Below are 268,705 nucleotides of genomic sequence, written 5' to 3'. Positions count from 1 at the left end.
TATCATTACAGGAGTCTGTTTCAGAATAATGGAAAGCGATTGACTTACAAATATTTGCAGTTGTTGCAGTCTGCATTTTTGGTATTATTAGCTGATGGAATCAAGGACTGGTACAGATAAGTTCTTAGAGTCCCAACTGTCACCTGCTGTAGTGTTTCATATCATTTCAAACATTTTCATCCTTTAGTTGTGTACATTTGTTTTCATTGTTTTGGTTTTTTTCTTGGTTTTTTGTCTTTTTTTTTTGTTTGTTTGTTTGTTTGTTCCCATCATCTAACTTTTTGTTTTCCCCCTTTAAATGTTTTGGTGATTCTCCAGAACCAACGAAACGTATGCTTTCCTTCCAAGGGTTAGCGGAGTTGGCTCATCGTGAGTATCAGGCAGGAGACTTTGAAGCAGCAGAGAGACACTGCATGCAGCTCTGGAGACAGGAGCCTGATAACACTGGTGTGCTTTTGTTACTGTCATCCATTCACTTCCAGTGTCGCCGACTGGACAGGTAGGATTCTTCCCTCTGGAATTTTGCTGGGGTAAGAAAAATACAAATTGGACTCAGCAGCTTTAGAACAAACAGACGACATTGCCATTATTGTCGTGTTATTTTAATATCGTACATATTAATGTTGGAACATCAGCCACGTTGGTGTGTACTAGCAGGACTTACATGTGTAATGTTCATTCCACCTACAGTGTAAGGGTTTGTGGTTTGGGGATTTTTTTTCTTTAAATTGTAAGACTGTTTCCTGCACAACAACGTATTTAGTTTAAGGAATTTTGTCATCTGAAAGTTGTTCCTATGTTTTTTCTGCTCATCTGTTCCTGTTCTTGCTTTCTGTGCCACTAGCATTTTGAACTTCACTTGTTCTAGCTGTAAATTCACGTTTGCTGGTGAAGGAAGTAAGAACTTTAGACTTACATTTGTTTGATACAGGCTTCTGATTGAAATTGTAGTAGTTCAGATATGGGAAAATAAAATGAGTAAGGGTACAACAGAATTTTCCATGTTAGTCGTGTCCCGCCTCTTGAAAAGAGTATCAAGTGGAAGATTGCTTAAAGCATACAGATGCTGGAAGAGGGATCCCTGTAGTGTTTTTTCCAAGTGTGTTGATCTCAGGTTTGGTGAGGCAACTTGAACCCTTCTGACTGTAAATGAGAGCTTTGTTCAGTACAGCCTAAAATGGGAACTAGGGTGATCAGAGTTTAAAGTGGGGCCATAAAGATACAGAACAGCTCTGTAAGTCCAGATCTGCTGGCTGCATGTTTGGCTCACCTGAGCATGAATGTTCACTAGAGTAACTAGATAAACAGACAAGCACTGAATGTGGAGGGTGTTTTTGTTTGGGGTTTTTTTGGTTGGTTTGGGGCTTTTTGGTTTGTTTTTGGGTTGTGGTTTCCTATTTGCTAACTTGTCTGCTTTCTTCAGGTCTGCTCATTTCAGCACTTTGGCAATCAAACAGAATCCACTGTTGGCTGAAGCCTATTCAAATCTGGGCAATGTGTACAAGGAGCGTGGACAGCTGCAGGAAGCAATTGAACATTACAGACATGCACTGCGCCTCAAACCAGATTTCATTGATGGATATATTAATTTGGCTGCTGCACTCGTAGCTGCAGGTGATATGGAAGGAGCAGTACAGGCATATGTGTCTGCCCTTCAGTACAATCCTGTAAGTAATGCCTTATTTTATAAAAGTCCATTCTTTATTACTGCCTTAGGACACAGAAGTAGCAGCTTTCAAAGAAAGAACAATAGATAATCTTTCCAGCCTGTATACCATAAACTTAATGAAGCAGTTAATGCTATTTTTAAGGATCTTTGAGAGGCTTTTGTCATAAAAAGTTGTGTATTGCAGTACGTGCTACTGGCTGTTGGCTTTTCTGTATATGTAACATACTTACCTTTTCAGATAAAAGAAAAGTAAGGTTTGACTTTTCATTTCTGAAGGCAGAAGCTGCAGTGAATGGCCCCATATTTAGTTCTTGTGTGCTTTAAGGTAGTACTGCAGTGAGAGAATAGATGCTTAGACTTGAAAGAGAGATCTTAGAAAATGACCAGGTATTACTTTATCATTAAGTCAGAAATTTCATGGTGATGAGTGTTGCCTTGGTAAGATTTCTGCTGTAGACTGAGTTAGTTTTCCATTGTGGTCTGGTTTACAGGAGCATCAGTTTAGGTTTTATAGGCTGAAACTGACTGTCTATAAGTGACTCCTATAAAGTTGATTGCTGTGGTGGTTGGATTTTTGGTTGTAACAGTTTCAAATTAACTTTTTTAGTAAACAGACTGCTGCTGTATGTTTATTTTGCATCATACTCATTAAATTTATATAGTATTGCTCAGCATGGTAAAGGTATTTACTTGCTCTTTGGTCAAACATTTTTATAAGAAGTACTTCAAATGCAGCATTGGTCCCATGTGCATAAATCCTTTTTCTGTAGGAAAAGCAAAAGCAAACCCAGTCTAGCAAGGGCCCAGAACCTTATTTCTCTTAAGCCATTGTGAACTTGTCTGACTTACATGCCAAGTGGTGTGACTAGTGGATGCATTGGTTAGAGTAATGTGAGATAGTGGTTTTTTTGCAGGAGTTGAGTTTTGTTTAGGTTAGTAAATCCTTTCATTAGTGTTGACAAAATGTCTACATTCTCTCTGGTCTTTACTGTTGAGTAATGGTGTTGCAAACTGTGCTTTCATTTCAAACAAATAAAATAACAAGAGCATGTGGTAAAGCTGTTGGAAATGGATGGATTAGTGGGCAAAACAGGGAGGAAAACTTCTCTAGGGATACAGGCAGCAAAAACACTTGATATATCTATTTAAAAGCTATAATGGCAATGGTGTATCTTAAGAGTACAGGTTTGAAGTTGTGGTTTGAGAAAAAAAATGGGGCTTGAAATGCTTACATTTGACTTAAGCTGCTGGGTAGGCATCTGTTTGCAGTTTTTTTATTTCTGTATAATAGGAATTGTATGAAATACAGCTTCTTTCTGATTCTCTACAGTTGTACTTACACAGTACTAAATTTGCTCAGATTATCTGTTGTTTGTAATCTTAGGTCAAGAGAAATAATTTATGTTTGTGATGCATCTGTTAAGAATGTAAACTGAGCTGGGTTATTCCTTGCAAATTCTCAGTGAAGACCTGTGGGAAGTCCTGAAGCTGATGGTGTGATTTTGATTTTTCAGGACTTGTACTGTGTTCGTAGTGACCTGGGGAACCTGCTCAAAGCCCTGGGTCGCTTGGAAGAAGCCAAGGTAGGTGTTGGGTAGAATACATGTAAACGTCAGTGTTTTGAAAACTTGAACTTTGCACCAAGTCTCCAAATCTGCGTTGATCTACAGACAGTCTGAGAAACTTCTGAAAACTGAAGGCACTGAAACACCCCAGAGTAGTTGCAGGGCAAGATATGGCATGTCCATGTTTAAAAAGTTGGTTTAAGTCAAGAAATGGAAAGTTACCAAGCCTTGCTGCTGAACTAGACTATCTGATACCATTCTGAAGTATTGGGCAGGGGCTCCATCATGCTTTCATCTGGAAATAAGTAACAATCCTTCAGATCTGAGGCTTGCCTGCTGGTGCCAAGCAGAGAGCCTGTGGTTAGCTCGAGATTCCTGTACGATGCAGGTGCTATTGAAAAGGCTGCTCTTCTAAAGTCCTTTGTGGCTTGTAAGTGGAGAAGAAACTTATCCAAATGTTACCTTGTAATATTGGCTTTTAAAGTTTTTTATTCTTTTAACTTTTCCCTTCCCTTGATAGTGGAAGAAAGGCTAGTAAATAATAGCTGCAGTATGCGACACACACCACCCCCCCACCCCCATCCCCCAATATCTTTTCTTCATGTCTTCCCTCTCCCCTCCCCCAAAATAAAGAAATCGGAAGGACAAAGCTGGTTTGTTTGGTAAATGAACTGATCAAAAGAAAACTTGCTGTAGTGGAAAGGTGGCTTCTAGCAGTCGTGCATTTCCTAAACTGAGAATTCGAACACCAAGATGAGTTCAAAATTCTTGGCACGTTAAAATTTGGATTGCAGAAAGAAATTGTCTTGTTACAAGCCACCTTACGCGTCCGCGCTGCAGGGGTGAGGAGTGTGGAGAAATCAGAACCACTCTGGGCTCCACGGCTGTCGCTCCAAGCCCCACGCGCATGCTCAGAAGTGGAGTGTATGAACAGCGTAGCTGTCTGTTTGGCTGCAGCACCATTTGGGGAGGGTGGGGATCTTTGTGGGGTAACGGGGACTGCAGGTTCAAAATTCAGTATTGCTTTGTTTCTCAAAACAACTTGGATGCGTGTACCACCCTAGGGCAGCCTGACTGATTTGGTCGGATCCAGGTTGAAAACATTGTGTAGCAGCATTCAGAGTTGAACAGTCTTTGAGACACTTGGTTCTCAGCCCACCAAGCGGACAGCTAACATGAATTGCACTTCACTGCAGCTTTAGTGTGACTGGTATAGGCCAAGACACTGCGCCTGCCTTAGGTTGCTGACTTCTTTGTTTCAGAGCTCTGGAGACACCTAGTTTGAAAGTGTTATTCCGTTTTGTGAGAACTTAATAAACGAGGAAAAACATCTTGAGTAAATTGCAATGTGTTTCTTTGGTTATCAGTCCATTTGAAAGATCAAGCCAGCAGATTCCTTACAGTTTGAACTAAAATTTAATTTCTTTGTAGATGTTTCAGAGCCTTTCTTCCAAAAAAAAAAAAAAAAAGTCCCTGCTGTATGCAATTGCCCGATTAACCCTCTCCCTTCTGCATGTCTCCCTTGTTACAGACAGATTATCCTCATTCCCATGTGTTAAGACATATCCAAAAAAATGCAATTGCTTTGTTGAACTCTTACTAATGATCTTGTTTTATTTTCTCTCTTGTTTTTGGTTTTTCACCACTGATATTGTATTTAGAAGGTTTCAGGTGGGTGAAACCTCCTATTCCATGCGTAAGGTGCCTCGCTGAAGGGAGCTCGAGGCCTGGATCTAGGGCAGACACACACCTCCTCCTCCTCTTCCAGCAAGGAACGCACCGAAAAGTCACATGATGAGAAATATGGTAACGGGTTTGTAACTGCCACAGCAAAACCATTTGCCTCCATGCCTGAATCTTCTGTCTTGTGGCTTCAGAAACAGCTTAAAATATTTAATTACAAGCAAGTAATGTAAGAATATTTTATACTATTAGCCACAAATTCTTTCAAAGAAATAAAGTAAAAGTAAATTAAAATATTTTTTAAAGAAATAATTGGAGATAGTTAATAGTAAAAGCTTCTAACTCTTCCGGTTGTTCATTTTTTTCCTTTTTTCTTCTTTGTTTGGATTGCAGCGTTCTGCTCTTCTGATGATGCGCTGTGATCCTGCAGTAGCGCAAAGGCTGCGCAGCGGTAACGCGCATTGCGTGCGATTAAAGCCCCCGTGAACGGTTGACTCGATGATTAATCTCTGATCGGGCGACTGCCCGAGCTCCAGGCTGCAGCCTTTTGGATAAAATTGGGTTGTAACACGTTTTTACAGAGTCCAGACATCAAATTTAACATGCGAGTTTTATGTGGGCCTGTCTGGTAGATTAATGATTCTGGTTGGCTGTTCACTGCACCTTGGGGCAATCACTAGAGCCAAGCAGTTCGCAGCGATAGCGTGGCGCCGTGCTGGGTAGGATGCGCAGCGATTTCTTGCGCTTGCATTACAGGGACCTAAACCTTCATGCAATCCTGTCATTTGAGGTTTTGAAGCTGCAGGAGAGGTTGAATTGGTTTTGAAGAAACGGGGAAACAAGATAGGGATGGGATTTGACAAGCACACTTGAAACTGAGGAATAGCTTTATCTTTTTCAGTAGTTTTTTTATTTGTTTGTTTTTTGTATTTTTTTTTTAAGTGACTTCTATCTGATTCAGAATATTTGAAAAATTATATTTCAGAGTGAAGTTGTTTTCACATGGTAATATTTTTGGTTTTTTTATTTTTATGCACTTGAGGGCGGCAGATGTTTCTGTTGAGCTACTTGAATTGTTCCTAAGATGATTTCTGTGGCAATCTGGTGTCTGAAGGAATGTTAATCTGTTACCAGCATAACTGAAAAATGGTGGGCTTGCACCTGGGTTTTGGTTTGCGCTGGCGCAGGATCAACAACAGTTTGCAGCGCATTAGTTTTGGCGCAAGCTAGCCTATACTGCAGGGTCACTTTTGGCTGGTTAGAGAAGGCATACTAACAATTATTTTTTCTCATTTTTTTCTTTTTACAAATATTCCCCTTCCCTTGTATCTCTCTTCTTTAACTATTCCAAGGCGTGTTACTTAAAAGCAATTGAGACTCAACCAAACTTTGCAGTGGCTTGGAGTAATCTTGGCTGTGTTTTCAATGCCCAAGGAGAAATTTGGCTTGCAATTCATCACTTTGAAAAGGTAACTACCTAAGGGAGTCAGCTTCACTGCTAGATTTGAATGTACGTGCAGCTGTGTGCTTGCAGGTGATAAATAATTTGATAGTGGAGATCTTTGTATGATCCTGTTGGTTAACAGCTCATATTGATTGTTTTTTTAAACTTGCTAATGTTTCAAACTGCCTATATGCTACTAGAGGGAGACACTTAGAACTCCCCTAGGACTTCACACACGTCAGATATGAAAAAATTAATTAAATTATTCTTCAGCCCTTTACCAGACTAAATTTTTTAAAAATCTGATCTGATAGTAATGTTTTGCATGTTTTGTGTGCAAGAGAAAGAATCAACTTGGTGCTTAAAATCATTTTGCATTGTGATTTTTGCTTCAGGTATTACTGTCCTTTTACTAACTGAGAAGAACAGTTTTAAGTGACACATTAATTCTCGTCTCCAGGGTTATTTTTCACTACTGTTCAGACTTCTCTAGATTAGTGTCATTAAGTAGCTGGTTGATACCTTCTAATTAGTGTCTAATTAATTTTGTCCTTATCTCTAAAGTTTCTGGAGTGCCCTAAAGCTGAATTTAAGATGTGGCAGCAGTTTCTTCTTGAAATTTGTGGCTTTAAATCTACAGAAAAAAAGTCTAGCTGCTCAAGTTTTGTTTTGTCTTTTTTTTTTGTCTTTTTTTTTTCTAATATGTGTCTAGTTAGTGATAGATGAAGTATTTTAATTTGGAATTAATAGTTCCCATGAGACTGTAAGAGTGAGGCTTGTGTAGCTTTGTACTGCAGCTTTTGTAACTTCAGTTTAAGTGTTTTTTTGTGTTTTACTAGTATTGAAGGGAGCAAAGATGTTTTAGTTACGTTGCTGCTGAGTTTTCCCTGCATACGTGATGCATTTGCTGTTTCCTTATTCTTGTGAACAGCCTGTTTTCCTGCACTGGTAAAGCTTTAAAATCTGTCTTCCTTTGCTGTAGATTAAGGATACCGATAAGGTTTTTTAGGGTTTCTTCTCTAGAAACAAGCTAGAGACAACAGCAGTAGACAGGAGTGTTAAGTATGATCAGCCTAACACTTTATTCTGCAGAAGTTGCAACTCAGTAGGTGAGCAGAAAAATAAATATGAAGGTAGTACATGCTGTCATTTCTACAGATAAATAACTTTGCTCTGTGGTTGGTTTGTAAGTTTTCCTTCCATACTAGGTTATTGATAAAATCTTAAAAGCTTATATATTATATTTATCGAATTTTTAAAAAGCGGCAAACAACTCAGTTTCATAGAAAATGTGTTCATGTTTAATGCTCAAAACTTCTACTTCAAAAATATTTTCAGGCTGTAACACTTGACCCAAATTTTTTGGATGCTTATATCAATCTGGGAAATGTTCTGAAGGAGGCAAGGATATTTGACAGGTAAGCAGATCTGTGATTTGTCAGATGTGTTAAGATACAGATTATGTTCCTTCTGTGAGGTATCTGTGGTCAGGGGTAGCAAAGACTTCAGCTATAAGCTTAGCAAGCAAATGACTTTGAAGTGCAGACAGACCAGGCTACTGGTCTATTTAAATAAAAATGAAAAATTACAGTGGAATGTATTCTTTCATGTTACTTACTTGTATGTAATGCGTTGTCAAAAACGAGAGTTTCTGATGAAAATAGTTCTGAAGTTACGGCTGGGGAGGGTGAAAATAAGATGCACAAGAAAGACCCGAATGCTTGAATTCTCTGTTTTCATTATGTGATTCAGAACATAATTTACAAATGTGTCTCTTCTAAAATTTTCCTTCTGTGTGAGACAAATTGGGCTGGAATTCAGCTAAACATCTGGTTGAATATTCTGTGTTTGTGACATCTCTGCCTCATCTTATTTCCTTGGGTTGCAATAGTGTTGGCTGTGTTACTGAACTAACCTGTTCTGGGACTTCTAATCTGATACATGAATGTTTTGTTTCTGGGAAAAGATCCAGGCTGTGTTGTTTATATGCAATGTACGATATTGCATCTAGTAATTGGTTTTTAATTTCTGATAGCTGTGGTTTGTGGCCCCAAATTTAATAAAAGCTTGCAGGGAACAGGTTAATTATCTGCACTGTGCACATAGTAAATGAGTGAGTGATGTCTGATTGAAGCATGAATTAGTGGACCAAACTAATTGAGGCATGTTTTTCCATAATTTCAGATTCTACATCATCTTATAAACATTTACTGGTGTATATTGTTATGGTTTTCCTAGAAACTGGATTTGAATACATCAGCCATCTATATAGTTCTATAGGAGCATATAATTAAAGATTTCACTTTTGAACAAAGTGATGATTTAAGTCTAAGTAAATACTGACAGGTTAGTGGAGAGAATAATGTGATACTGTTTTTCTTGTTCAAATTGAATAATAAACTGGCAGAAAATGGGGTAATGAGAAGAAGGTGTTTTTCCTAGTAATGAAAAATGTTTTTAAAAAGTAGCTGAAAGCTGTGCTTGTTTTTCCGGAGACTTGACCTTGTTCACTGTACCAAGGTAAATAATTCCTGCTCTCTGGATGACTGTTTACCTTTTTTTTTTCTTAATTTTCTTACAGAGCTGTGGCAGCTTACCTGCGAGCCTTGAGTTTGAGCCCAAATCACGCAGTTGTGCACGGCAACCTTGCCTGTGTGTACTATGAGCAGGGCCTGATAGACCTGGCCATAGACACCTACAGGAGGGCCATTGAGCTCCAGCCCCACTTCCCTGATGCCTACTGCAACTTGGCCAATGCCTTGAAAGAGAAAGGCAGTGTAAGGAGCACTTCTTCTTAAAATTACAGTGAATGCTGTACAGTGAAGGCTTTTTTAATAGACACCAGCTGTCACCAATTTGATAAGTTGTTGGGCAAGTTGTTAAGATGGATGTTAACCTCACTTAAAAGGAAGAATAATTCACGAAATCTCCATCTCGAACATTTTAAAACTGATTGTATAATGACTTCTCATAAATGGTGCTTTTACAATAAATGTTACTATATTGAAAATGCCCCTTTTTTTGAAGGTGGTAGAAGCAGAAGAATGCTACAACACAGCCCTTCGACTTTGTCCCACTCATGCAGATTCTCTGAACAATCTGGCAAACATCAAGCGGGAGCAGGGCAATATTGAGGAAGCTGTCCGTCTGTATCGGAAGGCTCTTGAGGTACAGTTGAGTGTGAGAGAGAGGTGGGTGGTTCGAGTTGGGAATGTGTAATAAGACATAAGGTTTTTTTCCCTCTCTCTAAAAAAAAAGTAAGAAAATACAGTAATAAATGCAGAGGTATTTTTGCTATGGTCTGTTTGAGACAGAGTCAACTTTTTTTTCTTCCAGGTGTTTCCAGAGTTTGCTGCCGCGCATTCGAACTTAGCAAGTGTTCTGCAACAGCAGGGAAAGTTACAGGAAGCTCTGATGCATTACAAAGAGGCTATTAGGTAAATGGATACTCCCTGCAAGAGTCCAAGCCTTTCCTAACGAGAGAGTGCCTAGATTGGTACAGAAGATGACTTAGTCGTGTGTTGTAATTTCCATAGTTGCTCTTCAAATTGAGAAGTCGGGGTATGAGCGTGCTTTCTCTTTCGAGGAGGGGCTTTTCTTGTTCATGACCTAATCTCTTTATTTTTCAGAATCAGCCCCACATTTGCAGATGCTTATTCTAATATGGGAAACACTTTGAAGGAGATGCAGGATGTTCAGGGAGCTCTGCAGTGCTACACCCGTGCCATTCAGATAAACCCAGCTTTTGCTGATGCCCACAGTAACCTGGCCTCGATTCACAAGGTAGCACATGCGAATGATTCACTCTTGGAAGAGTGTGGTGGGGCACTGTGAGTAGTTATCCTGAAGATATTTTTACCTGCTGACTCATTTGTGTCTTCACAGGATTCAGGGAATATACCAGAAGCCATTGCCTCTTACCGTACTGCTCTGAAACTTAAACCTGATTTCCCAGATGCCTATTGCAACTTGGCCCACTGTTTGCAGGTGAGGAAGCTGAGGCTTTGATTGTAATTCTTAAGATTCCTCTGCAGGAGATTACTTACTTGAATGTAAAGAGTTAGACTTAAATCAGAGATAAGATTATACAGTCATCAACAGTAATTACAGAAGTTCTCACTTCCATTTTTGGAAGATATATTAATCTCAATCTCAATGAAATAACTGATCCAGGACAAAGGAAGCTGTTGTCCTAATCTTTATATTTTTTCCTTTTTTTTATAGATTGTCTGTGACTGGACAGACTATGATGAAAGAATGAAGAAGCTGGTTAGCATTGTAGCAGATCAGCTCGAGAAAAACAGACTGCCTTCTGTACACCCACATCATAGCATGCTGTATCCCCTTTCTCACAGTTTTAGGAAGGCAATTGCTGAGAGACATGGAAATCTCTGTTTGGACAAGGTAGGAAGTTCTGTACAGGCCAGTTGTTAATTGTTGATTGAAGTTCTTTGGGGTTTTGCCTGTTCCTACTCAAAATCTAATACTCGTATTTGTCAGTATTAGCCTTTGTAAGCTTTCTGAGTCACTGACATGTGAAGAGATGGGATGTAATGTTCATAGCTGTTAGTGCTTGTGAGTTTTGAGACAGACTACTTGTGCAGGTTGCCATTTATAATTGAAAATGTGCTGTCAGCTGGTGGGAGAGCCTGGTTAACTAATGGAAGGTAACACTTTGTCAAAGTGAGTTGTCTGAGTAGCCTGATAATCCTGTCAGAGATAGTGGTTACAAGCTGATGCCTGGGCAAGATGGAGAGCAAAGAACAGAACAAATGCTTTGGTGCCTCACAGCAATCCTGTTCAGATCACAAATGCCTTGTGGTTTAAGAGCTCCCTGAGGATCCTGGTGTGGTATCAGTGTATTTGATAATCATGGGTGAAATACTGCAACTGTTAGAAAAGCAGAGATGCAGTAGTGATGTCTGTGTTTGTCTGAGAGCAGAGACATCACATCTTGTGACACAGTGTGTGGGCACTGCACTTGGCTCCAGTAGAATATGTAGAATGCAGGTTTAGAACAGCAGATGTACATGACTGCTTGCTTGAATGTGGGATAAGGTTAATTCTGCAAATTCCCTTTTGTCCCTTTGTTTAGATTTTAGTTCCCGAGTTTGTGAACACTTTTGTGTTTTCTTGGCAGATTAATGTTCTTCACAAGCCACCATATGAACATCCCAAGGATTTGAAGGCCAGTGAAGGTCGACTTCGTATTGGCTATGTGAGCTCTGATTTTGGAAACCATCCAACCTCACACCTAATGCAATCAATTCCAGGCATGCATAACCCAGACAAATTCGAGGTAAAAATAAAAATTGCATGTTGAGAGCTTTAAATATGCCTGTAAGGGGCACTTTTTTAAAACTGCAGGCAATTAAACAAGGAAAGAGCAAATTTTTGCTTCTTGGGTATTTTTTTTTTATGGGTTGAAGAGTTCTTCAGCACAAGTCACCCTCCTTTACCAGTATGAAGTGCTGTTTTCAGATACACTTGCAGTTTCCTACTTGGGAGAACTAGTCATTGTTAAAAAGCTTCCCTGAGGCTTAGCTTGTCTATTCAATCTGATTCATAGTTATGATTCTCACTAATTACAAAGTCAGAGGTGACTTGAAGGCATTCTTAGAGATTTAATTCTTATGCAGATCTGTCAAAGTTACTTTGGCTTGCACTGATGAGAACATTGGCTATATGTCTGTGCAGGATGCAGTGCCATACTCTGGCACTCTGGCAGAGCTAGGTTCAATGGTGTAAAAAATGGCCTAGTGCAGCTTTTTTTACTTCTTTCTCAATTGGTAAATGCCATGTAAATAAAAATTACTTGTGTGAAACTAGATGTAATTTTAAATCACACTATATCACAATTATTTTATGGCTCTTTTATTTTAAGCTATCATAGATACTGAGTTTTTGTTGCCTCATTTTCTAGGTATTCTGTTATGCCCTGAGTCCTGATGATGGGACGAACTTCCGTGTAAAAGTGATGGCTGAAGCAAATCATTTCATTGACTTATCTCAGGTGAGTTTGTTTTATGCACTTACCTTTTAGCAAACCTAAATTTTTCTAAATTAAGAAAGAGATGGAAAGAGATGTAGTTTGAGATTGTTAGTTGCAATTATTTCTTGAATTGGGGTCATTCTTGAGAATTTTGAAGTTTGTAGATATGTCTTGGCATTATGCCCTTCCTGCCATGTGGTGGTTATCTTGTGACCTCTGATTATTAAAAAGTAACATTACCAATATTTAATAGCTCTCACTTTAATAGATCTCAAGATAAGTAATACTTAAATGTTGTGGAGAAGTCAAGATGTCACAGCTGCATATACATTTAAGCTTGCCTTAGGTTCAGTGTGAAAACTGTCCAGGATTTCAGTATACACAGAAGTCAAGGCAAAACCCTGTAGAGTAGTTAACTGGCTTATTCTTGATCTTCATTTTGATCTTCTGTATACCTTCGTTTGTGAATGTGCCACTTGCCCTATATGAGCTTTAATTACTAATTAGCCTTCGAGGAGTGGATGTGGGGAAGGGTGTTCTGGTTTATATAACCTCAGTTTCTAGTCTGTAGTTTTAGTTTTACTGCTACTCAGCTTTACTGCTGTGCTGAAGATTTATGCTTCTGTAAAACCAGGACTAACAAGATTTAAGCCTCAAATTAAATTATGCAGTTGGCATCTATCCATTGTTACACTGATGACTGACCACATTTATTACTGGAAGATTGTAAACAAAAAGAACATGTATGTATGTATTTATTTATTTATTCTTAGATACCATGTAATGGAAAAGCAGCAGACCGCATCCATCAGGATGGGATTCACATTCTCATTAATATGAATGGCTACACCAAAGGAGCCCGAAATGAATTGTTTGCCCTGAGACCAGCACCTATTCAGGTAACTAAGTTCCAGGGCCCTTAATAGGCCAGAATCAGAGGTATTTTGGGGGGGGTTTGACTAAAGGTTTTCTAAAATGCCTATGGAAAGAGAATGAGAGGAGCCTTCATCAGAGTCATTCTAGACTACAGGAGTTGTCTCAGCTGAGAGAAGCTGTAATCACTGATGATTAGTGTTCTGGCTTCAAGCTGCACATCATGGGGAAAATTTGCTTGAGAGATTAATTTTAGAACATCTTTGAGCTGTTCACTCTCTTAGTATTGAAAGTTTGGTATTAGGAATTGTTCTCAAGTTATTAAAGCAGAAGAATGAACTTGAACCTATATGTGGCAAATGTAACTTAAAATTTGTTGGTTTTTAACTGCCTTTATTTTTGCAGTACACATGGAAAAGAAGCCTTTCTTTATGTTTTAGGCAATGTGGCTAGGTTATCCTGGAACCAGTGGGGCATTGTTCATGGATTATATCATCACAGATAAAGAAACTTCACCAGTTGAGGTGGCTGAGCAGTATTCAGAGAAATTAGCTTACATGCCAAACACTTTCTTTATTGGAGACCACGCCAACATGTTCCCCCACCTGAAGGTACGTTGGAAAATAGGGCAAGAAAAGTAGGGGTTTTCTACAAGTGTCTTTATGAAATGACACTTGGTACTGGCAAGGGATCTTGTAACTTCTTGACTTTTTTTTTTTTTTACAGAAAAAAGCAGTCATTGATTTCAAATCCAATGGTCATATCTATGATAACAGGATTGTTTTGAATGGCATTGACTTGAAGGCATTCCTTGACAGCCTTCCTGATGTCAAGATTGTTAAGGTGAGAACTACTCCAGTGTGGGTACAGTCCTGGGGACTGAAAGTAGTACTCCCTCTGATCTCTGTGTGATTTATCTCAGATGAAGTGTCCTGACAGCTGTGACAACACTGATGGCAATGCTGCCCTCAGCATGCCCGTGATCCCTATGAACACCATTGCAGAGGCTGTGATTGAGATGATAAACCGTGGGCAAATTCAGATTACTATCAATGGCTTCAACATCAGTAATGGATTAGCAACGACTCAGGTGAGGCACTTCAGGACACTGTTGTCTTGGTGTTTATGTTATATACGTAAATTTTAACATAACAGTGAAGAAAACCTCCAAGCAAATGTGTTTTCTGTCATGTTGATTTGTTTAGTTGTCATACTGAAGGAAGCTCATTATAAGCCACAGATGTACTGGAAGATGATCTTCCCTCCCCCAAAGATAGAGGAATTGTATCTAGAGGTATCTAAAGTCCAAAGCAATTATTTCTTGTTGCATTAAGAATATATTTGCTTGTTCTGAATTTGAAGCCAAGATTTCCTTGTTGCCTGCAGCCTACCAAGATTTGTGATCTGTTACTCAGTGTCAGTTGTGGTTTTTTATGTTAGAAAAAAATTCCTGAGTAATAGAATAGAGGCAGGGTTATTCCACTGTATTTCAAGAACATTTATTCATCTCCTTACATCTTTCAGAATTTTGCACTGTATTAAGCACCTCTCAGTGCTTAAGAGTTCATGGGATTTTAGTGACAGTTACTGGTGTTGTTTAACTTTTCTTCCACTGCAGAACAGTTTTTCCCTTTTAGAAATGCCATACTCTGACATTGGCATAACTCATTATCTTGTGAATTTTATTCAGTTTACAGTCCCTCAGGAACCTCTTACATAATTTTGATAATTGCCTCTGCTCTGTTCATGATCTCATACCTTGGTTTATTTTTGAGTTCTTTTCTTCACAACTGAGACTTTTCTTTGAGTTGGTAATAGTTTGTCTTACTTTGGTCAGTAAGGCTGTTAGCAATTCTTTCTGAAGTTGTCTGAGAATCATAGAGAATTCTTGTTTTGACGCTCCACTGAGATGAAACACTCTCAGCTCTGTCTGTGCACTTAAAAAACAGGATTTCTGTCTTTCATTGATGCTAATGTAGCACTTCTTTGTGCTGACATCAGCTACTTTTGGGCATAGGTCAATAAGAACTGAGCATTGTGTTTTTTGAGGTGTCAATGACCTGAATAGGTAGCATATTTATCAACTTTTGCTGAGCTGTTGTGCATCTTCTAACAGTCAGTGACAGTGAGTCATTGTCATTCACATCAAGTGTGTCACCAGTGGTTGGCTGCAATGCCACTGTCTAAATTTTAAATACTTATGTATGTAAAAATACATATATATAAGGAAAAAGGCTCTAAGTAGCTGTCTTGTCCTCTCTGTTTATGTGGTTTTGATCCCATCATAGCATGTCGTTATTAAAAAAAACTTGAAATCATGCTTCCATTTTACTAACCCTCAAGACTCTTGCATGGTACCTTGATTATTCTGGCTTCATCCTCTGCTGCTTTTTTATTAGGATATTCCTATTCTTTGTGAAGGCTGTAAGATCAATTTTTTTCAGATTTGTCATTAACTCTTCTAATTTTCAGCATTTTTATCATTTTCCTTGTCAACTGGTTCCTTACAGTCTTCCCAGTTACACACCAGTCTGCATCTACTGATTATCTGTTCTATGGTTACTGTGTTCTATCTTAAGAAACACACACAAAAAACCCACCCAAAAATAAACCACAAAAATCCAAACAAACCAAACCCCACCTTTGCTTTCTAAATACCTTTTTATTCTGTCTTTCAGTTTTAATTTCATTTTTGCTCTCAAGGAAATTACGTGACCTTAAAGAGGATAGGATTCCATGTGTAATGCCTCTTTATATGATTCTTCTTTCCAATTATTCCAGTTACTTGGAATTTCGGGGAGATATAGGAAGGGCATGAAAATGCCCAGTGTTTTTTGCCTTGGTGGTTGCAACATTGTGGCATCCACAAGCGTGTACACATACCAGTTAAATTCTTGCAATGGGTAAGTAGACAGTTTTGTTTTGTATCATAAAACAAAAAATATGCTTACAGTAATTCTTTATGCTAACCAATGTGTCTCAAGACAATTCCACAGGGCATAGTCTTGTTTTCTGCAGTTCCAGTGTTTCAGCAGCTTTTTTCCCCCTTTTTAGATAAACAACAAAGCAGCAACTGGTGAAGAAGTTCCACGGACTATAATTGTTACTACCCGTTCTCAGTATGGCTTACCAGAGGATGCTGTTGTGTACTGTAACTTCAATCAGCTCTATAAGATTGATCCTTCTACCTTGCAGATGTGGGCTAATGTGAGTATCTCTGTCCAGTAGTAAAGCTAAGGTCAGATTTCTGGCAAGGCTGTTCAGGTTAGCAGAAACTTGATGCAAGTTAAGATTTAACTTCTCTCTGGAAAACATTGACCTTGAGCCACTTAAATCCTTACAGTGCTCATGTTTCAGGGCTTAGTGTTAGTAGAATATAGAGGGTTTTAGGTACATTTCAAATCTAACCAGTGAAAATTTGTGTTTGGGAAAGCTAAAGTTGTCCCAGTGCTGGGACAGTTGTCCCTTAATGCTGGTTCTCTATTGTGAAATAATTTTGGAATTTCTTAGTCTCTCCAGTTGAGTTATAGCTGGCTTTGGCACATAGATGAGTGGAGAGCATGTGTGTCAGGTTCCAGTTTACAGTGTATTGCTGAGAGCTACTTTGGGGTATTTTTTTTTATATTCCAGAGTATGGGCCTATAAGTAGATGAGATCATAAAGTTCAACACTTACTCTCTTAAGGAACTGCTCTGTAAACTGTTGCTCAGAGTTGTTCCTTCTTCCAGTGGGATCAGAAATGCAGTCCTAGTGATCTCATTCATGATGGTGATCTGTTTAATTTCTGCTCTGCACGTCAAAGTACTGAATGATGATGCCTTCTGCTTCGTTTTAGTATGTGGCAGTTTCTGTTCAGAAAAGTAAATGCTCCTCTCTGAGCTTCCTGTATATTCTTATTTTTGTTACAGATCCTAAAAAGAGTTCCCAACAGTGTGCTTTGGCTGCTACGTTTCCCAGCTGTAGGAGAGCCCAATATCCAGCAGTACGCACAAAACTTGGGTCTTGCCCAAAACCGAATCATCTTTTCACCAGTTGCCCCCAAAGAAGAACATGTGAGGAGAGGGCAGTTGGCTGATGTTTGTCTGGACACTCCCCTTTGCAATGGGCACACAACTGGCATGGATGTGCTTTGGGCTGGGACTCCAATGGTCACTATGCCAGGTAATGCAGCAGTGTACCTATGTTGAATACATGGGTTGGAATATTAGTAATTTTTTAGTTACAGCAAACACGTCAAACTTTGCCTTTTGTATAGGTAGAAGGAAAGTAACTCCTAGTGTGTGATAAGTCACTTGATAAACTCATTCCTGGTTGTTCTTGTTGGTTTTGATTTGCCTTTTATTTTCTTTTCTTCAGGCGAGACTCTTGCCTCACGAGTTGCTGCTTCACAGCTCACTTGCCTGGGTTGTCTTGAGCTAATTGCAAAAAGCAGACAGGAGTATGAGGATATTGCTGTGAAACTGGGAACTGACCTGGAATAGTAAGCAAACTTGAACTGTCCAATGTGGGAACATCAAGAATGTAGAGTACTGTATTTGGGCACAGTGCTGAAACATCAGTAGTTTTAATCCTGCAGATATTTTATGGGCAGTCCTCTTCTAGAGGTGTCTTGTGTTGCAGTTAATTCAGTTTCTGCTTTTATGGTAACTTAACAGCACTCCTAATTGAGTAACAATTCTGAAGGAGCTGCATAGTGTGGAAAAGTGCAATGCAGTTCATGTTTTGTTCTTTTTAAATTGAAGATTAAGCAGTTTCTCACTTCAAATTAAAATAAGGTTGTAAAGTGTTACTGCACTGCACATAGTGCAAATTAATGCTGCAGCTCTTCTGATTTGAAGTGGTCATGCTGGTCTGTATAAGAAATGAGACAGAACAGGAATTTGGTGGAGTTTGGGTAGCAGTTGTTTTTTGAAACACTTGTACAGGCAGTTCTGGATTGGTTGAGAACAGCAGGTTTCAAAGGTAAACTGTATTGTGCGGTATTTGGGACGTCTCATGACTGCTTTAACTCTCTTTTGCAGCCTGAAAAAAATCCGTGGCAAAGTGTGGAAGCAGAGAATATCCAGCCCTCTGTTCAACACGAAGCAGTACACGATGGACCTGGAGCGGCTGTACCTCCAGATGTGGGATCACTACGCTGCGGGCAACAAACCAGACCACATGATCAAACCAGTGGAGGCCAGCGAGTCTGCATGAAGAGAGACTGGGTGTGCCCGCCAGGAACTCTCCAGGAACTGAGCCTCTCCAACACTTGTGCAGAGATGATGAGCTAAAAACTGTGCATTTCTACTTAATCTGCCTGGTACTCTGTGGCTGAAGTAATACATGATGGTGATTAAAGCACAGCCAGACTTAACTTCATGCATGATAGGGAAAGACTCAATAGAGCCTGGGATCCTTTTATTCCATGAGGAATTTGGATGGGATTGAGCCGTGTACATGTGAGCCTGTGTGTATGAGTGGCAAAGTGGTCGCTGGGGGAAGTTTGAACTACCCAACCAGTTTATGATATCATGGATGGATTTAATCTTCCTACAAACCTCTCTCCTTTTATGTGGATTGGGAATTGGAGCGTTTTAACATTTGATTTTGGGTACTGGTATATATGTGGTTCTCCCATGACAAGATTTCCAGCTAGCAAGTTGCTCCCTGTGTTAATTTCTAAACTGCGTGGACTGAAAGGGCGTATGTGCTGGTGTAGTCTTTTTTTATAGGTTTTATAAACCACTTGAGCCTATATCAGCCTTTTAATGTTTGACCTCTGTTTTGGAGCTTTCTGTAATGTGTTGGTTAAGATAAGGACTTTCGTTTTTTTGTTTTGTTTTGTTTTTTAAGCTTCTCCAATAACTCAGCTAATTGGCTTCATGATGGCAGCTCCTATTCTGTTAAAAAAACAAATTTGATTTGAAATTAATCTTCCCCACAAGTGTTTGAGGTGAACACAAACTGGTGCCAAATACAGATCTTTCAGGAATGATTGTTAATTATGTAAAGGGGTGCAGTCCTAGGTACTGTAGCAAAGACTTTAAAAAAAAAAAAATAAAGCTTTGGTTTGCCAGTTTGACTCATTTGACCCGTGTTTCACGTTTTGTGCTGCTGTCAGAAAGAAAAACCTCGCTGGCCTTTACTCTTCCTATAATGTTTTGAGTAGCTGTTTGGGCAGAGATTTGGTATTTTCGGTTGGAGTAAGAACGGGATTTCTGCGCTGCCGGCGCCGTCCGTGTGCGCATGCGCGGTGCCCCGGAAGCGCGGGGCCGTTCGAGCGCCATGGCGGGAGCGGCGGCGCGGGCGGGCCCCGCGCTCGGGCCAGGCCCCGACCCGGCCCCGGGGCCCCGCCACCAGCAATGGGGGGACCGGGCGGCCAGCGGGGCCGGGGCACGGCTGGTAGCGAGCGGGGAATTGGCCTCGGGCGGGAGGAACCTCGGGAGAGGCGCCGCAGGGAGCGAGGGCTGGCGGAGCGGCAGGTGAGGGGGCGCCGGGGGAGGGAAACAGCGCCCCGGCCTGCGTGCCTTGACGTATTTTTATTAAATTATTAATTTAGAGAGCTTTTAAATCTATAGCTACTGTGTGTATATATACATACATACATACATACATATATATATATATAAATAAATACGTATGTGTGTGTATATGTATATATGTATATATACATACGCGCCTATACATATACATGTGTGTATATATACATATAATGCGTGCATTTATATATTATATATTATATATTATATATTATATATTATATATTATATATTATATATTATATATTATATATTATATATTATATATATGTAAGTACAACATACTCCGTTGCATGTAGTACGTATTACCTATATATATATAATTCTGGATCACGCCCTGGTTTGTTTTATGGTGATTGGTAGGTATTAGCAGGTAGGTTTTACAGAACTGCAGTCTTTAAGGTTTAAATAACATCCATTTTAAAAAACTGTCTTCCTGGTTTTTTTGAAGCACCTGAATAACGTATTTTTGAAGTTGGTAATGTTTGGTTCATGTTCTTATAAAACAAAATAAATAACTTGGTAAGGGAGTTGTGGGCTGCTTCAAGATTTGCATGGACATAGCAGTCCAGGTGGTAATGCCTTCATCCTGCCTCTTGAAATAGATTTATGACAGCTGCTGCATTTTGCTAAATATTCATGACAGCTCTATTAAAGCATATTTTATCTAAAAGCAGCTTCTTACTCATCAGTGCATGGGTTGAGGTTTCAGGCTTACTATAACACACTTCTCTGACAGATCACAGACTATGTGTAAGACACAAAATAAGCTTTCTATAAAGAGTTAAAATAATTCAGCCTATTTGGGACTTAGAATGTTTTTTCTCAATGTGTGTTTGGTTCTCAGTGTTCAGTGTTTCAGACCAGTGGAGATGTAGATTCTGCTGTGACCTAAAGTTCTGCATTTCATTTTTGCAGCAGTGCCCTGTACTTCTCTTCCAGCAGTGATGATGAATTTGAAATGTGTAAGTAACGTTGGTGTGTTATGAAGGAGTATGAAAAGGACACATTTCTGCCTAATTATAGTGAAGTATTTTTACATTTTACTTTTTTTCATTGCTTGTGCTGGAAAGTAGTTCTCTCCTTGCAGTGCAGTCTTGGTGTCTGTGCCACAGGGAGTGTTCTTGAATTGCCTCAGTTTTTTCTGTTCCCTGTCACTCACTTGCTTCCTTCTTAGTCTCCAGAGAATAGAAAGCTGCTGCCAGCTTTGAGGAATTGAGAGTAGGAATTATATATATTTGTTCTTCGGAAATACTTTTCACCAAATTTTTACTAGTTGCAAACTTCTAAAAATGCATAACAAGAGACACAGAACCTTGTTCTTAATAAATCTTCTTCTGTTTCAGTTTTAGCTAGACTGAAAACTCCCAAAACTGTTCCTAAAAAGGCAGATAAAAGGTGGGTGCTGTCCGTAATGAATTTTCTGTGTTCATAGTTTAGTTTTCTGTATCATATTTACTAATTAGAATACAGGAAAACAATCTAAAGTTGTATTGATCTGTTGGCCAGTGTAGGAGAGAGTGCAGACAGAACTGTTACATCTTCAGTCATGTTCAGGGCAAATATAAAATGGGATATTTGGAGGTGCACGTGCTCTTGCTACTCCTATTCATGGATGCAAGTTGGTGACATTTGCTGCGAGCAGCTGATAATTTTATGTTGGGTGGATCTTTTTGGATTGCTGTTTTAGTAAGGCAAACTTACTGCTCTGTTTTTCTGCTTACTCCTGCCTTTATTCCACACAATTTCCTTTTTTTATTTTTTTTTCCTTTTTACAGTTTGAAAGACTTCATTGATGACTCAGATGATTTCTTCTTGGACTTGAAAGTGAAAAAGAGCACAACCAAGAGTGGTGAGCAATCACCCATAATAAAAAAAAATGAAAATATAAGTTACTGTTCTTTGTGCTTTCTTGTCTTTCAAGGGATTTCTTCTGTGTTAAGAGAAAGGCAGGTCTCCTAAATGCAACTCCCAAAACTTTAAGCTCTTTCTTTTGAATTGCAGCACAGAAGGATCTTCAAACCCCCAGGAAGCTGATGACTCCTGGAAAGAGAAACACTTGCTGCCAAGAATTGCAGTATCCAGACACTTCAAGTGACACTGAAGATTCTGTCTTTGTAGAAAGTCCATGCAATAACCACCAAAAAGAGGAAGTGAAAGACTTAAAAGGAAGTCAGAAGTGCATAAATCTTTCACCTCCACAAAATCGGAAAGAGTCAGTTTTCAAAGGCAGTCCAGATTTACTTGTTAGAAGGAAAGAAAGAAGCTGTGACAATACAGAAAATAAATTGCCAGCTGTGGCACTAGGACATGGTACAGGGGTGGAATCAGATAGCTCAGATGACAGTTTTGGATCTTTAATGGAACGGATAAAGAAGCGAAGTCTACCCCGAAAACCAGTCTTGAGCACAAGTAAAACTGTCTTTGAGCCAAGCACGACAGGTGAGCAGTCCTGAGCTAACTTGCAGTAGTTAGTAGTTACCTAGTTCTTTCCATTTGTGTGGCATCTACCTCTGAGGTGCAGCCCAGCACTTTACAAAGGATTTTGGTGCAGTCAAAAATTACTCCTTTGAGCGCTCAGAAAAGTAATCTTGTGCTGTCAAGATGTAAGTTTTTCACTATTGCTTGTTTTTATCATTGTAGGCACTTTTTTGTTTTTAAAATTGTTCTGAAAGCAAATCTGGTGGATCATTCTGGTGGTTTCTAATGATTCTGTGAGTTCTTTTTTTAATGTATGCTGTGTAATCCTATGACTCTTCCTATTGAACTAGAAAACATCAAGCCACCCTCCAAAGATGCACAGCCTGTGAAAGGGGAGGGAGGCAGGACACCAAAGCCAAAATCCATTTCACTTCAAGAAACACCTTCCATGATAAGAACTCCTGCAAGAATTCCTGGGAATGAATCTGTCAGTTGCTCACAGTCAGCAAAGACAGAGAAAAGGTGAGTGTTTCTCCATTGTTCCTTTGTTCTAGGACAGTTACAGATGGACAGAGATGCTAAGCATTTTGCATAGGATGATGTGATTCCTCTGCTACCTAGAAACTTCTGGTAATTCAGCATTTGTTAGTGGTTGAATAGCTGGAAACCAGAGTTTTCAGTATCCACTATGACAGGGAGGATATAAACGGGTCTCTGCCAAGGGGAATTGATGACAAATAAATCTGACAAATACCAGATCTTCATTGTAAATGTTATCTCTCTTGCTATTCCTTGTCTTGTACAGCATGTGCTGGCTCTACAGATTGTGTATTTCCAGCTGCTTACCTCTGAAAAGATACCAAAACTCATTTTGTTAGTAATTCATGCCTTTTAAACAAGAGTGTATTGATTTTTTAAAAATCTGTATCCTTATAACTTGGAGAATTAATATTTCTTTTTCTATATGTGGATGCAGCTTAGGCTTTTCAAAAGAATGCATTTTTCATTTTTAATATTATTTCTGCCCTTATTATGTCTTCTAACCATGTGCTCTTTCCTTCAGTGATTTTATAGTGGTGTATACAATACCAGACCTTCAAATTATATCTTTAAAGATGAGACTTTGTCAGAATGCTGCAGCATTGGAATTAGTAATCCTGGTGGAGTATCTGCTTTCCCTGAAATAATTCCTGAGCATTCTTAGACCATCTTTGTCTGTTTCTGAAAATACACCTTTATTGTGATGATCATGTTAGGGCTGTTGATACATTGATTAAATTTTGGTATAGCTGTGGCTCACTGTGTCACAAAGTGTGAGTCTCTTTTCCTACTTAGGAGTCCTCAATATCTAATTTTGTGAATTAATGAAGTAACTGCGGAGCTGTTTCAACAGCTCTGTCCCTTCATGCCCTCAGAGGGGTAAGAGGACAGTCATGGGCCTGAGGGCAAGCTGGTGAAAAGAGTCAGGTGAGGTTTATGCCACTTGAAGCATCCCCGAGATCTTTATTAGCTTGCAGTGGCCATTATTTTTAGCTGTATTTTTTCCATATCTCTGTACTTCAGCAAACTGCTTAATGGCTTTTCTTGCAGACTCAGGGTATGCTCAGTGCCTGGTTGCTTCTTGCAAGATCTTTCAAATCCAGCTTCCCATTATGTGAAGTATTTCAAGAAAAATAAAGAGGAGCTGGCCCAGAAGCTCTACAGGCTGTTTAATAGTACCATCTTTGAGCAAAAGGTTGGTTTCAAAACAAGAACTACCATTCTAAAATACTGGTTAATATGTTGTTCCTTGTTTTTTGATGTGATTTCTCTTTATCCTCTTCAGATTGTAGAAGTTAAGAAGCTTTATAGCAGTGGGTTATGTTTGAATTAGTTCAAGCAATTGCTTCAAAAGGGGTTGGTCACTACTGTGATACAGCAGTTTTCAGCTTGGCTTTGCTTTCCCAGCTGTAATGGAAATGCTGCATGTAATCTTTGTTTGTTCCTATTGGATGTTCATGTCTGCCTTTCTGGAGCACATTAAAAAGGTGATCCTTCAATTAACAGTTTAGGGTGAACATAAAGCTACAACTTGTGTTTTGAATTTAAGGTTCAGTTTAAGAGAACTGCTGTCTTGGATCATCACCTGGGATATTGGGGACCCTCCTCTCGTGAGAAATATTCTTGAAAGGAAGGGTGCTGCCCTCAGTAATTCCAATATGATTTTTCCCAGGAAGGAAAGTGGTTTTTATGCAGAAGAGAAAATACTGTTGAGCTGACAGGCTGAGGTCATGATTTCACATAAAACTGAACTGAACTATTGCTGAAGCAGAGTATCTTACTGCCCAGTGCTTCAGCCCTGTACCTTGAGGTACTTGGAGGCAAAATAGAGGAACTAAGGACTTCTGTTTTACCCTGCATTGTGAAACTCCCATTGTTGGTTACAGAAAAAAAACTGATGGTGGGAATAAGCAGCCAAGGAGGGGAGTTTGCATCTTAAGTGTTAAGGGCACCAACAGAGACATCCTGCACTGGCTTCACAGTAAATACAAGGGGAAGCCAGAGGGCCAGAAGGTAAGAGAAGAGGTAGGAGAGGGGAGATAACATGCACTGTTTTGTTTTTCAGTTACCAGAGAACATGGTAATAATCTGGAATAAGAAAATGAGAAAAACAGCAGGGTATTGTGTAACGGGGCAGAGGGAAGGCCCTGAAGGGAAGCGCTACGCTCGCATTGAACTCTCTGAGAAAGTCTGTGACTCTGCAGGTAGGTCAAAGACAGAGTGGGTTGATTCTTCTTTGAGGATGTGTTGATTCTTTTTTGAGGAAGCAAATTTTACAGATAAAAACATAAATGTAATGCTTAAGAGATCTTAACTGAGCTTAACGGAACTGAAGCCGGCTTTGTAATTTTATATTATCTTGTATAAATAAATAAATACATGAATGGATTTATCCACATTCCACAGCCCTTCTAAGAGGCTGGGCAAATATACAAAATGTGAGAATAGAGATGTAGTCACACTAACTGCAGTATTGTTTGTATTTCTTGATTTGAAGACCTATAGGCATGGTGTTACTCTAATTCTGTGTTATAATGGCAGTCTAAAATCTGACTTCTTCCATCACAGCAAGACACCTTGTTGGTAGTATTTAAAGCTGGAATAAAGACAGGTCAGTGCCAAATTAAGTTCTGTTATGTGGTACTGTGACTGTTATTTCTCTCTCATCCCCTCTCAGTATGGGAAAATGAATCATAAAATGGGGATCTTAAAGGAATCTTAAAAAGCATCTTGTACCAACTTTTTGACATGGACAGAGACACCTTCCACTAGAACAGGTTTCTCCAAGCCCTGCCCAACCTGGCCTTAAACACTTCCAGGCATGGGGCAGCTTTACTTAGCAACCAACCAAAAAAACTCAAACAGATGAGGTGTGTGGGGGAAGTAACCAGGATGCAGAATTTGGGCTGATCACACAACTGGAAATGCACCAATAAAACCTTGTTTTGGAGCATTTTATTAAGACATTGGTAGTTCTAACCTTTAAAAGAATACTTGTATCTTAATACAGAATGAGTGTCAGAGGCATAAAGCAGTGACCAAAGGTGAGCTCGTTCTTCCCCACACCTGACTGATGTGTTTGTTTGCTTTACCTGAAGATCGCCTTCGGGACACCCTGATCCATGAGGTTTGCCATGCAGCCACCTGGCTCATAAATGGTGTTCGGGACGGACACGGGCGTTTCTGGAGGTTCTATGCCAACAAATCAGCTGTAATTCATCCAGAACTGCCAGTGGTAACACGATGCCACAGCTATGAAATTAATTACAAATTCACCTATGAGTGTGTTCGGTGCAAAGCTACGTGAGTAATGTTTTCATCTTGCATATAACTGTGTATTAACTAACTTGTCTAGAAATCAGGGTCCTCTGAAACTGAAAAGCATTTTGGAGCCCATGGAATCTTAGTATGTGATCCCACATTTGTTTCCAAGTAGTTTCAGTTCTAGTTCAGAGGCCAGGACAGGCAGAAATGCCATCTGAGGTCCACTGGTGATGAGGGAAGGTCTTTGGGAAGCAGTCAGAGATACGTACCTAAGCTTTGAAGGAACAAATCCCCATAAAAACTGGGAACAGAATATTTGACAGTGATTAGATACTAGATAAAACTACCAGAGGAAGCTTCCAGCTTAAAGTCCTGATGACTAAATTATAACCACAACCTCACAGTTGTGAGCAGCACTCTGATGGGAAGGACTGACACTAGGACACAGCCTGTAATGACACAATTTACGGGTTTTTTTAACCTCGGGATTGTATGTGTGATTCCTGTAAGTACTGAAAGGAAACACTTCACGAATCCTGAAGTGTTTATTAGGACCATGCAATCCAGTAGTTGCTTAGATGCAACAGAGCATTCAGATTTATTTTTTTTAGTGATGTCTTTGAGGAGAAACTCCAAGAGGCAGTTCATACATGTCTTGTGGAGGTATTTGGAAATGTAGCACTTCATACTGGTAGCCTGAGAGTAGAAGACACAGAGGAAGGAGCCAAGCTGAAAAAGCAGGGGACAGAGTTCAGGGTAGAGAAGCGTAACACAAATTTGATTGTACCACTGTGTGATGTACTGCTCCCTGTTCTAAAATACTGCCTGAGAAATCTGACCTGAGCAGTAGAGTCCTGTGGGATCCAAGTCCTTGTTTTTGCCTTCCAGGATCGGGCGGCACTCGCGGTCCCTGGACACGGCGCGGTTCGTGTGCGCCTTCTGCGGGGGGCAGCTGGTCCTCAGGCAGCCCCCGGGCAAGGGGGGCACCCCTGCCAGGACACAGCTCACACCCTTTGCTAAGTATGTGAAGGAAAACTATGGACTTGCTAAGAGAGAGCAGCAAGGGCTGAGTCATGCAGAGGTCATGAGGAAACTCAGTGCTGATTTTGCTTTGAAAACCAAGCTGGAAGATTCCTTTTAATATCTCAATATACCTCCTTTCTTGGTGCCACTTAAATTTTGTATAGAGGGTAGTAAAAGTTCTGAGCAGCACTTACACATAGCATGTCTTCAGTGACTCCATTGAGTAAGGGATTTACTGTTTGATCTGGGCACCTGATTACTGTAGACTGTGTGTGTGCTGAAGACCTGTGTCTGCATCTGGCTGGGATTGCCAGAAGCAAGAAAGTCCAGGCCCACCAGCCCAAGTCCTCTGACTCTGAATGACTCCAAGGCAGGAAAAGGGGCATACCTGAGTTGGGCTTCAGTGTGGGTTCAGATATTCTCCCACACAGATTTTCCTGAGAGCTCCTTGGCTGTTTTTGTTAAAATTAAGTGGCAGGTAGATGGTGCTTTGAATTCATTAATAGAATATGAGTTTCTCCAAAGCTCTTTAGCCCTCAGTAAGAGTGAAGCTCTTTGATTGTATTTGAATGTAGTGCTCCTCTATCACTGAGATGTCTTAGAAACTAAAATAATGCAGATGGTCAGGCTGGGAAGAGCAGATTCACTTCACCCCATAGAATGAAGAGGTCTTGTGTCATGGCTTAAGTCTTTCATGTAAAATGCAACTGAATATGTGTTATAGTGTTTATGTCTTCTGAAAGCAAATTGCTCAGGGGCTTAATAATTTTGATAATCAATAAATACCAGTTTGATACAAACTCTTGCAACCAAGGCTGCTTTGTTTCAGTTTAATCATGACTGTGTAAGAATACAGAACCCTGGTACCAGTCCAGCTCTCCTGGCTGTGGATCAGAACAGTCATTAACATCCTTTGGTCACTGGGATTGCAATCCAAGGATCCCCATTCCAGGAGTCATCTCCCAGAAGCCCTCACCAAGCCTGGGGGCACTGAGGCACCACTCTCCCTTCCCCAGCAACGATGAATGTAAGAAGCAATGGAACTAGAACCGAATAGCAAAAACAACAGCACAAAACTACTGACCCTTTAAAAACTGATTAATTACTGTTCACAGCACTTCTAAGGAAAAATAAAACAGTAGGAAGTTCTAGTCTTAGGGGATTTGTCAGTAGAGATGTAGAAAGATTGAAAACTCAAGTCTGACAAAGCAATGGAGTTATGGGGCTTCCACATCTGACAGCACTTTACAGCTGCTACTGCATACTGGCTGGCACTTGCAGGGAGTGCCTCTTCCTCAGTTCTGTCACTCTCATTGTCCCATCCTTTGCTCACATGAGACAGATTAACAAGAACACAGATGAGGATGTACATGATGGGGAATGCTGTGAAATGCAACAGCAAGAACATTTAAAGGGATTAATTCAACAACACCTATTTTGTTCCAGTCTTAAGAAATTTCTGCAGTTAAGTTCAGCATGGAGAAATGTCAGACCTTTCTATCTACAAGTTCTCTGCCCAGCACCTTAACCTTCTTCCCTCTTGGAAGGAACCACAGTCCTTTCACTGAGCCAGCAGAAACAGGTCATTTTCTAGGGAACATCAGTACTGGGTACACACCAGCATTGCATGGAGTAAGAGAATACAGACTGATCAAAAAATGCAGGCACTGGCAGTTTGTAGCATTCATTTAATTTCTACTCCCAACAGCTCTAGCTTTGGAATTCTTTATTTGGTTTGACATATGCTGAAGACAGATCCTATGTCAAAGATCTTCCAGGTCTGTTCCCAGGCTTCCCTCCCACCTCTTACCTGCCTGGGTGAATGACCAGTGATGCAGAACATTACCAGATATAAAATCATGGTCAAATACAGCTACTAAGAGAAGGCAGAATTTGGCAGCATCGAGTAGGACAGCAAGGACACACTTTTCCCCTCTAACCCTCGTGTTCCAGGCTCCTGGAATATATGTAAAGCAGTATGACTTCTGTCAAAAGACAGAGGGAGAAACAACAGGTTCCCTAGGTGTGTGCTCTCCAGAACAGGAGTCTTCAGGTGCTGTTTAGCCCCACCACTGAGCCAGAAGTGCAGCAACTGCAGATACAGCACTGCTTTGCACCAAGCTGGGGCAGGTCAAGTTCTGATCCTGGACCTGTGCTCTTTGCTGCAAGAGAAGAGGCACAGCCAGTACCTTCACTGAGGCAACACAGGGCCACCCTTCAGCCTGGAGTAGTTCTTGAAGATTTTTTCACATCACTTTCCTGAAGGGTCTGCATTTCCTCCTCACTCTAAAGCAGCAAGTTCCTCCAGCAGCTGCTCCTTCTCCTGCTGCAGCTCCTGTACACGCTGTTTGTTTTGCTCCAGTCTGTCCTCGAGCCACTGCAGCAGGGGCCCACTGATGGCAGACATTTGGCTGCAGAGGTTCTTTGTGAACACTGCAGAAAGCAACAATACATCATGCCAGGGCAACACACAAAAGACTCAGTGTGCTATACCACCCCCAAAGCCAACATCCAGCCAAGGAAATCTTCCAGCATCCTGGCCCTGGCAACCACACATCTGCACAGGAAAGTCAGAACCAGCAGCTTGTAACAGGGAAACACCACTTCAGTGTGTCCCAGGCAAGGATGACAGACCTACAATGAAAATCTGCACACACCTAATCACTAATGCTAATTAATTTCTAAATTTAGAAGCATCACAGGATGCCTCATTTCCTAAACGTGTGAGAATGGACGAGGGGGTAATAAACTTGGAACAGAAGTGGGATTAGGATTCACCCCATCACAGTGGCAAAAGGAAAGATGTCCCACCTATGAAGTGCCAGGAGATAGAAGTGTGTCTACAGGTCAGCCAGACACTACTTTTAACACTCAACAAATCCCAAATCCCCTTTCCTGTTCCAACAGAAAAAATAACCTAAACAAACCAAGCCCCAAAACCCCAAACAATCCCAAAGTATTTTGTAAATCAAACCAATTCTACAAAGCCTGAAGGATATAACATTAATGAACCCCAGGATGAGGGTTTTACAGCCTCTGAAGTTTTTATTTTAACTTCCTAGTTATAATTCTGTTCCTATGTAACAAGATTCCACTGTTCTGATTCTGGGAGTAGGCATGTCACATGCAAGAAAGGAATCCTTACCTGAGCCATTATGGATCTTGGTTACAGAGTCGAGATGGGTGAGGCTAAGGGAAGGAAAAGAAAGCAGGTTAGAGCCAAGACAACAGGGAACTGTGTACTAAACCTAGGCTGTAAAACCACCTGCCCGTGAATCACTGACCAGACCACAGGTACACCTAAACCTCTTCACCTGCTGAAGCCCTGCACATTCACAAGGATAACAGCCTGTGATCACAAAACCCCCAACATTCTGCTTCTAACCCCAGGCTCAGTTCTACAGACTTCAGTAAGTTCTACAGAAGCACAGGAGCTGGTAATCCTTCTTAATTTCTACAGCTTTGCTAAGGCTTTGGTAGTCTTAAGTACAGCAACAGTGGAACATGTCAGCAAAGACAGCCTTGGAGAGGGGCAGGGTCCCAGGGCTGTTACCTGTGAATTCTCCTGTAGGCATCCTGCTCCTCTTGGCAAAGGATCTTGGGCAGCTCCACAGCTGATTCCAGACACACTTTCCCAATGGTTTCATGGGGGACAACATGAATGGGAATTTCAATCCTTTCATATCTAGAAGGGTATGAGATATAATTAAAAGCAGTGAACAAAAAAAATACTTCTACAACCTTACAACAGTCTGTCCAAGGCCTGGCAGTGCTGCACATCCACTTTTGGGAACACATGCCTGAGCTGACAGGCAACGGGAAGCATTTTATAGCCACATACTTGTCTTGAATTTTAATTGTAAGGTGCAAACCTTAGGGCTTGACCTCTGGAGCTGGAAGTAAAAAGGTGGTGCTGCTACGTAACAAATTGCAGCAAACCCCCCCCCCCCCGACCTCAACAAATCTTAAAAGAATAAATTATCTAGGCTAAATGAGTAACTCCTAATCTTTAAATTCTCTTCCAGAAGCCTGCATGAGCAGAAGTCAGGAGACCCTGTGTAGGCATCTCTGTACATTTGCTCCTCTTACTAAGGGACAGCCCAGAGAAAGGAGAGACAAAGACAAAATACAATTGGACATAATATTCTTCTGCTGTACTCACTCTGAGCTCTTCTGGGCCTGAATAGACTGGAAACAGGTATAGAGAATTCTGCCTGTCTAAGAGAGACAGCAGAAAGTCAGATTCCAAAGGCAAAAGACATCTAAAACCACACATTCCTTTAAGAAGCTTTCAGTAGAATTCCAGATGTTTTGCTGTGATTTGCTTGCTGGAGGTGCTTAAAGCACATATTGATAAACCCTTTAATGATGAAAAATCTCTTAAGCAGCAGCTGTCTGGACAGTAGACCCAAGTGTCAGTTTATCTCACACGACAGCCACACCTCCTGGAGAGGCAGGAAGAGGGGCAGAGCTATGTGAGCTGGGCTGGACACCTGAGGGAAGAGCCCTGCCCCACTTCAGAGCACACTCTGCAGCTGCTGCAGCCCCCCCTGAGCAGCCAGGCTGTGGGGCAGCACAGAGCAACCATCACTTGCTCTCCTGCCCTTGGGATCACAATCCAAACCATTCTCACTGTGCTTTCCATGCGCAGCTCTGGCCTCCCTGTAGGCTGCACCAAAGGCTTCAGCTCTGCTCTCATGAGCCCCTGGAGGGTTTGTTGCCATTTTTAAGTTGCCTACCTTGGTGTTCTTGTCCTCAATGAAGCAGGAAAAAATGAGCCCTACAAACCCTTGGTCCATCATTTGATACATGGCTTGTGTGCGGACATCTGCAGGGACAGAAATGAGAGTGAGAGCTGCCCTGCTCACCTGCAGGATTGGGAAATGATTTGCCACCTTCTGAAGGGTGATCTGGAATTTGGTAACAAATGTCACAAACTTTGTTTACGTCCTCACTCTGGATGACTTGAGTTTAAATAAAGAACTTGATCCAATTTATAATGTAATTAAATAGCAAATCTTAAAAACAGAAGACGTGCTCACAAAACCAAGAAATTCCCTCACAGCTAGCCTGGTGCCACAGGTCACCATAAAGTCCAGCACATACAAGTTACTCATGTACTTCTTTTATGGAAGTTTTCAGCTCTGCATTAATTAACACTCACAGATATCAAAAATCATCACAGCAGGCCTAGGATCCACACAGGTTTTTTTTGCTATTCCCCACACACAAGGTCTGGGTTTTTTCCTATCTGGAAGAACAGCAGTACCAGCAGTAGCTGATCTTTGAGTCCTTGGAGAGCACACACAGGATTAGGGCTACACTGGCAGAGGCCCCTGAAGCCCACCCAGATAATCTGGTCCTATCAGGGAATGTTTCAGACTCAGAATTGTTGGAATGTGCAGCTCTGGAGCTCCAGTGACTGAGTCTCGGGATCAGCAGCTGGAAGTTTCCCCCAGAGCCCAGCCCAAGGCTCCTCTTACCGACATGCGACGGCCACACAGTGATGTGGGGGTGGGAGTGGTACCAGCCCACCACCCTCATAGGACGTCCTGTCATCTCAGCCAACCTGTGTGGGGGTCAAGGAGCTTTTGGAACCAACAGACAAAGGGAAGAGCTGTATGTACCAGCAAAAACAGCAGAGTTTTGAAAGAGTTTTCTATGAGTCAAGAGAATTCCAGATTCCTTTGGAGGAGTGATAAGAAACAGTGCAGGGAGCTGATGGGAACCTCTTCCCCAGCACCATCAGGAGTTGCTGCTACAGAAGCAAACTAGATTTTGTTTGCATGTGGCAATGAACAACATTTCAGCAGCTGTCCAAACCAGCATCCCCAAGTGTGTGTAGAGGCTCCCCACTGCAGCACCCAGAGCCTTGCTGACCTTTCACCTTCCAGTCAGCCTCCCCGCTAAACTTCCACCCTCCTCCACAAACACACTGCAGTTTTACCTACGACCAAATACAAAACAATGATAAAAAAAATTATAACACAATTCCTCTGCAAGCGCTGGAACCAACAGAGATTCCAGGGAAAGGCAACTGCCAGCACAGCCCTCCCAGCTGAGCAGCTGCAGGAGGGAGCAGCTGACGGCTTCAAGCCAACTACAGGCCTAAAACACAGCCCATGAAAAGAGCTCTGGGGTAAAGCACTTCACTGGCGAGCCTGCTCTCTGCTGAAGGATATCTCTGCTTCAGTGGAAGCAGCTGAAAGCTGCTCTGGCGAGATCTCCACACGGTCTTTCCTCTTGTCAGACCGGCGCAGGATTATCACAGAATGGATGTGGACGATCCGGCAGGTGTCAACCTAAGGACACAGAGGGGAAATCAATCGTTCCTCTGCTAGAGAAAAAACAAACCGCAGGGCACAGCCGGCTGCTCTGAGCATCAAGAGGCACAGGTGTACACCGGAATACGCCGGGGTATGGGCATAAGAAGCGTTCCTGACTCTGAGCTTCGACTCTCCCAGGAGCTGACCTACACACTGGCAGCTACCAGGGTCGCTCCGTGCGCGATACCAGCGGTCACAGCCCGCGCCCCGCCGTGCCACGGCCCCGCGCAGGCCACAGCCCACATAGGCAGCGCCGCCACCCGCCCCTCCCCGGAGCCACCCCTCTGCGGGCGGTACCTCTCCGATGCAGAGCCCCATGACCTCCTCCTTCTCGGTGCTCAGCGCGTGGTTCAGGCACACCAGGAACGCGTCCGCCTCCAGGTGCACCGCCTGCACCGCCATCTTGCCCTCCCCGGCCCCCCTGCCCTTCGCCCCGCCCGGTCGGCAGATGGACCAATAGCAGCGGCGCTCGAGAGCCCTGCCAGCCAATCGGCGCAGCCTCCGGTGAGGCGAGCGGTGCGGCGCGGCGGAAGGGCCGTGCCGCCCACGGGAGCGGCAGCGCCGGGGTTCCGCCCGGGTTCCGCGCAGCGGCCGATGCCCGCGACGGACCGGCGGGGGATGGCAGGGCCGGGCCTGAACGGGACGGCTTGGCCCGCTCCGGCTTAACCCGACTCGGCTCGGCCCGGGGCCCGGCCTCCCGGGCCCGCGGGCAGGCGCGGGGAGGCGGCGGGTCCGGGGGGCGGGGGACGGCTTTGCGCGGCGCACGCGGCGCGGCGGTCACGGCGCGGGTGCAGGTAGGTCATGGCGGGCCCGGCCCGCGGGACCCGCCCGCCCGCGGCCGCCTCACACCCAGGGCCGCCCGCCCAGCCCCGCGGCCCCGGCCCCGGCCCCGGCCCCGGCCCCGGCCCCGGCCCCGGCCCCGGCCCGGAAGGTTGTGCCTTCCTCCCGCCCACCCCGCCATGGCTGATCCGGGCCCACGCCCGCACCACACCCCCTCCCCTTCGGCCCTTCCTACCCGGCTCGGCCTCACTGCTCCCCCTTCCCCTCCTCGGCCCGGCTCTTGCATCCCTTCCTTCGCCCTCCCCGCCCCTCTGCGTGGCTCCCCCCGCATTATGTCCCTCTTTTTTGTCTTCCTGTTTTTTTTAGATCCCACCAAAGCTCGGCCTGCCCTCCCCACGCTGCTGGACTGCCCGGCTGGTCGGTGAGCATCTGCTACCCCTCAGTAGGTCGGGCAGAGCGGAGCGTGGTGTCAGAGGGGCTTGCTCCAGGCAGAGTAGAGTCCAAACCCCCAAGAAGAAGCTTTAGAGTATCTCCACTTGCCCTCAAGTCACCAGATCATCAGATCCCGAGTTGTTGCCAGAGCTGGACTGGGTTTTTCAGGAAGGCTCAGCACCCTTGTTTCCCTAAGGTTTGCAGGCAGCTGCCATGTCCCAACAGGCCAGGCTGGCCAGCCTTGCTATGGGGGCTGTAACTGTCAGCACAGCACTGCTGAGCTTTTCCTTAGTGCCTAAATGGCAGCTGAACTCTCATTTGCTTTTTAGAACAGGTGATAAAGGGTGGAGTTTGTTCAGTATGCTGACCTCCAGCTCTGGGCTAGTCCAAGCAGCATTTGGAGCAATTTCTGTCACTGTTTCCATAAGATATTTTAATGTACCCCACTTATAACCAAATAAATTGTCGTCACTACAAGTTGCATTCCTCTTCCTGGCCATTTTGATATTTATCCATATATTATGGCTGAGAAATCCATCCAGGTCCTAGAACAGTGTTAAACTTCTAAGATTGATGCTAAGACAGATAGAACATCTACCAGTATCATTCCTGTCTGTGGGGATTGGTATTTTAATCTCCCCAGTACAACACTTTGAACAACTCAGCCTTCTACAGCTATGTTAATGGCAATGTTAAAGTCTCAAAGGATGATGCTGCAATCCTGCAAATTTAAGCTGTTGGGGTTTTTGTTGGTTGTGGTGGGGTTTTTGATAGGTCATAACCCCAGTGTTAAGAACCTGGATTTAAAACTTGTTTAAAATATAAGTAAGCTCTCTTCTCCTTCCATCCATGTCTTCCTTCAGGCTTTATTTTTGCTTTCTGATCAGACCTGCAGAAATAGACACTGTGTACGTTTTCAAGTGCACTGTCTGAGTGTATTTGTGGAATCTCCAGTTTCTTTGGTGTGTTTGGGTGCTGCAGACAGACCTGTCCCACCTCGAGCCCTTTTCCTGTCCCACCCCAAACCCAATCAATGGTTTTGCCTGACCTCAGGATTTTCCATGTGGCACTACCTGGGCACCTCCACAGGCCAGACTGAGCCTTTCAGCTTTGCAGTTCTGGGGAAGCTTGGGACAAGTCAGTGGGGCAAAGGGTGAAAACACAAATTAACCTCTGCCCATTCTGCACAGTGTCCTCTGCACAAGACCTTGTTCTGTTGTCCTGGATCTGTCATCGCTGCCATCTCCACTCATCATGAACACAGATGTGCATTTTGTGCTTTAGTCCTCCTACCTGTAGTTCAGCCAGGCTGAACCAGGTCAGTATTTGGATAGGAGACCTTCCAGGAGAGTTTACTTACAGTAGGAAACACAACTCACTTACTAAGATATGTTTTTCTGTTACTGGAGCTAGTCTTGAGCCTTCTGGTTCTGGGGATGATGACCCATAAAAATTCCAGCTTTGAACAGAATAAAAGCAAGTTCTTGGGGATTTCTGATCATAATGGAACTTTTTGCAGTTTACTGCAGAGTAGGAGAGTATCCTGGCCGAATTCCACCTGGGGTGATTACATTCAGCTGACTGAAAATGATCAGTGGCAATTGCATTTCACTGTTTTGCAGAGTTACACAGAGGTGTTTAAATTTGTAATGTGGCTTACGGTAAAGCAGAAGGGAAAAGAATGACAGAAATGTCCCTTTAACCCTAATCCCTGAAGGCCTTGTGAGGCTTGTCAGTCTGCTGTCACATTCCTGTAAATGCCAGTGATCCAGCTGGTGGGGCATTCATTGAAATGCCTGTCAGAACAGTGGTGCTTTGTGTAGGGCACATACCCATCCCCACAAATCAAGCAGGGAAACAAACAGAATGGGTGAAAAAAAAAAAAAGAAGTAATAAAAGAAGACTCAAAGTTTTCTTTGTGACAGTGCTGTTCAGGCTGATCCGTGGTTGGTGTTTTGTTCTCAAAAAGGCTAAGTGTTTCTTTGGCTCAAAAAGATAAACACTGATGTAAGATGTGGAAGGCATCATGGAAGAGTATTTTCTGTTATATATGCACCCCAATGTATAACAGTTTATTTTTTTTTTCTCTCCCTGACTTTCCCTCCTTTATTTTGTACCCAGATTTTCTTGCTCCTGTTTGAAATATGCCTTATAACCTTGCAAGTTTTCAGAAGACCACTGTGTTTCACTGGGATAAGGAATATTGCATCTGCTTCATAGCAGGAGGATGTTGTATGTGTTACAGCTTAACTTTGTTCTACTTTACACCTAGATAAAGGATGAAGACTGTCTGTACCATTTTGATTACCTCTTCTAGGGTTCAAAGAGAATCATTTCCCCTGACCTCCATTTGCTAATGGCTCAGCTTGATCTAACTGGCACACAGATAAACGTGCTGTTAAACAAAAGTTACAGTAGCAGGAACCACCTCAATGCCCCAAGCTGCTCTGCCCGCGTTGGTAGCTCTCTGTGACCAGCCAAAAGCTGAGCAACGCGATCCTGAATGCTGCTCCTGAGGAGTTTGGGTGTGAATGGACAGTGCTGCCAGCCCTGAGAGATGAGACAAAGGACCCCGCACCCCAACAGCTCTGCGAGCTCCCAAGATGAGAGTCCTGCACACCGAGTTCCATGCTTTGTCTCCAGAGTGATCTTCGTTCCTGTTAAGCTCACCTCACTGCTGGTCACGAGTTTTGCTTTTGGGATTTAGACCACCTCACTTTTACCCCCCCGTTTTACACAAAGACTGTTATTAGGACTGTTAGTGGAATGAGCAAAGCCAATACTCACAGGGTTTAACTTTGTACCAATAGCACCTTTTGCCCCAGAATGCCTTACCAATGCCACCTAGCACTCGTGTCCCAGTGTACGACGTGGCCCGACGTTTCCGCTGGCTTAGGCACCACCTCAGCCTCCCGAGCTGACTTCTAGGGACGTTTCCACACGTAGCATCTCATCCAAGGAGTCAGACACCACCTGTCTGCCGGGTCCGGGAGCTCTCCGTGAATGTGCTCGGAGCTAAAGACACCACGTGTGCTCCCCGCGGGCCGATGCCGTCCACCTGAGCTGCGGAGGCGCCCGAGGGATGGCACAGGGAGGGGAGGCTGGCGCTCCTCCCGTGCGGCTCTGGGTGCGGCGAGTGGGGGTTTACTGCGATGAGCACCGCAAAACCTGGCTCGTGGCTGCAGAAGAGGCAAGTGTGTGCTTTGAGCTTCCCCGTGGTTTGTAGAATTGCTGTTTCAGGTGCCTCTGCCAGTAACTGCCTGCTCTGTTTGTTACTTTCCCCCAGGAGGAAGGTATGCTGAGGGCTCGGATCCAAAGAGTTCAGGTTCCCCTGGGTGAGGCGCTGCGACCCAGCCAGCTCCCCCCATCCCGGCTGCCTCACATGTGGCAGCTGTCCCAGGGTGAGCAGTACAGGGATAGTAACTCTCGCGTTTGGGAGATAGAGCACCATCTCATGGTAAGGATGGTGGCGACAATAGACCATAGTCATGCCTGTTTGTGAAGTCGTTTGAGATCCTTGAGGGACGGCAGAGGACTGTTACTTTGTTGCAAAGTCCATTAGCTCAACCACAGTAACTGTAGACGTATTGAACTTTTCCTTGTCACTTACAGCTTGGTGGTGTTGAAGAACTGCTGCTTAAACTCGTGCCTGGGGATTAATCTGGTATGTGCAGACATTACCCCTGCTTTGTACTGTGCACTGTTTACTCCCAGTCTTTCTTTAATATGAATTTTTGTCTTTCAGGAGCAGTGGCTCTAGGAAGATGCCATTGTCTGTTTTGTAAAATTAAAGGTTCTCTCTCCACTGAAATGCAGCCACCTTTGAGGTGGAAGCAGTTAAACAACACACAGAAACATCACACAAGAGGTTAGGACAGGCAATGCAGAGGAGTATTGTGACCAAGTGAAACATCAGGGGGAGTTCTAGATAGGCAGAATGTAATTGCCCCAAGTGGAATTTCGCCAGGATGCTGCAAATAATGCCCTAGTGATACTGGAAACTGCTGTGGGCTGGTGACTTGTCAGGAACTGGAAAGGCAGCAGCTCCCAGCTCTGAGCAGAGGCTGAACTGTGGCTCAGAGGGTTCAGTCTCACCACTACTTTCAGTGCCACTGGTGCTTTCCTTAGAGGTCTCCCATTCAACTACTGGTACCACCACTTTTGCTTGGCTTTTGATCTTACACTGATGCAGTTACAGGTGTCACAGCTGCAAAATAAACTTGAGTGTTGGAAATCCTTTTCCATTGGATTTGAACAAGATGGAGCTGTCCTCCAATCTAGCTGAGTGATTTTTTGGACAGGGAGAGATGATTTCCAAGAGACTTTCTTCTGAAACAAAATTTAAAAAGCCCTTCTTGTTGGCTTTATGGCATGTACATAACTGAGGTGTTAGGTTGATTGTTTTTTAAAATGCCTTCTTCAGCTGCAGTTCCATGAATTGCCACCAAATCCTTGATTGTGTAAAGCTCACAGAGGTGGATTTCACATAAATATGTGTCTCAGTATAAGTTCTAGAGATGGAAAACTCTTAAAATTTAGTCAGCCATGTTAATTTGAATCTTTTCTAGAATCTTTGCACATCCAAGTGGAAAAGGACACATTTTGACTAAAGAAAAAGGCTTTTAAACTTAGTGACATAAAACTTCCCCTATTCACTGTCCCCATCATCATCTTTTAGCCAGACACAGAGAGTTCTTGTGTATGTTGGCAGGCACCTGCAAGCAGCAGATGTTTCCTGAATTATGACAGTGGGGAAAACGGGGAGCTCCTGAAAGATGTGGCTGTAGGACATTGTCTTTCCCCTGCCCTCAATAAGAACCTTGACCTACAGTAACATTTTCCTATCATTTTAGTTCCTGAACATGTCCCGGAAGGATCCCTGCCAGAAACAAGCCTGTGAAATACAGAAATGCTTGCAAGGTACCAAATGTCATTTTGTCTTTGGTGTTTTGATTTTTGGTGGAACTTAATTCTTTTAACTTAACCTTGTTGTCCTTTCACCTTGAGAAGGAATGAAGCACACTAGCATCAACTGGTTGCAAAATGAGCAAAATTATGTCTGATTTTAATAGAATTGCTTTGTGCTTAACTGTAAATAATGATACATCATTAGTATAAAGCAGAGCATTAGTAACAGTAACAGCTTGTAGTGTTTTCCATGCTGGCAGTGAGATCCCAGGTGTATTTTTGGGACTCAGCTGTGGGCAGGGAGAGCTAGACATTGTAATAAGCTCTTACAGTGTGGTTAGTGAGGGAGTAGGTGGATTGTATGAAAAGACTGCAGAGCTGTTCCAGAGGTGTTTCAAGAGCAGGTGAGACAGAAGTCTGTCAGGAACAGGTTAGGTGATCTGTCCTTGAGGTATGAGGTGGTCATTTGTCTAGAGACTACCTTTTACTGTCCTCATGGTTCAGAGCATTCTCCCACAAAGGACTACCTTCTCTCCCTGTACTACTGCTCTTTAAGCTGGTGGTTGACCCTGTTTTGGTTCCAGCTGTGACAATGTTCTTTTTATAATATTTGTGGAAGTTACGCCAAGTATTCTACCCATGTAGGTTTGTGAACAGTGTTGATCTGAATGGTTAAGTGTTGGAAGAGCTCTGCTGCATGTACACTTTACTGTCACTGCTGCTTGAGCTGTCATTTTGGAGTGCTGGTGTTCATGTATAGTGCCGTGAGTTGTCTGATGTGCACAGATGAAGCAGCTGAGTTGGCAGAGTGCAAAGCAATTTTGCCCTGTAAAAACTGAAGTACAGAGCCTTAACTGAGGAATGCACAGTCACTGCACCCACTGTGTGCTAATGGGAGGGTGTGAGCTGGACCTGTGGGAAATGCAGATTTCTCAAAAGTCATTGTTCCAAAAGATCTTGTTGCTTCCTCTGTGAGACTAAATGCCTGCTGTAAATCTCTTTTGTGCTTTTTTATCTGTGTGTGACTTTCAGGAATGCATCCTTGACAGATAATGGTGCGCCTGTACATAGCTAGAGTTTTAGAAACAAAGCTGCAAAGGCAGGACAGTTAGGAGAGCCGTGGAGCACTCATCAGATGCAGATTATGGCAGAGAGAGATTAGCTCTCCTCTCCAAGGGCTTGCCGTGTCTCCCGGGCTGCCAGCTAGCAGACATCACCACAACCTTTTTCTCAGGGGTGATCTCTGTGTTTGTCTTACAGCTCACTCACCAACCCAGTCAGGGAGTTCATAGCCCAGTGATCACAGCAGTGTGGTTTGCTCATTAATCAGGTGTTTGCTGTTGCTTTCTGGGCTCTCCGTGGATGTTCTGTCTCACATTATGCTGCTCTTGCTTCTTTTAATCTTTTAAAAATTAGTGTGGATGTGAGTACAACTGTATAGTGGTTACAGAGCTCATCCAAGGCACAGCAGGTGGCTCTGCATGCCCTGTGTTTCTGGGAAGACAGGCAGGTGGTTCTTAACTCAAACCAGCCTCAGTCTCTTCCTGCAGGGCTCCTCTCCGAGAGCTTTGGCCACAGCTTTAGATAGCTGGAACTAAAGAGAGGTTTTTATGAACATGAAAACAGTGGAATGCTTCTAAGCAGCTGAACAGCTGGGCTAGGTGTGCTCCCTCAGGGAACAAAGCCTGTTCCTCTCTGCAGACCTGGTGTCTCCTCCTTATTTTCCAGAGAACAACTACCTGGAGTCCAAGTGTGAAGCTGTGCTTCAGGAGATGCGGAAATGCTGTGCTCGGTACCCCAAGGGCAGATCCGTCTGTTGTTCAGGGTTTGAGAGAGAAGAAAGGGAGAGAGAAAAGGTTAAGTTGACTTCAGAAGGAATTTCCCCGCCACCTCAGTAACACAATGGAGCTCCAGCAGGTGCTGGAGCATGGACTCACTTGAAGAGCTCGTGTGTGTTTTTTCAAGCCTTCTTTAGACTTTCAGAAAAGCCAGATTGCTCCTGGAACACACTGTTCAGCACACCAAAAAGCATAACACAGTACCAACATATGGCCTGGTTAACAAACTTTATTTTCTGTACGAAAACATAATCTATGTTGCCTCTGCATCACACCTGTGAAATGTCAACTTGATGTTTTTAGGATGCTTACCTTACTCTAATCCATCCTTGCTCTAAAAATGAAGAATTGGAACCGAGCTATTCTGGCTTCTGGAGAGGGAGGTACAGGAAATGAGCTCAGAAGAGTGAGTTTAAACATGAAACAAACCCATCTTGACACAACAAAGGTATTGCTGCCACCATGCAGTAGTTCAAGACAACATTTGCCTGTCCAGTGGTTCAAGCTCAAGAATGGGAGTCAGGTCTGGTGATTGTTCCTAAGTCTTGCATAGATCATGAGTGGCTACAAGTCACTTTGCCTAAGTGCCTCACTTTTCCACTGGACAGAGTTGTTTCTTTTGTATTTGAATTGCCTACACGCTGCTATTTGCATGATAAAGATGTTACAGGAGTATTATTTCAGGGATTGCTACAGGGATAGGATATTTTTTTAAAAAAGCAATATTCATTTGAAAGATTTGACTGTTGATACAAAATTTATAAATTTATGTCTAATTGAACACCTTTAAGCAATATGCTTTGAATCTAAGTCTAGTTAAAACTGCTGATACCCAAAGGCCTGTCACAGAGCCCTGGGCTAGATCCAAGAACTGACTTAGGTGCTGCTTACTGAACAAGCAGTTGTAGGCAGTTATTTTTCACACAGCATTCCAGACTCACTCCCAAGCCGGCTACGTCTGGACCCCAGGTGAGATGGCTTTCCAGAAGCTCATGCAGCAGAATTTCCTGTGACCTGTAGGAAGAGCTCATAGACAGGTTCCTGCACCACCCTTCAGAGCTGCCTGTCTCGCTATCCCCTGTAGCAGGAGTCCAGGCACCCAAGTATCAGGCTTCCAACCCACTAGCCCTAACTCTGTATTAGATCTAGCCGTAAAGGACTTTTGTGCTGTGATAAAGTACAACTTACTTATGAAATAGAGCTTCTATAAACCACTGAGGTCTAGGCACAATAGTTGTGTGTATTGAAGCCTAGAAGAGCAAACCATCTGTATTCACTGCTCTGAAATACCATGGTACAAAATAAACGACTGGAACAAATTGTGGTCTCTGGTTGTTTGTTGAGCTGCAAGCCAGGCAGCTTGGCTGCCATTCACAGCCCAGAGCCACGTGTGGTCATATTTAAATAGAAGCTGCTTGATATTTTTATAACTGGGGCTGAGGATCAGAATAATTTAGGGCTTGCTCTCCCCACCAAAGAAAAAACCCTTAAGACAAAACAGGGAGTTTAATGTTCCTGACAAGTAGGGAAAAGTGATGGCAATGTTGTGAAACACCTCAAACACTGACACACAGATAATTTTTCTCTTTTGCCCTATCTGAGCAGGAATAGTGGAAAGAAAGTCACTAATAGACAATAATATATATGTATTTAGGCTTCTGTTGCACTTACGAAAAAGAAATAGCCTTGTCTCCATGTCCATTTGAACGTGTGTGAAACAGATTTGCTCAGCAGAGGCAACCCAGGCTGGCTACAGACCCACGTCCTGCCCTAGCAGCATCCCACTTCTTGGGAATATGGATGACTGGTGCCAGGATGATCAGGGAGAGGGATTTATTAAGGTAGCCCAGGTTACCTGCATGGGTGAGAGGAGACTGGTGCCCTCATAGAATAGTTCATGTTGGAAAAGACCTTTAAGATCAAGTTCAACCATTCCCTCAGCAGTGCCAAGCTTATCACTAATCCATGTCCCCAAGTGCTACCTGCTACACTCCTGCTGCTGGGCTCCTCTCAGTCACAGAGACAGGAACGTGCTGGTTCTCAGGAAGCCAACAGACCTCACAGACACATTTAGAGCAAAACTGTTTAATAAAATATCACCTCAACAAGCATTTACATACAATATATAAAATCACTTTAAAAGCCTAATGTGTATGAAATCTTCTCATAGTGTAACAGATGTCACAAGTTGTTGAAACAAGACTAAAAGGAACAGGAGTGGGGAGGGGAAGAGACACCTCATCTTGGCACCTGCAGCAATGAAAATGCATCCCCACAGAGACTGATTCACCATCAAAGCTTCCAGTGTTGACCCACAGCATCAAACAGTGCCAGCCACAAGCCCAACACCAGCACAGCAGAAAGATTTGCCACATCTTGATGTCCTTGTCCATTCCCTGCCTACATTCACATCAAACTCACTCTGCTAATTGTTTCCCCTTTCAGCAGCAATCAAGCATTTTAGCTCCCTCTCTGGGCCATTTCTCTCCTTAGCATCAAACTGGGACTTGGACAGAACTCACCCCACCTAGGGCTGGGCAGAAGTAGTGACTTATTTGAGCCTGAAAAATATCCCTAAGGTCTGTTTATGATTTGGCTTGAGCTTTGTCGTTGGGAGACAGCTTTGTGGAGATCAGTGCATCTCAGAAGTTGTGTTCTGCAGCCCACCCTGTCAAAGAGCAGCAATACTGTTGTCCTACAGGAACAAGAGATACCCTGCAAGACCAATGTATCAATTTAGGCACATTCACATCTGCAGCTCCTATAGAAAAACAAACCAAATCCCAAAAACCACCACCACCATCTGTCACTCCACTGCTAAACACCAATTTATTGAAGACCTATTTGCTGCATCCCATCACTCCTGCAGTCCAGGATGGCCTGTAGGAAAGCCATTGTTAAAAGGATGTGATATCAGCTGCTCCTTCATTCTCGGCCATGTATGGCAGGACAGGAGCAAAACCAGCAAATTCTATCTCTTGATTACCTGCAGCCTATTTTCAGATCTTGAAGGTGAGAAAAACCTCAGCTTAATCAATGTGATGCTACACAGACACCTCAATCAACAGAGCTGGAACAGAATTACCCACTGCAAGTGCTCATTCCAAACCCTCTGGTGAAGAACCCACCATTTCAGCTCTGCCAGCAGCTCTGAGGGGAAGATCCCCTTCCCAGCCATACTGAGACCAGCAGATCACACAGCTGTTGCACAGTACTGGAAATGGGGTGCAGCTGCTGATCCAGGTGCTGCAAACCACCCACCTATGAGTGTCACTGCTCCCTACCATGTTTCCTATTGAAGGATGAAATTACTTTCACATAAAACCCCACATTCTGAGCAAGAACTCCTACCTATACCTGCTGGAGGACACAACCACATTGGCAAGACCGTCAGGCAAGTCTGTGCTCACAGAATACCTCTGGGGGATGTTTGTTTGTACTGCACACAACTACACGAGTCAGACTGTCCAAAAACAGCTGAGCTCTGCACCTGGGCTGCCTCATCTCCTCAGAAGGACCGCAGCTGATGGAATTAAGCAAACAGCTTTTCTTGTGGAAATAGCAAACACACAGAAAGAAGAAACATAACTGAAGCAGAAATATGCAAATGAACCCCTCTCACAAGAGCATAGTCTGGTTTTCACAAGTTTTGCCATTTCCACTGCTTGCCGAGACCACAGAGAAGGAATCTGTGCTCTTCAGAACCAAGTGAAGATCCACACTCCAGATGTCACACCATCCCCCTTTCTCCAGTACAGCTGCCAATAGGGACCTGGACCAGTACAATATACCCTAAGCAGGGATGATTTCCTGTCTACAATCCTGTCCCACATGGTTACAGCTCAAAGAGCATCAGCAACACCAAAGTGACCAGAGAAGGTCATGGTAGATGTGCAAACCCCAGTCAGAGGCCCAGGGTGATTTACACTATGTGGCACAGCTGAAATGCCCCCATCTGATGAAGCCAGGTTGGGCCTGCTGGAAGCAGAAGAGAGCCTCGAAGGTTGAGCAGTCAGGTGGCTGTACAGCACAGAACTTGGTGGCTTTCAGAACACATGATGAGGAAAGGGTCTGGAGAGTCAGCCTCAGTGCTCAGTTTCAATCAGCAGTGCCAGTGCTGCAAGTCCAGAATGGGGAAGGATACCAGCAGAGACAAAGCCAAATGGCCATCTACGTGCAGTGCAACAGCAGGGCAGTGGCAGGAAAATCCATATTCTCCTGTCCTGGACACAGCTCAGGCTGTCCTCTGACACTTCTGCATCCACTCCAGGACAGTCAACCACATTTTGGATTGCACAGACCACCTCTGAGAAGTGAAGAGAGGTCTTCCAGTTACCAGGGCAGGAATACTGAAAGCTAAATCGTGGTGAAGAGCTGACAGTTGTTTGACACATACACTGGCAGACAAAGGTACACAGAACAGTCCTGAGCCCCTGGAAGAAGCACATTTAAGAGATTCCTCTGCCACTACATTTTTATGAGGTTGAAACTCATCAGAAAATTTGAGACTGGGCATATTTGTTGGGAAATCATGATGCACTGGGCATTTTAAGCTTCCAGACCAACCCCAGCACACTAACAGCCCAGACAAAAGAAAAAAGTGGCAATCAGAAGCAGTGTTTTATGAAATAACGGCTGGAACCTGTGAGCAGATGGGACTGAGTCTGTTGGCAACATCCTTTGACTTCTAAGTAAGAGATAGCAGTAGAGGAGGGAAGGGGAGGTCGGGCATGAGAGGAGAGTGCAGTTTCTACGATGCCATTCCAAGCAGGAATCCTCCGGCAAACCCCCCAGTCAGGATAACATTCTTCTTCAGAAATATGATCACCTAAGCAGGGGTGAGGAGAGACAACAGTGTTCAATAACATCAGGCCACCCACTGACCCTCCCACTAAGAAGAAATCCCTCAGACTGTTTGTCGAGGCAAGTGATGCTCACAGGGATGCCACTGCTCAAATTTGGGAAAACTTCCCACCTAACAACCTCCCCCCTGCCCCCCAGCTGCATCAGCACACAGCCACATCTTCACCCTGCTCAGCCATGAGCAGTCAGCTCCTCCAGGAGAATGCTGTGGAAAACTGTCTTCCTAAACTCTAGGTAGACAACATCCATAGCTTTTGCCATCTCTCCCATTTTGCTGTAATGCAAGAATTCCCTCCTTGTATTTGCACAATTGGACATCCTTAACAGCTCAGGAGTCAATCCTGTTTTCTGCTGTCCCTCCAGCACATGCCCTGAGAGAGCTGTCTCACCTCATCCACTCTGCTTTTCACTTCTGGAGGCATTTTATTACCACTGCTGTGAAATTTCAGCTGCTGCTTGGCTTTGTTCATGTCCCGTTGTACTAGATTCCAGTCCACCTTGATGTATCCCGTGTGGTTTGCAATCTAGAGTTTTGAGGATTAGAAAAAAGTTCCTGAAGTCCTGCATGACCATGGCTAAACAGATCCCTTGGTCACCCACCTTCCCTGACCATAACCACCTCCTACTGACTGGTCCAGTGGATACACTGACTTAAAAACTGGGCAGACCACCACCCCTGGATCTGTGTCAAGTGTTCTGCAACATCTGTCTCCCACAGTAATCCCCCAACAGCTGGGCATACTCTTCAGCTTAGCCTGCTTCAGCCTCTCTTCCCCACTGTAAAACACCTCCCCCATGCAACTGCCACGGATATTGTTGGGACTCCCTGCAGTTCTCCTGCTGCTGTGGGTGGACACAGCTATTAATAGCCCATTCCTCTCAAACAGTTTCATGTGCTCAGGGTGATTCAGCTGTGGAACTCCCTCTGCCCAGAGCAAGCTTTTGACTTTCAGCAGAACAAGCAGAACCAGGAGAGCCAGGGAGAACGAGTCACACACAAGACCTGTCTGCCTGAGAAGCAAACAGGTGAGAGCTGAACAAGGCCTGACAGCTGCTCTACCTGCTCCAGATACATGAACACATCCAAACAGCTTCCCTCAATGCCAGGGCTCTTGGAAACCACCAGAAGTGCTAGAGGACACAGAGAGATCTCCTTTCTCTCCTCTTCCCCAGTGCTTTACAGTGAGCCCCATCTGTGCTGGCTGGACTCCTTGGGAAGCCAGGTTGGCAGGAAGTATATCACAGACACAGATAAATCCTTCTTGACATCCAGGGCTATTCCTCCAGGGACACTATGTCCACAGCCACAGACTCAGTGTGTTAGCCTGTCCTGCAGCAGAAACATGGCTCACTGCAGCTGAAGGCTGACTCATGCTCCACTCAGGTGCACCTGCAGTAACAGCTCTTCTGTGCCTTTGGCCTGGCCTTGGGTAGCAGATCATCAGTGGATGTGCACTGGCAATCCTGGAGTTTATGCACATGAGCCTGCTTTGCTGCTGCATGCCTGTGCCCTGGAGAACACACACCTCTGACATTCACAGCAACACAAAGCCCAAAGCAGAGGGACAGACTGACCCCATATATCCCAACAGGCAGTGCTTCCTAGAGAGACCTTTGTCCCCAGCAGCACAGTTCTCAGAAAGCCTGGACTGCTGTTCATACACACCTGAAGTAGGAAAAAGCCTCCTCCCACTGCTGTCGCTGCCAGCTTTCCAACTTTCTGGAAGATGAATCCAGTACACCTACAAATCAACCAGGATTCAGTCAGGACAATGAAACACCACACCCACTACTCATTATGCTTTCCCACAGGCAAGGCTGCCTTTAGCAGGAGTTACCCAAGACTGGAGACAGCCTGACAAACAGCAGAAGAAACCTGTGTGCAACCAGAGAGAAGGATTTGCACCCAACCAAAACTGATGCTTTATAGCTTTTCACTTTGTGCTGTCTCATTCCCGCCTTTTTCAATTTGATTCTTATCTCTTCAACTCATCCTTCTCCCAGAAGAGTAACCAGAAGCCTGGTACTTCACCAAAACCAACAAATGATTTTATGTTTTGATGTTTGTTTGGTTTTTTTTTAACTGGTATCATCTGTGAGGGGAAATTAGGAAGCACATGTGCTGCTCCATGACAGAGCATGGGGAGCCAATCACAAGCCTCCTTCTTACTTATTTGTAAAGTAAGCAGTAAACAACTACCTACTTTACCTTTTCATTTCTCAGAAGAGAAAAATGATGGAACAAGCACACAGCAGTGATCTAAGGCTATATTGGTCTCCAAAATGGGTTACCTGCTTTCAACATGAAAAACATTCCTGCAGCTACCAGAACTGCAGCCAGCACCACCCCATTGCTCAGTCATGCAGCCACAAGCTGGGGTGTTGTGCCACCCAAACCACACTTTCCTTAGAATGTGGTTTCCTTATGAGTACTGCAAACAACACAGCAACCTGCCTTTACCCATTTCTGAACACACTTAGTGAAGACACAAGAGAGGTGGCCAGGTCACACTTCTCTGAGAAGACAAAGCTTTGTCATACACTGCTAAATAATTACCCTATTGCCAGATGAAGACGAGGGCCATGATAAGAGGCAAAGAAGTGATTACACAAAATCTTCAACTCAAACAGTGCTGTGGGAATGAAGCTGCAAATAGAGCCACACTTGGTCCCAGCTACAAGTGACAGGAAAGCCCGGGAACTTTGATCCCAGGAAGTTTTTCATGCAGATGCCTGAAGCACATCCACCTCCAGTGGGTAAGGCATCTTTGCTTCAAGGGGTTCATTCATATCTGCCTGTCCTAATTCAACAGCACCACTTTTTGCCAGAAGTTAAAAATAATTACAGACCAATGCAATTTTCCTCCCTTCAAGACAGTCTCAGTTCTTCAAGTTATAGACAGCATTTAAGACCTCCCAGACCTCAGCAGATCGTGCCAGGGGACGGCAGGCTGAGCACCCGCCTTCTCTGAATGACTGCCACATGACCACCAGCACCTGTCAGTGTGACACCAAAGACCCAGCCAGCGCCTGCCACGAGCAGCAAGGGCAACGCCGGCACATCTTACCATCCTGTGACTCCTCCGATTACCAGCTGCGTGGCCACATTGTATTTCTCAGCGCTCGACCCCGAGTTGGGGGCGAAGATCTTGCGCCACCAGGGCCGGTTCTTGGTGTACTCCGCCAGGTCCAGCACGTTGAATGTGTCGTCCTTCGCACCTGCAGGCACCTGGAGAGGCTCAGTGCTGGGACTACCGTACCATAGCCCCCTGCAGATGCCCGGTGCCTCCCCAGGGGCACAGCAGCCCTGCCCAGACACACAGCTCACGGGGGCTGGCACTCCCCCGGTCTCTGGGAATTCCCAGGTCCCTCAGCCCCCTCCCAGGGCCTCCGGGACCCCGTACCCGGGACCGCTCACCCCCTCGAGGACGCCCCTCTCAGAGCGGCTGGGGCCGGGGGCCCATGCCCGGAGCCGCCCCCTCGGGCCCTCAAGAGGGGCCAGACCCCGGCAGCCGCCGCCGCGCGGTGCAAAGAGAACGACACCGCGCTCTGCAGGGTGGATGCCGAGCTGGGTGAGCCAGGCACCCACTGCCAGGGAGAGAGGAGTGGGGAGACCCGCGCCCCGAGCCATCCCTGGCCAGCCCGGCCCGGCCCGGCCCGGCCCACCTCCGCCCGGCACCGCCATGACGCCGCTGCGCTCCGCGCAGGCGCGGGCACGGCGCGTCAGCGGGAGCGCGCGGGAGGGGGCGAGGGCTGAGGGGAGAGAGGGACGGAGGGGAGCGGGCCGGGGGCGGAGAGATGGGCGGACACGGGGAGAGGGGCGGGAGGGAAGAGGAGCACTCGGGGAGAGGAGGCGGGAGGGTGCAGCGCGGCCGGGCCTCGGCTGTCCGTCAGCGCTGCCCTCGGTGCTCCCCTCTGGAAGGTCTCCTGTGCTGCTGCAGCAGCATCGCCCGTCCCGGAGCGGCTCCTCGGGTCGCCGTATGGGGTGTGCAGCAGCAGCGGCATCCAGGGAGCGATAAAGAGCTTCCTAAAGCCCGTGGTGGTTTGCTTCCTCTGACATGGGAGCTCTTGTTTGGCTGCGAGCTGTCCCTGCGCAGAAACAGTGCTTTTTGCCATTTGTCTAAAGGACTCCAAACCCAGCAGCATTCTGGGCAGATGAGCACCTGGAGCACCTGGAGTTGAGGGGTGATGGAAGCAGCCTGTAGATCCTGAATGCTGCAGTGCGTTCAGCCAGCACACCCAGCTGTGGCTTGTTATGCCTCTGCCCCGGAGCCGATTTGGGCAGCCTGGACATGCTGCATGGCAGGAACACGTTTTACTATTTCCTCTGAAATAATGACACCTCTGATTTCTGGGCCATTACTCACCTGAGCTCCTGTAGAACAAATGCCACCTAATTCCCAGCTGGGGATGCAGCTGCCCAGGGTGTAGCAAAGATGGAAATCCTGAGACACAAGAAGCAAAAAAAAAAAAAAGAAAAAAAGTCTCATGGAGAGATTGTGACAGAGGAGACTTGACCCTTATTTGGGGCTAATGGAAAGCAGTGTATGAGTCGGAGCAGGAGTGCAGGCGGTGTGGGAGAGATAGAGGAGCAAGCACTCTTCTAGGAACTAAACGCTTCTAGGAACTAACAGCAGCATTCATCTGCACTGATGAGGACATCCCTCTAAAAAACATCCCAGCACCTCGTTGCCCCTTGCACGTAGGCTGGGACATGTTGGGAACTGCATCAATATCCCATGTGTTTCCTGCACTGTCCTGATTAGGGGGAACTGGCTGGAGCTGTGTGTACGCAGTCAGACCAAAATGATAGGACAGACTTCCCTGGGCACGGAAGGAAAGGATGTGACTGGGGAAGAGATGGCTGGAGGAAAGTTGCCCTCTAGATATCCAATCTGAACACCAATGTCCAGTGGCACTGGGGTCTCCAGCATGTCTGGTACATGACAGGCTTCTATTCCTGTGCAGCACATGTCCCTGGTTTTGTCTCCCCTGCCCTGAGCAAAGGGATGCCCTCATGCCCTGGTGCCAGGCAGGTCTCCTTTGGTACCTCCAGCTGTGGGCTCTCCTGCACACATGATCCCAAGAGCGTCTGATGGCCTGGACAGCTGAAGCGTGGCCTCATCTTTCCTAGCACATGTGTGTCTTCATCTGGTGCAGGCACTCAGCAGGAGAGAAGGATCTGGGCTGACAAGGTGGAGGTGCTTCAGGGCTGGGGGCTCCTGTGCAGTGGGGTTAGGCACAACCTGGTGCAGTGGGTGGCACAAGAGTGGGTGGTGGGTGCAAGGACAGAACCCAGCAGTAGTGTCTCAGCAGCCCACAGCCACTGCAGCTCCCTGCCAGGTACCTTCCTGGTGTTCAGCTTTGGAGGCACAGGCAAGAAACACCATTTCCCACCTCAAAGGCTTTCTCTCCCTCCTGGCACCACCAAAACCTTCCAGCCACCATGGCCAGGCTGAGCTCACCAGTCCATGGGATCTTCCAGTGAGTGCTTCTGCTGCCTGACTCATTCAGAGATGCCTCTGATGTGAGGAACAAGAGAGAAAGCAGAAATGCTCCACTGACCCACTTACTGAAGGGAAATCCAGCAGAGGAAAGCAGGTTTAGTTTTGGAACCTTTTCTATGTCAGTATTTCTACTCTGATGCTAGGGTAGATCCATCAGGGATGGATTTCCTGGATACTCAGGGGTGTTGATGGCATCAGCCCTGCTGCACTGCTGTTCCCTGGGGGTCCCTGTGTGTGTGAGTTTTATTTTAATTTTTATCTGCTCCAATGTGTTATTCTTCTTAGAACTGCACATTTCAGGGGAAAAAACAGCGCTTTCTGTGTGCATGTGTCCTTGGCTCTGGCAAAGTATGTTTCTCTGGAAGTCTCCATGGCAGGAGCCTGTTGTGGCTTTTCCATCACATTTGCAGAGGAGGACAGTGCCCTTGGGGATAGACGGATGAGCCCTAGGCAGGACTGGAATACCAATGCCTCTCTGCAGCTTTCTCAAAGGCACAGCTGTGGCCTGGCCCAGCCACGGGTGACTCTGACAGTTTGCAGAGGCTCCCACATGGATTTGCAGAGCCCTTGGAAGCTCCACAGCTGTTAACAGCACCCACTGGCTGGGACCATGCTTTCTCTTGCTGGGGCATGTGGGGTCCACCTTGGCATGCTGGGCCAAGGAGGAGCTGGGATCCCTCTTGATGTCCACTTGTCCTTGGTGTGATTTGCTCCACACTGGTTCTCGTGTGCCTGCACAAAGCTGCCACTGTGTGCAGATAAGGCCAGGATCTGGGACCCCTCCCCAAGTTACTTCCAGTTTTACTACCTGGATTCCCTTTCCCACATCTCTGAGTATCTTGATAATATTTTCTTTCTGACCCCCTAGGTTAGACCTTGTCTCTCAGGTTTACTCTTATTTTTCTGGGCCAGGAACCTGGAGCTGCCTCCCAGTAGCTGAAAGTGGTTAATTCAGGAATTGCCAGTGTCACAAACATTAATTTCTGACTGTGTCCAGCCTGCTGCCACTGCAGCCCCCAAGGGATGCTTTTCCTGACTGTCCTCTGTCCTCTTGACTGTTGTCCACAGTCATGGAGCCAACTGTGGGTGTACAAGCCAGAGAAAATGTTTCTCACTCACTCTTTGCCTCCCCAGGAGCAAGGTGGGTGGTGTGGGGGAATCAGTTTCAGTCCTGTGCTGAGGATTTTTGTGAGACCCCAGAAGCCCATCCCTCCACTGTCTTCACTGCATACCTCTGTTTCTCAATCACCAAAACCTGTCACATGGATGCTTCTGCACACACTGGGACTGTCACCAAAGGGGTCACTGCCCCTCTTGCACTCCTGCTGCCCTGTGACATGATTTATGGGACATTTCCCCACCTCACTCATCCAGGGGATGTTGGGACCATACAGGGCGTTCCTCCTCATCTTCCTGCCTTCGTGAGCCAAGGGACAACCACGTGGTAGTGTGTGTGCCTGAGCACACGTGTATGCATTGATGAGGGGGGAGGCATTTCATGGGCTTTTAAAAAGAGAGATTGAATATTTATGAGTAAAGTGAAAGAAATTTGCAAAAACATTTATGTGCATCTTCTCTGACCTCTCCTGCAGGACCCTGGGAGAAGAGGAGCAGCTGGTGGGAAGAAGACTTGAGGGATCATCCTAAACCACTCCCTCCTATGTCGCTTGAGGCAAGGTTGTGTGGCCAAATCATCACTGTTTGGGGTGCAGGCATCCCAGAGACAGGGATAAGTGACGAGTGTACATCTGCATCCCTGGCAACCCGCTCTCCTTCTCTTCATAGTTGACAGAGAAGGTGAGACCAGGCAAAGACCACACCTAAATTCGTCTGCCTCTGCAACCCTCCCTTTCCTCATCTTGCTCCCAGACAGGAGCCAGGACACTGAGCCAGCTGGGTCCTGCAGCGGAACTTACTGCTGTGCTTGCCCTCCCTTTCCTTTTGTTTTTTCCTCTCCTCCTGCCACTACCAGAGGAAGAGCAGGAGATTCCATCATTCATATGCTGCTCTTTGCACAAACCTGCTCAAGCGATTCCCCTCTTGACACCTTTGAGAAACTCTTTCAGTGCTCCAAGCGAGTCTGTGGGTGCTGGCTTTAAATCATCATCTCCGGTGGATTACAACAGCTGGTTGAGAAGATAAAGGCTTTTCTCTCCTCTTTCCTTTCTCATTCCTTCCTTTTCACTTTTCCTCCTGAAGTCAGAGCAGTTCCCTGTCAGGAGGCATGGTGCTGGTGGGAGCCCTGTGCAGCCTCCTGCTCCTCTGCCTGGTTGAGGAGGGCATCAGTGAAGTGAGAAGATACTACATTGCTGCAGTGGAAACCGCCTGGGACTACACACACAGCGACCTGCTGTCTGTGCTGCAAGCGCCTGCAGGGTAAAGCTCTTCCTTTTGCAATTCTAGAACCCTCCCCTGGGTGTTCTCCCACCCTGGCATGTGGCACTGTGAGCTTGGCTCCAGGCAGGCAGATACATGGGGGCAACAGGGCAAGGTGGGTGCACTGAGCTGCTGGTAGAGCTGGGAAGGGGTGGTGTGATGGGGAGTCACTAAGTGCAACCCTGATGAGGGACAGGTGGATTGAGAGAGAGAGAGATGAATACCTGTTCTGCATCACTGTTCTGCAGTGTTTTAATGCCATATGCCTAGGACCCTTTAAAGTCTGTGCTAGGAGCCATGAGCTGATTTTCCACCTGTGCTTTCTTCTCTGCTCTGCATTCTGGGGGCTTTAGGGAAGTGTGAAGGGAGACAGGCACCTGTAACTGCCTGGCACTGCAGAGGAAGGTTGGCTGTGCCCCCCTGACAGTAGCAAAGGCTTTACACTGTGGCTGCCCCCCCATAAAATCCAGATTTTGTTATTTGTATCTTTGTGTACATTACATTGCTGGGGCTGGAATTTTTCCTTAAGGAAATGAAAATAATTTGTAGTGTTTGGGCAAAGAATGGTTTTCATGCACAGTGGCAAGAAGGAGGAAGGCATGGTGGTATTGCCTGTGTACTTTGAAGTAGGAAGGAAAAAAGGGAGTTGCATTGCTCAGGCAACAGGATGGTTTTGTCTGAAGACACAGCTGGCTTGGGCATGCATGGTTGTGAACGTTCTGAGGTTAGCATGGAGAATGGAGCTGGATTGCTACACCCCCTGTGGATCAAGATGTGCCCACTCCCTCTGCCTTGTTTCCCTATCCCCTTCCCCAGACTCTCTGTTGAGGTGGTGTGAGCCCATGATCCCATCTCAGACTGACAGTGGCCTGAGCAGTGAAGAGCTGTGGTCAGGCAGTGGAAGCCAAGCTCTAGGGATGAGCCAGGTCAGCCTGACTAGCTGCTGTAGTCACTGTATCCCAGTTATGTTGGTTTTCCCCCTTTTGATCAATTCAGTAGGAAAATTGCACCCAGCACGCCCCATCTTACCAATTCCCCCTGCCCTGCTTTCACTGATGTTGCCCTCAGATCCATTAGGCTATGGTAGAGATGATGACTTCACTCACACTGTTAATTCAGCGCTGTGACTTTCCATTTCAGCATTGGCTTTATGATGCACTCGGGCACTCTTTCTGACCCTGGAGTGACTCAGGGAGCTGACCCTGACTGGGGATGAGTGGGCCACTGGCAGGCAGTGTGAGGTCACTTGTCCTTCTCTAAAATGGGGGAAGATAACATTGGCTGTCTCAGAGGGACTTGCTGGTGTTTTCCAGCCTGGAGACACAGCGAACTCCCGGTCAGTGCAGCTCCTGGGGAAGCTGTGATAGGAACCAGGGCTTGCTTGTCGTGGCTATTCCCAGCTGAACGATGGTGCCTTTTCCCTGGCCCCACAAGTTCACCCCAGTTCCCTGCAATAGAGGAGGGAATAGGAAAATAGCCAGGCTGGATATGCAGGAGTAAACCAGGCAGGAAGAACTGCCCCTGGAGCTGGGCTGTCTCTGAGCTGTGTGTGTGGTGCCTTTTGCTCCACACATTCTCCCTCAGTGTACCAGCATCTCATGGCAGCTCCCAAAGGTGCATCTCCATGTAGGTTTGGCATCTCCAAACCCCTTGTATGTATCCAGGGGTTTCTCTGACATGTTTGTAGAAAGCTCTGTCAAATTAATGGGCTACAACACACCAGGCCAGAGCTGCTCACACCTTCCCCATGATTTCAGTTTCTCTTCCTCCCAAACACAACCCCACCAGCAGGGTCAGAGCCAGGACCAGCACATCCTGCAGTGGCCCCAGGGATCTCAGCTTGGACATGGAGCTGGTGGACACGTAGCAGCAGCCCATGTCTGAGTGTTTTGGCAATGCAGGATGTCTCCCAGCTCCAAGAGATGAACAGATAGTGTGGCTAACAATGCTGATCCCAGGTGCCAGAAACTTATCGGCCTGCCTCAGCTTCAGCTGCCATTGTGGAAGGAAGTTCGCAGGGACCCCAGTTACAGAGGACTGGCCAGAAGAACTTTGGTCAGACATCCCTGGGCTGAACTCCATCTGCTTGTCTCCTGTGGTCTCTGCTCTGCCAGGACTGGGACCCAGCACTAAGCCCTTTTTTATACTAAGTCCCTTCCCAGCCGTGCCCCTGCATGCCAGCAAAATCCCTCTGGCTCCAGAGGATTTCTGCCTTGTTTACTGCAGAATTAGCAGGACCAGACCATCATATCTCAGGGCTGCATTCTCAAAATTGGGCTTTCTGTGAGCTAGAGATTAAGGCACAACTTCCTGAGAGTGAACAGCTGAGTGCCAGCAACCCTGCAGCTCAGCTACTTCCCAGTGTGGGGACAGGCTGGAGAGTAAAGCTCTGGCTGGACCCCACTGCCATCAAGCCAGGAATGATAATGGTTCATGGGCAAAGCCAGCTGAATGCAGTGACTCTGCTCACTGGGACCATGCCTGTTGAGGACTTCCTGCCAGCCTGGACATGGGGTTATAGGATCTGGGTGCCTGTGGGGTTTTCATGGGCTCCCATCCTGCTCTGCCCCTGAGGAGAGTGGACGCTGCTCTCCCCACAGCACCCTCCAGCTGCAGGTGGCTTCCAGCCAGTGTTGTGGGGGTGAGTGTGCATTGCCTTTCCTAAATTTGAGTCACTCTGTCTCCTTCCTCTTCCGTTTGAGGAAGAGTCGCAAAGGGAAATGCTGCTCGAATGAAGGCTTAGTCAGAGCAGGACAGCAACCTTCCCTGCTTCTTCAGTGGGAAGAAAATACCACCTGGCTTTTGCTCCAAACAAAACAAGGCTGGTTACTGGAAATGGTGCTAGTCCTGAGGCTGATACGTCAGCCTCTAAAATCCTTGAATAAATTCACACCTTTGTTATTCTGATAAATGCTTGATTACTTCTGGGAAATGAATTTGTTACGCTTTTTACAGATCAAAAGTTGCCAGCAGAGATAAGTGAGGTGTGAAATACATTCAAGGCTCCTTTACCTTACTGTTATGAAGTGTAAATCCCATTTTTGGGCAGAAAATAAACAAATATGAGGACATTGCTCAGACACAAAACAAACTGTCACTACCTGCCAGCAGCCACAGTCTCTTTCCTGGGGGGGGCAGCTGGTGAGGATGTGAGTTACACGTGATATGATCTGTTTGCCACACCTGAAGGCTCTGGGGTTGGGATTGGGGTGGCTGCAGGGCAGAGGGCACCATGGCACTGCCAGTGCTCTGTGTCTCTGCTGCCAGGGGAACATGAAGCTGGACAAGGCATGAGGCAGGAGACTGACAGCAATGGCTGCTGCTATGCCCTGTCTCAGCTGCATCTGGGTATGGCCTTTGTCTTCTTCCATCATGACTAACACCACAACAGTAATCACTGCCCTGTTGTCATCTGTATGCTAAGCAAAACATTTCCAATCATACCTGGGAGCTGTCAGGAAATCCAAAGGACAGAGCAGGGTGATCAATCCCTGGGGGTCCAGCAAGCAAGCTGGTGGGAAGGGGAGGGGAGGAAGAGGATGGCTGTTAACCATGTATGCATGGGTCTGTGCAATCAGCCTTGGCTTTTTCTTCCTCCTGCAGCATTTTGGGGCATGCAGGCCCACGTCCCCCCCCAGCCGGTGTCCCTCCCCAGTACAGGAAAGCTGTTTTTGTGGAGTACCTTGATGCCTCATTCACACAGCCCAGGCTCAAGCCAGCATGGATGGGTAAGAAGCACCTGCAGCATGGGGAACTGCAGCAATACTTGACAGCCACCAAACTCATCCTGAGTTGGGCGCTGGGTGCTCTTCAGCCAGGAGCAGGAATACACCTGGGTGGATCCTGGTATGGCAGAGCTCCTGGGGATGCAGAGAGCCTTGCTGGAACTGATGCAGTTGATGCTGCTGTGCTGTATGAGGGACAACCACTAACTGGGCTTGTGGAAAGTCAGGACCCTTTGGGGCTTCTGGCAGGGTGTGAGCTGCCTGACGCCCAGCTGCCTGACCTCATTGTCTTATGCCCTTCAGGTCTTCTAGGGCCCACCATCCGAGCAGAAGTCTATGACACAGTGGTCATCACGTTTAAAAACCTGGCCTCCCGCCCATACAGCCTCCATGCTGTGGGGGTGTCCTACTGGAAGGCGTCGGAAGGTGAGCTGGGCAACATCAGGTGCAGCAAGTCCTGTGTAGCACCTCCTGCTCTGCCACCTGCCTGCCAGATGTGCATCCCTCCCTCACCCTGCTATTCATGTCCCTCTGTGAGGACAGATGGTCACAGAGATGGCCTAGCCTGGGGGAGCAACATGACCATGGCCAGCCCAGAAATGAGCTGAGCAAACAGTGCACAGCAAACCTATATCAGTTATAGAGGTAATACACAAATTAAACCTAAGGTTGGATGCTTAGGGCAAGGAAGACTGTGCTGTCCAACCTCAGGGTAGGTGGTGGGTGCACAGCCCAACATGTGAGTCTGGCACAGCTCTGTTACTGCCCTGAGACTACTCACTGCCAGTGGGACTCACTCCCCTGGGATGGAAAGGGGCTGTGTTCTGGGTTGGAGGAAGGGACATTTCTGTAGCCATGGTATGCTGGGGATGAACTTCAGTGACATCTGGCCATTTCTTTGGTTTTAGGAGCAGGGTATGAGGATGAGACCAGCCAGCCAGAGAAGGAGGGGGACAGGGTGGATCCTGGGAAGACATACACATATGTCTGGGAAATCCAGGAAAACCAGGGCCCAACAGATGATGACTCAAGGTGCCTGACCCACTCCTACTCCTCCAACACCAACAGTGTGAAGGACATCAACTCTGGTTTGATTGGAGCCCTGCTCGTGTGCCGACCTGGTAAGGACACCACAGGGTGGGGACAGGCCACATGCAACCATTAATTGAAAAGCAGAATAATCACAGATGCCTTCCTGAGACTGAGCATGGCAGTGGAGTCCATGAGCTGTGCTCAATGAAAGTGCTCCTGAGGTTCAGTCTTGAAATCCTGACACCACAAGGTACAAGAAGATGTGACTGGAGTAAGATTTGTCATCCCTGGCTGAGACATATCCTGGAGGTAGTTGTCCAGACCCCTCTAGAGTCACTGGAAATGACTGGGCACTGTCTGCAGGCTCCAGTGACTCACCAGGAGCAGCTTCTCCACTGAGCAAAGGTCTAAGAGGAGGCAGTACAAACTGACCTTTTGATACCTTCTAAGGGCAGCTGCCTCTCAACCATGGATTTTTGGGGACTGCAAGAGTGGAAGCAAGGCTATTGCAATTGTGAGACATGACAAAAAGCAAACCACAACCTGGCCTTGGTTTACCAGTTCTTGAAGAGCACAAAGGGAATTCTCTGGGTGGTGCTTTCTCAACTTTAAAAAAATCCATCTCATTGTATTTTGCAGGGACCCTGGCGAGTGATGGGAATGAGGGCTTGCAGAAAGAGTTTGTGCTGCTCTTTGCAGTGTTTGATGAAGGTAATTGCTGAATGAGTGTTGTCAGACCCTACATTCAGACAGGTCTGGGGCATTTGCTTAAACCCCCCTCAAGGGTTTAAGCCTGTGCAGTCCCCCAAGCCAGTGTGCTCCTGGTGCAATACTGCTCCTCCTCTTCCCCAGGTGCAGGGAGCTTGCAGCCCCCCCAGCTCTGCCATCCCACCCCATGCCCTGGCCTTGTTCTCATCACACAGGTTTAGAGGGGAGTCACTCCCTGTCATGTGTAGTGGTCACCCCCACACCCATGCAGAACCATGTCCGAGTGTGCTGTGGATTTCCACAGGCACCACACATCTGACCTCCCTAGAAGGTTTACTTTTACTCTGAAATGTTCTCAAGTGAAAACTGACTGCACTCTCCTCTCTCCACAGGAAAAAGCTGGTACTCTGAGCAGGGTTCCCCAGGAGCTGCTCAGCCCCAGGCTCACAACAGGACAGAGCTGCACACCATCAATGGCTACATCAATGGCTCACTGCCTGGTGGGTCCTGGTGGGACGGGCACAGGGATGGGGGGCACAGGAGCTGCTAGGAGCAGGGGTGGAGCCAGGTCTGTAGACTTGAGGTAGCTTGGGAAAGGATGTAAGAAAAGAGATCAAGAGGAGTTTCCAGGTGATGGATCTGTTAGGCTGTGTTCACCTCAGAGGGACTCTTGTATTTCAGCTCCTTGATCTGCCTTTCCCATTTACAGCAGGTCAGGAGCTGTTTCCAGCTGTCTGTGTTGCCAAGTGCAGCTGAATTCCTTGGAGGTCTCCAAGAATAATGCTGGTAACAGAGTTTTATCTTTTGCAGCCCTGTGAACAAGGCTGGAAGTAGTATTTAGCTCTCACTAAAACACCTCCATAGGATTTTGGGAATAGAACCATGGAATCATTTAGGTTAGAAAAGACCCTTAAAATCATCAAGTCCAAATGTAAACTTAACACTGTCAAATCTGCCACTAAACCATGTCCCTGAGTGTCACATATACAAGTCTTTTTAAATACCTGGACAGCTTGTTCCAGTGTTTGACAACCCTTTCAGTGAAGAAATTTTTCCCAGTATCTGACATAAACTACTCTAGTGCAGCTAGTGATAAGGTCTTCTCTCAGACTCCTTCAGAAGAGCAAAAGAAAAGGCTGGGTTTGAGCTCAGCAAACACAAAGGTTGCTATTTTCTGGTGTTCTCCTGGGAAAAGATCCAGAGCTGCCCGACAGTGAGGAATCTCCACGGCAAACTGGGAAACACTGTCAGGAGAGTAATTACCAGCAACAACTTTGGTTAACCACATCCTAAAACCTCCCACTTGGGTCTGGCCATTCTCTAGTAAAAGGCAAAAGCAAAACTCCCCTGAATTCCCTGTTCTGATGGGTTCGTAGAGGTTAAGAGCTAAGGAAGCCTCATGGTCAATCACTATCTCTGCACAGTGGGTTTTTCCTGGAGAAGTTATCTGCCTCCGCTCAGCATCCCCTTCCCTAGATGCAGGACCTTGCCTGAGAGGTGTCTGATGGAGAGCTGGAAATGGAAAGCTGAGGGCCTCAGGATGGAACCTCCACCCAGTTTCCTCCCAGGCCCTTGGGATCTGTTCCAGTCACCTTTGCACTCTGCCAAAACCAAGCTCTTAACTCTGTATTCGACTTTGTTTGGATTCAGCTTCCAGGAACTTCCCCACTAGATTACAGAGCCCTTCAGCACATATCAATTTCTCCCCAGGAAAGTATTTTTACAATTCAGTCAAGTTCTTTCCCATTTCCTAAGCACACTGAGCTCTTTGAGTGTCTCTGAGGAAGGAATTTTCTCCAGCACTCAAATAATCCTGGTGACCCCTCTCTGCCCTTTGTGGTATTTCAGCTACTGCTGAGGACGTGCTGGAGCCCTGCTCCAGATGCAACACTTCGGTATCACTTGCCAATGTGATCAGACAAATGACTCTCCTGTTGGGTACCCAATCTTCCTATTTATAGAGTCAAGGAGCACATCTCTCTCTTTTTCCACTGCATCCCACTGTGAGCTCTTACCAGCAACCCTCCCAAAGTCCCCTAGTCTGTAAATCTAATCTTATCTCAAGGGGATGATGTGACCTGTGCCTCTGTTTTGCTCAGACAGTCCACATCCATGTGTAATTTCTCCAGCTTGAAGTCAGCACAGGAGCAAGGGACTCTATCAGCATATGTCAGACACTGAGTCTGTGGCACCAAGAGTGGGGGCAAGGGCTGGACACAGTGCTGACTCCTGGGTGCTTTCCTTGTCTCCTGGCAGGTCTCACACTGTGCCTCAAGAAGCAGGTCCACTGGCATGTGATCGGGTTGGGCTCTGGGCCAGAAGTCCACTCCATCTTCTTTGAAGGCCACACATTCCTGGTGAGAAGCCACCGTCTCAGCAGCCTAGAAATCTCCCCTGCTACATATCTCACAGCCCAGACCATGCCAGGAACAGCTGGCTGGTTTCGGATGTTCTGCCAGATACTGTCCCATCAGCAAGGTAACCTTATTTTCCAAGAGCTCAGGGGAAAAGCAGTTCAGGGGATGGGTCATGGGCTCAGGGTTCTGTGCAGTGCTGCAGCTCCAAGGCCCCTCCTGCTCCCTGGTGTTACATCCACCTGCAGTCTGGCCCATACCAGATGGCATGGGTTGATCCATGTTGGCCCATTTGATGGGAGCAGTAATTGAGAAGATTTCTCCCAGGCAGGGCCTGGGTGAGTGCCTGCCTGTATTGTCACATCAGTGTGACCCTTTCTGCCTGGCTTGTCTAAACCCAGCTGGCATGGAGGCCTTTGTGAAGGTGGAGGAGTGTCCTGAGGAACGCCTGCTGAAGATGGGGAAGCTGTTAAATGAGCCAGAGGACCTGGATTACCTTGAGGAAGATGAGGAAATTTATCACGTGATCCAAGTGCGCTCTTTTGCCAAAGACAAGCCCATGACCTGGACTTACTACATTGCAGCTGAGGAAATGGACTGGGACTATGCCCCTGTGAAGCCAGTGTCTCTGGACAGGTGAGAGTGGGCATGTGTGCTCGTGAGGCTGCTCCTCAAGGCAGCCCTGCCAGCTCTTCCCCTTTTCCACAGAAATTACTTTTCATTTTGCCCAACCTGGACAGTTTTGTTCTTCTTTATTAGCATTAACAGTATGGATGCAGGACAAGAATGGTTGTGGGGAGGCCATGGGAAGGCAGGACCTGGCTTTCCTCCATTTTACCAAGTGCCCTACAGAGACATTTGTCTCCAGGGCATTTGTCTCTGTCACCAAGGCCTCTGGAATCAGTCCCTTCTCCTGGTGACCTTCTCAACCATCTGCCAGGTCCTTGGATGACGGGTCTTTGCTCTGTTTCTGACAGTGTCCTGCATGTGCCCACTTGCTCTTTCTCTGCCTTTGCCTGCAGAAACATGGCAAGCCTGTACCTAGAGCCTGGCCCACAGCGGATCGGTTCAAAGTATAAGAAAGTGGTGTTTGTGGAGTATGAGGATGCAACCTTCAAGAAGCGCAAGGTGTCCAATCCACAGGACAAGGGAATTCTGGGGCCTGTCATCAAGGGGGAGGTGGGAGATCAGTTTAAGGTAAGAGAAATGCAGCTTTCCACTGTGGAAACTTCAGAGCTTGATGCTGTTCCTACTAGTAGCTCTTGGCTTGTGGCTAAGGTCTGACTTAAATCATTCAGGTGCTCTCTCATGTTTGGGAATGTTCAAAGTTCACTGGAAAGGCAGATTTTACTGGCAGCTAAAGGTAAATCCTCTCAGTAAGATGCCCAGTCCCTTTGATTTGACTTCGTTGCAGGTGTCTTAGGAACTGTGTGAGTTTATATAAGACACATGACATTCAGCACCTTCTTCTAAGGCAGGAGTGTCCTCTCATCCTCTGCTCTTCTTCATCTGTTTGCTGTTACCTTGCAGCACTGGGGACTGTCACTTTTGTCTCCTGAAGTGCCTCTCCCAGCCACTTGACTTGTTTGCAGCTGGGAAGAACGGGATGGTTTCCAGCAGCTTCACATTTCTGCTCCCTCCCTGGGGTTCCCTGTATAGTTGTGGGCATGTGACAGAGCTATTTAGAGAAATAAAGGAAGGGCTTCATCCAGTGAAGTGGGGAGCACTTTAAAGCTCTTGATTGCTTTGCATACTTAATGTCCTGGTCCTCTGGATTGATGGTCCTCTTCTGACTCATATGTAAATAAGACTATAGACATCAACTTTCTCTTTAATAAATCAGATATTTTCATGTCCTCCTTAAAACAGACAATTCCCAGAACAATGGACAGTATAGGCTCATCACAGAGAAACTGTAATTTCTTGTATTCTGACTTTATGGTCTCAGACATGTCTGGGTCCCTGTTGTTGATTGCTGGCAGGTAGCCAACCCCTGGGCAGTGCTGTCCAGTGTTTCCCTCTCTGCAAGAACACTGAGAGCAGCTTCAAGGGCTTACAGTGATCAGAAAACACCAAATATTCCTGCTGCCTGTCCTCATTTCAGATTGTGTTCAGGAATCTGGCCAGCCGACCCTACAACATTTACCCTCACGGCCTCACCAATGTCAGGCCCTACTATGCCATGAGACCCTCACAAGGTAAGGCAGGCCATGGGAACTTGGGATATCACCTGGCTACTGCCATTTTTCTGGGCCAGGAAGCTTGTGGAAAGACTGGTTGTCCATTCATCCATGTATCTGAACTCTATAATCCGAGGGATTATGATGATTCTAGGTTCACATTCCCATTGGTGCCAGGTAACCCTGTCTTTAAGGAGGGCTTCAATGATGCGTTAGAGAAGGGGCATTCTTAACCAGAGAGCTGGGACCATGTTAATTGGTCCATCCTGGAGGCCTCCACTTTCTGATGAGGCAGGAGCCATCCTGGTGATCCTGCCTTTGTTTGCAGTTTATTTACAGCCCCCATTCCCTGGGCTCTGTCTGACCTGCATTCGTGTAGGGGTTCACTATGATTTAGACTGTCCCTCTTGCAGCTTTGTAGTTTTTGCTCTGGGGTTGGTTTATTTTTTCCAGGTTTCATTCCCAGAACTGCTTTCACCCCTTGTTATTGTGCTCCTAGGACCATGACTTGTGCAAGGCCATCCCATGTCCCACCAGGATCCTAGGATGGGCATGGGTGGTTCCCTCTACAGCTTCTGTGGTCAGGAAACCTTTCTGAGCTCTTCTAAAAAGTGAGATCACCCCTTGCAGGAGCAGCCCAGACATAACTGGTCTGCTCTTGGGTTATGTGTTGCCAGAGAAAGATGTGAAGGATATTCCTATTCCCCCTGGACAGTCATTCACCTACAGCTGGAGTCTCACCACTGAGGATGGCCCAACAGAGGCAGATCCTCGCTGCCTCACCCGTTTCTACTACAGCTCCATCGACCCAGTCCGAGACACAGCCTCAGGCCTGATTGGGCCCCTCCTCATCTGCTCCAAGAAGTCCATGGATCAGAGGGGGAATCAGGTGGGTCTTTCCTTTGTTGCCTCAACTTCTAGGCTGAAAGGCTGGAATAACTGTGGTGAGTGAAATATTTAAGTACACCCAAATTTGTCTGTCCTGTTCTCTTCAACCCTACCAGCAGTCCTAATGCCTCTGCCTTCCCCATCCTCAATTGCATGCTCTCTTTTCCTCAAATCTGCACCCTAACTCCTGTGAAATAGCAGTAAACTTCTCCATGCACCCAGACTGAGACAGCTACACTAGGCAACAGAGATGCTCTGATCAGACCAGGAATAATTTCTTCCCTCTCTTTTCCAGATAATGTCAGACAACATGAAGTTGGTGCTGTTTTCAGTCTTCGATGAGAACCACAGCTGGTACCTGCAGGAGAACATCAAGAGGTTCTGCTCTGATGCAGCCCATGTGGATACCCAGGACCTCCAGTTTTATGCCTCCAATGTAATGCACAGTGAGTACTCAGCCCGAGGCTCCCTGCAAATCCCCAACACACAGGGTCTCATCCCCACCCCAGGGAAGGAGCAGGAAATACACAACAGCTCAGCAGACATGGAGGAATTTGCCCTTGAAATGTTTCATCTCTGCCCTCTTCCAGCTATTAATGGCTTCGTATTTGACAACCTCCAAACAAAACTCTGCCTGAACGACGTTGTGTACTGGTATGTCCTGAGTGTTGGGGCCCAAACAGATTTCCTCTCCATCTTCTTCTCTGGAAACACCTTCAAGCGCAACATGGTCTTTGAGGACGTGCTTACTCTTTTCCCATTTTCTGGAGAAACAGTCATAATGAGTTTGGAAAAGCCAGGTTAGTAGCATGGACTATCCTGTAAACCATGGGCTTGGCATGCCAGCAGAGATCAGTGAGCACCTCCAGCCAGTTCTCTGGTGCCCAATTCCTTTTGAAAGTTCTGAGAGGAAAGGGATTCACAGCCTGCTAGAACAGCAGCGAGAGGCAGTGATTAAATCTTTCTAAGATTAAATCAAATAAATTGAATTATGGCATTTTACTTAATTAGTAGGGTGTGTTAAGGTCATGCATGCTGTCAAACCAGTAAGCTGCCTGCAGTAACATGAGCCTGGTGGACATTTGCAATCTTGGCTCCAAGCTCGAGGTCAAGGGGAGTGGCAGTGCTGTCCCTGCTGTGGCTTCAGCTGCTGGTCATGCCATTTATCTCCAGACTTTTGCAAGGACAGAAACAGCAGCTACAGAAAAGTCCTAAAAAATATTTGCTTCAGAGTTATATTTCCTCCCACTCAGCACTTTTTCCTTAGTGCTGGCAAGAGCAATGCTGTCAAACCATTTCCTCATTCACAGAGAAGACAGGATCCACCATGTGGTTGCAAAACTGATATCATGGTCATGAGCACTGCACCTGAGCCAAGCTGTCAGGGTTTCTAGACACCCCAGGAAGCTTTCTACAGCCCAGCCAAGCCTCACATCCGTTTGAGCTCGGATTCCTGCCTGCTGCTCAGAAGCAGAGTAGCAGCTCAGCTGGCAGCAGGTGGCAGCTCTCTCCAGCAGCAGAGCCCAGAAATCTCACATCTCACCCTCTCTGCTGGGAGCAAACACACTGGCTGGGGATGTGATTGAGAGGCAGCCTCTCATTTCGTTCTCATTCAGTGGGAGAGATGTGGTGACTGTCTTTGGGAGACAGCTGTGTTTGACAGCACCAGGATATCTTTGGGGGTGGGTTATGATGACTGCTGCTGCTGGAGGCTCCATGGGTTCTCACTGCATTAACTGCTCTCACCAAGCTGTACTTGGAGCCCTCAGTGGTGTGCATAGCTCACTAAGCTCTGCCAGGAAACACCAACCCTGCTGATGGTACTTGTAAGGCTCTGATGTTGCCAGCAGCTCTGTGGGTCTGCCTGTAAGACACTCTAGAGACTATAAAAGCATGGAATCACTACCATGAGCCAGAGGCTGCCTGAAAATATAGGTTGCACTAGTAAGGGAGCAGCATGGGAATGACACCTGTTCCAATTTCCCACTGAAGTGGGCTGATGGTGTCCTTTTGCCCTCTCTTGAGACAGGTGTCTGGACGCTGGGGTGCCTAAATCCTGATTTCAGAGACCGAGGGATGCATGCCAAGTTCACAGTCTCACAGTGCCAGTATGAACAATACACTGATGGGGAAGATTATGTGTATCCCGATGGGGAGGAGAGTGCCTTTGAATTCCAACCCAGGGGCTTCTCTAAAAGAAAGAAGTCATGTGTGAATGAGCAACTGAACAGCATCACCTCTTCCAGAAATGAGACAGAGAAGACAAGATTGTGCCTGACAGAACATGGGGCTGTCCTGAGCAACAGCAGGATTTCTGATCCCTCTTCCAATGGCACATCAACATTTTTAGGAGCAATGCCAAATCCAGGTGATATTTCCATGTCTTCTCTGCCAGAGACGAACTATGAGCCAGTGTCCTATGAGTCCTTCCTGGAAGACGAAGAATTGTCAAAAATCATCAGCCAGGATGAAGGGTTTGGAGCAACCCCACCTGGAGAACACTTGGTGAGTGTCAGTGGAAGGGTCCATGGTACTGTGAGCTCAGAAGATCTGAAATGGCTGCACCAAGCCACAGCAGCTCCAGAAGATGCTCTGGCACAAACGGAAGTGACAAAAATCCCAGAGCTGCAGAAGCCAGTAAAAGGAATGACAGTCCAGTCTGGTGGTACAATGGAGAACCTGGAAACAGAGCCTCAAAAGACAACTCATGCAAAAAGCTTGTGGGACTCAATTGCTTACGCTACTGGCAAAGCCCCTCTTCAGAAGAACAGGAGCTCAATTCACCAGAATGATCTGGAGCACAACCTGTCACTTCAAGATATGTCTTCACAGGGTAATGAGGACAAACTGCTAAAAGGGTCTGATAAAAAATCCTTTAACCTGTATGACTCAGAGGAGACAAACATTACAGCACCGTCTTTAAGTATTGATCACAACTTTTCCTCCACACTGAACAATCCTTCTGCATCTCCAGATGAGACAGAAGATAACAGGACTTCTCATGCTATGGTTCACAGTCACACCATAGAAAGCAATTATTCATCAAATGACCTAGATGCTAGGCTGGAAAAAAGGCCTCACAAAGTGGTTTCACAAGGCTTTCACGAAACTTTTGAAGAGCAAAATGTTTCTTTGTCAGACAAACCTATACAAGGAGAAATCTTCAAAGATGAGAGTAACTCCTTGCCTGTGAAAAGTGGCACAGAAAAAGCCATTGGACTTGCCAAAGGCACCAGCCTTCTAGACACCACTTTTGCAGACACCAATGACCTTGAGCCATCCAGCTATGTAATGACAGAAGAGAGGGATGAAGTAATTTTGAAAGAAGTGTTTCAGGATGCTAAGGAATTAGCAGAGCTGGACAGCATTGCCTTTTCTGAATCAAATGTTGTGATCAATGACACCAGGCCATTCCCAAGTGGTTTCTTAAAGAGCTCTGAGCAGTTTCCAAGACACAGAGTTACAGCCAGAAGCACGAGTGGCCCTGACTGGAGACCTAAACAAGCCAGGTCACTGGAGAGCAGAGGTTTGGGTCTTCCCAACACCAGCAGCAGGAAGCCCCTCTCTGATGGTAAGACAGCAGAGCAGGATCTGGCCAACCCTTCCCCTGAGACAGCAGTGAACAAGGAAGCCCCAAAGGCATGTGGACCTCATTCCCCATTTTGCATCACTCGCTTCCAAAAGAGGTCCTTGGTATCAAGCGACACCTTGCCTGAGGTGATGGTGGCCCTGCAAAGCCTGGAAGAAAAATCCAGCATGGTTGAGAGGAGGCTACAAGCAGGCAGGGATGCTGTACAGGCTGATGAGATGTATCCTGAGGAGAGGCTGAGCACAGACAGGGGGGTACAGGGCAGCAGTGAGGGTTCTCAGCGCAGTAGACGCTCCTTCCCTTTGCAGGGAGCGCTGGGAACAGGACCAGCAGTGGCAGTGAGCAGCTCAGAAAGGCAGATCACTGCTGGGGCTGCAGACCTGGCCTCAAACTGGGACCCAGTCTCCCCAGGGGCTGTGGTGAGCACGGAGGACTTGCATAGCCCAGCTTTGGCTGAGCTGCAGCCAGGCAGAGCTGTGGTGTGGGGAGCTCCTGGGAGCAAGCAAGGTCAGGGGAGAAGCCAGATGGAGGAGGAGACAAACTCTGTGGAGCAGCTGGGTCGGTTCAGTCCTGAGCCTCAGCAGCTCAAGGCCAATGCCACAGAAGACCATGCATCTAGGACAATGTCTGGGCAAAGCCCTGAAGGAATGTCTCTGAAATCAGCAATCAGAGAGAACTGTTCAGTGTCTCCAAGTAGTCCCCCTCTCAACAACAACAGCACCAAAAAGCCAGCACAGAACATGCAAGACACTCCTCATGGATGTCAGGTGCTCGGCAGGGAAGATGTCCTCAGAGAAATAGGGAAGCCAGAGGGCCAGGACCTAGGAGAGCCCAAGGAGGATGGGGAAAGCAACAGCACAGCCAGGGAGAGAAGCCACATCCCAGGACACAGGGAGGAACCGGCCCTAAACAATGGGACGCATTCCAGCCCCTCAAAGACTACCAAGACAGACTATGATGAGTACAGTGACACAGAGCAGACCATGGAGGATTTTGACATGTATGGGGAGGAGGAGCATGATCCGCGCTCCTTCCAAGGAGAGATACGGCAATACTTCATTGCAGCAGTGGAGGTGATGTGGGAATATGGGGACCAGAGGCCCCAACACTTCTTAAAAGCAACGTAAGTATGATTTTCCTGCATGCATTTCTTCTGCACTGCATGATGCATGAGATAGTATGTCCTGGTAGACAGGATCACAGTTCTCTACCAGTACAGCCCAGCAAAGCAGCCCAGGGGAAGGATGCTCCCAGCATCTCCCCTCTACCTGGAGGGGTTTAAACCTTCAGAAACTTTGAGCTTCCTTGCAAGTGGGTCAGGGATGCTCTGGCTCTGTATCCCCCTGACCTGTAACAACCCTGCCATGGCTGTCCTCACTATGGGACAGTGTCACCTGACTTACCTAACTGGCATCCCCCTGCAGGGACCCCCGAAGGAGCAGGAGGAAGCATTCCTGGCAGTACCGCAAGGTGGTTTTCCGAGAGTACTTGGATGATTCTTTCACGCAGCCAGTGCAGCGGAGAGAGCTGGATGAACACCTAGGCATCCTTGGGCCCTACATCAGGGCAGAAGTTCAAGATGTCATCATGGTGAGTAGAAAGTTCCCATTTCCTATAAAAACATAAATCCATCCCCCGCTGTTGTTGGAGTTCAGACAGAGGGAGTGCTGAGGTGGGCCTGCAGACTCTGCCGTGCCCATGGGGGCTTGGGGACAGGAGCTGCCCTGGTGGCATGTGAATGGCATCAGACTGGGAGGCAGAGCCACCATTCAGAAGTACCTCAGTGGCTGGAGGAGTGGGTCAGCAGGAACCTCAGAGTGTTCAGATGCAAAGCCCCTGACCTGAGACAGACCCAACCCCTGCAACAGCATGGCCTGATCAGCTCCTGGGCTCCATGGGGAGCCTTTAGGGTGAAGGGATTGCAAAAAGGGAAGTGAGCTAAGCAGAACTCAGTACAGCTCTTTTAGGTGCTCTGTATGGGGGTGGGCTTCAGCTTCCTACAGTACCAAAGCTCCTTCAGCACCCACCTGAGAAGAAGATGGAAGGCTCAGGACTTGTGTCCCTGGAGAAGTTGCCCAATTTTCATGGAAATCTTCACCAGGATGGATTCAGCACCTTTGGGCTCCAGACACAGTAGCATAGATGACCTTGGGTTCCATTGAGCAGGCAAAGGGTTTCATCCAGCAGACATGAACCCAGGATGTGCTTTACACTAGAGATTGCCCTGCACAGCTACAGCTTGTGGTTCAGCAGGGGTTGGCCACTGCATGGAAACCAGCTGGAGGTCTGGGAACCAGGGACATCCTTCCCTCCAACTGGCTGGACCCATCACCAGGGTCCAGAACACTGTCAGCATTGCTCCCTCACATTCCACTGCTTTGCCTTCCCTCTGGTGCAGGTGACATTCAAGAACCTGGCCTCACGGCCCTTCTCCTTCCACTCCACACTGACAGCCTATGATGGCACAACACAACAGGGTGGGGTGGTGCAGCCCGGCGGCCTCCAGAAATACTCCTGGAAAGTCCTGCCCCAGATGGCACCAACCACACAGGAGTTTGACTGCAAAGCCTGGGCTTACTTCTCCAATGTGGACCTGGTAGGTGGGAGCCTCCATGGGGCATCCCAGGAAGGGGAGGAGGGCAGCATGCCTGGGTCCTGGCTGTGAGGTCAGGGAATTTCCTATGGGGCTGTGCTGAAAGCAGCCTGGGGCTGTCTAGGTTCTCAGGTGTCTAATACAATGATGAATATGTGCTGGTTCTCTTCTCTTCTCTTCTCTTCTCTTCTCTTCTCTTCTCTTCTCTTCTCTTCTCTTCTCTTCTCTTCTCTTCTCTTCTCTTCTCTTCTCTTCTCTTCTCTTCTCTTCTCTTCTCTTCTCTTCTCTTCCCTTCGTTTTCACCCTTTCCCCCAGTTGAGATCCAATGCAGTAGGGACATTTGGCTAGACAGACACCATGTCTCTTGAAAGCACATGCAAACACTTGCTGTACAGCCTTTCTTAGCTCACGACAGAGTGGGGATGCCCCAGTGAACCCAACATGTCCTTCCCTCCCTGCATGTGCCCCAGAGTGGGAGCCAGGCCAGGGATGCAGACGAGTTCACCGCTTTCCTCTCTGCTCTGCCTCTTGCTGGCGTCAGCACTGCCTCCTGCCTGGGGACAAACCCTTATTTCCTGTCTCCCTGGCAGGAGAAGGACCTGCACTCAGGCCTCATCGGGCCATTGATCATCTGCAACCATGGGGTGCTGAGTTATGTTTCCAGGAGGCAGCTGGCTGTGCAGGAATTTTCTCTGCTCTTCACCATCTTTGATGAGACCAAAAGCTGGTACTTCCTGGAGAACGTGAACAGAAACTGCCGCCCTCCCTGCCGGATCCAGCAGGACAGCCCTGACTTTAAGAGGAACCATTCATTCCATGGTGAGGATCCTTGCCCTTGCCCTTTCCATCCCACAATCTATACTGGGATGGAAATACCCCAGAGCCTTGAGCCCCTCTTGACCGCTGCCTTTCCCAGCCATCAACGGCTATGTGAGTGACACCCTACCTGGGCTGGTGATGGCCCAGCAGCAACGGGTCCGATGGCACCTCCTGAACATGGGCAGCACTGAGGACATCCACTCTGTCCACTTCCACGGGCAGCTGTTCAACGCCAGGACTAGCCAGGAGTACCGCATGGGAGTCTACAACCTTTATCCTGGTGAGATGCAGCGCAGGCACTGTGCACCCCCTCTGCCAGGGCTTCATGTTTGTGCCCTTAGGAGGGCAAATTCCCTTATTCTGTGGGGAAATACCAAGGAGGGGAAGTGGATTTGAACATCTGGACTATTCAGTTCCTGTGGTTGTACAGCACTTGGCACAGTGGCATCCCATTACAGGCAGTAACTCACCTCTGCTCTGCTGTCTATTCCTGGCCAGGTGTCTTTGGAACAGTGGAGATGTGGCCCTCACATGCTGGGATCTGGAGGGTCGAGTGCAAAGTGGGAGAGCACCAACAAGCCGGAATGAGTGCCCTTTTCCTCGTGTACGACCTGAGTGAGTAATTTCTTTGTGCCTGGCCCACCTGGGCACGGCCATGACCAGCATGTATTTGAGCGTCCTTCCTCAGATCTCTCAGCATTTCTCTTGGGGTGACCCACATGGGATCTTTTGGATTTTCACTCTGAAAGAAAGTCACTACTTCAGCGCAGCAGAGAGCACACTCAGGGACACAGCTGGGGTGAAGGCTGGGAGAAGGCAGCTTCATCAGTCTGCAAATATTTACTCAAGAGCTCTCATTTTCCAAATCTGAGAGTCCCTGGACCTTCCATAAAATGCATTTACCCAAGCAAGTTCATGCATGGGCTGGTCCCTGCCCAGGCTGTCCGTAAGGTACGGTGCCCAGCTGCCTAGCCATATATCAGGAGGTAAACTGAAGCATAGAGCAATGACAGGAGGCGTGAGTGATGCTGCCTGACTGCAGGTTGGTCTGATAGAAATAGCTTCAAGAGCAACTGCAAAATCCACAGTAAACCCCTGATTCCACCCCAGAACAACATGTTTCTAACTCACTATAAGTAACGACTGGGGAAGTCGTGTGGGAGAGTAGTATTTTATCACACTGTGACGGCCTCTCTTCTGTTTATAAGAGAATATTAAATGTCAGCCAGAAAACGTTGCCATAAGTTAAAAATCTGCTTAAGATTTCAAATTTGCATTTTCCCCAGGAGCATTTGACATGCAGTGGAGATGCCAAGGTGTGACAAGTCGCTAATAATAATGGTTATTATAAGAGACAAACATCCCTGTGCTCAGAAGACCAGAAGAGAGACAGAGAGAGACAGGGGTGTCAGGTAGACTTTCCTTTAGCAATGTGATACTTGTTTTCAAAAGATGCTGCCTAGCAACAAAAAAGCCCAGAAGCAAGATGTGAGTATAAGGAGGAGACACTTGTCAGCACTGCTGGGACATGAGGACGTGGGAATGAGAGGTCATGGACTCAGGAAAAAGAGTTTGGCAAGAGGCTGCTGTGTCTGATGCTGGAAACTCTCTGCTCTTGATGTGGGGAGTGGGAGCAAGAACTTCCAGCTATCCTAAATTTCAGGGATGGATGTGGAAGCCTATGAAACCTATCCACCTATCCCTTGGTGTGAGACAAACAAGCCTGGGAGCTCCTGGAGGCTTGCAAACCTCCCTGAGCCTGAAGGCTGCTACCCAGCCTAGACTTTAGCTGTCTAACCAAATCTCCCTGGTTTTTGTCTTCCCCTGCTCCCTGCAGACTGCCGGAATGCCCTGGGTATGGCCTCAGGCAGCATTGCAGACTCTCAGATCACGGCCTCGGGGCAATATGGTGAGTAGCTGGAGGACAGGTGGGGTCAGGGCAGCTTCAGCTAACACAACTCATGTGTTTGCATGCCCCATTTTCTGCTGTTCTGCTGCACTGGGTCCCTGATAAAGTCCTTCATCCATGCCCATGTCAGCATCTCAGTTGGAACCTGGAGCCCTCCCACATGGCTGACCCATTGTGTCAGTACTCCCCCAGCCGGTGTGTGGCTACTACAACCCAGAGTGGTCATCAGGCCCAGTCCTGTGGATGGACCTCTCACCACCTTAGGCAGCACCAAGGGCCAGCAGCACCTTCATGTCTATGCTCTCTCCTTGCAGGGCAGTGGGCTCCTTACCTGGCCAGGCTGGGCAACACTGGCTCCATCAATGCCTGGAGCACTGACCACAGCAATGCCTGGATCCAGGTAAGAGGGGCCTTGTGTCTGGAGGCATCACTGGGGACATTGCAAGGCCATGCTCATGCAGAAGGGCTCATGGATGGGCAGTGCCTTCCCAGCTATATCCTGCTGTTTCCTCTTCCCTCTGAGGGGGAGCACTAAGATCCTAATGGCAGCTGCTCTGGTCAGGTTGCTGCTGGCCTGACCCCCATATCCATCCTCAGTGCAGCAGAGGAGTCTCTTGATGGTCCAGCTGCAGCACTGAATTTTGCAAAAATCCCCCAAAGACCAAGGAAGAACAGCTCATCTCTCCAAACAGCTCTCCCATGCTCACTTCCAGCTGTTGGCTGACTTGCACCTTTATGAACAACTGTTTTAATTACATTCATAATGAGTGCTCAGTTATGTCAGGAGGAAGTGAGTTTGTGAGTTTACAGGGCATTGCCTGAACATGACTTGGGTTTTCCATCAGAAGTGAATCCCTGACTTTCATTCTCAGGTGGATCTTTTGCATCCCACCATTATTCATGGCATAAAAACCCAAGGGGCCCGACAAAAGTTCTCCAGCTTCTACATCTCCCAGTTTGTTGTGTTCTACAGTCTTGATGGGCAAAGGTGGAAGACATACAAGGGGAATGCCACGAGCACACAGATGGTAAGGTGAAGGGTCTTGAGCAGAGTGCTTTCCCTGAATGGGGTGTCCCGGGGTAATGAGGGCTGGGGAGCTCTGCGCACAAGGCAGAAACCTCCTGAGCCCCTGAGATTAGGGCAGAAACAGAGACCATTCAGTGCCAGGTGACTGAATCACAGATCTGCAAGGGACTCGCTGTTTGTGTCCATCTGTCTTACTTTAAGTTGTCTGAGCTACCTCTTTCCACTATCCCAGGTGGCTGTGAGATCCACCTCTTAATGTTATATTGCATTTTACTTAGAGTTAGACATAAGATTCTACCTGAATATCTTTTTTGACCTGAAAGGCAAATTTGCCTTTCTAAAAATATTGTGCAGATGCAGATAATTTGGAGAATCTACAGTCACTAGAAAAAACCCACAATCTAAATATGCATAAGCTGATCAATCCATTGGGAGAAGAGCAGCCAGAAAAGCCTCCATTGTGTGCACCATCTGTGGCTAGAAATTTTCCTGGGTTCAGATGTTTGATGACTGACTTTTTTCCTTCTTTTTCTCACCCTTGTTTAGTGAAAATATAAAACCAAGTTAATTTGCACAGACCTAAAGTTTCTTCTTCTCTTTCTTAGTGGCCCACTCACACTTCTTTGGCCTGAACCTCATCTCAAATAATTTCCCTGAGTTGTCCTTTTTGTCAGGATGGTAATAAGACACAGAAGTGCCAGACATGAACATTCTTCTCCCCAGTATTCCTTGTCCTGTCTATCTCTCTTTCCACTGGTGCAACAATCCTTTTCCTCCCCTTCCCTGCAGCTGTTCTTTGGAAACGTGGATGCAACAGGAGTGAAAGAAAACCAGTTCAACCCCCCAGTTGTAGCCCGGTACATTCGCATCCATCCCACCCACTACAACATCCGGGCCACGCTACGCATGGAGCTCCTGGGCTGCGACCTCAACAGTGAGTCCCACCCAGATACCGACTACCAAAACTGGCCTCTGGGCTGCTGAGTGCCTACTCCATGTGTGCCAGGGCTCCCAGGCAGTTATGGAGAGGGAAGGAGGGAGCTGGAGCTGGCATTGAGATATTGAGGGGAAAAAGCTGGAAAGTCTCATTGTGGACTTAGAGATAACAATACTAGAGGGAGAGCCTGGGGCCAGCTCTCACCAGCTTTTTCACTGAATCACAGAAAACCTCCAGCAGCAGCTAAGCTGATAGGTGAGGAGCTGCTGCCTCAGTCTGGGGGAGCAGGAAACAAACAGACAGATGCTGACATGGCTCTGATCAACAGTGCAGATTGAGGAAATGATGCCCTGGGATCCTTTCTTTGGCTTTGCACACCTGGTCTGCAGGACCTAAAAGCAGCAGTGGCTGTGCTGTCAGCCCATGCCCCAAACCTTCCAACTGGCTCTGAAGCAGCTGTGCACAGACACACCTGATCACACATATGCAGGGTGTCTCCCTGCCAGGTGTTCCTGTCCTTCCCTGGAGACAGGTTCTCCTTATGTCTCCTTACACAATAAATTCTTTGCATTCCTCTTAGATAAAATCTCCAGGGAGAAAAGAAGTTAGGAGTAGTTTGGCCATTGCCTTGCTGCAGCCAGGGGCCCCAAGCAGTGCAGGGACCATGACACTGCAGCAAGGCACAGAACATGTAACCAGGGCAAAGGCATGGAGCAGTGAGCAGGCAGAAGGCATCTCCATGATGGGTCTGTTCTAGCCCCTGCTAAGCATTGCTCCTCTCTTCCAGGCTGCTCCATGCCCTTAGGAATGGAGAACAGAGGGATTCCTGATGAGCACATCTCCGCATCCTCCCACAGCGCCAACGTCTTCTCCAAATGGACACCTGCCCTGGCCCGCCTGAACCTTCAGGGCAGGACCAATGCCTGGAGGCCAAAGGTAGCCTGTGCCAGGAGATACCAGGCTGGCAGCTGAGATCCCAGCAGGGTCTCCTAGTCAGGGCTGTCTGGGAAGTGTGTGCAGCCAAATGCACCATGCAAGCTGCACAGTCACTGCCACACTGATTTAGCACCCAGCAGCTCCAACCAGATGCCTGGTAGGGCAGGTGAAGCAGAGGGAAGTGCAAGACCAGCTTGGCTTCAGCTGCAATGAGTGTGTCTTTCTCATTGCTGCTGGAGGGTTGAAGGCAGTCTGTCCTTCCCCAGAGCAACAGCCCCAGAGAGTGGCTGCAGGTGGACTTCGAAGTAACCAAGAAGGTGACTGCAATCATAACCCAAGGTGCCAAAGCTCTCTTCACCCAGATGTTTGTGAAGGAGTTTGCTGTCTCCATCAGCCAGGACGGTATGCACTGGAGCCCAGTCCTGCAAAGTGGGAAGGAGAAGGTAGGCAGAGCTGCTCCACGGCCAGAGCCCATGGCTACCCCCAAGGAGGCAAGCACAGCCCTTGGCAGCAAACGTGCTCACAGGATTTCTTTCCAAGAGCAGTGAGCCAGGCTGTGCTTCTTCCTTCGTTAAAGCATTCCCAGGGGTGGCTGTCTGGGTTGATCCTGTCCTTGCTATGCCAGCAGAGGAAAGTGCATCCCTGGTTTCTCTCTCCTCTCCAGATTTTCAAGGCAAACCAAGACCATCAGAGCACGGTGACAAATACCCTGGAGTCCCCTCTCTTTGCCCGCTATGTGAGGATACATCCCCGCCAGTGGCACAACCACATTGCTCTGCGAATAGAGTTCCTTGGCTGTGACACTCAGCAGGAGTACTGATGGCTGCAGGGCCAGGAAGAGGCAGTGCTGGCCCAAGGACACACATCCCACCAGGCACTGAGCCCTCCCCAGGGCTGGAGCCATTCCTCCAGGGGACTGGCTGCCCCTGCTGCTGGGGAAGCTTTGCAGTGGCTGGGTCATTATCTGCCTTTTCCTGTTTTTCCTCTACCAGATGCCATATACTCAGAGGTAATGATAAAGAATTAAACAGTAATTTTCCAGTATCTCTCTGCATTTTCTCCTCTACTTTAGCCTTGGACTCCCCAGGGGCCCAGTCAACATTATCAGAAGCTACTAATTAATTAGCCCCAGAGCTTCTCAGCCTTGTTTTGCACAAGCTTCTGCTGCTCTGGGCACAGTTCTGGGGGAGGAAGAGCAAAGATAAAGGCGGGGGGGGGGGGGGGGTGTGGAGGCCCTGCTCCAGGCTCCCTCATCCATGTCTGTTTCACAATCGGTGGGGATCTGAGGCTGGAGGGAGTCAGCTCTGGCTCAGTCTGACTCAGCGCTGGGCTTTGGCCCTGCACTTCCCTTTGTCTCCTTTCCACAGTGCTCCTGCTGCTATGGCTAGGTGCCATTGCTCCACTTTCTGTTGCTGCCTTGAGCAAGCCCTCTTGCTCTCCCCAGGAGGAGTTCTGTGGGTGCCTGTGGCTCCCAGGGACCCTGGTGGATGAGCTGCCACCTTGGTATAATCCCCAGCAAGATGTGCCATGGACCAGAGCCATCTTCCTGATAGCTGTGGCTTTGCCCCTTCCTGCACCCACACCACACAGTGGCAGATATTTCCCCTCCCAAGTATGACAAAGAGCAGGGTGATACTGGCTCCTGCCTCATTCCTCTTGTGGGGTGGGGACCTTCCAGAACAACGGCCACCTCACAAGGGTGGGGAGCATCTGGAGGGCTGTGGGGTCATCCTTGTTGGGCAGCACTTCTCCAGCAGTTTGCCAGAGCCTGTGCCTCCCACCCCCAGGGCAGTGAGTCCTCCACCTGTGATGGGGCAGCTGGGTGGCTCCACAAAGCCTCTGGCAGCTGGTGTGGCAGGGAGAGCAAGGTTATGGGGAATCATATGGGTGCTGTCAAGGTGGGATGGTCAGGATGGCTGCAGTAGCCCAGCAACATCCCGGGATAGCCTTGTGAACTTCCAGAGTGCCCCATCAGAGTTGGGCAGTCTCTGCCCACACCTGCATGAGATGTGGCCTGCAGCAGGTCCAAGAACAGCTCTGCCAGCAGCACAGGGGACAGCTGTGGTGGGGACACCAGGACTGTGCCATGAGCAGGGTGATTGTGTGAGGGATGGCTGCTCTGAGGCACCCAGCTCCTGCCTGCCATCAGCTGCACAGGGCCATGTGGTGCACATAGATTCTCCTCTCCAGGGCCTATGTCTGGAGGAAGCAGGGACATGGGCTGCAGACCACCTCAGTGGTGTGACCTGTCTGGGAACCCACACCCAGCAGAGATCAGAAACTGGTGTTTCAAATAACAGCTTGAAAAACCTCATGCATCTGCCATATTCCACACTGTTAAACAGGGAGCTTTTGCTGTGGCCCTGGCAGTGATTACATTACAAGCAGGAGATGCAATCACCCTTTGGCTTAATTGCATTCTGACAGTAACCAGGCACAGAGGTGAGGAGAGGCTGCCTGGCAAGCCCTGGCCTCAAGAGAGGGATAGGAGCCATGAGCTTCTCAAAGGGAACACCCCTGCCTGAGGCAGAGCAGCCCTCAGCCTGGGAAGACAAAACCTGCCACCTCAGGCCCTTCTCAAGGCATCCTTCCTCAGCTCCAAGGCAAGTCTATCTCTCCTGTGCTTCAGCCCAGATGAAGCATAAATACCCTTCAGGGTCTCTACCAGTGGATGATCAGGGTCGTCTTCCCTTCAGAAAGAGGATGCCACGTCGTGGCTCATTTGTCTGGTGACAGTTAGATCAGAGCAAAAGCTCTGTGCACCAGAGCCCATTTTGGGTTATTTTCAAAGAAGAAGCACAGCTAAAATCTCTGCAGGTGTCCTAGAAGCCTTTACCCACCAGCCCCAAGCAGTTCCAGGATGTTCTCCAGCCAGCCAGGCAGCAGGGAAGGGACTGTGCTGAGCAAGAGCAGTAGTGGGCAGGCAGGCAGATGTGTCTGAGCCTGCCAAGTTCTGGCATCCATTACTGGAAGCATGTCTTGACATTTATCTTGTGAAGAACGGAGACCAGACGCTGTTTCCTCACAGCACGACACAGATCTGAAATGCATCACGTCCTCCCCCAGCCACAGACATTTCTGTGCAGGGGAAGGACTTGACCAGCATGAAGTCCTCTGCCTTTCAACCAGGAGATACCCTGTCTAGCCACAACCCTGCAAAGAGCCCTGCTGCAGCACAGGCTGCCTGGCTGAATCCTCCTGGACCCTAGGGATCTTGGCTCAGCTGCCAGGGTTGCCTGGGTTGGCTAATCTGGTGTTCACACAGCTTTCTGGTGTATCCAGGAAGACAAAACACATCCTGACAGTCTTTTTTCTATAACAGCTCAAGCAGAGATTAATTTGCAAGCCACAATGTGTGAGGTTTCAATGCTGAGCCCCAGCCAGATAAGCCATGGGCCAGGGAGGTTTCTGAATCTCCCTTCCTTCATGCTGGATAGAGAGCTCTTGGTGTGCTCCCCTACCTGAGTCAGATGTGGGGAGTTTGCAGCTATTGCAGGTGGGCACCATTCTCTGAAAAAGTTTCAGCACATAACAGAAATAGGCAGTATCAGGCTGAAGAGAGCACCTGGGCAGGTACTATGGCTGATGGGGAACATAGCAGATTTGGGTAATCACAGCTTAAATCCAAGCTCAGCCACAGAGCTTTGGCCAAGTTGCTCACCACCTCCTCCACCCCAATTTTCCCATACGCAACCAAGAGGGAATGAACAAACTTAGAGATCGTTTTTCTCTGTCAGGTGTCTCTTGTCACATTTCTCCCTCCTACTACACATTCCATGATTAACTTCAGGGCTTGTCTCTGCTCTCTGTATCTCCCGCCTCCTACTCCACATTTCTACCAGCCTGTTTCTAGCCCGTGAGTGCAAGAGAAGCCCTGCACCAAGGGGTCCTACCTCCAGCACATCTCAAAGCCGTGCTCTACCAATCCCAGTGTGTGTACACCTCCCCTCTCCTCCTCACAGGCTGTTTCAGCTGCTGGGTAAGGATGCTTTAAAGTGCTCCGAAGAGCCTTCTTGGTCAGCTGGGCAGGGATGGGGAGGTGAGACTCCCAGCAGCATTCTCCAGCCTGGTGGGCACATCTGCTGGGACTGAAGGCAGACAGGCACTCTTTGATTTTTCTAGTCCATTATTTTCTCATCCTAATCAGGCTGTCCAGGGAACACTGCAGACAAAGTCTGGGCCACAGGTTCCACCAGGTGCAGCTGGGAAACACAGCCCTCTTAGCCGTCTTTGTTCTGCTCCTGGTATTGACTCCCCTGATCTACTAACACTGCAACCCTATGTTGTGCTTGGTACAAAGAACTTGCTTAGCGTCAGGAGCCAAATTTGATGAAGCCTTAGACCACAAGTTGTGAATTTCCACCCACATAGGCTGAACTTTTACAAGGTTCTGTAAAAGGGGGCCCCAGAGCTGGTTTGAGCTGGAAGATAAGGAAGCAGGGAAGGCTGCTACCATCATTAGGTCAGCTGACACAGCAGTCTTAGAGATAAGAGAAGGAACAGCCCACCTAGAGACAGGCAGGAGACCCAATAAAGAACATGAATACCCCAGATCCTAACTAGTGGTCAGAACTGTCATGTGAGGGGTGAGGAACTTACATTGTAAGGATATAATTGCCCAAAGATTTCTTTGATTTGGGTTCCTCTTTGGAGGTACCCAGCTCAAGCTGCTCTACATGTCAGATAAATAACCCATTTACTCAGGGGATTGGCAATGCAGGCCCAAGCCCTGTTGATGGTGGCATTCTGGCAGGTGGGGTAATTCCTTCAACAAAGCCCAAGGTCCCAGATGGGCAGTGTGAGGCTGAGGATTGGGCAAGAAGTGGAGCTACGTCTGGACAATGCAGGCGATCCCGTAAAAGTGAACAACAGCTGCCACAGGAATGGGATTATTGGGAAGAGCATTCCCAGTCCAGTCTGTGCTTTGGGACTCTTTGTTCCTGGTAGTGTTAGTGCAGCTTGCTGGAGTCAGACACATCAGTGCCTGCAGCTCCCACACTTCCTTTTTCCTGCATCTCACAGCATTCTGGGCTTTCTTCAAGCCCAGTCAGGAACAATTTTGTTCCCATGAGGCAGGAGAAACTTGCTGCCAGAACAAGATGGATTTCCTTCTTTCTTCACCACTTCCCCTCCCACCCCCTTCTCCCTCTGTTTTCCTGTTTCCTTTCTCTAGGAGTTTGCACCCTTCTCCTTGTGTTTCTCAGTGTAACTTTAGACCAACTCAGCTTGGAGAACTCATCTAGCAGCATTGTGGGAATCTGCTACAAGGCAACCTCTAAACCTCCAGGATCCCAAGGATGGTGTGAAAACCCCTTTCAGTGATTTCTTAAAGAATAATACAGCAAAATTAACTTTCCATCCCCAAATAAACCTCAGACTTCTCTTGGACCCTCTCATCAGTAAGACCTACAGCAAGGGCAGGAATGGTTTGACGGAAGCCCTTTGCACCATGCATGGCTCACAAATGCAGGCATTTGCCATCCCACTCATGAAAGTTGAAGGAGGTGGAAGACCCAGAGGAGCTCAAGAAGAGGGCTGTCCAGCTACAGTGCAGAGGAATCCCCAGGTCTCCTTGTTTTGGATGAACCCTGGAGCACTGCACACTGGCAGAGGCCCAGGAATGACCATTGGTTTGTGAGAGCCAGCTATACACCAGTGCCACTTTGGAGAGGTGCTCCCCATATCCTTGCTGGGCCCCTGCCCAGAGTGTCCTAATGAGGGAAATGAAGATGGCGAAGGGCCTTGAGAGGAAGCCATGTGAGGAGCAGCTGAGGTCACTTGGTCTGTCCAGCCTGGAGAAGAGACTGAGCACAGACCTCATTGCAGTTACAACTTGCTCATGAGCAGGGGCAGACACTGATCCCTTCTCTGTGGTGACCCATGCCAGCACCCGAGGGAATGGCCTGAAGTTGTGTCAGGGGAGGTTTAAGTTGGATATGAGGAACAGTTCTTCACCCAGAGGGTGCTGGGGCACTGGAACAGGCTCCCAGGGCAGTGCTCACAGCAGCAGCCTGACAGCATTTGGACAATGCTTTGGGGCAATGCTGTGACTCCTGTGCCTGTCCAGTGCAGGGCCCGGAGCTGGTCTCGATGATCGCTTCGGGGTAGCTTGGGCGCGCTCTGTGATCTGAATGGTTGGGCACGGCCAGGGTGAACCACGGCCGAGGGGCTGGCACAGACCTGATGCGACGGGGACACTCCCGGGGGGGGAAAAACCCCGGCGGGGCGAGGCGAGGCTGAGGGGCGGAGAGAGACGTGCGCGACCCTCCCACAACCAGCTCCCCTCGCCCGGCTGCTCTGTCCCGCTGCCGCCGGGCGGCCCTGCCGAGCCCCCGGCCCGCCCCCTCCGCCTGGCTCCGCCCGGCCGCCCCGGCCCCCGCCGCGCACGGGCGGAGCGTGCGGGGACCCCGCGGCGCTGCCGAGCCGAGCCGAGCCGAGCCGGGCCGGGCCGGGCCGGGCCCAGCCGCCGGCAGGATGACCCTCAAGTCGGGGTGCAGCGCCGGCGGCGGCAGCATGAGGACGGCGCTCTCCGATCTCTACCTGGAGCACCTCCTGCAGAACCGGCCCAAGCCCGAGGTGAGCGGCCCGCTGCGCCCCCAGACCCCGCGCTGCCGCCTGCGCCCCTCTCCCGGCCCCATCCCCATCCCCATCCCCTGCCGTGCCCCGCTCTCCTGCGGGGGTCCCGGGAGCCCAGCTCTCTGCGCCCGGCTCAGGCCCTGCACGAGTCCCCCGGGGGTCCCGCTCCCTCCCGACCCTCCCGCACATGCGGGGCGAAGCAGGGTCCCAAAGGCAGAAACCCCGCGCTGCGCATCCCGGTGCGTGCCCTATGCTGGTCTCCAGCACCCCGGGAGCAGGGATGCTCTTTGGGGACGTGGGGTGCCTCCGGGGAATGGTCAGCCAGCATAGTCGGCAGGGCAGAAGGAGCTGGGTGCAGGGGAGGAAGGCTCCAGCATCCTGCCACGGAAGAGACTGTGCTTGTTTTTCTGCAAAGTTGTATCTGGTCTGAACTGGAACTGCCTGTCACATGAGCTGATTCAGCTGCTGAGCAACCTCCAGGTCCACAGCATGGGCCGGAGGAGGCTGGGGGTCTCTTCCCCAGGGAAGGAGGATGTGAGCAGCCCTTCTCAGTCCTGCCCCGGGACAGGGAGTGAGTGGATAGCCGCATGTACCCCACCTCCAACAGGAGAGCAGGCTGCTCCAGCCCTCTCGCTTCTGCTGCTGGGCTCCTTCCTCACTTGGTGTTGTTTGGGGTAGCTTGTGTGCAACCAGGAGAAGGTCAGCAGTTGCCAGTGTTAAATAGCTGGTGTTTTTCTCCCAGCAGAGATTTCCAGCTTTGAAAAGGCATCCTTGATGAAGTCATGGCATAATGGCCTGGGCTAAGGTTTCTTTGCAGCTGTGGGGAGCCTCTGAGAGAGAGCAGAGAGGAAATTTCCTTGAAGTGTTGTCCTTGGCTCATCGGGTTGGACACTTAAATGTGCAAAAGAGGCTCATCTGTTTTTCATGGTTCAACCCTGGCAGGTTGCTTTGAAAAGAACAGTGGGAAAAAATGATTAAAGCCAAGTGTCTGGACCAGGCAGTTGCTGAGAGGAGCTTTCCTATTCCTCTGCCTGACAGATCCTGCTAGAGGGCCTGCCCGGCTGCAAACAGATAAAATGCCAATAGCAGCAGAGCATGGAAAGTGTAGGAGCTGCCCTACAGCTTCCTGGTGTTATGGTGTATTTATTTCAGTAGGGATAAAGGGAGAGATGATGAACTGAGATCTGCATGAGGCCTTTTAAAAGGAGCTCTGTAGGGCTGGCTTCCAACAGGGTCCTGAGCTTGCGAGTCACAGATACCTGTCTCTGTGTCATGGGCATGCAGAGATGGTGCTGGCCCACTGTGGCCCCTCCAGGACGTGGCTCAGCAGCAATGTCCCTTCTTGGGAAGGGTGCTGAGTCTGCCTGGCTGCTCCTGGTCTGGAGTCAAACAGGGTGACTGGGAGGTTTCTCTTCTGCATTTTCTCTGGCAGAGCCACATGCTGGGAAAATGCTGTCCTGTGTTTCTCACGCGGTGGCAGGGCATGCAAATCATTGCAAGTGGAGCCATGTTATGGCTGGAAAACAACCCCAGGCCTCTCCTCTTGAGCCTCACCACGTGCCTGTATATCTTTGCCATATCTCCTGATTGACAAGTATAGATTTACCAGAAAGGTGTGGGCTTTATTTCCAGCTGTGCACCTGGTTGGCAGGATGACCTAGGGGCTTGTCCCTTTATCATCTCTGACTCAGTTCCCCAGCTGTAAAATGGGCAGCAAATGTGACCTTTGGGAGTTCGGTGGAGAAAAGGAGAGTACTTCTGGGAAGAGCTGTTCTTGAGTGTGCAGAGGGAACCGAGGGAACACTGCACTTGCCTCTGGGCAGCAGTTCTCAGGATCCAGCTGGCAGCAGCTCCAAAGCAGACTGAAGCCGCAGTCCCCAGGAACCAAATCCTGAATCAACCACAGGTAAAACTCAGTTGAAAGCCAAGCTAAACTTCTGGCTTTGACTAATGAAGTGGGGAGGGCTGGTTCCAACTTTTTAATCTCAAATGTATTTTGCTGTGTTGCTGTGTGTAACAGCTACAGGGGAAAAGCTGTTTCACAGGGCTTGTTCTGGAAGCTGGGATGGAGTTGGCAGGGCAGCTCCTCCTTCTGTCAGTGTTGTGGTTTCACTGGCTGTTCCTTGGAGGTTACCAGCTTCACAAACACATCTGGAAGGCTGCATCAGCCTTTTCTGGTGGGAAGGTGGTGCCTCAGCAAAAGTGACTGTGCTCCCTTGAAAATCTGGCCCATCTCTATTGCAGCACTCTGAGATCTGGAGTCAGTGTGAGGGCTCACAGAGCTGGCAGCACCATTTTTACTTCCTATTTTTCTTTTCCCCTTCCCACAGAGACCTGCTAGTTATTCCTGGGCCTTTTCCCAGTGTCAGCAATGTAATCCTTTTTGGTTTAAATGTTTGTTGGTTTGATTCTTGTTTTTAAACTTCAGTCATATTGCTAGAAGGGGTTTTAGGTGAGATTGTTCCTGTGGCTGTGCAGGCAGACTTGAGAAGTCAGTAGCCCCTAGCAGAATGAATTACTTCTAAATGTCCATGTGGCTGTTGCTCCCCACACTGCTGGAGCAGCCCTAAAGCACCTCCCAAGTTCATTTTTTTTCTACTTTGTTTTTTTTTACACATTGCTGTGTTTTTTAAGCTGTACAAGACTCAGATGGACAGAACCTGGATGGGGAGGGAAGCAAGGCTGGAGGCACTGGAGGATGGGAGGAGATATTGCTGGATCAGGACATGTCTGCACCAAGCAGTGCCTCAACCTCCCTGCACGCATCCATGGTGATTATAATGTGAGGGATGATGATTCCTGGAGGGAGCTGGGATTTTGTTCCTCACAGTGTGAGAAGAGTGTGTCTTCCTGCCAGCCAAGAGGGCAATCCCAGAGCAACCTGGCTCCAGGGTTCCTTCTTGCATCCAAGCTGCTTTACTTTGGAGGCCCACTTGGCAAAGCCAGCAGTATTTTTCTCCCCGTACTCTCCAGGCAGCCCTGTTTTTCCAAGGCTACCTGATACTGAAGTCTCTTGGTTAGAGCAGCAAGGAGAGCTCAGGAGCCAAATCTCTGAATCTGCCCTTTGCACTGTAGTGCTGCCTTCCTCAAGTGCTGCTTCAGCCTCCTGCAAACAAGCTGCCCAGTTAATGTTTGATTTGCCCACGATGTGCAGCCTGGTGCAGTCTGGTGGAGCCAGCACAGCAGTAGCGGCAGCAACCGTGGCAAACAGTGCTGACCCCAATGGGGGACAGGATGCCAAGTCCTGGGATCCTCGTCCCATTCCTGTTGGTAAACATTGACCAATGAACTGGTACACTTCCCTCTGCCCAGGATATGGGGCAGAAATCTGGGCTCTTGAGAAAAGTGCAAACAGGGGATTGTGGGGCACCTCTGACCCATGGGGCTGGTGACTCTTGTGTGCATTCTCACTGGAGCAGGATTTCTGCAGAATTTGTACCCTTGTCAGTCAGCTGCAGGGCACACAGGGCTGCTGGGTACTGGGCTGTCCAGAACCCATATTGCACAGCTCAGAGCCCCAGCCTCCTTGCCCCATGTCTGCCCCAGCACGGGCCCTGGGCAGACAGAGCCTGGGGCTCTGCAGAGCTGGAAGTGGCTGCTGGCCACACGCTGGCTCCCAGCAGCACTCACAGATGTCTCCTGTGGAGCAGTGCACAAGGAGCAGGGTCTGGCCAGTCACCAGTGTGACTCTAAAGGCTCTTGAGGTCACAGCCTACCCTGGGCCAAGCCAGCCAAGAGTGTGGCAGCTTCCAGGAGAGTGCAAGGCAATCCGGCCAGCCAGCTCATGTGCATGGGGCATGAGAGCCACGCACGTCTTCTGTTTCTGGGTGCCAACATCAGGGCTGAGTCTGCCACTCTGAGGGTCCTGGTTGTCCTCATGAACCAGGCACTTTCCCATCCCCGTACACTGGCTGCCCAGTGCCATTAGCAAAAAAACTCACACCATCCTAGCATGGCTCTGCTGTTGGAGGACCCTTCTGCATTCAGAGTTGCCATCAAGTGACTGGTGGCCATCCTCAGGCACAGCAGCCAGTCTCTGGTGACAGACCCTGATCTCCAGGAGTCACCAGGGTGACACTGGTGCTGTGTCAGCATCGAGGGCTGGATGTTTTCTCCAGCTCTCAGCAGAAAGCAAAGGTCGGGGCCAGGAGGCTCAGCTGATGGGGATGGTGAGGATGGGAACTCCCAGTCCCTGGAGCAGTCTGTGCTGTTTCCTGGGTCATCGGGCTCTGCTGAGCCTAGAGGTTTGAAGCGAGGAATTGCATGGTCTAACGCTTTCCCAAGGCATGACCAAGATAAGTATGATCTGTGCTGACTCCAACTACCTCATGGGCACTTTGGCCTCAGGTCAGGCTGGAGAAGATCCTTGTCCTCCTATTCCTCCTTGCACCTGCTGGTTTGGCAAAGGGAGACAGCTGACAGAGAGCTGTAGGGCACCTCTAGGCACACACACTGCTGGATATGTTCCTCTGCACTGTGGATGGTGTGGTAGCATCAAGCCCTGCTAGTGCTGACAAGCCACACTGGGGGGGATGGATGCAAGTTGTTCGTCCTTCCATCCCACAAATACATGGCCTGGGTGCTGTTCTGGGCTGGCATTCAGCCTTCTTCTCTATGTTTAAGCCGTTGGCAGCTGGAGCCCACGTGGTTGCCTTTTGAGGAGGAGGTTGGTTGGCATTTTTGGAAGTAGTTGGCTTAAAAATAAATCGCTGCATCATGGACACACAGCTCCCTGAGCCCTTCCCTCACTGGCCCAGCCCCACCAATGCCCTCCTGGGGGATTGTGACAGTGACTGTGCCTGGACTGTCTCTCTCTGCCAGTGCCTTTCCTGTTATCCTTGTTAGTCCTGACTGTGCTGCCCCTCTCTTTGGCTCTCTCCCTTCTTTCTGCCATTGCACACTGCTGGATCACTGTCTCAGCCAGCAGCATTCCAGCACCTTCCTACCAAAACTCTTATTATTGTGGTTTAGTGCCATGGCTGCAGCCCAGTAGCAGATGTTCTTCACAAGCCTTCCCCTAGCCTGACCAGATCTGCCTCCCCACCTAGCACGTGAGGCTGCAGCTTCCCCTCTGCTCCAGGCCGGGGGTCTGGGGTGGGTGAGAGTGAGCTGGGGCAGGAGGATCAGGCTGATGTTTCCCAGCTCCTGGCATGGAGCTTCTGGCCCTGGTGCTCAGTTGACAAGTCAGGCTGTGGTGGGGAGAAGTGTTGGCTCTGCCTGTTTGGGCATGGCCACATTGCTGATGCAGGACTGAAGGCAGTGAGGACCTTGCTGGGTATCCCTGCAGCTTTGCTGGCTGTGGATCTCAGCTCAGGCACTGCTGGGAGGGAGGGTGCAGGCTGCAAACCAGGTAGCAAAGCCAGGAGTCTGGTTTGGAGTGGGACAACCAGGAGGGTTTGTTTTGCATCATGGGCTGGTGTGGAAATTTGTGCCAACAGGGTAGGCAGGGGCTTCAGGTCGAAGCTGGTCTGGGTTTTGCTGGGCGAGCACTGATTTGGGAGAGGTTTGATGACTTGGGGACAAGCAGGCACATCTGTGAGCTGTGTGGAGACATTGCCCAGCGTGTCTGAGGGATTTAACAGGACTGTGTCAGCCTTTCTTGGCCTGTGAGAGAGAAGCTCACCAGGCAAGATGTATTTGGAGGTCCTTGTATGGGACCCCAAGCACTCTTCATCAGCCTTGGTGCGAGCACATGCTGGAAACTAAAAACAGAGGTTTCCTCAGGTCTGAAAGCCTGTGCTTGGCTTCCTAGTTCAAACCACCATGAAAGGACTTGGAGCTGGGACAGGGAGTGGGATGTTTCTGGCTGTCTCGGGAGCACACTGCCTTCAGTGCGTGGATGTTGTGTACATGGCTTTGCACTGTGTCAGTTGCCCACTGATGTAGATTGAACTTGCAAACTGAGCAAGAGCAAAGCCTGGCTCCAGTTCTCAGGGGTGAGTCCCAAACTGTTCTGTTCCCTTGGTGGAGATGTCCTGGGCTTTATGCTCTGCAACAAGCTATCTGTGAACCAAGTGCTGCTTCAACACACAAGGAGTGTTCGTGACTCTTTGCTTCAGAAGATCAGCTGTGGACTCTTTTGGCTTCTGCTACCTGTACCTTTTCCAAAGTTTTCTTTCTTCCTGTGTTTCCCAGACTGGAAAACTGCAGATTAAACCCATGTCTATATCTCCAAGGCTCAAGCTCTTCTGCTACTTTTCTTGCCCTTAGTATCTTCTCCTCCCCTGTGCTCCATCTGCGCTGCAGGCACTGTAACACGGATGAGTAGCTGAGCCCCAGAACAGGGATCCAACATTCCCAGATGGAGCCCCTAAACCGTGGTCTCTGTTTTGCCCTGACAGGCCATGACTCAGTCCCCATACGCCATGACTGAGGACATTTACACCAACGGCTCAGCGACCCTGGGCAGCCCCTCGCACAGCAGCAGCCGCGAGGTGCGCAAGATCCGCCTTGTCCAGTTCGAGAAGGTCACCGAGGAGCCCATGGTGAGAACTGGCAAGGCCCCAAAGCTGGATGGCACCCGGGGGTTGGAGGGGCAGGTTCAGATGTGCCAGCAGGCTGGCCTTGAGGGAAACAGATCACTGGAGATCTCGGCCATGGGAAGAAGGTGCAGGACTCTGCCTTCTGCCCGGGGACCTGAAGCGAGCCCCACAAATAATTGTGATGCTTGTGCCAAGAGGAGCTGTAGCAGCCTGAGCTGGCCTAGCAGGGTCTTCCCCCCAGCCACTGCACAGCCAGTTGTGGACATGGGCCTGGAGAGGACTTTGTGAGCGCAGGAGAGCTCTCCCCTGCAGCAAGCAGTCATGGATTTTCCTGTCTTCCAGGGAATTACGCTGAAACAAAATGACAAGCAAAGCTGCATGGTGGCCAGGATCTTCCATGGGGGCATGATTCACAGACAAGGTAACAAGGCCTTTTTAGAAACAGTACATGGGGTGCATATCTGCAGGTGGTTTCTTCCCATGCAGCAGTAATGCAGGTCCTCAGCACTGCTGGCTTTCCCCTATGACATGGACATCTGTGCCTGTTCCTCCCCTAGGGGTGTGTCAGGAGCTTGGGACTCACTGGTCTCTCTGTGTGGTTGTCAAGTTAAAACACTGGAGACTTAAATAAAGAGTATAAGTGAAGGGTTGGGGGAAGGGCTCTCCCGAAAAGGAACTGGAGATCATCTGTCTCTGTCTCATGATAGGGTCACTGTAAGAAGAGATATATCATACCCCAGAGACTGTGGGGGAAGCTCTTCCCATTCCTGAAGTGCACAGGTGGGACAGGCATTCTGTAGATTGGCTCTGCAGACCAAAAGAAGGTGCCGAAAGAAATAAATAGATGCTATTTTCTGGTTTTGGGTCTTGCCAAAGAGGCGTGGCTACGAGATGTTCTCTGCTTAGAAGAGGCTGCTTTTTCAGCCATGGATCCAAGTGGGAAGTCTGTGCTTACCACTGCCAAAATAAGATAGGAGCCATTGCAATAGCAGTACTGGAGCCTAATTTTTAGTAGAATATCTGAGGGTGTAATCTGCCTGGGTATATAAGCTGAAAACACACATAGTCAGGAATGCTTGTGTCAAGGACCCTGTAAGGAGGTTGTGATTGGCTTCAGGTGAGGTACATGGGGTTGTGTTTGAAATGCTGAGGCAGGTGCTTTGACCAGTCCAAAGCACTTTCCACACAGTGGAAAGAAGCCTGATGACCTTTGGACTGGCTAGGTGTGTGTATTGGGTGGAGGGGGAAGAATTCATTCCCCTTGTGCTTTCCTCCCACGCAGAAGCACTGGCAGGCAAACACTGCAGTGTCCTGGCCCTGGAGGCTGATGGAGCTGTGTAAATTTGGTTTGCTGAGCAGCTCTTTTCCCTTTTCTGCATTTTCATGTTTTTCACATTGCTGGCAGGCTCCCTTCACGTGGGTGATGAAATCATAGAAATCAATGGGCAGAGTGCGAGCAACCACTCAGTTGACCAGCTACAGAAGATGCTGGTAGGTATCTGTGTGTGTTTCAGGGCTGTTCCCTGGGAAGGACCCCTTTGGCATGCATGCTGTGAGCATTCACTCCCTCCCAACACACCAGAGCCAACACACAGCTGCTACATACAGCAGTGTGATGTGGCAGAAACCATCCTGCATGCAGCCCCTGTGGGGTCTATGCTTGCTGCTTGTTTCTGGCCTCCTGGAGCAACAATGAAGGCTGTTGACGTGTGCTGATCCGGTGTGGGGCTTAGAAATCACCTCTGTGGTGGTTTGCCAAGGCTGGTGTGCAGCTCTGGCCCAGGGCTGGCTGCTCTTGTGGACCTGAGCCACACATGCATGTCATGTTGGTGCCATTTGTCTGCTTCTGAGGTCATGGTGATCCTGTCAGGCCTTTGTCAGAGACAGCTTTGGACAGGGCCTCAGATCCGCCTTGGGTTCGTACATTGATGAAGGTTCATACATTGATGATCCTGATCTATGCCCAGCATGACACCTTGTTGGAAGGAGGTTGTGGTGCTGCTGGGGACCCCTACCAGCAGCTTAAGCAGGAGGCTTGGCCTTGCCAAAGTGCCACAGGATGTCCCTGCTCCAGACAGCAGGACCAAGTTGGAGCTTGTCTTTGTTTTTGCCTTCTAAGAAGAGTGGTTGGCTCAGGAGGCCTCTCCAAGCCTCCACATGTGGCTGACCCATGGGACCATGTGGATGTTGTGATGCATGTGAGGCAACAGTGCACTGGCCTGTGGCAGGCAAGAGAGTGCTGTGCTCTAATGTCCCCAGGAGGGCCAGAACAAGGGGCCAACATGGAGGGCAGCTGGAATAATCAGCCTCTCTTCCCAGGCTCCTCACTGGGGCAGCCAGGGCAGAGATCATGCAGGTCTCCATGTTCATTCTGGTGCTGCTTAGCAGTGCCCACAGCCAGACCCTTGTGGTAGTGCTGGTGTCCCCCATGGGAATGGGACAAATGTGGCAAAGCCAAGCACAGCTATTTCTAACAGGCTGTGGTGTCCCCCAGCACCACAGCATGGTGGGGTACCCAGGAGCCCTGCCTTTGCAGGTCCTGGCACTCAGCACCTCCCTGCACAGGTTGCTGCTGTTGAGCTGCCTCCAGACATCGCCTCCTCCAACTCTTCTTTCTCCCCTTTGTTCACTAGAAAGAAACCAAGGGGATGGTCTCATTAAAAGTCATTCCCAACCAGCAAAGCCGCCTCCCTGCTCTCCAGGTAAGTGCAGCCTCTGGACCTGTGGGCAGTGCTGGGACACAGATGTGGGGCAGAGTGGGACCAGAGCAAACCATGCAGGACCAGTGCTGGGGAGAGAGCTGTGCTCAGCCAGGGGTGTCAGGGCAAAGGGGTGGCTACCTTGTGTGAGCTGCTGGAGGGACCTGTCCTATGCTTACATCATTGCAAACAACCATATGTTGGGCCTGTGGGGATGTATTTACCCAAAGCGTGCATAGGAACATGGAGCTGGGATGTCTGAACCAGCAGTGGTGTTTGGGGATGGGAAAGCAGTGGCAGGTGCACACCAGGGAGCACATGAGAGTCTCCTTCAGAGCCAGGACCGCTTGTGACAGGGGCAGTCCCTGTCTCTGTGGTTTCTGCTGTCACCAGTGCCGGGTGCACCAGCCCCAGTAAGGGTGACGTCGGTGCGGATGCTGCCGGCACAGCGTGGGAGGAAGGAAGCTGTGGGGGGAAGGAAGGCAGTTCCTTGCACCTGCTGTCCCTGCCAGGGTGGAGGGGCCATGCTGTTGTCACCAGGGGGTGATAGCGGCGTGGCTTTGCCTTTGAAGTCCTGCTGTGGCCTAACTAGAATAGAGGGGAAGGCTGTGTTCTCTGCCAAGGGTGTGGTAGCTGGGTTGCTGTCTTGTCTTGGTGCAGGAGCCAGCCCCAGTGCAGCCCTCCCCTATCATGGAAAGGCAGGGGAGGGAGGAGAGGTCAGAGGCAGAGGGCTGGATGGTGCTGGGATGGGCTGAGGGAGCACATGTCATTCTTTACCCGGATAAGCTGAAGTTCTGAACGTGGTGGCAAGTGTTGGTGGCTCTGTTTCTTGCTCAGTCCATGCTGTCCCCAGTCCTGCTCAACCAGCTTTGCATGTGTGTTTATTAAACACTGGCCCATGCCCGTGTCCTTCCCTGCTGTCCATCTGCCCTCTCTGTCCAGCCAGCTCCAGTTGGCTAATTCTGTGCCAGGGGAAAATCTACCCCAGAGGAAAAGAATGCAGTTACTGGTTCACCTGAGGTCAGGAAAGACACAGGGACAAACTTCCCAGCAGCAGTTGTACTCCCTGCTGCTGTACCTAGGGCAGTGGTGCTGTCTGCTCCCCAGAGCCACAGCTGCTTGTGTCTGTGTTTGTTGCAGTATCACCACCAAGAGTGGACTGTTTCCACTCCTGGATCCCGATGATCACCTTTATTTCAGTGCCTGGCAGGCAGGATGGTGGAGATCCTGGCATAAGGATTTTCCCCTGCCCTGGCTCATGAGGCCGAGTGTCTCTTGGAGATCTGCTTGGGAGGGTCTTAATGAGAGGAAGCACAGGGCATTTAAGGCTCTTGAGGGCCCCTCCAGCATATTCCCTGCAGCCCTTTGACTTTAAAAGAGCAGGACTTCTCATGCTGGAGCCTGCTTAGCAGCTGAGTGTCTGGCCCCAGAGAGGGGCTGGCAGCAGGCAGGCCAAGAGCCCTGTGCAGATGTGGGTGATGTGTGGAGCTGTCTGATACCAGCTCCTAATTGCTGTAGGGGCGAGGTCTTTCCAAAATGTCCTGGCTTGGGACACCAGTGCTGCAGGAGCAGAGATCTGGGCAGTGCCTGCTGTGTATCCCTCACGTTAGTGTGGATGATCAGCTTCCTGGTGGCAGAGAGTGCTTTCAAAGCAAGCAGCAGTCCTCATCCTGAAAGGAGATTCCACTCTTACTGTTGTTCCTAATTTCATTTTTTTATGAGTGCTCTCATGTCATAGCTTGATCCATATGGTCTTTTCTGGCAGTGGAAGAGAACCATGTTTGTGTCCTGGTGGCTCGGTGCCTCTAGCAGCTGAGGGAAATGATTTTAATATGGAGCAAAGACAGCATGGTCTACCCTACTGAGGGAGGATGAGTTTCCAGGCCCTGCCTGTCACATCTGAGGACAGGATTGGCATCACCCTATGTGTAACTCTTTTCCCCCTTGCTGCCTGCTGTGTTTGTAGGGTAACTAACTTGCTAGGGTCATGCTCAGCACTCCCTAAACTCTGCTTTTCACTCCTAATCCTCCACACTCTGCCTGGCTTTGCCTCCACTCTAGTCCTGACAGGGTTTTGCTGGGAGTGGGTGCTGTAGACTCCCTCCCAAGGAGCTGAGCAAGCAGAAGGGACGGGGAAAGCAAATTTTCTCACATCTTCTTGGTCCCCAGGGCTTCTCCAGCCTCAGGAGGGTACACAGTGGCCTGGGAAGCAATTGCAGCAGCTAGTTTTCAGTTGCAGCTGTGATGAATTGTAATTTTGTGAGAATAGCTGATGCCAAAGGGACCAGGACAAACCAAGGGAGGGATGGATACACCACTGCAGCCTTGGCTCCCTGAAGACCTCATGCTATGCAGGGATTGCCCAGTTGTGGGGAAAGGCAGCACAGAGCAGCTGAGATTAACCATGGCCTTCCCTGGGGTCCCTGCTGTGACATCACCTTTGTGTTCACTGCACTGCAGACCCCAGCTGTGCACCATGTTGGTGGGACTTCTCTGTGGCTGGCCAAACTCACCAGCACTGTGCAGCACCCAGGGCACTGTAGGGAGGCTCCATGGCAGGGTTTGAACAGAGTTTGAACAGCGTGTGCTCAGAGGCAGCAGCCCTGTCACTAGCTCCCAGTAACACCAAGATACCATCCTACTCCATCCCTCATCCACTCACCAGCACATCTCACTACAACTCCGTGTCCAAGACTTTCCCCCTAAGCTTTGTGCATCTCCTTTCTCCCCACACAGCCTTGTTGGGGCCTGGAAAGGAGCAGGGGCTTTGTTCCTGGAGCTGTATCTGCAGTCACTGCTTGGGAATCCAGTGTGGGGCCAAACTCAACCACTCTGCATAGCCATGCTGACTCTGGTCTCCTCTCTCTTTTGCAGATGTTCATGAGGGCACAGTTTGATTATGACCCCAAGAAAGACAACCTGATCCCCTGCAAGGAAGCAGGACTGAAGTTTCAGATCGGTGATGTGATTCAGATCATTAACAAGGATGACAGCAACTGGTGGCAGGGCCGGGTGGAGGGCTCCAGCACTGAGTCAGCAGGACTCATCCCTTCTCCAGAGCTGCAGGAGTGGTAGGTCCCTGGAATTACCCAGAAGGGCTGGATCTGGGACTGGAGGCGGGAGCAGTGACCATGTGCTATCAGGAGTTTGTGTTGGGTAACACCAGTGTCACTGCTGGCACAAGGAGGAAAATGTCCCCTTCACATGCTGCAGGGTGAGGCTTTGCCTGTCCCAGCAGCCAGCCTGTTTCTCTTGCATGTCTGAGGGACAGTCCTGCTGCTGTGCCAGGGCTTGGGGTGACATCTAGGCCATGGTGGTGTCTTCTCTTGGCAGGCGTGTGGCAAGTGTCACCCAGCCCAGCCAGAGTGAATCCCCGAGCTGCAGCCCCTTCGGGAAAAAGAAGAAGTGCAAAGATAAATACCTGGCCAAGCACAGCTCAAGTAAGTGTGAGCAGGGCAGTGAGCTCAATCCCTAGCCCTGGCCATCCCCCTGCCTCTGGGCACGGCTGGGTCTGTCCTCCATGGGAGTCAGCTAAACAGCCCAGCTGTGTCAGCAGTGGAATCTCAGGATACCCCACAGCTGTCAGTTTTTTTGAGTCTCTTCTGCAGTCTTGATGTCCCCCATGTAGAGCACGAAGCCAGGGCTGGCTCAGCACTGAGCTGCTGTGCTCTCCCCTGGTGACAATCCCTTGCACTCCTGGCCCTGTGAGCTCAGGCTCCCCAGTCTCAAGCCCCACAGGCTGCTGAATACAGGGGAGGCAGTGGCAGTGCTGCTGCTCAGCAGTCGGGGAGCAGCCTGAACTGCTCCACAGCTGCCAAGGCCTGTCCCTGGTGGGGCAGGGAAGTGCCCCTCAGCCACCCATGCAAGCACCCCATGCTAAACTGAGAAGAGCTGGCAAAGGTGGGTGCCCAGGGACTGCTGGCTCCTGGCCTGGCCTGCAGCTCCAACCAGCAACAAACAAGGCTGTAAATCACCCAGATATATAAAGCTCCCCCAGCAACAAGCTCCCTGCAGTATCCTACTGCTGCCTCTCTACCCCAGCTCCCAGGTGCTACTGTCCTGAGCAGAATTACTGAGCAAAAAGCAGCCCTCTGGGAACACTCTTCCTCTCACTTGCTGCTTGCTGTTGCTGCTGCTCTTTTTCCCAAGAAGCCAAATATGGATGAGTTCCCAGCCCAGTCCTGACCACTCCTGTCCATTTGACCTGGCTTTGGTCTGACATGTACATGGGTCATGCTGGTGTGGCCAAGCCAATTCTGACCCCTTCATGTGTTGTTTCTCCTCCACCCCAGTTTTTGACCAGCTGGATGTTGTTTCCTACGAGGAGGTGGTGAGGCTGCCCGCCTTCAAGAGGAAGACTCTGGTGCTCATCGGTAGGTCCTGTCCAGGCATTCTCTGCAGCACAGGGGCTGTGTGCTGGGAACCAGGACTGCACAGGGGCTGGGGCAGCACAGCCCTTCAAGACCTGGTAAAGTCTGGGGAGCATTTCTTCAGCCTGCAGCAGTCATCCCATAGGCTGACCCTCTCTGCAGCATTGTACATGGTCTGGCATCTATGCTGAAATGCTGGGGAGGAGTTAATTCAGGAATTTGCAACTCCTGAGTATCTTCATGGAAAATCTGTTAAAAGCAGGTCTGCAGTTGCACCAAAGCAAGCACTCCCACACTGTGGGGACTGAGCACCTAGTGGTGGACTCCACGGGCATGGGCAGCCCACCCAGTCCAGCCAGGCTGGCTGCTCTGCAGGCAGCAGTCCTGTCTCCAGTTGGGGCTGGAGATGAGAATCTGCAGGGCATGAAGAGCATCTTCCAGGGCTGGAAGACCAGCCCAGAAAGCACATCTTGGGCAGGGCCCAGGCCAAGCTCTGCACTTTTTGTCAGACCCAGGGCTGGGGAAGAGCCCCAGCATCACCCAGCAGGCTGCTCTGAGCCCAGCTCTAGTGTCCATCTCTCTCTCCCTCCAGGGGCCAGTGGCGTGGGCCGTAGCCATATCAAGAATGCTCTGCTCAGTAACAACCCAGAGAAGTTCATGTACCCACCCCCATGTAAGTACTAAGCACAGGCTACATTTCCTCTCACCTCTTTGATCCAGGACCTTCTGATAGCAGTGGGAGGGGAGATGTTCCTCCAGCACCACCAAGCCACTGAAGTCAGAGGTCCCCACCTGTAGGGCTTCCCTGCCTGCAGTCCCACATGGACCCACCTTTACCTGCTGTAGGGCTGTTGCCACTCACACACAGGCACCTCACTTTTTTCATCCAGTGTTTGTCCCCAGCTGGCTGAGGTCCCTACTTATCCAAAGCAGGAAGCAGTTAGCAGAGGATTAATACAGCTGAGTCTTGATGCCTGCTCCACTCTGTCCCACTCTCCTTCTGTGGTCCAGCACTCAATTCCCTCTCCCTCCCCAGATACCACACGCCCCCAGAAGAAGAATGAGGTGGATGGGAAGGATTATTACTTTGTCTCCACCGAGGAGATGACCCGGGACATCTCAGCCAATGAGTTCTTGGAGTTTGGAAGCTACCAGGGAAACATGTTTGGCACCAAGTTTGAAACAGTGCACAAAATCCACCAGCAGGATAAAGTCGCTATTTTGGACATTGAGCCCCAGGTAGGGAGCAGGGGAAGGGGTGGGGGCTGCCACAGATTGAACTACCTGGGTGCTGGCTGTGACTGTCCCTGCCTTCTCCTCCCAGAGGAAAAAAACAGCAAGCCCTGGGGTGGCATTTCCATTCCCAAGACACGGGTACAGTGAGGGTGTTCGCTGTCACAGCACACACCTGGCTCTGACACCAAGGCCATGGCCAGGCTGCTATGGGAGTGGGTTGTGGGGACCCTTTTCTAGAAGTGCACCCAGTGAGCTCGTGTCCCCAACGAGGGGTGTCTCCTTCAGAGGCACCGTGCCTGCTGTGCTTGCTCCCAGCCTGGGGCAGGGGCACGCTCTGGTAACTGCGCCCCTCTCACCACAGACCCTCAAGATCGTCCGCACGGCCGAGCTCTCCCCGTTCATTGTCTTCATCGCCCCCACAGACAAGGCAGAAGAGGTGAGTAGCAGGGTGTCCCCTCCTGTCCTCCTCTGGCTGGGCTTCTTGGTCCATGGCAGCACCTGCTGCAGCAACCCAGGGGTCCCCATCAGCATCTTCCTCTCTGCTTGGCTTTTGGTGGTCCAGAACTGAGCGTAGACCTGAGGAGCAGGAACTGCCAATTCCTGCGGCTGTAGGCTCAGCAATCCTCATCCCAGCAGCATAATCACAGTGGGGAGCACAGCCTAGCAGTCGGGGCAGGACCATTTATCCTGCCACCAGCTATGCAAATAGACATACAAACAACTGCTGCTTTCATTCTTTGCCTCATTAGGATGCTGATCCCTTTAACGTGAGGATGAAGGCAGCACTGATAGCGCAGTTAACTCATTCAGTGCCAAGCAGCAGGCTGGCAGCCACAGGCTATCGCTTCCCCGAAAGCCCCCTGGCTGCAGGGATGCTGCCTACACCCTTGCCCTACACCCCAGCCTGGCAGGGAGATGGGATGACAGAAGCCAACAAGGAAACCCAGAGCTGTGCTCCTTCTGGGTTCAATGGCCACCTCTTCCAACCTATTAAATTTGTGTTGGTAAAGCTTAAGCTACAGATAGTTTGCAGAGAGGGTATGTATGCAACCTTCAGAGCAAGTGCTGTGCAGGTGTTTAGAGGAACATTAACTGCCTGATGCAGCAGGCTGGGGAGGGGGGGAAGATCTCAGAATAGAAAGGGCCACTCTGTCACCCACCGCTGCCTCCATCCAGAGAGGAATCACATCCTGCTGCAGTGGGCAGGGCCAGCCCTGCTGCCAGGCACTAAATATAACCCTGCAGCTCTGCTCACTCTGAGGAGGGATGCGGCAGAGTTAATGTGACCCTGCAGAGCTCGCGAGCAAAAACTGCTGCTTACCCTTCCTCCCTTCTCCACCCCGCACAGCTGCTGGCTTCACACTATAGGAAAAATTAATTTTATAAGAGTAGATGAGTATTTTCAGTAACTCTTTCAAAATGAAGGTAGCTAAGCAGTATATATATATATATGGGTTTTTTTGCCCCTAGGGTAATAATTATATTTAAAGTTTGTCAGTGTTGAACTGAACACCTTAAAAGACAGAAGCCTGCTGTGCCCTGAGGGAGGGTGTGGTAACAGAAATATTACTCTGCCATCTGTATTATGTTTTTAGTGCTGACCACTAAAGGTATCAGTATTGTGATACATACCCAGCTGGTCTAACAAAAAAGAAGGGGAGGACAAAGACTGGTCTTATTTGGGTCTATTAATATAGTTGTAGGTCTGTTTCATGTATTTATAATATATATAATTATATAATAAATAGGATAATTAGTATAATTAATAATACCCATTTAGGTCTATTAATATCTGCATAGAGCAGAGCTCAGCAAGCACTACACACCAAGCTGTCCCTCCTCTCCAGGCATAGAAAGCTACCTGTCTTTCAAGCTCCATTAGGGAAATACGTGGAAATGGTCTGGACCTCATTGCCAGGGGCAGAGCTGTCCAGGGATACCCCCACAAGCTGGACAGCCCAGCCACACTGGCAGGGGAGGAGAGGCAGCTTTGCTTTTACCACTGAAGTACAGCACTAAAAACCCAGCCAAAACCAGTGGAGAGGCTGGTAAAGCTCTGGCAGCTGGTGCTGTTCTGCTCAAAAGCCAGTGGGAAGGGAGCATATCCTGCAGGAATCCCATCTCCAACCCAGCCTGAGGTCTGGAGCTGGTGACAATGGCCACCAGAACACTGAACAGCCTGCTGCTTGTGAACCTTCTCCCTGGGAACTGCCACAGAGCATTTTAAAGGTAATTATGAGAGCCAGCAGGTCTGGCCTCACTCTAGCAGGTAACCTGATGCTCCCAGCACCACACAAAAGCCCCAGACACAAGCCCAGAGGTCACACAACAGCTCCCGGCCCATCAGACAAGCTCTAAGGCTTCTCTGCGCTCTTGATACTTCACAAGCCCTGGAGTTGGTGGTGGGTGTTTCCCAGTTGGGGTGTGCTGTGAAGTTCCTCTCTGAGCACTGTCGTGTCCCTTGCAGTCGGAGGCTCTGCAGCAGCTCCGCAAGGACTCGGAGAGCATCCGGAGCCGGTACGCACACTACTTCGACCTGGCCCTGGTCAACAACAGTGTGGAAGAGAGCCTCCAGCTGCTGCAGGAAGCCTTTGAGCAGGCCTGCAACTCTCCACAGTGGGTGCCTGTCTCCTGGGTCTACTGAGAGGGCACCCAAACCCAGCTGCTTCCCATCAACCATCCTGCAGCCACTGGGAAACACCTCCTCTACTTCCCCTGCCCCACACAGCCCAGCACAACTCCCCTCCTCTGCTGCTCCACGGACATGGTCTCGGTTCACACACACTCACAGGGTGCCCTCAGCTCCTCTCCTGCAGGAACACAGGATAGAGGTTACCTGGGGGCCGGCCACCTCCTGTGGCACTGCAGGGTGGGGCAGTGGCTACAGCAGAGCCCAGGTTAGTTCAGAGCACAGCTCCCTGCCCTCCCCAGGCAAGGGAAAGCACAGTCCTGCTGTAGCACCCAGCTGATCTTCCCTGCAGCAGTCCCAAGGGAAGTGGCAGATCAGGGGCTTTTCCAGGCAGCTGTCTCCTGCCAGGGCAGGAATGCACACAACTCAAAACCCTTCCTGCTGTCCTTGAGGCTTCAGGGAAGCCCACATCCTTGGGAGGTTTCTCCCAGAACTCCATCCAAGGGTTTCCTCTCACAAAGGAGGAAGATGATGAATGAGGCATGGAGTACCCCCAGGCAGGCCTCACCCCATGTTCCCATGTAGGAGTTTTCTCATTTACCCTGTGCAGCCATAAGTGTAAAAACTCACTGTATTTTGAATTCTCACCGTGCAGCTTGAATTGTTACTGCCTGGCCAGAGAAAGGGGGCAGCAGCTGAGCCAGTCCCACACAGCAAACCCCAAAGGGCCTCTCCAATGGGTAAATTACATCCAGCCACAACTAGCTGTTGCATGCAGTAGAAAAGTGTCTACAAAGATCATCCAGGCATGTTTTCCAGTCTAGGGTGTCTCACACTGTATGCAAACATGAAAGCCATGCTCACCCCGGGGTTCATACTGACTCATAAGCCTCACACCACCATGGGTCTGGGAAGTATCATCACATCCACCGTGTAGGTGAAAAACCTCATGTGTGTTCAGTCAGCTATAGGGGCAAGGGGAAGGTGGTTAAAAGGTCTTGTGCAATTTTTTTTTAAGGATGCCAAAAATAAAAATCTATGTGCAATAGGGACCTTCGTTCTGATCCACTGCAGGGAAACAATGAGCAGCAATAAATGTGCGCTGAAACATTGCCATGGCTGTTATTTTACCTCTCAGGCTGGGCACTGACAAAGCAATGACAAAGGCCCTTCTAGTGACAGTCCTCATCAACATGCCCATCCCTCTGCCCCAGCAGTTTCTTCAGGAAAACAATCAGAGGCTGGACAGGTGGTAAAATCTGCCCCCCTGCCCCATGAATGCCACTGACTTTTTGGGAGGAGTGTGAAAATCACCTGTTCAAAACCAGAAATTTTATTTATTTATTTATTTACTTTAGTAAAAAAAGAGTAAATAAAAATGGACTTTTTTTTTTTCCCTGCTCACACTGCAACACCCACTAGCTGCTGTCCCCACTGCCTGCATCTCCAGCACTGGAGGGCAGTATAGACTAAAGCAATGCATGAGGTTAATCCAACATTTAACAGAATCTCTGCAGGGAATGAACCTCAGAACAAGAGCCTGGGGTCCTTCCTCATTAAAGGGAGCTAAAACCTGGCTCAGCACTACCCCTGTGACAGGAAAGACCTGCCCCCGGTAAGCCATTCCAGATAGTTTAGCAACAAATTTATCTAAAACCGTTCAAGCCCACACCCAATGCCCCCTGGCAGAGCTGCCTCTGACCAAGCTTTTTCTTAGGGCTCCAGTCCCAGCAGCATGAAGAACATGTTGGTCAGTCACCTCCAGCCTTCAGAGCACACTGGGCATCAGAACCAGGCGAGGCAACCAAAAGCGTTGCAGTCCAACAAATCAGTAGAGAAGAGCAGAAAGCCAGCAAAAGGGACACCCTGTCAACATCACTGAGACAAGTGGGCTTGAGAATCAGCAGACAATGTACCAGCATGTCCTTGTGCTATAAACAACAAGGAGGAATTAAATTTTCTAATCCTTTCACGACAAAGGTTTAAAAAGGAGTGAAAAATAATCTGGGTGGACTATTTGTTCTCATTTAACTGAATAAAGCCAAGCCTGTGGCCAGGTTAAAACACAGTCCTTCAGAAATAACTGATCTGACTGTCCCCATACAAACACACGGGCTGTGACAAAGCCACTCCTCCAGGCAGCAACACATTCTTTGACTGTCAGGTAACAGCTTCAGCCTTGGGAGAAAAGGAAAAAAAGAGGCAGTATATGAGGAGGGAGAAAGATTATTCCACCTTCTCTAGGTGAAAACAGAGACCAATGAAGAGCCAGAAGCTACAGCTTCCCCGAAGATCCCACTTCCGTTGGCATCGTGGTGCTCAGCTTAGAGATCAATCCAGTGCAGGGACAGTGAGGCACCCTGCTCCTCTGGCAACCCTTAAAACAGGATGAAGAGGGGCACCTGAGCAGGGCAAACACCCACTCACTCATATAAACAGGAGGAAAGATCTTGGAACTTGCTGGCTCCTCTGCCACGCAGCCAGTCCTCTTCTCAAGACCCAGAACTCCTCCCTCCTGACTGATGAGGTTGCCTGCTTTGGACAGACCCAGCTGCTTAGTCCGAGCTCTCTTCTACTTCCTTTTGTTTCTTCTTCTTTTTCTTGCTGCTGGTCTCACTGGTCTGTGGAGAGATTGGAAAGGTCAGAAAGCCATCAAAAAGGAATCCCCCACTGCCCATTTCAGACGGAACAGCTCCACCCCAGAAGCAGTGCAGGCTCCCCAGGGCACACTCCAGCACCATCCTCCCACAGGGACCCACGATAGGGCACAAGAGCACACAGGTGGCCTGGCAGGAACCCACCAACTGTCCTGGGCCACCTGCCCTATCTCCCACCACAAGTTCAAGTTTAAAATGCACCTCAAATACATCCTCCTATACCTGGCACTCTGTGCACATGCACTGCAGGCTGCTGATGAATTAATCCTGGAGGTAATTAGGGACAGCGAGGAATCTCTACCATGCTTGGACCATACCATGGCAGTACTCAATTACATACCCTCTCTATTTGTTCTCCCCCACTCTCAGCTGCCTCTCTGGCCTTCTTCTCTTTCTTCTTCTTTTTCTTTTCCTTTCTGCTCAGCTCCTCTGGTGGTGGGGTGGACGGTGGGGTCACAGCTTCCTCATTTTCACTCTCTGAGTCTCGCTTTCTCTGTTGGGGGAACACATTGTCAGACACACCAACATAGCTCAGGCGAGGGGAAAAATGACTGCCTGATTCAATGCAACTTTATTTAACAACAGGGTGACTTGCAGTCTCTCCAGCATACACTGTCTAGGATTTGCTTCTGCCAGAATTGCCCCCTGTACTTTTCAGTTTCCTGTATCCCAAGTATTAGTTTAAAACACTGCTGCTCCTTTCCAAGGGCATGCAAAAGCCCTGAGTTAAGGAATTTTAGGTGCAACTCTTGCATGGACATTTTTACAGTTCTCCATAGTCTTCAAAAGTTCTCTGGCACAACAAATCTCTGTTGTGGCTCCATACAATGTATTTTCTTGTGCTGTGTTGGAAGAGTAAGCCCAGAGCCAGTAGCTTCATGTTTGAGCTGCAATTGTGTCTTGGGTGGTGGGAAATTGCTGGAGTCCCAGGCAAGGAACTGTGAACCTTGTGCCTAACAAAGGGCATGGAAGATCCTGGACTAAAAATCATCATTGCACCAAAATGCAAGGGCAAGGTATGTGCAAATAATGGGAATAATGGACATAGAGTAACAGCCAGAAAAAACTGGTAATACTCACTTTTGCAGCCCTGTCCTCTGAAACAGCTTGGTAATCAGCAGCTGCTTCTTCTTTTCTGGAAGTATCCCTGAAAGAAAACAACCCAAGGTTGCACAGGACAGTCGTTGGTTGCCTCATGCTACTCTGGACTGTACAAATCCCTGTCCCCTCACAGGGGCTCTGTAATCCACCCCAGGAGCTGGGTGGAGAAGTTGGTGTGGGGGAGACCTGCAGCCTGCACCAGGACCAGCTGGGCTGGGCAACAGCACGGCGTCCCCCGTTTAATTTAGCAGACTGACTCCCTCTAAAACCACAACAGGCTAAAAAGGGATAACTGTCTGCTCAGGGCCTTTCTCCCAACACTCAAGAGCAACACACACCAAGAAATGCAACTGCATCCCAGGCTCCAGACAGCCTTAGGACAAGCCTAACATGACCCATGCACAAATACCAGCATCAAGCCCAGCCCTTGCTGCACAGTGCTCCCCTCTGAACAACGGTGTGGGAGCCACACACCCAGTACCAACCTGTAATCCACATATTCCCTCCTCCAGGACTCTGGTGTGCTCTCATTGGGCTTTCCATGCTTATCCAGCAGACCCTTCTGGATCATCATCTTCTTCTGACTGGCCTGAAAGCAAAGTGCAGCAAGTCAAACTGCAGCTCCAGGTACGAAAAATCCTTCCTCAAGCAAGAGGAGAGACTCCAACAATAAGCCAAGCCAACAATTACAGCATTACCTATTTACCACAGTTCCAAGGACCTTGAAACAAATGAGACAAAACATTCCCTGCACAGAAGCCTAAGTATCAGACAAGAAGCATCCTTATCAGTAAATAATGGCTAATTTGATGGGGGAGTCACAGCAACACTAATACAACTGCACATCATGGAGCCTGGATCTTTGACTGGTTTTTCCAGCTTAACGACGTGCAGCGTTTGAGCCAGACCACTCGTTTGTGAGGTTTCGCAAAGGACTCCAAAATGCTTGAACTGTCACAGGACATTTCCCCACCTCTGCCATGAGACAGATGTGGAAGCACCCCCAAAGCTTTCACCTGAACCACAGGAATGGGATGAGCCACTGCAACTCAACACTTAGTTTTGAGTCCAGCCTGCATCAGGCCAGCCTTGCTGCAGTCAAGCTACCACATGCCTGAGTAGGAGAGGAACCCAACACTGGGTGTTCCCACTGCTCCTCTCCTTCAGGTACAGTTTGGTGTCTTACAGACAGTGTACAATTAAGCAGTGTGAAGCTCCTGCCCAGCCCCTCCAGAGCCATCAGCATGGGGTGATGGATGAAGGTCATCTTTGCACAGAGTGCTAATGCCATCCATTTCACATCATTTGGCTCTTCACCAGAGGAGGGCTGGTGCTCTACAGATCTGAGGAAACCCTGCCTGAAGACCAGCAGTGGTCCCCAGGCTCTTTTGGGAGAGAAAGCCTTACTCCCACACCAGCACTGGGCTGCCACAGCCCTTGCACTTGGAACTGCCACCACCATAGCTCCAGGAGACCACAGCAGAATTACAGCAAGGCCCTGAAGAAGACACAGGCACAGCTCTGCCCAAGGGTCCCGGAGTCCCACATCCCAATAGCTGGGCTTCCACCATGGCCCTGGGACTGACCCCATGCCCACAGCAGCACTCACCTTGGGACCCAGCCCCCATTTCCGGGGATATGTGTCTCTCTCCATGATCACTCTCTTGATCTTTGCTACAATGCCATGGTCACACGTAGAAATGACTGCTGTAGTCATCAAGGCAATGGCTGTAGAAGCAGGCATAGAGGTCAGTAACTCCTGAAGAGTGAACCTGTGACAGCCTGTTCTGCCTCTGTCAGCACAAAGATAACCAACCCCCCCCCCAACAGTGTCACCCCACGGAATCACTGACTGTCACACAGCTTCTCTGAATACCCTGGTTAGAACTGGGCACCCCTTCAAGTCAAGCTGGCAGCTGTTAAGAGTCCCTTTGCACTGATCTGCCAGGAGATGTGACGTGCCTGGTGGCAGCATGTGATCAGACACCATCCCTCGTCCCAGTGAGGATGGAGCCCCCAAAGAGGGGCTCCAACCCTGCCAGCACTGCCCCCCTCCTGCAGGCAGCCAGCCACACATCACAGCAGCCCCCAGTAGGACACTGGGACACTGCAGGATGTCTGGAGGCTGCATAGCACCTAGACCCTAGAACAGGAGCTGGGGTGCTGCAGGAGGGCAGCTCCACTGCACTCAGAGAATGGATAAACTGTGTCATCACCTCACACACAACACACCTGAGCATCACACAGCTGCTGAAACCCTCACACCTTGCCCAGGACTGATGCAGCCACTGCTTCTGCTTCTTAACATCCTGCCCAAAAACAGCTGCCTTGGGCCCACATTCCCTATCAGGAACCACTAATTAAACCTTCTGCACATGGGGACTAATTTGAGGTGCCTTTCCTGTCACAGGGTCTGTTATTTCTGCAACTAGCTGGACACAAGAAGGAGGCATTTCATACCTAGGCAGATGGCTTCTCCTTTTGTAGTGATGACAACAATCTCCTGATTAAGCTCAATTCCATCCTCATATCGCAGAACACCAGGCAGCATGATCTTGGCTCCATAGCAAATGGCATTAACCTGAAATTGTAGGCAATGTGAGGGCTTGGAATCTATTACAAGAATTGAAGTACAAAGTGTCTCTAATTTTTAGCTTCCCACCACTATTACCATCCCAGCAATATAATCCCTAAGCAACTATTCATTTTTGTCCACTACATAAAACTTCATATCTTTGGAAAGAGAAAGAAAAGCACCTATCACAGCAAACAATGGGTGAGGCAGATCCCTCAATCATCATCATCCTCCTCAAGCAAGGAGGGCAGATCCTCTGTCATTTAATGGCTCCTGCATCTTAGCTCTGTTCTGGCAGCAGCCCATGGGAGGCTCTACATCATCAGGACAGCACTGGACATCACATGGCTCCTGATCCTGTGTATTCTAGCAGCTGCACAAGTCAGGAGGACACTCTGCAGTTCCCCTGGCACTGCCTCAGAACTCACCGCACTGTCTTTCATTACGAGCCTCTTGTGGGAAGTCAGCAGCTTCTCCAGGGGCAGGATGACCCTTCGCAGGTAGCTGTCATCCTTGTTGTTGTCATACTGCCACTGAGCGTCCAGCACATCATGCATGGTCACCATGTTGTCCTGCAAAGACAAAACCTTTCTAAACTCTCTCACCAGCCACCAACTTGAAACATGCACAAGAGAATAGCTGGAGTCCAACAGCAAATAGTGTTTGAAAAAGGGAGTAAAACCAGACAACCACCATGAGCATGAAAATACAGCTTGAGGTCAGCCTGGCTTGAGCTACCAGACTTCGACCTTCCTAATCTCAGGCAGCATATGGATCTATAGTCTAAGGTCTACCCACACTAAACTTTTAAACATGACCTAACCAAAATTCCTAGGGCTCCTATACAAAGGTTAGTGAGCAGAGGTATAAACTAACCAGCTCTTTAACCTGGGACACGGAATAAGTTCTGAGGCAGCTGTGAGCACCCAACACCTGGAATTCAAAAGTGCCCAGTGACTAGAGCGGTGCTAAGAGCACAGGTGGGTGTGGAAGCACTTGCACTCTGATACTGCTGCTTTGCAAAAAAAACTAGTTCTGGAGTTTGGACCAGCAGCAGGACCTGTCTATGACCAGAGTGAAAAGACTGTACAAGTGTCCAAGATCACACAAGACAATCTCCCAGGCTCATTCCAATGAACCACATTCCCTGAGCTGTGCTGACTCCAAGCAGTCATGGGAGTGAACTCACAGGACACTGGGGTCTGTAGGCTGAGAAATGCAGGTGACATAAACTTTCAGCCACCACAATGCACTTCCCAGTCACTCGCTGTCCCAAAGTTTAATTACCAGAACAGGAGCAACATCCTGAACTGAACTCAACACTTTGGTTACAGAACATCTACACCAACAGCTCTCACTCTTTGGGGGCTATTCACAGAACTCCTTCCTGACCCTAAACCTCCTCCTAACACTGTAAAACGCACAGTCCTAAGGAGCTCTTGCAATTCTGACAATTTCAAATGGGCTGGTGCCAGTGTACCGTCTCTCCCAGGATGCCTGAGCGGACTCTGCGGAGCTCTTGCATCTGGCCCCCCACACCCAGCAGCAAGCCCAGGTGGACACAGAGGGTTCGGATGTATGTGCCTGCTTCACAGCTCACCCAGAAGATACCTGAAAGGCATGACAGGATAGAGTTTTTTAGCAGAAAATAAAACCACATCCTTCAAGAGAAGCTGTATGTCCAGACCTTCCCAGAGCCATCAGCATGGGGTGATAGATGAAGGTCATCTTTGCCCTGAGAGCTAATGCCATCTAATTGACATCATTTGGCTCTTCCATGAAGAGTGCAGCAGTACAAAAACAGATGGGATTTGCTTCCCAGCACACCAAAGCAATGCAAGAAGCAGTTACTTCTGGACAATGAGAGGACTTAGGTGTTAAGAAATCTGCCAAAACCACCCTATTTCACAGAAAACTTTATCAGCTGTCAGTTTTATAGGAAGAAGGCAGGAAAGCCCTGTTTTACCTAATCTTCTCTCAGGATCATACTCCACCAGCTTGCTCTCGTAGATGGTTCTGACTCTCAGCTGTCGTTTGACAGCAGCAATGAGAGGTGGCCGCTGGAACAGGGCACCTGTCAGGGTTTCTATGGCCTGAGGGAGGAAGGAGAAGCAAGAGTTTACACCTGAGCCCTAATGCAGGAGCACCTTGGAGTCTGCAGCAATTGTGTCCAATTCCAAGAATGAGAAACCACAAGGTTAATCCTGATTTGGTGATGCCATACTTAATAAAGCAAATCCAGTGATGTGGTCAAGATGCCAGTGAGCACAGCCAGGATTCTTCCATTAGATGGCAGCATGTGATCAGACACCATCCCTCGTCCCAGTGAGGATGGAGCCCCCAAAGAGGGGCTCCAACCCTGCCAGCACTGCCCCCCTCCTGCAGGCAGCCAGCCACACATCACAGCAGCCCCCAGTAGGACACTGGGACACTGCAGGATGTCTGGAGGCTGCATAGCACCTAGACCCTAGAACAGGAGCTGGGGTGCTGCAGGAGGGCAGCTCCACTGCACTCAGAGAATGGATAAACTGTGTCATCACCTCACACACAGCACACCTGAGCTCCATTCCTGGCCCCTCATCTCCCACCAGTGGCCAGCACTCTGCATGCCAGATGCCAGCATGGCTAAGAGCATGTGAGACTTACCCTGGCCAGCTGAGCCTCACTTTCAATGGCATTGTGCAGCCGAACAATTCCCACATACTCTTTGCCTGAAAGAATGACAAGAGCAGTCAGGAGTGGCCGCTTGCTTTTGATGTTGGACCTCAAGGTCTACCCTACTTCACAGACACACATCCCCAGAACCTTGAAATCCTACCACCTCTTCTAGGAAATGGGCATGGTTTATTACATAGTTAGTTATTCTTCCAGGGAAATAAATCTAAACTACATTTATTTATTCTCTGTGCTGGTATAGGCTTAGGCTGTAAGTTCAACTGGTAAATAAAACCATGCCAGAGGTGATTTCACTGACTTGTAAGAGCCCAAGCACCAGAAAAGCAACAAAAAACCCACCTGAGGCAACACAGATATGTCCTCAGTGGCTTGGAATAACATGCAACCCTTAAAGGTCACAGCACTGAAGACTAAGATTGGCCTTTTCAAGTTTTAGGAATCTCCATTTTGTGTCCAAAAGATCTTCACACATCCCCAGTCACTGCAAATGGCCCTGAGCACCAAACAAACCTGCGCCCTGCTGAGATTTGACCAGTCGTGTCGCCCTCTCGATGCACACAATGAGGCACCCAGTCACCTTGGGATCCAGGGTGCCACTGTGCCCTGTCTTCTCCACTCGCAGGATGCGCCGGATCCACGCAACCACCTCATGAGAGGATGGATTGGAGGGCTTGTCGAGGTTAATAAAGCCAGACCTACAGGCAGGGAATGGGAGCTAAGCATCAGGGCAGACATAGCAACAGTGCAGTAACTTTGAAATGCTGTCCTGGCTGCAAAGAAGTGTATTTCTATACAGCCAGACAAGCAGTGAGCCTCCCAGCAGCTCTGTCAGTCCACATCAACCTGCTTCACGCACAACAGGGTAAGTTAATCCATGGTCAAGGACTTCTCCCCTGCCTTATCGCTACTCTGCACTTAAAAAAAAAAATTCTACAAACTCCAAGCAGTTTCAAAACCCAACAGGCCAAGGAACTTTTCCAAAGACACCACAGAATTCCTTAGGTGGTCTGCATGTTCACCCACATATCTGCTACAACCTCAGAATAAACAAAACTTTACAGGGAGAGATCAGCGGGTCCTATTTAAATGTCTACTGATTATGGCAAGGCACTGAATGAAGAAGAATGGTACAAGGGGAATCCAGCCAAAATATTTTGAAGGTATTAACTGTGAAAGAAAAATAAACCACTCTGGCCTGTATTGCACTCACCTAACATAGTCAGAAATCTCTCTCTTCAGGGGATTAGCACCGGAAGGAAGAGGTGTGTAGTGTGCTGTCCTCACATTTAACTTGTCAAAGTTCTACAAAATCCAAGCATAAGTTTTAAGTCTTCTTAGGCTCCCTTGATTTCAGTTTTGCTGTGCTGCAGTACATCTCCCCAGATACACGAGGTCTGATTCGTACATATAAGTTACAGAGCCACTTCCAAAATGAAAATGACCCAACAATGAAACCACGTTAATATTTTACAAAAATCGAGAAAAAGAGAAATCCTGGACTGAAGGAGATGGAAAACCAGCACAATATACAAATTGACAATGCAGGATAAACAGAACATTCCCCAGAAACTCAGGAGAAGCAACTTGGACGTCTACACACAACACAAGCCATGGTCAGACCCAAATTAAACACTCAAGAAACATGGCGAGATCTTTCCAAGGAGTGGAAAACTCACAAAATCTAACGAATACTGCTGGAGAGACTCGGTAATACGGTTTCTGCAGGCAGAGCACCACATGTGCTGCTCTTGCAGCGCGGCTACACCTCCAGGGGCAGAGGACAAAAGGAGCGGGAACACGGACGGGCCACGAGGTTGAGCAGAACCCGCCCTACCTTCAGCAGCAAGGGCCACTGCGACGTGTCCAGCTGGGCCACCCGGGACTCGGGCTTGATGAGGAAATCCTCGGTGTGCTGAATGTCCTGGGGAGGTGAAGTTAAGCGGGATCAGAGAGGAGGAAGCCGGCGGGCCGCGCTCCCGCCGCCCTCTCCACGTGGCCCCGGAGGCTCCGCTGCCGCGTGGCCGCGCTCCGGCCGGGATGGAGCGGGGAGAGCCCGTCCCAGCCCTACCCACGGTCCTCGGAACGCGTCCGCAAGGATGGGGCTGCGGGACCTTCCCCCCCCTCCCGCACCCCGAGCACGGCCCGATCCAAACCCCCCCATCCCGCGCTCACCGCTACATCATCATCGGCAAGCGCCCTCTTCTCCTTCTTCCGCCGCTTCTTCGCGCTGGAACCTGCGGGAGCGACGCGCCGGGAGTGAGCGCGGGGATCTCACTCAGGGCCGGGAGGGGAGAAGAGAGCCAAAGGCCCAAGGAGGGGGGGACGTAAAACCGCCCGCAAACCCTTCCTCCGCTCCGGCCCCGAGCCCTTCCCGTGCCCCTCCCCGCCGGGGGTCCCCCTCGACCCCGCCGGTCCCCACCGCTGCGCACCGTCCCCGTCCGCCATGGCCGCGCCGCGTGCCGTCCCCGCCGCTCGGAGCGCACCAGCGACCGCCCCGTCCCGCCGGGCCCCGCGCCCGCCGCCGCGTCACCGGCACCGCGCCCCTTCCGCCGCCTGCGGACCGCCCATCCCCGGCACTACCGTGGGCTTGTAGTTTCAGCTGTTGGAATTTAAGGGGGGACGCGGATATGTGCGAGTTCGCCGCGTGGGTTTTTAGTTTTGCCTCCCAGCCTGGCGCATCCACAGCTAACTCTAGCCATAAAATAACATCCAGTTCGGATCCGAGCCTTTCTCAACTACCCTTTTACCTTGTCGAAAAGAGGCTTGCGGTAATTGAGGCTTCTTAAAATTAGCAGCTTTGTGTTTCAGAGAAGAAAGGGCAAGTTCATTATGTCAATGTGGAAGGTGAAAAATACTTGAAAAACAAACACTGGCAAAGCATTTGGAAAAAATGCCGTCTCCAGACCCAAATATTAAGACCACTGTTTAACAGAATTATTTCTTACCTCTGGCTTCTCTCCCAGGTGTACAAACAGGATTGCCTTTTTTCTGGAAGCCTCAACCTCTGTAGGGTCTCTGGAAATGCTGGCTGAGAGCATTTGTTTCACTGACCAGTCGCTGGGTACTCTAGAATTGTTCTTTATCCACCCAACACGCACACCCCAGGGGCATCTCCAGCTTCCAGGATAAAGCCTACCCTGCTTTAGGTTGTATATTAGCACTGCTGGAATTTAGCAAGGCCAGTGCCCAACAGCCGAATACACCAAAGACAGCAAGGTCTTTTCTCCTCTAAAGATACAAGTGACACAGACACAAGTGCCTGAGAGCAGACAGAGAACAAGTGAAAAGAATTAAGCAAATAGTCCACATTCCAGTAACTTCACCACTTCCACCATTAATTCCACTCCCAAATTCCCTTAGCTGAAGTAGATTTGCCATTGTGTAGGCTCAGTTCTCTGGGTTAACAGCTGCTACACAGACTACAGTCAGGCCACCATCACCCTAGGAACCACTCATAAGTCAGTGACCAACTCCTTTTGTCCACCACAAATCTCAGGGCCTCAAGTTGGCTGCAATGCCTGTTGTTTTCAGGACAGGGAAAAATTAAATCTTATTTTTATGTAGGTTTTTTTGCTTGGTTGTTTTGTTTTTTAATCACTCTTAAAAACACTTGATTCCTAGATACCCAAATCCTTCAACACATGTAAATTGCAGCCAGTCTTTTAACGAACAGCTTCCTTCTGCCCTCAAATGGCCTTTCTACTTTAGGCTTACACTTCTTCCAAGCACAACAACTTTCAGTACGTATAATGAGTACTTTACTATGACACAAGGCAAACGTGTAGATGAATGCATTCTCTCATCAACCGTTACTTTACTGCATTACAGAACTCGTATTAAAAATAAATAACGGGATAAAGTCTGTGCTGGCACTGGCTGAAGCGACCAGTCCGACCTGTCCCTGCGGGCGGTGGTGCTCAGAGGCCCTGTCCGGCGGGGCTCAGCATCTCCTGCAGCACCAGGTGCAGAAGATGGTTCTGCTCGGCGCTCAGCAGCGGCCACAGCTCGGCCTGCAGCGCCTTCAGCGCCTCCGCGTCCTTCTCCTGGCACGCCAGCACCGCCGACTGCAGCAGCAGGAACAGCTCGGCCGGCAGGTAGCTGGCGGCCGGCGGCAGCCCCCCGCCCGGGCCGGTGCCGCTCCCGGTGCCCGGTCCGCCGTCGGGCGCCTCCCAGCAGTACTGCTCCAGCGTGCGGGCGTGCTCGGGCAGCAGCTTGGCGGGCGGCGGCTGCAGTAGAAGCAGCAGCAGCACCCTCGACACCTCGCAGCGCGCCAGCACGTCCAGGAAGGCTCCGCCGGGCGCGGCCCCGGTCCCGGCCGCACCGCCCAGCCCGGCCCCGGCCAGCGCCTGCGCCCGCGTCAGCGTGGCCAGCGCCCCGGCGTAGTCGCGGGCCAGCAGCAGGCAGGACGCGCGCTCGGCCAGGCAGCGCAGAGCCTGCAGCGGCAACCGCGCCGCCGTCAGCAGCTCCGCCGCCCGCTGCAGGGGCGCGGCGGCGCGGGCGGGCTGTCCCGTGTCGCGGAGCGCGGCCGCCAGCTCCAGGCACGGCCCGGCCGCCAGCGCGGGCTGCCCCCGCTCCAGGTGCAGGCGGGCGGCGAAGGCCCCGCAGCTCTGCGCCGCCGCTACGTGCTCGCCGAAGCCACCGCGCAACCCCAGGCGCTGCCGCAGGTCCCGCTCCTGGCGCAGGAAGAGCCGCGCGGCCTCGGCCAGCGCTGCCGCCTCGGCGGGACCGTGGAACAGGCTCTGGGCGCAGCGCGCCACGGCCAGCTGGCACCAGGCGGCGTAGGGCAGGCTCTCCTGGGCGCGCAGCTCCCGCGCCAGCGCTGCGAACTGCTCCGCCGCCTCCGCCACGTTCGGTTTCCGCAGGAACCGCCGCCGCAGCTTGGCCGACACCAGCCGGTACCGCGATAGGAAATCGCCGTCGCCGCCGAGCCCCGGCCCGGAGCCGCTCGCCCCGCCGGGGCCGGAGCCGCCGCCCGCCGACAGCATCGCGGGTCCAGCGCGGAACTGACGAGCCGCGCTCCGCCGCGCGCTGCCGGCCAATCAGCACCCGCCCCGCCCTTCGCAGCCGGCCAATCAGCGCCCGCGCCGGGCCCCGTGGACAGTGAGGCGTGGCGAGGGCGAGGCTACTGCGGCCAGCGCGTCCCAGCTGTCACCGCCCACGATGGGCGTGACCACGTGACACAGACCAGGTGCGTAGCGCCCCACGCATGAAGCGGGCCTGAAGCCATGTGGCGCCCCCTTGCGGATTGGAGGACCCGGGATTAGGCGCGGGAGCGGACGGGAACAGGGCCAGGCTCTGGAACTCTTGGCGGGGAATCGTAGCAGCCAGGTTCACACAAGAACGGTTCACCCGAATGGTAGAAGGTGGGTGGGTGAGCCTCCTGGCTAAAGGATGTGTGGCAGCAGTTATTTTAGGTGAATCGAAGAGTGACAGATATCATAAAATCATAGAATCACTAGGCTGGAAGAGACCTTCAAGATCATGGAGTCCAACCCATGTCCTAACACCTCAAGTAAACCACGGCACACGAGTGCCACATCCAGTCTTTTTATAAACACATCTAGAGATGGTGACTCCACCACCTCCCCGAGCAGACCATTCCAGTACTTAATCACTCTTTCCCTAAAAGACTTTTTCCTAATATCCAACCTATATTTCCCTCGGCGCAGCTTAGTGCTCTGCCATGTGTTCTGTCAGTTGCTGCCTGGAGAAAGAGACCAAAACCCCCGACTGCTACCACCTTTCAGGTAAACACGTGAACAAGAGAACTCTTGGGGTCCCCGCGTAGATAAACTCGGAGAATCCCCAGGACTGAAAATATTTGGTACCCGAGGGAGCTAAGTGAGCATGAGACCACGCGTGCTTGCGTTCTCCTCGTTTTCCCGGAGCATCCGCTGGAGGCACGGCTTGGGCTGGCTGGGAGAGGCTGTTCCTGCGCTCCTGTCCACGTGTACCCAACTGCACCCACCCTGCAGCCGAAGTGACACGGCATCCAGACCTCCCTCCTGCTCTCTCCGCAGTCCTGAGTCTCCATCCCATCGGGCAGGTGGCACCGAGCCCTCTGTCTGTCCCAGGCCACACAGTTGCTGTGACAGTCGCTGCCCTCCCCAGCGCCGGCCGGGGCTCCGCGGGCAGCCCGGGGCGGGGAGCGGGGCCGGGCACGGGGAGGTCCCTGGGCTCTCACCGCGCCCTTTCCGCTCGCCGCCGCCGCCGGAGCGGGTCCGGGTCCGTGTCCGTGTCCGTGCCCGGAGCGGGGCCGGTTCCCCAGCCCGTGCCCGGTTCCCCAGCCCGTGCCCCTGCTCGGCTGCCCTCGCACTCGCCATGGCTCTGTCCTGCCTGCTGAGGCCACCGCGCTTTCACCTCCGCCCTCCGCCGCTCGCCATGCTCAGCCTGCCCGCTCCGCACCGCAGCCTGGTGACAACCACAGCAGCGACGTGGGGAGGGAAGAAAAAGGCCAGGGTGAGCTGCAGCCTGTCGGAGCCTTCCTGGGAGGAGAGGTAATGGCTTTTCCAAATCGACCAAGCATTCTTTTAAAGCATCAGGCACCTAAAGCTCTGAACGTGGTGGGTTGGGGGGGTTTACTTCCACCCAGTAGGAATAGAAGAGCCAGGGCTCGGCTCATTTGCCTGGAGTCTGGCCTGGGGAGAGGATAGCAGAGAAGACAAATGAAAAGGTTTGAGAGAAAAGGAGCAGATAAGTTCCCATTTTGGCAAGCAAAAAGTGGTGGTCCATTCGATTTGCAGTCTTGGACCTCAGAGTAGTTGGCACTGGGTGCTTTGGAAGCAGCTCCAAAAATCCTAGCTAAGCAATAGCTGCAGCCTATCCAGCTGTGGGGTGTTCCACATGGTCTCAGGGAGTCAATTAGGAGTGCTTGAATCATATCAGCCTCATATCTTTTTGGGGGGTCTTTTTAGGGTATATATGTCTTTTTTTTTTTTTTAACCAGCTTTTTATGTGTTTTGTTCTTGCTTGTTCTGCTTTGGATATGAGTAGTGTCACGTTGTGAGGTTTATCTCTGAACTAATTCTTTGTGGGTGGCTGGGTCAGTGCGAATGGACAGCTTGAAATTCCCTCCTGCTACATACAAACTGTGCATTTCACAGTGTTTCCCTGGGAGTCTGTGTGTTCACAGCCAGCCCTGGTGCAGAGCCCACACCAGAACAGTCCTGCCCATCAAGTAGCTGACAGAGATGTTATGCTATAGGAATCAGGAGTCAAGTAGCTCTGGGCACTGCCTTGCTGTTGTGCTTTCCAGGTTAGCAAATGCAGTGACACCACTGTGGAGACTTCCCTACCAAGAGCAGCTGCAGGTAAGGTGTGTTTACATAGACTTTTGTCTGTTATGTTGCCCCAACTGTCCATCCTATCCTCCTGAGCAGTAGCACTTAGCATCTTAATGCTGCAAACTCTCCAGACCCATTTACTGCTGCTTTAATCCTGTTGTGAAGGATAGAAATGGGAGGTTCCTTGTAGTACAGAGGATGGACATTTGCACACTTATCCTGTCCTCTGTGGGACTGCTCTGCTTCACTGGGACTTCAGGTTAGACAAAGTGTTCCAGGCCAGCATTTGGGGACCATAGACCAGGATTTTTCTTCCTGTTTCACCAAGCAGCTGTGGTTATGAAAAAGGCAGAGTTCCTCTGGGGCTATATTTTCACTTGCAGTTTTTCCTCCTGTTGGACTCCCCAGAGGTGGGTGATGAGGAGCTGCCCACCATCGTGTGGTCCTGTGATAGTGTTTCTGCCTCAGAACTCCTCTGCAGGTAAAGTATGAAAACCAGAGGAAGATTTTGCAGACACTGGCATCTCGTCTTGAGGAGCTGGGCATAGATGCACAGAAACCTGGTGGGCTCTGCTGTCCTCTGCAGCCTGTAGTCCCTTCGGTGAGTGTCCCATGGGAATGTTCTTCCCTCTGAGTCACAAACAGTCTCTCACTCAACAGATCAAGAGTCTCATGGGGGGCATCATTTGGTTGCAGGGACTGTGTCTAAGTCAATTCTTGCTAACTTGTGCTTTGCAGCTTGAGGCTGCCCTAGAGTGAAATAAGCCCTTATGAACCCTTTTTTTGTGCCTAAGGCCACCCTGTTAAACCTGTCACCATTCTGTCACAGAGAGCCACTTCTTGTACCCCAGGGGCAGTACTGAGGTTCTTGAGCTCTGTTTCCGTGTTTTGCCCATTCACATACATCCTTCCATGTTGGCAACAGAATAACCAGGCTGGGGTTTGGCTTTCCTCAATTGCTTTTTCTTTTAATCCAAGGCTTTGCTTTTTCTTCTTTTCTCCCTCAGCCCATCATTAATGGCTACCGAAACAAATCCACTTTCTCTGTGAACCGAGGACCAGATGGGAACCCCAAAACTGTGGGGTTGTATGTAGGAACTGGCAGAGGTCAGTGCAGGACAAGAAACTCATAGAAAACTGCTGGCATGGGTGTGGAAATGGGGAAAGGACTCTTGGCAATTTATCATGTCAGATGCTACAATGGTTTACATGCCCTGAACCAGAGCAATTAAATACCTGTCCATCTCTCTACAGAAAGAAATATTGTCTGTGTGAAAGCCAACCATGTGGAGAACATACCCTCAAAACACAAACAAGTAGCCCAGGTAAATAAATAAGTCATGTCTGTCCCTTCACTGTGGAATAGAGAGACTGCAATATCTCTTACTTGGGATAACACTGTAATTTTAATTGTGCTGTGCTTTCAAGTCCACTTTCATGTTCTGAAAATTTTCATGCCTGATTCTAGTTGGTGGATAAAGTACTTTTATAAAAACTCACACGTTAATATTGCAGCCCATAAGGTGTCCTGAGTAATGAAGTTATTAAGTGACAATGTATTCCTGCCAATCTATTAAAATACATAAGAATTGCAAATTGAAATTATTAAAATGTGTTGTCTTTCAAGAGCCTGAAAGGAGCTTTCATCCAGTGTATTAAAATCAAACAGGAAAAGCAGACCACATCGATGGAAGGGCTGCCTGTCTGCAGGGGCTAAGAACAGGGCACTTGTCTTCATGGTACTAAAGGTGTCATTTCCCTTCCCCTCAGTGCTATGAGGAGTTCATCTGTCACTCCCCCCTGGACTCCTGCATCCTCTTCCATGAAGGTGGACACTGGCGAGAGCTCGTGGTTCGTACCACCAGCTGTGGCCACACCATGGCTATCATCACCTTCCACCCCCAGCAATTGGGCCAGGTGAGCACGGGGAGGACAGGGCAAGAGGCACAGCAGGCATCTGGATGAGCTGAGCCTGCTGGCTGTGTTGCTGGGGAGAGGGGTCTAATGAGGTTACCCAAAGAGGCAGCTTTGTCTTTCTCACTCTTTGATAGGAGGCACTGGCTACTCAGAAAGCATTGCTGAAGGATTTCTTCACATGTGGGCCTGGAGCAGTCTGTGACTTGACTTCACTTTATTTCCAAGAGAGGTAAATGCCTTGCTGCGGGAATGAGTGGAAGCAAAGCCACCTCATTCTTCTACCCCCTTTCTGGCCAAATTAAAGTTCCACCATTTCAGGGAGTGCTGGAAGAGAATGGCAGATGTTTGGATCCCTCTTGAAGATGTGGCTTTAAGATGGACCCATCTTTTATTTTACCAGACTTATTTGAACATGCTGTGGTTCTACCTCATGGGAATTAGGAGTCTGGGAAGCTTAAAGAAAAAATTTCCAGTGACTATCCCAAGACAGTACATCACATGAGCAGCAAAACTGGGGAATAGACCCAAGGAAGGCTGCCTTCTGCTAAGTAATTTTGATCCTTTTAGTGAAATTTAGGCAAGTCACAGATTCCTTACAAGGAATCAAAATGCTTTAATCTTGTTGAAAGGCTCACATGAAAAAAAAGGTGTTGAAAGGAAGAACCATCCTCGACTGCCCATGAGCACCCTGGGAATGGAAACCAGATCCTCTTTGCTGCCTTCTAACAGCTTTTTTTTGTGTGATCCGCCAGCACCATGACACGCTGCTCCCACCAGCAGTCCCCCTACCAGCTCCTCCACGGAGCACCGCACATCTTCGAAGAACTGCTCGGCCTGAAGTTCCGCATCTCTCCAGATGCCTTTTTCCAAGTCAACACGGCTGGAGCAGAAGTTCTGTACCAGGAAGTTGGGGAGCTCTGCCAGGCTACTGGGGATACTGTCCTCCTTGACATCTGCTGTGGAACAGGTGGGTTCCTGGGCTCCCAGAGCTTTGCATTCCAGAGAGGATCCTTGCTATGTAAGGGCCTATTTCTTCAGCGTGAATGTATGGAGTATTTTTGTTTCCTGTATTTCCAGGCACAATTGGTCTCTCTCTGGCTCACCGAGTGTCCAAGGTTATTGGTGTCGAGGTGGTAGAGAAGGCAATAGAGGATGCTGAGTGGAATGCAGCATTCAATGGTGAGTTCAGACTTGCTGTGGCAAAAGTTTCCAACTAAATGCTGAAAAATCAGAGTAGAAGTGAGCAGAGGGACCCTAACCAGTTACAGCAAAGGGTGGTTCATGTTATGCTTAACTGTTGGTGAGACTCAGTTCATGTGGTTGCTGTTCTATTTCACAGGGATCTCAAACTGTGAGTTTCACAGTGGAAAGGCAGAGGCTGTGTTACCACAGCTCCTGGCATCGTGGGAGGATGCCCGATCGCTTGTTGCTGTGGTGAACCCTTCTCGGGCTGGCCTACGTGAGAGAAAATGCTGTTTATTTTCATCCTATAAACAGAGTTTTGAACAAGTCCTGTGACACCTGTTACACTGGCTCTAAACCCTTTCCCTGCTTGGTTTCTCATTTCTTGTTGCTGACAGAAGCTAAAAGCCCATAAAGTCTGCTGTTTTCAGTGCCTTCATTATGCTTTCTCTTTAGCTCTAATCTTTTTTCCATCTATCACAGGTTTACACAATTATTTAAGAGAGAGGGGACCTCTGGAAGTCTGTGGTGCAATTTCTCAACTATAGCAAGGCCAACTTTAGAGTTGTATGAGGTTGCATAGGGATATAAAACCTAGCTGAGGTTTGAATGTGTCCAAGGGTATATCTCCTCTCCTGAAAATATTTTTCCCCTAATGTATTTAATCAGAATTTTCCCTTGATGCCATACATCTATTGCTTCTCATCCTCTTCTCACACCCCTCTGAGAAGATTCTCAGTTATCTGTAATCCCCCATGAGGTCCCTGAAGATAGCAAATGGATCCTTGCTTACCTTCTGTTCCCCAGGATGAATAATCCAGCCCTCAAACTGTCTCAGTGGTCTCCCCTGGAGTGTGTACTGGGAAGTCACACACTGATCCTGATGCCCAGATACACTCTCACAAGTGTGTGTGGAAGGTTTGATATGCCTTTGCATAATTGAGTAACATTTTTATTCCCATCCTCCATCCGCCTGGGAAGCAGAGGGACTTCTCCCATTGCTCTGCCCTGCCTGCCAAATTGGCTAAGCTGTCAGCAGTGTGGGTCGCACCCGTGACCTCCTGAGAGACTCCATCTGAAATAGAATGTGTCAAAATATGCATTTGTATTTTTGACAGTTCTGTGGTGCTGTGTAGTCATTCCTTCTGGAGAGCTCAGGATGGTGGTGGGAAAGCAGGGTGTCTGTTTTTGCAGATTACAGGGTTGTTCGAGCCATCAGGAACTGCAGGTCCATCCGCAGGCTGCTCTACATCTCCTGCAAGCCAGAGGGTGAAGCCATGAGGAACTTCCTTGAGTGAGCACTTTCTGTTGATCTCAGTGAAGATCTTGTTAAGTCCAGTCCAGACAAGGCATCAGTGAGGAACAGAAAATAATGCAAACATGGCACAATGACACTGTGCATCCTTCTGAAAAAACAAAACCAAAACCACAAACAAACAAACAAAAACAAACAAACAAACAAACAAACAAAAAACCCAAAGCACATCTAAATGTGAGATACAGAGTCCATCGGGTTCCCTGCAGGAAGGTTGGCCCCTTGCCAGTAAAGGGAAGTCAAGGGGATTTGTCACCTGCTTAGGGGTTAATCATGTAGCTTTATCTGGTCATCTTTTAGCTTGGGGTAGACCCAGGTGATAAATCTGTTTGCAGGCAGCCATAAGGGCAGTGCAAAACTGAAATTGAATGTCTTGCAGCTGGGATGGCTTCTGAGAAAAGGAGCTTTTAACTTGCAGCTTGTCTGACTGTTCAGCTTGTCCCTGAAGTTTTCAGAGCTGGTTGGGGATTAAGTACTGATGGTTCCATGCCTCAGCGAATGTTAAGACTCTGAGGAATGTTAGCCAAACACATGATACCTCCTTTGTGGATCCCCCTTGGATTGTGATACAGTGGTGGGAAGGCTTCTGCTACTGGTCTAAAGGATGCTCTTTGCTTTCCACAGGCTATGCTGCCCACCTGACCCAAGGAAGAAGTTGACAGGGAAGCGATTTGCCCCCGTGCTGGCTATTCCTTTTGACATGTTTCCTCACACTGTTCACTGTGAGCTGCTGCTGCTGTTCACCCGCTGACAAGGAGGCAGGAATGAGCTCTGAGAGCTTGGGAAGCAACCTCCTCCTGTCCTGAAGAGCCAATGTAATTAGGATTTTAACTTATTTTCTGTGAAGTTGTATAAAACTCTCTCTTACTTTGGCTTGCCTACCAACACTGTTCTGTAAAGAACTACTTGGATTTCTGGGGTGAAAAGGTTCTCTATAACAGTTCATCACCTTTCCTTCCCCTGCAAACCTTGGGCTGCTGGTTAAAGCAGCCTGGAAAAGACTCTCCCTGTGTTGAGGAATGTGCCCAGGGCACATATTCGAGCTGCAAATCGTGCCCTGTATAGTGGGAAATCGCTGGAGCCCCAGGCAAGGAGCCGTGAATGGGTGCTGACCTTATGCCTAACAAAGGACAGGGCACTTCCAGGGCTGGCTGGGTGTGGGTGGCTTCTCACCCACAGACTCCGCACAAACCGATGAACAATGATTAGAGACCTCTAATTTTCCACTGGTCAGAACTGTTGTGGGAGATTTAGGATGGAAGAGTATGAAAGCCCAAGGATTCCTTTGTTGGGGTCCTAGCCTGGAGGAGGCACCAGCTTTGACAATGAGATTTTTCTATAAAACAAAATAAAGAAAACAGATTTCAGTGTCTCTCTTTGCACATCTACCTCCCCCTTCTCCGCTAATGATTGCTGATGCCTAAATATGAAATGCCCTGTGAAAATGTCAGCTGGAATGTTTTTCCTCTTCAGGATGTTCTGCAATAGCTAATTAAAATTTTTCTTCTGTTTTGTATGTGTCTTGTCGGGCTCACAGTGTTATTATATATCTCCAGCTCTTTCAGAGATGGAGCTGCTGTAGTGGGAGGGGAGTTTGAATGAGCAGATTTCCCTTGTGTTGCTGAGTCTCAGAATTATTTGAATCGAGGCTGATAAACTCCCAAGGAAGCTGAGAGAGCTGCCTGTATTTTTCAGACTTTTGACTCCAGTCCTGAGCTTTGAACAACAACAACAACAACCAGTTCTCAAGCCATGGGGACTCAAAATATATGTGTTTAAAACTGTGAAGATTACTGCACCATAAAGGGAGTGATGATAAGATTCCTGCCAGGCATAGGAAATGCCACTCTTGCACTGTCCCATGAGTGAAGGTTTTTACACACCTTTTGCACCCTTTTGTTTTCATTTTATACCAAAGGATGTGGTATTCCTGTTCTGTGTAATTATATTATTCTGTTTTGTATAATTATACCTTGGTTTCTCACTGCAAGATCTGAATAGATTTCTGCTAGGTTTTGGTCAAAAGGAAATGTGTTGCATTAATTGGAGGGGAGACAATGGTTTTAAAACTGAAAGTACAAGAGGATCATAAAACCTTTCCACTAGCCTCTGGAGAGCTGATACACAGAATAGCTGTGGATGGCTCAGGATAGGTTTTATCTGCAGTGGGGGCGGGTGACACAAGTGGCCTCACCTTCCCTTTTAAGCATCAGGTTCCAGGAGAGCCACAGGGACAAAACATTTATTTTTCTTTCCTGGTGCAAATAAACGAAGCAATCTGTTGTTTCCTATGTCTGAACATCTGAATATCTGAAACTGAAAGCTGTCTATGTACAAGCTGCCCACTTCCCCTCCACAGCACATTACTCCTGTGCCCTCTGCTAACATGTCCTTGTTTTCCCACTAATGAATAACTGTGCTCTGCCTTTGGCTGCCATCCCACATCCTCAGAATTGTCTCCGTTTCGGCTTTCTGTGGGCGATTTATGGAACACGCAAGGAAAGAAGAGGACGAGTTCCTCTTGCGCTCCAGTGCTGGAGCCGCCTGGCTCTGGCTGCAGGGCTTTAGGACCCAGGGGTTGCTGAGTGGAGGAGGCCGAATCCCCTCCCGCTGTCATTCTGCTGCCTCTGCAGCTTTATTCCTACAGCCTTCAATGGTGACGGACTCCCTCCCACCCGGGCTGGCAGCCAGAGCCACAAAAGGCCTCGCTAGGACCGGATCCCCGCGGCTCTATGGCATCTCCCAGGACCATCACTATCGTCGCCCTCTCGGTGGCCCTGGGGCTCTTCTTCGTCTTTATGGGGACCATCAAACTGACCCCCCGGCTCAGCAGGGATGCCTACAATGAGATGGTGAGTCGGGCATCACCGAGGGAGGTGCTTTAGGGCTCTCCCGCCTTGCAGCAGGAGCAGTGGGGGATGCAGGGGGTGACTGCCCTGGAACCCCGAGCGAGGGGCAGGAGAGGGAAGAAGCCGATCTGACTCCTTACTTGATAGACATGGAGAGAAGCCAATAATACAATACGCAGCGCCCAAGATACCCTGGCAGCCCTTCCCTGGGCTCCAGCTGAGCCTATTCCCAGAGAAACCTCTGGTGGATAAGGATGGGGAGGGGAGGCAAGGAGGATGGAGTGGCACAGCACACACAGCCTGCAGAAGATGGGGACATAAGGGTCTCTAAAAGCAAGGCCTGCAGAAGTGCCAGATATGCAGCAGGCAGGGATAGCTGATCCCTGAGGGGAAACCTATACACTGGAGGGGGTAGGAAAAGCAGATGCCTGCTCTGGCAGATCTTCATCCTCAAAATTCGATGTTTTAAAACTAGGATAATGATCCTGACTGTCCCTACCTCACCAGATTTGTGCAGGGATTAATTAATGATTGTGAGATGCTTTGAGATTCTTAGCTGGCAGAGGAAGGTATTATTAATAGTCTTCTTATTATTCTCTTTGGCCTAGGAAATGAGCCTCTCCCCCTCTTGCCTAAGAGGAAAGGGGTGAGGAGAGGACGGAGAAGTCACTTTGTGCATTTCCCACCTGGTGAACTGGTTTATGCTTCTCTCTGCTCTGGGCCAGCCCTGCTGCAGAGCTTTGCCAGCTGCAAGCTGCAGGCAGGTGGGGAACTGGCTGCCACATTTTGCTTCCTCATCTGTGTTTATTTATTCTCCTGCCCACCCCCCAGACTCCTGCTTCCCCAGTTATTTATTGTGGTGGTTGAAAAGATTAGTATAATTTTTGTGCCCCTAAAAAAATAATGCTGGAAGTTTCCAGCACATTCTGTTCTCCCTCTTTGCTCCACCTGCCCAGTTGCTTTTCCTTAGCTCTCAAATAACATCTCAATTGCAGTGCCTAGTCTGCAGCCCAGCACAGGGATCTCACAGAGGAAAATCCTCAAGAAGTAACTCATGGGCAAGAGACACATGAGGTAAAACCCCTAGAAAACAAAGCTCTTAAGCTTCTGCTACAGGGAAAAAAAACCCAACAAAACAAAAAACCAAAAAACAAACAAACAAAAAAAAGAAACAACAACAACAAAAAAAAAAACCAAAACAAACAAACAAAAAAAACCAAACAAAAAAAACAAAACAAAAACCCAAAACAAAACAATAAAACCCCTAAAAGCACAGAGACTTTAGGACCATTGCTTCTGTGTTCCCTTCTGCTTTACCAAGACTCAGGCCTACAGGTAGGAGTGATCTCTGGTTTTATAAAGCAGGTATTACACAGCATCATTATTCTTCATAGTCCATATTGTTACATATTCATGGTTCATTAGGCTCTCCTGCCTTTGCTGTGCTACATGCTGTGGTGGTCTGTCAGGTCATGCAGACAGGAAAAACCTGACCTTGCTAATCCATAAGGATGGCTTTTTGCCCCCAGCAAACGGATAACCTCTTGTTATCTGCCTAAACCACCAAACCTGTAGTTTTTCATTCAGAAAAAACACATTAGCTTGCCTATTAAAATACCTAAAACACCAGAGTACTCTAGGACATGCTTACAGTATGTTTCTTTAAAATGTTGTATTTTTCACAACTGTTTAAAAATACTCTGCTTTGAGGTTTTAGTCACTGATGGTTTAAAATACATCCTTACAATGCGAACACTTGGAGTAAATGTGTCAGGATATCTTCAGTTATTTTGTAGCAAAAATCACAATGCTGGATATTTTTAAACCACCTGTGAAGCATCAGATCCTCTCAGAAGGAAGCAAATTCTATGGAGATGTGGGAAAGTCCTGTATGCCTGTAATGTAGGTATCCAAAATTGTATGGACGTAAATCCACAGTCTGATCAGTACCTGTGAGAGCTGAACAATCCTGTACCTGAGATTTGGCTTCCAATTCCCTCACACTGATCAGAAAACAGAGGACACAATGATAATAATGTCTTCAGGGATATTACACTGAAGTATAAGTGGGAATAATTTCAGTGTCTCACACTGAATATAGGAGCCTTATTTTTATATATACATATACGTATAAGTAAATACTTGATTGCAAAACAAAAAGAGAAACAAACCTAAACAAAACAGTAAGGCCAGCAGCACCTAAAGTTCAAATGCAAGAATGTGGACATATGTAAGGACAAAGGCTGCTTCTTTCCCCAAAAGAATGAGGCAGCTGTCTAAGCAGGCTGAGTCTTGCAACTTACACTGCTTCTAAATCCAGCATAAACCAGAGAGCAAATAAGGTCAAATGTCAGCTTGTTTTCACCTGAGGAAAGAAAGGATCATAAAGGTATGTAAACATAGGATAGGACTGGTGAATCCCAGCTTTGATGTTTAGTCCCACCCTAAGCCTGCACTGCCCATAACTACTGTAAATTGATTTGGAATATTGTAAGTTGCTTTGGGATGTTGTAAGTTGCTTTGGGATGTTGTAAGTTGCTTTAGAGTAGAAAGAGACTTGTATTTACTTACTGTGCTTTGGCTTTGCAGGGATTGGGTGTATTAGCCAATTTTAAAGCCCAAGGTACTCTTAGAAAGATGTTTGTTTGTTTTAAAACATGGTTCTGCACTGCTAATTCCAGCAATCCGAACCTGAGGTTTCAGGGTAAGGTACACCTGGCCTGGCTGTAGTTCCAAAGATGAATAAGAGATTGCAGAACTGTTTTCCAGTAAGGAGACAGCATCTTAGAAAGGGTGAATTGTAGATTCATGGTTTAATATACCCCAAAACAGAAGCTTTACAAATTGGCTATTGTGCCAGGGGGTCTGTGACAATAGAAATAATTTCTAGGTCATATTGCACATCAATCTGTTTCAATGGAAGTCACCTTTGCCTTCACGTTCTCACATGATGTCCTTGGCTGCTTGATTCTAGAAACGAGCATACAAAAGCTATGTGCGGGCCCTGCCCATGCTCAAGAAGATGGGAGTCAGCTCCATCCTCCTCCGCAAGAGCATCGGTGCCCTGGAAGTGGCGTGTGGCATTGTCATGACACTGGTGCCTGGTCGCCCCAAGGACGTGGCCAACTTCCTGCTCCTCCTCCTCGTGCTGGCTGTGCTCTTCTTCCACCAGCTCGTGGGGGACCCCCTCAAGCGTTATGCCCACGCCCTGGTCTTTGGGATCCTGCTCACCTGCCGCCTGCTGATCGCTCGCCAGCCCGAGGAGCTGCCGCCGGAGAAGAGGATGCTGTCGGTGAACGGGGATGAGCAGCCACTCATCCATGAAGCAGCTCCTGAGAAAGGCAAAATGAAGGTATCCTAGTTGAGTGCACGTGAGGAAACACGGACCCTCGAGGCAGCACTCTCCAAAATCACCCAGAAAATTTGTTTTTTATTTACCTACTTGCATTTTCTTTTTGTCTGTCTAAATAAAGTTGCACTTGGGGTCTGAGAGATACAAGGTATGTCTACACTGTAGTCTTGCTTTTGCTGCTGCCTTGTAATGTAGAAAAACACAAGCTAGCTTCCACAGGGACAGCTTGGAGGCAGTCAGCAACCTGGCTGGAGCAGTGCTGGCCTAAATTTTGGCTGTGGCAGCTGCAAAACCAGCCTGAGACGCTGGGCAGAGACGTGGGTGGGCACTCAGGCCACCCTGGCACCGCTGCAGTGGGGAGATCAGCCCTGAGCACCAGCTCTGAGCCCCACAGCAGCAGAGCCGGCCTGGGTGGGCTGCTGCCGCCCAGGACAGTGGCTGGGCAGGACATGACACACATCTACATTTCCCTTTCCATGGCCAAGGGGTTAAAGGGACCCTGTTACCAAAAAATTGCTGTTTGTTGTGTTGGACAGAGGGATTCCTTGGGCTTTGCTGCCTCGGTGCCAGTCCTTTCTATGGAATGGTTATCCAGAGAAAACATGGAATGCTCTGTTTACATCTTTGATTTCTGTGCAGAGACTCCAAAGCTGGGACAATGGCCTGATAACAGTAGTTTTTTGCCTGCTTCACATGAGGCAGTGGTATCTCTTTACCCTTCTTGGCAGCGAGTGAGGAGAGAGGGGATGTGGAGCAGAACTGCCCAGAGAACACCAAAGTATCTCTCTGATGTTGGCAAGTAGCCTTGTGCCCCCAAGTTCCCTGCAAGCTCCTTTTTTTTACCCCCACAGCTACTGTGAACATTATAGAATTGTTGTTTATTTCTGGTAGATGAGGGTCTGAACAATTACAGGTACCTCACTGCTCATCCCACATACAGCCTCAGTGAGCTGGGATAAGTCATGTTACCAGAGCCTGAATCCCTGTGTTGTATCTGAAATCTTAGAGTGTCATAAGGAGCATGTGTTACCTCTGAAAACTGGTTTTTTTTAATGTTTGTCTGTTCTCAGTTTTTTTTTTTAATTAGTCACAAAAATAAACTTTTTGAAATTTGGAGAAAAATGTCTTTACAGAAACAATTTTTTTATTTGAGAGATGTGTCTGAAAACATTTCCTTCTGGTCAAACACTCCACCTGAAATGGGCAGAATCATGTCAGGCAATTTGAGAGACAAAGTGATGCAGAATGGAAATCAGATAAACTCTACTTGGTTATGTATTAATGTGTCTTAATAACCAGAGATATTTAAAAGAGACATTTGGGTATTTTACTGAAACAGTCTCAAATAAATTTCTGCTACAGTTCAATGCAGCAGTGAGAAAAGGTAACTCCAGTAAACTGTCAGCATTGTATCTCTATAAAAACTGATGATGGATGTTCATACGCAGTTTTCTCCTGAAGTTTGCTCCTAAAACAGATGCAGCCCTATATATATATATTTATATTTATATGCTGAAAAAGCCTCCTCCTAGAGTTCCAGATGGACTAAATCTCTCATATCAAATGTGCACCCTGAACAAAGGAACCAGCAGGTTACCTCTATTAGACAATCCAATCTTCACAGACTATCTCAAGGTCACCCAAAATATATCTACAGAATTCCCTTTACTTCCCAAAAGACGCTTTAGCTACCACACCCCCCGACTGGGGTTATCAATTGTGTTTTAATTGAAAACCTAATAAAAATACCACCAACTCAAACTCACACCATGCTGTGCATTCCTACACAACAGAACTGCTGCAGCCCTTTCACCTGAGCAGTCAACCCAGGAAACCTTTGGGAACAATTGTTGTGTTTATCTTTCGTAACATTCCCCACTGAAGCTTGTAGAGATGATAATAATAAAGCATCCCGTGGAGCAAAGCAAGTCTCTGTAAAAGCTTCAGACTGTTCAGTAAATACTAGAAAAACCCCTTTTTTCACATTTGCAGGGATATGAACAACTGACCAGCAGCCGTGCCTTGCGTGTTCTTTGTTACAGAGTAAGACAACTCATGTCGGAGCTCAATAGCAAGAATTCTGTATTTATCTTAGCGGGCTGACCTTTATCACTGCCCCCCAGCATTAAACAGCTATTTTTGGATGCTTCCAGCCATCTGTGCTCGCTGGAAGTGACAAGAACAGATCCACTCCTTCTGTAAGACCCCGACGCTAACTTACTTTTCCTTCTTTTTTTTTTTTCCCTTCAATTCTTTCTGTTTTTCCCTCCCCCCCCCATGCGCGTTTCTATCTTATCTCCACACCCCCAATTTCATTCTGGTTGGCCTCATCCAGGCGCCACTGTGTAGAACCTCAGGGTTACTGCCTCGCTTTATATGTGCATTCTTTTCCCCCATTTCGTTTTTCAAACGTAATCTTAGGCTGGCGTTCCCAACCCGAGAGACGAGGACACACCTGAGGGGAAGGACTAACTCCCCTCACGGGAGCTACCCGCCCCTCACAGAGAGCGCATGCGCAGACCGCCTGGAGTAGGAAGGGCGGAAGCGCCGCCGTCGTTTCCGCCCGCTGCTGGCGGTGGCGGCTCTGCGCATGCGCAATCCGTGCGGGGTGGGCGGGAACCCTCCTGAGGGGCTCGGTGGCGGTCAGTGCGCATGTGCAGGGCGGTGGCGGCGGTGTTTGAATGTGGGGACGGTTGGAGCTGTGCGAGGTGGCACGGGAGGGTCAGTGGCCATGGGAGGAGGTGATCAGTGCCTAACGCAGCCGGAGAGTTAACTGCCCTGGAACGGTCAGTGTCTCAGCTGAGGGGCGGTTAGTGGTTGTGGGATGGTGAGTGGCCAGAGCAGCGGGAGGGTCAGTGATCATGACAGCGGGGGTCGGTGAGCAGGGAGGGTCAGTTGTCCCGGAATGGTCTGTGGCCGTGAGGGGGACGGTCAGTGACTCCTCCCTTCCCCCGGCCTGGCTCCCTACTGAGGGCCGGGGAACCACGGGCCGCCGTGCTGTGCTGTGCTGGGCCGGGCCGGGAAGGCCTCACCCGCTCCATCCCCTGAGGATGCTCCGGGTGGCCCTGGGGGAGTCGTGGTGGGAGGAGGGTGGGGAGTGCTGGTCCTGCACTCCTCATGTCGGTATCGAGGGTCTGCGCAGGGCTGGGTTCGCAGTCAGCCAGAATTGTCCTTCCAGCTGCTCTCTTCTTCAGCAAACCTTTCTGGTAGAACTGCAGGACAAAAGAAAACAAAACACATGTAGAGAAGGTGCTGAGGGAGATGAGAGAAAGTTGTTGCTGTGCTCCAGAGCGTGGTCACCGAACTTTGCTGCACAGGAAAGTGACAAACAAACTTACAGGGAAATAGTGATGATTCTAACCTTGCAAGGAAGTGAGAGGTGGAGAGGAAGTATTGAAAGTTATTCTGTTTTACTGTGTCAGGAAAGATAGGTTCCAGCAATCCAGGGACTAGGGTGCACACTCTACCAAGTCCAGGAAATAGTAGCAACAATTCTTATTGTGTGAGTAAAGAATTGATCGCTCCAGCATATTGATGAGACAATGCCACTTTTTGTTGTTGTATTTCACATGGAGCTGTGGAGTTTGGCACTGTTGTCTCTTGTGCCTCGCTTGGAAGTTTAGCAAAATTTCTTAATTTTTCAAATGTAAGCTAGTTAGTAAGAAGGCTGCAGAAGAATCTAATTTTTGTGAAATAGGAAGCAAAATGTTGCTATGGTCCTCTAACATCTGTACGTAACCTTGCAGAGAATCGTGACTTGTTGACTGTTTGTATTGGCATATGCAATACAAGTAAGGAAAATAATAATGTACAAAATTAACTCAGAAGAAAATTTGTTTGTGTTTTGTTAACTTTCTGGTTATGTTGCTTTTTATATGAAAATGTCATATAAGATTGTATCAGATAATGTTTAACGTGAAAGGAGCTTGTGTTGATTTTTACTTGGGAGTTTATTTCTTTCTTGATGTAAGATGAGAGTTTTGATTCACTCTTGTCTGTGCATCTTTGAGGATCTTGTCTGACCTTTGGGGAGCAGTCAGCTCTAAACTATTTCTTCTGAATGTACTCTTGTGTTATGCAGGATGCCTCTAAAATCTGTTGGGGAAATAAATGTTTCTTTTCCTTGCAGGGAAGCAGCTCTCTGACATTCCTCAGCTGATCTCTTTTCTTGCCTAATGAAGGATTGGCTCTCACATGACAAATGAGTAAAATTCTCCAGTCTCAGCTGGGAGTCTGAAAAGATGAAGCGAAGGAAGGGTTCCAGGACCCCAAAGCAGCCTCTGCATGTTCACCATAGAAGCCAAACTGATCTCTCTGCGTGGAGAAAAGGAGGGCAAATTGACTCTGAAAAAAGTTTGCGGAATCATCCATCTTCTAATGATCAGGAACATGATAGCCAGGAAGGGTCTCTAGAGCAAGCTTTGAGATACTTGGAGAAAGGTTAGAGCATTTTTACGGTGGCTATCTAGGATTGAGAAGATAATAACTACATTCCTAATCTGAAAAAAAAATCTGTATCTGTTTTTCCTCTTGAATGGCTGAGCTATGTATTATTTCTTTAATGCTTTAGAAGTTTTGTGTTACTACTATGTAAAAAAAAAAAAAGGAATGGCTTGAGTTGGAAGGACCAAATCCCCCTGCCATAAGCAGGGACACCCTCCAGCAGATCAAGCTGCTCAGGACCCCATTCAGCCTGGCCTTGAACACTTTCAGGGCCACAGCTTCTGTGGGCAGGCAACCTGTGCCAGAGCCTCATCACCCTCACAGTAAACAATTTTGTCCCAATATCCCATTGAAACCTCCTTCAGTTTGAAGCCATTCCCCTTGTGCTGTCACTACATGCTTGTGTAAGAAGTCTCTACCTATTTCTTACTAAACATTAATAATTTTAGAATGATTTTGGTTCTATTTTTCCTCTTTAACCCCTGAGCTATGTAATATTTATTTAATGTCTTAAAAGTTTTTCTGCTTTGTTACTATGTCAAGGAGTATGTGCAGGAACCCTTCAGCGGAGCTTTAAGTTAATTTCTGTTCAGAAGTTGTTTCATCCTGTGCATGTACTTTTTGTTTTTCCTAGCTCAAGACTGTGTTGCACTGAAGAAGAACAGTGTTCTGCAGAAGCACTTAGATGCTGTGGAAAGCACTGCCCTGACACAAGGGTTGCCCCCTGAAGGGTTTGAGATACTGCTGAACGTGGTGCTCAGTGGCAGATTTGGTACAGCATTTCTTTTGTGTTTATGGTTCTGTAGCATAAAATTAGTTTTTCTGGCATGCTTTGGTGTAGTTTCCATTTTCTTTTGTTAAGCTGGAATGAATTATTTGTCATAATTTTGGGTTCTAGGTGAATCCTTACTAAATTCTTATACACTGTTACTTTGAGCAAGGAAGCTCTAAACAGTTTTGTCCAGAGGGAATTTTGACCTAAGCTTCAAAACAACATTGAAGAACCTGATACATGAGCAACATCTTATTTGAAATTTTTTTCCTTTTTTTTTTTTTTTTCCCAGCTGATACAGTGAATACTCGTTTATTGAAGAGCCTGATTCCTGCCTCAGTGATACCAGAAAATTCTGTGGTTAAAGCTGTGTCTTGGCTCTGTGTCAGCAAATGCTCAGGCAACATCCAGGTAACTTAGTGTTTACAGTAGTTATTGCTTCTGCACAGGAACTGTAAGGACAGGTTATTTTGAGGAGCCAAAAATTCTGAGGTTTTAATGTACAAGATCTTACACAAGATACTGTCATTTACCAAGACTGGCCAGAGATGCTGGAATGGCAATGGGAACCAAGAAACACATTAAAAGTGTCAGTGGAGATTTGGTTCCTGCTTGTCTTGTATCTTTGAACTCCTCAAGAATGGTGTCTCCACCAACATTTCTCTGAAATACTTCTGCTGTGTGAAGCATCCTTTAATTTCAGTGGGATATCCCTTAGGTTATATGCACCTTGGTTGTGGCAACATGACTTAACATTAGGAAGAGCATTTTTTATGTTCACATGGTCTGCTCAAAGGTTTACGTGATAGAATCATTTAGTTTGAAAACTATTAAGACCGCATTACCATTACCCTAATGCTGCTGAGCCAGCCGTGTCCCCAAGAGCCACAGCTGCACATCTTTTAAATCCTTCCAGGGATGGTGATTCAGCCACTTCCTTGGGCAGTCTGCTCCAGTGCTTGACAAGCCTTTCAGTGATGAAATACCTTCTATTATCCAGTCTCAACCTCCCTGGCAGAACTTGTTGCTTATTTCTTCTTGACCTATCACTTTTGTACTTGGGAGAAGAGACCTGCCCTGCCTCACTTCAGCCTCCTTTCAGGGAGTTGTAGAAAGTGAGAAGGTCCCACCTGAGCCTCTTTTTCTCCAGGCTGAGCCCACATGTGTGTCATTTATTGGTTTCCCTGTCTCTCAGTCACCACTGATACACAAATAGGGTCCCATGGTTATGGAAAACCAAAACCCTGTTGCCAACAGCAGGGATGCGGCCTGTTCTTTACCTGGTGAATCCCTTGGCAGACTTTCTTCATCTGAATTATCCCTGCACTGTTTGTCTGTAGCTCTCTGGTTATCCTTGAGGATGGTGTGTATCCTTACTGATCATGTCTCTGGAGCTGGCTTCTGGTTCCTCTGCCTTGCTTTCTTGCCCATCACTTGATGTAATGTGTTTTTTTTTTTTTTTTCTTATCTGCAGCTGCTTTTTTTAAAGTGGCTGATCACAGTGTTTGACTTCATCGATCACAAGGAACAACTTCGTGCCCTCTATGGTTTCTTCTTCTTCTTCCTGCAAGATGAGAAGATGGTAAGGAGAGCTGAAGAACATATGGAACTGACAAAATAAACATAAATGTTCATTAGTAGTATGTATATTAATGCTAGAATTAATTTGGAGTAGGTGTTGGTTAGAGAGCACTTTTTGATTTCCTTTTTTATTTTCTCTTTGCATTATAAGATTGCTGGGTAATTTAGATCCATAAACAGGCAAATACTCTTTAAGATTGCTGTGGTCTGTCTACTTAAACTTGTTTCCAAGAATTGCTATGCTGTGTCACAGAGAATGTGACCATTTATTCTGTCTAAATTCCCGAGAGTACCAGTGATCTCTGTGACTGCCAGACATCAGTGCATAAAGTCTCCTGCTCCTGGGCAGAAACTGATTTGTATACCTTGGGCAAAAGGAAAAAATAAATTTAGAGCAGTGTTTATTTAAGGTGAGAAACTAATTGCTGTTCTACTTAATTAATTTGAAATACAGCTTAAAAGAGAACAAGCATTCAGGCAATTTCTGCCATATGGCAACTGTAAAATCCAGGAATTTTCAAGTGTTCGGATTCAGTGCATGCTAAGATGATCTTGGCAGTCATGTTAGGTATGAAATTGTTAATATTCTTTTAGTCTAGGGTATTTTATGATTAAAACAAGTTCCCAAAGTTCTGAGATATATTTTTTGTAACATTTTTAATGATTTTAGATTAACTTTAGTTATAATCTTTCCATAAAACTGGATTTAAGTTCTTAATGTTTAAAATAGCTTTTTCAGACATAATGGATCAGTTGGGAAGTGCACCAGAGTTGGTTTGAAAGTCATCTAAGACCCTTTACAGCCTCAACTGCAGTTAAAAGCTTTAAAAAAGTATATTGGTTCAAAGGTGCCTTTCCTTTTGAAAATGTAATTGTACTTCCACTGCTCACTCTCGGAATTTCCTAGACCATGTTCCAAAAGAAATGATCCCAGTTAATTAAATAGCTTGGTTACTGTCAGGACTGCTCACAGTGCAGATGAAGTTTTAAATGAAGTTGGTATATGGGGCTCTCTTTTGTGCTGCTTTGTGTGTGTCCTGCAGCAGCAGGGAGAGCTCATGGCTACCTTTGCTTTTCAGTGCCCCTACATCTGCCACGTGCTCTACCTGCTGACCAGGAAAGAAAATGGTGAGTCTTTTTTTGTGTGAGCTGAAATACCATTTTATTTGTGGTTCTGTTTGCTGGTATTGACTTTTCTTCCAGTGCAACTGATACAATGATTAGACAATATTGTGCTTTTAATGCAAGGAAAAATGAGAGGTAGTTCAGGCAAAACTTTGTGTAACACTTGCTGAATTGGAAACCTGTATAACCCTAGAAATAAGAATTAATGGTTCTGCTTGCTTTGTCATGATTTTATAATAAAATGTTACTTATGTAACTTTTGCTTAAATGTCTGATACACTGTTTTTAAAACCCTTTATATTCTTAATTGTATTTCCAGTTAAGCCTTTTCGGATTAGGGTACTGCTTGACCTCCAAGCAAAAATGGTGAGTTTATTTCAGATCTTGTAGAGTTTGAGCTATGGTTAATAATGCACTTTGTAAGACTAATGTCCTTATGGAGTAGAGAAGAATGCTGGACTTGGAATTGTAGGTTTTAGTCTTTGTAGCATCCAAGTTGCACATGCATCCCTAAGTTTCATGTGTATTTTGTGAGCAGATGCAGTGATATATAATCAATGTCTTGTGACCAAGTATGCTGAAATCTCTGAAGCAAAGGGCAGCTTCCTTTATCTATTACAGTCTTTAATTTTCTATTCATCTTCCTTTTTCAAGTGGTACCAAAAATTACTGAAAAATGTAAGATTGTAGAGGACGTTGCTCTCTTTTTTTAAAGAAAAATCCATTGCTGTAATAACATGTTTTTTAGACATCAGAAGACTAATTCTTGTCACTTTGATTGTTAAATTCCTCCTTATCAGTTATGACTACAGAAAGATATTTAGTCCTCTTCCCATAGTTATTTCCTTGACCCAGTTTCTGTTGTTTCTGTCATTTTCAGTTGTTTATCTATGGTTACTTGGTGATATGTAGCTCCAGAAATTCAGCTTTTACTGATCATTGGGGTTTTATGTTTCTAAAATACAGCATTCAGTTTCTATATTAAAAATACACCCTACATGTTTTCCCTCTTGTTCTGTTGTTTGACAGGGAATGCAGTCTCATCTGCAAGCTCTGCTATCACTTTACAAGCTTTACTGCCCAGAACAGGTGACCATAACCCTTCCTGGGAAAATGAAGGTAAGAAATTAGATTTAGTCAATTTGAAACCAGGATTTACTATAGGATTTTTATGGAACTTTCTCTTTAAGCTATAGTAGATTTACTGCTTAATTAAGGTTAATTCTGTTTCCTCTTTTCACAGAGTAAAATCAGGCTTAGGTGAGGGTTACTTGCCTGGTGTTTTTTTCCTCTTCAGCATAATGACGTGATTTGATAAGGAATGGCATCTACCTTTATTTTATGAGGCTTACTTTAATCCTTCTTTTGGTGTTCCTGCTGGGTTTGACTTGTTTCACACAATATTAAGTTCTGCAGGAAACAAACTGTCTAATTTGCCAAAGCATTGTTCTAATTGCTGCCATTCTCTAGTATAAATGACAGTGGAAGTCAGTAAGTAGCTCTGCACTTGGAAAGTCTGTGTCAAAGAAGAGAAAAAAAACAAGTAAAAATGTAAGAAACTGATTTGTCAGAGCTGCAAGGAACAGCAAAAAAAAAAACCAGCTCCCCTTTTAGAGAGGCCTGTGTGTGTGTGCTCAGCCCTTTGACCAAATAGAAACATGTAGCAGAACCAGATATATAAGAGAAAATAGCAGCTGGTGAGACAACATAAGTTGTCCAACAAAATTTTCTTTCAATAGGATAGACTTAAAAGTTTGAGATTTTTGTTGTTTTTTTTTTTTTTTTTTTAGAACTGACAATTTATATGCAGGCAAGTTGAGTTTCTATAAAATAAAATTTATTTAAATCTGCTTGTGTATTTCTATTGTTCTCTAAATTTATAGTTTACATTGTGCTGCACAGTCATCTGTTGGAGAATTTACATTTTTTAGCATGCACAGAAGTGCAGTAAATTACTAGCAACTAATCCCAAATATTTCTTCAACTCTCTTTATGAACACGTGTTGTGTACTAAAAGCTTGATTAACTACATCTGAGCCAATCTGAATACTTTTGTGATGGTTTGGCACTTGATTAGAATTTAAAGACTGATTGGCATTGAAATGTCAAAGAAAAGTTTTGTGCAGAAAATATGTTAGCTTTTCCAATTTTCTGTAGTAATATCTACATTAATTTGAGTATTTGGTTACTCATGGTATTGTTCTGTTATGTGGGTGTCACTGATGCTGAATTCAGGAGATTTTTCTGTGAACTGCACGAGCATACCTTGGTCATGTTTAATTTTAAGGTATACTTGAGATTTAATCTATGAATTGATGATTGGTTTGAATTAAGATTATAAGATAAAGTGTTGGAGATCCCTTCTGAAAAGGGGGATGTTGTTTCCAAAGGAAATAAAAGCCCAGCTGTTGAATTGTTGACCAAAGGTGATGAGAGTTCTATGCTGTGAAAATCTGTTGAGTAGAGTTGAGGGTCTCTACATGACTGTGGTGGTCTTTATAAGAATAGAAACTGATCTTTCTGTTGCTTTGTCTTATCTTGGTTTCTTGCATGGATTTCTGATTTCTGTTTCCAGACTTACTTCAAGAATTCAGAGGGCCCATGGAAAGCAGCAATCACTGCAGTAAGGCAAAGAAACCAGGGAACCTCTCCCCTCTCCCAGGCAGTGTTTTTAGGCACATCTCAACCTCAGTCACGAAAAAGGGTATGCTATGGGCCTAAGGGACACCCTAGAAGGTGGGTGTGCCAAGTAGTGGTTTTCATTAAGAATATTGGCAAATAATGGGAATCTGGCTTTATCTTGGCACTGGAAAGAGGGGAATAACTATAGAGAAATACAACAATCAATTATAATAAAAGCCTGGATACCTTTTTTTGTAAAACTGGGTCTTTCTGGGAATATTGTTCTTGAGTGCAGCCAATTGCTTTGTAAACTGAGTTATTTGTGTTTCCTTTCTACAGAAATGGAATGCCCAGCTGGTTGTACCTGCAAGCAGTATAAGCACAAATAATTTACAAGAGGACAGGCAAAAGAACCATGTTTATTTGTACAGTACAAAGGAGTCTTTTCCATTGGAGCAGCTGCAGACCTTCCCTCAGCTCTTAGAAAATATCCATCGTCTAGAGGTGAGTTTCAGGAAGGTCTTGGTGAATGTTTTGGGAGATCAAAGGATGTTCCACTATGCCTTGCTTGTAAGTGAGTAGTGTGTGGGCTATCTAGTTCTAACAGAGCATCTAGTCCAGACTGAGGGTGGTGGATGAGTCCTGGGAATGGTTTTGTTGCTGGTAAAAAGATTTGATGTGAGATTCTCTGGCAGTTTATTGATGTAAATACTGAATAATTCTTTCTTTTCCTTTTTTTTTTTCTTTCAGTTTCCTTCCCAGATGGGTTCAGTGCTAACCAACCCCTTACTGCTTCACTACATGAATTGTGTGAAAGATGAATCTATTTACCTGAGGCTCTACTTTTGGATGGGCCAGATGCTCCAGGAAGGTAGGACCTTTAGTATTATCTTGTGAGGTAGGGAGCTAAAGGAGGGCTGAGACTTTTAACTTTTCAGTAATGGTACTTTGCTATTCAGTTTTACAGTGATAACCATAGAGTGTTAAAACAGCTACTGGAGGAGAACTGAATTTGGTTTCTCATTGTGCTTGTTCTTGCTGTGCTCATATTCAAGTCCAGTATTTTCTCCTGTTCAGAATGCACCTGGTGTGTGGTTGATAACCCATGTGAAGAAGAATTCGAGAACTTCTTGGAAACTATCTACAAGTCAGAATGTTTCTTGCAGGTAAGTGCATGTTTTGTGGAAGCCAAGGGTTTCGCAGTCTTCTCTTAAAAAACTTTTGGCACTTGCCTTTCTCCTGTAGTATTTCTGAGACAGTGACTCAAGTGATAAAAATACCTTTACCTATGGCAAGTCCATTTTCTGGAAATAGCCTTGTTTTCTGCAGGGAAAGTAATCTGAGAATGATAATTTGAATGTCCTGACAAGTATGGCAGGAAGGAGGTATAAACCTCTTGCTTTCTCTGGTGTGATGTGAGTGTGGCAAGCTGCAGTTGGATGAATTTTGGAATGCTTCTCTTCTGATTTGCAGGAGGGATTTTCTGCCTGTGAAGAGTTCCTGTATAAGACCCTTCCTCTCTGGGATGGCACCTGCTGCCGCTCAGGAGTCTTCAGACTCATGAGTTGGATCCCCCTCAGCAGTTTCTCTGGTATGTGCTGCAGATTCTTTGGGTGAGCTTGGGCAGTGGGGATGTCTTGGGCCATAGAATTTGTGCACTGATATCATGCTGCTTTCTCTTTTTTTTTTTTCAGACTTTAAGTCATATCTCTATGATCCTCTGGCACAGCTCTTTTTCACATCATCTATTTACTTTAAGGTAATTTAAGTGAATGCAATAGCTGTTTACTTCTAGCTGATACTACTGTCTGTACTTACGTTAGGTGTAGCAGTCTGAGGGGTTGTATAGGAAACATATTTTTGAGAAGTCTGAATAAAATATATAATTGGTGCCCTTAAGAAGTTAAACTAATTTCCCATAGATATCTCCCTTTTTTGACTGGAATTAAGCTGGGACACTGGAGATAAAAATAACTGAGAGCACCCAACACAATAGTTCATTTATTTTATTGCCATTTTAACTACTTATTAAAACTGTTTTATTGCAGTTTTTTCACTACTTGAAATTCACATTCTCTAGGAAAGGCTGTGTACAACACACGCATTCAATTCTAGGGGCTGTGCAATTATGTCACTGCTTCTGAGAAGCTTCTGGTACCTTTCCTTGAGTATTCCAGTTCTCAATACATTCTTTGTTGGGAATTCTTTGTTTGCATAAATTGTCATCAACCTGATTTCTTTTTGCCTATTGCAGTGCAGTGTTCTTGAGAGCCTGAAAGAGCTGTTGCAGAACTGGTTAAATTACAATGTGATTCAAATGGATTTGGAGTTGTCTTCTTTGTAAGTTTGTCTTTAAAGAATGCAAGCCATGTTCTGTGCATTGCTCACCAGTGTATTTAGACCTACATTCTAGCCCTAACACCCAGCATAAAGACCAACCAGAACATTAATAATGCTGTTATGATTCTGCTATATTGTAAGCTACCTTGTCAGGCCTGTTCTTTGTCTTTCTTTAGATGTATTTCTGCTGACACTGGAAATTGAAGTGTCCAGAATTCAAAATCCTCGTAACACTGACAACTGGGTGTTTATAATGGTGCTGATAACAACTTGTTACTGGCTGTATTGAAGAACAGGTGTCTGTTGTTGAGAATTTGATGGGGCAAAATCATAAACTTCAGTTTTGTTCTACCATTTTCCATGTTGCTGTTTGCAAAGAGGTATCTGTAATGTTGTGCCATGTCATTGCTGCAGGAACACCACCCTCTCTGGACGAGTGAATGCAGTGGCTGAATTAGTTCACTTTGTGGGATGGATCTCTACTGTTGCACTGCGTTTGGAAAACAATTCCACCTTCTTGCTGTACTTCATTCTGGATTTCTATGGGACGGTGTGTATCCCAGTCAGTTTGTCTTTCTTTTGAAATTCTTGTAAGGCTGTTTGTGTTTTGTTTGAATCTTCCTCATTCTAGTTTACAGAACTTTGTGATCAAGTGCCAGAATATTGCAAATACTTGGTAGATCTACAGGTGAAAGCTGCTGTTGTTGAATCTATGGGCAGAACTAAATACTCTGTTGGAAAGTGGTTGCTCTTAATTCAAAGGTGAACTGAGGAAGAAGTAACAGTAGGACATAAAATGCTTTTTTTAATGCTGACTCTAAGAAAAGAACAACAGATTTTTTTGTTTTTTCTTTAAATGTTTCCTTAAAAATGTGGGTGTTTTCCCTAGTTTGTGCTGTAGGCAAACTAAACTGCATCAAATAGCCTTAAGTATTCTCCAGCATCCTCATGTCCTCTGTATTGTGCTTACTGTGAACTCCAGCCATGCTGTAACAACAGCAACAGCTCCTACAGTTTAGGCTGGGAATAGTTGAAAAAAACAATGGTAGTTCTGGGATCTATTTGTAACTGAATCATCCATTAAAAATGCACAAAACTAATGGGTAACAATACTTGCATGACACCCTGGCCTTCCCTTCTGGATCAAGCTGGTTGATCTGGCTGGAATTTAGTGTCATGCTCTCTGCTCTTACTCCTTGGGAGTTTGTAATAATCATTACTTTGGCAGTAATAATCAGCCTGGATATGCTTCATTCCTGCAGGTGTGTGAGATGTACCTGAAGTACAACCTGCCTTTGCTGATAATGCCTCCTGCTGGGATTTTCTACCCAGCTCTGCTCAGCATGGATTCTGTCAACTTGAACCAGCTCTGCAACATTATGTACAGGTACTACAACACAAGTGTAGGCTGCAGGGACTCCTTGTCTTCTCTTTCAGCCTTTTGGAAATGAAATGAGTTTGTTGTAAATACCTGGGATCTACTTCTTGCTGTGCAAGGCCAAGGTAAAAATTCCACTTGTGTCCAGATTTCATGATAAAGGATTTTATAGCTGTAGTTCCTACTGTTTTGTTGTTGTTGTGGTTTTTTTTTTTTTTAGTCTGTTATTCAAAATAGCAGAATTCTGACCTCTTTCCTGGTATTATTACCGTATCTTTGATATGTGAAGGAAGAAGTTCCCCTATTGTTTTGAGAGAACTCAAGTCAGCCAGCTGGAATTAACAGTAGTAACTATACAACTTTTCGCTCCTGTACTTTGACTACTGCACTTGAGCTTTTCCTTACAAATTCTGTTATGTGCTGAGTAGGAAGCACTTCTTCCACCTCCAAACTCCAGGAATTTGGGACTGCCTCATGCTGCTGGCAAGGCCAAAGACAGCACTGTTTATTGCTCTGCAGGATTCACCACCAAGGCTGTGCTTCTTGGCCTTGTTAGTTCCAGTGGCTGCATCTGAGAAAAGTGGCCAATAGCTGACAGCTGGTGCAGGGCTCTCCATGTGGCTTTTTCTCTAAGGAATCTGCAGGGTAATTAACATGACAGGAAGGTCTCTAGGAAATAAGAGGAGCTAGTGCTTATTATATAGAACAACTGTCAAGTTTCATTACTTCCAGTGGCTTCTGTTTCTTTGCTTAGTGAATGAAAGTCTTCCTTCTTAAAAACACACTACATTTCTCTGCTGACTTTAAGCGTGGATGTCCATTCTTGTGTGTTACATTTATGAAAGTGACTGTCCCAGGCAAACTGGTCATGTGTGAATCATTTAAGAGACTAATATTATTAGATATGTCCCTACTCTGTCAAGTGATAAAGTCCCTTTGAATTCTTTTTCATGTGTCTCTCTTTCACCAATAAAGTTTGATCTTTCTCATGGTGGAAATAAGTTTTCTTGATACATTCCTCCAGCTTTGTTCAACACAGACATGTAGTAAAAATTTATAGGCCCCTAACTTTCTCTTTTTTTTTTTTTTTTTTTTTTTTCAGATATCGAACCAACTTGGTGGCTGCAAAAGAAAATGAGCTGAGTAAAAAGGTATTGTGGACACATCTGTTATGTGCTAGAACAGACTTCAGCAAGGAATTGAGTTGAGTGGAGGGGATGGCCATCTTTTATGGATTGGAGGAAGCACACAGCTGCTTTGAGGATGTTGCTTACTGATTTTTCTTTTTCCCCCTCAGAAACTACTGCAGTTCAAGTTCAGTAACCAGACATACAGAGAGTACAACCAGTACATAATAGCTATGGTGGGCTGTCTGTGGACATCCAGTGCATTTCAGAAGGATATTCATGCTCAAGGTCTTTGTATGGATGATAAACTGCTGAGTAAAACTGCAGTGAAGGAATTAAAAACCAGCTTTAACATTGTCTATCATCCAGCCTTGATGGGCTACTCTATGCAATTCCTGCAGCAGGTAATGGTGTGGGCCAAGATTTGAATCTTTCATGGCACCAGATGTTCTGAATTGATTGTTTCTCTAGAGGTGTCTTTGTGTCCTGGCTGACTGGTAGAGGCAACTGAGCTTTCAGAAACTGCTGTGCCATTCTGTGTTTGTCAGATTAATGGCACAATTTTAAAAGTCTTTCTTTGTGTGGTATGAAAGCAGTTGAATGTATGAATGTAGCAGTTTGGGATATGAATTTGTACTTATGACAATTCTGAGATAGAACTAAAATAGATAATTAATGAAATAAATGACACTTCAGTAAAAGCTTGCCAAAGGTGCATTCTGCTCCACAAAATAGGCAGTGTGATCTAAATATTTAAACTCTAGAAAAAGTCAAGAAATGCATGGTTAAATTACATACAGCTTTTCATGCTAGAATTTGTTAGCAGTGCTTTCTGGCTCTTGTGGTAGCTTTTTTGGCTTATTAAAATAGAAATACAAGTAGCTGCTTCGAGTACAGAGGGAAGATAACATGGACCTGTCTTGTCTTGTCTGGTGTGAGTTCTGCCAGGAGTTCTCTTGAACTGTGGGTGCCATCATGTGCTCAGTGCAGCTGCTGGAGAGTGGAGGGAGCAGTTTGCCAGAGCTTTTATTGTCCCGAGATGTGTGTGCTGCTCCAAAAACCAGGTTTTGTAGGCTGTCCAAGGGCTGCACAAAGATGCCAGTTTGTTGTGAGAAACGCTGGCAGGCTCGAGGCAAGCGTAGGTGTGACTCCTGGAATGCAGCAAAGGGCACCTGGGAAGTTGAAGCAAAGAATTCTGGTTAGGAACACTTGACAGATTTGCCTTTGTTATGTGCTCAGTGTCCTGAACCAAGCTAGTTTGTGTATTACTGCTGATTAAACTCAGATTTTGTCCTTGCTCAAGGAAGCTGTTTTGATTTTGTTAGACCAAGGAAAGAAGTTGTATATATCTCAGATCTTTTGTTGCATAATTTTTGTTCTGAGGCTTCCTAGAGTAATGGAATTCTTACATTCTCTTCCTATTGTAGAACTAGGAGATATTTTGCTTAGCAGCTATGACAAATGTGTTTTAAGGCAGGAGAAAATAATGTTGACCTGCAGGGACATGTTTTCCTCAGCAGTGCTGAGCGCCAGAGGGCACTGCTCTGCAGCACTGGGTGAACACAAGCACTGATCTCAGTGTCAGTTCTCTTGCTCTTTCTCATTGTTGTGAATTTCTGATGTTTAAAAAGGGGAACTTTTACACTGTAGAGAGACAGTGGTAAAGATTCCTATGGATATTCCCTGTTGCTATCCTGTAATGCTGAAGCACAGGGCAAGAGGATCCAGATTTTACCTTGCCACTTATGCACAGGGCATGATGCTGGAAGCCCCCTCTGAAACAGGATTACAGATCTCTGAATTTCTTTGCATACCTGCAGTTCCTGATTTAGGAGAGGACTTAGCAGAGAACCAGCAACCCTGGACATACTTTTTATCTGACTTGATATTGTTTTGTTCCCTTTCTTTAAGATGTGTCCTGATGATACGACCTTCAACTTCAAATTAATTAAGGTAAGATTTCTTGTTTTAGTAAATAAAGCAGACAATTTTCAGCAGTTGTTGAAGAGGATGACGTTGTAATATTCATGAAACTCACAAATTCTCTAGAAAAAAATTTGGAAGAGGAAAAAATTCTAGCTGTAGGCTTTGATTCAGTTTCTTAACAGGGCCTAACAAAAGGACATCAACACCTGAGAAGTTATGTATCTGTGGCTAGTGATTTGAGATTTTATGTATTTCTTCCATGAGTCAGTGCAGTGTCAGGACAGGGCTGTTTGTTTTCTGCAGGCTCCAGAAAAAGATATGTTCTTGATGCACTTCAAGTTCATTGATAATATAAATTCTGCTTCATATTATATTTCTGAGACAGATGTGTAGCTTTGTTACAGCTTTAATCAGGAATCCTCCACTAAGCAAATACAGTGGCAGTTGGTTTCCTTTCCTGTGTAACATCAAATCTGATCTGGAGGAATCACCACTAGTGATGGAAGGAAGGCTTTCATACCCATGTTCATTTAGTTCCTGACCTATTCCCTGTTGATCCAATAGACTTTTCTCTTTCTGGAACTGGGGTTTATAAAAACCTCTAGTATTAAAGAAAAATAATGATTCAGTCTAAGAATGTGTGTTGTGTAATTGTGGGCATTTAGGAACAGCAGGTGACCCTGTACACCTGTGGGTATTTACAGAAGTCACACAACAGGTGGATGTTGTCCCCACACGAAGGCAGAGTTTGCAGATTTTTTCAAATTGGCTTAAGAAAGGTAAAGCTTTGTTCTGTACATCTGACTCTTCTTTCTGGTTTCCAGGGAAAGAAGTGGGACTGGTATCTGGAATATCTCTATGCCCAAGGTTTGAAGGGGCTGAAGGTGTTTATTGAGAGCAGCATCAGTCGTGTTTCCCAGGCCTCTCGCAGAAAAGCAGAGAATGTGGAAGCATGACCCTGGGACTCACTGGAATTCTTCTGTCATCTGGAGCAGACTAGCAGACTCTAAAACATTGTGTCACGAATTCTTCCTTCCTTAGGGGAGAGAAACAGAGCAATTACTCTTAGCTGCACTTTTGTACTGACATCTCTCTTAGGAAGGTGAAGACACAGATGTTGAGGCTGGCTTGATTCCATAACACTGAACTCCCTCTTGTCCCTGCTAAACTTCTTTGGTCTGAAGCTGGTGAGCTCTGTTGTGTAACATCCACCTTTTTTAGCCTGGTGTTTCTCTGTTGGAGTATCTGTTTTGATTGAGAAACAAACATTTTCCATCTCAAAACTGCAGTGAGCAGTGGTGCTTTGTTTCTAAGTACTTTTGACCCCTGGCCTGCTTTGCCTTCTTCAGCAGCAGGTAATGAGAAACAAGTTAATCAGCCTTTCAGGGGTGCTGTGTGTGTCTTGGATTGGAGCAATATGAGTTTCCCAATCCCCTGTTGTACCCTGTATGACTTAAGAGGCTGACCAAGCTGACCTTCCTGGAATTTCATTTTGAGACTTGCAAAACAATTTTTATGCTTATAACTTAGGTTATAATCTTTTAGTGCAGCTGGAAAGCTTGGTTGATGATTTATTGATTTGAGTACTTATACTGTCTTGCCACCAGCTCACCATTTTCTGTATTGGTAAGTGCAAATGTAGCTTTCCTTTTTGTGTTTAGCTCTGTAGGTGTTGTATATTTGCGTACATATGTAAAGTTTATATTCTGTAAAATATTTGTGTCATTTTGAAAAAACTCTTTTACAAAATTCATCTTCTGTCATTTCAAGTCTGAGTAGAACCTGAGAGAAGCTGAGCTGAGGTTTCCAAAATTTGAATGAACTTTATTTTTCTGCTGTAAAACGAGGCTGTAACCACTTGAGACTTGGGTTAGATTATACTGAATTTTGCATTGTGAATCTGTACTTTGATTCAGTAAAGGAATCAGTCCTGAGAGTCACTCTGGAGCCACTCAAGATGTTTGCTTTCTTCATCCCCTCAAAATCAGACTGGTTGAGTACCCCAGTTCTCAGCTCAAGTACATCTGGTTAATATGTCTAAAGTATTGCCCTTCTCATTCATCTGTGTTATCCCAAGTAGAATAAGTGCTGCTTGCTAAGTTTTGTAAAGAGAAACAGATCTTCAAAGCTCTGGTTATATTTTTTCAACAGGAGAAACTTCACATATTAAAAATTCCTTCCAAGTGGATATGTTTCAAGATGTGGCCCTAACATATAATGAATTTTGTAGTCTTTCTGTGAAGCTACCTTCAAAAAGATGTTGGAAATGTTATTTCCTCTTGTGCTGAAAAGGCCGTGTCCTGCACTCTCTAAGGACACCTTAACCCTTAAGTTTTGTCCTTACACCATGCAGGTGTCTTCAGATGCTGACCAGACTTGTACTTCCACACTGGAATTCTGTACAGGAACAAGGCTGGAGTGATTCCCTCTGACAGATGTGTGCATGGCAGCCTCTTTCAGTGGGGAAAGGAGCAGGTGCAGAATATCTCAAAGAAGCAATAGCCAGGGAGACAAGGCTTCCTAGTGACTGGGTGCTGTTTGGAGTTTGTGGAAGGTGCATTCCTGTCAGACTGGAGGTGCTGCCAGAGGCTTCATTTCACTTGTGGAAGATGCCCGGGTTCTAAAGAGCCTGCGTCATGTGTGTAAACATATTTAAAGGAGTTTATAGTAGAATCCTTTAGGATATACTGAATGTTTTACAGCTACTGGTCACTGAGATCAGTTTTCCCTTGGGGTTGATGTTTGGTTGAGGAATTACAGAATCATGTTATGGAAGACTTGCAGCATTACAGGTCTTTATTATACCCTGTGTTGTGGAAGTATTTAAGCAGACTCTGCACAGTTTTGGCATTCAGGTACACAGGCTGGGCACTTGGAGGTGCAGAACTACATCAACAGGACTGATAACTTGGTTTTAATGTCAGGTGGTTTTTTTTTTCCTTGGTTTTTTTTTTTTTTTTTTTTTTTTGTTTTTTTTTGTTGGACAAGATGCCTGTTTAAAATCCATCCCATGCAGCAGAAATGTGCTTGGTATTATTGGGCACTAGAGATGGCTTTTAGCCTTTCCATGCTGTGGTAACTTTTGTCTTTTTTGACATTTGGACATTTTTCTTCTCTTCCCCCTCCCCCTTCCCCCGGTAACAATCAGAGTAGCATTTCATTTGAGTGGAAGAATGGTCCTTTTAGGGAGGAATGTGCTACTGTACCTTTTCTGTTTTCTTATCTTTTTTCCCCCCTGCTTGCTCTTTGCATTTGAATCATCTCAGCAAATTTTGCAGACCATTTTCTGTTAAAAGCATGAGCTCAAAGACTTGGCTGACCACAGCTGCTCTGAGGACTAAAATGGGCATAGTCAAGACCCATCCATTTCCTGGTAAGTGCCAAATGAGTGATTTACCTCTCATGCCTGTTTCTGCCTATTGTGAAGTAGGTGAACACTGTGATATTGTAGCAGAAACAACTGTGCTGGGGTGTTGTTTGTCACTAGACTTCTACATGCTTTTGATTTAGGGGTTTTGTAATATCATAAACAGGCCATGGCAGTGGCCATTTCAGTTTAACTGCATCCTGTAGCATTGCTAGTAGCTATTTAGCTGTTTACAAAAAGTGAGGCCTCTCCCTTTGGAAAGATCTCTGAGTGGGTATTAAATAGGATTTCAAAGTACTGGGCCAGAACCCTGTCTGGGATAAGCAGTCACAGCTCCACTAATTTCTAATGGATCTGTGTTGAGTTGCACCAGCTGAACATCTGGTCCCCAGTTCATACAACCAAAGCCATTAACCCCTCCCTGTCAGACACAGTGAGCATTATGCCTCTGAAAATCCAAATGCCTTGGGCTAGAGTTAATCCAAATGCTTCTTCTGAAGCCATGTTTGCTTTGTGTTTCTGTTCATCATTTTTGTTTTGAGGTGGGAGACTCATTTGTGCATCTTTATGCATCAGAGTCTACTGCCCTTTCAGAGGGAGCTTGCTCTGAAAGAGTTAATAATTTCAACCTGTTTTCAGCTGGAATGAAGAAACTGGTTCCTCTGTATCCCTGCTTTCTATTCTTTTGTTGGCCTACTTCCCTCTGCTTGCATTTTGCATTCCTAATGCCATGAATAAATCAGGACCCAAGGATTTAGAAGGTGGTACAGCTGTAACCACTCAGAAAATTGAATCTGTGAGGCTTGTACTGCAGCTCTAACAACTGCCAATATGGGTGCTCCTGAACTCTTCTAATAACATTAGACTGCTACCAAAATAAAATTTGCTTTGCCTTTTTTATACAATGTTTGGGATTTTTTGTGCCTCTACCCAGTGTCTCCTCACATGGTTACCTTTGTCTTTTAGGCAAAGCTCAGTTGTAAGATCTCTAGGGCAGGGTAATCACCACCTGGCTGCTGTGACAAAATGGCTCATCACAAATCTGTGCACAGTGGCGACAGGAGCAAGGCATCTGACCTGGCAAAGGGTTCATTTTCTCCACAGAATCACAGCAGAGTGAAACTCCTGCCTGGCTGTTGTCCTAGATCTCCTGAAAACTTGTCATTAATAATACACACTGGGCTGATTTGTAGCTCCATGGCTCCTGAGAGAGTGTGTGAGGGAGCTCTTTATGTGCTCTTTAGTCAGAGGATGCATCTAGTCTGGATAAAAAACAGATTGATAAAAAGCTTGCTCTGGATGATGAGTGTCTTGAAAGAACAAAGTCTTCAAGTTTTCTTCCAGGAATGATGATTGATGTGGTACCGATGGGTTTCCCTCATTATGGCCCTGCTTTTTGAAATGGAAACAACAATTATGGTCTGATGAAGGTTGTATGCCACCAAACTTTGCTTTTGACCAAGAATGCCTTTTATGTCCTTAGCGTTTGGTGATGTGGTTTTGAGCACAGGACTCCTGAGAGAACTGTATATAGCTGTTAGACCTGTCCAGGTAATTATAGTTGGCAAGGGAGGTGTTGAAGTACATAAATAACGTTCTGCAAGGTGTGTACCTTGTGAGGCTGCCTCTCAGCTTCCTGTCTCGTAGGAGTAAAAAGTCTGCAGAACAGAGGGTAAGAGGTTTTTGTTTTTTTTTTTAAGGCTTTAATCTCTAGGTTCGCTCTTATACAAATGTAGAAACCAAAAGAGTTGATCTTCAAAAAAAAAAAAAAAAGAAAAACTGCAGGTACCTACACAGGCTCTAAATACCATTTTAACCTTGACAGTGTTTAGAAATCTGTAGGCTGAGGTGTGATCCCATTCTGCAGTTTAATGAGTGAGTATGCATCAGGCAAGCTGTGGTACCTGCCAGAAACGTGACACAGGATGGGCTGTTCCAGCACAGCCTCAGTCATGGGATATTTATGTCACTGAGCTCCTGAGCTTCAGGCACTGGGTTTAGGCTGCAAATTGCAACAGATACTTTGAAAAATTTTATTCTCTGCCCAAGCCCTTTGGGCTCTTCCTTTGAAGAATTCAGGAATAAGCTCCTACAGTGAACGTAGATTTTAATGTGCAGCTGTATCCCTGTGCAGTCTGACTTACTCTGCTCCAGTGTCTGTGCTGCCTGTGAGTGTGATCTCTGCAGGAAGAGGCTGCTCTCTGCAGGTTTCCTCCCAGCCCTCTCTCTTGAGTCTCTGGGCCTTTAACATCCCCATCATGGTTTGTTGTGCACAAATCACTAAGCAGTTTCCTTTCTCCTAGGGCACCTCTGTTCTGTGTCCAAGTGAATCTTCAGCAGTTCCTGTGTGATTGCTTTCCTGCTCCTTTGAGTGCACGGCCCAGTAAATAAGGAGGGGGATAAGAAAGCACATTGTAAACGTGTTGACAGCTTTTGAAGAACAAAACAGCCCTGAAATCTGCCTTGTCTGCCTTACCCTCCTCTCCTGCATGCTTTTGCTTTTTTCTTTACCATTTCCTCCTTTCTCTTTTCTTTCTCCATCTCTTCCCCCAAATCCTTTTACACTCTTTTGATATCCACCTCTCTTTCTTTTGGCACTTGCTTGCCCTAAAAGGATTTGCTTCCTCCCCTATAGCCTCTATTTCTCTTTGGGGGGCATTGTTTCAAGGCCTGTGTGGCAACAAATTAAAAGGGGGATTCATTCTGTTTCTGAGTGCATGGCAGCTGTCTGCTTGCATCAGTTCTCTGCCCATTCTTCTCTCTCACCCCAGGTACCATGTGTTTAGAAAGCACCCTGCTGTTTTTCTAAATGCTTTCAGCAGGGTAGAATCTGCTCTGGGAAGGCTTTTGTGCTTATTGATGTTAGCAAAAAAGGTACAGTTATTTATTTGATATCAGTTATTTAAACAAAACGAACAAAAAAGCCTCCCAGGATGGTACAGTATCCAGTGAACTAAATTATTTTCTTAGGTCCCTAATTCTAGTTTTGTTCCTTCTTGTTGAAGAGAGGCTCTTTGTGCTCTGCTCCCAAGCCTGCTGGCCTGTCTAATGTATTGGAATTGATAGGCAGGTCTGTCCCTTTGTGCAAGACCGGCTCCTCTGGCTTCCCCTTTGCAGGTAGGAACAGCGCAACCACTGAGATAATGATCCTGAATCAAAACAGAGGTACAGCTGTTTGGATGTGGGCAGATGTGAGAGAACCTAGTCCTATCTGATGCTTTAATTAGGAGGAGACCCAGGTGAGGGAGCTCTGGGTCTCAGGAAAACAGAGATTTGTAGGTTCTTGGGGAGAAATTGAATTTCTTCAAGTCATAAGGGACTTTGTCCTGGCTCACAGGCCGCTCAACAAACTCTTCTTCAGCAGATGGATCCACCAGGACTGTGGGTGTATGGCTCTAGAGAAAATGCTCTTCTGGTGTCTGCCTGTATTCTCCTTTTAATAAGCATGAGTTTACATTCTGTTCCTGGGTAAAGCATTGTTCTCTAAAACACTTTAATTGGCTTACATTGATCAATTTGAGCTTTACTCTGAAAAGGAAAGAATGTACCAAAGTTTCCAAAGGATGGTAACAATGCTTTCTCTTTGTACCAGAGGGATGAACTTTGAGGAGATGTGATGTTGCAAAGGAGGGAAGAGACTGCACATGCTGGGAACCAATTCCCTGTGACAAGGACTGTTTTAGAAGATAAAGTTAATTGGTGGGAACTTATGGAAAGAAAAATTTAAAAGTAATAGGCTTTAATTATATTGAACCCTGAAGTTTTATATTGAAAATGTGAATGCCAGAATTTTTAGTAATGTTTTTGTTTGATTGGTAATGCAAGAATAATTAGTGTTATGGATACTTCAGCTTGCAAGTGATTAATAATAATGGCTTTGTATATGGGTAATGTAATACAGAATTTAGGCTGAAAGCAAACACCGCACTTATTTCTAGCTTTTAAGACTTTCAAACTAAAAGTACTATCAGTGTGTGTGTCTATATATGTCAATTTTATGTTCAAGTCTTAAACCTGTTCCAATTTTTACCTATTTTATGACTGTACACTGTATTTAGCACTGTGCATTTTGAGATGTCCCTGTTGGGAGGGTGGACGTTGTTAGTTTTCCTAACAGGTGCATATTTGTTGTTTCATAAAACATAAAATATCTGAAATTGTTCATTAGGGGAATACATAAAGTAAGTACCACTGCATCTTCTAGAAGCTCAGCTCTTGGAGTTCCTTGGGAGATTTTTTTTGGCTGAAGTTCTCTTCAGAACTCAAAGCACACCAAATTTAGCCTCTCATCTCAGAAACCTTCCCATACACTTAAAAAAGTTGTAGTGCTTATGTGAAAACTGCGATTATGACACATCTGAGTTGGTCTCCCTCGTTCCCTTTGAGTTCTGAATTCCTCCTCTCTTTGCCCTAATTATATCCTTAAAACAGAAAGTATTGGAGGACTTGGGAAGACATTCCCAGCCCTGGAAGCAACTCTCCCAGCAGAGATTCTGGTTTGCCTCAAAATTTAAACTAAACTGACACAAGAGATATTTTTTTTCTCCACTGCATTTAAACAATCAATAATTTAGGATGCTTGCATTGCAAAGCACCTTGTTTTTGTGGCTCATGCTGTCTGTTCATAACCTCTGTGCCGATGTCTGTCTTGTGTGCATGTGTAACTTGGCCTGATAGGTTTATCCATGTTGTCATGTCCCTTACAGATGCTGGTGGTGACAGACGCATGCTGCCATCGGATTTGGTCGTGTTTCTCTGGAGAAGGGTGTCTTTGGAGTTGCCTGGACAGCTCTTCCAGACTCTGCTGTTATTTTTCCCCTCACTCTCCTTATTTAACCTAAGATTTATTATTTGTGTGTGTGTGCACAAAAATAGCCCAGCAGAGTTTCTGCTCATTTTTGTCTTCTGATCCATATCTGTTTTTCTTGGTCTAAATACAGCTTTCCAGGAGGGATTTTGTTACAGTACAGCAGTTATAGAAGCAGAAGCTACTGAAGAAGCTTTTAAGAGCAGAAGCTGTGGAGTGAATAAGTAATTCTTGGGTCAGTACTCAAAGTATTCAGGGTTGCTCCTTTTGGAACTAACAATATGAAATAAAAATCTCCTTTTAGTGTAGTATTTTTCTGTGCCTCACTGTGCTCTGCTCCTGACTTCTGGTGCACCCATCTAGGATGAAGGGAGAACTTTCTGAGGGTCAGCCACCTACCTGCTGCAGGTTTTATCTGGTACCATCACAAGGAGCTCACTGGTTTCTTGAAGACTCTCTCAAATGTATTTTACACAAGCTCAACTATATTTTGAGCTTTAAATCTTCTCCACTTTTACACTGGTGGCCTAGAAAAGCTTTTGATCCTTTCACATCCCGTGGTGTGGGATTTGCTCTGCAAGATGCCCAAACTGGCTGGAAGGTGACTGTGGGCTCCCTACCCTTCTGGGCACAGCCCTGGGGTGGGTTGGGCACTGTCCCTTTGTGCAGCACCATCTCCTGACCATTGTCCTTAAACCTGCAGGAAAGCCTTGTGACACTCCAGAGAGTTTGCCAGTTGTTATTTCCATTGCTGGCTTGGCTAGAAGTGATTTTTCAGGAATGTAGTGGAGTTGTGAAGCTGTTACATCAGCTGGGTCTGAGTGAGCCAAGTGAACCTGCATTTTGGGATATACCTGAGATAGCGAATAAATTTATAGAAATGGAAAATGTTTACAAACAGCATGGATATTTCTGGATAACATGACTGTGTGAGCAGAAAATTAACATCTTTTGTCTGTCAACTCGGGGAAAAAAGGACTAAGATCATTAAAGACTGTTCTGACAAGGACCAGGAATCTTATGTTTCCTGAGGTTTAATTTTCCCATGGAGAGGCTGAGACAATCTGGTGCTTAAAACACAGAGCTGGGATTACATTTGAATCTTCTTTCTCACCAAATAATTTAATTGTTTCTTTTTGTGTTATATGAAAATAGCATCAATTGGTGACTTGAGCAGTTTGAAACCCTTGGGTGGAATGATCTGAAGAACTGCAAACTGTTATCTACGGACCAAAATGCCAACTCTGTGTTTGTCTGTGTCCTCATCCAAGCTAGCAGCTCCAATCCTCCTGTTTCTTGTGAACTGAGACAAGATACCCTGACATTTGAAAGATCTCTTCAGCCTGGAGAATTGCCTCCTCCCTCTACTTATTTTTCTTTTCTAAGAATAGGAAGCACATCCAAACTTGAGCGATAATCCTGTTTTTGCTCCTTTAATTTCAAAACGGGCTATTCTTAAATTATAAAATCTTGTCAGATACTCAAACTGTGGTTAAGGAAGGAGGCGAATGTGTCTGGCATTTTCCAGCACACGCGTGGCCATATCTAACCTAAAATGAGACGGTGGAAAAAAAAAACAACTTCGAGAGGCGGTGGGGAGATGTCGGCGAGCAGCGGGAAGCGTGTCTGAGCCCAGCAGCCCGTGTCAGGTCTCCAGAGGTCAGACCACGGCGCTTTTTGTGTGTTTATACATCTCCCCTCCTCCCTTTTCTTCCCCCCTCTCCATGTGTATTTTGTCTCCTCCTCCCGTGCGTGCCTGTCTTTCCATCCCCGCTCTTCTCCTTCCCCTCCTCCGGATCGGATCAATCGCCGGCCGGGCTCTCGGTGGGCTCGTCCTTGTTGCCCGCCGTGTTTTGCCGAGTCAAGGGTATCTCTTTGGAGGCTCGGCGAGATGCTGCTCGTGGTGATGTGATTGCATAGCAACACAGCAGCCGGGGCGGTGGAGGAGGAGAGCAGCGGTGCTGAGCCTCAGCATGCATCCCTGTCACAGGGACTCCTCTGCTGATTCACACAGCCAGCCCCGAGCCCCGCTCCCCAACCCCGCTGCCCCCGCGTCTCAGACCTGCCGGACTCGGAAGGTAGGCCATGACAAAATTTGTTTCCCGCTCAGATCCTGGCTTGGGCTGGAAAAGGGGAGAATTTGGACAGATGGTTTAAGCTCGGAAATGCGCTCTTTGGGGGTGTGCGTGTGTTTGTCCCTTCGCAGCAGCGCTGCCCATGCATGTGCGGGTGAGGAAACTCGCAGAGAAGGAAAGAAAGGTGTCAGGGTGAGAGCAAGAGAGGTGGCCAAGACCATTTCCACAAAGGAGAGGCTAGGGACCAGTTAGGGATGCGGATTCCCGAGGCAAGCAGCAGTCTCCAGCATCCCGGTTTCACAGGCTTTGATGCTTTGCACGCTGAAGGCTCATTTACCCTGGCAGTGTTTCTGCCTGGACTGAAGGGCTGCTCTGGGCAGGGTGCACGGTGGCCTTCTAGCATCTTCCCGGGAGCATCAGGCAGCAGGGCAAGGCAGGGACCCAAATATCCCTCTCGTAGTAAGGAAGGATCAGCCCACAGTCCCAGGTCTGCCCTTTCCATTCACTGCCTTTACACGGTCCAGCCTTGCTCCTTTATGTGTCCGCCCTCCCTCCCCCCAGCTTCTCCCCAGCTCCTTTTACTCATCGTTATTCCTTCTCCTCCTCTCTCAACGGCTTATATTGCCACCACTGACCTTCCCTTGGATGCAGGCATCCCTGACCAACTGCAGGATTGCCTGCAGGAAGCACAGGACCTTTCCTGCTCCCCAGGGCTCAGCACTCTGCCTCCCTCTCCCTGCCAGACAGGACAGCCTGGGTTGTGCTTTCTCAAGATTTAGTGCCACAGATTATTATAGGTCCCTGGTCCAGCCTGTTTCCTTCAGCCTTCCCTCCAGCACAGCATCACAGCTGTGGAGGTCCATTGGTGGAGGTGCCAGCATTGTATTTGTGAGGTTTCAATTCTGAGATTGCCCATGTGCAGTGACAGGGTGTGGAGCAATTACTCCCACGCCCTTAAATGCTTTCTCTGTGAACAACCAGTATTTGTTTGTATTTTGGGTTTTAGTGCTGGGGAAAAAAAGTGTCATCAATTTTTTGTCAGTTTGTTTTCCTTGTGCCCTAATCCAAGGTCCCTCACACCTCTCCTGCTGCTGCTTACCTCTCTATCTTGGACCTGTAAAAGTTCTTGCTTGATTATTCTCATTAATGGCCTTTCCTGCCTGACCACAGTGCCCTTGTTGAGTAAGCTGTGTGAGGTCCCAGCCACAAGGTTCAGCTGTGCTGGGAGGGTTTCCATTCTCCTGGCACCCATGTGTGGCTTGTGTGCCCACCATGCCTCTGGTGCCATCTCACACCCTCCCCTGCCGGCTCCTGGTGTTGGAAGCTGCTTTCTCTGCTGCTGTGGGAGTTATCCAGGCAGGGTTCTGGAGACAGCAAGGATGTGGTGGCACTCTGGAAAGGAGCTGGACCACAGTCTCATTTTGCAGCAGTGTCCAGGAATGTGGGTGCCTTGAACGCTCGGAGGGGAAGTGTTGGAGTGGGTGCTGTGTTCAGGTCCTCTCTGTCAGCTGAAGGAGCTGAGATGAGGATTGTGTCTTTGGATTAATACCTGAGATAAATCAATGCTGCTCTCTAAAACTGGCAGGACTGTAATTGTGAATGGGGCTGCTCAGGTTGGAGTGGCTCTTTGCAAAACTAAAAGTGAGACAGGGAAAGGATTAAATGAATGGGTTCAAACAAAAGTCCTGTGTTCTGGAGACATATGGTGAATTTCTGAATATAATAATGTTTTGAGAAATATATTCAAAGCTTCTACTTTAGCCTGTATGTCTATGATAAAAGCATAAAAGTGGAATTATAAGTCTCATTAAATAAGACATTCTGACCAGAAAGAATTTAGTCTTCAAAAAACTCTCATTTTCATAGGTGTGTAAAGATGAAACCAATCTTTTCAGAACTGAGCCAAAATAGCTCCATGCCATTTTCCTTTGCTGTTTCCCTTTGCATAAGAATAAGGTCACTCTGATACCATCTTAAGTAGGGAAAGAAAATGTTACTCCATGGGGCACACAGCCTGGTCATAAAATTCATGGCCTCAGAAGGCCAGAGAACCTTGTGTTTTGGCAGGGATTTTATTATAAGGACAAACATGGGGGCAAGGCAGAGTATTTAGTTTACAGAAGTAGGTGCCAGCTTTACAGTGAGGATGAGAAGCAAAGTGCCAGGGAAGCCAGGAGTCAGCAGCATTACCTTGGCCATCATAACTGAGTGTGGGTGTGCTCTTCCCACTGTTGTTGATCAGTTACACAGCGTGGCAAATGGGTGATGTGCTTTTCACAATGCAGCAAAACTTGTTTGCTGCTTCCAGCATCAGGGAAGAGAAGGTTCAGGTGCTTAGAGGAGAAAGGCAAAGGCAAGGCTTGAGGTTTTTACTGGTTTAAATTGGCAGGTTTCAGGGCTACAGGAACCACATTTCTGAAGGAATGTGTTCAATTTTTATGCTTGGTGCAACCTTCTTTCAGTCATCAAGCAAGTGACTTCCCCCTATTCTGCTGTCCCTTTTGGGAGGTTGCTGCTTGCCCTTCTCCTCTTTCTGTCTGTCAGGTCTATCAGGCAGCAGCTTCTCTGTGTCCAGCACAGCAGGGCTGTAGGCTCACAGCTGGGTCCTCTGCCTGCTTGGGTCATTATTTTAATCCTTTAATCTGCTAAGAGATGGGAAGAGTTCCTAGGAAAAGTGAGCTTTAGAGAGAGCAACTTAAAACCCAGCTGGGAGTCTGAAATGACATGCAAAAGAAATTTAGGTTTTTCAATCTTCCTTTAAAAAATCCTGTAAGTTATTTTTGAGACGAGAGAGGGGAAGTCAGTTCTGCATGACCATGTTGTGGGCATACACCCACACTCACCTGGTGAGGTGGGGACATCATCATCACAGTTTCCTAGTGCAAAGCCAACTGGTGAAATTTTTCAGTTTAAGACTGTGTGAGTGTGTATATTCTGTTGCTTGGGAAATGGAGAGTGAATGACCCGGGGAGAGGATGCTGCTTCCTTATTAAGGTGTGTGGCACCTGTTTATCCATTGAATTAAAATGACATTTTGGTTTTGAGCTCAAAGTCCAAGTGGCTATTTAAGAAAGAAGCTCATTAGAGGTGAGAGTCCCCACTTCATCCATCCTCAGTGAATAACACATCTTCTGTGCTGCTTGCTCAGTACAAAGGCTTTATGTTACTTCTTATGGACAGGTGCTTAATTGAAGCACCCTTCATTTTAATTAATAAAGGGGACCTGCTTCTTTGGTGGGAGTGCAGTGTGAAGCCCAGCAGCAGCTTTGGCCTCGGGGATTTTTAGACCTCAGATGATGGGGATGGAAATGCTCCCACATGTGGAAGATTGCTGATAGTCCCCTTTCAGGGAACACATAACAACCAGGAGAATGTTGGGATGATTTTTTGTGGGAGTGTGTTTGGGTATCTATTCCGGGTTTGTGAAGAGATGGAGATTAAGGGCCCACGCTCTGAGAGGGAACTATGTTATTTCTATGTTGTTTTCAAGGACAAAGGTTGCTTTTCTCTCACCAAACCTTGACCAGTGGGGTCTTGGGAAGTAGGTCATCTGGCTCTCCATCTCAGGCTTAAATTATTTACTTACAAGTGCAGAAAACAATTTTTGCTGAAACAGGATGTGTTGTTAAGCTGCTGAGGGAGTCCTGCTGTCTGTCAGGCTGGGAATGCTGCCTTTGTTAGCATCTACATGGGAGCTGAACTCTGAAATATCCACAAGCCTCCCACCTTTCCCCTTAAAGGACACTGAACATGCTGAGCTAAAATGTTATTACTTCTCTGTACAGTAAGTTATACAACAACAAAGTCATTAACATTTCCAGCAGCAGGGAACATGTTTGTATTTCCACTCTCCTCATGGGATAAAGGCTGAGCTGAGCTGCCTTGCCTCAAGATGTTCCCATATTTTTTTCTGTACGGGCCAAGATCTGAAGTGGAAAGTTTCAGGAAAGAATGTTTAGGAGGAAATTAGCAATTCAAAGCATAAACCCTGTGATTGAGAGACCTCTTGACCTACATGTTGTGTTTGCTGTTACATGTGGTAAAGAGCTGGAAATTCAACATCTGACATTACATTCTACTTCTTGTAGAGTGTAGGTGACAGGTTTCTATTCCTGGGGGTTTCCTTTAGCCATGGAGGGTCAGCTGTAGTGTGAATTCCCTTGATGTTTGGGACAGTTGTGGATATGGGTTTGTATCACGAGGATTATAAATAAAAGCAGCAAAAGTGGAACATACTGTGCACCATGTGTACTGGTGATGAGCTGTCACCTTCCTTTTGGCTGGGATGGAGAAGAGGTGCTGCAGGAGCTGGGACATGGCCTCCAGCCAGCCAGGGATGCTGCTGCAGCAGGTCTGTAAAGCAGAGACCGAGCTCCCTGAGCGGTGCAGTGAGCTGTGTGGCAGAGCTGAAGCAGAACTGGTTGAGCAAAGGCTATTCCAGCTGCCTTTGTCAGACTGCCTGGAGAGAAGGGAGTGGGACAGGCTCTCCAGTGCTGAATTTGTAACAGGTACAGCTCATGTAGGAAGAGAAAGAAGGAAAATAATTTGGTTTTAATACACTTAAATGCCCAAGCACTCAACTGTTGAAATATGACATCCAGATTTTTGGCTTTCTCATTTTTCAACTAGAGGATCATCAAGGTTTCATCTTGGTAGTGGCTTGGGTGCTGAAGTGTTTGGAAACTGTAAATCAGCACTGTGGAGTGTGTCCTGCTTCATTTCTTTGGGTGTACTGAGAGCAGAGGCAAATGTTGGGTGCTTTTCATGGGGGAGGATGCAAGACAGCACCAGGTAAGGAGGTTGTACCTGATGCTTCCGAGAACTGATCTCACCACCTTTGTGCCTGGAATGGGACCTCCAGCAAAGATCAGGTGAGAGACATCAGTGAAAGAGGTTTCCCTCCTTGCTGTCTCCACTGTGTGAGTGCAGTGTCCCAGTGCCTGCTCCATGGTGACTCTGCAATTGCTTCTTGCAGTGCCCACCTGTGGAAATTTTCACCTGCTTCTGCTCATCTCAGCCTTGATGTTTGTTCTGCTTGCACAGAAATGTGCCCACGGGACCAAGCTCACTTTATATCTGTTTGAACAGCCTGACCACATTGTTCCCTGAGTCCCCCAAAGGAGTATCTCTCAACTCCTTTTCAAGTAGAGGCTTGGAGTAGGCTGTGGGGATGATAGTTTTTGTTGTCTACACTTAAATCTGGTTTGTATGATGTTGAACCTTGGCTGCTGTGTGGTGGGTCTCCAGAACCAACCTAAAACAGAGTGCAGAAGGTGAGTGGTGGTGTGGGAGAGGCAAAGTGGATCACAGGTTTGGCTCTTGAACTAGCATAAGCATCAGGCAACAGGAATTTAGCCAGGAAGCATCCACAGAATCTCTACTCCACATGCTGCAGTGCCCAGACACAGAGCTCTACAGAAGCACTAAAGCAGGAGTGCCAGAACTGGAGCTGTTGTGTGTGCCTCAGCAGAGAAGCAGAGCAGATCCAAGAGCATTTCTCCTTGGTTGGTTCCAGTAATAGCAGGGAATTTGGCAAGAGGTCATATGGAGCTGCTGGCTTGCCTGCAGACGTGCCTCTCTGTCTGGTTGTCTCTCTCTCTCCCCCTGAATGTCCTCCTTTGTGCTGGCTGCTGTGCAGCTCAGTCGGTTCCACATTATCTGGGTTCTTTACCTCTGGGTTTTGTCTTTGCTGTTGCAGAATGGCAAAGGGCAGCTGAGCCACTGCCCTCCAACCTGCTCTAGTGTTTGTGGCAGCAAGATACTGCACAGGACATGACGGGGCAGTGCCCTTTCCTTGGCACTCAGCTTGGTCTGTGACTGCTGCCTTGGACAGGCTTTAGCTCCCTGTGCCATCTGTGTCCTGATGGGCTTTGTCATCCCTGGAGGAGTTCAAGGAGCCCAGAACTCAGGAGGTGCAGCAATGGCTGTTCTTATTTCCATGATGCTGGAAGGGAGTGTGGAAACCTTTCAGGACAAACATTTCCCCTTTCCCCCTACCCACCCCTGTCTCAGAACTGCACCTGCCCCGTGCATGCACATCTATCACTCAGAAAAATGCAGAGCAGAGCTTGTGACCTTCTCAGTATTGCTCTTGTTCTGCTGTGCTGGTGGCAGGAATGAGGGGCCAGCTTGTGCTAGGAGGACTAAGAGCAGAGAGCCCCTGTGTGTGTGATGTTGGGCTGGTTGAACTCATCTGGCCAGCACACATCACTGCAGTTTCACTGCACTGTGCCACAGAAAAACCCAGGCCTCGGGATGGTAACTGCAGTGAGACACCCCAGAACCTCACTAGCAAAAGCCATGGATTTCCCAGTCCTGGGGAAGAGCTCAGTGGCATTCCTCTGTTACAGGCTTTGAGGAAAAATAGCTTTCCACACCCTGACAATTGTATCTCAGCTAGACTGAGTGTCATTCAGAGATCCTTTAGAGGAACAGAGCCCAAATGACACTGTATATGGTATTACCTTCTGTTAAAAATCTGTACCCTTGGAGTTGGGTGTGGTGAATTTGCCCCAAGAGGCTGGGTGGCTTTGAAGACCCTGGAATTTATAATTATTAATGTGGGTTTTATAATCCCCTCATAATCCCCTGCCTGCATGGGGAAAGGAACAGGGATACACAGCCTGTAGTGTTCATTGGTGCTAATGGGCAGGAGAGGGAGAAGATGAGACCTTGGATTGCCAGCCTGCTGGAGAGCTCAGCACAAGCTGTTCTGCTGGAAAGGGAGAGAATTATGGCTGTAAAAATCACTAGGAGATTAAAAAAAATCATAACAGGATAATCTCTTAATGTGTGTAATTGAGGGGAGAGAGGCAGTGAAAGCTCAGGCAGGGGAGTGAGGGATGTGAGAGTGTCAGAGATGGGCAATGTGCACAGGGCCAGGGGGATTTCTCCTCACCCGTCTGTCCAGTGTGGCTGCTGTCAGTGCAGGATGTGCTGCCTGCTCCTGACCTGCCAGGGCCAAGCAGGAAGATTCCCCCCAGCTGTCCAGCTGAGCTGGATGTGAAGGAGCCAACAACCTTCTTCCATCAGCATCACCCATTCCCCTGAAAGCAGCCTCATCTCCACACTCTCTCTGCTGGAGCAGGTGATTTTTACGTCCTAAAAGTAAGAAAGCAGACACTAAGTTTTCTCTGAGCTTTTTTTTCTCATGCCTTTCTGTAAAGCTGAGATGGTGCTGGCAATAAAATAAATCCCTATTTTAGCTCATTTAGAGTCCAAACAACAAAACCCAGCAGCACTGTGACCAGAGGTCGCATTTCTGATCTACAGAATAGTCAAGGGGCCACTGCTAACTGGCTTTACAGGTCATGCAGTTCAAAAATGGGGATAATGAAGGGAATTTTATAGCTCATAATGAGCAAAAACTCATAAAAAGCTAGCTCACAGTATGAAATACATGAAGCTGGGGCTCTAGGCAATTTGCCTTCTGAATATAAAAGGAAAAAAAATGTTTGAAGATGTTGTCTGTTATGGGGATATGTCTGTTCTGTCTAAACATAAATTGTTCTGTACTACCTGCTAGGAAGAAAGTGGACGTTATCCTAACCAAGACTAGAACAGTGGTCAGAACAGTGAGATCCTCTCTCCCTTCCTTTAAACCATGGGCAGGCATCTTGTACAGTTCAAGAAACCCAACCCCTTCTAAACGTGCAGTATAACCTATGGGACTTACTAACAGCATATCAATACCACAAATTGCGTAACCAGGTGGAAAAAAAGAGTTGGATGTTTAGATGCAACAAGATTGCAACACTAGTAGAATTATATTAAATTTAAAAATTCTTCCTTTTAGTCTCCAGCTGCCAGGGAGGCAGTGTTCTAGGCAGCTGGGAAGGGGGTCAGCTCTGTGAGGAGGTGCAAGCTGACCCAGGGACTCTAACACTGCTTTTCAGGTGCTCCATCCCCATGACCATCAGTTCTGATGCAGCCCCTGGTGATGCAGGAATGGCTGTATGTCCTCCCACGATGTCCTGAGTGGCACATCCCAGACCAGGCACAGCACAGCAGCACTGCCCACCCGCTGTCTCAGGTAAGAGCTGGCTCTGGGAGTCTTTCTCGTGGCAGCCTTTTGCAGAGGTTGCAGATTGCTGAGGGGCAAACCAGGCTCTGTGGTCCTGGTGGCAGGGAAAGCTGTCAGCTCCAGCCCCCCTCCACCTTTGGCTGCAGCTAAGGAGGGCATGTGCTCTCCTCCAGCATTCTGGCTGCAAAGTGTTTCCCAAAGTAGGGGAAGAGAGACAGCTTTCAGAGCTGGATTTCAAGCCTCTTTCACAGTAAAGAATGAGAGGCTTCTGTTAAGAGCTTGTATCTATTTGGTTGGGCTTTTTTCCTCTGGAAACTTGGAAGAATATAAGCTTTTGGTGAAAATGTAGGTTTTCTGCTCTTCCTGCTTGCAGAGAAGAGCTTGGAAATAATTGGTGGATGCTGTATGGCAGAGGAAGAATCTGACCTCTTATTAATCTAGTTATCTTGAGGGACAGATCTTGTCTCCTTCTCCCAGGGTCTCTGAGCCCCAGGCTGGGTACCTCACCAGAGGGGCAGGAAGGTCTCTGGGGACCCCTGGGTAAATAGAGCAGAGTGAAGAACAGAAAGGTGTGGTGGCAACTGTCTGCAAAGCTGCCTGCACTCTGCACTGAGCTGTCATGAGGAGGTTTAGCACCTCTGGTGTGGGGAAATGCTGCCTGGGCTCTGCCAGGCTGAGGATCCCTCTTTGCCTGTAGCTGTTGGTCCCAGGGTACCTCTCACCTGACTGGACACTGATGGACAGTGCCAAAGGTTCTCTTGGATACTGGTAGTGTTCTTCCCAGGACTAATGAGGTCCCAGCTCTGCCTTTTCCTTTTTCGTTGTGCTTCAAGCGTAAAAAGCAAGGGCTGAGCCTGAAGTTTCTCCCTACTGTGGCTGACCATCAACCTGGACCCGTTCTGGGATCTGCAGGAGGAAGGCAGAGCTGTCTCTGGAGAGGCTCCAGCATGCAAGAATGAGGCAGGGAGGCAGGCTCCTGGTGGCTGAGTCAGGGTTTCTTGGCCCCAGGGTGGCTCTTACAATGCTGCTGCCGGGCCAGTGCACAGGTGGCTGATGAACAGCCTGGCAAATAAAGTGAGGAGGGAGGGGGTAGAACAAGATGAGCAGGGAAAAGCCTTCCTGACCTGCCTGAGCAGTCCAAGCCTCTGTGAGGGGATCAGAGCCCTGTGGGATTTGCTGGGAGAGAGGAGAGGAGCGGGAGCTGGAGCACTGTTAATGACAGCTCCCCTTGTCTGAAGGGGCTGCTGTTGCCACCTGGGAAACAGCCTCCATCTCTTCTTGTCCTTGCTAGTCCTGAAAGCTCTTGGCAGGCTGCAGACAATGCATCCTTAGCTGTGTCCTGGCCTCACTGAAGCTCCCTCCTCCAGTCTGGGAACTGCTCTCCCATCTGTTGGACCTGGGAGGTGCTGAGGAGAAGAGCTGGCTGTGCTGGTCCAGAGGGAGGGACAGCACCGTCAGATGTGCAGGCAGGGAGGAGAGGGAGAGATACTAGGAGCTTTTCTTTCCCTCCCTGTAGGTGGAAGAGAGCATGATAAAAATTTTGGGCATCAGGACTGTGGGGGACACAAGCAGCCAGCCCAGAGCTTTTTGGCAAAAAGAAACTATTTGCACTTGGTCCAGGCTGGCATGAACATCTGCTGGTACCCAGCACTGTGCTGGGGCACGTGGGGGGGCAACAAGGGCACCTTTGACATTTTTGGGATTAGATCTCAAGATCTATTTACCTTCTGGGTCACTGAGGCTTGATGGGATGATTTCCTGGATAAATCCCTTCCCTGGCAAACACCTCTGTATGTGCTCCAGAACCTGAGCCAAAGTCTCTGCTGATCACCCCAGCACATCCCCTTCGCCCCACCCTTGCAGGGATGGATTTTCCCCAGTGCCCAGAGCAATGACACACCTGCCTGCAATGCACACACCTGATGCCCCACATGGGGTTGCCCTGCAGCAGGCAGATCTCTGCCCGCCTCGTACTTTGAGGGCAGCCAGGAGGTTGAGGCAGGTCGGAGGCCGCTGGAATGCCGCTGGACAAAGCTGGGATTGAGGCTGGCTGTGAGGCACAGCCGCCCCCCTGCGCATTCCTGGGGGGTCAGTGCCAAGCTCTCCGGGCTCCCAGTGCCTGCCCCTGCCCTGCTGGGTGCTGCTGCTGGTACCCAGCGGGGCCGGAGAGATGCTCGCTCCTCCGGGGGAGCCTGGGGCACGTCTGGGATGCACTTGCCACAGCCTGCGTGAGTGTTCTGTGCCCAAAAATAAACCTGCTCCAGGGTGGAGGGGAGGTGGGGGTCCAGGCTGCTGCTGCTGCTGGGGCTCTGGGGAAGGGATGCTCTGAGGGAAAGCAATTATTTCTCCCTCTGCTCGTTTGCAGGGGTTTTGTCCTAGGGAAGCAGATGTTCAGCACCTGCTCTCTGCTTGGTCACTGCTACATGATTATCTACGGTGTTTGGGAGTTGCAGGCATGGTGGGCTTTTAACTTACTTAATAAGGCTGGATGGTGCTGTCTGCAGAGCTGTGCTGCAGTTGCACCCAGGTAGAGCTGATCCTTTCCTTTGGTATCCCCTGGGATAGAGAGGGGACGGCTGGAGCATTCCCTGGCAGTGCCGTGGGACTGACCTACTTCAGTGCCATGAGCACCTGCACATGCAGAATGTTGCTTTTCCTATGTGCAAGCAGCAGTTTTAGCTTGAGTGGATCATTATTCGTGGCCCCAAGAATCCTGTGAACTCTGTGGGTGATGGTTTTCTCTGTTTTCTTGGTGTTTCTGGAGTGGCAGGATGGGGAGGTAGAGAACAGCCTGTTAGATGTTTTTAGATGAATCAAACTTAGCACCAGTCTTGGCGATCATTTGATTTTTCTCTGAGAACTGGTGTGGAGGGGGTATTTTTAGCTGTGCAGCCAAATTCCTTGTCTGGTTGTTTTCTCCTGCCTGTTGTTTTCCTTGACTTGGCTGAATCCCTTCTCTAGACACCTCCATGAGCCCTTGGACAGCACAAGTGACAAGTAGCTACACATTTCCCCGTGGAAGAGCTGCTGCTTTTCCCCCAGAGGCAGCTGCCCTTATCTGGCCTGTTGTATGCTGTTTAGGAAGTACTAACACATTTAATTATGGTTGATTAAGCACCTGGGGATAATTATTTCAAGCGAGCTCTAACATCAAAGCAGCATTCGATCGAAATGCTGCCATTTCTCCAACACAGCTCATTGATGTCTCACTTATGGGAAAGTGTCCATGTGTTTTGCTCAACAAACTGTGATTTTTGGAGAGAAAATCCCCTCTCACTCACTGAGTCCTGTGTGAGAGGCTTCTGATCCTTGTGTGTTGCTGTCACCAGCACATGCAGCAGAGTGCATTGTGAGCAGGGGCATGATACAGTGCTAAAGGCTCAGGAGAGGATTCCAACAAGAATTTGTTGTCCAGGGATCAGAACCCATTTTTTTCCAGCTGGATGTGCTTCCCTTGTGGGGCTGGGTTAGGATTTGCTGTCTTATCTCCACGGCCTTTTGCAGCACTCTTCCCACGGCTGCTCATTCTGGAGAGCTGTGGAGGAGAAGCAGCATCTGTGGAGGAGAAGTGGCTTCTCAGATTTGCCATGCAGGCAGGGAATATCCTGGAGCCTCTGTAGAGGAGCAGGTGGCAAGTCCTAGCATTGGGGATGGCAAAAAAGGATGTTGGCAGATCCCCTTGGTCCCTAGGAACAGCAGGATCAGCCTCCTCTCGAAGCACAGCAGCTCTGTATAACATGGGAAAAATCATCATTAGCCCTGCAGGCACTGTGACACATAAGGACCAGCTCTGGCTTAACAGCTCTCAGTGAGATAAGCTCATTGCTGGATAACTGGGGAGAACAGGAGGTGTGCAGCAATCCCTCCCTTCGACCTTTGCTCTTAGTGCTGCTGGAACTGGCACTGCATCCTTCTTCCGGAGACAGCCAGGAGTTTCCTAGGAGCTAACAGACCACTTAAAGAACAGGGCAGCTCCCTTGAGAGCTGGAAAACCAGTCAGGGTTAGGGCAAAGTGGGGTGGGTGTCCTCAAGTGAGTTCCTGAAGCAGCAGGCAGCAATCTCTGGATGCAGTGTGGTTCTGTTTCTGCCCAGGTTGAAGCCTCGCAGGATGGTGCAGGACCTTCGGGTGTGACACCCCCAGCTCCAAGCAGTGCTGCCGGGCCCCAGGCCCCTCTGGAGATGAATCTTTGCTGGAACGAGATAAAAAAAAAATCCCACAGCCTTCGGTAAGAGTCCTGCCTGGAGCAAGCTCCAGGCTGGCCTGGCCTTCCAGCCTTGCCTGCTGCTTGTGATTGTCAGGAGGTTTTTGAACTTTTTTGCTTGATGACCCACATGAATTTCACAGTGACCTTGGCTCAGCTCCCCCTCTGGTCTAGAGACTTTTGAATCTCCTTTTGCAGGAAAGCATCTTCTCCATTTCTACCCATCCCATCCTCTCCTCCCTCCCCTCCTTCCCTCTTGCTTGCTTTCTGATGCTCTCTGTATTCTCTGCCACCTCTGCAGTTGTCTCTTTTTGCCCCATGGCTTTGCCTCCACCTCCTCTGTGCCTGTCCCTTTGCTGGGAGCCCTCTCCACTGGGTGAGGGGAACATGCCTTCCAGACTGTCAGAGTTTGCAGCTCCACAGCCAGCATGATAGAGAGCTTAACTGGGGCGTGTTAATTGTCTCCTGCCTTAATCCAAGGCTCCTGGAAGCTGCCCAGACATATAAATGCCATTCCAAGCCCCCCTTGCTAGCCAGAGCAGTTCTGACCCACAGGCAAACACAGAATGACTGTCCTCTACTCTGGGCTCCAGGGTTAGGAATGGCTTCTGTTTCTTTTCCCAGGTGCCTCCATGCCTCACCCCACCTGGCAGTGCAGCCTCTCTGCTGGCTGGGGGTCATGCACAGCCCATGCTGAGGGGTGCTGCCAGTCCCTGGGCAGGTCCTGGGGGTCAGCACCCAGCCATGGTGCTGTGCTTCCCCTCCTCAGGGAACCTGCTCCTCTCCTCTCCCGTCTGTCTGTCTGTCTGTTATCTCACTGTCCTTGCTCTCCTGCCAGGGCTCGGCTGGAGGCTTTCTCTGACCACAGTGGGAAGCTGCAGGTGCCTCTCCAGGAGATCATTGACTGGCTGGGGCAGAAGGATGAGGAGCTGTCGGCACAGCTGCCCCTGCGGGGCGATGTTCTCCTGGTGCAGCAGGAGAAGGAGACACACGCGGTGCGTTCCTGTGCCTGCCCTGTTCACTGCTCTCCTGGGCTCCGGGTGGGCAGCCCTGCTTGGGACCCCTGCCTCGTGTCACTGCCCATGCCACAGCCAGGCTTTGAGTGTCTCCATCTCTGCTTCCTGAGAAAAGGCAGAGCCCGTCAGGTTTTAGACAATAAACCCACATTACAGCCTCGAGTCACCTGCAACTGGTAGTGAACCCTGTCCTTTGTAGGGGCTTCCCTATGTCCTACCTCTCACTAGCCTCTGCTTTTGGAGAGCCTTTTACTGGAGCCTGAGGAGGCTGTTTGGTCTAGGGACAATCCTGTGGTTGGGATATGATTGCAGGAACACCTTATCATATCATAAACTGCAGTTCACCCACACAGATCAGAGTTTCCTGCTCCCATGTTCACAGCATTTTCTTCTCACTGCCAGTGGCTGTTGGGCTTTAGTTTTTACCTTGGGGGAAAAAAAAAAAAATTACTGCTGCTCTCACTCATACTTGCTGGAGCTTCCCTGGTGCACAAACAGCCCATCCAGCAGACAGCACGGGTGTGGGAGCTGCATTTGGAGGGGAGAAGAGGACATGCTAGGCCAACGTGCCTCTGAAGTCTTCCCTGGCAGATGTGCTGCTTTGGGGCATCCTGCTCTTTCTCTCCTTGCTCCTGCAGCAGCTGGACCTGTTGCTGAGCAGCTGCTGGGAGGATTGTTAGTGTGGCCATGCTCTGGCTGCATGAGTGAAAAGCGTCTCCAAGCAGTGCCTCTGAAAGCACCATAAATAAAACAGCTCCTCTTGTGCAGCCCTGGCTCAATACACCATTCTGGGCTTGCTGCTCTGTCTCCCCACTCCAACAAAGCTGCAGGCCAAAGCTCTACAGAAGCCACCTTCTGGCAGCTGGTTATTCCTTCCTTGAACTGCAAAAATATTTCTCTTTAAACTGACTTCTCTCTGTGCCTCTAATGCCTGGAGAGGCTACCTGGAACAGAGTCTAGACAGTGTTAAAGGAATAAAGCAGGGATTTATCAAAAGGCCTTCACAGGATACACCTTGGGCAGTGCAAGAGCCCAGCTGTGGTTCCACCCAAGATGGACAATGGGTCACGAGTTTTCACACTTTTCTAAGTTTTGGTCCATTTACATATTGGGGTTAATTGTCCAGTTCCAGCTCCAGGTTCTGCAGTCCCATCCTCCCAGATTCTCTCCTCAGTTCTCTGCTGTTTGCACTTTTTGGGGCTGAAGCTGCAGTGGTGTCCTTGGTTCTCAGGCTGGAAAAGGATTATTTTGTATAACTAAATTGTGAAGAGAATTTGCTATCACTTTATATGAAGTTCAGAGTCACATACCAATGCAGAATCTGAAAAACATAAAAGTTAAAACTTAAGGCATTACCTCCAGTGAGGTTTGGGTCATGGGATGAATAAATCACTGCAGCTTTTGGCAAGGGAGCAGCCAGGACACAACTTTGTGTCAGCCTGCTGTCTCATCTCTGTGCTCTACTCTCCAGGCTTTCATGGAAGAAGTGAAGTCTCGGGGACCATACATTTACTCTGTCCTGGAATCAGCACAGGCTTTCCTTTCCCAGCACCCATTTGAGGAATTAGAAGAACCAACTTTGGAAAGCAAAGGTCTGTGGAGCTCCCCTTTTTTGGTTCTCTGGTTTCACAGCTCCTCCTGTGCTGGCCTGGAGAGGGTGGAGTGGAGGTGGCTGCTGTGGCACAAAGCAGCACATCAGTGCTCTGCCTCACAGTACTGTGCCCAGCTGTGCCCAGTCCTTTGCCAAAGGTCAGACTGGCACAGAGCAGTGTCACCATCCCAGGAAAAGGCAGAGGGTGCAGTCCATGATGGGGGCACCTTGTGAGGCAGCAGATGTGCTCTGGGGTAGGTTTTTAAAAGGCAGCACAGCTTCTGCCTATGAGGATAGAGAGGCTGGATACCTAGAGGAGCTGGTGCAGAGATGGATACTATTATTACTTGTTTTCCTTCCCTTTTTCCAGTTTTCCCTAGATTTTTTTTTTCTCTCTTATTTTCCTGCCCTCCCTCCATCCCTTGCCCCATTCTCCTCTGGGCTGGGCTCTCATTTTTGCTGCCTGTTCCCCTCCTGCTTTGCCTTCACAGATGTGTCTCCCCGGCACCGGATCCAGAACATCAGCCGCTTTGTCTGGAAGCAGGCAAACGTGGCCAGTGAGCTGTGGGAGAAGCTCACAGCCCGCTGTGTGGACCAGCACCGCCACATTGAACGGACCCTGGAGCAGCTGCTGGAGATTAAAGGGGCTATGGAAGAGCTCAGCATGACCCTGGACCAGGCTGAAAGCGTGCGGGAGACCTGGGAACCCATTGGAGACCTCTTCATTGACTCCTTGCCAGAGCATATCCAGTCAACCAAGGTACTTCTGGCTCTGAGAAGGCTCCAGCCTTGGCCATGGAGGTGATGAAATATTCCTTCCCAAGAGGACAGAGCTGCTCCCATGGACTGCTTAGTCCAAGGCAGCCTCATTACCTGGGATCTCCTTCCCACAGCCCCCTTGGTTTGTGAGGGGGGTTTTGGCCAGGAGTGTCCTGAGCAACTGGCCATGCTGAGTGCCTTGTCATGGCACAAACCTGACACAGGTACAGTGGCTCAGCATAGTGGAGTCATTGTCCCTTTTTCATTTATCAGGAATAATCTGCAGCCTGGTAATTTTGGTTGGGTATTTTTCCCCCTGCTAAGGTACCCTGTGGTTAGTCAGAAGTGGCTTGGCAGCTGCTAGTCCACCCTAGCTTGTAGCAAAGGAAAAAGATCCAAGTCCTGGCTACTAACATGCTTCTTGTCCTTCTTGCCCTGCTCTGTGCCTGTGTCCCTGGGCGTTGGACTCCAGCTGTTCAAAGAGGAGCTCTCTCCCATGAAGGATGGGGTGAAAGTGGTCAATGATCTTGCACACCAGCTTGCCATCTCAGATGTCCACCTATGCATGGAGAATTCCCGCGCCCTGGAGCAGATCAACACCCGCTGGAAACAGCTGCAGGTGGGAAGGAGTCAGGAGCAAGCACTGCAAATAAACCATGAGCAGGAGGATGCTGGGAAGGGCTGGCACTGCTGAGCCTCAAGGACGTTAAAATAAGGTTTGGCACAGTAGGATGTTATAGCTGGTGTTCCTGGAAGAGAAGAGCATCAGTTCAGTGTGAGGAAAGAGCCTGGTAAATCTGCAGAGATCTTTGTCAGGCAAAGGCAGTGGGAAGAACAAAGGGGAAATTAGGATGTGTTGGTGGAGGGGGTCAGTACCAGCTGTGACTATTTTGATGTCTGTGAGAGTATGGATACAGGTGGGCTGGAGATGTAGCTGTGCTGCCTCAGCCTGTGGGAGGACGTGTAGAGGGTTTAGCAGGCTGGAGGACAACACAAACACCAAGATAGGAGTGGAGAGAAGAGCGTCTGTGTGCTGGGGCATGTCTGAGTCCACCCACAAGCCTTCCTGAATGGGTCATCAATCCAAAATGCCTGTTGGACTGCCAGTGAATTGTTTTCCAATTCTCCAGGCCTCCATAAACGAACGCCTGAAGCAGCTCCAAGATGCCCATCGGGACTTCGGACCAGGCTCTCAGCACTTCCTCTCCTGTACGTCAGTGGGTCCTCCTGGCTTCTGCCACGAGGTTGCCTCTGCAGAGCAGCCTGGGCTGTGGCACAGGAAAACAGGGTGCAAAGTCCTGTTGCTGAGCCCAGAGTCATGCACGAGGCTGGAAAAGTATCCAGGCTGGAGCCTGGAGCACAGAAGCCAAAGCAGGAGGCATCTTCAAAGTTGGCATTGTGCTGCCTTACCTTGTGGGACCAAGGGTGGGATGTGAGTGTGGGTTCCCTTCAGAGCACAGTGTTGTGACACAGCAGCAGCTCGAGGGGACACTGGGACTGTGTCAGCCTCAGAGCAACAGATGGCAGGAAAAGGCAGTCCCTCATACCCTGTGTTAGTTACTTGGAGGCTAAAAATGTGTCTTTTCAGGAGGTTTTCTTTCATGTGGTGACGCAGAGGGATGCTGTTTTTATAGATCAGAGCTGTTGGCTGACAGCAGGTTGTGCTCCAGAGCCTGGGGTCCATCCTTGGAAACGCTGAGCCCTGCAGAGTCTCCAGATGTCAGTGGGATTTATTGGCCTGTGCTGCTCTGTAGACTGTGTACTCCTATCTAAAAGGAAGAACGACCTTTCCACTTGCTGGAATTGATAAGCTACCTTTGAAAAAGGAAAATAACTGAGGATCATGCCATGGCTTCCACCCTCTGTATAACATAGGGTGGCAGGCAGCTGGTATGGGATGAATCCTCATCTTCCTAAGATACTGCAGCTGACACACAGAGCAGGAATGGCAGGAACAACAGATGCTTTGGGTGTCTGAGCCTGCTCATAACAGGCAGTGCTGTGTATGTGTGCCCAAATCTCATCTGCTATGAGCCCTGCCCACTGGTGACCACAAGGTTCCCTTGGGCATCATCCAAAGCATCAGGAAATGTCTCTTCCTGGGATCTGAGCTCAGCCAGATGCAAACCCCCCGCCTCAAGAGGCAAGATATCTCTAACAAGACCAACAGTCTTGAGCCTTTTTTATAGGCAGCCTCCTCTTGCCTGCACCAACACCTTCAGCTGGTGATTTGGGAAGACAGACTTTTCAGAGGCACCCACCCGTTGACACAGTCCTGCTGGGCTGACATCAGAAAGAGCATCAGCCTAGAGGAGCATATGGTGTTGATCTGACATGTGTTTTTCTTCTTGCAGCCTCTGTCCAGGTCCCCTGGGAGCGAGCCATTTCCCCCAACAAAGTACCATACTACATCAAGTGAGTGTGTTCCCAGACACAGCCCGAGGTCTCCTCTGGTCTGGCGGGATCAGGAATTGGGCACCAATTTGGGGAGGGAACAGACTTGAGTGGGAACTCACCTCCAGTGAAGCAGGTTTTCCTCAGCCTGGCAGATCCAGGCTTTCCCTGCTGCTGGGATGCCCAGGATGAGGGGAAGCCCCAGCTGGAAGGAGAAGGGGTCTGGCAGCAAGTGGGGATGTCCTGCTGTGGGCATCCTTCATGCTCCTGTGGCTGGGGAGTGTGCTCACTAGGATGCAACAGTGTCTGCAGACACTGAAACACTTGCTTCCAGCACTGACCAGGTCTCTTTTTAAAATCTCTCATGGCAGCTTTTGGTTACCACATTTACTCTTGGTCTCCATCTATTTTGCTTCCAGCCACCAGGCCCAGACAACGTGCTGGGACCACCCAAAGATGACAGAGCTGTACCAGACCCTGGGTAAGGAGGCTATCACAGAACCATTTGAGTAGTACTTGCCTTTTTGCAGCATGGGGTGCATGTGAGATTCCCTCAGGCCCCCTGGTCCCCTCTGTGGCACTGGATCCCCCAAAGCAGTGGGGTGTGACCCCTGCCAGGCTCTGCTCCTCACTCTCCTGCACGTGCTCTGCTTCTGCTGGTGAGGCTGGGGTCTGAGAACTGCAACTGCTGCCCTGGAGATAAGGATGTTGTGCTGTGCTTTTCTTCTTGTTTTCCTGTGTCACTGCAGCGGATTTGAACAACATCAAGTTTTCAGCGTACCGGACGGCCATGAAACTCCGGCGGGTGCAAAAAGCCCTTCGATGTGAGTGTGGGAAGGGTTTCCCTCCTGCTGGGTCTCCCTCGGTGAAGGCATTAAACTAACAAGCTTTTATCAGCACATCAAAGGCAACAGGCACCAGGGGACAGGTAGCTGAGGCGAGAAATAAGGAAGATCAGCTTGGGAAGCTGAGCAAATCCACCGGTCTGTGTCAGCGCCTTTCTTTACGGGCTTGGGAGGGAAATGACCCAAGGGCAGGTGTTTTCCAAAGGGATATGAGATCAAAATGGTCCAGCTCAGGGTTATAAAGCTGAGGGATCAGGTAAGAGCTCACCAAGCAGCTCCAAAGGAGCATGGGGAAGGTGTGGATGTAACTGAGAGATGAAACCAGTCTCACTGGCAGGGACAGAGAGGGCTTCACTGCTGAAAGAGGAGGAAGGGAGCCAATAAACCTAACTTCTGTACTCTTGGTGGAAATTGGAGGATTAATAGCCAGGTCAATATGATACAATAGGAGTTCAAACATGTCTCCAAGAGGTAGCTGCTCCCTGGAAACTGCTGAGGAGTTTCTGGTGGAACTGGCAAGCATGTAGATGGGACTCTGATAGATGCAGCATCCTTGGCTGCTCAGAGATTTTGACAAAGCCTCTCACCTAAGACTCTGTCAAAATTAAGCAGCAGCAGGCTGTGGGAATTCCTCCTCCTGAATTAATTGTTCATGAAGGGGAGGAGGTACAGCCAGGCAGCAGTGGGGTCCCAGGCAGACCTGTGCTCCTTGACATCCTGTGAAAGGGCTGGAAGAAGGCAATGAGTCAGGGTAAGAGGAGGCTGGGTTCTCAAGGGAGTTGAACCCTGGATGTGGAGTATTTTCATAACCCTGTGGTGATCAGGGACATTCAGAGATGGTGTAATGCAAATGGAAGAAAGCAGCAGTTGGCTTTTGCCACCCTGTTAGGTGTCCATGCAGCAGCAAGCAGGATATGGAGAGGAAACAAGGGTAAAGAGCAAAGGAGAGCCCTCCTGTGTGCTGCCTGTGCATCTTTGATTGTGTATCTCTTGTATCTCACATACTGCACTGTTGCCTTCTTTCCACCCCACAAATGACATGAACGAGTGCTCTTTATTCAAGGTATACTTGAGAAAAGGGCAAGGAGGTTGCCAAGGCAGCTTTCCCGTAAGAAGTTTGGTGGAGTGGCTGTGTAGGAAAGATGCAGTGAGGGATAGATCAGAGCCATATGCAGCCGTGGGCAGTGTGGACATGAGGGTGGGCAGGAGCAATACTCCCTGGCACGGAAACTGGGGCTTCCCAGTGCAAGTGTAGCAGGTTTGACAGGGGAAGGGAGGATTTTTCCACAGAGTGAAGTTATAGCATGGAAAAGGCACACAATCCCCTGAGTACTGTGAATATAAATGGTCTCAGAGATGGAAAGACTTTCAGGAAAGAAATATTGCTGGTTGCTAACATGGTAGCATGTACAACCTGCAGCCATAGAAAACTGAAATCAGAGCAGCCAGGGCTGTCCTGGTTACCTCATGCTGTCCTAGCCCTGTTTTGGGATTGTGCCTTAACTCCCCTACCCTGTCAGAGCTGGAGACAGGACTGATCCATCTCTGGGCAGTTGCTTGTAGGGTCTGTGTGGGTCTGTGCCCCCTCACCTCCCCACGCCAGCCCCACAGGGACCTGACATGTGCAGAGAGGCCAGCACTGGGCTCTGCACAGAGCCTTCCATGGGTAGCATTTTTATGGCCATGGCTGGATACAGCATTGAGGAAGGGAGTCACAGAGAATGGTGGCTCAGGGTGGGTATGTGGTATTTTGGGAGAGGTTTACAGGCAGGAGAGAAATTCTAGGAGCTGCACTCACCATCATCTTTCCCAACACAGTGGGACTAAAACTGCCCCAGGTTAGGGCAGGGCTGCATCTCTCTTCTCTTACTTCTCACCTCTCTCATTTCACCTTTTTCCCTCTGATCCCTCTGCCTGTGCTTTCCGTGCAGTGGACATGGTCACCCTGGGCACGGCTTTGGAAATCTTCAATGAGCACGACCTGCAGCCCAGTGACCGGGCAATGGACGTGGTGGAGGTCATCCACTGCCTCACTGCCCTCTACGAGCGGCTGGAGGAGGAGCGGGGCATCCTGGTCAATGTGCCCCTCTGTGTGGACATGACCCTCAACTGGCTGCTGAATGTATTTGACAGGTACCTCTCCCTGAGTGTCCCCTGTGCTGGGGGTGCTGCCATGCTTGGGAGGAAACCTCTGTGCTGCTCTTCCAGCTGGCAGTGCTGCAGAAAGGTTCTGGCTGCTAGTGAGGGAGGCTGCCTGGTGTGTGTTTGCCTTGATGAACCACCCCCCTCCCCCCCCCCCCCCCCCGTCAAAAAAAAAAAACCAACCAAAAAACGCACTCTGAGACATTTGCCAGCCTGTGCAATATCTTGCAGTGGCCGCAGCGGGAAGATGAGGGCTCTCTCCTTCAAGACGGGCATCGCGTGTCTGTGCGGAACAGAGGTCAAGGAGAAGTTCCAGTGTGAGTCCCTTGTCTCCCTCCCCTAAAGCCTGGTGTGAATTCACCTCAGGAAAGCAGGAGTAGTTTTGTTTCCTGCCTTAGACCTTCTTTGCCCAGGAAGAGCAAAGAAACAGCTTCCCTGCAGTGACTAAGCTGCTTGCATCATCATCTCTCCCTCCCTCCCTAGGCCTACGCCACCGAAATTAGGAGGTGTTTTTGTAGACTGACTGGTGCTGCAGTGATCTTGCTTGCATGGCACTGAAAGGAACAGTGCAGAGAAGGCACACAGGAAAATTATTCAGTGCTTTCCAGAAGGAAAATACAAGGGGGTGTATGGCTGGGGGGAAGTAGGTTTCAGGAAAATTGCTTTCCTCACTGCATTTTAACCATGGAATATTGTGGAGGGGAATGTTGTGTAGTATAGGGAGTACCAAGGGGTTAAATAGAGGGATTGGGCTGATTCATAGAGGACAGGCTAGCTGGGGCTGTTTAATAAATTATGTATGTAACCCCTGTCTGAGGAAGACACTAAACTGGTTATTAGGAGCTGGAAGGATACTGGCGAGGGTTATTTAATCATAGCTCAGTTTTTCCTCTTATTAGAGCTCTCTGCTGGAGGTGGTCTGTTGGATCCCAGAAATCTGGGTTTTTTGAGCTTTCTGTTCTTTCTGGTACTGACCCCCTGGAGAACGCTGCTTTTGACCTGAGGCCTTGGAGAAGGCTTCCAAGTTTGAGTGATGGAGTTAAAATCACAGGTGTTTAGTTAAATAGAAATGTGTGCTTTCACATGGTGAAGGGTTTTAAATTTGAGATTTTTATAATATAATAATAGGTATGGAACAAGATGGAGGAACTTGGGTGGTCTCTTTCAGTGCTCATCTTCCTTCTCCTTCATGGTTTCAGGCAGTAGTTTCTGGTTGGACAGTTAGTGCAGCACTGAGGGTCACAGGAATTTGGTTATTGGGTTAAAAGTGCAAATAATATAGGTGTTAGTTCTCTATTGGACTGTTTAGCTTTGACAGACCTTGTAGTGGTTGGCGTGGTCCCTGGTGTGACCCACACGCTGCTCCCCTGGTGCTGGGGTGCCAGCTGTGCCCGCCGTGCCCGCAGATCTCTTCAGCCAAGTGGCAAACGCCGGGGGACTGTGTGACCAGCGGCACCTCGGCGTCCTGCTCCACGAGGCCATCCAGGTCCCACGCCAGCTGGGGGAGGTGGCAGCGTTCGGGGGCAGCAACGTGGAGCCCAGCATCCGCAGCTGCTTCCGCTTCGTGAGTGCAGGGCACGGCCCTCGCCCCTCTGCAGCACTGTGCTGGAGACAGGCTCCCAGGGTGGCATCCCACCGTGACTGGGTCCCAGCTCTGAGCAGCCCCTTCCTCTCCCTCCCCAGAGTAATGGGAAGTCTGCCATTGAGGCGTCCCAGTTCCTGGAGTGGGCCAACCTGGAGCCACAGTCCATGGTGTGGCTGGCGGTGCTGCACCGGGTGACCATGGCCGAGCAGGTGAAGCACCAGACCAAGTGCTCTGTGTGCCGGCAGTGCCCCATCAAGGGATTCAGGTAAGGGTTGTGGTATGGGAGCCTGGTCCCTAGGAGAGTGCATGGTGTCCTGCAGGAGAGAGCTGAGTTTGCTCTGTACTCTTGGGGGAGCCTGGAGCTCTGCAGCCAGTGGTGTTTCTGGCAGGGCAGAGCAGGTACCAGCTAAGGGGAAGGAGCAGAGTGCTTTTCTGGGGACTTCAGCCATCAGCACTGTGGGTTCACTGGGGTATTAGAGCAACACACCCCACCTCTGTCCCCTTCACTGACCTCTTCTTGGGCTTTAAACATATGTTTTGATGACTTCCACTTCTTCCCTATGGCCTCTTGACCTCTGCAGGTATCGGAGCCTGAAGCAGTTCAATGTGGATATCTGCCAGACCTGCTTCCTCACGGGGCGAGCCAGCAAGGGCAACAAGCTGCACTACCCCATCATGGAGTACTACACCCCGGTATGGAGCTGGGCTGGGAGGGCCCTGGCTCAGAGCAGGGCCTGCTGATGGCAGCAGCCTTGTGATGTTTAGGCTGGTGCAGCCCCACAAGTGGGTCCCTTGTGTAGTTTTATGCCCTCTGCATGCTGGAGGCTGCCTGTGTACCTGCTGTTCTGGGGCTTTTGGTGAGGAGGATGTATGATCCCCAGTACCCAGCTTGGCCTGTGCCAGCCCCCATGACAGGCTCACAGAGATGCTGTGTGCCCTCCTTGCTTCCTCAGTTTTATCTGCCTCTTCCCACATGGAGCTCAGCCCAGCCTGAGGGGATATCTTATTGTGGATGCTGAGCTGTGCTCCTCTACTTTTCATTAAACAGCACCTTTGTCATGTTTGTGTCTCTACAGACCACATCCAGTGAGAACATGAGAGACTTTGCCACAACACTGAAGAACAAGTTTCGGTCCAAGCAGTACTTCAGCAAGCACCCACAGAGAGGTTACCTGCCCGTCCAGTCTGTGCTCGAGGCTGACTTCTCTGAGACGTGAGTTGGCTGTGCCCTGGGTTATGTCTTTTGGTCCAGAATGAGACATGGGTTCTGTGATGGGAAGAGCATCTCAGCTCATACAGGGCTCCTGGGGGAGGAGGGCTGGAGGAGCACTTGCTCTGGGGGTGATATGCCACCTTGTTCTGGAAGGCACAGAGACTTCAGTCTCCCTCTCCAGCCCATCCCTGGCTCTTCTCAGCCAGGTGAGATCAGTCTCTCCCAAGCCCTGCTGATCAGTGTGCATCTCTTGCAGCCCAGCCTCCTCCCCGATGTTACCACATGCTGACACACACTCCCGGATTGAGCACTTTGCCAGCAGGTACCACCACTGGGCTCTACTATCCTGCTGGGGCACAGAGCATGGTCCTGATGGGTGTGGGAGGAACTTTGGGGCAGATATATGGTCACAGACCCCTCCACCTGCCCCAGCATGCTTCAGAGGCAGCCAAACCTGCCTGGGACATGGCTGATGCTGTGTAAATCGGCAGCAAAGACCATGCATTTGACAGCAGATGTCTTGGTGATGCTGCAGCCTCCATGTGGTATCCTGCTCTTCCCCGTGTGAGCTGCTGGATGGATTCTCAGCAGGCACATCCCTCAGTGTCTTGTTCTGCTCTGTGTCCTCACCAGAGCTGTTTGCCAGCTTCCCACTGCTGCTGCCTTGTAGTTTCTAGTGCTTCTGCCCTTGCTGTGGGGACCCAAGGGATACAGGAGCCTCTACTTGTAGCTCAGGTCCTAGGCTGGAGCTGGAATTCTTACACTCTTTCCTTTGCTTGTGAGAGAGGAGGCTGAGCCGACTGCACAGCAGCAACTCTTTGCTCTAGAGACTTACATCCCGAGCAGCAGTGTATTTTGCTTTTAAAAGAGGCAGAACTCTCTAGAGCCTGTGCAGAGGGGCAGACTGGCAGGCCAGGTGGGAGGCCCTGCCAGAGAGGAGTCTTGCAGGGGCTGCTGCAAGTAGGGTGCACTGAGCAGACATTTAGGGTGGTGTCTCTGGTCATATCTCAACCTTTTTCTCTTTCCTTCAGGCTTGCAGAGATGGAAAGCCAGAATTGTTCCTTTTTCAGTGATAGCCTGTCCCCTGATGACAGCCTGTGAGTTCTCCTTTCCGTTCCCTTCACCTCCTGATGAGTCAGAGTTCCTGTGGCTCTACCCATGCCTAGCCAGAAATGCTTTCCTTCCCAGTCCCATTGAGTGAGAGGCTCTTGGGCACCCCCAGCTACCAGGGATGCTGAGCCCCTTCTGAGCTCTAGGCCTGGAGCAGCCAGGAGCTCCCCTGTGAAACTGCCTCCCTCCATGCTGTTCTCCCCCTCCTGGAACAGGGATGAGGACCAGTACCTGCTGCGCCATTCCAGCCCCATCACCGACAGAGAGCCTGGTGGCAGCCAGCAGGTTCCAGGAAGCCTCAACATGGATGACAAGGGAGAGCTGGAGAGAGTCCTGGCCCACTTAGAGGATGAAAACAGGTGGAGACATGGGCAACTCTGAAAGTGGGGGTTATAGCCTGAGAGGGGGGAAGGGACTGGAGAAGCCTTGTAGCGCTCAGGAGGTGCTGGTGGGTCTGGAGGTGGGGATTGCAGATGCTGAGAGGGCAGTTTTGGAGGGTGACTAGGCTGAGCACTAAAACACTGTGAGAGTGTGCTCTCCAAGGAAGGGAGATGACTCTATTCCTCAAAATATTCCTTCCTACATCTATAGAACCTGTTCCCTCCTGAACCCCAAATGGGTTGAAGTGAGCCCAGGGCACTCTGTCTTTTCTTGACAGTCCCTCATGAACAGTGGTATTGCTGTTCACACAGGGTGAGGCTCTAGGCAGGGAACACCAGCTCAGGAGGAGGTGATGCTTTCCCTGCCCTTGTTTTCAGCCTCTTGGGAAGCGGTTACATATTTGTGAAACCCCTTTGCGAGGTAGAACCACAGACAGGCCACTCTGTAGTGCAGCGCCCTGGCCCTTGAGCTTCAGAAATGGCAAAGCTTTGTCTGAGTCGTGGGCCATCCCCAGTGTGCAGCTCCCAGGTGTTTCCAGCAGTGTCTCAGAAGGGTTGAGGGGATGCTGACCTGCGCTGTCCTGCAGGATCCTCCAGGGAGAGCTGAGACGTTTGAAATGGCAGCATGATGAGGCAGTGGAGTCTCCAACCTTGGCTACGGGCTCTCCTGAGTCAGTGCAAGACCCGCGTAACGACGAGCTCCTGGCAGAAGCACGAATCCTCCGGCAGCACAAGAGCCGCCTGGAGACACGGATGCAGATCCTGGAGGACCACAACAAGCAGCTGGAGTCACAGCTGCACAGGCTGAGGGAGCTGCTGCTGCAGGTACGCTCAGAGCAAGGGGTGGGTGGGCTTTGTGACAATGGCACAAAAGGGATGGGCAGAGCAGGGGAAGCCAAGGACAGAGGATCATGACAACCTGCTCGCAACAACTCTTCTCACTCCAGCCTCCAGCAGAATCAGAAGGCAATGGTTCAGCAGCCTCTTCCTTGGCTTCGTCTCCACATCAGTCAGAAAGCAGCCAGGCAAAGGAGAAGGAGCACAACACCCCTGACACTGAAACTGCAGGTGAGGTTTGGGTTTGGGCTGAGCTCCTGGCCCTGCTCCCTTGTTTCCATGCTGAAGGGAGCTCCCTGCACCTTGCCATCCTTCAGAGATGCTGGCAGGCAGGTGAATGTCCAGAGAGCCTTTTCATACTCACCTGCCCTCCATCCGACTGCAGATGAGGTGGAAGCCAAAACCCAGGAAGTCAGCATGTGCCTGGAAGACATAATGGAGAAGCTGCGGAGCGCCTTCCCCAACTCTCGAGGTACTTGAGTGAAATCCTCCTTTACTGCTCCCTCAGGTGAGGTTTTCCCCACAGACCTCTGCCCCGATCCCAGCTTCCCTGCGACAGCTGATGACCCAGAGTGCTTCAGGCAAGAGCTTTGCTGCTGCAGTGCTGCTGGGACAGGTGTGTGGTCTGGGAACAGAGGAGGAGGAAACTTGACACCTGCAAGGAGAGGCAATCAGAGCTGCCAAGAGCACAGACCAAACAGATCCTTGTGATGAGCTGCAAGGCATCCTCCTGCCCTGCACCCCATGGGGCTCCTACATGAGGATGGACAGATCTGCCAGCACCACCTGCAGTGACAGCTTTGAGCCACCTCCTGGCTTCATCCCTGTCCAGACCCCTCTGCAGGAGAGGTCGAGGTCCCAGTAGCCTGGTGAGATGGAAGCAATGGTTCAGGCTCTCCTGACTGCTCATGGATGGCTCTTCCCAGCAGGGATGCATACTGGGGGATGTGTGTGTGGATGGACTCACTCACTCAGTGGGTTTTGGTGTTTGTTATTCTGCTCTTTCCCTCGGTGCTCCAGTGCAGGAGCAGCACTTGGTCTCTTGCCCAGGCTGCCAGAGGGAGACGTTGCTTGGTGGCAGCACTAACATAAGGTGGTGGTCTGCCCATGCAGACTCTTGCCCACTTTTTGCCATCCCTGAGCAGGATCCTCCTGGCTCTGCAGCAGCCCCTTTCTAACCAGGTGGCTCTGGGTCCTGTTTTCCTGACCTGTCTATTTCTCTTTCAGGTATGACCTCCCTTATCTAACACCTCCTGTGAGCCAGAGGCTTTTCCTAACCAGCTGCCTGGCTGCTTCCCTCCCCCTCTCTCCCTGCCATGCTCCCTGTGCTGCAGCAGACCTCACACAGACTCCCTCTGAGCTGGTGGTGCAGGATGCTTGCCAGCTCCAGAAGATCTCAGGGGAACGTAGGTCATGCAGGAGTGGGACTATGGGCTCCCCAGGAGGCTGGTTTAGTCACTCAGCCACAGTGCCCAAGCCTGGGTGGGATGGTTCAGAAGAAGGAACTGAAGCCATGAAAACTTCCTGTCTCCTCTGGCACCCATGGGGTGCTGCCTTTACCTGTAACCCTCAGGGGATGCAGAGCTCAGCCCATTCTTCAATTGTGCCCAGGAACCTCCAGGTCTATGGGCACCAAAACACTCCTGGAGCTACACAATTTTTAAAATAACTCTTTATAACAGTAAACAGCTGCCAGCCTTATAGTTTGAACTCTGCTGCCCAAGGCTCTGCAGCCAGCCAGGCACATACCACCAGGAGAGAGTCTGTGAGGTTTATGGAGTAGGGATTGAGTCCATGTTAGAGCTTCAGCCCAGCTAGTAGCCTTATACTGAGAGGGTCTTTATAACAGAGCCTTATTGTTTAATTTGCATATATTTCTATATATTATATATATATATACTGTACTTAAATACTCTCATGGACTCACTCTATTAAACTCAAATACCTTAAGTGTAGCTGCCCTTCACTTTCAGACCAGCCCAACTCCTGCTCCCAGGGGATGCAGCACCTTCCCTGTTGCTGGTGCTGCCTTGCAGGGCTGGACCCACAGCAGGTTCTTTATCCTGCCTGGTTGGGCCACCTTGGTGCCCCCAGGGAGCAGCTGCCCTGCTGCTGTCCCCAACTTTGAGTTGAGGTGTGGGGCTGGAGCCCCTTGTTGGAAGTGGGTCCCATGGAGCAGTGCAGGGAAGCTGTTCTGCCAGCCGTCAGGGCAGCTTGGGGATGGTGGCTCCTGGTCCCCAGGGTCCCTCGGGCTGGCTGTCTTGGGCTGTGTTATGTCGAGAAAGAGGCAGAGTCAGGTGCTGCAGGGTAACTGAGAGCTGGGGCTGTGATGGTCCTGGTGCTCTGGAGCCACAGGTTGTGGAGAGATGAGAGGCTTGAGCCCTCCGGGCATGGCAGGACTGCGCACTGGGGTGAAACATCCAATTTAAACAGGGCTTACAAGGACAGAACTAGGGCTGTTTTTGCTGGCTGGAACAGGACACGGTGCTGAACTGTCCAGGGAGGTTGTAACCAGGGCAGGATATCAGCCCCAGGGCTGTGGGCTTGGCTGTGGGGTGTTGGCAGAGGTGAGGGGCAGTGCCCACACCAAGGACAAGGGGTGTGAGCCTTACAGCCAGGGGTATTCAGCATGTAGCTCTCCAGTGTCTGTTGGCAGCAGTGTGGGTGGCTGTCCTTGCTGTCTCCTGTCCCAGCCAGGTGAGTGGCAGGAGGGCAGAGTGGTGGCATTAGGGTTGCTTTGGGCATGCTGTGTCAGGCTGCAGGTGAGAGGGACCACAGGCCAGCCTGTGAGACCCAGCTGGACCCCTCTGCTATCCCAGGGGCAGGATGGGAGCAGCGTGGGGAGCAGCAGAGTGAGGCTTGGCCTGAGGGTGTGGTCAGGAGGGTCCAGCCTTGGGGGGCACTGGAGGAAGAAAAAGGGCAGGATAAGGACAGAGCTGCTGGCCCCAGTGCCAGGTGTGGGGAGCAGAGGCGGTCAGGTTGGGTGCTTGGGCAGTGTTTGGGAGCCAGGATGTGTCAGGGAGGGGAGCAGGCTGGCTAATGCTCTGGTAACCATGTACCGTGGTGCTGCTGCTGTCCTCCCTGCTTTGTGGCATCTCTGCTCTGGAAAGAGAATAAATTTGTATTTGTACTGAGACCTGGATCAGCGCTCTGGCCTCTTCTATCCGTGTGTCTCGGCTGAGTCAGCTCCTGTTGCTGTGCCATCCCGGCACTGCTCGTGCAGGGCTGCTGGGACACAGCCTGCACTGTGTCCCCCTGGCTGTCCACGCCACTCAAGGCAGAACAGAAGCTGTGAGCAGAGCACAAAGATCCCCAAACACAGGCGTGTCCCCCAGCCACCGTCTTCATCCTCTTCGTGTGGCTGCCTGAGGGGTGGGACAGGGGCTGTGTGGGGACAGTCCCTCTTTCTCACCCAGGAACTTTGGCTGTAGGAACCCCTTCAGTTCCAGGCAGGAGGTAGACAGCAGTGGAATGCTGGGCAGGCAAGGCAGTCCTGTCCCTCCTTTCTCTCTGGAGCTCCAGAGGTCCCAAGGGCTGCCCGTGTTCGCTGTGCCTTTGTGGCACAACAAGGGATTCAGATAAAGAATAGTTCAGGTAAGGCTGGGGGCTCTTGGGCTCTCTCCACTGCCCAGACTTGGTTGTTAGTGAAGCCTGCCCAGGACAATCAATTTTTGGGCTGGACCTGCTCTCACCCCTGCCTGGAAGGGCTGGCAGTGCCTGACACGGTGCCGCTACAGGGAAGTTTGGGGACACTCATGCAGAGAGATTCAGGAGCTTAAGGGGGGTGAAATGCAGCCTCCTTAACCCACCCTTCTCAAGAGCAGCACAAACTCGTCCATCCCTGTGCCACGGGCTCCTTGGCAAGGCGGGAGGTGTCGAATACGATCAGGGAAGCCGATCACGTTCAGGAACAAATCCAGCCCACGGTGCCAGGGAAGAGCTTTTATTTCTCAGCCAGCAGAGCTCGGTGGCGCCCGGCTGAAAGGCGCTGGAGCCGAAGAGTCGGGGCAGGGGTGCGGGGGATGCTGCTGCACAGCGGGGCAGGGTGAGCACAGCATGGTCCCCGTGTCGCTGCTGGGCCAGTCCCCAGCCCCGGGGCTCCCTCTCAGGGTACAGCAGCCCTGCTGCCCGTGCTGTGCCTCTTTGCCAGTGGCCTGGCAGCTGCTCCCCCAGGCAGAGGGGACTGACCCTGTGTTCAGGGCTGCTCGCAGCCCTGCCCTTTGCTGCACTGCTCCAGGAGTGCAGCACTCCCTTCTCTGGCTGCTGTGGGGCACGGGGGGTATTTTTGTCCTCCACCCAGCTTCTCACCATCCCCAGGGGTGAAGCTCTCTGGGGACATGTTGCCTTCCCCAGCGTTTTCTTGCCCACTGTCTGCTCCCTGCTCCCTGCAGCTCACCTCTTCCAGAGCCTCTCCAGGTGTTTCATCCTCCAGCCCTGAGGCTAGACTCAGATGTGGGGCTCTCTTTGGCTGAGCCTGAGCCTCGCTCCCTGTGCCAGCTCCCTCTGCTCCACTGGCTCCTTGCTCCAACCCCTGCACTAGCCCTGCTGACTTTATCTCTCCTATTGCCCCACACTGCGCTGCTTCAGGCTTTTCTATTTTTGCTGGTAGACACTCTTTCCCTTTGTCCTTGTCCGCTTTCCCTTTCATTACTGTCTCTTCCTTTTCTTCTTCCTTTTCTTCTTCCTTTTCTTCTTCCTTTTCTTCTTCCTTTTCTTCTTCCTTTTCTTCTTCCTTTTCTTCTTCCTTTTCTTCTTCCTTTTCTTCTTCCTTTTCTTCTTCCTTTTCTTCTTCCTTTTCTTCTTCCTTTTCTTCTTCCTTTTCTTCTTCCTTTTCTTCTTCCTTTTCTTCTTCCTTTTCTTCTTCCTTTTCTTCTTCCTTTTCTTCTTCACCCTCTTTGAATTTATCATCTTCTTCCTTTGCTCCCCTCTCCACCTTCTCCTCTCTCTCCCCTTTGTCTTCCTTTTCTATCTCCTCCTTCTCTTCCAATTTTCCATCTTCTTCCTCTGCCCCCCTCTCTACCTTTTCCTCTTTGCTCTCCTCTTTTTCTTCCTTTTCTTCCTCTTTCTCCTCTTCCCTCTCCTCCTCTTTCTCATCTTCCTCCTCTATTCCCAGACTCTCTGGCTTTGCCCCACGGGTCCCCAGGTTTTCCTCTTCCCCCACTCCTGTACGATCCTTCCCTTCTGCCTCTTCTCCCACAGGCTCTCCCCGGGCTTCTTCTCCTCCTGGTGCTGCCCCTTCCACCCCAGCCCTGGGGGTTCCTTGTTCTGCCTGGGGATCCCTGGGTTGTTCTGTTACTTCAGTCTCAGCACCCTCCTCCCCCTGCCCAGGGGTCTCCTGGACCCCAGCCTCACCCTGAGGTGCCCCATCGCCCACATCCCTGCTCTCCTGCCCCTTCAGACCCTGGGAGGACTGGAAGAGGCCCTGGTAGCGCTTCCGATCCTCCACGTGCTTCTTCCTCATCCTCTCCCCCAGTTGCTTCAGCTCCTTCTTCACCGCAGCTGCCATGGAGGGGTCGAGGTGAGCCACGCGCTGGAAGTCCTCCCGTGCCTCCCTCTCGTTCCAGACAGCAGCGTGGGCCTTTGCCCGCTTGAAATAGGCCTTGGCATTGTCTGCCAGGAGAGAAGAACCCTCCGTGGGGGTCCTGCAGCTCAGGGCCACCACCCACAGGGGCTGGAGACCCCTGGGGACCAGGGCACATGAAGCACATGGGGAGGTGGAGTGTGGGGTGGGCACAGGGGATGGGCACACCTGTGAGGAGGGCAGGAAGACCTGGGCTATGCACTGCCACTGTGGGCAACAGGGCACAGGGAATGCAGGGATCAGCGTGGGAAGGGGAAGGATGGTGTGGGGGGTGGGGTGGACCAGTGCCAGGGGCAGTGCAAACTAGGACACAGGGATCCAGATAACACAAGGACAGAGGATGAGTATTGTCACGGATAGGGGATTCAGAGGATGGAGCCCCTGGGATGGAGCCATGGGCACAGCAGGGGGTGGGATGCAGGGCACAGGTACCCTTGTGCTTCTGGAGAAGCTCCGTGGTGTGCTCCAGCACCTCGTAGTACTCGCCGAGCTCCAGCTGGCACTGGCAGTAGTTGAGCACCAGTGGCGTGACCAGGCTCTCCAGCTTCAGCCAGCCATCCTCCCACGGCTTCTCCTGCCCCGTGAGCAACCCAGGGCACATGGCTGTGTCCAGCCCCTCCCAGGCACCCAAGGCACGCGGGGAAGCGCTTTGAGGCATGACCCAGGCAGGGATGGGGAGGTGTTGGTCCTGCTCACCTTGGCCTGGAGGTTCCTGAGGCAGATGACAGCCTCCTGGTACTTGGCCGCCGCCTGTGCGAACTCCCTGCGCAGGACGAGGCGGTTGCCCTCACTGTGCAGCACAGGCACTGCTGCCAGCTTCTCCTCCTTGCTCATGGCCCAGGTGTCACGTTTGTATGCTGAGGGGTCCTCCACCTGTGCAAGCAGGAGAAGCTGAGCGGCCTTCCCAGCTGTTCTCTCTCTGGTGGCCATCCTCGCCGTCCCCCTTACCCGGAACAGCTCCATGATGAAGATGAGAGGCTGTGGTGTCCGCTGCAGTTCGTCCAGGTCATCATAGCCCGTGCTGTGGTAGTCAAACATGTTGCCCATGCCACAGCGGTGCTTCTGGCCTTCCAGGGGGTCCCGTCCCTCGGCGATCCTCCGCATGCCCCTGGAGACCAGGGCATACATGCCTGTGTGCTGCAAGGAGGGGAGCACCCCACTCAGCCCTGGGGGGCTGTCTGCACCCCCTTGTCTGGGGCAGCCCCCCTGATGCTGCGGCCAAGTGACACCCTGTGTTTGCACCAGACAAGGCTGGAGCATCTCCAGCTCTTGTGTCCTGGCTCTGCAGGAAAGAGGGAAGCAGGCGTCTGTGGGCCCCTCACTCACAATGGCATCACACCAGAATTCTGCCACCTCCCCAATCCTCATGGAGCTGAGCAGGGTCTCCCAGATCTCCAGCTTGAACATCTTGCCCACGATGATCTCCATGGGCATTCCAGCTTCCCGGCTGTCATCAATCACTGTCCGCTCAAAGTCATCCTTCAGCGTCTGGAAGTGGAAGGTGAACTGCCCCAGAGAGAGCCCTGTGGTGAGACTCCCCTCAGCAGCCACAATGACCTCAGCTGTGGTGTCAAGCCCGCTCCCAGCACTGTGCTGATCTGACTGGCAGCTCTCCATCCACAGCAGGAGATTGTGCCTCTTGCCCACTTGAGACAGTAAGCAGATGGTCAATGTCTTAACATCCATCCATGCTATAGCTTGCTTCTCCCTATGGATCCCCTTTTATAACCCAGTGCAGAGTGCCTTCACATTGTGCACCAGGACCTGGTGGAACCCACAGCGATCAGAGGCTGGAGAATCTCCCAGGAACAACCCACTGCCACATCTCACTCCTGCTTAGCACATAGCAGGAAAGGCAGATCCCACCAGGGCTGCTGAGCTCTAATGGCACCAGGGGGAGGAGATGTCACAGGCTCAGTGCAAGGTGAGGCCATGGGCACTGCTAGCTGTCACTGTGAGAAATGTGGCTGCCCATACCAGCTCCTCCTGCAACGCTGTTGTGAGAGCTCTCACTCTTCCCCAGACCTGGAGCTGGGCTTATGAACTATAATGGGCAGGGATGTCATACCCACTCCCTCTCCCAGGGCTCTGGAAGAACAACCCAGACAATTTACCTTGCTCCCATCCTGCAGCTTTGGCAGCTCCCCTTGGCCTCCATGCAGAATCTTCTTTTTGACCCCTTCCACATTCAGCAGGTAGGTTTCCTCCATGGATGCTGAGAGATCACACGGACCCCAGCACACACTGGCTCAAGAGCTCCACGTCTTCCTTAGGTATCTCTTTCTTGACTATGTGGACATACACATCGTCTTCCAGGGCTCCTGCTGACCTTTTTCTTCCTGTGCTGGGGGCAGAGCCTTCTTCCCCTGCCCTTGGGCTGTGAGAAGGGTGTCCCCTCCTAGCACACACTCACTGAAGCCCCCAGTGTCCTCCGTTGCTTTCTGTAACCGCCCTTCTAATCCTCTTCCCACCCTGTCAGGTTAATCTGGGATTTGCCTGCATAGTCTGTGAGGAATTACAGGAACTCCCTGATCAGGAGGGCCTCGTTCCTCCCACCGAGTGACAGCACTTTTGACCTAGATCCACAAAGACCACTTTGGGGAAGAAGCCCAGCATTGTCCCACCAAAGGTACTCAGGTATGTCTCCCTACCAGGGGCTGTGTGGTTGAGAGACCACAAAGGAACAGACCAGTGTTGAAAAGGAAACTTTATTAACAGAGTTTGGTTTGCAGATACAAGTATTCTTTAACCACAAGAACAAACTCTTACCAGGCCACAGCCCATCAAGGCCAAGACTCAGTAGGATGCAGAAACCAGCACAGTGCTGTCCTGGGGAGGCCAGCACTGACTATTTACAGTAAATCTGTTGTTTTGGCTGCTCTCACAGGCACAGTCCAATTCTTTAGCTCCACCAGCCAAATCCAGCACAGTGCATGTCAAATCAGCTCTGGACATGGACCCCCTACCACTGCCCAGCAGCACATATGGCAGCTGAAGTGTGCAACTAAAGCCTTCAGCGTGGCAGGTGACCACCACTTCCAGCTCTGCTCACCAAGACCCAGGCCCACTCCTCACTTCTCCATGAGGGACTCCAACTGCTCCTGCAGGGAGGCCATCTGGGAAGAGGGAGTGAGATGTTAGAGTAAGGCCCATCTGGAACCCCAGGCAGCCCCAGCATTTTTGTCTTCTTGCATATACTCAACCCACACCAGTGGCTGCTCTCCCTGTGTGTTGTCTGGAGCTCTGCTTGGGCTCCTCTGGGACAGAACTGGCACTGCCCACAGGGATTTGAGAGTGAGAACCTCCTGCCTTGGTACCTGACTGGAACAGAGCTGCCCAAGCAAGAAATCTGCCACAACTCTACAGCCACTGCCTTCCTTGTACTTGGGTGCTAACAGGTTTATTTCATGTTTTACCCCAAGCAGCAATCCTGGCAGCTCTGGACTGCTGACTGGACGTATTTTGGCTCCTCCAGAAGGAAGGCTGCAGTCAACCCTACTCTTTGTATCTCCTTCTGCCTTGGGAAGCTCCATTCCACTAGAGATGAGGTACAACCCCACCTGAGCTGTAACACTGGAGTTCACAGCTGCTGCTGTGGTAGAAGACTGAGGGAATTCTATCAGGCCAAGCCTAGAACAGTGTTGTGACTCAGCACCTCCTGCTCCACAGTGGAAGTTTCCTCACCTGCTGCTTCTCTCGCTCTTCTTGCTGCTTGAACTCATCCAGCACGGCCTGGAGACGGGTCTGCAGGTACAAACGTGGAAACCACAGTTACCAGGGTGTTCTCAACAGAATGGGTGCAGCTACAACATGTCAAATGGTGCAGTGACAACACCCTCTTATCTCCTCCGGTTTCACAGGCTACTTTGCCTCCACAGGGAAATGCTGGAGTATGTATGGCCACAACTATTTTTAAGCCAGCAGACAAAGGCTCCTGCCTTCTCCAAATCAGCCTGAGTGAGTCAGTGTTAAGTAGGTTTGAAGAGACTCCAAGAGAGCTCTCACCTTGAGGGCAAGGTTCTCCACTTTCATGATGAGATCTTCCTGGCGCTTCCTCCTGTCTTGAGTTTCCTGGAGTTTACTTTTCAGGTTATCAATCTGTTTCTGGATGCCCATGGCTGGAAGGGAGAGTAAGCTCAGACCCAGAGCAGCAGCAGAGCTGGGAAGCACAGTCTGCCTGGCATCCCAACAATTCTGCCATGCTCTGCTGGCCACTCACCGATCTGGTTGGACCCCTCATTCTCCTGCTGCTGCCCATCAGACTCATTCAGCTTGTCCTGCAGTTGTCTCTCCAAGTCTTCCTCAGTGTCCATGATGTTCAGGTCTTCATCATCGTGATGATCCCTCTCATCTTCATCCTCGCTGCTACTGCTGATATCATTAAATATCTCCCGCAGTTCATCGTGTTCTAGGTGGGGGCAAAAGGGTTAAAACACAGATGATGACCTGTCAGTGCCCTTTGCCTGCCAGGGACCATATCTAGAAATAAAACAGCTTTCCCCACTGTACCTGAGGAGCCATGGCCTTGCTTATGCCCTGACATCCCTGGGGAGGAGATGTCCAGGCTGGTGAGTGAACCGTGGTTGTCAACTTCCTTTGTTTCATCCTCAGCAATGACTTCCCAGCCTGACAAGCAGGAACAGGTGAGTCAAGGAAAAAGGAAGAACCTGGAAGATGCAGTTATAATTGAAGAGGTAAAAAATGGCAGATCACTGCTACTCCAACCAGTCTTGCCTTGTCCCTATGGATACTGAGGATGAAACATCCCAGACCTCTTTTCTGATGACTTCTCTACTATTTCAGTTCCTTCTCAGTACAACAGCACAGTCCACAAGAAAGGTCACCTTGAGGAAACAGTAAGCTTTGAACGAGGCAAAGATGAAGCTCCAAAACTTCAGTGCCTCTTGCATGTTTATCTCCCAGTGTCCCACCCCCACGCAAAGCTCAGCTTGCTCTTTCCAGAAGCCCCAGGTCACACACGTCCTGTCCTACTCCGGAGCTTTTTTTCCCACTAAAAGGATACGGACACTGACAGCCTCAGCATCGGTGCTCAGGAGACGCTTCACCTCTTTTTCCACATCAGGAGATTCGATATACTGAGCCAGAGAGGGGAAAGAGAACAGAGACACTGTTAAATGCCTTGTGCATGCTGCTGGTGCTGGCCAACTCCAAGCCCCCAACTCTGGACAGAGCACTGTTTCAAGGCTTTCTTATCTTCTGCTTTCTGCTCAGAATTTGCTCATATTTTAACTGTGAAGTAATTTATGCACACCCTCCCCCTCCAAAAAAAAAAATCCATCTTTTCTGTACTTTGGTAGGTTGAGTGCTCTCACTTTTCTGCTTATACTACATATTTTGTAAGACTTTCTGTGTCTATGCAGAAAGTCCTTGAGGTGTTGACGGTCAACTCAACTCAACTCCTTCCCATCCCACTCAAAAGGAGGCTTCATTTTGCACTTTTAAATTAGTCCAGAATTTTACTGCAGTGACATCAAATCTCTCCTGTGGGCTCCAAGAATGTCTCAAGTAATTTGTTTCCCAAATGTCATGCAAAATCACACTCAATCCTGTTCTCTTCTGAGAAACTGCAAAGGAGAGAAGAACAAGTCTTCCAGCCTCAGGGTGCTGCATCTCCCCAACACCTTGCCTGGCTTGTGCATATGCACAGAGACAGTCTCTGAGCTCCATCTGTTGCCACTCCCCCAGCTGAAATGACAGTGGTACTATTTGGGGAAGGGAATGGGCCATGCATAAAGAGAAGATTTAAGCTGGGAAAGCAGGAATGAGTGAAGCTTCATTTCCATGTGAGTATTTCTTCCTTTCTTCTCTATGAGCAGGAGATGTGGTATAGCAAGGGAGCCACAGGAACGAGGTCCAGCAGAACTCTGCACAGAAGATCTTCCCCTTAGGAGCATCTTTGAAAGTACAAAGGAAGTGCCCAAAGAAATATTTAAATCTACTATCCTACTCTCACCCTCATCTTGGGCAAGGAAAAGTGAACAAATGTTAAGAAAACACATGACTTCTGGACCAATCACAGCCACAGCTCTAATGTCTCTGCCCTCCTAGCCCTTCATCTGCCTCTGGGTGAGAAGCAACTCACCTTTTTCTTAGCTGTCTTCCGGAATCGCCGCTTCCGTACATTTTTCAGGGGAAGAGTGACTGTGATAGAGGAAACAGATTTCATGTGTCAGGCAGATGGCCCAGTAAGAGAAGCACGTGTCAGAAGGGAGGAGATCCCTTCTGCAACAGAGAGAGCTGTGGAAAGGAGCAGCAGCACAGCCAGCACACGGCAGATGTGAGCACTCTGCTCAGATGCAGGGTACTGGGGTGGAGGGGCTTGGCACAGCCTCTACTCACTGCCATGGTTCCATATGAATTTCTTCTCTCTGTCCTTGTCCTTCTTCTTGTTTGCCTTGGGGTCAGTGGCCACAGTTTGCTCTTCCAAAGGTGGGTAGAGATCACCATCCACAGTGCAAACAAGCATCTGGAATCCCCATATGAACACCAAGATGTGAAGGAACAGTGACTGCCCACTGCATGTTGTGAGCCAAAGGGATTCAGGGGCAGAGTGTGGTAAACACAGCTGCATCAGCTGGATACAGCAGCAGTTAAGCTATCACAAAGGAAATCCTATTTCACACTTCAGGAATGAGGTTTCTAAATACCAAGGGGAATGGGGAATTTTAAACTGCTAATACTGTGAGATACAGGAGTTAGGTATGTTATAATGTGTGTCCAGTTGCCAAAGTGTACAAGGGTTTTCCTGGAGTGGTGAGCAATGAATTAAGGTGTTGGTGCAGGCAAGAAGGACAGCTCATACCTGGCAAATATCTGCTGTCTTGTAGAAGGTTTTCTTGTCAATGGTTTTTAAGCTCTCGATGATGCAGGGCAGATCCACCAGCTTAGCTGCCAGTGGCACCCGGTCCACACGGACAATCCCATGGCGCCCGTCAGCTGGGGAGAACCAGGGGACAGGTCAGTGCTGTGGCTCAACAGCCACCCTGGGCAATACAGCCCTGGGCAGCGGGGACTTCACAGGACAACACATGCAAGTGGCACAGCTTCACCTGTGGACAGGCAGAAATGCCTGGTCCTGCTCACTCACCATGCAGCTCAATGGTGAGCCTGTCCTTCAGGTTGACATTCCCAGACTGGACTGCTCGCCGCACAGTCGAGGCATATTCCTGAGAAGGGAATTCTTCAGGAGCGGATGTGCTTCCTCCAAGAATCACCAAAGGCTTCTGCCCAACCTACCCAGCTTTAAACACCTGCCATCCACATGCTGGACAGTAACTGTGAGACCCACGGTGAACAGCACTTTCCTCGTTACCACATTAACCCCTTGGCCCTGCTGTTCTCAGTGCTCTCCATACCCCTGGCACAGCACAGGTGTGACAGTGATGTGAGGTCCCTGACAGAGACACCTGCCAGAGCTCCACAGCACTGTGGGCAGTTAGAGCTGCCCTCAACAAGCCTTGTGGTCTCAGCAGGACAGTCTCACAGAATCCCAGAATAACTGGGGTTGGAAGAAGAGATCATCCAGTCCAAGCCCCCTGCCAAAGCAGGGTCACCCAAAGCAGGTGATACAGGTATACATCCGGGTGGGTTTGGGATGTCTCCAGAGAAAGACATTCCACAACCTCCCTGGACAGCTGTTTCAGTGCTCTGACACTCTCAATGGAAAGTTCTTCCTCCTGGTGAGGTGGAACTTGTGCTTTCGTTTATCATCGTGTCTCTAGTCGCCAGAAAAACAGTCTCAGCTTTAAGCATCTAACAAACAGCAACGAGGGCACTTACAGCCACTGCAACTAAAGAGCCAGTACTTGTTAAATCTCTACCCTTACAGAAAGATCCTCCCAAACCCTCTAGGTTGTCTCTGAGCCTCCTGCTCTGAGTGGCAGGAACACGTCTCTAGGGGAGGTCGTGAAAAATCCGTTCAAAAGGGTGGGAACGGCTCCAAAGCACCCAGCCTGCTCCCACATCCCTTCCCAGAGCCGCAGCTTCCCCACTGCCTTGTTAAACGCCCCCTCGGCCCGGGCTGAGCTCGGTGTGACCGGCGGGGCCGCGAGGGGCCGAGCCGAGCCGAGCCCTTACCGGCGGCAGCCGCAGCACGAACTGGCTCTCGAGCTCGTGCGGAGCATCGTCCTTGCCCTTGCTCATCCCGCCTCCTGCAGCTCTGCCACCAGCACGCCGCCACTTGCTCCTCGGGAAGGCTCCTGCACGGAGACCCCAGCACGGCACTGCTGCCAGAGCCTCCCCCAGCCCCGCTCCGGTCCGGTCCCGGTCCGGTCCCGGTGCGGCCCCGCCCGTCCCGCGGAAGCCGAGCCCGGAGCGCCGCCCCTTCCGTTCCGTCCGCGTTCCGTCCCCGTTCCGTCCCCGTTCCAGCCCCTCTCCATCCCCGTTCCGTCCCCTCTCCATCCCCGTTCCGTCCCCGTTCCAGCCCCTCTCCATCCCCGTTCCGTCCCCGTTCCGTCCCCTCTCCATCCCCGTTCCCTCCCCGTTCCAGCCCCTCTCCGTCCCCGTTCCCTCCCCGTTCCAGCCCCTCTCCATCCCCGCTCCGCCGGGGAGTGCCGCTGGCCATGGGGCCCGGGTTCGGCGCGGGGCTGGGGCTGGCCCTGGCTTCCAGCGCCTTCATCGGTGTCAGCTTCGTCCTGAAGAAGAAGGGGCTGCTCCGGCTGTGCGGCCGCGCCAGGGCAGGTACGGCCGCTCCCGGGCGCTGATCCCGCTGCCTGCCCCGAAGGTCGTGACGGGAATTTTTTTGGCTTCATCCGAGGTTTCTCGTTTGTTTCCTCCGCACTCAGGGCAAGGAGGGCACGCGTACCTGCGAGAGCGGCTTTGGTGGGCAGGGCTGCTGTGCAGTAAGTACCGCGCTCAGACTGCGGTGAGGCACGCTATTATGGGATTACAGAATGTCTTGGGTTGGTGGAGACCCTAAAGATCATCTCGTTCCAACCCCCTTCCATAGGAACATCCACTATCCCAGGCTGCTCCAAGCACTGTCCAGCCTGGCCTTGAGCACTCCCGGGATGAGGCAGCCACAGCTTCTCTAGACAGCCTGTGCCAGGGCTTCCCCACCTTCACAGGAAAGAATTTCTTCCTGGTATCTTATCTAAACCTACTCTCTTTAAGTTTCAACTCATTCCCCCTTGTCTCGTCACTACATGCCCTTGTAAAAAGTCTCTTCACCTCTTTCTTGTAGGCTTCCTTCACATACTGGAAGGCCACAATTAGGTTACTCTAGAGCCTTTTCTTCTAAGAGTGTGTTCTAGTCACTTTCTTGCTTTGTTATTACCATTTTTGTTTGACTGTTTGAGTTTTATCCAAGTTTCTGATGATGATGTTTACCTCATTGTAACTAAGCTGTTCTAAAGTCTCATGTGTTACCAAGTTTCTTTGCTAAGCAGGACCTGAGGAGCTGGTTTAACTGGGTTGGGTTAAATGTTTCTGAAGTGGCCTGCCCTGAGGATGTAGTGATAATGGCACATCCAGCACAGTGTACAGCAATTTCAGCAGCTTTTCTTCACACTTCTCAATGCTAAGAACTAACTGTAACTGGTTTACCCTTTATAAAGCTGTAAAAGCTGTTCCAGGAAAAGGACAGATGCCTTTCAGCTTTGTGGAAATGATGAAAATACTTTCCTGTGGTTGCTGCTCACTGTAGAGGCACATGTGACTAAGGATCACTGTACATAACACCGAGCCTTCTCTTCCCAAGAGAACCTGTGTGGGGTTTCTGCTTGTTCTTGCTGCTGCTGTTTTCCCCTGGTTGCTCAACGTACCTCAGACTAACAGGATGCTCAGGAGGAAATTGAGGCTGTATTATGGTGAATTGCTGCCACTTTGATGCTCACAGGAGTTTCTCTTGCAGTGGGAGTTGGAGAAGCTGCAAATTTTGCTGCCTATGCCTTTGCTCCTGCAACACTGGTAACTCCACTGGGTGCTCTGAGTGTCCTTGTTAGGTAAGCAGCCTCAGAAACAGCCTCACTTCACCTACCAGCCCTTAGTGATAGCAGTTGCTCTGCTGTCTTCCCTCAGGTATCCGTTTCTTGTCCTAATTTGTTTTGGAATTTTTTTTTGTTTTGTTTTGTTTTGTTTTTGCCTTTTCAGTGCTGTTCTGTCTTCCATCTTCCTGAATGAGCAGCTGAATGTTCACGGGAAGATTGGCTGCATGCTGAGTATCCTGGGCTCTACTGTGATGGTGATCCATGCTCCACAGGAAGAAGAGGTTTCCAGCCTGGAGTCAATGGCAGAGAAGCTGAAAGACCCAGGTACTAAAATAAAAGGATTTCTGTTGACTTCAGGCTAATGACAGTAGAAAATGGAATACGACTTGGATAGATTGGAAAGGGCTGAAGTAAATGGTAACTGAGCTATTTTTTGTTCTGCACACCCCACTGGAATCATTAATAGTTACCAAGTGGGATGGGTTTTTTACTGTTGTGAGGTATAGGTGCAAAAAGTGAGGAGCTGGGAAGTGAGGTGTCAGCAGAAGGGAGTGGCCTATGCAGTGCCAGGAATTGCAGAAGGAATTCCTGTACATAAGGGTGGTAGTGGTGTGGCTAGGAGAAGACAGAGGAGGAAATCCAGACAGAATAATTCAAGGTAAAAGAATTCAAGGAGTTATGCCCAAGATCAGGTAGCCCTATTATTTATGTTAGAGGATGAATCAAGTCACAAGGATATGATGTAGGCAACAATACAAATAGCAGAATAAGCCAAAAGAGATGGAGGAAGCAAGCTTAAAGAGAAGGGCAAAGCAGAGTAACAAGGTAGATGCTGCTCATTTGGGGGAGCACTGGCAGAGCATTCCTGTGATGTGGCACTTTCCTTTTTATCCCACCAGTCTGCAGAGTTCAGCTACGGCTTCCCAAGCCTTCTGTCACCTTCCTGGGCCTCCTGCTGGACTGGTCAAAAGTTTTCCAGTTCTGTTAGTGTTGTGGAGCCTGGTTGTGCCTCTGATCCTCTCAGACTGTGTCCCCAACAGCCTGACTTGTGACCACAATGTAATGAGCTCTTGCTGTCTCAGCAGCTTTGCTCAGGCTTTCCAACCCCATTTCCTTCAGATGGAGGCCCGAAGGCTGATGGGGCAGTTACCTGCCTGTCCTCCATCTCTACTTGCTGTTCAGTCATATCTGTCACTGGTGCTGCTGTGTTCTGATGGAGTTCTTGAATTTTTCTTTCTCCAAGGATTCATTGTATTTGCTGTGTGTGTCCTGGTGAGCTCCCTTCTCCTCATCTTTGTGGCTGGACCCCGTTACGGACAGAGCAACGTCCTGGTTTATGTTTTGGTCTGCTCTGCCATTGGCTCACTGTCTGTATCCTGTGTCAAAGGCCTGGGGATTGCGCTGAAAGAATTGTTCTCTGGGAAGCCAATCCTGAAGGAACCCCTGGCCTGGGTGCTCCTGGTGTGCCTGGTGGTCTGCATCAGCACCCAGATTAACTATCTGAACAAAGCCCTGGACATTTTCAACACCTCTGTGGTCACACCCATTTACTACGTGCTGTTCACCACAGCAGTCATGATGTGCTCTGCCATCCTCTTCAAGGAGTGGCAGCACATGGTGCTGGACAACATCATCGGCTCCATCAGTGGCTTCCTCACCATCGTGTCCGGCATCTTCCTCCTGCATGCCTTCAGGGACATTCCCTTCACCCCCAACCTCCTGCCCCTCTTCCTGCAGCCAGGCAGGGCAGACAGACATCAGTCCTGTCAGCACCAGCCTCTGCTGCCCTCGGAGGACAAGGGCTCTCAGAGTGCAGAGGAGGAAGAGGAGGAGGAGGAGGAGAAGAAGTGAAAGCAGGTGAGGAAGTGTCTGAACTGCTGGTTTCCTGCTCCCACTGCCAAGGCTTTACATGCTGCTGCAGGAGCTGTGAGTTACCCTCTGCCTGCCCCAGGCACCACTGTGCTGACAGGGCCAGCAGCCTCCTGTGGCTACAGGAAGGAGCCCTGGGAAGTGCCCAGTTCCTGGCACCCTGTGCTTCTTCACTGTTCTTTATGTGAAGAATTGATCTGCCCTCATCAGGACTCAGACCTCAGCTGTGCAGAGAGAGGCCTGCAGCACTAACACAGTGCTAACCCTGACTCCACAGCAGATCACACATTTGGGGAGGCTCACACTGTTCTTTAAAACCAGGGTTAACAGTTACAGAATGATCTAACATGGTGCTAAGAGAGAGAAGATGGATGTCTCGCTTTAAAGGTGACGTACAGAGAGTATTAATGCAAAAATTCCTCTGTCAAGTACTTGGTTTTGCTCACTGTGCTAGAATTTATTTACAGATTCACATCCAAAAACAGAATACAGCCCAAACTGGGAAACTTCATTGGTACTGCCACATGCTACTGTGGCTCTTAGAGGGATCAGCCTCTTCATGCAGCATCTGGTGTGCAGGTTGATGAAGCTTCCTGTATTCTATTAAAAACTATCTATTCAGTTACCAAGTGGTCAGTGATACATTTATACCAAGAGGTGGGTGAACACTGGAAGGCACAGAGGATCATAGGGGTAGGAAGAACTCTGTGAGTGCTCCAGAGAAACTCAAGTTACTACAGCAGAGAGGGAATCACCTACTCTGGGAACCTAGGCTTTAGCTTTTGAGGTAAGTTTCTTACAGATAACTAGACAGCTGTGTCCTCAGTGACATGGGTTTACATCTGCAATAGCTGTTGAACACATTCTGAGTTTGTTCCCAGGAAGGCTGCTGGCTACAAGCCACCCACGTTAGGAGCTCACACGCTCCATCCAGCAGCCCCTGCAGTGCATTGTGTGCAGAACTGCTTTACCAGGCTCCTGTGTAGAGCTCCAGACCACTGTCACTGTCACTCCAGGCTTCTCAGAGCCCTGCAGCATACGAGCACTGCCGAAATGCTGCTGCCTTCCCGGAGAGCTGATCAGTAGTAGGTTGTTTTTCCAGTTTGAAGCTCCTCTTTGTGAGCTGGGGGCAGAGGTCCGGGAAGACACACCCACAGGCCTCCCATCACTGACCTCCACAGGTGAAGGTGCACGAGGTTATAAAGCAGCTGGTTAGTTATTCCCTGCATTTAGTCTTTCTAAAGAAACAACTCTCCAGGACAACAGGAGCTGTTAACTTTTTAGGGAAGAAGAGGAAAGGCCAGAGCCTCTCCCAGAAACAAGTTTGATTCATGAGATCAAATTAATTGAGCAACAAATCAGAATTCAGAAAAGGCCTTCTAGCCAGAAGACAGTTTTGCCCCCTTCCTACTAATTTTGCCATAACTAGGATCACTGGGAAGGAGGGGGAGTGACAAGAAGGCCAGATTTTCCATTCTCAACAGTGATCTATCTGAAAAAATGAGAATCTCATATTAAAAATTGACCCAGTTAATATTTATTACATTTACCCAGGGAAAGCAGTTAATGGAGCAAGTCAGCATCGACAGAGTTGTGCTGCAGTGTGAAAATTGGTCACTTGGCCATATGAATGATTTACCTACAGAAGCCTGGAAATATTTTCCAGCAGCGGCACTGCCTGGGATGATCACTATTCCAAACATGCTCTTCTTGCTCAGGGTGCCTGTCCCAGCCTGCACAGCACAGCGATGGTGCCCGGGGGCAGGTGAGGATGTGCCCAGGAGGGCTGGTTTGTGCAGCACTATTTAAGGCAGCGACCGTGGGCTGGCCTCACCCAGAGCCGAGCTTCCCATCAGCGCTGCGACCATCCATGAAACGAGCATCAGCAGCCCTCTGCTCAGCCGAGGGGGCACATTCCAAACGCTCCCTGCACGGCACCGGGGTCCCGGCACAAAGGCGGCCGCTGGCCCGCGGGGCCAGGAGCAGCACATCACCCCGACCTGGAGCGTCCTTGTGTCTGTTGTGGGCTCTCATCTGGCTGCAACTTCCCCGAGACTGGCATTTAATTAAATCCTAACCCCCCTCCCCCGAGCTGATCCTGGCTCCTTCGGGCAGCGGAGTGACCAGGAGCGGTCACGGGCGAGGGCCTGGCGTGGCGCGGCTGGGTCCGGCTCAGTCGGACAGGCTCTCCGAGAAGGCCGACTTGGATTTCTGCGTCTGCTCCAGCCGGTTCAGGATGAACTGGCTCGTGTCGATGAAGCGCTCCACGCAGTTCACGAAGCACGTCTCAGCCCGGCTGTCCAGCTTGGGGCCCGGCTTGTCCATGCACTTCTCCTGCACACAGCGGGGTCCCGTTGGTCCCGGGGGGCACCGCAGCCCGCACCGGGGCCGTGCCTCTGGGCATCTCCAGCCCCCGGACGCGCTCCCCCCACCTCGGGATCCCGGTCCTCCTGGGACCCTCACCCCTCGGGACCCCTCCCCACGCGTGTCTCTCCCCGCCCCGCCGTTCCCGGAGAGCCGCCCCCTCCCGCTCTGTGCTCACCGGAGCTGGGGCTGCTCCCACGGCGGCTCCATTTTGTCCCCCTCATCCTCCTCCCCCCGGGGGACAAAGGTCTGCGCGGCCTCCCAGCCCGCCTGTGCCCCACCATCGCGACCGGGTCACCGGAGCCGGCGGCCCTTCCCGCCGCCCGTACCCAGCAGAGCTCGGTCATCTGGTGCACCAGCTGCTGGAAGCGCTGCTTCTGCGTCTCCACCTCGATGAAGCGCTGGAGCTGGGGGTCGGCCCCGCCCAACCCGGCAGCGGACGGCGCGTCCATGGCGCTCCGGTGTCCCCCCCCCCGGTCCCTCCCGGTGCCACCGCGCCGCGACCTTCACGTGCCGCCGGTGCCGCGCCCGCCCCTTCCGCCCGCGCCGCGCGCACGCGCCCACCCGCCGCGCGCCCCCTGCCGGCGGGGCGGAGCGGCCGCAGCCCGGGAGACCGTGGAACCGTTTTATTGTCCCGGACCGGACCGGACCGGACCGGACCGGACCGGGGTATGGTGGAGCCCCGGGCGGTGATGGAGCTCTGAGCATGTGATGGAGCTTCAGGGATGCAATGGAGTTCCAGGGATGTGTTGGAGCTCCAGGGGTGTGATGGAGCTCCAGGGCAGCGATGGAGCTCTGGGGATGTGATGAATCTCTGAGCGTGTGATGGAGCTGTGGGCACGGCCGTGGGGGTCCCCCAGGCTCCTGCACGCCCATGCCGTGTCTGTGACAACCGTGCCGTGGTACCACCCGGTGTGCGGGTCTGTCCCGCTGGGCAGTGGCAGCGCTGGGCAGGGGTCAGCGGGCAGTACCCACGGTCAGCACTCCTCGTCAGCGATGTCCAGGATGCTGCCCAGCAGCGCGGTGAAGGTGGGGCGCTCCTCAGGCTTCTGTGGGGCGAGAGCAGAGCCTGGCTGGAGTCCATGTCTGTCCCAGCTATAGCCTGGGGAGCCCTGCCACCCTGCCAGAGGTGTGACCAGGGGTGAAAGCCACGCACCTCGCGCCAGCAGCTGTACATGATGGCATAGACCCGCTCCGAGGCCGCCTGCGGCCGGTACAGGCGCAGGCCTTGGATGACGTGCTCAGTTGTCTCGCTGTTGTTAAACCTCTCATAAGGCATCTTTCCCAGGGAGTAAACTTCCCACATCAGGACGCCTATTTAGGGGGAACAGCAGGGAGAGCTCATAGCATTGGAGCACCTGTAGCTGGTTTGCAGAGGAGTTCCCAGTCTCCAAATCATCAATGCTGTGCCCTTACCAAAGGACCAGACGTCAGACTTGCTGCTGAACTTGCTGTACAGCAGCACTTCAGGGGGAGACCACCGCACTGGAAATTTGGAGCCCATGGAGCTTGTGTACTCATCATCTAACACGTACCTGCAGCAGGAAAACGGATCAGGGTGCCTCACATGGATTTCACATTTTGTTCCTCCACACAACTGACCAAACCCGAAAGGAATGAGCAGCTCAGAATGACCAGAGGTTGCAGATCTGCATGGGTTTCAGCAGTAAGTGTATGTTGGTCAGGATTGCAGAGGAGATTGGCTGACTTGGAAGCACAACAAAAAGGGGGTGTGGAGAGAAAGCTGCAGCCAGGAGACTAGAGGTAGGGGAAACAAGATGCAAAGAGAGGGGGAAAGGGTCAGAGGAAGTAAGAAAGGGAGGGTGGAAAATGGAGAGGCAAAAGGTTGAGCCAGGCAGATGAAACAGGAAGACAATGGGAAAGCAGAGCTGGAGGGTGGTGGGGACAAAGCCTTAAGTGTAGAATTGATGGAAGGAGGAGATGGGGTGCTGAAAGTGACACAGACACATCTACCAGACCTGGAAAGACCAAAATCTGACACTTTCACAATTCCTTGGTCATTCACCAAACAGTTTCGAGCAGCCTGTGAATGGAGAGATGGGGACAGTTACTTCTACCTACTCTTCCTTCTTCCATCCCCCTGCAGCAGGTGAACTTCATCTCATCCCCACCCATTGAACACTTCATCTCACTTTGTCCTGCAAGTTCACCTGGACTGGGGCAAGCTAGAAAGTCCTCAGCAAAGAGCAAGCAAGGCCTCCAAGCATCCTATGTATTTATGCAGTGGTGACTTCCCTGGTGGGATTTTGCCTGAACAAAGCAGCCACAGCCTTACCAGGTCTCTGTGCAGGAACTGCTTGGATTCCAGGTACTCCATAGCTTCACAGACATCCTTGCACATCTCCAGCAGCTCAGCAGGCTGGAACCGCTGCCGTGTTTCCCTCAGGAAGTTCAGGAGGCAGCCATTGGCCATGTACTCAGTGATGATGAAGATGGGACGCTGCTTAGTGCAGACCCCATAAAGCTGCACCAGCTTCTCATGAGACAGGTTCCTGTGTTGGGAACAAAGGCAATTCTGAACATCTAGAAAGCCAGGCAGCAAAGGAAGCGCCTGTGAATAAGGAGAGTTTGGGAAGGGAAGGTGTTTCTGGCCCAGCTGGCAGTGGAAAACCTCACCAAGGAATCAGCACAAAATCAGTGGGATCTTGGATGCATTTTGCAGAGTATGGGACTGCTCAGGACTGTCCCTCCACACCTCCCAGGAGTGCAGCCATTCTGGTAAGGATCATCCAACACTGACCTGCATGGTGCTCACCACTTACATCATGACTTTGGCTTCGTCAATAAACTCGTCCTCTGACATGGAACCCTCCCTGATCATCTTGATAGCAACGTTGTACTGGCCTCTCCATTTCCCATACTTCACCACACCAAACTGCCCCGTCCCAAGTTCCTTCAGGAAGGTCAGGTCCTTGGGGTCGATCTCCCATGACCCTAGGACACAGTGTGAGTGTGATGTGGGTGCAGGTTACCTCCCTGCACGGTGCTCCCAGTCATCTAGCAAGCCCAAGAAAAGGTCACAAGCATTTGCTGCCTGAAAAATCATCCACAAAATCAGAAATCTGTTCCTCCAGGGAATGGGAGCAAGGTAGCTTGTGGGGTCTTTTGGTCAACACTATGACCAGAGGGCATTTGGGAAGTCGTTCCTGGGAAGGCTATGAGCCATGGGACAGCAAGGATCCCAGTTGTCCCCAGAAAGTTGCTGCTAGCAGAAACAAACCCTGCAACCAGGAAACTACAAGGTAGCCCAGGCTGGCTTACCATAGCCAAGGCCAGCTGTTGAAGGAGCACTTTTTTTGTGCTGAGACACGGGGTACTTCAGTCTGGATATGAGCCCTGAAACACAGCAGCAGAGATTGCCACCTGCCACATTCCAGCAGGGAACACAACTCCTGCCTTTGGTGCAGGAGGGTGGGGATATCATGGTGCCAGTGAAAACACTGTTGGCTTCACTCTGTCTCCAGAACACTGACCTGCAGAGTTGTGCTGGTGGTATGTGATAAGCTCTGGGATGCTGTTGAAGAGGTGTTTTTCTGCCAGGTAATACTGATTCTGGGGGGTGCAGCAGACGACATAGTGGCGGATCGTGCCTTGGGGGTCTCTGGAGAGGGAGAACATGAGGTCAGTGCCATGGGGAGGAGAGGCAGAGGGTGAGGGGTGCCTGGAGGGGCCCTCTGAGGGGGGCACAAGCTGTTCTTAGAGCCACTTACGCAGAGGACTTGGCATAGACAGAGACAGTGTATTTCCCTGTCTTGCTGGTGGAATCTCGGACAATGAAGCCCCCTTCCTTACCCTAAAACAGAAAGGGGAAAGGGCACTGGGTGGTTGTGGGGAGGTGTGACTGTAACAGGCAAAACTTCAAGTGAGTGAAGATCACAGCATGGCTGGAGAGGATGCACGGAGACAGAGGAATCCTACTTCCAGTGCCTGCATGGGAGGCCACCTCCTGAAGTGGCTGCCTGGAGAAGCTCACATTGGGATAGGGAAGGTTCCTGGGGCTGTTGAGGAAACATTCCTCTCCCAGCAAAGCCAGGATTGGTCCCATGCTGGACACAAAGTGAGAACAACTCACGGAGGGCTGATGTGTAGAACAGACCCAGCCTCGGGGGCAACACTTACCTCCTGTTTCAGCAGCTGCTCCGCTTGGCTCCGAGTGATATTCTTTGAGTACCACCTGGAACAGGGACACAGCCATCAGGGAGATCTCTACAGCCACCTCTCTCCCCAGCCCAACCAGGACAGGGCAGAGATGCAGGGCAGGGATGGCTGCCAGGGGCTGGAGGCTGTCAGAGGATGTGGAAGAGGGACAATGACCCAGCCAGGCTGGGCTCACAGGCTGTGTAGAGCAACAACCAATTGGAAAATGTCTCCAACCAAGTGCAACTCGCCAGGTCCCTGTGCTCTCTCTTACTCAAAGATCTCCAGGGAATTTCTGGCTTCAGTGACGTAGTTGCTGGGGATGTATCCTTCCCTCCTGCAGGAGAAAGGGGGCTGGTCACACTCTAATGGAGGAGGCCAAGAGAAAAGGATATTTCTATCTCAGGAGGCTGAGTAGAAATAGGCTAAAAAACTTTGGTACAAACCCATCTGGGGAGGGCTGACACCACAGCTGGTTTCAGCCTCCTCCCCCTCCTCCCCAGGGCAGGCACAGGTGGGCAGGCAGCCTGTCCTCACCCTTGGGGTGCCAAAGGGGTGTGTTTGCCCACCAGTGCCTGAGCACCAGGACAGGGCAGTGCTGCAGAGCCATGGCCACGGGCAGTGGGAGCTCTCACCCGTTCTTGTCAAGGGCTTTCCACCAGGGCAGGTGGCTCTCCTCCAGGATGAAGTACTCCTCGCCCTTCTGCAGCTGCAGGTCCTGTGCATTCATCGGCTCGTAGTTGTAGAGGGCCACCACCTTCTTCATCTCCCCGGCTGTGCTGGGGGCTGGCTCGGGAGGCAGAGGCTTCATCACCATCTTCCCAGGGAGAGGGAGAGTGTGGGACACGGTCAGGCTTGCACACACACCATGTGAGACCTTCCCAAGCCTGGGAGGGTAGTGGTCTCAGGCAAGGTCAGCATAGTGTTTGTCTCAGCTCCCACATGTATCTCTACCAGAACACAAATTTCCTCTCACTGGACTTTTTATCAAACCATTTTCCCCCATCTCCAGAAAAGGTGTTTTCTTTTTACCTTTTAGCTGAACCTGTGACTCTTCCAGCCTACATCAGGGCTTTAATCTCTCAGCTGCCCTGGGAAATCTCAGGGTTGAGATAATTTGACTCTCCTGTACGCCCTTGGGCTCCATCCCCTGTTTCAAGCTCCTTCTCCCTTAAGTCACCATCTTGACCTCCCTCCCCAGAGCAAAGTCCTGGCCTGTACATCTCTGAGCAATCACTGAACACGTTGCCTTTTCCCAGGCAGACTTTTCTCCAACACTTTGGAGAAACCCTGATGTTGGCCTTTACCTGGTCCTCCTCAGGAGTCGGGGGAAGGGGCTTCTTTGTCTTGCGATGGGACCGCCCAACTTTTAAACCTTCAGAATAGAGGAGGGGTTAAGGTGAGAAAAGATCCCTGGCTCTGTGTTGCAGTGGTCCCCAGGGCGCGGGGACGAGGCAGTGGGAGGGTGCCTGGTGTCTTACTGCCATTCCTGCTCTCCAGAATCTGGCAGCCCATGGCATTCTTGGCTGTCTGGGAGCAGCACAGGTACTGGCCGTCGATCCAGAAGCAGGGGTGGTACTTCTGGACCAGGTCGCTGTTGTACCGAGTCACTGTGGCAGAGGAGGGGAGATGTGTGTGACCCAGGGCCGCGTCCCCAGCCTGCTGCAAGAGCTCTCTGCTCCCTGAATGCAAACTCTCAGCTGCATTAAATAATTTCCTCTCAGCTGTGCTGCTGTCCCCTGATGTTCAGGTTTCCCTCAGTTTACCACTCTTGTTTCAGTGCTGTGGCTCTGCAGTCCCTGTGCCCCAGGGAAGGGCCAGGCTTGGCTCTCAGATCTGATTTAAGCTCTTGAGCAGCTCTGCAAAGGGGCATGAACACGCTTGAAGCCAGTCACAGAAGGACCTGGTCCTCCTGCCAGCCAAAATATCCAATAACCCCCAGGCTGCTCTGGCCCATGGTTCACAGCTCTTTTGAGTCCTTTTTTTTCCCAGAAGTGGGGTGGGAGGCCAGTGCTGTGCCTGGCTTTTCCATGGGGAGAGGAGGGTACTACCACTACCCTGTGCCTGCTCAGAGACTTCCCTTGCAGGGAGAATATTCCCTTGCCAGGCAGGCTGACCAGCTTCCTCACACTTCTCCCCAGGCTAGAGGGAACACTGGATGTGCCTAAACACTGCCAACAGCCTGGGGCTGGCCCTCAGCAGCGGCATAGGATGCAGAGAGCCCATTCTCTTGGCAGAGTAAGAGGACGACATCCTGTCAGCAGAAAGGCAGTATTTTCTCTCCTTTCCCTGTGACTCTACGCTGGCTTGAGCTGCCAGAGCAACCCTCCTCCCCTAGCAGGGAAGTGGGGAGAGGACTGGCCGCTCTGCTGGGGCTCTGGTGAGATAACTGACTTCCCCGTTATCAGCCTGCCCCTCTTCCGCCTCACTCAAGCCAACTTCCCCGTGTCAACTCAAGCAGCTAATCCCACCCTGCCAGCACAAAGCCACAGAAACACACACACACATACACACACACACACACACACACACACACACACATATGCAACAGGAGGCACATACAGGCAGCACCAGCAATATTTTGGGTGGTCGGAGCTCTTCGGCACAGTGCTGCTGCAAACATACTCCCAGCTCAAGAAAGGAGAACCCACCCAGCTGAGCAGTAGCTCAGCATCACCAAGCAAGGCTCAGTTTGGGAAAGATGTTCCCTGGCTCCCAGCAGGTTTGTGGTCCATGTTTCCTAAAGCACTGGGCACTCAGCCCTCATATGCCAAGGCAGCACAGCTGTATGGCCACATCTGTTCTTTCCTCTTGCCCTCAACGACTTCTGAGCCTGCTTGAGCTACTTTGGAGCAAGTTTGTGAGAAGTCAAGGAGCTTCAGCCGAGGCAGCTGTGGTGCTGCACAGGGGGACAGTGCCCACCTGCCCCGGGCAGGAGCAGCTTGCTGTTCCTCAGACATGGGATAGGGTAACCATGAGCCTGCGAGCCCACGGGAGCCTGGCACTGTGGGTCAGGCTCAGGCACAGCTGAGCGCCCGTGTTGGCTTCCCAAGGGAGCTGCAGAGCCCCCGCACTCACCGCTCTTCAGCTGATGGATCCAGCGTTTGCGCAACTCCTCCGTCGGGGAGAAGATGTAGAGGGGCCCTTCGTCATAGACCACCTGCAGGACCACGGGCAGGGCTCTCACGGCAGGCACGGGGGGAGCCGAGCCTTGTGGCCACCCCGAGCCAGCCCTGCCGGTGTCTGCTGGCCCCGCACGGTGCTCACGGGACCGTGACAAAGAGGTTAAAATAAGCCCCCTCCCCCGAGACTTTCCACTTCCCTCTCTGACTTTCGGTGTGCCGGGGGTGCTAGCAGGGCCGGCAGCTGGGCTGGGGGCTGAGAATGCAGCCAGCATCCCTCCAGCATCAACCAGGGGACTGAAAGGGGCAGGACAGAGCTCAGAAGCAGGTTTCCATCTTAAAGAGAGCTGGCTCGGGGCTCAGAGATGCTCACCTGGCTGCCCCAAGCAGTGTGGACAGCAGCAGAGAGTCCCCAAGCAGCTGAGTGACACCTGGCACCGGGGCAGTGATGCCATGTTTGACCCCAGGCCCCTGTGGGATCCTCCCCTCAGGACCTGTCACCAGGCAGAGTGGACCAGCAAAGAGGGTACGGTGAAAACTCACCTGGAAGGGGTAGGGGAACCGTTCAATGATTGAGATCTGCTCCATGTTGTTGTAATCCTCCCCTTTCCTCTGGAAGAGAGAGGCAGAGATGGATGCTGGCATCCTATTGCTCAGCTGCTGGCATCCTGTTGCTCAGCTGCTGGCATCTCCTCTGGAGCAGGCCCCCAGCTTTTTGACATCCCCCTGCTCTGCATCAAGCTGAACCCCTGGTGTGGTATGGACAGAGTCCCCCACGCCAAGCAGGGCTGTTCCCCACTACCACCACCCCAGGGACTCTCTCTACTGCCCCAGTGAGGGGACAGGAGGACAGATGAAGGGATCCTGGGACCCTCCTCACCAGGACCTGTCGCTCAGGGGGAGGGTTGTTTTCAGGTGCCACTGTCTCCACACAGGTGATCTTCTCAATGTCCACGGAGCCCTTCTTACTGCCCCGGCGCTGCAAGAGACAGTCTTGGTTCAAATGGTCACCAAGTGGAGACCTGGAGAGACTCAAACCAACCCCTCTCCCTGTCTAACCCCCCTTGGGCTACGTGCTGGCAAGGGACAGCTGGTGACCCCGGACACTGGCATGGCACAGCCCCTGTGGCTGCAGACTCACCCCCCGCTCAAAGTCATACTCGTAGTAGGACAGCTTGCTCTCTGTCAGCAGGAACAAGCGCTTCTTGAAGTTGAGGGGAGATGTTTTCTTCTTCTGTTGTGAGCGCTTCAAGAAGATGCTCTCCAGGATGACACTGGCCATGTCTCCCCCGTGCTGTGCTCACCAGGTTGCTGTGGGCAAGATAATGCTGGCACGGCACTTGCTCAGCCCAAAACCTGCTGGACCTCACTCGGGTGCACTCTCTCCCTTGCCCCAAGGGCAAACAGGGGGTGCTGGGACCCCCACAGCAGGGGGAACCAGGCTGCAGACCAAGACACCACCCAGATGGCTCCTACTCCTGCTGAAGAGGCGCCCAGGATATGCAAGATGGACAGAGAGCTGGAGAAGGAGGGAAATGGGGGAATCTTGGAGCCCCAGGGAGGAGCACAGAGCCAGCTGTGCTACCTCCAGGCGCTCCTCCCCTCCAGCTCTGTGCATGTGAGTCTGTGTGGGCTGTTTCCTCCTGCCCCACCGCAGCTACTGTGTGCTGGGGACGTGCTGACTTGGCAGCGTGCAAGAGGTGGCCACAGGAGACCAATCCCTGAAAAGCTCTGGGTAGGTTCTGGCCTGAAAAGTCACAGTGCAGTGCTACCCAGAGCATGGAGTAGCCCCAGAGTCATCCTTCTCCTGTGTGCCCATGGAGCCTGCAGGAGTGTAGGGATGGAGCTCAACCCCCCTTCCTCCCCTGTGAGCTGCACTTGCCGGTGGCCAGTCTTGAAGGGCTGCCTCCAGCCAGCAGGCAGAAGGGTTAAATCCTCCCCCAGCCATCAGCAAGGCTCCCCTGAGTCTCTCTGGGGAAGGGCAGGGCAGGAAAGGGTTCATGAGAGCCTTTCCTCCCACTGCTGCCTGGCCTTTAGGGGCTGGAAATTGCTCTGGCCCATGTCTTGGAGCAGCCCATGCATCTCACCCCATCCCTCCATGCTGTACCCAGGAACTGCAGGTGGGCCCAGCACCCCAAAAGCCACGTGGCTGGAGCTGTGGCTGTGACCAGCACCTGACTGCAGTCTGGGGAGCTAATGAGTGAGCTGTGTGGAGCCACTGCTGAGCTATGATTCCCTGGAGCCCAGCTCCTTGTCTCCTGCCTGACCACCTACAGTCCCTGCTTCCCCTTCACCCACACCTTGTTCCCTTTTTTCCTCCTATAAGCACAGCTTTGGAAAGTAACCCGGGATAAGCTATTTTTCTCCCCTGCTCCCCACAGCCCATCTCCTCAAGGGGAGGCTCAGAAGTGGGCCAGAGATGAGGGTTCAGCCCCCCTATTCCCCAACTGAGTATTCCATCCACTCTCCCCACACAGGAGATGGACATTGGCTCACTCACAATAGGGATCAGGTGGATGCCAGGACCCAGTCCCCCACACTGTGCCTCTCTCCAGGGCAAGTGACAGCCTGAGGACAGGAGCAGAGGTGTCCTCCCATCTGCTGGGATTGCCCAGACCCTCCCAGCACAGCCCCTGCTGCTGCATTACTGGCCCATGCCCCACTAGAGAGGCTGGGGACAAGCAGGATTCCCTCTCCCAGGCTTCCCTCTCCCCTCCTTGTGGCTCTTATGGCTTGGACCTTTCCAGCTTGTTTGGGTGGTCAAAAAAACCCCAACTTAAAAAATTAGTCATCAGAGTCTTCTGGAAGAAGCAGCAGCCTGAGTGTGCTGATTGAGGCCCCAGAAAGAGGGATCTGGGGTCCCTGCAGGTAGCTGGTGTGGCCCCTGATCCCCAGACTGCTGACAGGGTGGTAGATGAGCCCAAGGTGACCCCGGATCCACCCTGTAGCCCTGTGCCTCATTTTGCCTACTTATGAAGTGTGGCTGCTGATCCTGTGTCCCAAGAGCAGGAGGGCTCCCATTGTCCTGCCTGGCACAGACACTGGGGCTGAGCAGAGGGGCCCTGGGCTTGAGCCCATCCCAACTGCAGTGCTAGGTCCCTGGAGCTTTACCTGGAGTCACAGCAGCGGGGTCATGGCCAGCAGTTCCAGGCAGGTGGGACACGTCCTCACTGTGTCCTCTGAATGGAACTGCCAGAGGGGAAAGGACAAGGAATGTCTCAGAGGGCTGTTGTGCCCCATCATGGCACAGCATCCCTGTCCCCAGCAGTGCTACCAGACCTGCTCTGTCCTTGCCTGTCCTTGGCGTACTGGGTGCCCCATGGGGCTCACCCCCACTCACCGCCACTGCTGGGCTGTGACAGCAGAGTGACGAGTGGGTGGGTGGAAGTATGTCCTGTGTCCTCCCCTCCAGCTAGTGTGACTTCCTGCCAAGCTCACACCTTGGCCCAGAGTGTTCTGAGACCACCACCATGTCCAGCACACGCTGCTGGCCTCATGGACACTGTGTCCCACCATGGTCCCAGGGCCATCCCATCTCCACAAGCTCTGGCTATGCCTGATTCCTGATAAGGAGCTGAGCCACTGCTGCCTGATGTGGGGCTGGTATGCCTGGGACAAGAGGGAAGGGTGACAGAGTGTATGTCAGTGACAAACTTCACAGCCCACATGTTGCAGGGCTTGAGCCCTGAGGGTGTCAAAAATGATGGGTAGGAGGGACAGAGGGGGAAACCTCCTGCATGGGAGAGACTTGTGAGCAAACCCAGAGCTGTACCCCAGCAGTGACCACTGCAACAAGCACAGGTGAGGAAAGGCCAAAGTCACTGGCAGAACCCCAAGCCCTGCTCTTGGCCACTCCTGAGGACCCTGGCACCCATGCACCACTGTGATTCCCTGCTCCAGCTCAGCCTGCAGCCCTGGCAACCTCACCCCACCTCCCAGCCCCGCTGCACCCCACAGCCCCATGGCCAGGTGACCAGGGTCAGATGCCACCTGCTTGGAACTGGTCAGGCTGTGGGACAAAGCAGAGCCCTCCCAGCTTGGCTCACCCACACCATGTGTCCTGTGCCCAGCGTGGCTCTCCTGCCCTCAAGGAGCCCATCACAGGCCACATGGAGCATCCCACCACCCGAGCTGTCCCACAGCCACATCAGCAGGGTCCTGCCAGTGCCCAGGACCCCAGAGCCCAGTGCTGCCCCATGCCATGGCTCCCAGGCCTCCACACTCACCGAGCCCTCCCGCCGCCGCTCCGGCCAGCTGGGGTCCCGTGGTGCACCCACCCTGGCGGGTTGGGGTGGCTGTGGCAGCAGGGACAAGGAAAGACTGCAGGGTGCGCAGGGAGGAAGGACGGGGCCGGCCAACCCCACCCTTTCGGTTCCCCTTTTTTAGTTTTCTGACTCAGAGGCAGCATTTGTGTTTCCTCCTGCAGGCAGCTGTGCCATTGCTATGGGGTCACCGGGCCACCGGCCGTGGCCAGAGCCTGCCCTGGGCTGTGGGCAGTGCTGAGTTGGCTGACCATCCCTGTGTTGTCCCAAAATGGGTTCTTTCACTCGATGTGCATGGGGCTGATCCCCACACAGAACCGAGATATTTTTATTTACAGTTCTGTGTGGAAAGAGGTTTTGGTGGCAAATTCACAAAGCCAGCAGAGCAACTGTCAAAACTTTGTCACTGTTTATACATTTTAGGAAATGAAAATATTAATTTTCATTGGCTACAGATTACATCATTCATTAGTAATCTATCTTGTAGTGTTAAATGATTCCCTCATTTCTTATGTTAATTAGGCCACATGTTCAGTCTTCCTCTTCATTTGGGTCAGTGGTTTCTCCAGTCAGTGCTCCGTGAGCTGGCGGTGTGATCTTCCGGTGCTGGAATCTCTCTTGTCTACTCAGAGCTGATTCAGCACAGTTGTTGAGTTAGCTTTGCTAGTTACATCCTTGTCTTGAGAGATCTGCCAGCTGTCCCCATGCTCCTAAATTGTGCATTCTCTGTGCCCACTATCAGTGGTAAATCCTTCTTCCCAATCCCTGTTAACTTCCACCCAGGTCTGAGATCAGTGAAACACATCAAGCCCTAAACCTTAACAACCTTAAGGCAACTCTATGGACACATAATTTGTCTTTCAAACACCTGGACGTCACCTGCACCCGGCAGATCCCACAGGCCCCCACCCCGGTCACACCCCCAGCCTCCCGCCCATAGCTATCGCCCACCGCCAGGGGGAGCTGTGCCCTGAGCCCGCCCTGCACGCTCCTCTCTATGGTTCCCAGCTCACATTCACTTCCGCTTCCGGTCAGCGCTTCCTCTCCGGGCCGCCGCCGCCGCCAAGATGGTGAGTGCTGGAGCTAGGTTGGGCTCCATCCGCCGGCATCCGCTCCGGGGCTGCGCCGCGCCGGGCTCCCTTCGCTGTGATGGGTGCGTGCTGGGCGGCCGGGCCGGCGCGGGGGCTTCTCCATGCCCGGATGGCAGCGTAGGGCCCGAGGGAAGGGGAAGGGGGGGAGCGGGGCCTTCGGAGCGGGATGTGGCGTATGCGCCGCGGCCTTGACGGGCTTCTCCGCTTGTCCTCCAGGTGAACGTACCGAAAACCCGCCGGACCTACTGCAAGAAATGCGGGAAGCACCAGCCGCACAAGGTCACGCAGTACAAGAAGGGGAAGGACTCGCTCTACGCGCAGGGTGAGGACGGGCTCGCTCCGGGGCTGCTGCGGGCGGTCCGGGTGTCGTGCGCCCTGCAGGGGTGGTATAGATTGGGAACATTTGTATGGCTGGGGAGGACAGCTTGACCTAAAGGATGTGGTGTACAATAAAGGGAAGTAAAACAGTAAGACAAAGGGAGAAAGATTAAAGATGTGTCAGCCCAAAGGAGTTTCAGATGGTTGTAGTGTAGAAATGTTTAATTAATTGGGGAATTAATTAGTGGTCTGGGTGAAACCTAGCTGGCTGTGAAAGCACAACTGGAGCAGGCTGGAAAGCCCAAAGGAGAGCCCTGCCTACTGAGCAGGGTGAGTTTAAATGAGTTTAAAATGTGCTGGCCCTTCAAGTTGAGGTGAAAGAAAGTGAGTCCAGTGGTAGTGCCACCAGTAGTGATGTGGATGAATTAGGCAAATATCACTTGAAAGGATTGTATAAATATTTCTGTGTGCTGGCTTTGAGGATTTACTGTGTAGCACCCTTCTCTGCACAGAACTCTGAATAAATCAAGTCCCAGGACCTTGTGTGTCTATTGGCTGCACAGAGAGGAAGAGCTTCCACTTTCAGGGCAGCACAAGAGCTGTGCCCTTGGGCCGAGCACAAGGCTGCTGGAGAAGGGAGGCACTGTTCTGCTGGGCTGTGCAGAGATAGGCTGAGCTCTGCTGAGATTTGGGAAGTGCCAGTTGTGCTTGTAGCATCTCCTAGGTTGTTGCCTGACCAGAGCTGTTTTTCCCACAGGAAAAAGGCGCTATGATCGGAAGCAGAGTGGATATGGGGGCCAGACAAAGCCCATCTTCCGTAAAAAGGTGAGTGTTGCTCCTCAGGAACAGGAAACTTCCTTGGCAACCCACATGCCCAGCTGAGGGAGGATTCCTCAGTGCTCTGCTCTGGCTGTGCTAGAGCAACTCTGCTGGCAGTGCAGGTGTCCCCTCCTCATCACAGAATGGGTTGGGTTGGAAGGGATCTTAAAGGTCATCTTGTTCCAGTTCCCTGCCATGGGCAGGGCCACCTTCCACTATCCCAGGTTGTTCCATCCAGCCTGGCCTTGGACACTTCCAGGGATGGGGCAGCCACAGCATCTCTGGGAAACCTGTGCCAGGGCCTCCCCACCCTCAAGAGGAAGAATTTCTTCCTATTCTAAATCTAAATCTCTTGTTAGTGTGAAGCCATTTCCCACTGCCCTGTCACTCTGTGCTCTTTTAAAAAAAGTCCTCCATCTCCCTTGTAAGCTGCCATCAAGTACATGGCTCATCTCCTCGCTGTCCTGTCTCATGGAGATGCTCCTCATTTGCAGGGTGATTTGGGCTGTGTTTGCAGAGCAGGTTCTCACCTTTGCTTCAAGGGAGTGGGGTCTTTCTGGGAAGGATATTTGCAGTGTAGGGAATGTTTCCTTCACTGCTTGCCAAAGGGGAAGGGCTTGGCAAAGGGAGAGGAGCTGTCTGCTTTCTTGGTGTGGTATTTACAGCAGGGAAGCAAAACCCAGTGGATGGATTTGTTACTTTGTGTGAAATGTTCAGTTATGCTAGTAGAGCTGCTTGGATTGTTGCTGGGAAGCCCTGGTGTCCTGCTGGATGTGTACAGGAAGCCTTCCAGCACAAATAAAATAATGAGGCAGTGGATCTTCAACTTGACTTTGTCCCAGGAAGTGGGGAGACCTCACAGAAGATGCTTCTGCAACCAGGATACACCAAGCAGCTGCATTGCTGGCACTACCTGTGCAGTTGGGAACAATTCCCTGCAATTTCCATTTCTGTTTTTTCCCAGTCAGCATTATATAGATGATTGGCTGAGCTTTTTAGCTGGTGGTTACAGCCCTGTCCAGCTGCTACAGCAGCCTCCCAGCTTTGGGTTCTTCCCTCTTCAGTCGTCCAGGTTTCATCCAATTTCAGAGTAGCTGCAGGTCTGCATTGAGCCTGTTGTGTCACTGCTCCTTCCAGAGAAAATTTGCCAGTCCTGTTACTTCCAGATGTTTCTTTTGCACAGCTTTCTTCTGGATTTCTCCTGAGCACTGCTGGTCTGTGCTCCCACAGTGTAAAAGTGTATGTTTCTTGCTCTGTTCGGTGGAACAGACTTTTCCAGCATGGCTGATCCCTGCAGGAACCAGCTCTGCCCACTGAATGCTTTTGCCAGTGCCTTTTTTTGTGAAGATACTGATCCTTAAAAGTTCCTTCTTGTTTTCAGTGGAGGAACTCTTAACTGTGCTTGTAGTCTCTCTCTGCACTTTGGGAACAAACGGAATGTTCAGGAGTGCGAGGGAACAAGCTCTCTCTCCCTGAGAGCAACAGTTTGTCTGCTTGGAGATGTATGATTTATTGAAACACCCTGTGCTCCTCCTCCCAGGCCAAGACCACCAAGAAGATTGTGCTGAGGCTGGAGTGTGTGGAGCCCAACTGCAGGTCCAAGAGGATGCTGGCAATTAAGAGGTGCAAGCACTTTGAGCTGGGAGGAGACAAGAAGAGAAAGGTGAGCTTGTATTCTGTGAGTGGCTGAGAAAGGGGGGTAGCACTCAGTGGTGAATAAACTCATTCTTGTCTCTTGCTTCTTACAGGGCCAGGTGATCCAGTTCTGAGCATCATTCTACTCATCGTTACGGACCATATTAAAGTAATTGGGTTCATCCCTTGCTTTTTTTAATGTGTTTTCTCTTGGGGTGGGAGCTGTGAGGACATCAGCTCAGCAGGGAGGTGTTCCTTTCAGAACCATTTAACAGAACAGTTTTTAACCTGGCTTTTGTAAAATCCCTGCCAATATCTGGGATTCCTTTACTGTGTTTCCAAGAGGTGTTCTGGAATGGGGGCCAGTGACTTCTCCCTGAATTGCCCCTGCACTTGGCCATAGGCCCCTTTTTACAAACAGCTGTACTGCCCTGGGGACCGAAGGCCTGGGAGCAACCACTGGGTTTGATACCTGCACCATTAGGCAGGTGCCATTAGCTGGGACAGCTGAGAGAGGTGAGGGACAGCTCCATGCCTGTGGTTGCTCCTGGCACATGGTGTAACAGGCCTCAGCTGCCTTCCCCTGTCCCAACTGCTCTGGCTCCTCTTGGCATTCTCCTTGAAGGAGGAAGGCCAAGCACAGCAGTGAAGTTTCACATGGGCAACAACCAGAGTGCGGTAGATTGTGGGGACAGGCTCCAGGACAGCTTCCCTGTAGAGAGGAGCATTTCTGGAGTAGGACATCTGCTGTTAGCAGATGCTGGGAATGCAATACAGAGTTCACCCTGAAGGGCAACTTTCTTGTACTGGAAATGGAGCTGGAGGATGGAGATTATGTGAAGATGCCTCTTCACATCTTCGTAATGATTGAGAGCACTCACTGAATTGTAAGGGAATCTGGTTTTGCTTATAAAATACTGGCTGATGTGATGGCCTTTGTAGATTGGTGTAGGCAGTGGTGGCTTTGGCCTGTGGACTTTGGGGTGGACAGTATGGCTGTATTACATCTGCTGCACCGAGTGCTGTTTCTAGTAATCGTGACAAATTTCACAAAAACTTAAGTGACTGGAACAAACTGGCCTGTTTTCTAAACCATTATTTAATTTCAAATACCATGCTGTACTCTTGTATACTGTGACTAAGAAAAAGCATAGCCTTTTAAAGGGATTTTAATCAAAGTGCTTAATCACAGAAGAACAAATCAAGAAATCCCGATTGTATTGTAGTCAGAAGATAACACACCTGCACGTGATGGTTGCTTAAGCGATTATCTGTTTCCTGTCTTGGAGAGCCCATGTTACTCAACCTAAAGGCTGCTGCCAGCAGTGGGAAGCGAGCACACAGGCATTTCTGGGAGGCAGGATTCATGGAGAAAGGGGACTCCAGTGGCCATATGAAGGATAGAGTGGGAGTTGTCATCTAAATGGAAGTGACAGCCACTGGTGAGAGATTCCTGGAGTGAGGGGAAACTCTCCAAAACTTGGGTGCTAAGGCATGATAGCAGCTGTCAAGAAAGTTGCTATGAAGTGCAACGGTTCATGTCAGTCCCTGAGTTGTTAGAAGGTGGAAGTGCATGTCCATGCTCTTGAATGAAGTGTTTGGTTTCCTCAGTGGGGGTGGGACCAGCTTTTCTTGGACTGTGTGTCCTGGTCTGGAAGAAAAAAGCAAGGTGGCCAAGGTGTGTTTCCCTATTGTCCCTGAAATGCCCAAGGACAGCTATAAGATGCTGCCTTATGCATTCCTTGCCTTTCCTTGCCTGGTAGTGGCAGTGGGCATAAATAGGAGGTGGTGCCCTGCTGGAGCCCCTCCAGCCCCTTGGAGGAGTTGGGTGAGATGGCAGGGAAAGAGGCACTGCTCTGCTGTTCACCCTTTCTGTTATCTCTTGATGATGGAGTGATGGCTATTTGTCACATTAGGCTGAAAGTTCAGATAATGAATGGCTGAGAAAGGCACCTGCTTGGAAGGAGGAGATGAGTTTCCTGCCACAAATTCAGACAGAGCCTAAGGCTAAGATTGTCTCTGTGCTGCCTATAGTGGCAGGACTTTGAGCAGCACAGTGCCTGTGGGGTTCACCTCCACGCTCAGGGATGAGATCCAGCTGTAAACACCCCAGTCTCTGCTGGCTGGCAGCACCTGTCGGATGGAGCAGGCTGGGTTGCAGGCCAGCCCATTGCCCAGGAAGGTGAGGGAGAAGGTGAAATTCTGGGGTCCTCCAATCTCCTGATAGTTCAGCACCGCCACAGCATAGGCTCGGCCAGACAGGGGCCGCTCCCACAGCTGAAAGTTCTTGTTCTGCCAAAGAGGAAACAAACCCAGGGCTTAGGCTGTGGGAGGCTGAAGTGGTGCTCTTCACGCCTGTCTGTTCCAGCAGGCTTCAGTAACAAATGGCCTCACTGGGCTCCTGCTCCCAAACCCTGAGCACCTCTCCATCCCTCCTGTACCCCACTCTGCAACCCCAGCGCTGTCCTGCTGTACCTTGATGAGCTGGTATCCCTGCTTGCCCAGTGGATCCTGGTTGATGGCAATCACCTCTTTATTCTGGAGCAGACACTTGGCCTCAGGACTGATGTGCCTCAGGTCGTTGGACATGAACAGGGGAGCAGCCATAATAGCCCACATGGCCATCTGAGTCACCGACTGGTCCCAGCTCAGCCCAAAGTTTCCAATCACCAGCTATGACAAGCAAACAAAAAGTGCCTGGTAACGCTGCCTGCTGAGGAGAAACTGGGCCACCAGTACCAGGAAATCACAGGGTGGGACCTCTCTTTGGAGCCTGGCTAGATAGGCTGAGTGCCACAAGCAGGACCAGGCTGGTTGGGAAAAGCAAGGCATGACTGCGTGGCAATTTAGGATGAGTCCCTGGTGAAGTGAAGAAAGCTCTTTAAGTGGCTAGGCAGTGTTTAAGAATGTGTTTGGATTCAGATCCTTGCAATGCTGGCACCCAGGGGGTTTCACTCTGGTGGGATATCAGCACATTGGAGACTGCCCAATGCCACACCTGTGTTCTGAGCTGGTAGTGCTTGTGGAGATTGCAGGACAAAAATATGGTGCTTCCTTGGTACTATCAATAGCTGCAGTTCTCTTTTCCTTTCTACCCTAGACCTTCTCATCATGATCCTGATCCTAGGGTCCCATCATAGCCCTGCCCCTCGGTGTTTCTCCCCCTTGCTCTCCCTTCCCATTCTTAGCCTGCTGAGGGAAGATTTTTTTGCTGATGCTTCAAGTGGGGTGGGTGTTGCTGTACTTGCCATGTCCGGATCATTCCAGCCCCCTGGCCCAGCTATCTTCACAATGGTGTCCTGGTGAAGTGCTGTCCAGTCTAAGATACTCTTGATGCTGCTCCAGGAGTCATAGACATCATAGAAGTTCCTCCAGTGATTGCAGTACTGTTTGATCTCTGTGTAATTGGGCTGCCAAAACAAGGAGTGTGATTAGACAGCATACCTGGCTGTACGACAAGAGTGTCCACAAGGCTAGACTGGACCAAAGGTAGCTTGGGGAGAACCAGGGTAACACCTTCCCTCACCAGCTATCTGGATGATCTCTAGTGCATGTTGATTCCCTTGAATACTTTGTGGCCAGTAACTCCACAGTAACTGATATGTTCTAGACAATACTACTGCTCCCCTTGGGAGAACAGTTGTAGCCACCAACTCTGTTAGAAAATTCCTTCACAATTTTACTGAAGGTGTGACAAGGCCAGTGGGATTAGACTGTAATATCCCAGTAATTATGGCAATTTCTTGGGTTTACACCCTTTGGTGAGTAATGCATTTAATTCCAGTGGGAAGGAATGGCACCATCCTGTCACAGTGGCACAGGGGAAGCCAGCTGTGGGTGGAGGGCAACATGTCAGTTGCAGACCCTGGCTGGCAGAAATCTGTCACTGAACAATGTGAAAGATGTCACAAAGCCTCTTTCATGGTCCCCACAGCTGTCTATAAGGCTGAGCCTGCAGCAATATGTGTTCAGCAGCTATCTCCTGTGTGTCTGCACTGCCAGTGGTTTGCTGCTTGGCTCCTTAGAGGGAGGAAGCTGTGGGGTTTTTTGGCACATTCCATCTGGGCTGTGCCTTCATGCTGAAGGATCCTACTCAATCTGTTTCAGCAGAGCAATGGTTCAGGAATGCTTCAGGGATCTGGAAGAGAAAGGTTTTTTCCTCCATTTTACAGCCTTGCTTTCTGTCAGAATGAAGAGGAGCAAGTTCCTCAGAATGCTGTTTTGCAATCTTAAATGTTTTTCTCTTCTTCCCACTTGAGCCCCTGGATAAACCTTGAGAGGCACTTCTTACCTGCTGCACAGGCCTCACGTAGAAAGGCCACTCACAGGAGTACACAATGCTCCTTCCAGTCTTGTTCAGGGCCAGAGACATGCGCCTGTATCCTAAAGAAAGAGGACAGACAGAGTTTGCACAACTTCCTTGGTCACACTGCAGAACTAACCTAATGTCACAGGTTCAGGTTTCAGTTCAAGTCTTGCAAAATTAACATTGAACACATTTTTGTGGTTGAGGCACCCTGGGGAGGACAGGGGAATTTAAACTCTGCTGCTGGTCACCTGCCTCCCAAGGACAGGAGCTTTGCTTGGGCAGGCTGTTGCTCCAAGACTCCTGACCCCTTTGTACATACAGCCAGGGGAAAGAGGTTAAAAGCTTTCCTGTGTGGCAGTTTTCCTCTAAATACCCAGGAAATAAAGTCAGCATCTATCAAGCAGTGCAGCTTTGCTGGGTAATGTAGGAGTACATTCTCATGAGGCACTTGCGCCATATGGACTGGGCAGGAATGCAAAAGCTCTAGTTTTTCCTGTCCTTGTCCCCAAACAGCCCTGAAGTCCCTTCCAATTGGCAGAGAGGGAATGAAAAGTCTCCTCTCAGTACAACTGCACTGTATCTGGGTTACACATGTGATCCAACAGGAGCTCTCAGCTCAGCTGTCACTCAGGGTGCTGAGCTGTGCTCCTGTCTCTGGCAGTTGGCATATGCCCCACCATCTGGCTTCGATGGGATTGTCACTTGGGTAGGTTCTCCCTGCCAGGCAGAGACAGGACTTTGTGCAGGACTCCTGCTGCCAAACATGATGGTACTGACTGTGCCAGCAGCCAGAGAGCCCAGTCAAGAGAAAAAAGCTTTCCAAGTTAAAGTGTTCTTCCCACAAATCTACTTCTGTGGCCCTGGGATTTGCCTGTGCTTCAAAAGAGTCTGTAGCCAAATGCCCTCAGCACAGGGAGCTGCTGAGCTTTCAGCTGCTGGCTTGCCAGCCTTTGTGCAAATAGCTTTTAAAGTGGTATTTACACTGATGTGCTTTAAAAGGAAAACCCCAGTAGGATTTTTATGCCATAACTCCCTTCATTTTTATCTGTTAAAAGCCCTCTGAACTGCTCCTTTCATGGCTGACACAAGCTGTTCTAGCTTCAGGCTGATGCACGTTGACAAGGTCCCACCAAAGGGATTAAGGGTTAAGTGTGTGAAACGCTCTGGGCTCCCCTGCAGAAGGGCAAAGCCTTCTGCAAAGGTGCTGAGTTAATAGCTGAGGGAGCAGGCTGCACAGGCACCCCCAGAGCACACAGTTTATGTGTCTGTGCTCCAGGCTCTGGGCTGAGAAAGCTCATTTTCCGAGCTGTGCTTGAAGGAGAGCTCCAGGAGACTGAGCAGGTAAAAACACTTAAGGCAGCAACACTCAACACCTTGGGCTTGAGAAGAGAGCCTCAGATTTGCTTTTATAAGTTCCTTCAATTAGTATGCTCAGGGAAAAGCCAGTCCCTGGAGCCTCATGCTGGGCCTAGAATTGCTGCTGCCTGCAGAATATTCCCACCCATGGGAATACCACTCACCCAGCTGCCTGGAGCCCATGCCTACCTTCTGCCAGCAGGTCCAGTGAGTCAGAGTTGCAGCCATCAAATTTGAGCAGGTCCACACCCCAGGAAGCAAATGTCTGGGCATCCAGGTCATAGTAGTTGTAGCTGCCAGGGAAGCCAGCACACGTCTTGTTCCCAACATCGCTGTAGATTCCCAGCTTCAGACCCTTGGAGTGGACCTGTGCACGCAGACAGAAACAGACTCTTAGGATGGGGCAGCTACAAGGCAGGAATAAGAGGATTTGGGGCACCAAGAGAAGCAAAACGGCATTGTGGTAGGCAGGGCCTTATCTCAGCAGTGATGCAGCCGTACCCACCCAGCCGTCCTGCCCTCCCCTGCTCCCAGGCCAGGTCACCACCGTGCCACGGTGGCACTCACGTAGTCGGCCAGCTTGCGGATCCCACCGGGGAACCGTTTTGGGTCTGCCTGCAGCCTGCCCTGCTTGTCCCGCGTCGGGGCCATCCAGCAGTCGTCAATGCAGATGAACTCGTAGCCGGCGTCCCTCCAGCCCTCGGCAGCCATCCTGTCAGCCATCTCCACGAACAGCTGCTCGCTGGGCACGGCCAGGGCGGACCACCGGGAAAGAAAGCGGAGAACGTCGGATGTCTACCAGCGGCACAGCCACAGGGCTGGGCGGGCAGGGGACACGCGGGACAGCGCGGGGAAGGCACGGCGGCTGCCAGAGCACCGGGCCGGCTGTCCGCTACCTGGGCTGCCCCGGGTACCCGTGCCCCGCGGCGGTACCTGACACAGCGGCGCGGGTCGGCGGCGCAGTCGGTGCCGCACAGGAAGCGCTCCCAGTGCAGCCAGCCCATGGGCGGTGTCCGCGCCAGGCCGTTGTCCAGAGCCAGCGCCGCCGCCACCGCGGCCGCAGCCGCCACAACCCAGCGCAGCATCCACCGCGCCGCCGCCATCGCCGCGGGACCGCCGTGTGATTGACAGCCCGGATGCCAAATCTTCGGGGTGCTGGCGGGCGGGGCTGACCGTGAAGCCAATCGCGCGCGGCACCGCCTGTCCCCGCCGCCAATCCCGGGCAGCGAGGCGCGCATCGCCCCACCCCCTTCCGAGGGTCACGTGGAACTGTACCACGTGACTGAGGCGGAAGGGCTCATGGCGGCAGGGTCGAGTGGTGCCAGCGCTGCCGGGAGGTGCCGGGCCCGGGGCGGCACCGTCCGTGTGCCCGCCAGCAGCGTGCCCAGCCGGCCAAAGGACCGGTGGCACATGGCCGCTACAGCAATAGTGTGGCCAGCAGGACCAGGGCAGTGGTTGTCTCCCTGTGCTGGGCACTGCTGAGGCCACACCTCGAGCCCCTTGTCCAGTTCTGGACCTCTCAGTCCAGGAAGAACATTGAGCTGCTGAGTCAGTAAAGCTGGGGAAGGGTCTGAAGCACGAGTCCTATGAGGAGAGACCGAGGGAGATGTGGGGGCTCAGCCTGGAGAAAAGGAGGCTCAGGGGTGTCTTTACCACTCTTCACAGCTCCTTGACAGGAGGGGGCAGCTCTGCTCCCAGGGAACAAGGGACAGGAGCAGAGCATATAATCTCCGGCTGTGTCAGGGGACGTTTAGGTTGCATGTCAGGAGTAACTTCTTCACGGAAAGGGTGATCAGACGTCGGAATAGGCTGCCCAGTGAAGTGGAGTCACTGTCCCTGGAGATGTTCAAGGGCTGGACATGACAATCAGTGCCGTGTCTGGTTGCAAGGTGGTGATTGGTCATAGGTTACACTCGATTTCAGAGATCTTCTCCAACCTTAAGTATTCTGTGTGCTGGGGTTGCCCGAGGGACTGGGGGCTGCTGTGAGTGCAGTGTGGGTCTGTGTGTGTGTTCTGTGTGTCAGCACAGGGTCCTGGGGAAGAGGGGATTGCACCTCATGGGCTCAGGACTTGGTTTTGGCCCTGGGCTTTCAGCTCTGCTTCAAAAACTCTGTGAGAAGTTCCTGAATGAGCTTTCCTCCCAAGCAGCTCTCCCTGTACTCTTCTGTCAGATCCAGCCTGATCCAGAGTATAGATTATGGCCAGGCTGCTTGCTCCCTCTCTGCCTGCCTGTGTGGACTCTGTGGTGTTGGATCCAGCCTGTCTCTGCTTGGGATGCTTGGACCCATCCAAATCTTTGTACTCAAAAGATTTTGGTCTCTCTTCAACAAGTTCAGCCACAAGAATAAGTGGTCCCTGGGCATAGCCCCATTTTCACCAGTTATGTCTGTCTGGCAGCTGAGATGAGAACATCTGGACATGGGCAGTGCTAGTGTCAGCAGGACCTGGAGAGCTGTAAAGAGCACCTGTGTGCCAGCCAGCATCTCTGAGGTGGGCCCTGGATTTAATCTCTGTTTTTGCAGGACTGACACAGCCATGAGTAGCACTGGTAGTATGTATGGCCTGTCAGGACACTTGGAGGCTCCCACTGCCAAGGCAGCAGTGGGAGATGGCATGTGAGGAGCCAATTCTCCTCTGTGCCTCTCCCCCAGGGCTGGACCAGCCCTACAGCCCCACTGGAGCTCTTGTTGTGGGCCCCACCACAGCAGGAGGACGAGGGCAGGATGGAATCACAGCAGGGCTGTGGCCATCAAGGCACAGAGCTCTGGGTGCCATCACGGCATCTCGCTAGATGTCCTCCGATCCCTGCTCTGGCACATCCACGGAACAAAAGCTCTTCAGAGCCTGTGGGCTGATAATCACTCCTTGTTTCAGTGCTGGGGTCCTCCCCCTGTCCCTTGGGGAGCTGAAGTGCAGAGATTTCTCAAAGTCGGACAAAACAAGACACTCTGGAGGCTGGAAACCCTCATGGCTTTGTTTTCTCTTGTGCAAAACCATACTCCAGAGATGGGCAGTTATCCCCTATTCCTAGGGTTTGGGAGAGCTGCAGGGCTGATCCTTGCTTGTCTCTGTGTTCCAGCACTCCCTCACTGTTCTTCCCAGGTGTCCTGCCTGTCTCCAGGAGTACCTGGCACCCCCACACTACTTGGGATGAGGAGCTGTGGGGTGCTGTGTGGGCTGCATATACTGGCTGGTGTCCCCAGAGTAATGCAGGCTGGTCCCCAAGCCATGCTGTGGGGTGGATGTGGCCATGGTAGTGTGGGGTTTGGCAGGGCCATGGTGCAGCCTCTCTGAGCAGGTGGAGGTGACAGGCTGTGGTGTGATGCCACAGCTTCAGTGGCAGGGGATGCACTGGGACTCCTGTGTTGGGGGGACAGCTCTTGCAGGGCTGTGCTGAGGGCTAGGGTGCTGGCACAGCCATGCTGCCACAGCACCCTGCACCTGGACCTTCCCTGTGCCAGAAGGCTCCAAGTCCCCATGGGGGCTGTAGTCTCGTGAGGGCCCTGTGCCTGTGGCATCCAGCAGGGTACCCTGCCAGTCCAGCTCCTGGTGCTTTCCTCTTGTGTCCATTTTCCCTCTCGTAAAAAGCAGCCCTGGTCTGCTCAGGATTGCGTGGCTGACTTTTGGAGCTTGATATTTTCTGTAAAAGGATTCTGGCTCAGGCAATGTGCAAAGGTTGCTCAGAACCCCAGAAGAGCTGTCACCTGTTGCTGTGGCATGGCACTTCCCTGGCCTTGGAGTTGGGATCAGTGTGGGACAGGCTGTCCTGCAAGCATTGCTTTGTCTGCACAGCGCGCTCTGGTGAACCTCTGGCAGCTGGAGTTGCCTCACGGGAGCTCCAGGCTGTGGATGTGGACAGAGGCCCTGGTGAGGGAGAGGGGAAGAAGGGATGGTTTGACACCCTGTTGCTGTCAGGGACAGCAGCAGAGCTCAGTGCCAGCAGGGTCAGGCCCTGTCTGGTTGGTGGGGCAGGGGCCTGGCTGGCATGTCACTGCAGTGCCCAGGGGTGCCCAAGGGCACATTTCCTTGGCTCCACACAGGCCCCCCATGGAGCCCTTGGGGCTGGCAAGGGGCCATGCTGTCCCCAACCTGTGTGTGCTCCTGGCCCTGGGCATGCTGCAAGCAGGAGTTGGGAAGCCGCCAGTGCTGATGCTGCTCATTTTACTGTCTGGGAGCTCCATTAACCTGGTGTTAACTCCATTAACTTCCTTTAAAACCAGCAATTAACTTGGCCATGGCTGTTGGTCCTGTGCCCACAGCTGCCGTCTGTAATGACTGGGATGTACCCGCCAATGCACAGCCTTGAACAGGGAATGAAAAACTGATTCCATCTGAAGACTGTGGGCTTTGCAGGGGGACTGAGCCACCTGGGCTGAGTCCCTGGCCATGCTGTGAAAGGACATGGGGCTCAACACCCCCATCCCCAAGATATGGGGGATCCACTGGAGCTTTGTGCTGGAGAGCAGTAGCAGCCCTACAGCTGTGAGGGTGTCCCAGTGACTCCCAGTTCAAACTGGGCTGCTGGGAGGACCAAGGGCAGGGCCTGAGTGCTGCTCCAGACTCTGATACTGCCCTCAGGGACACCAGCACCATAAGTACCTGCAGAGCCTTGGGGCAGTGCTACCCTTATGCCTTTTCAAGTGCAATGCCAGAAATGAACTCCCCATCTTGCTGTTGAGCAGTGCCTGGGACCTGGGGGCTTTGGCTTGGGAGGGATGTGTTGGGTTTTGACATTTTTCATTTTTATTCTGGGATGTGCTGGTTCCTGGAGCTGAATGGCTCAGGGCTGACTGCAATGTTTGTCTCCAAACAGACACTGACTGCCCAGACATGATGTCCCGACTCCAGAGCAGGGAGTGAAGGAACTGGGGACACTGTACTGGTGTGAAATACCTCACAGCTCTCCCCTTAACTGCATCCTCTCTCAGTTTGGGGTAGGGACAGCAGCAAGACCCTGGGGAGGCTTCATTTGTTCCCTGTAAAGAAAAATCCCAGCACCAAACCAGCATGGGTACAGCTTGCTTTCTCTCCTCCCTGCCTCCGAAGGCCCTCGGTGGGGCCGGGCAGGCGATGGGGCTGCGAGGTACCAACAGAGCTGGTCTGTGAAACTTGGCCGGGAGCACAGAGGGAGATTGATGTTTGCTGGGGCGCTCAGCCCTCAGCTGCAGGCTCTGCCCGCCCCTGCACCAGCTGGGGACAAAAGCCCCGGCCCCGGGTGGCACTGCAGGGCTGGCGTAAGCCCTCCAGGACAGCTGGCAGCTCTGTAAGGTTGGCGCCTGCCCAGCGAGCCGGAGTGAAGGGGCCGAGGGGCCATGAAGGGAGGTTTGCCCTTGGGATGCTGCACAAGCTCTGGTGTCTGAGCTCCACCACAGAGCTGGAGCCCCCCTGGCCCCACCTCTGCCTCATCTTGGGTCATGTCCCCTGGCCAGGCTTGGGGGGGGTGGAAAGGGGCTGGGGTGACTGGCTTGCAGGGGGCTCCTGCCCAGCCCTCCTGGCATCTCCCACGTGGGAGTTAAATGTGACAGTCATCAATTATGTCAGAAAAATCACCCGTGGAGAGGTAATGACATCTGTACAGGTATAATGGTGGGTCAGGGTTCCTGACCCCACAGGGCAATTGTACCCTTGTCCCCTCCCCACACTGTGAGTGGGAGCTGGCTGCAGTGTTCTTGGCAGAGACAAATCCCCAGCACACACCACCGAAAATCCCAGAAAGCTTTATTTGCGTAGGAAGATCGATGCTGTTTAAAAACCCACCACTGCTGGAGGCTGGCATGGCCACCCAGTGCCTGTGGGTGCTGCTCAGACACTGGTACCTCCCTGTTTGGCACTGCCTTGGGTGCTGGGGGAGTCAAGGATGCCTCCAAATGGGGCCTCCCCAAAAGCAAGTCTGGCCTGGACACACGGTGGGATCCCATGGGGGAGAGGCATGCACAATGCTGGCAATGGGATGGAGGTGGCTCAGCCTGTCCTTGTGGGTCCCTCAGTCCCCTCATGGGGTGGCTTGGGGCCAGTTCTCTGCTTGCCCCATCTGTGAAATGGGTGTGTGTGGTTGAGCACTCTGTGCGACTCAGGGGGCTCAGAGGGGGTGGACAATGCTGCCAGTCAGTCCTGCAAGAGGAGGATGAGTGGTGTCTGAGGAGCCAGGCCAGGGATCACAGCAGGGGTTTCTGCCTGTGTCTGGTACCACAAGACAGTGCTGGCCTCCTTACCCATGTCCCCCAGCCCTGCAGGGTCCATTCTGCCATGGCAGATAGGTCACAGGAGCACTTGCTGTGCCACAGGGCCGCCACAGCCTTCAAGGAAAGGGGTGAATTCTATTTCCATCTTGCCCTGCCTGGAAGACTCTGGGCCTTCTCCTGTACCCATGGCCATGGGGTCTGTCGGGCTGAAACCTCCTCCAGGCTGACTGTGGCAGAGGGAAAGGAGAGCATCACCACACCTCTCTGGAGGACTTAAACATCACCTGGTGCTTTTATTTCCTGCAGAGCATGGAGGGTATCCAGGTCTGGAGGGCTGGAAGTCTTGCTGAGCTTGTCCTGTCAGGGTTCCAGCTGCTCTCCTCTCCAGTGGAGGAGTATTAGGGATGAACCTACCCAAGGGATGCTGCACCCGGATGCTGGGCTGGGAAACAGGGCAATTTTCACCTCCATCTCTCTTCTTGGCACAGTGGTGCTGCAGGAATGCAGCAGTCTGGGGATGCCACCACTCACTCCAAAAGGATTGACCAAGCTTTCCCCACTGCTTTCACCCCAAAAAATCTCCCTTGGAAGATGGGCTGTGGGCTCTACCCTGCTGATAATTCAGTGCCATCTCCCCATTGCGAAGTGACTCCCATCTGCAACTGCAGTGGCCATTTGTGCCCCTTCAGTAGGATTGAGCTTGCCTGTTGCCTGCCTCAGGGCTGGCAATTCCTTGGAGCAAACAGAGTCTCCCTGCCACAGTCCTGCCTGCAGCCCTGGGCATCCCAGGCAGTTCTGAGCTCTGCAGGGAGGGCAGCATCCCCTGCCTGCTACTTTGCTGTGCACTGGAGCTGGCTGGGGCTGGAGGGGCCCTGCCCATTTCTGGGCAGGGAGCTATGGGGCCATGGCCAGCCCCCTGTACAGTCCAGATGCAGGCAGGGGTGCTACCTGCTCTTTCCTGCAACCAAGCTCCAAGCCAGAGGAGAGGACTGCAGCCTAATCCATGGCTGCTCAGGGCCCACAGCTCAGTGATGCAGGCTGGAGAAGCAGCAGCCTAACATGGTAGGTATGGACAGGGGGAGGGTATTTTTCTGGAAGAGAATTTTCTGGACGAGTTTTCTGGCCACTGGCTGTGCCAAAGTACCCGGGGCTCTCCTGTGCTCCTGGATACCCAGGGCTTCCCCCACAGCACAGCATTCCTGGGGAGTAGTTGTTTCCCTGGGCCCTGACAGCACAGCATCCCGGGGTACCTGGGGGTGACACCATGCAGGAAGCAGGAGGGGTTCCTCTCTCCAGCTGACCATGGGGACCCGTGATTGTTGATCCCCCCCACTTTGTGCCATGGAATCCAGTGGGACACGGGGGCTGTCACATGTCCAGGCTCCAAAGCCCAGCCCAGCTGTGCCACCGCTCCGGGACAGAGGGAAATGTAGTTCTGGCTGAGCTTGTGGCACCTGGGCACACTGTGAGGGTCACACCAAGAGGCGGTCATACTTTTCCAGCCTCAGGGCACCAAGTGGATGTCCTCTGAGCGCAGCACTTTGTAAACGACCCAGTAGAAGATATTGAAGACCAGGAAGGTGAATGGGAAGACGGCTCGGGAGACGGTGTCGATACGCTTGGCCCGGTCAATGTAGCGCCTGCGGAGGCTCTCCCCTTCCCGCAGCACGGCGCTGGCTGGTGAGGGGCTGTACATGCCAGGGCCCTCCCCAGCCCCCTCTTTTGGCTGCAGGCATTGGCCCAGCCCGTAGCCTCGCAGGTAGAAGCGGCTCTCGCGGCTGAGCTCTTCCTCCTGGTGAAGGGAAAGGCCGTCAGCCAGGGCACCCACGGGTGCTGGTGCTGCAGGGCTGAGGCTGCACGTCCTACACACCCCGTGGTGCTGGGTGACAAGAGCCTGTGCGAGGCTGGGTGCTTTGTCACAGAGCCCCAGCCATGCAGGCAGGAGCTGTGCACGGGGTACAGGGTGAGCACTGAGCCCCTGCCTTCTCATCCAGCATGTGTGTCAGGGTGCATCCAAAGGCAACCCGACCTTGGCAGCCCGACACACATCCCCTCAGCTTCCTCCCAGTGCCAGCTCCAGGGCTTGGGAAGCCTGACTCTGGCAGCCAGAGGGATGGGAGGTGAACTGGTGGAAGGGGGCATGTAGGGGTGCAGGGTGCATTTGGTGTGGGGAGCTGAGGTGTGCAGGCATTGCTGTGACCGTGCTGTGTTTGCTGTGGAATGGGAGTGTGACTGTGATGGTGAATAGGAGGGGATGGGCAATTTGCTGGGGAAGAACAGGGAAGGGATGCAGGAACCTGGCTACCACCAGGGTTTGCAGGGCACCCAAGTCCCTCCAAGAACCCAGGCCCTCATTTCTCCCTATGTCTGCTTGGCAGAGACTGCTTGGTGCAGCAGAGGAGGGAGGGTGAGAGAGCTGCACTCCTTGCTGGTCTCTGCTCTTGCTCACCCCCTCTCTCCCCTTGCTGGCAGAGAGCTGCAGGGAGGGCAATGTGCCCATGGATTTGCATGTTCATGATCAAGGCTGCAAAACTAAGTGAGAGTCTCTGGCCGCAGCCCACTGTCATTGTTCAGGGCACCGATTGGGTGCCTCAGGGGCTGGCCAGCAGTGCCTGCACTCCTCCCCATCAACAGCTGTGCACTGTTTGCCACTTGCCTTGTCCTGCTCTTTCAGCCTTGGAGAGGGTTATGTGTGCAAAGATTTGATGCGGGATGGGCATGTGCAAGCACAGGCTGCACATCTGGCTGTTTGCTGAGCCCCTGGGCTCATTTGGTCTCTGTGGCTCAGCTCAGCTCCCCTCTGCCTTTGCTGGTGTTGTATCTCGCTGCGATGGGTCCCTTCTTCCGCGGCCTGCTGCAGGTCAGTGCCTCACTTTGTGTCTGGGTGCTGTTTGGGATCCCAAACACCATCTCTGGCCAGCACTGCCCTCCGGGACACAGAGGCTGCTTGCTGAGGTCAGCCCCTGCAGGTGCTCAGCTGGCACGGGGGCTCTCATGCAGAGAGTTTGTACCCTAGCATCTTTATTTAACTCAGCAATCCACAGGCTAAGCAAGATTTTAGAGTGGGAAGAGCAGCAGTGGCTCAGATTGCTGAGGTTAGTTCTCACTTGCAGTACAGTTTTATTTCCCTGCCTCAGGCTGAGTGCCTGCAGCCACTCTGGATGGGGGGAGCTGGGGTGCTCTGTGTGCCCTGGGGACCAGCAGCTACTCCCCCACCCCAGGGAACCAGCAGTCCCAGCCTGTTCCTGAGCCTGGATTTGGGTGGTCTCTGGGAGGGATTCGCCCTCAGGCTGTGAAACCCGGGCTTTGCTTTCTCATGCACAGGAACTGTGTGTAGCACAGATGGGGCTCTGCTCCCACCTCTGACTGAGCAGCACCCTGAGGTGCTCCTGGCTGCAGCCAGTGTTGTGCCAGCAGCACCCCGGGGTGGCTCTGCAGCCTCCACCTCAGCTGCACTTTGGTCTGTTCTAAGCCAGCAGATGGTCCTTGGGTTGGGCAAAGCCTCCCTCTCCCTTCCCTGGCTGGGTGGATGTTGATCTCCAGGAGTCATCTGTGAAAGGCAAAGATACCTCTCCTGGCAACCAAGGACTGATGATGGTGTAGAGGAGGTGAGGATGAACAGGCCTGATCTCCTCCCTGGAGCTGTGGTTGACCCGCTGCATCTCCCCAACATTCTGGGAAATTGCCCTGCCACACACTTCTCCCTGTGCCTCAAGATGCAAAGTGCCCATGTGCCCTGAGCAGCTGCCTGTGCTGGAGTGCCTCCAACCTGCCTGCAGGGAGGCAGAGCCCTCACCCTGCCAGAGGTGTGGGCATGGCTGGGGAGCTGGGCAGCAGCCCAGGAGCAGACACCAGTCAGCCCCAGCATCACTCACCCTCAGCAAAGGGGACTGTGCCAGTGCTGCTTTACAGAAGGGAAACCCAAGGCACGGAGTGGGGGTGTCTCCAGGGAAATCTGCTCCATTCCCATCCCTCTCAAAACTTTTGAACCCAGGAACTGGCAGCTGCATCCTACGGGCACATACTCTGTGCAGATCACTGGCCTGCTTCTTCCACAGGTCCTTGCTGGCCCCCCAGGGCCGGGTCCTAGGGGCTCGTTTTGGGGAGGGGAGGGTAAGGCTGGCTGGGGAAGCACGGGGGGCTGCCGGAGGGTCGTGCTTTACCCGGGAGCTGGAGAGCTGCGAGAGCGTCGCGTAGGTGTGCTCGCTGCTGTGCCGGCTGCTCAGCTGCCGCAGGGACTCCAGGCTGGCCGTCCCGCTGCTCAGGCCCTTTTGGCATCCAGCAGTGTGCACCAAACAGAAACAGGACAGCGGGTGACCGAGGGCTCTACCCTGGCCCCGGGACAGCGGCTCTGGGTGCCAGGATGGGGATGGTGGGGAGAAGGGGGCTCTGTGTAGGGGGAGGAAAGTGTGATCTGGCACCAAGATCTGTCTTCAGCACATGCTGAAGGGATTTGGTTGCACAGGATGCTGTGAGCACGTGTGGGGTGTGTGTGAGTGAGTGAGTGTGTGTGTGTGTGTGTGTACTCATGTCTTCCGTGGAGATCTGGTGCCTGACAGAGCATTTATGGCAAGAAAATGAGAGTGGGGCAGCCACATGCTTACCCCAAGCTTCTTGCTGGCCTGATGCTTGTGTTGATGGGTTGACAGAGGGGAGGACTATTTCCATGAGTGAGGCATCCTGCCTCTCCAGATCCTGCTGCACTCCCATCTGCAGCCCAGCCCTGTCCCTGAGTGCCACCAGGTCCCTGACAGAGCAGTGAGTCCCTGTCACTGCTACAGCACAGCAAGGAGCCCAGGTTTGGGGCTGCAGGTAAGGGGAAAGGCTGTTTTTTTCCCCATTCTCACTGTTTATTTTTCTGCATTTTTAGAGGAAGCAGCGCCTGAGGATGTCCCAGCAGGAGAAGGACAGCACCCTAAGCAGGGGCTGCAGCACCCATGGGTGCTGTGCACTGTGCTGCAGTGCCCCTGGGTCCCTGGGGTACCAAAGGAGGCATCTGGGACAATGGAATGCAGCTCTGCCCCGGCGGGCTGCTGAGAAACTGTCCCTGCAGCCCTGGGGTGTCCCCTCAGGGGCTGAGGACAAGCAGATGTCATGAGAGAGGGGGGGACTCACCATCCTCTGCCGTCGCTGGCGGCGGTGCAGGCGCATGAACTCCTTGTGCTGGCGGGAAACAAAGTTGACAGCTGCGTACTCCAGCAAGGCGGCGAAGACGAAGAGCAGGCACACGGCCATCCAGATGTCAATGGCCTTCACGTAGGACACCTGCCAGGGTGAGAGGGGGCTCAGGGACCCACTGCCCCCCGTCCCCTCCCACTGCCGGCTTCATCCTGCTGCCAAGAAGCACGGGAGCCCTCTCAGCCTGGGCACATGGGCCAGAGCAGCCAGGGTTTCCCCTCAGCACGTGTGGTACCCCAGCTGATGAGGCTCCAAAGCCAAGCCTTTCCCAGGGAAAGGCTGCCCCTGCCCCTGGATGACTGCAGCGGGAGATCCCAGCGTGCAGCCAGCACTGACCTTGGGCAGAGAGGCCCGGGAGCCGGCGCTCTGCGTGGTCATGGTGAGCACCGTGGTGATGCCCAAGCCCACCCGGGCTGGCGCCGCATCCATGTTGATCCAGAAGGAGACCCAGGAGAGGATGACAATGAGTAGGCTGGGGATGTACATCTGGATCAGGTAGTAACCCATCTGCCTCTCCAGGTGGAACTTCACCTCAATGCAGGTGAACTTGCCTGTAAGGAAAGATGGCTCCAATGGGCGAGAGGGACCCCTGGGCCATGGCGAGGGGTGGCAGCAGGTCCCTGGGTGCTCACCTGTGTTGTAGTACTTGGTGCAATAGCCCAGGTCCTTCTCATCCCTGAGGATGAACTGTGGGAGTGTCAAGCCCTCTGCCACCTGCACGGCCTCCTGCTCCTCCAGCCACTCGAAGATGAGGTCGTTCATAGTGTAGCCAACTGGAGGGGATGTAGGGAGCCATGGGATGGGGACATATACTCTGTTCAACCCCACCCTGAACAACTGCTTTTTCCTGCTTATGTCCCTCAGAAAAAGTGAGCTTCCAGCTTTTGGGATGGCATGGAATGGGAGGGGATGGGATGGGAAGAGGGAAATTAAGCACAGCTTGAACCCCCTGAGTTATACTCACAACTTTCCAGCTGCATGGTACATGTCTGAATGTCCATGGGGAAGTTCTTGAGGTCCATGGGGCAGGACAGGATAAGTGTCAGCCTGGAGGAGACAGAGGAAAGGAGGGAGTTGTTGGAGCTGGGGCAGTCTGTGGGGAAATGGGAGGCAAGAGGAAAGCTTTGCCTCCCCACTCAGGCACTGCACCAGAGGGGAGGGTTCTACCTAATGCTGTAGAGCACATTGCCATTCTTGAAGATGCGCAGGAGCTTGTTGTCGGTGGTGACCTCGTGGAAATTGGCCCCTTTCTCGTTGGCAAAGAACAAGTCTGGCTTCCAGATGGAGTCGAGCATGGAGGGGTCGAGGTCAAGGGAGTCATCGGGGTACTCCCGGTACGCCAGGCGGGGATCGTTCCACTGCTGCCGCAGGAACACGTTCACCCGGTAGTCCTGGGACAGAGGGCACCACATCAGCTGTGAGCACCCTGTGGTGCCCGGGAGGGGGGAGGAGGAGCAGGAGGAGGAGGAGGAGGAAGGGATGGAGGAGGAGGTGGAAGGGCCTGCCTCTGTTGAGACTCAGCCCTGCTGTTGCTGCGTGCCTGCTACTAATAAAGCATAGAGCAGGGGCAGCTCAGGAACTTTCCCATGCTGTTGGCAGCCAGGGGAAATTAAAAAGCCAAGACCACAGCAGCTGAGAGGAGGAGGAGGTGGAAGACCAATAACTGCTGTCTGCAGCATTCTGCATATGGCTCTGTGGGCCTGTTGAGAGTATTAAGGCTTTTGTAGAAGCACAGATAGGAAATTTTTAGCCCTGGGACTTCCTCTGAGGTGTTCTTCATACACCCAAGGAGGCGGGGGCTACATCCAGCTGCCCCACTGCGACCCTTTTGGGGGGGGGGGTCTTTCTTCCAGCTCAGGCACAGGGAATGTGACCCACATAGCCAAGCTTGTGTTAGCTGACTCCAGAAAAGCCACAGCCATGATCTATGATCTATGATCTCTCCAGAGAAGGGGTCACAGGGGCCCCTGTAAGCACAGCCGTGGGCACTGCGACCCACATGCTCCCTGGCACCGCCGCTGCCAGCCCTGAGGCACTGGGAGAGGAGAACCCACCACACCAGCAAAACCCTCACCATGGTGGTCTCGGTGACGGAGCCAAAGCTGTTGATGAAGATGTTGCACGTCACGTTGACGGGTGGACCTGGAAAACAGCGGGAAGCCTCCTCTGCTGCTGGCTGCTGAGCCACGTGTGCTCTGTGGGCACACGTGGGGACACCGGCTCTGGGACACACAGGGACACCAGTTCTGGCACACACGGGGACACCGGCTCTGGCACACATCAGGACTCAGCTCCAGCACACGCTGTGTGGCTGAACGCACACAGGCTTCTCCTGCCTGCTGCAGCCACCCCCGGGGTGTGGGGCTGAACCCCAGCATGCCCTGCAGGCACCGCAGCCGCCCACGTGTCAGGCAAAGCATGCACACAGTGCTGGCAGGAGCAGCCAGGACTCTGAGTTGGGACAGAGGGATGAGGGTCAGGGTTCTGCCCCAAAGCCCCTGGGTTTGGGCAGCCATAAGCAGGGACCTGCCAGGTTTGGAACCCTCACATCTTTCCTCTTACCTTTGAAGTTGGGTCGAATGCGGGCATCATACCCTGAGGTTCGTCCCATAAGCTTGTCCAGGAAATCAGAGGGTGACATAGGCTGGGGTGAGCTTCGGGAACCGGCTTTAATCTCCTCCCGTCCTGAGACCAGCCTGTGGGGCAAAGGAGGCAGGTCAGCTGCTACCTGCTGGCACCAAGGGTCTGCAGGCACATTTTGGTACCCTGGGGGGACACTCAGCTGCCAGGGCAGGTGGCTGTGCTTGTGCTGCATCCACACCAGTGCCCAGTCAGCATGCTGGGGTGATCCCAGCCTTCTGCTGGCTTTTCTCCTCACCTGCAACAGCCTGAGTGTCACATGCCCTCATTTTGCCTGTCCCTGCTGCACCACGTCCCTTGGCATGAGGCTGGGGGCCAGTGCCTCCTGGTTCCAGGGCTATGCTGGGGGACAGGGCACAACCAGTGCTGGAGGGTGAAAGCAGGGAGGCTCCTTCTCAGGTTCTACCTACAGCTCCAGCTTGAGTTGCTGAGCAAACAATCACACACTGCCTGTCATGGACTCATGGCTTGGAGGGGGCTGGGAGACACAAGGGACTGCCTCAGTGAGATGTCCAGAGCACAGCTGGGTTCTGACAACTTGCCAGGGGCCAAGAAGATGTGGCAGGAGAGGAGCAGCAAAGCCCACCTCCACACCAGCCATGAGGATGAGCTCTCCCACACAGTGCTCTGAATGATGATGGAGATTTATTTAAACTGACTCTGGAGGGGATATTTTTGTGAATGCATCTTAGCCTGCCAACTTCTCTCCTCCTGTCAGTCTATAATGATAATTTCAAGCAACAATGCGAGAGATGTTCACTCACCACATTGCCAGGCATGTGGCTGTAATGGAGAGGAATTAGCCAGAGATCTCTGGACACAAAAGGAGCTTTGAGCATGCTGCTGGTGCTGCTGCATGCTGCTTCATAATTCCACCTGGTCTATGCCCAGGTGGATCTCACTCCTGCTTGGAGCTACAACCCCATCACTACAAAAAGAGGGTGATGCTGGGAACCCTGTGGTCCTTCTTCCAACCTCTTTTCAAGGGGGTGAAATTCACCCTAGAGGGTTTTATGTGCACCCTTACCAGCTAGAAATGGCCCCAACAAAAATGTTCCAGTGGGGCAGGTTTTCCTTTAATTGGAGAAGGGCAGTGGAGAGTACCTGAGATTCATCCTGATCAAGAGCAAAAGTCTGGGATTTTCCCTGCCAGGAGCTGCACCAGAAAGGTGTGGTGCCTGTGGGAGGAGAGTTGCAAGAGGCCAGGCTAACAAGGAGTTAAGTGAGGCTTCTGCCTACCACATAGCTGTGAACCATGTCCTCCTCAGCAGGAGAGGACAGTGAGGGTTCTCCCCTGGAGCACGTGGGAGACTCCCTTGGCAGGTAGCTCCTTGAAGAGGCTCAGATTAACTGGCTGAGCCACAGCGAGTCTGCAGCCCCAGTGATGCTCAGACCTGCTTGGGGGATATCAAAATGCCCAGAGAGCAGCCACTCCCCACAGCACCCCCGGCAGGGCCATTCTGGAACGCAGCCCTTGGGCACAGCCCCTGCCTACAGCTCCCCACTTGAGGCACTGCCTGCCCTGGGGGCTCTGCCCCGACCCTGGGCTGGACATCAGGGCCCTGGAACTCTGCACCTCTGTGGAGTGAGTTGATGGTAGGGCTGGAAAATGCTGATGTCTGCCTAAAAAACACTGCTCTGAGACAAGCAGTTTCTGCACATGAAGCAATTCTGTTTTACCCATCCCTGCCATAAATGTTGCAAGTCCCCCCATGCTGCTCCAGCCACACTGGCTGAATGGTCCATACTCAGCCCAGGACTCCTGCAGCCCCCAAACCCTCCCTTCCTGACCCACCTCACTCTCCCCTGCATCTCATCTTGTCCCAGATAACACCCGAGGTGGACAGAGATGGAAAAAGGGACCTGGGGGCTTTAGATTTTCCATGCAAGTGGGCCAAGAGTTGTTTCTGCACCCATGGGACCTGGGGAACCCACCCACTGTCCCGAATGATCCAGGGTCTGGGCCAGGGACTGTCCTGAGCTCTCCTTCGCCTAGACACCATGAGCCAGGAGAGGATGTGGGCATCTCAGGGGCTTTGCAGCACCAGAGAAGGAGCTGCCTGGGCTATCACCTGGCTCAGCTCGCTCTTTCTCCCATGGTGGCAAGACTCTCCCGCTGGCCTGGGGCCAGGGGAACCCGTAGGGGTTGCCGGGGACAGGCAGGGTCTGGCTGTGTGCGGTGAGGGACTGGAGGGGGAAGGTCTGCAGGGTCCCCCGGGTGCTGGGTCAGGGTGCTGGGGAATGGGAAGCGAGGCCAGATTTGCAGGAGGTCCAAATAGGAGCTGGGAGCGTTCTGTCTGGGGCATCAGGCCCCGGAGACAGGTCCGGATTGGGGGTCGCGATAAGGGTTCCGGGGATCGTCCGGTTCTGAAAGGGGATGCCCAGGTCCCGCCGGAGAGATCTGTCTCCGAGAGGGGGTGATACCCGAGTACCAGAGGGGAATCGCGGCTCCCGGGGAACGGGGTCCGGGTGCCGGGGGAGCGGCTCGGAGAGCAGCGGTCCCGCAGCCCCGCGCAGCACCGAGCACCCGCGCCGTGCGCTCACCTGAGCGGGCCGCGCCGGGGCAGGAGGCAGCCGAGGAGGAGGAGGAGGAAGGCGAGGGCACCGGCCCGGAGCGCACCCATCCCGCCGCAGCCCGCAGCCCCGCCGCCCCGGGCGCACGGGCATGACCCGGCCGGCGGCGGCGGCGTCCCCGCTCCCGCTCCCGCCGCACCGGGGCCGCTGCCGCCGCCGCTGCCGCCGCCCCCCGCCCGGTCCCGCTCCTCATAGTCCGGGCGCCCGCCGCGGGGTGGGCGCCGGCCGGCTGCGGGCCCCGGGAGCCGGGCGGAGCTTCGCCCGCCGCGGCGGGGAGGAGGCGGGCACGGCGGTGGGGGGCTCCCGTGCCCGTGCCCGCCTCCTCCCCGTCCTCTCGGGGCCCTCTGCCGCCCGGCCCGGGCTGTCCCGGAGCCCGCGTCCCCCGTGGGGGCTCCTGGGCGCAGGAGAGACACCTGCGTTGTTTGGGAGGGTCTCGGGGCGCACCGGGGTCGAGGGATGCGCCGGGGTTGGGGAACGTGGCAGCGCTGATGGCAGTGCGAGGGATGCTCGCAGGACGAGAACCGTACCGGGATCAGAGGACGTGCGGGGATCGAGGGCTGGGCGGGGGCTGAGGGATGTCCCAGAGGAACTGCCCGTCGGATGGGGGGGAGCGCCTGGGGTAAACCGTGCTCCTAAATCCTTCTGGCCATGGGGCCGCGGTTCAGGTCCCTCCTGCTGGGACCCCTGCGCTTGCCTTTCCCAGAGGCTCAGCGGATGGACAAGACTGTCCTGGGTGAGCTCCTCGGAGAGCACAAGATGGACAGTCATGCCTGCGTGATGCGGGAGCTGCAGCGGCTGCCAGGGAGAGGGAAACCAAGGCAGAGGGAGGGGAGCTGCCTGTTAACCAAAGGCAGGGCTGGGACTCGGGCTTCTCGGCTGCCTTTGACCGGTCCCCTGAGGCCACCCGGCCAAGCCACAGAATCGCCTCTGGTCCAAGGCAATCTGTGACTAATTTGCAAGGAAGTAAATAGTATTTAAAAATTATTAAAGTGAAGAATAAATTATTCCTGGCAGATATGTCAGTCAGGTTTCTGTTCACTCTACTGTGGCTGGCTCATCTCATTTATTTGTATTAATTGCAGTCTGGTAATGGCTGGGAGCTGCTGTACAAAGCATTGCTGCAAGGGTCCACAGAGGAGGAGATTTCAGCGGAGAAGGAGAGCGTGGTGCCCCCTGTGCCTGCTCTCCCCAGGGCAAGTGAGGGGCTGCACAGGACTTTGAGAGGTCCCCGGTGGATTTGCTGTAGGAGGGCAGTGTGAGGAGGGAAGGGCTGGCTGTGTGAAGCTGAGCTCGGGGTGCCTGGTCCAGCACAGGGCAGAGGGGGCTGGAGGCGGTAGCCAGCGGGCACTTGGCTCGAGGCAGCGCGCAGGAGTCCTCATCCCTGCTCATCGGCTCTCCCAGCACCAGGAGCTGGGAGAAGTCTCCTCTGATTACCGTTGCCATTAATGTTTACGGCTCCAGAGTGCTGGGAGGCGCAAGGCACAGTGCGGAGCCCCAGGGAGCAGAGCAAACGCACTCTGTGTGACAGCTCCTCTTCCAGACGCTGTCCGAGCTAAGTGGACCTGACACTGCTGGGAGGAGGGGAGCCAGTGCATCCTCTCTGCTCTTTGGGGAAACTGAGGCACCGGCATGGTGTCCCTGCATCTGCTGAGGAGCCTGAGGATGGTCAGAGCGGCTGTGGGGCCAGCCTGTCAAGTGGCCATGAGCATGGGAGCTCAAGATAACCAGCTACAAGCCATGAGTGCACATGCTGTGGTCAGCAGGGTGCTGGGACCTAGCTCTTGGAGAGGCCGGTGAAGCCAATGTGGCTCCTTGATGGGCAGCACTGGGGGGCATGTTGCAGCCACAGCCCTCCTGCCTGCCTTGCAGCTCTGCAGGCAGCCAGCAGTGCGAGGAGTGAGGCAGTGCTGAAAATAAGCTCTGAGAAAATGAAGGCAGCGAGCATCCCACCAGGAGGGCGAAGGCAGTGCTGATTTTTTGCTGGCTGGGTCAGGGAGGATGGAGCAGGAGCTGCACAACCAGAGCCCCAGCAGCGTCCAGGGGATCCCAGGATGGCGCCTCATCCTGACTAGGGGATTTTTGGGAGTGACAAGAATAGGCTTATCCCCCATGTCCCTCAAATCAAAGCATGAGGTGGTTTTTCTGTTAACAGTCAAGATTCCAGCCAGCAGGCAGCTGTCAGTGTTGGGCTCCTGGAGACAGGCATCCACCACCAGGCTGCCCTGAGGCTGCTCTCCCCAAAGGCAGCAAGACTGGGCAGGGGGCAAAGACCACACTCTGATCCAGTGGCTGCCAGCCTGGTGCAGCCCCCAGGGGCATCCTTGTGTCCCTGCCCCAGAGCTGTCCCTGTTACCGTGCCAGGCTCTTCTAATAGGAGACATGCAGGCAACAGAGACTGAGTTTGCTCAGATGGGGAGAAAAGCAGAATATCTTTTTTCCCTTTCCCTCCACTGTCTCTGAGTTCACATCAAACTGCTTCCTTGAGGCCAGACACCTGCCTCAAATCTGCCTGACTCCAGAGCCTGGGGAAGGGCTGTGCCAACCCACACCGCCTGTATCCCAACCCCTCTCTGCTGCTCAGCCCCGCATTGCCAAATCTATAGATTTAATCCTGTGTGATAAATGAAACCCTGAAGTGTATTTACAGACAACACCATAACAAGGCGGGGTGAGTCATTCAACCCCTTGAAAACTGGTTCGGGCTTTTTCCGGAGAAAAGGCTCAGGTGCTTAAGCTCAGTTTCATGATAAAGACCAGCTTTGTGCTATTTGTGTTGAGGGGTGGGGAAGCAGGTGAAGGAGTGCACTTTGCTCTTCATGTAGGACCACAAAGTCATCCTGCTGCTTCCCATTCATTCTTGGTCTCTCCTTTGGAGTGAGCACAGATTTGCCTTTGCCCTGGAGCCAAGAAGACCTGAAGTATCAGGAGGGACAGAAGCTTCAGGTGGCCACAGGTTTGTGGTGGGATTTGAGTAACCTGCTCCAGCACCCCTCCAGCAGGCTTGGAGGGTCAGCTGCTCTGGGCAGGGCTTGGTAGCAGCTTAGAGGGGGGCACTGCTTGCTCTGCATCTTTCAGCCCCAGACCCAGTGAAGGGCTGGCATGTGGGCCAGGACAGGATAACAACTCTGCAATTCATCAGGCACAGAGTCTGTTTGATGCTCTGGGAGACTGTGCTTGTTGTAATTTAGAAAGCACCACATCACAGGCACCTCCGTCCTGTCTCCTAATCCTCTCCTGACTTCTTTCCCCTCTCCGAAGGCTCCCAGCCAGCCCAACCAGCTCTGGACATCCTCCTGTCTCTTTTGTCCTAGGATTGGGATTTTCTTTTGCAGAAACCAAGGTGTGAAATAGAGCTGCTGCGTGCAGAGGGCTCTGCCTGCCAGCGTGCAAGGGCTGCTGTGCACTTCTCTGGACCAACTGCTTAAATGCTTAATGAGCCCTGGGGAAGCAAAGCACTCCTTGTGAAAGATTGAAGTTCTCTGTTGCCTTCAGTTTTGGGCCATGTCAGCTGTCCTTTCCCTTTTTTAATCCTCTGACCAGTGAAAATAAGGGAGAGCAGGCACAGTCTCATCACTGTTTCTAAGGAAAACAGCAAAATAAACAGGAAAACCCCATGTGCCTGCACTTGAGGAGAGAACATCCCCTCCACCCTGGGGGGACATGGAGGCAGACTCCCCCAAAGCAAACATTTTGAGGCATTTAATGGGGTGTGAAATTAATGCTGGAGAAAACACATTCTCGTGGGTGGCTGTGCACTGCTGCCAGCCCGAGGCTCTCCATGGCTGCCCGGCATGAGCCCAGTTTGGACGCTGTGTTGTCATGTAATGTCACTGTTTTTCCAGTGTCATGCTGGTCCCTGCCTTTCCCTGGAGAAGCTGTATAATAGGCTGTGGGTGCTTTCCTTTCCCAGCAGCAGCAAAAATCATCTCATTGCAATAAATGGTGAAGGGATTGGTAACTGTAGTGGTGCTTTGGTGGGAGGACTGGGGTCCCAGTGATACCAGCACATAGGCAGAGGGCCCAAACATGCCCCCATTCCTTAGCAGGGCAAACAGGCACAGAGCTCAGGTGTAGCCACCAGAGGGACAGGGCAGGATGTCCCTCCCTTTCTGTGGCCTGGAAGGTCATAAGTTGCCAGGGGTATTTGGAACTGCTCCTAAAGGAAGGTGGCACCGTGGTGTAGGAGGAGGGGACAGGTGGCACTGGGGACCCCAGTGGGGGCTTGGTGTATATGCAGCAGTGCCAGCAGGACCTAGTGCCTCACTGAGCAGGGCAGGGTGACCCAGAGAGGCTTGCAAGGTGAACTGAGATATTGGTCCCAACTCCAGCAAATGTTGCTCTGATTTTGTGGCACTTTTCCAGGCTAAAAATACCCCTGCTGCTGGTGCTGGGGGTGGGCTCTGCATGCAGTGGCTGTGAAGGGATGCTCTGTGCTGCGGGACTGGCCAAGGGCAGCTGGACCATCCGGCTGGGGTGGCCCTGCCAGCAGCCGTGGGGCTGCCACTCCTGCTCCATGAGCAGCCAGGCACAGAGGTCACCTCTCCTCTCGCTCCAAATGACCTGGCACCTCTCTCCGGGGCTGTGCCAGATGCAGCTGCTCGTCCATCAGTCCCCAAAATACTGTGTGGGGACAGGGCATCCTCAGTGAGCACTCTGAGCTGTGCTTCAGCCCAGCACTGGGTTCTTTGCTGATCCCAGAGGGTCACTTGAGCTCATCTGGGAGCTCCTCAGGGGCTGGGATGTTGCAACAGGGCTCATTTCCCTAACAATGTACAGTGAGGTCTGAGGACTTAGCCCGTCACTGTGGTTGTGGGGCTACTGCATGTGCTAAGGAAATGTGCCCCCAGACCCTCCAAACAGCTGTGGGGGGACATCACTGGGCTGAGAGGGCACTTACCTGTCCCTGTGTGTCCCAGCTGCTGGGGAGATGGGTTTGGGACACCGGAGTGGGTGGCTGGAGGGGGCAGGGTTGACAAACCTCTCTGAGGCTTGGATGCAATCCCAGCGTGGCAGGATCCAGCTGGGTCAGCCCCATCCCACTTCATCTGTGCCCTCCTGGCCGTGGGGAGCAGCTTAGTCCTGTTCCTCTCTACCCTTCCAAGCAGATCACTCAGAGCATCCTGGAGCCCCTGAACACCTTCCCTGCAGGCTGGGAGATCTTTCAGCTGTTCTGAAAACCATCAAAGAAAAGAGAGTCCAGTGCTTGTTCTTCAAAACCACCCCCTCATCAACAGGCGCTTATCCTCATCTGTCTAACATATTTCTGATATTTTAGGGCAGGTTTTCAAGTAACTATTTTGTGTACATCTCACCCATCATGTCCAGCCAAGTGACTGCCACCCTGGCCTGAAGACATGGACTGGATGGTTCAAATTTTCCTTTGTCTGTCCATGGGCTGCAGACCTTGTGTCTCCTGGCCCTAGCGGTGCTCTGCTTTGGGTGGACTCTGTGGGTTGTATTCACAGATAGAGCAAGCGAGGAGGGAACTGCAGACAGAGGGAAGGCTGGAGCAATGGCACTGCCTGATCCTGTGACCTTGGCAAGCCAGCAGGATGAACAGGGAGATTTAATTTAGATAAGTGTCAAGCAAGACTCTTGGGGACAGCAGCAAAGCCTGGCACAGATTCCAAAACCCTCAGAGGACACCTTGCTTCCCCAGGGTGCTGGCCTGACCCTTGCTCTGCTTCCAGCATTTCCAGTGTTTCTGGAGAAAATCTACTGGACTTAGACACTGCAAGACCCCTCAGCCCTAACCTCTGCCTTCCCCTCACCTACTGCAGCTCTTTGCCCTGCCTGAGCACGGGAGGGGAGGAGTTGTTGTGTCAAATCAATGCCTCAGTAAGGCTGGGCATTGGTGGCAGTGGGGGAGTGGGGACAGGGTCAGCATGGTGCCCCAATCTCCTTCCCATTTGGGGTACCAGCTCTGTGCATCCTTGGCCACGGTTGCCATGGTGATGCACATGTCTCCCTGCAGCAGGAGCACTGGGGTTTGATGAGCTGTGTTCACTGTTCTGGCTTCCACAGCTCTCCTGCCCTCAGCCCCAGCAGTCTCCAAGCAGGAAAGCAGAAGGAGATCACCAGGAGCAGACCATGGGGTTGTGCTGTGTGCCATTCCCTGTAGGCTGCCTGCCCCCAACTCATTGGATGGCACCGGTTTTATTTTGTCTTCAGCTAGAGACCCCCAGGAGGGACAAGTTTGGAAAATGGAACCAAAATGGAACATTGCACATCAGGTGGCAAGTGCAGGGAGGAAGGAATAAGAAATCAGGCCCTGTGCCTTGTGCCCCCTGCTACTCCCCTCCGCCCCCAGCATGGCCTCTGTGGTGGAGATGGAGGATTTATTCAGATGCAAATCCTCCCACTGCTGCCCAGATAAAACAGCAGCAGGTCAGGCAGCTGGTTCCACGGGAAATATTGACTGTGGGAGTCAGTGTGTGGAGCTGCCACTGTGTCACTGGCATCCTACAGAGCTGGTAGATGTGACTGTGCCAGAGAAGCCATGGCTGGGAGGGGACAGCATGCTGAGTGCCACTCGGGTGGTGCTGGTCATGTGGCTGCAGAGGATGGTGCCATGAGGAGCCTGCTCTGATCCCGGGTTCATCCCCACCCTGTCCTCTGCCTCCCACTGCTGTGGGCTCTGTGCTGTCTGTCCTGGGGCCCCTGCTGCAAGTGGCATCTTGGCAAAGCATCTCCTCTGTCCCCATGTCACCACCTTGCCATCCCCAGGGGCTGAGGCTGATTCCCCGTGCAGGGAGGGCTGCACAGGGACATCACCTCAGGAGAAGTAATGCCTGGAGCCACAAATGAGTCCATGGTCCCCAGAGCCACCCCAGAACGTGTGTAGTGTCCAGCTGGAAGGGAGCACAGGAGGGTTTTATGGCTGCTGTCCCCAGTGCACTCTCTGAGAACTGCCTGTGTCTGCAGCCCTGCAGAGAGGCAGGGGGTGCCAGGTGGGGAATGTGTCACCTCTCACTCCCACCTCCTGCTCCTACCACTGGCTTTGCTCTCCAGGAAACACCTGGAGAAAAACAGCACGGTCTCTTGTGGCTCAGGCACAGAGCTGTGACAGCAATGCCACCCTGGGGGCTGTCACTGCTGTCCTTCTGCAGTCCAGCCCAGCCATCACCTCCCAGTGCCCACTTGCTCATCCTCCAGGAGAGCCCTGCTGCAGCTGGCACCTGCTGGGCATCCTGCCAGCCTGAGGAGAGGGCTCAGAGAGGCTGGGTGAGACCCTGTGCCCTGGTCCCTGAGAGGGGCATTACCCTGGCATGTGTGGGGACTGGGGCTGGCATGGGGATATGAGAAACATCTTCCTGGGCTCTAGAAGAAAGTACAGGGACAGGCTCTCTCTCTGGGCAGGAATCCAAGACTGAACACTGCAGGCACAACCTCCAGTGCTCAAGGGCTTTCTGGCTGACCCAGGACCTCCCTCAGCATCACTCGGCCTCCTGTGAGCTCGGGGAAGGTGTGGGACAAATTAACACCTTAACACCTCCTTGGCTGTTTGGAAGCAAATGAATTCACCTGAGCTTTTTCAAATGGGTCCTCTTGGCAGCAAGAAATAAATGGGGACACCCCAGAAATGACCTGATGCTGGCATTGCCTGCACCCTCCCTCTACAGAACCCACTGCAGCTTCACAGGGACACAGCAATCCTGGGCTGTATTTGATGTTCTCATCTACTCTCCCCTCCAAGGAGACAGGATGACATTTGTCTTTCCCTTCCAGGATTTTCTGAAAAGTAAATGAGAATAGTTCAAGAATATGACCCCACGAATGGCAGAGTGAGAAAGTAATGAACAGCCTGGAAAACATCAGAGTGAGGCATCTGTTTACCCTCCAGCAGGAAGAAAATCAAGGAGAAAGGCAGTGGATGTGAAAGGCAAATCTGTTGGAAAAGGAGCCAGGGGAAAAGAAATCACCTTCTCCACAAACCTGTAATTAATCTGAGGGGCTCATTGCACTGAGTGAGAAGCTTTGTGAGAATTTATTTTGAAATTAGAAACCAGACTAAGAAAGTTGCTTGTACCACTGTATTATGCCCAATTTCTGCAGTAAATAACAGGGCTGTTTGGTGGATAAAAGGAGCAGTGAAGAGCCAGGAAGCCTTCCAGTGCCTGGGCTGTCCTCCCACCAGCTGGGCCCTCAATAAGGGTGCTGCACGTGCCATTGCTGGCACCCCTTGGGTGTACCCTGGGTTCTGCTGCCAGCAGCTGCCCGAGCCCCTGATTCCCCCAGGCACAAACACAGCCTGAACACCTGGGTGACACAGCCTGTGAAAGGTGTGGGGACAGCAGAGAGGCTCCTGCAAGTGTCACCTCGGGGATGGCAGCCACCCTGCCCTGAGCATGTCTGTGGAGCTGGTGGTCCCTGCTGCCCCCCAGAAGTGAGCCCTGGCAGAGTGCACAGCCTGCACAAGATGTTCCAAACTTAAAAACTTGGTGGGTTTAAAAAGCCATGCTCCTGCAGAGGGAAACATCAGCCAGAGACACTGAAACAGAAGGGCAGACATCTGCTGAGCTTCTCTGAAGGGTGACTGCGTGGGAGATGAGCTCATGTCGGTGCCATCCCTGCTGGCCAGCACCTCCTCTGTGCTCCCGGATAAAGTGTGGACAGGCAGAGGTAAGTGCTGGTGCCAGATAGGAGAGCTCTGTCCCTGGGTTATCCAGCAGGGCTTTGTTGCACTGCCTGCACCCCTGCTTGCTGGGGAGGGTCCTGAGAGCCCCAGAGCATCCCTGGGGTGCTCAGGGTGCAGGGTCCCCACAAGGCTGGCACCCCCAAAGGGTTTTAGCTTCTCCTCTCCTGAGCAGCCCCCACCCTTCCTCTGTCATCCTGCAACGCTGGCCTGTCTGTCTGTCCTTCAGCATGCCTCTCCTGTCCTCTGACAGCCTCTACCAGCTTCTTCCTTTTTTTTAATTTAATTTTTGTTAGCACATTTTGTAGCCTTGCAGCAGCCTGGGAAGACAAACAGGACAGTGAGGACAGCCAGGCCTGGGCTGGCTCTGGAGGGAGCCCTTGGCATCCCGGGAGGAGGCAGCTGGACAGATGCTGCTGCAGCCACCACAGCCTTCCCACGGTCACTATCTCCTCTTGGTTTGGTCGGGGCCACCTGGGAAAACAGGAGGTTTTGCATGGCAGGAAAACCCCAAATCCCTGCTGCTCGGGCTCCCTGGGTGCTGTCACCCTGCTGGTGGGTGAAGCAGGGCAGGGAGGTGGGTGAGGAGGAGAGTTAAAATCAGCAGCAGATGACAAGAAATTCATCCTGACCGGGGAAGAGAGTGGCTAAAAATAGCAGCAGGGTTCTCAGCTGTGACAAGATACGCTGGGATTTCTCCTGCTGACAGATGTATAATGGATAAGGACGCTGCACGTGCCACTGCTGGTGCCTCTTGGGTGTACCCAGGGCTGTGCCTGCATTTTGGGGAGCAGAGTGGACCCAGGGCTGTCTGTGTTTTGCAGGGTCAGCACACACTGATTTTGGCCACTGAGCATCTTTGAAAACCCAGTCCCATTCCCAGGGGAGTGCACAAAATGAGGAATGCAGGCAGGGCATCCCCCTTGGGGCTGTAAGCAAAGAAATCAATTAGCAGGGAATACAAATCATCCCTGAAACTGCATTAAATCCCCTTCTCCCAGGTGGCCTCCCTGCTGCCTCCTGCCTCACTCCAGGGAGGGCTGCCTGCATGCCCAGCGTGTGCTGGGAGGGGGTAGGACAAGCAGGAGGCTGTCCTGTGCCATCGGAGTGATGGGACAAGTGTGATAGTCTGTGGTGGTTGTGAATGAATGGCTGCACACAGAGACAGGGAGGATGCTTTGGTCCCCTGCCCCACATGCTCCTGCCTGCTTTTCCATCTCACTGCTTTGCCCTAAAGTAGGGGAGTGGCATGAACCAATGGTGCCTGTGAGGCTGTCCCTTTGCCATTGATGTTCCTTGCTTGTCCTCCCAGCCCCGAGCTTGCCTTCCCCATGGCCCAGGGGAATTCTGAGTCTGACCTGCAGCTGTGAATAGAAAAACCCACAAAAATTCTAGGGAGTCCTTTCCATGTGGGGAGCGTTTTTAGAGATATGTGTGTGTGCCCATCCAAAGCCTTCATTTTGGTTCAGCCCTTTGCAGCATCCCAGTGCAGATTGTGGGTGACTGGGGGAGGAAATCTCCCTCCAAGCCTTGCCCCTGTCAGCCCCCAGCACACCTCGCAAGGGGCAAAGTGTGGCAGCCACAGGGTCTGTTAATGAGGGCTCATAGCTAAGCCCTTCATTTCCCTGGAGGGGTGGGGGTGGTTTTAGACGTAATTGGTCACTGCCCAAGGGTCAGAACAAATTGCAAGGTGATCCATATTGATTTATAAGCACGTTTATTTTTACCAGCCTGGCGTGTTCCCCTCCTGGCTGGCAAGCAGGGATGCGTCCTCCTTTCCCCACCTGAGAAGCAGCAGTGTTTTCTCTGGCAGGGATGAGCCAACCAGAGAACTTTGATGTGGGCTGGCAGGCTCCCTGCAGCTCCCCTGGGGCCTCATCCAGGAAAGGGCTGAGCTGCAGGACTGCTCTGAGCAAGCAGAAGTGTGCGGTTTGGTTTGCAGCAGAAGCTCTCACAAACTCTGTGTCAGGAAAATTAATCCACAAACACCAGAGGTTTATGTCCGAAAAGGAGACAGAGGAGTCCTTTTACTTTATTTGAATAAAGGGAGAGGCCATTGGGCATTCCCTGGGGGTCTCTCAGATTTTTGGAGGACGCAGCCTCCTTTTTATCCTCATTTCCCAGCCACATTTCCCTCTCTCTTTCCCCACTGGCTGAGGTACCTGAGAGGTACAGACTTCCCAAAATGCCTGATACTTGAGATTCCCCTCTAATGTACAACCCTCCCTTTTAATTTTTAGTTCTTACGGAATTCATGGTTTTCCCCCATTGCTTCTTGCATCTTTCGATATCCAATTTCACTTATCATCAAACCTACAGTTTGTTTGTAAAGGCAAATATCTTTTTCCATTGATAAATTAGTGGAATCCTTCCCATTGTTTCTTTTATCTCTCAGTGCTAGTCTTGTCTACCAGCAGACCCACAGCTTGTTTGTAAAGACAAATCTGACATTCCTCTCAGAAACTCTCCAAGTGAAATGCAGGAGAGGGATGCAATAAGGGCTTTCCAACATCCCATGGCCACAGGTGGCCCCAGGGCTCTGGCCCCTGTAGTGCAGGCACAGGGCAGTGTTTGGGGTGGGCTGTGGATTGCCAACCCAGCAGCTTGGGGCAGGGTACCCTCCATGCTGCCACAGGAAAGGCAACTCCAAACATTTTCTGCACATTTTCTTCTCTCTCAGGCTTTAGAAATCCAGAGAGGGGATTTCTCCTTTTCCCTGCCTTGCAGCCCTGCTCTGGAGCATCCATGGAGCGCTGCTAGGAGGTGGTGAGCTGGTCCCCACTGCCTCTAATGACAGGGCCAAGGGGTTTCCAGCCCACTTTTTGTCATCCACCTGCTGACAAAAAGTGCCCAATAGCCAAGAATTTTAAGCCACTTTGTGCAGAAATCACAGTCCCTCTTAGCTGCTCACCTTGTGCCCAATGAGGTAAAACTCCCACTTTCCTCCAGAGCGTTCAGAAATGGCAGAGTCAGCAAGTTTGGAACTTCTATGGAAACAAAAAGAGAGGTTGATATGTTTTTACCTCATGTCATATTTTATTCTTTTCCTGTCATGTTGAATTTTAGATGCTTTACTTATGGGGGACTTTTTATGTAATACTTTTTCCTCCTGGTGGCTGGGGGTCTCTCTGGGATTCCCTGGGATGCAGGCAGGACTCTGCTGGTTTCCAGTGGCTGGAGGGGTTCTGGTTATTTCCCATGTGGTGTTGCAAGTCTGTCACCTTCCCATTTCAAGGTGATCATGGCCAGGTGACATCACTGCCAGGCCACCTGGGTGCCACCTTGGGAGCTAAGGGAGTTGCCCAAGGATGCTGCCCACAGTGCTGGCAGAAGCTCCCCCTGCTGTGTTGTCCCCTCCCATCCCACACCTGGTTGAGGACATCAGGCAGCCCCTCTGCCATCCTGCCTTGCAGTGGGAAACTGAGGCAGGGAGCAGTGCTGTGGGGCCAGGAGCTGTGCCCCGCTGATGTGGGGTGAAGTTGGCCACCACAAAGCCCTGGCAGCATTTGCACAGATGCCCAAGTGGTGTTTCCCCCCAGCCCAACTGTGAGCAAGCCAAGGGGTGGCTTTTTGGGTTAGTGGGGAAGGGGCAGGGTCCCTGCAGGGTGGCCCAGCCTGGTCCTAGTGTGCCACAGCCCAGAAACTCCCAGCCCAGCAGTGTCCCCAAGCCCAGGGACAGCCAGGCCCTGCCACCTCTCTGCCTGGCACAAAGTGGGGCATTGAGGGACACAGCAGGGCTTTGTCCACCCTGTGCCTGCCGGGAAGGGGCCGGTTGCCCTCTGCAGGCTCCCTTGGCCCTGTGCTGCCTCCACAGCTGCAGGGGACCAGGGCCACCCATGGGAACTGTGACACCCAAGGGACATGGGGTGCCCAAGGGACCAGGCTGTGCCTGTCCAGCCCTAAGGCCATGGGGACCCACGGGTGTCCCCACTAGAATCCCATTGCCCCATGGGGGTCATGGGGCTGGGGAAAGTAGCTGCAGGACTCCCATCAAAAGGGGGGAAAGTTCCAGTTTGGAGCCCCCAAAGCTGAAAGCAGGTGCCTGGGATGGGGAACCCCTCTTTCCTTCTGCCAGATGCTGGGAGTCAGGGAGGTGACAGGGGTACACCACTGCTGTCCCATAGGGCCAGACTCCCACACTGCCTCAGTGGGCAGCTTGGACAAAAACAGCCTGGTGGGTCTGGGGGGTGTCCCCACAGCCACCAATGAGGGGGGACAACCCCCTCCCCTGCCCCCAGACTGCTCTTTTACTTTTGCAAAAGCCTTTTTCCCCAAAAGTGCAGAGTGGGGTCATTGGGCAGCCGCGGGCACTCGGGAGCTGGCAGCCAAGGGGTGCTGGGGGGGCCGGGGAGGGCGGGCCCGGTCCCTTTAAGGGGGGTGGCTGTCACTCAGAGAGCCCTTTTCTTTGCTGGAGAGCCGGACAGGCACCCAGAGGGGGAAAATCCAGGGCGTGGGACCGCCTGGCAGGGAGGGCAGGGCTCCGCACACAGCACCGAGCAGCAGAGCGGGCGGTCGGGGGAGTTGGCCAAGTCCAGCACCATGGGTGAGTATGGGGTGAGGCTGGGGGACACCTGGGGGGCTCTTGCTGGTGTCTCTGGGGAATTTATCCCAAAGCAGAGCCTACTGAAACTTTCCTCTGGCACGAGTGAAGTTCTGGTGACCCCGATGTGCCCATGCTGGCCAGGGGAGCTGCTGAGGGAGGATGCCTCAGCATGGCAAGGATGATGTTTTCTTTCCCAAGGCAGTTTTCTGTCCCCGTGCGGTTTTGTGCTGTCTGTGGGGGCAGATGCCATCCCCACAGCCTGTCCCACCCGAGCCCTCACTGCATGGAGAGATGAGAGCTCCAGCCTGGGGCTGGCAGGAGCTGTGAGGTCCAGGCAGGGCACTGAGTCTGTCACAGCTTGTGCCACTCGTATGACAGCAGCCTTGGGGAAACAGAGAAACACCTTGTGCCTCCGTTTCCCTACTGATGCAGCACAGCTAATACTCACCAGTGTACCCCTGGGGAATTGGGGGTGCTCTGTTCCTGGGGGTGCTCTGTTCCTGGGGATGCTCTGTTCCTGGGGATGTTCTGTTCCTGGGGATGTTCTGTTCCTGGGGGTGCTCTGTTCCTGGGGATGTTCTGTTCCTGGGGATGTTCTGTTCCTGGGGGTGCATGGTGCTGCTGGCCCCTGCCTGCTCCTCCTGTCTGCAGCACGTTGTTTGGCGCTGGCAGCAGCGGAGCCTGGGTACAAGGCTCAGGATTGTGTGGCACAAGGGCTCTTTCTCCCCTCTCCAGCCTTCCCCACTGCAGCTTCCCAAAGCAGAGAGGTTGTGGCAGGGAGCCTGTCAGGCCCGGCTGCATCCTGGGACTCGCGGTTCCCTGGGAATGGAGCTGTTCACTGCCCCAGAGTGGGCACCTCCGTGCCATCTCTCAGGTGGCCAAAAATAAAACCAGAAAAGGCAAGTTTGGCCCAGCACCCTGCTGGGTGCACAGGGCTCTCCCTGTGGTTCCCAGCGAGGTTGGGAGCAGTGCTGGCCAGGATGAATGACACCCCCCCCGGATCTGCTGTGTCCAAGGCAAACAAGAGGGAGGGGTCCCAGCACTCCCCTAAAGTGCTGCTTTTGTTCCCTGTTTGCTCTTGGCATGGGGCAGCCACTGGGGTGGCAGTGCCAGGACAATCCCCTATTGTCCTCTGTGCCACTGCACAACCTTGCTCCCAGTGGGGAGGGGAGAACTGGCCAGGACCCCACGGCTTTCTCATCCTCCTGGGGAGGAGATAAGCACTGTGGGATTTGTGGAGGGCATGTGGGTTTGGTGTGGGTGCCTTTTTGGCATTCAAGGCAGAAATTCTATCCCCCGATGGGATGTGCCCAGGCAGCTACTGTGCCCTGGGCAGTGGTGTGCCAGAGCCCCATGTCCTGGGGAAGGGGAGCAGCTTCCCTGTGCTCAGGTGTCAAACAGCCAGAGCAGCAGCTTGTCCCATCTTAGCTGGAGCCAAATGCTGGTGGTGCAAACCCACCTGGCTGTCTGCCCCCAAAGCAGGCAGGAGAGCAGCTGGCTGGGCACCTCCAAACCCAGCCCACTGGGAAACTGAGCCAACACTCCTGTATGTTAGAGACCTGACGTGCAGAAAGAGCAGGTGCCCATGGCCTCAGTGCTGAAAAAATCCAGCATTTAGGCACTCCAAGCGGCACGCTGCCATGTGTCCTTGCTTTCCCTGCCCACACGCAGGTCCTGGAGGACTAAACCTATTACACAAGTGTTGTCATTTGTGGAACTAATGCAGCTCCTTCCTACAAACACATCTGCCTACATAAAGGGGTAGATGCAGCCAGAGCTGGCTGCGGGGTGCCAGACAAGGGATGAGTGCCCAGGGTGCCACCTGCAAGTCCAGAGTGCTCGGGGTGTGTTCTGGCTCCTATTGTGCTGCCCCAAGCAGGGCCACCTTGCTGGATGTTCCCTGGGTTTTATCTCTGTGGAGGTGCTGGGTTCCCCTCCATCTTCAATGGCAAAATAAAACTGCAGGCAGCTGGCATAGCCACTGCCCCAGCCGGGCTGTGGTGGCAGTGGGGAGCCCATTAGCAGCTTGTTTGCCAGGTCCCACTGGCATTACGCTACATCACGCTCCATTTCCATCTGTTTGTCACGGGTGAGCATGGCTGGCTCGCCTCAGCTCCTCATAGCCCCTGTGCCCCACACTGCCACCATCCCTGGGCACCCTTGGCTGGGCTCCTGAGCTGCTTACAGAGCTCTCAGGGTAACTGTTTGGTTTGGCTAAACAGCACTGCAATGGGTCATTTCTGGGGTTTTCCCCCCTCCTGCCAGGCACCTTTCTCCACTGCCCTCATGCTACTGAGCTGTTGCCTCCAAGCAATCCTTGTCCTGGCAGTCCTGTCCTACCTCACCTCTTTTCTCCATAGGTTTACTCGAGTGCTGTGCCAGATGTCTCATTGGGGCACCCTTTGCTTCCTTGGTTGCCACTGGCCTGTGCTTCTTTGGGGTAGCGCTGTTTTGTGGCTGTGGGCACGAAGCCCTCACAGGCACTGAGCAGCTCATCGAGACCTACTTCTCCAAAAACTACCAGGACTATGAGTTCCTCATCGATGTGTAAGTACCCTGCTGCAGAGCATCCCCCTCACACCAGAGCCCCTAACACCTTCATCCTGCTCTGTGCCAGGCTGGGCTGGCCAGGGCCAGCCTCTCACCTGAGGCAACCCAAGCTGCCTTTGCCCATGGCTCCATGGCAGGGTCCAAGTGGCCACTTGTTTTCATTTCACACCAGTTTTTATCTGACCCTTGCTAGGTGTCCTGGGTAGAGCTGTACCTCTGCACTGGGTAGGTATGGAGGACATTAGGGAGTCAGTGGCAGCCTTGCTCACCACAGCTTTTCCCCAGCTTGCTGTTCTTGTGGCTTCACCCTCTGTTTTGGTCCCCTTGGGGCAGTGTGGGGAGGGAAAGTGGCTGCCACACACAGGGCTGAGCTCTCCAGCACCACCCCGGCACCTGGGCACCCCTGCATACTCCTTTCCCCCACAGCATCCACGGTTTTCAGTACTTCATCTATGGCACAGCTGCCTTCTTCTTCCTCTATGGAGCCCTGCTGTTGGCCGAAGGCTTCTACACCACCGGTGCCGTCCGGCAAATCTTTGGGGACTACAGGACCACCATCTGCGGCAAGGGCCTCAGCGCAACGGTAACTGGGGGCCCGAAAGGGAGGGGAGCGCGAGGCCCCCAGCGAGCTCACTCGTGGCAGCGGGTGTGTCATTGTTTGGGAAAGTGGCTAGGACATCCTGACAAGGTGATCTTAACCGGGGTTTGGCACCCCTTCGCGCGCCCCAGCGGGTTCACCACGCTCGGTGTGGCCAAAGGGCAGGAGACTGCGGCCATCTGGGTTTTGGGATATCCCAAAGGGAAGCACAGCCCTGCTGTCCTCCCCCAGGCCTGCCATGGTTCTTGGGGACCAAAGCAGCCCAATTGGCTACGTTTAATAAAACTGCTTCATGTTTAAACATGGGCAGGGGAGAATCTGAGCATCCCTGCAGTGCTGGCAGCTCTAAGCTCCATGGCACCCAGTACCCTGGGGTCATTCTCTACCTCTGGATTTATCCCGTCCACTCTGCTTGGGAACCACAACAAAGTGCTGGCAAAGGGATCCTGTGGCCTGGGGGAGCAGAGGGGCAGGGCTGTGGTTCCCTTGGGGGCTGGTTGGGGTGGCACCATGGAGGGAGGGCAGGAGAGCCACTTGACACGCCAAGGCAGCTTTTGCAGCTGCCCTCTCACAGAGACCAAACCCTGTTTGGCCATGGCCACGGTTACCACCCCTACCAAGTATGGCAGCCATTCTGCTGCTGCCAGTCACCCCCATGCACACACAGCTGGGTGTGAATCCGGGACTGGCACTGGTCCTGTGAGCTGCAGGAGCCCCCATCTTGGGCTGCTCTGCTGTGCTGTGCTGCCTGCCTGGGGACATGCTGGCTCTGGCAGGTGGTGCAGTCCATTCCCCACCTGCCTCAAGCCCTCCCATGCCTGGGGAACCTCGCGCTCCCCTGTCCCTGTCCTTGGCCACTTGGTAACCATGGCTCTGCCCGGGTTTGTCCTGCCCCTTGCAGTTTGTGGGCATTACCTACGTCCTGACCATCATCTGGCTCCTGGTGTTCGCCTGCTCTGCGGTGCCTGTCTACATCTATTTTAACACTTGGACCACCTGCCAGTCCATTGGCAACCCCACCAAGACCTCGGCCAGCATTGGCACCCTGTGTGCAGATGCCAGGATGTACGGTGAGTGCCGGTTCACCATCCAGGAGCCAGGGCTCAGGGCAGAGGAGAGGGGATGGAGGGCAGGGCCCAGGCACGTTGGGTGGGATAAAGCAGGGAAAGTGCTAAAGAGCCCCAAAATGCTTGGGGGTGTGTGACAGGTGGCTGCAGGAAGCTGAACAAGAAAATCAGCTGTCAGCCATGCCCTGCTCACCTGGCTCCCGCATCTCCACAGGCGTCCTGCCCTGGAATGCTTTCCCTGGCAAGGTGTGTGGCTCCAACCTGCTCTCCATCTGTAAGACCAGCGAGGTGAGTAACTCCTGCCACCTCATGTGTGCTCCCCTCAGTGGGACACCTTGGCTCTGGACTCCCCAGGCAGCACATGGGACCCTGTGAGCTCATCCTCCTCTTCCCTTGCAGTTCCAGATGACGTTCCACCTCTTCATCGCAGCCTTTGTGGGGGCAGCTGCCACGCTGGTCTCACTGGTGAGTCAGTGCTCCCCCTGCCCAGCCGTTCTTCTCCGCCTGGCAAGGATGTGGGGGAAAAGGACAGCGAAGGTGGTGGGCATGGATGGGACAGAGCCTGTGCTCGTGTCGTTTTCTGGCACGTAAGTGCAGATGGTGATTCCAGGCCATAAGGCAAAGGTGGCTGCAGGAGGGGATGAGAGGCTTTAGGAGACCACAAGGGAGAGGCCCTGCTGCCAATGCACTGAGTCCCCTGCCTTTCTCCAGCTGTCCTCTTGCTTTACACAGCACTGCAGTGTCCTGATGGTGCAGCAGGGCTGCGGGGCTCTGCAGGGCACTGCTCTCTTGGGGTCTGGGGCTGCTCCCCGCTCACTCTCTTCCCATCCACAGCTCACCTTCATCATCGCCGCCACCTACAACTTCGCAGTCCTCAAGCTGATGGGCCGAGGCACCAAGTTCTAGCCGGCGTGGTGGAGCCCAGCCAGACCAAACGCCCTTCTTTTGTCTAACCCCGAGGCTTTAACACTGCAGCCACCCGACGCCAGGTCTCCTGCGTTAACTCTGCCTTCGCTGATGACTCCCCTCCTCTTCCTCCCTCACATCCATTGTGCTGAGCGTGACCAGGAAGGAGAGTTTCCCACCAACGGATGCCTCTTCATGCACTTTTCTCTCGTTGCTCATCTGTAACGGGTTTGCTCTAGAGCCAAGCCCATCCACACCAGCCAGAGAAGAGGAGGGACTTATTCCAGTGTCCCAATGTTGCCTAGGGATGAGCAAAGGCCTTCAAGCTCCTGGGAGGAAGAAATCCATGTAGGTTGCTCCATGAGTAGCAAGAGGCTACCTAGAGAGAAAAGGAAGTTGGCCCAGTCCTGGTACCAATGCTAAAGAGTCTCCTGGAGCTGTCTGCTGTCACCACCCATGGATGGAGAATAAGAGAAGGATTTTTTTTCCCTTAGCAGAGAAAGATGAATTTAACCTAAATCACCTGCTGCAGCCACGGTAAAGGGAGTTCAGGGCAAGGATCTTCCCAGTGTGGAGAAGAGAGTGCTGACCCCAATGCCGATAAAGCCCTAACCCAGCTGCCCCCATTAAAGCCTTAAGGAGTTTGGTGTCTCTGTAGACAAGGGGTACTCTTGGCTTTACCCTCCAGGCAGCAGAGAGGCAGCAAATAGGTTTGACTGAGGAGGGGACACCTCTGCACCAAGCCCTGGGAGCGTAAAGCCAGAGCCATCCCTCCGTAGGCAGGGGATGAGCGTCAGGACCGCGTGCCTTGCCTGCCTGTCAGTGCCCTTCACAATGGTGCTCTTCTCTGGGGTGACGTCTGCTTCTCTAACCTCCGCTGTGCCGGAGAGCTCGGCTCCCTTCTCCCCCTTGTCAAATGTAACTGCCCCTCTTTCTGTCCCCCTGGTCCCCTCACTTCTCTCCTGCAAGTCAGGACAGCTGTCTTGTGCCTGCCAGGGTGGGAGGGACTGGCAGCATCTCGCTTCCAGGTGAAACCCATGAAAAAATTGAGGAGGGAAGGAAAGGTGGTGGTTGGGGGCGGGGGGAGAGAGGGGTCACAGGTGCAAACACAGCCCGTCTCTGCAATCCAGATCCTTTCTGGTGCCAGTCTTTTCCCATAGAGAGGGGTAGAGGGGCAAAGTGTTGGGGGCAGACCTCTCCTCCATGACTATTCTCCAGCGGGAGGAAAGCCCTCTGGCTAGGTAGCATGGGTCCATCCAAACCTGCAGAAGTGCTGTTTCCAGTCCTCCCTGACAACTGGTGATTTGGTTTGCTCTCCCTGCCTCTCTCCTTAATGCTAATCTTTGTGTTTATTTATTGGAGAAACTACTTTCAGTGGCAGACTGTAGCTCCATCTTGCATGGATTATTATTTTTTTCATGTCTGTATTATTGTTATATGTATTTTTAAGTGCTAGTTTCAGCAGGGGCAAGGATAAGGAGGCAGATCTGCTGAGCAGTGCATTTGAAGGATCCTTGCTGCCATGAATGCTGAAATAGGTTGGCCAGGCTACCAACGCACACGGGATGGGGAGGGGGGAGATGCCAGGAGGGGTGGCAGGGTGGGGAGAAACCAGTCAAGATCTGGAGATTCACATCAATACTTGTCTCTCTTGGGGGTTTGCTGGGGTTTTTTTTTTCATATCCATTTAACAAAAAATAACCAGGTCCTCCTTCCCACCCTTGTCCCCAGACCCCACACGCACGCACACACACACACACACACACACACACACACACACACAAACAAAGAGTTAATCAACTGAAAGTGTTTCCTTCTTTTCTGATCTAGAATTTCAACTTGTTAACCAGCAATAAAAAGGAGCAAGTTTTTAAAGACTTATCTTACAAGATGTATTTTATAAAAATTAAAGAAAACACATTAAAATTAAGAACATTCTGAACAAGATGTACATCTGCCTGTCCATTTGTTGTGTTGGCTTTCCCACCTCCTGCCTCCAACAAGGAAAAAAAAATAGGAGGCTGCAGAGGAAGTCTCAGAGGAGCAGCACTTGCTGACCCATGTGTGGGCCAGCAGCTCCTGCAGGGCTCTGCCCACTCCAGCCACGAGGTTCATAACTGTGACTTCAAAATCATTGTTCCCAGCTGGTGGGGGGCCCTTAAAACCTCTTATTTCTCCTCCAACCACCCTGAGGAAAGCTGGGGTCTTGTAGCAGCTGCTTGCTTGTATTTGGTACTGCTGCTGCCCTTTAACACTCAGCCCACATGTTGACAGCCTCTGCTACGTCTCCTCATGTAGCACAACAAAACCACAACAAAACTAACAGGAGAGCTCAAGCCAAGCTGGCTGGCACTAAGGCAGCATGTGTGGGATGAACATGTCCAGAGCCATGCAGGGTGGGCGATTCTCTCGCTTGCAGAGAGCTCTGTGTGGAACAGGATGGTCTTGTTTAGGCACACGGGCACAATGGACTGTCACAGAGCCCTACATGTCCTGTCTGTGACTCCCTGGTGCCATTTGCTGCAGGATTGTGCAGTGTGCATGGTGTTGGTGTGTGGGAGGGCATTAGCTGCTTTTGCCTTTCTGCCCCATAAACCCTTAGGTGCATCTTTCCACAGCAGCTGCTCAAAAATTATTCATTCAAATGTTGTTTCTCTTGGAAATCTCCCCAGGAGCTATGCTCATGGGCCTCCAGGGAGTGAGACCACAGAGGGATGCTCCCAGCCTCATGGGTCTGTCCAAAAATGCAGGTTTCAGGCACACCCACATACCCAAGAGTGGCAGGGTGGGACCTTCACTGCTCTTCCTAAATGGGACTCTAGCCCAAACCCCACTCTCCTCTCTCTTCCCTGGCTTCAGCCCCCTCTGAACAGGCAGCCAAGTTGCCCATGCAGCCTGGCCAGGGGAGGTTTAGTTCATGCACTGTTGCTGCCCCAGCTCAGTGGCACAGCTCTGCCTTACCCTGGCTGACAGAAACCCATGGGGCTGCAGCCAGCATCAATGGGGCCCTTTGTTCCCTGCGTTCCCAGATACCATCACCCTCCTCTCCTCATGCTGAAAGGGTCCTGTGTGTGCACAATCAGCCACTCAGCTCCCCAGGAGTGAGCTGGGGAACAAAACACCATCTCTTTCCCCTCGCAGAGACTGGTGCCCCCCCCCGGGGTGAGGGCTGGGGACAGCAAGTGCGAGGTGGTGTGTGAGAGCAGCCAGCAAGGCCAGGGTGCCGGGCAAGTCCGGGAGCCAAAGGACACGTGTAGCCTCATCAGGTGTGCCCTTGGCCATGCTCCGCTGTCACCCCACCTGGGGACATGGGACCTGCCCTCGCAGCTCCTTTCCTGGGCACCCAGCGCCCTCCAGGAACTGGCTGAAAAAAGACAGGGAATAAGCTCTATCTTATACCTAACCACATCTCTGTAAATCGGCCCATCAGGAGAGCTCCAAGCAGGGCCCCCAGTGCAATCGCCTGTTTCCCCTTGTCTAGCGGCTAAAATATGGCCGTACTTTGCTCCTACAAAGGCTGGACCAGAAAAGGGGACCCTGGAGCAAGTCCCACGAGCTGGCTTGCTGGCAAAGAAGGCGAGGCGATCCCATCCCTCCATCCTGTGCCCTGCCGCCCCGAGGGACGTCCCCGTGTGCCTTAGAGAGAGGAAAAGAGAGGGGAGGGGCTGGCGGCACCCAGGGGGTGTTGGTGATGACCACGGGTCCCCAGGCCTGCGCTCAGGCAGCCCCCAAGGGCGAAGGGCCGCCGGGCTGATGCCGCTCCCGGCCGCCTCCGCATCCCCGGTCCTGCGGCTCCTCCCCGCGGCCGTCGGATGCAGCCGCGGCTCCTCGGGCAGCCAGGCAAGCCTCGGACCCCGTCCCCGCGCTGCCCGGTCCCGGCTGACGGTGCTTCCTGGGGACCCCTCCCCTGAGCCTCCGGAACACAGGGAGCCCACCGGGACACACCAAAAAAACACCACCAAAGGCTCGCTTCTCTTAGCACAGATTCGGACTCAGCCCTGGTAAGGCTGTGTAGGACGATGTGCTGGTTTCAGCTAGGGCAGTTTTCTTCACAGTGGCCAGTATAGGGCTGTGTTTTGGATAAGCCATGCCTGGCAAGCAGCTCTGCGTGCCAGGGCCGTGGCGTGGTACTGACACCCCCCTGCTAAAGTGGCTGGCTAAAGTCCTCGCCTGTATCTGATCAGGCACCCAGCTGCTTTCTCTCCATCTCTGCACAGTCCAGCTCTGCCAGGGGGATGTCTGAAGATAAAGAGAGAATAATAAGTAGAAAGTCACAGAATCATAGAATGGCCTGGGGTTTAAAGGGACCTTAACAATCCAATTCCAACCCCCTGTCACGGGCAGGGACAACTTCCACTAGAGTGAGCTACTCTGAGTTCTATTCAACCTGGACCTGAACACTTCCAGGGATGGGGCAGCCACAGCTTCTCTGGGCAGCCTGTTCTAGTCCTGCACCTGCACATGGCCATGTGCATCAGCACCCAAAGGACCCAAAGAAGTCATGAGGAAAGAGCTGCTACACCAGCCACGCAAGCACTTGGGCCAGGGGATATCTCTTCATCACTGACTGCTTTTGCACAAGCAATCGCCTCAGCAGGTAATCCACCATTTCACAGATTAGCCCAATCTCCCTGTCAAGGGACCCTGACGCACCCGTGTCCTTCAGAGAGCCACTGATGGAGCTGCTATCCCCTTCCTCCTGGGCAGTGCCGAGTGCTCCCTAGCCCAGAGGAGAACGTGCCAGTGCCCCAGTGGACTCAAGCCCGTTTGGATCTGGAGCTTGGAGTAGAGTTCAGAGCCTCCTAAGGGGACATTTTTAACTCTTTATTCATTCTGCTCAACCTCAAAGTCACACCAGAATATGCTGTATCCAGAAATCCCATGAATCTCCTCACAGTTTATTGCCTTGAGGAGCAGCCCCAAAGCAGAGGAGGAGCTGCACTCAGGGAACACCCCTGCTCATTCAGAGAGCAGCCCCAGCGAATCTGCAGCTACCGGTGCTCCTCAGAGTGGCTCTTGAGGAGAATCCAGTTTCCTCAGCCCACCACCAAGCAGTTGCACGGCCTTTCAGGGGCAGTACCGGTCCAGAGCACCAGAATCCTCAAGAGAGCTGTGGAAGAGAAAGATGAATGGGATCAGGACACGCCTCACCCCTCCCTCTCTCCAAATACACTGGGATCTGCTCAGCATCTGTTCCACACAGAAGCAGCTCATTGCTTTCCTTTGGAAACACTCCTTTGCCGTCCAGGGATTTATGCTCTCCCCAGCTCATGACAAAATCTGCTGAGCCCTCTGCCACAGTACAGTGAAAGTGGGGAATGAAGGAATGGCCTCGCTATGGTTCCTGCCTCTGCTTCCTTACAAACACCTCACACCAGGGGAATCAGCATTTTCTGGCGCTTTCAGACAGACCCTTCCTGACGTGAGGCAGCCTCACACAAACCCCACAATGCTCCCAGGCTGGAGCCATCTCCCACCAGTGTGGACTGTGTTTTCAGCTGCCTTTTGCAATGGCTGAAGTAGGATATTTCAGGACCCCAGATATTCTAGCCCATATTTTAAATGCAGTTTCCAAGGACATTGAACCCTACATTGCCTCCTGGAATCATGGATAGTGCAAGCTGACCTGGGAGGAAAATAAATTAAAAGGTTCTGCCAAAAGAAACAGCAGGCAGAGGCTCTGCAAACACAGTCTCCCAAAATAAGCAGCCATCCTGGCAGGACAATGAAAGAGAACAGCCTCCATATGCTGATTTCCTTCTCAGCATCCTATGGAAATCATGCCTGGATAAAACCCCCTGGAGCTTGAGGAACCAGTTCCAAGATCACCGGAAGAATTCACAGCAAAGTACCCGACTTGCTGCTGAGAGCCCAGGCTGAGAATTTAAGATCTAGTGACAGAAGCAAGCCATGTGGAATATTTCTGGTCTGAAACTGTTTTCTGATTCTCTTGAAAAGACAAAACTGGTCAGTGGATTCAGCTGCTGAGTTCTGATCCTTCAGCTCCTGGTGCAGGTAGATACATGAAGGAATATCCCTCTAATCCCTTAGTGACTTCCCTCTGCCAGATGCTGTAACTAACCAGTCCTCAGAACAAAAGCTGACTTGAACACTGATAAACCAAGACACTTCCCAAGATCACTTGAATACATCCATGTTTTATTTGCTTAAATAAAGGTAGAATCTTTGTTTTACAATTCCAGTTCTGTAGCAATAGCAACAACCACAGCAGCACGAGTGGACATAGGGAAAGGGATGGCTGTTGGCACTGAACTTGCAACAGAGTTCAAAAGCCTGGCTCGTTTGGGAATTGTGCGTTTCATTAAAAATAAATTAAACAACTGAAATATATTATACTCTACCTTTAAAAAAAACCCACGTAAGCCTAATATAATAGTGAGGTTTTAATAAAAAAAAAGTCAGTGATCCAATGGCTGTTAGAAATAATAGGTGCTGTGTAATGTGCACAACAAGGCTCTTGAGCTTTAGCTACCAGCATTGACACGCACAGGGTGCTGCAAACAACTGCACATGTGCCTCCTGCACTGTGGCATGCTGAATCTCTGCCCCCTTCCATAGGAGGTGCCAATCCTCACACAGATCCCAGGAGATCCATGGGGAAGTGGCAGTTTCACCTGCAGGGAGATCCCTCAGCAGCCCCCTGGAAGGGCCAGCCAGCACATGGGGGCTTGAGTCAGTTCTTACCTTAAGCCCCTGCACAAACCAGCTCCAGGGAATGAGGCTGTTTAGGGACAGAAACTGGAACCACAGGTCACAGAGCCTGGGACCTTGAAGGAAATATCAAGCAGTGCTAATTATGAAAAATTTATAGGCCTCAGGAGGTCAGACACAGTTAAATAAATAACATCTTGTAAAAATCTCTTTCACCTACAGAGGCAGAACCTTCTCCTTAAGGGACCTGTTTTTCCAGAGGCTGCAAGAGCTGCCTAGATAGTATTCACTCCCCATAAAAACAACTGTTCAGGCCTGTTTAGAAATTAGATCCCCCTAAAGCATTAATTATCCAGCCCCTTCCACACACGGTTGCCCTGCAGAGAAAGGCAACATCTCCCTGGGTTACCCCAGAGGAAATGGGGGAATGCTCATGTTCTGCATGCTGAAAGATTGTGCCGTGATGGGGACAAGCTGCCAGCGCAGGGCAGAGACGGCCCTGCTCTAAAGCACAGCTTAAGGGAGGGCTGCTTGATTTGAGCTACAAAATTTACCATCCAGCAGCTGATCACAGTGGGAATCACACCCAGCAGCCAGAGGATACGTGCTCGGGGCAGGCTCCTACATGCCTGTGGGCAGTCACAGCTTTGGCCAAATGCTTGCACGGGAGATTGCAGGGCACGAGGTTTGAATGGCAAAGACAGCAGTCAGCAAGCTCATCTCTGCTACACAGCCAGCCTGGGACTAACACCTAGCTGAGGGCAGGAAATAGGAGCAAAGCTTGACACCCCTTCCAGAAGGTTCCTTGGGCGCCCTATGACCGTGTTTTAGCCACCTTGAACAGAGAAAGTGATGCATCTTTCTCCCCACTGGACTGAACGCAGCAGTCAGCTAACTGAGCAGACACTTGACCAATCTGTCATAGGAATTACAGCTAAAACATCCTGGATTTTCCAAAAGGGACCGAGGGCCAGGCTGACAGTATGGGGTAGCTGTGCTCAGCAGCACAGTGCCCGACACAACAGGTGAATGGTTCCATGCTGCAGCAGATGGGAACAGCCACACTAGAACAACTGAAGGCATGACTCTGCCAGCTAACGAGGCACAGCGGCCACTGGTGCCAGACAATGAGTGGGTTTAACAGCTGACCACGCGTGAGTCCCCCAACCACCCGCACACCTAGGAGACAGCCCACCCACGTGCCATCTGGTCTGCTAGAGCACATCACCTGAACACAGTGATTACTTGTGACAGAAAACAGCTGAAGTGTCACACTCCAGATCTCCTGAGTAACCCTTTGACATGACCCAGTGAGTGTCCACATTGGTGTTTTTCACCCAGGGCTTCAAGGCTGAACTTCCACAAGAGACAAGGAAACATGTATTAACCAACAAGCAGACAGTCTCTCCAAAAAATAACACTCACACAAGACAAAGCTAGAGGTGAGGAAAACCAGACCAGAAATAGGCAGTTATGAAGAAACAATGCTGTCACATTCAAACACAGGCCCATCTCTCCTTCATATGTTGCTTCAGGTTAGAGCTCTAACAATTCTCCTCACAATTCAGCCTCAGGACACAATGCACTTATCCCAAACAACAGACACACATCCCAGCTACTCCAATATTTGGCCTTCTCACAGAAACATGGGCCAGAGTCTTTATGACAGATTTCATTCAGTATGCTGAGTGGGATTTCCTTTGGCAGCGTGGTCATGAGTGGGTCTAATTTTTTTTTAGTTCAGGACTAAAATACTTCAGTGTCTAGGATGCTCTCAGCTTTGCTCTGCAGGCAGTTCTTGGTACAGAACAAATCCCTATTGTCTTTAGGGAATTTAAAGGACTTGAACTCAGCCCTTTAAACCTGCTAAAACAGGCAGAGATGGAAGCAAGACTATGCTCACATACTCTGTTAACAGCTCCCTCCTGCAGATACATGCTCTGTGCCTGAACACTCCAGGCAGGATTCAGATGGTGAGGCTGCAGCTCCCCAGTGAGCAAACCACCTCTTGTCCTTGTGGCCACTCTCCTCAGAGTGCTCCAGGGCTGCCCAGGTGTGTTCTGATCCAGCTGCTGGCTCGAGCACCGCTCCCAAAGCAGCAGCCACTCTCAACAACAGGAAGAGCCCGACTTGGAGCTGGAGTTCAGGTCAATGGTGTGGCCCAGCATGCAGTGCTCCAGCTGCTCCTCCACCGCCAGCACCTGTCGCACAGCTTCCTCAAAGGCCACTGTTACGTTGGTGTCATCCTTGGCACTAGTCTCCAGGTACGGATAGTTACCGTTCTCCATGCACCAGGCCCGGGCCTCCTCTGTGCTCACCTGTCTCTCCAGTTTGTCTATCTTGTTACCCAGGACTACAAATGGGAAGTGTTCAGGGTCCTTCACATCAGCATAATAGATAAACTCCTTCTGCCAGTTACTGAGGTTCTCAAAGCTCTGCCTGTCATCCACGCTGAAGGTCAGCAGGCAGCAGTCCGCTCCCCGGTAAAAGGGCGTCCGCAGGCTCTTGAACCTCTCCTGTCCTGCTGTGTCCCAAATCTGGAGGGTCACAAAACGCCCGTCCACCTCCAGGTCCCGGTTCAAGAACTCCACCCCAATCGTGTGGAATGCCTGCGAGTCAAACTTGTTGGTCACGTACCGATTCATCAGGGAGCTCTTTCCAACTCCACCATCTCCAAGGAGAATGACCTTTAGGAGCAAGGACTTCCCACTCATTGCAGCAGGATGGAGGGGCAGTGTACCAAGGCAATCTGCAGGGGTCAGAGATAGTACTAAACAGCCATTTGCTTGGGGGTTCTGCAGAAAGACACACAGAGAACAGAATACGGTATTTTCATCCGCATGTCTGAAGTTTTGTGTATAGGAGGTGATGTCTCTTTTTAGAGAGATCTTATTATCCTAATCTCTCTTATGAGAGAGTTTAGAGCTGGGAACTGGACAAACTTTCAGGCATTCAACTCCTCCATCAGGTCCAAAATGGCTGCAGCATATGACTTCTTTAAGTGCAAGGTAAAAACGACTGTTGAGAGTTTAGTATCAATTACACCACTTTTGGTGAAAACTCTGTATCGGAAAGCTTGTCCAGTTTTTCCAAACACATCCTCACTACTTAAAACATCTCCCTCTGCCTCCTGTGAGGCTATCACAGAAACAGCAAAATCACCAGGTGTGGCCATCACCAGGCCTTCCTTTCCACTGTACCATCACCAGCTAAATAATTTCTCCTCTCTGACTTGCTCTACTGGAAGGACATAATAGATGTGCAGGTCTAATATCAATACAAGTAATTTATTAAGCCAGTTCTTAATCACCCTGAGGATGCTGACTCACCTTGCCAGCAGAGCAGCACGTGATCTCCACTGCTCGGAAGGGGTTTCCCAGGCCCAGGGACCAGCTGCTCTTTGCTGACAATGCCTCTCACAGCCCAGTTTGCTTGGGCTCAGATGCAAGTTCACATGGCAACAACCCAGACACCACAGGTTCCTTAGTCAGCAACCTCAAGGTCAAGTGCCAATGCATCCTCCCCTTCCCAGGGACACTCTTCAGGCTAAGGTAAATGCCTGCCATGGAATAAGAGGTTTGTTTGGCTGTTGTACTGTACCTGCTCTGTCTCCAGTACTGTCCAGGAACACCTTCCTCCAGTGTATCAGTCTCTAAAAAACAAACATCAGTCATCAAGGTTACCAGAGCTGCCCTTGTTGTCTTTCAGTTTGTGATACTGAACGAGGATAGAAGGACAACAGTAGAGCTCTAGGAACCTGCATGTGCAGTGCTGATAGCTGGAGTAAAACAGCAAAAACAAAGCAGTGAGGAGTTTCCCTTGCCCTGAGTGAGTGGAACACAGCCCATTTCTGGCCAGAGCAGAGTCAGTACAATGTGCGTGCTGAACCCCAAGTAAGAACAGAACAAACTGAAGGAGCTCTGATATGAGTGCACAGGCTATGCACTCCCCTGTGTCTCCCCCCAATCCAGGGGATGATAGTAACTGTGATCTGCTTGTCCTGCCTACTCACACATCCTGGAATGTGATTTGAGGATTGAACACGCACCTGAATCTACTAACTGGGAAAGTGAGCCAGCTGGTAGCAGCCTGGAAAAGCCACGGAGCTTGCTTACACCTGCTACCAACATTCCTGGGAAGGGTGTGGATGAGTAGTACTGCTTAGTGATGACATCTCCAACCCACTGAGGCAGTGTGGCACTGCTCAGATCAGCACTCCTACTCCTTCCAGGCCAAACTCTGCTTTCTGCCTTAACCTCTGGGTCCCTGTTCAACCTTGATTCTGCTCTTTCTACAGCCCTTTCAAAGAGTGCTTACCACAAAGCCAAAAGGAGAAACTGCTGCTGTGGGTTTCTGCACTTCCTGCACAAAAGGTTCACAAATATCGCTTCCCTGCATGGAAACACCTCAAACCAAGCACAGCTGAGCTAACCTGATGGGTTATTTCAAGAGCAGTGTGTGACCCAGTAGTTCTAAAGCAAAGACCAAAATGCAAATGTCAGAAGAGAAACAGGAACTGCAGCATAGGTCCCCATGGCTTAGAGAAAATCCTGCCCCGTGAGCAGGTGAGCTGTTCAATACCCTTGCTCCCTTCCTAAACCTTCCTGAGGGGTGTTAAAGACAGTCGCTGTCACCAAAGCCCCTCCTGGCACAGGCCATCAGCCCCGAGCAGAGTTTCTGTTTAGAAACGCTCTGTTAGCAAGTGACTCGTTTTAAAAATGACTAATAGGTTATGTCGGGCTGCTCCAGAGCCTGCAAGTCAGCAGTCTGCCGGCAGCCGCGACACAGCCTTGACATCGCTGGCCCCGCTGAGAGCTATTCCGGAGGCTGAACCCCACTGCAGCGGGGCCGACCCGCTCTCGCAGGGCACCACCACCTGTGTGCAGGTACCAAGAGCGGGGCGGGCACGCCGGGTCCGACTCCCCCCTGCTCCCCAGGCCCCGGCTTGGCGGAGGCGAGACCCTCCGGCGGGTCCCATCCCGCCCCACGGGAGCAGCCAGGGAGGCGCCCGCAGCCCAGGAGCGGCATCCGTGAGGGGCCCCCTCGG

General features: G+C 50.4%; 24 protein-coding genes and 5 non-coding genes across 51 annotated transcripts in view; 13 read left to right on the top strand and 16 right to left on the bottom strand.

Annotated features, from left to right (window-relative positions):
- OGT (O-linked N-acetylglucosamine (GlcNAc) transferase) overlaps positions 1–19,290 on the top strand; it is a 22,740-nt gene extending 3,450 nt beyond the window's left edge. Inside the window, exons 2-22 of one of the 3 annotated variants that reach the window (XM_062502615.1) lie at positions 319–499; positions 1,424–1,667; positions 3,184–3,252; positions 6,270–6,386; positions 7,700–7,779; positions 8,943–9,138; positions 9,389–9,529; positions 9,698–9,798; positions 9,991–10,144; positions 10,247–10,348; positions 10,586–10,765; positions 11,502–11,660; positions 12,285–12,374; positions 13,127–13,252; positions 13,667–13,837; positions 13,953–14,069; positions 14,149–14,316; positions 16,281–16,433; positions 17,135–17,387; positions 17,583–17,706; positions 18,248–19,290. In XM_062502615.1, coding sequence (XP_062358599.1) covers positions 319–499; positions 1,424–1,667; positions 3,184–3,252; positions 6,270–6,386; positions 7,700–7,779; positions 8,943–9,138; positions 9,389–9,529; positions 9,698–9,798; positions 9,991–10,144; positions 10,247–10,348; positions 10,586–10,765; positions 11,502–11,660; positions 12,285–12,374; positions 13,127–13,252; positions 13,667–13,837; positions 13,953–14,069; positions 14,149–14,316; positions 16,281–16,433; positions 17,135–17,387; positions 17,583–17,706; positions 18,248–18,422 — 3,101 coding nt within the window. In that variant the 3' untranslated portion in view covers positions 18,423–19,290. Of the gene's footprint in view, positions 1–318; positions 500–1,423; positions 1,668–3,183; positions 3,253–3,285; positions 5,041–6,269; positions 6,387–7,699; positions 7,780–8,942; positions 9,139–9,388; positions 9,530–9,697; positions 9,799–9,990; positions 10,145–10,246; positions 10,349–10,585; positions 10,766–11,501; positions 11,661–12,284; positions 12,375–13,126; positions 13,253–13,666; positions 13,838–13,952; positions 14,070–14,148; positions 14,317–16,280; positions 16,434–17,134; positions 17,388–17,582; positions 17,707–18,247 lie in introns of those variants that run through there. The other 2 variants (XM_062502616.1, XM_062502617.1) reach the window with 2 other exon arrangements.
- A 143-nt stretch (positions 19,291–19,433) lies between these two features.
- Positions 19,434–28,561, top strand: GCNA (germ cell nuclear acidic peptidase). The gene is made up of 10 exons (XM_062502618.1): positions 19,434–19,690; positions 20,666–20,712; positions 21,094–21,145; positions 21,526–21,599; positions 21,752–22,189; positions 22,519–22,690; positions 23,759–23,903; positions 24,774–24,912; positions 25,807–26,011; positions 26,861–28,561. The coding sequence occupies exons 1-10, from the start codon at positions 19,455–19,457 to the stop codon at positions 27,111–27,113; spliced, it is 1,761 nt and encodes a 586-aa protein (XP_062358602.1). The 5' UTR covers positions 19,434–19,454; the 3' UTR covers positions 27,114–28,561.
- Positions 28,562–28,706: 145 nt separating this feature from the next.
- Positions 28,707–33,731, bottom strand: BRCC3 (BRCA1/BRCA2-containing complex subunit 3). Its single transcript, XM_062502619.1, has 8 exons — positions 33,619–33,731; positions 33,178–33,297; positions 32,479–32,566; positions 31,735–31,823; positions 31,158–31,213; positions 30,549–30,680; positions 30,141–30,184; positions 28,707–29,428 (listed from the first exon to the last, which is right to left on the bottom strand). The coding sequence occupies exons 1-8, from the start codon at positions 33,721–33,723 to the stop codon at positions 29,277–29,279; spliced, it is 786 nt and encodes a 261-aa protein (XP_062358603.1). The 5' UTR covers positions 33,724–33,731; the 3' UTR covers positions 28,707–29,276.
- Positions 33,732–35,757: 2,026 nt separating this feature from the next.
- MTCP1 (mature T cell proliferation 1) lies at positions 35,758–38,193 on the top strand. Its single transcript, XM_062502862.1, has 4 exons — positions 35,758–35,851; positions 36,655–37,723; positions 37,820–37,990; positions 38,146–38,193. Exons 2-4 carry the CDS (start codon positions 37,616–37,618, stop codon positions 38,191–38,193), a joined length of 327 nt encoding a protein of 108 aa, XP_062358846.1. The 5' UTR covers positions 35,758–35,851; positions 36,655–37,615.
- Positions 35,798–42,592, top strand: CMC4 (C-X9-C motif containing 4). Of its 2 annotated transcripts, none has more exons than XM_062502863.1 (3): positions 35,798–35,851; positions 39,387–39,453; positions 41,170–42,592. In XM_062502863.1, exons 1-3 carry the CDS (start codon positions 35,798–35,800, stop codon positions 41,337–41,339), a joined length of 291 nt encoding a protein of 96 aa, XP_062358847.1. In that variant the 3' UTR covers positions 41,340–42,592. The 2 variants fall into 2 exon arrangements, with proteins under 2 accessions (XP_062358847.1, XP_062358848.1); XM_062502864.1 differs by lacking the exon at positions 35,798–35,851 and adding an exon at positions 38,158–38,197.
- A 752-nt stretch (positions 42,593–43,344) lies between these two features.
- Positions 43,345–49,859, bottom strand: FUNDC2 (FUN14 domain containing 2). The gene is made up of 5 exons (XM_062502861.1): positions 49,809–49,859; positions 49,211–49,361; positions 47,809–47,884; positions 46,532–46,666; positions 43,345–46,107 (listed from the first exon to the last, which is right to left on the bottom strand). The coding sequence occupies exons 1-5, from the start codon at positions 49,825–49,827 to the stop codon at positions 46,030–46,032; spliced, it is 459 nt and encodes a 152-aa protein (XP_062358845.1). The 5' UTR covers positions 49,828–49,859; the 3' UTR covers positions 43,345–46,029.
- A 3,775-nt stretch (positions 49,860–53,634) lies between these two features.
- F8 (coagulation factor VIII) lies at positions 53,635–77,757 on the top strand. Of its 4 annotated transcripts, XM_062502859.1 has the most exons (27): positions 53,972–54,025; positions 56,626–56,666; positions 57,629–57,753; positions 58,054–58,176; positions 58,659–58,871; positions 59,422–59,493; positions 59,883–59,990; positions 61,747–61,968; positions 62,246–62,480; positions 62,867–63,041; positions 63,949–64,042; positions 64,702–64,913; positions 65,208–65,358; positions 65,503–65,712; positions 66,942–69,624; positions 69,926–70,091; positions 70,900–71,097; positions 71,685–71,913; positions 72,011–72,193; positions 72,412–72,528; positions 73,751–73,822; positions 74,137–74,222; positions 74,695–74,850; positions 75,639–75,783; positions 76,574–76,722; positions 76,989–77,165; positions 77,387–77,757. In XM_062502859.1, the coding sequence occupies exons 3-27, from the start codon at positions 57,750–57,752 to the stop codon at positions 77,540–77,542; spliced, it is 6,336 nt and encodes a 2,111-aa protein (XP_062358843.1). In that variant the 5' UTR covers positions 53,972–54,025; positions 56,626–56,666; positions 57,629–57,749; the 3' UTR covers positions 77,543–77,757. The 4 variants fall into 4 exon arrangements, with proteins under 4 accessions (XP_062358841.1, XP_062358842.1, XP_062358844.1 ...); XM_062502857.1 differs by lacking the exon at positions 56,626–56,666 and having other exon boundaries at positions 53,635–54,025; XM_062502858.1 differs by lacking the exons at positions 56,626–56,666; positions 58,054–58,176 and having other exon boundaries at positions 53,635–54,025.
- A 5,339-nt stretch (positions 77,758–83,096) lies between these two features.
- Positions 83,097–101,826, top strand: MPP1 (MAGUK p55 scaffold protein 1). Of its 4 annotated transcripts, none has more exons than XM_062502655.1 (12): positions 83,097–83,298; positions 89,640–89,732; positions 90,123–90,201; positions 91,186–91,271; positions 92,414–92,482; positions 95,354–95,550; positions 95,813–95,919; positions 96,772–96,852; positions 97,442–97,522; positions 97,886–98,088; positions 98,447–98,521; positions 100,553–101,826. In XM_062502655.1, the coding sequence occupies exons 1-12, from the start codon at positions 83,197–83,199 to the stop codon at positions 100,727–100,729; spliced, it is 1,350 nt and encodes a 449-aa protein (XP_062358639.1). In that variant the 5' UTR covers positions 83,097–83,196; the 3' UTR covers positions 100,730–101,826. The 4 variants fall into 4 exon arrangements, with proteins under 4 accessions (XP_062358639.1, XP_062358640.1, XP_062358638.1 ...); XM_062502656.1 differs by having other exon boundaries at positions 89,640–89,783; positions 95,414–95,550; XM_062502654.1 differs by having other exon boundaries at positions 89,640–89,783.
- DKC1 (dyskerin pseudouridine synthase 1) lies at positions 95,851–112,287 on the bottom strand. 3 transcript variants are annotated; one of them, XR_009933641.1, is made up of 16 exons: positions 112,153–112,287; positions 111,896–111,957; positions 111,558–111,644; positions 110,934–111,025; positions 110,234–110,418; positions 109,694–109,758; positions 109,014–109,140; positions 108,528–108,658; positions 107,476–107,619; positions 106,933–107,053; positions 106,082–106,200; positions 104,958–105,061; positions 104,452–104,518; positions 103,712–103,864; positions 103,142–103,335; positions 95,851–95,866 (listed from the first exon to the last, which is right to left on the bottom strand). XR_009933641.1 is itself a non-coding variant. In XM_062502653.1 (15 exons), exons 1-15 carry the CDS (start codon positions 112,166–112,168, stop codon positions 103,270–103,272), a joined length of 1,539 nt encoding a protein of 512 aa, XP_062358637.1. In that variant the 5' UTR covers positions 112,169–112,287; the 3' UTR covers positions 101,960–103,269. The 3 variants fall into 3 exon arrangements, 1 of the variants encoding a protein (XP_062358637.1); XR_009933640.1 differs by lacking the exon at positions 95,851–95,866 and adding an exon at positions 101,960–102,892; XM_062502653.1 differs by lacking the exon at positions 95,851–95,866 and having other exon boundaries at positions 101,960–103,335.
- On the bottom strand, positions 105,707–105,782 carry LOC134050263 (small nucleolar RNA SNORD83). The gene has a single exon (XR_009933675.1). It is a non-coding gene; the product is annotated as a small nucleolar RNA SNORD83 (small nucleolar RNA).
- On the bottom strand, positions 106,448–106,693 carry LOC134050265 (small nucleolar RNA SNORD17). Its single transcript, XR_009933677.1, has one exon. It is a non-coding gene; the product is annotated as a small nucleolar RNA SNORD17 (small nucleolar RNA).
- On the bottom strand, positions 108,248–108,377 carry LOC134050271 (small nucleolar RNA SNORA36 family). The gene has a single exon (XR_009933682.1). It is a non-coding gene; the product is annotated as a small nucleolar RNA SNORA36 family (small nucleolar RNA).
- LOC134050268 (small nucleolar RNA SNORD83) lies at positions 108,743–108,818 on the bottom strand. The gene has a single exon (XR_009933679.1). It is a non-coding gene; the product is annotated as a small nucleolar RNA SNORD83 (small nucleolar RNA).
- Positions 109,347–109,592, bottom strand: LOC134050264 (small nucleolar RNA SNORD17). The gene has a single exon (XR_009933676.1). It is a non-coding gene; the product is annotated as a small nucleolar RNA SNORD17 (small nucleolar RNA).
- Positions 112,288–113,623: 1,336 nt separating the features above from the next.
- On the bottom strand, positions 113,624–114,708 carry LOC134049911 (40-kDa huntingtin-associated protein-like). Its single transcript, XM_062502659.1, has one exon. The coding sequence runs from the start codon at positions 114,706–114,708 to the stop codon at positions 113,641–113,643; it is 1,068 nt and encodes a 355-aa protein (XP_062358643.1). The 3' UTR covers positions 113,624–113,640.
- A 1,217-nt stretch (positions 114,709–115,925) lies between these two features.
- Positions 115,926–123,681, top strand: TRMT2B (tRNA methyltransferase 2 homolog B). Of its 7 annotated transcripts, XR_009933655.1 has the most exons (13): positions 115,926–116,220; positions 116,979–117,033; positions 117,488–117,607; positions 118,014–118,113; positions 118,261–118,331; positions 118,777–118,923; positions 119,058–119,152; positions 119,676–119,890; positions 120,001–120,102; positions 120,263–120,382; positions 121,300–121,399; positions 122,045–122,235; positions 123,116–123,681. XR_009933655.1 is itself a non-coding variant. In XM_062502877.1 (12 exons), exons 1-12 carry the CDS (start codon positions 116,045–116,047, stop codon positions 122,169–122,171), a joined length of 1,428 nt encoding a protein of 475 aa, XP_062358861.1. In that variant the 5' UTR covers positions 115,926–116,044; the 3' UTR covers positions 122,172–122,947. The 7 variants fall into 7 exon arrangements, 5 of the variants coding, with proteins under 5 accessions (XP_062358861.1, XP_062358863.1, XP_062358865.1 ...); XM_062502877.1 differs by lacking the exon at positions 123,116–123,681 and having other exon boundaries at positions 122,045–122,947; XM_062502879.1 differs by lacking the exon at positions 123,116–123,681 and having other exon boundaries at positions 118,014–118,117; positions 118,265–118,331; positions 122,045–122,947.
- Positions 123,682–123,748: 67 nt separating this feature from the next.
- On the top strand, positions 123,749–128,829 carry TMEM35A (transmembrane protein 35A). Its single transcript, XM_062502893.1, has 2 exons — positions 123,749–124,272; positions 127,244–128,829. The coding sequence occupies exons 1-2, from the start codon at positions 124,153–124,155 to the stop codon at positions 127,628–127,630; spliced, it is 507 nt and encodes a 168-aa protein (XP_062358877.1). The 5' UTR covers positions 123,749–124,152; the 3' UTR covers positions 127,631–128,829.
- Positions 128,830–130,341: 1,512 nt separating this feature from the next.
- Positions 130,342–146,998, top strand: CENPI (centromere protein I). The gene is made up of 21 exons (XM_062502676.1): positions 130,342–130,407; positions 131,751–132,061; positions 132,699–132,836; positions 133,129–133,247; positions 134,311–134,418; positions 135,497–135,545; positions 135,862–135,908; positions 136,572–136,661; positions 138,118–138,246; positions 138,504–138,668; positions 138,915–139,035; positions 139,242–139,330; positions 139,638–139,755; positions 139,859–139,923; positions 140,419–140,504; positions 140,919–141,054; positions 141,767–141,891; positions 142,985–143,033; positions 143,180–143,413; positions 144,921–144,962; positions 145,760–146,998. The coding sequence occupies exons 2-21, from the start codon at positions 131,863–131,865 to the stop codon at positions 145,889–145,891; spliced, it is 2,241 nt and encodes a 746-aa protein (XP_062358660.1). The 5' UTR covers positions 130,342–130,407; positions 131,751–131,862; the 3' UTR covers positions 145,892–146,998.
- Positions 146,999–163,108: 16,110 nt separating this feature from the next.
- DRP2 (dystrophin related protein 2) lies at positions 163,109–182,528 on the top strand. The gene is made up of 23 exons (XM_062502714.1): positions 163,109–163,216; positions 167,300–167,433; positions 168,248–168,404; positions 169,897–170,017; positions 170,508–170,776; positions 171,248–171,394; positions 171,906–171,984; positions 173,130–173,190; positions 173,589–173,650; positions 173,919–173,993; positions 175,946–176,147; positions 176,388–176,473; positions 177,563–177,720; positions 177,840–178,006; positions 178,323–178,434; positions 178,818–178,954; positions 179,211–179,276; positions 179,986–180,051; positions 180,280–180,423; positions 181,032–181,269; positions 181,392–181,512; positions 181,667–181,753; positions 182,509–182,528. The coding sequence occupies exons 1-23, from the start codon at positions 163,109–163,111 to the stop codon at positions 182,526–182,528; spliced, it is 2,817 nt and encodes a 938-aa protein (XP_062358698.1).
- Positions 182,529–185,476: 2,948 nt separating this feature from the next.
- Positions 185,477–189,072, bottom strand: LOC134050233 (aryl-hydrocarbon-interacting protein-like 1). The gene is made up of 6 exons (XM_062503168.1): positions 188,977–189,072; positions 188,189–188,368; positions 187,811–187,999; positions 187,559–187,735; positions 187,295–187,436; positions 185,477–186,891 (listed from the first exon to the last, which is right to left on the bottom strand). The coding sequence occupies exons 1-6, from the start codon at positions 189,070–189,072 to the stop codon at positions 185,477–185,479; spliced, it is 2,199 nt and encodes a 732-aa protein (XP_062359152.1).
- Positions 189,073–189,551: 479 nt separating this feature from the next.
- TAF7L (TATA-box binding protein associated factor 7 like) lies at positions 189,552–195,105 on the bottom strand. The gene is made up of 11 exons (XM_062502730.1): positions 194,960–195,105; positions 193,971–194,049; positions 193,686–193,819; positions 193,223–193,349; positions 192,966–193,024; positions 191,886–191,958; positions 191,372–191,488; positions 191,082–191,270; positions 190,868–190,980; positions 190,547–190,606; positions 189,552–189,978 (listed from the first exon to the last, which is right to left on the bottom strand). Exons 1-11 carry the CDS (start codon positions 195,023–195,025, stop codon positions 189,934–189,936), a joined length of 1,062 nt encoding a protein of 353 aa, XP_062358714.1. The 5' UTR covers positions 195,026–195,105; the 3' UTR covers positions 189,552–189,933.
- Positions 195,106–195,458: 353 nt separating this feature from the next.
- LOC134049932 (magnesium transporter NIPA2-like) lies at positions 195,459–199,297 on the top strand. 2 transcript variants are annotated; one of them, XM_062502699.1, is made up of 5 exons: positions 195,459–195,562; positions 195,639–195,723; positions 196,734–196,824; positions 196,973–197,133; positions 198,053–199,297. In XM_062502699.1, coding segments are annotated over exons 2-5 (861 nt in total). In that variant the 5' UTR covers positions 195,459–195,562; positions 195,639–195,722; the 3' UTR covers positions 198,661–199,297. The 2 variants fall into 2 exon arrangements, with proteins under 2 accessions (XP_062358683.1, XP_062358682.1); XM_062502698.1 differs by lacking the exons at positions 195,459–195,562; positions 195,639–195,723 and having other exon boundaries at positions 196,488–196,824.
- A 939-nt stretch (positions 199,298–200,236) lies between these two features.
- Positions 200,237–201,494, bottom strand: TIMM8A (translocase of inner mitochondrial membrane 8A). Its single transcript, XM_062502972.1, has 2 exons — positions 201,372–201,494; positions 200,237–201,012 (listed from the first exon to the last, which is right to left on the bottom strand). Exons 1-2 carry the CDS (start codon positions 201,492–201,494, stop codon positions 200,851–200,853), a joined length of 285 nt encoding a protein of 94 aa, XP_062358956.1. The 3' UTR covers positions 200,237–200,850.
- A 227-nt stretch (positions 201,495–201,721) lies between these two features.
- Positions 201,722–212,611, bottom strand: BTK (Bruton tyrosine kinase). Of its 4 annotated transcripts, none has more exons than XM_062502775.1 (20): positions 212,549–212,606; positions 211,434–211,511; positions 209,464–209,841; positions 209,203–209,301; positions 208,866–208,934; positions 208,279–208,360; positions 206,682–206,810; positions 206,508–206,575; positions 205,836–206,017; positions 205,475–205,537; positions 205,183–205,237; positions 204,774–204,856; positions 204,537–204,664; positions 204,325–204,399; positions 203,826–203,997; positions 203,339–203,555; positions 203,022–203,086; positions 202,459–202,577; positions 202,199–202,356; positions 201,722–202,091 (listed from the first exon to the last, which is right to left on the bottom strand). In XM_062502775.1, exons 3-20 carry the CDS (start codon positions 209,602–209,604, stop codon positions 202,020–202,022), a joined length of 1,977 nt encoding a protein of 658 aa, XP_062358759.1. In that variant the 5' UTR covers positions 209,605–209,841; positions 211,434–211,511; positions 212,549–212,606; the 3' UTR covers positions 201,722–202,019. The 4 variants fall into 4 exon arrangements, with proteins under 4 accessions (XP_062358759.1, XP_062358760.1, XP_062358761.1 ...); XM_062502776.1 differs by having other exon boundaries at positions 209,209–209,301; XM_062502777.1 differs by having other exon boundaries at positions 209,483–209,841.
- Positions 212,612–213,620: 1,009 nt separating this feature from the next.
- RPL36A (ribosomal protein L36a) lies at positions 213,621–216,629 on the top strand. Its single transcript, XM_062502701.1, has 5 exons — positions 213,621–213,654; positions 213,892–213,997; positions 214,751–214,818; positions 216,353–216,475; positions 216,561–216,629. The coding sequence occupies exons 1-5, from the start codon at positions 213,652–213,654 to the stop codon at positions 216,579–216,581; spliced, it is 321 nt and encodes a 106-aa protein (XP_062358685.1). The 5' UTR covers positions 213,621–213,651; the 3' UTR covers positions 216,582–216,629.
- Positions 216,630–218,286: 1,657 nt separating this feature from the next.
- GLA (galactosidase alpha) lies at positions 218,287–223,215 on the bottom strand. Its single transcript, XM_062502700.1, has 7 exons — positions 223,046–223,215; positions 222,680–222,854; positions 222,302–222,479; positions 220,739–220,830; positions 219,696–219,857; positions 218,923–219,120; positions 218,287–218,739 (listed from the first exon to the last, which is right to left on the bottom strand). Exons 1-7 carry the CDS (start codon positions 223,213–223,215, stop codon positions 218,476–218,478), a joined length of 1,239 nt encoding a protein of 412 aa, XP_062358684.1. The 3' UTR covers positions 218,287–218,475.
- A 6,584-nt stretch (positions 223,216–229,799) lies between these two features.
- On the bottom strand, positions 229,800–238,737 carry LOC134050248 (glycine receptor subunit alpha-4). 2 transcript variants are annotated; one of them, XM_062503184.1, is made up of 10 exons: positions 238,658–238,737; positions 236,036–236,169; positions 235,548–235,615; positions 234,641–234,864; positions 234,438–234,520; positions 234,106–234,246; positions 233,810–234,024; positions 233,411–233,560; positions 232,459–232,563; positions 229,800–230,087 (listed from the first exon to the last, which is right to left on the bottom strand). In XM_062503184.1, exons 1-10 carry the CDS (start codon positions 238,735–238,737, stop codon positions 229,800–229,802), a joined length of 1,488 nt encoding a protein of 495 aa, XP_062359168.1. The 2 variants fall into 2 exon arrangements, with proteins under 2 accessions (XP_062359168.1, XP_062359169.1); XM_062503185.1 differs by lacking the exons at positions 232,459–232,563; positions 238,658–238,737 and having other exon boundaries at positions 236,036–236,150.
- An 8,505-nt stretch (positions 238,738–247,242) lies between these two features.
- PLP1 (proteolipid protein 1) lies at positions 247,243–256,986 on the top strand. The gene is made up of 9 exons (XM_062503167.1): positions 247,243–247,309; positions 251,737–251,865; positions 252,109–252,188; positions 254,195–254,412; positions 254,842–254,998; positions 255,915–256,083; positions 256,295–256,368; positions 256,480–256,545; positions 256,915–256,986. Exons 1-9 carry the CDS (start codon positions 247,243–247,245, stop codon positions 256,984–256,986), a joined length of 1,032 nt encoding a protein of 343 aa, XP_062359151.1.
- Positions 256,987–262,068: 5,082 nt separating this feature from the next.
- On the bottom strand, positions 262,069–266,437 carry RAB9B (RAB9B, member RAS oncogene family). The gene is made up of 2 exons (XM_062502937.1): positions 265,566–266,437; positions 262,069–262,096 (listed from the first exon to the last, which is right to left on the bottom strand). Exon 1 carries the CDS (start codon positions 266,370–266,372, stop codon positions 265,767–265,769), a length of 606 nt encoding a protein of 201 aa, XP_062358921.1. The 5' UTR covers positions 266,373–266,437; the 3' UTR covers positions 262,069–262,096; positions 265,566–265,766.
- Positions 266,438–268,705: the final 2,268 nt, after the last annotated feature.

The sequence above is a fragment of the Cinclus cinclus genome, chromosome 15, assembly GCF_963662255.1.
Source record: "Cinclus cinclus chromosome 15, bCinCin1.1, whole genome shotgun sequence".
Lineage (NCBI taxonomy): Eukaryota > Metazoa > Chordata > Aves > Passeriformes > Cinclidae > Cinclus > Cinclus cinclus.
This window is presented reverse-complemented; position numbering and strand designations above follow the sequence as displayed.

Bases quoted from the DNA above. Each gene is read 5' to 3' on its own strand.
- GCNA (XM_062502618.1), top strand. From the start codon at position 19,455: ATGCGCGGTGCCCCGGAAGCGCGGGGCCGTTCGAGCGCCATGGCGGGA. The intron at 21,600-21,751 runs GTGAGCAATCAC...TTTGAATTGCAG, and splicing joins AAAGAGCACAACCAAGAGTG to CACAGAAGGATCTTCAAACC. The intron at 22,691-23,758 runs GTGAGTGTTTCT...CTTTTCTTGCAG, and splicing joins TCAGCAAAGACAGAGAAAAG to ACTCAGGGTATGCTCAGTGC.
- BRCC3 (XM_062502619.1), bottom strand. From the start codon at position 33,723: ATGGCGGTGCAGGCGGTGCACCTGGAGGCGGACGCGTTCCTGGTGTGC. The intron at 31,214-31,734 runs GTAGGCAACTTA...TGTCTCTCTTAG, and splicing joins TTGAGGACAAGAACACCAAG to ACAGGCAGAATTCTCTATAC. The intron at 30,185-30,548 runs GTAACAGCCCTG...TCCTTCCCTTAG, and splicing joins GCCTACAGGAGAATTCACAG to CCTCACCCATCTCGACTCTG.
- CMC4 (XM_062502863.1), top strand. From the start codon at position 35,798: ATGTGCATTTTGTGCTTTAGTCCTCCTACCTGTAGTTCAGCCAGGCTG. The intron at 35,852-39,386 runs GTCAGTATTTGG...CTATCATTTTAG, and splicing joins GTTCAGCCAGGCTGAACCAG to TTCCTGAACATGTCCCGGAA. The intron at 39,454-41,169 runs GTACCAAATGTC...CTTATTTTCCAG, and splicing joins AATACAGAAATGCTTGCAAG to AGAACAACTACCTGGAGTCC.
- MTCP1 (XM_062502862.1), top strand. From the start codon at position 37,616: ATGGCACAGGGAGGGGAGGCTGGCGCTCCTCCCGTGCGGCTCTGGGTG. The intron at 37,724-37,819 runs GCAAGTGTGTGC...ACTTTCCCCCAG, and splicing joins GGCTCGTGGCTGCAGAAGAG to GAGGAAGGTATGCTGAGGGC. The intron at 37,991-38,145 runs GTAAGGATGGTG...TGTCACTTACAG, and splicing joins AGATAGAGCACCATCTCATG to CTTGGTGGTGTTGAAGAACT.
- FUNDC2 (XM_062502861.1), bottom strand. The intron at 47,885-49,210 runs GTAAGATGTGCC...GTTGATTTGTAG, and splicing joins ATCGGAGGAGTCACAGGATG to GTGTACTGGATTCATCTTCC. The intron at 46,667-47,808 runs GTGTGTATGAAC...TCAAAACTCTAG, and splicing joins GAGGCTTTTTCCTACTTCAG to ATTGCAAACCACACGGGATA.
- F8 (XM_062502857.1), top strand. From the start codon at position 53,874: ATGGTGCTGGTGGGAGCCCTGTGCAGCCTCCTGCTCCTCTGCCTGGTT. The intron at 65,359-65,502 runs GTGAGTACTCAG...GCCCTCTTCCAG, and splicing joins TGCCTCCAATGTAATGCACA to CTATTAATGGCTTCGTATTT. The intron at 74,223-74,694 runs GTAAGAGGGGCC...TTTCATTCTCAG, and splicing joins ACAGCAATGCCTGGATCCAG to GTGGATCTTTTGCATCCCAC.
- MPP1 (XM_062502654.1), top strand. From the start codon at position 83,197: ATGACCCTCAAGTCGGGGTGCAGCGCCGGCGGCGGCAGCATGAGGACG. The intron at 92,483-95,353 runs GTAAGTGCAGCC...TCTCTTTTGCAG, and splicing joins GCCGCCTCCCTGCTCTCCAG to ATGTTCATGAGGGCACAGTT. The intron at 95,920-96,771 runs GTAAGTGTGAGC...CCTCCACCCCAG, and splicing joins CCTGGCCAAGCACAGCTCAA to TTTTTGACCAGCTGGATGTT.
- DKC1 (XM_062502653.1), bottom strand. The intron at 109,759-110,233 runs GTTTGTTTGGTG...TCATTCTTTCAG, and splicing joins CAAATCTCAGCAGGGCGCAG to GCAAAGAGTATGTGGGAATT. The intron at 109,141-109,693 runs GTAAGTCTCACA...TTCCTCCCTCAG, and splicing joins GTGAGGCTCAGCTGGCCAGG to GCCATAGAAACCCTGACAGG.
- LOC134049911 (XM_062502659.1), bottom strand. From the start codon at position 114,708: ATGCTGTCGGCGGGCGGCGGCTCCGGCCCCGGCGGGGCGAGCGGCTCC.
- TRMT2B (XM_062502877.1), top strand. From the start codon at position 116,045: ATGGCTCTGTCCTGCCTGCTGAGGCCACCGCGCTTTCACCTCCGCCCT. The intron at 120,103-120,262 runs GTGAGTTCAGAC...TCTATTTCACAG, and splicing joins GTGGAATGCAGCATTCAATG to GGATCTCAAACTGTGAGTTT. The intron at 121,400-122,044 runs GTGAGCACTTTC...TGCTTTCCACAG, and splicing joins GCCATGAGGAACTTCCTTGA to GCTATGCTGCCCACCTGACC.
- TMEM35A (XM_062502893.1), top strand. From the start codon at position 124,153: ATGGCATCTCCCAGGACCATCACTATCGTCGCCCTCTCGGTGGCCCTG. The intron at 124,273-127,243 runs GTGAGTCGGGCA...GCTTGATTCTAG, and splicing joins GGGATGCCTACAATGAGATG to AAACGAGCATACAAAAGCTA.
- CENPI (XM_062502676.1), top strand. From the start codon at position 131,863: ATGAAGCGAAGGAAGGGTTCCAGGACCCCAAAGCAGCCTCTGCATGTT. The intron at 138,669-138,914 runs GTGAGTTTCAGG...TTTTTCTTTCAG, and splicing joins AAAATATCCATCGTCTAGAG to TTTCCTTCCCAGATGGGTTC. The intron at 144,963-145,759 runs GTAAGATTTCTT...TCTGGTTTCCAG, and splicing joins TCAACTTCAAATTAATTAAG to GGAAAGAAGTGGGACTGGTA.
- DRP2 (XM_062502714.1), top strand. From the start codon at position 163,109: ATGCAGCCCCTGGTGATGCAGGAATGGCTGTATGTCCTCCCACGATGT. The intron at 171,985-173,129 runs GTACGTCAGTGG...TTCTTCTTGCAG, and splicing joins CTCTCAGCACTTCCTCTCCT to CCTCTGTCCAGGTCCCCTGG. The intron at 180,052-180,279 runs GTGAGTTCTCCT...CTCCTGGAACAG, and splicing joins CTGTCCCCTGATGACAGCCT to GGATGAGGACCAGTACCTGC.
- LOC134050233 (XM_062503168.1), bottom strand. From the start codon at position 189,072: ATGGAGGAAACCTACCTGCTGAATGTGGAAGGGGTCAAAAAGAAGATT. The intron at 187,736-187,810 runs GTAAGGGGGACG...CTGCTTGCACAG, and splicing joins TCATCATGGAGCTGTTCCGG to GTGGAGGACCCCTCAGCATA. The intron at 186,892-187,294 runs GTACCTGTGCCC...CTCTCCTGGCAG, and splicing joins GCTTCTCCAGAAGCACAAGG to ACAATGCCAAGGCCTATTTC.
- TAF7L (XM_062502730.1), bottom strand. From the start codon at position 195,025: ATGAGCAAGGGCAAGGACGATGCTCCGCACGAGCTCGAGAGCCAGTTC. The intron at 191,959-192,965 runs GTGAGTTGCTTC...TCTCTGGCTCAG, and splicing joins GGAAGACAGCTAAGAAAAAG to TATATCGAATCTCCTGATGT. The intron at 191,271-191,371 runs GTACAGTGGGGA...GCCCCCACCTAG, and splicing joins GCAAGGCCATGGCTCCTCAG to AACACGATGAACTGCGGGAG.
- LOC134049932 (XM_062502698.1), top strand. From the start codon at position 196,709: ATGCTCACAGGAGTTTCTCTTGCAGTGGGAGTTGGAGAAGCTGCAAAT. The intron at 196,825-196,972 runs GTAAGCAGCCTC...TTGCCTTTTCAG, and splicing joins GCTCTGAGTGTCCTTGTTAG to TGCTGTTCTGTCTTCCATCT. The intron at 197,134-198,052 runs GTACTAAAATAA...TCTTTCTCCAAG, and splicing joins AGAGAAGCTGAAAGACCCAG to GATTCATTGTATTTGCTGTG.
- TIMM8A (XM_062502972.1), bottom strand. From the start codon at position 201,494: ATGGACGCGCCGTCCGCTGCCGGGTTGGGCGGGGCCGACCCCCAGCTC. The intron at 201,013-201,371 runs GTACGGGCGGCG...CGCTGTGTGCAG, and splicing joins AGATGACCGAGCTCTGCTGG to GAGAAGTGCATGGACAAGCC.
- BTK (XM_062502775.1), bottom strand. From the start codon at position 209,604: ATGGCCAGTGTCATCCTGGAGAGCATCTTCTTGAAGCGCTCACAACAG. The intron at 208,361-208,865 runs GTGAGTTTTCAC...GTGGTCCTGCAG, and splicing joins GGTTCCCCTACCCCTTCCAG to GTGGTCTATGACGAAGGGCC. The intron at 203,556-203,825 runs GTAAGTGGTGAG...TTCCCAACACAG, and splicing joins GACGAAGCCAAAGTCATGAT to GAACCTGTCTCATGAGAAGC.
- RPL36A (XM_062502701.1), top strand. The intron at 213,998-214,750 runs GTGAGGACGGGC...TTTTTCCCACAG, and splicing joins GGACTCGCTCTACGCGCAGG to GAAAAAGGCGCTATGATCGG. The intron at 216,476-216,560 runs GTGAGCTTGTAT...TGCTTCTTACAG, and splicing joins GAGGAGACAAGAAGAGAAAG to GGCCAGGTGATCCAGTTCTG.
- GLA (XM_062502700.1), bottom strand. From the start codon at position 223,215: ATGGCGGCGGCGCGGTGGATGCTGCGCTGGGTTGTGGCGGCTGCGGCC. The intron at 222,480-222,679 runs GTGAGTGCCACC...CTGCGTGCACAG, and splicing joins TCCGCAAGCTGGCCGACTAC to GTCCACTCCAAGGGTCTGAA. The intron at 218,740-218,922 runs GTACAGCAGGAC...CCTCTTTGGCAG, and splicing joins AGGGATACCAGCTCATCAAG to AACAAGAACTTTCAGCTGTG.
- LOC134050248 (XM_062503184.1), bottom strand. From the start codon at position 238,737: ATGGGTGCGCTCCGGGCCGGTGCCCTCGCCTTCCTCCTCCTCCTCCTC. The intron at 233,561-233,809 runs GTCAGTGCTGGC...TCACCCTGGCAG, and splicing joins CCCGGGCCTCTCTGCCCAAG to GTGTCCTACGTGAAGGCCAT. The intron at 232,564-233,410 runs GTGAGTCCCCCC...GGATGCCAAAAG, and splicing joins GCCAGCGACGGCAGAGGATG to GGCCTGAGCAGCGGGACGGC.
- PLP1 (XM_062503167.1), top strand. From the start codon at position 247,243: ATGTCGGTGCCATCCCTGCTGGCCAGCACCTCCTCTGTGCTCCCGGAT. The intron at 252,189-254,194 runs GTGAGGTCCAGG...TTGTCCTGGCAG, and splicing joins GCCTGGGGCTGGCAGGAGCT to TCCTGTCCTACCTCACCTCT. The intron at 254,413-254,841 runs GTAAGTACCCTG...TTTCCCCCACAG, and splicing joins TATGAGTTCCTCATCGATGT to CATCCACGGTTTTCAGTACT.
- RAB9B (XM_062502937.1), bottom strand. From the start codon at position 266,372: ATGAGTGGGAAGTCCTTGCTCCTAAAGGTCATTCTCCTTGGAGATGGT.